General features: G+C 39.4%; 7 protein-coding genes and 2 long non-coding RNA genes across 12 annotated transcripts in view; 6 read left to right on the forward strand and 3 right to left on the reverse strand.

Annotated features, from left to right (window-relative positions):
* Window positions 1-7,075, forward strand: part of LOC124127773 (palmitoyltransferase AKR1-like) — a 16,117-nt gene extending 9,042 nt beyond the window's left edge. The window contains exons 2-4 of one of the 2 annotated variants that reach the window (XM_046491139.2): window positions 5,371-5,421; window positions 5,897-5,962; window positions 6,522-7,075. In XM_046491139.2, coding sequence (XP_046347095.2) covers window positions 5,371-5,421; window positions 5,897-5,962; window positions 6,522-6,934 — 530 coding nt within the window. In that variant the 3' untranslated portion in view covers window positions 6,935-7,075. The remainder of the gene's footprint in view (window positions 1-5,370; window positions 5,422-5,896; window positions 5,963-6,521) is intronic. The other variant, XM_046491140.2, reaches the window with a different exon arrangement.
* Window positions 7,076-27,179: 20,104 nt separating this feature from the next.
* LOC125379287 lies at window positions 27,180-29,527 on the forward strand. Its single transcript, XM_048395556.1, has 2 exons — window positions 27,180-27,343; window positions 27,441-29,527. Exon 2 carries the CDS (start codon window positions 27,815-27,817, stop codon window positions 29,525-29,527), a length of 1,713 nt encoding a protein of 570 aa, XP_048251513.1. The 5' UTR covers window positions 27,180-27,343; window positions 27,441-27,814.
* Window positions 29,528-96,704: 67,177 nt separating this feature from the next.
* On the reverse strand, window positions 96,705-108,976 carry LOC125379323. Its single transcript, XM_048395630.1, has 10 exons — window positions 106,713-108,976; window positions 105,137-105,257; window positions 104,606-104,653; window positions 104,286-104,330; window positions 103,599-103,771; window positions 103,266-103,364; window positions 102,372-102,439; window positions 101,429-101,520; window positions 101,008-101,117; window positions 96,705-97,724 (listed from the first exon to the last, which is right to left on the reverse strand). Exons 2-10 carry the CDS (start codon window positions 105,159-105,161, stop codon window positions 97,371-97,373), a joined length of 1,014 nt encoding a protein of 337 aa, XP_048251587.1. The 5' UTR covers window positions 105,162-105,257; window positions 106,713-108,976; the 3' UTR covers window positions 96,705-97,370.
* Window positions 108,977-110,180: 1,204 nt separating this feature from the next.
* On the forward strand, window positions 110,181-125,701 carry LOC125379288. Its single transcript, XM_048395557.1, has 3 exons — window positions 110,181-110,311; window positions 116,845-119,270; window positions 125,462-125,701. Exons 2-3 carry the CDS (start codon window positions 116,850-116,852, stop codon window positions 125,699-125,701), a joined length of 2,661 nt encoding a protein of 886 aa, XP_048251514.1. The 5' UTR covers window positions 110,181-110,311; window positions 116,845-116,849.
* A 4,752-nt stretch (window positions 125,702-130,453) lies between these two features.
* Window positions 130,454-218,044, forward strand: LOC124120995 (golgin IMH1-like). Its single transcript, XM_048395631.1, has 23 exons — window positions 130,454-130,589; window positions 144,792-144,973; window positions 145,371-145,396; window positions 154,764-154,812; window positions 155,216-155,229; window positions 155,470-155,515; window positions 155,708-155,742; window positions 196,209-196,257; window positions 196,405-196,442; window positions 196,640-196,688; window positions 197,938-197,963; window positions 198,430-198,478; window positions 198,606-198,640; window positions 200,709-200,736; window positions 201,131-201,156; window positions 202,024-202,093; window positions 202,316-202,350; window positions 203,068-203,125; window positions 203,465-203,490; window positions 204,113-204,185; window positions 216,616-216,699; window positions 217,052-217,126; window positions 217,503-218,044. The coding sequence occupies exons 2-23, from the start codon at window positions 144,796-144,798 to the stop codon at window positions 217,898-217,900; spliced, it is 1,467 nt and encodes a 488-aa protein (XP_048251588.1). The 5' UTR covers window positions 130,454-130,589; window positions 144,792-144,795; the 3' UTR covers window positions 217,901-218,044.
* LOC125379325 lies at window positions 170,727-187,913 on the reverse strand. The gene is made up of 3 exons (XR_007220679.1): window positions 187,877-187,913; window positions 171,734-171,812; window positions 170,727-170,994 (listed from the first exon to the last, which is right to left on the reverse strand). It is a non-coding gene; the product is annotated as an uncharacterized LOC125379325 (long non-coding RNA).
* On the forward strand, window positions 188,909-194,821 carry LOC125379324. Its single transcript, XR_007220678.1, has 3 exons — window positions 188,909-188,982; window positions 189,237-189,318; window positions 194,646-194,821. It is a non-coding gene; the product is annotated as an uncharacterized LOC125379324 (long non-coding RNA).
* Window positions 218,045-229,822: 11,778 nt separating the features above from the next.
* Window positions 229,823-242,084, reverse strand: LOC125379326 (ankyrin-3-like). Of its 3 annotated transcripts, none has more exons than XM_048395633.1 (3): window positions 241,802-242,084; window positions 238,784-240,755; window positions 229,823-232,274 (listed from the first exon to the last, which is right to left on the reverse strand). In XM_048395633.1, the coding sequence occupies exons 2-3, from the start codon at window positions 240,520-240,522 to the stop codon at window positions 231,956-231,958; spliced, it is 2,058 nt and encodes a 685-aa protein (XP_048251590.1). In that variant the 5' UTR covers window positions 240,523-240,755; window positions 241,802-242,084; the 3' UTR covers window positions 229,823-231,955. The 3 variants fall into 3 exon arrangements, with proteins under 3 accessions (XP_048251590.1, XP_048251589.1, XP_048251591.1); XM_048395632.1 differs by having other exon boundaries at window positions 241,744-242,084; XM_048395634.1 differs by having other exon boundaries at window positions 241,956-242,002.
* A 617-nt stretch (window positions 242,085-242,701) lies between these two features.
* LOC125379327 (centrin-3) lies at window positions 242,702-252,224 on the forward strand. Its single transcript, XM_048395635.1, has 6 exons — window positions 242,702-242,805; window positions 245,336-245,471; window positions 246,785-246,899; window positions 248,124-248,238; window positions 249,601-249,677; window positions 251,795-252,224. The coding sequence occupies exons 1-6, from the start codon at window positions 242,789-242,791 to the stop codon at window positions 251,836-251,838; spliced, it is 504 nt and encodes a 167-aa protein (XP_048251592.1). The 5' UTR covers window positions 242,702-242,788; the 3' UTR covers window positions 251,839-252,224.
* The last annotated feature ends 7,975 nt before the right edge of the window (window positions 252,225-260,199 follow it).

The raw sequence follows: 260,199 nt of genomic DNA on the forward strand, positions 1-260,199 counted from the left end.
CGCCATTGTTGCTGCAAAATGGTGCCAATATCTTGCAAATTCTGTGGTTGGTTCTGGAGAGTGCGCAGACTTCTGCCAAGAGCATCCCAGACGTGTTCGATGGGATTGAGGTCGGGAGACCTTGACGGCCAGTCCATGACGTTGACTCCCGCATTCTGAAGGAAATTCCTTGTCAAAACTGCTGTGTGGGGTCTGGCATTGTCGTGTTGGAAGATCAAACTGGGTCCATGTGCTGCCATAAAAGGCAGAAGTTCTGGTGCCAGTACCTGGTCGCGTTGAGGTTGCAACGGATGACAAGAAGCCTGGAACGTGCATTGCCACAGAAAGCACCCCACACCATGACACTTCCGCCTCGAAATCTGTCAACTTCCTGTACACAATACTGGGCGTAACGTTCATGACGGCGCCTCCACACCCTCGCCCTACCATCAGCAAATCGAAGATTAAATCGGGATTCATCACTGAAGACGACTTGATTCCAATTCCTTTGAGTCAATCGTAAGTGTTGCTGTGCCCATAATTGACGTTGTCGTCTGTGTAATTGAGTCAGAATCGGCCCGCAGTATGGGCGTTGTGCTTGAAGGTGAGCAGTTCTCAAACGGTGTCGAACAGTTTGCACACTGAGTCTACCCCTAAACAGTTCATTTCTAGTTGATGAAGCCGTCAAAAATCGGTTACGGAGGTGACGTAAGACAATCTGACGATCCTCTGCATGTGACGTCACACGTGGTCGACCTGGCCGAGGGCGATTAGCGGTGGTACTTGTTTGCTGCAGACGCGTCTGTAAATCATAAACAGTCCACAACCCATCGTCCTTGCGACTTCAGCTACGGACGTTCCCGTCTGCAACATGCCAATGGCACGTTCACGTTGCACATTTGAAAGGCGTGGCATGACAAATGGTCGTAAAGACTCTTTTTTTTTCTTGTGATTTTCTTTTTTTGTTAATGACTGTTAACAAGTATGGCTGAAAAAAACGATTTTGAACGATTCACCTGCACAAAAACGGTTGTTATCTGAAGACAAAACGTGGTCATTATTGTTTAATACACAATAAGGGCCAACAATGATAACTGGTCAAGATGTTAAAATTTTAGGATTGTGAAGTTTTAAATTTGGTTCAGTATATGTGTGTGGCTGCTTGTACTATTCCGGACTGATGCCGAGTTATAGTCCTAGCTCACTGAGATACCATGCCGCAGTTTAACATGAATACCCCACTCAGACACAGTATACTGACTTCGAGCCGACCAGTCCTTGTTTTAGCCCGTTTATGCCGAGAGCGCCAGACTGGGTAACAACAAGTACCATATTTTAACGTTTTTTTGTATGACGCGGCCGGGGATCGAACGCCGGACCTTCCGACCTCTACCACTACACCACGGAGTCGGTCGTGAGCGACAGGGATGGCGGAATAGAATGTGCGTGTGTACTAGTATGGTAAAAGCCAATGGAGCTATTGAGAATGTTACCTTTTAATATCTCACACGTGTATCTGGAAAAAAAATTAGGTAAAGAAACTTGCATCTAAGCATTCTCAGAGAGGTTAAAAGTAGGTACTTGTTGTTACCTGGCCTGCTGTTAATTTCTCTTAAAACGTCATTTAATCACACTGTTGAGTTTTAGTTAAGAAATAAAGTTTGCTCTACCCCCATGAAAAGTATAGTGTTGCCCTTAACTATTATAGTTAAAGCATGAGGACGCTTGCGTTGCTTTGACGTTATAATAGTTCAGGGCAAAACTATACTTTATTACACTATACGTGCGGCTAGAGCAAACTTTATTCATTTTCTAAGATGCATAATTTAAAAATGATCATTTTTTTGTCTTGGGGATGGGTTTAAAATCAAATCTGTATTAACATGCGGTAAATTGAAAATCCTCCAACAGGCTAACTGACGGGCTGGTCCACTTGATTGCCTTTATACCCTTACGCTCAGAGACATATTTACGTTAAAATATAATACAACACGACTAAAATGATTAGTTTATTATAATAGGTCCTATTTTCTTATCCGTCCAGTGTGGGGATATTTAAAAACAATCATGCAGAAAAACGAAGGTTTTTGAATTTATTTTTTTATAACAGCGGCTATATGTAAATAATCGAGTCAACACCAGGAAATCCATTGATTGATATCATGAGCATCGATCCATGCTGAAGACATATATATATATAAATAATTCGTAGGGCACCGGGGCCGACGCCCGCATCGAACAATTTTGTGACTGCCGTCGCACGGTAAGTTTAGTTGGTTTGTTGTTTTACGCCGCACTCAGCAATATTCCAGCTATATGACGGCGGTCTGTAAATAATCGAATCTGGACCAGACAATCCAGTGATTAATATCATGAACATCGATCCACGCAATTGGGATCGACGACATGCATCAACCAAGTCAGCGCGCCTGACCACCCGATCCCGTTAGTCGCCTTTTTTGACAGGCATAATCACCATTTACGGCAAGCATGGGTTGCTGAAGACCTATTCTACCCCGGATCTTCACGCGGACACAATGCTTTGTCGCAGGATAAAGTATTGTCGGTGCCTTTGATCTTTTAGCAAAGCATCTGAGAATAAAAATAAAGACATATTTTACGCACGATGATGAGGTAGATTTCTTTAACCAATGAAGCAGGCTTAATTTTTTACCTCAACATGCAATCTGAAACGAAATAAGGTAAGACTGTAGTAACACTTGGAGATCTAGTATCACTCCACACTGTATTATCTTAGAGTGATCGGCACAAGCAGTCGAGCGCCAAACTTTGCCATGCTCCTAACCAGACACGTCACACTGACGTCATAGCTCGCCCCTTCGCCAGTCAAGGCGTTTCTTGACTGGCAGTGAGATGTGTCACTCGTGTTAGGACGTAAACGGTGGGTAAGTTTTCAGTTTGTACTTCAGAATTTTGTTAGGAAATTAAATGAAACTACCATTGTAAATATACCAATATTGATTTACAACAGAATACATTTTGAAGGAATCAGGTGCTTGCTTCACACACAGGACCAGGTAACAATAAAAATAGAATTGGCCTCGTCTATGATTTTTTTGCGAGTTTTATTATATTGTTGTTACATGGTCCTGTGCTTCACACAATGTTTACACCCAGACGTTTGTTTAGCCTGTCACCGGGGATAACAAACGTCTCAGGGATGGAAACATTCATACCTCGATTCAACTGAAAAGCTTGTTCTATTTTAATCAGTAGATCTATAGATTCTATTGCAAAATATATGCTTGTACGTTTCATCTCTGAACAAATAAGAATTATTTACAACTGAGACTGAAGACAATATGAGATTATTCTAAATCTGTTCAGTCAAGTGTCGGATGCGTTTTTTCGCTCATATTTTTAAAACGTTGTTCTGCATCACAGAATGGCCAAATGTGTCAGCCATATTATTTTTACACTCAAGGCGTGCAGCTTTGTTCTTCTAATCCGGAAAAGATTATGTGGAACAATTGTATATCTGCAGGACACTACATTGTTTTTAAAGAATGGCAAGGAAATGAAGAATATAAAAGGGCAAATATGCATGGTTCTCGTTATTGTATGAGTAGGTTAGAACAGACGTTAAATGCGAAAACAATTTGGCGCATGTCACACAGGCAATTGGCATTTCAGTGTTATCACTTTATAGAGCCACGTGTTTATTGCCTTCTTTACACAACCAAACACCGTATCAAACATCTTGTAGTGCCGGCTACAGTTTCTGCCTCAGATAGTAAGCTGATCTGTGATAGGTGTACTGCCGCCATCGCTCGGAATGCTGAATTATGACAGTGTTGCAAAGAGTTTTCCTGACACTGAATTAGCACTGTGTTGCACACGCGCTAAGTCTAGTCGACCTGTTGCTCTTTTACATTCATTGTATATCATCATGAAAATGTCATCACTGAAATATTAATCTGTAGCATGCCGTATATCGACGTTTGTAATACTGTGTAGCCCGAGACACCAAACGAAGTAAAATGCACCAGTTTCAGAGTCTAGTTAAGAGAGTGTTTGTATTGGGGAGGGTGGGGACTAAAACATCAAGCAAAGTCACTTGGAACAACAAATAATTTACGATAGGTCGCAGCACTCTACATTTAGTAGCCTGTTATCATCAATTGGCAAGGGCAATATGTACACAGAGAAACCATCAAGACAGTTGTCGATTTGACGATGTAACAATTGTGTAAAATGCCCATTGTCCACAGACGTTGAAATGCACGAGAAATATATTTTCCTCCAGAATTACACTGGTGGGCGTCATATCCTGGTCAAAATATATATATGGATGTGCATTGATTCTCACTCACAACAAATACCTAAGTATAATTTAAATATACAGTAATAACATAGCAGGCAATGCAAATTAGAAAACAATATTCAGTATTTGACCTGTATGAGCGAAGTAGGTTTGCTATTCACAGTATTGATACTCAAATGCAGATATTATGCAACGCACCAACTTGCGGGGACCATTTCATTGTCATAACGATTCCACCCACAACTAACGAAGTCAGACTAATATACTAATCATTCCATAATTGGGAATTAAGGGTAGGTAGCTGATGTAATACCATGTTGTAAAGTTCCAAAATAATAAATGCACATAGTCTGTGTATTCTGTGTACAGCAATATAAACTAACATGTTTAGTCCTTAGTCCTCATAATGGTAACATATAAAACCCTAAAAATGACATATGTCTACTAGCCTAGTCGTTATGATATCTGTACTATTGGGATGTTTGGCAAGGAATATAGGACGAGTGCCAATTTCTATCGCTGATGTAGTAATGTTCATTTATGTTTTATGTTGTATGATTATATTATTTATGACAACAAAATAATCTATTCAGTTCCTGCAACTTCAACCAAGAGAAGAGATATATCTCAGCAGTTAGCACAGAGGCAATGTGCAGCTTAGGTTTATTCAGGAAGTGATTAAATAAATAAAAGCAATCTAAATCTAATAGATATAAGTGATTTCCAAAATGTGTCAGTCACCATGCTATGGTATATTAATAATACCTCTACTGCAACAAATGTATTATAAGTTATGTTAATGAGTGAACAAATTTGAAAGTCACAGATTTGTTGAAGGCAAAAGCTTCTCTGAGGCCAGTAGTTATAATGTTTACCTGCAATATATAGTTTTCTGAACAGCATATATGGGGGTTTTGGGTGGTGGGTAGCCTAGTGGTTAAAGCATTCGCTCTTCGCGCGGAAAAACCGGGATCGATTCCCCCACATGGGTACTATGTGCGAAGCCCATGTCTAGTGTTCCCCGCCCAGATATTGTTGGAATATTGCTAAGAACCTGTAAAACCCAACTCACCCAACCCAACTGAACAGCATATTTTGTGTTTCAGCCTCGAGTCAGGGAGAAAGGGCTGCACAGATGACGACAGTGACGACCCATGGTAGGTGGGAGAACCCAGCAGGTTGTAGATACTGTCACTGTCCAACTTTGTACGAGATGAGGTCACATCAACATGTAACAAATATAAGCCTGAAAGTTCACTCCAAAAACCTTCATATGAACAGTCTCTACAATACCAAGCTGATAAATGTAGTCTCTTATTATCCTAAAAATTTGTAACAAGTCAATTGTATTGCCAGTACCACCATAAGACTCAATCCAACAAGCCTGTACAGACGCGCGGCTCAGATGAACAGCAATCTCAATGTTTCTGTTGTATTCATGATAGAATCTAGTCGTTTGAGTGATTTGTTAGTCGATAGACGACCTTATATTTATACCTCTACTAAGATGAATGGTTTTGAAATTGTATTCATCAGTCAAAATTTTAAAAACACAAACTTTGTCGAATATCTTGTATGTATAATGCTTATTTAGTTTGTATTGTTTTCTGAACAGCATGTTCTGTGTTTCAGCCTCGAGCGACCCGAGTCGGACCACGAAGACACCAGTGACGACCACAAAAAAGCCTGCTACACAGGGTAGGTGGGAGAACCCAGCAGGCAGAAAGCCCACACTTTAATCCCTCCAACAATTAACAAGCTGGGGTATAGACCCGTGGGGGTTCTGACTTGTGTCTTGCATGTCATCGTATCCCAGTTGTGTAGATCGGTGCTCATGTTGTCAACCACTGGACTGTCTGTCTGTACCAGACTCCGCCATCTTATTGCTGGACTACTGCAAACAAACAGACTGACAAACTCCAATGTCATGTCTTATAAGATCTATCTAATATTTCCAAACAACAACTGTACTGACAGTATCATCTCATAAAGCTCAGTCCATCAAACGTTGACACTCTACAGCCACACACAGAATAATGTTACAACAACTGGATGTGACAGAAAGATTCTAAACATTGACCACATAATCCTTGATTACATGAACCAGCTGTCGTCCTTCCCCTTGATCCTTGTGTTGTCAGCCATGTTGGAAGTGGTTGATGACGTACCGTGTCACGTGTCACCACGTTGAGGTGTGAACCATGTAGATGTATGACGAAGATGTCTGGAAGTGTACAGAGTTTACTTTGTGTTCCAGCGACTCCATCACCAGCAGACTGCGGGGACCTCTATGACGCCAGCAAGGCCGGGAACCTGGAGGAGGTGAAGCGGATCCTGTCTCAGGGCGTGGACGTCGATTGTAGACGTGGTGGATGGTTGTTTTTGAGGAGCAGGACACCGGTGATGAGGGCAGCATACAGGGGACAGAGAGACGTGGTGGAGCTCCTGGTGAGTGAAGGGGCCGATGTGTCACTGGTGGACGGGGACGGTGACAACATCCTTCACTTCGCCTGTATGGGAGGGAACATGGAGACGGTGAAGTTTGTGCTGTCTCTGCACGTGGTTGACATCGACGCCAGGAACAACTGGGGGCAGACGGCGGCCTACATGGCGAGAGACGGGGGACATACGCGAGTGTTGGATCTCCTCGTGTCCCGCAGCGCTCAGTGACGTCAGTGTCGTGTTTGTGTAGACGGTGGGGGAGACCTGACAGTGACGTGGTGTGCCGTTCACGTCGTCGTGTGTACATATGTCTTTATTTACGTGAAACTGTTTGTTGTTTTTGGAGATGAATAAAACTTGAAAAAACTTTGTCAGACATTTTGTCATTTGTTGTGTTTCGAACTTCGCATGATCAGGTAAGAAAATTGTTAACTGAGTGTAAATAGAGATGATGTGTGATTGGTATGTAAGCACCGCACCTCGTGATATGTTCATGCATGTCGTCATATATTTCTGTGTTAGTTTTACGCCATAAGTTTGTAATTAATCGTGAAAAACACACAAAAAACTGTTTGTTTACATCTCGCTGCACTCGGTGACCTCAGACCGAGCCGAGGTTCGCCCAGCTGACGTGGCGCCAAATGTACAATGACAGTGACGTCACACTGTCGATGACGTCACTGCATTCCGGATTAGGTTTCAACACTAAAGCTGCCGGCTGTTTTCTCTGCTAAATACGATATCGGTAATTCACAGAGCGGCACAATGCTGGCTTCTCGATGTATGCAAGTACAGCACAGGCCTCATGTGGGCGATATAGATTAACAAATGGAGATGTGTTGCATATTATTGCTGCTGAAATTTAAAAAGAGATATTTCTGATTGGCGAGGGTATTTATTTTCTCTCTCCCATATCACCATTTCAATCAAGCTACTTCCTAGCGTGTGACACCTTCTTCACACTCTCGTCTTACGACTGACCAGCGTTCCCAGATGAATTCAGAGCTATAGATAGGGTTTGGGTTATTTGTTGTTTTTCACCCAGGGGCAGGATGCCAGAGGGATATATATGTCCCTCCTCTTCAAACCTCACTTTGAAGTCGAATAAAATTCAAAATACATCAGACACGCAGATACACTTCACAGCTTTGTATACTGTGAACTTTATATTAGATAGTGATTACAAAATCACGTTTCACATGTAGCCTACCGGTAATGAGACGCCTGTAACATTACGCGTATTTCAAATTTAGCTGTGATACATACATCCTTGAATTCCTCATACATTTTAGAATCAAATGACACATGGTCTCTGTCACCAATACAAAGTGCCGAGATCAAATCAAGCAAAATAAGTTAGGTGTGAATACAACACTGTGCTCGAAAAATTGCATTTGTTTGAAATGTAAAGAAAGCTAAATACATATTTAACAGTGTAGCATTTTCCCCTTTTTTAGCTATCCATTCGTCTATTCGTTCAGAATATGCATGGGAAGAGAATTATAGGAAGAATTAGGGAATTAAAAATAGATACATTGCTATGATTTGATATTTTTCAACAGAAATTTCTTGGGAGTGTCAAAGTTAATATTATAAGTTCATATAAACAACTTCCATGAACAGCCGTTTCATTTTATTTTAAAACTTTAACTGAATTTATTACTTTAACCAAATGGATATTTTGCGTTAAAATATACGCACACCTTTCCAGGAGAATTGTCTTGGTCTTAGAATAGTATTTTAGGTCGTTTGATAAACATAACAGTGATATCTAACGATTCGCAGGTGCGCGTTGTCAAAAACGATTTACGAATTATTCCTCTCGTTTTCTATTATACAATCAAAATGTTCATCTTTTTCTAAATATTGTGATCACAGGATATTAAACTAATTACTTTATTTCTCCAAGAATTGTAAAAAGTGATTAGGGGAGGTAAATATATAATCATCAAACTACCAGTGTCGTCTTATTCCGACGCTGTCAAAGATATAAAACCAGCCATGACATCAAATAGAACAGTGTCATGTTTTTAGTATTTCATTACATTGATCACAAGGCTAGTACTCAATTAATAATGGTGCAACATAAGCTAAATTACACTTGACCAGTCAGAAAAATGTTGTGATCTAAGGACTAATTTACAGCTTAGATAGGGCCATTCATTTTGCTATTAGTTCTTTTTTTTTAAATAAGTTTCATCATTACTTACAGTAATATAAGGGAGTATACAGTTTCAATATCGATATTTGTGTTGGAATAGTTTGGTTACTCGTGAACAAAATACCACGAAAATATACTGTCCTTACCCACTGCTAATGCTCACCAGGTGACCTGAGTTTAAATAAACTGGAGCTAAGCATAGCTGAGTTATGCCCCTTTTCTTTTTACGTGTGTAACCTCTCAGCCGCCTTTTGACATGATAGAGAAAAATCAGTTTTCGTCATTTACGGCAGGCTACGTTTTGCATTGAATGTATGGCAGACAGACAGACAGACATACACACAGACAATTTATTCAATAAAATCCACTGGCCCAAAATGCATACATATGCAGGAATACATAAAGCCTGCGCAAAATGACATTTACATTATTTACATGGGTTTTTTTATTCTTATAAATTCGTAGTGGATTATTTACTATTGACCCTAAGTTGATGAACTTTGGTTAAGAAAAATAGATATTTTATATAAGGTATCATATGCATCTGAGGAAATAATAGAGATAAAGTTATGCTGAAGGTTAGAGGTAATATATTTATCTAAAAGTGCATTACCGGAACTGTAGGATTTACAAATTAATAATAAGTCTTTCTTCATATAGTTAGGCATGGTATCTTCCCGTATTTACTGCTATTGGAAAGTTACTTAAAATCCTTTTTAAGTAAGATGGAAGTGGTGAATTTAAGACTAAGATACCATATAACTGATGTATACTATATACATGACAGTGTCTGACCTGTGTAATATCATCACACTGTACAAACACATACTTTTGATAAAGCGGACTAAGATAGCATGATAACTGATGTATACCGTATACATAACAGGGTGTGACCTGTGTAATATCATCACACTGTACAAACACATACTTTTGATAAAGCGGACTCAGATAGCATAACAACTGATGTATACCGTGTACATGACAGTGTGTGACCTGTGTAATATCATCACTCTGTACAAACACATACTTTTGATCAAGTGGACTAAGGTAGCATACAACTGATGTATACCGTATACATGACAGTGTGTGATCTATGTAATATCATCACACAGTACAAACACATACTTTTCATAAAGCGGACTCAGATAGCATAACAACTGATGTATACCGTGTACATCACAGTGTGTGACCTGTGTAATATCATCACTCTGTACAAACACATACTTTTGATCAAGTGGACTAAGATAGCATATAACTGATTTATACTGTATATATGACAGTGTGTGACCTGTATTATATCATCACACTGTACTAACACATACTTTTGATAAAGTGGACTAAGATAGCATAATGACTGATGTATACCGTATACATGACAGTGTGTGACATGTGTTATATCATCACACAGTACAAACACATGCTTTTGTTCAAGCGGACTAAGTGTCATATTAACTGATGTATACCATATACAAGACAGTGTGTGACCTATATAATATCATCACACTATACAAACACATACTTTTGATAAAGCGGACTAAGATAGCATGATAACTGATGAATACCGTATACATGATAGTGTGGGACCTGTGTAATATCATCACACTGTACAAACACATACTTTTGATAAAGCGGAATAAGATAGCATGATAACTGATGTATACTGTATACATAACAGTGTGTGACCTGTGTAACACCATCACACTGTATTAACACATACTTTTGATAAAGCGGACTAAGATAGCATGATAACTGATGAATACCGTATACATGACAGTGTGTGACCTGTATTATATCATCACACTGTACAAACAAATACTTTTGATAAAGTGGACTAAGATAGCATATTACTGATGTATTCTGCATACATGACAGTGTGTGACATCTGTAATACCATCACACTGTACAAAGACATTCATTTGATAAAGTCGACTAAGAGAGCATAATAACTGATGTGTACCGTATACATGACAGTGTGTGACCTGTGAAATATCAGCACATTGTTCATACACATACTTTTGATGAAGCGGATTAAGATAGCATACAACTGATGTATACCGTATACATGACAGTGTGTGACCTATTTAATATCATCACACTGTACAAACACATACTTTTGAAAAAGCGGACTAAGATAGCATATAACTGATGCATACCGTATACATAACAGTGTGTGACCTATATAATATCATCACACTGTACAAACACATACTTTTGATAAAGCGGACTAAGATAGCATACAACTGATGTATACCGTATACATGACAGTGTGTGACCTATATAATATCATCACACTGTACAAACTCATACTTTTGATAAAGCGTACTAAGATACCATACAACTGATGTATACCGTATACATGACAGTGTGTGACCTATATAATATCATCACACTGTACAAACACATACTTTTGATAAAGCGGACTAAGATACCATACAACTGATGCATACCGTATACATAACAGTGTGTGACCTATATAATATCATCACACTGTACAAACACATCTTTTGATAAAGCGGACTAAGATAGCATAAAACTGATGTATACCGTATACATGACAGTGTGTGACCTATAGAATATCATCACACTGTACAAACACATACATTTGATAAAGCGTACTAAGATACCATACAACTGATGTATGCCGTATACATGGCAGTGTGTGACCTATATAATATCATCACACTGTACAAACACATACTTTTGATAAAGCGGACTAAGATAGCATGATAACTGATGTATACCGTATGCATGAAAGTGTCACCTGTGTAACATCATCACTCTGTACAAACACATACTTTTGATAAAGCGTACTAAGATACCAAACAACTGATGCATACCGTATACATGACAGTGTGTGACCTATATAATATCATCACATTGTACAAACACATTCTTTTGATAAAGTAGACTAAGATAGCATGATAACTGATGCATACTGTATACATGACAGTGTGTGACCTGTGTAATATCATCACACTGTACAAACACATACTTTTGATAAAGCGGACTAAGATAGCATAACAACTGATCTATACCGTCTGCATGGCAGTGTGCGACCTGTGTAATATCATCACTCTGTACAAACACATACTTTTGATCAAGCGTACTAAGATACCATACAACTGATGCATACCGTATACATGACAGTGTGTGACATATATAATATCATCACATTGTACAAACACATTCTTTTGATAAAGTCGACTAACATACCATACAACTGATGCATTCCGTATACATGACAGTGTGTGACCTATATAATATCATCACATTGTACAAACACATTCTTTTGATAAAGTCGACTAAGATAGCATGATAACTGATGTATACCGTATACATGACAGTGTGTGACCTGTGTAATATCATCACATTGTAGAAACACATGCTTTTGATAAAGCGGACTAAGATAGCATGATAACTGATGTATACCGTATACATGACAGTGTGTGACCTGTGTAATATCATCACATTGTAGAAACACATGCTTTTGATAAAGCGGACTAAGATAGCATATAACTGATGTATACTGTATATATGACAGTGTGTGACCTGTGTAATATCATCACTCTGTACAAACACATACTTTTGATAAAGCGGACTAAGGTAGGATACAACTGATGTATACCGTATACATGACAGTGTGTGATCTATGTAATTTCCTCACACAGTACAAACACATACTTTTGATAAAGCGGACTCAGATAGCATAACAACTGATGTATACCGTGTACATCACAGTGTGTGACCTGTGTAATATCATCACTCTGTACAAACACATACTTTTGATCAAGTGGACTAAGATAGCATATATAACTGATGTATACTGTATATATGACAGTGTGTGACCTGTGTTATATCATCACACTGTACAAACACATACTTTTGATAAAGTGGACTAAGATAGCATAATGACTGATGTATACCGTATACATGACAGTGTGTGACATGTGTTATATCATCACACAGTACAAACACATGCTTTTAATCAAGCGGATTAAGTGACATATTAACTGATGTATACCATATACATGACAGTGTGTGACCTATATAATATCATCACACTATACAAACACATACTTTTGATAAAGCGGACTAAGATAGGATGATAACTGATGAATACCGTATACATGACAGTGTGGGACCTGTGTAATATCATCACACTGTACAAACACATACTGTTGATAAAGCTAATAAGCTAGCATGATAACTGATGTATACTGTATACATAACAGTGTGTGACCTGTGAAATATCAGCACATTGTTCATACACACACTTTTGATAAAGCGGATTAAGATAGCATACAACTGATGTATACCGTGTACATGACAGTGTGTGACCTATTTAATATCATCACACTGTACAAACACATACTTTTGATAAAGCGGACTAAGATAGCATACAACTGATGTATACCGTATACATGACAGTGTGTGACCTATATAATATCATCACACTGTACAAACACATACTTTTGATGAAGCGGACTAAGATAGCATATAACTGATGCATACCGTATACATAACAGTGTGTGACCTATATAATATCATCACACTGTACAAACACATACTTTTGATAAAGCGGACTAAGATAGCATACAACTGATGTATACCGTATACATGACAGTGTGTGACCTGTATAATATCATCACACTGTACAAACTCATACTTTTGATAAAGCGTACTAAGATACCATACAACTGATGTATACCGTATACATGACAGTGTGTGACCTATATAATATCATCACACTGTACAAACACATACTTTTGATAAAGCGGACTAAGATACCATACAACTGATGCATACCGTATACATAACAGTGTGTGACCTATATAATATCATCACACTGTACAAACACATCTTTTGATAAACAGTCAGGGTGGCCTCTCTGGGATGTGGATTTTCAATTCCTACTGCAGGACCCGGTTTTTCGCGTGCGTGGGCAAAGTCACTGAAGCGCGTGTAAAAGGACTTTGAATGTCCTGTGTATTGGTGTCACTTCATCGTTAGCGCTTGGTTGATTCCCGGCCTTCATTACCACCAGGAGGCTCGTTTAGGTGTCTGCGGCCTGTGCGGTCAGCGGGTGAATGTGGATACATGGAAAGACGTGTGTGTACTTGAATGTGTGTGATTTAAAATTAACTTGTTGCACTATCAGGATTGTTTGAAAATTATTACGTGAACTTCACGAGTTTAGTGGTTTATCTATTCATCATAGCACACAATGAATGGTCTACGATTCAATACGACATTCAGTAGATGTTGAGAGTTCACACAAGTGTGTGAGTATTTCCTATATCAATTACCAGTATTTTCTTGAGTATAGTGCGCAACCCCCTCTAGCGGATTCAGTATTTTAGGGGGAAAAATCGAATGTCAAGTGCAGAAATAAATTACACTGTAGATCTACCCCTTCAGCGAATTCCGGTAAACGAACGGGTGATGAGAAACTTGGTCAGTACAAATTCAAAATTTGAGATAAAAAATCACCAGACAAATTTATTTACCGTTTAAATTGTATTTTTTGTTCTGCCAGGCATTGTTTTACATCCAGGGATTAAGATTACCTTGTGTATTTTCTCGTAAACTAAGCCGGACACAGCTATCAGCTGTACACACGTTTTCTTGGAATCTACCGGTGATACGGTCAAGACACACCCAATGATATATAACTTTACAGTATTTTAATGCAAGGATCGGCAAAAATTGTATCTGAAACTTATCAGTAATAATATATCCCAATATCTTGTTAATTTAGTTGCAGCTTTTACTAAACATATTTTGAATAATAATAACCCTAAGCGAAGCAGCTGATCGCTATTGCCGGGTAATAATTTTTCACATGGAACCAGTCTGACCAGTCACCGTCAAGGCTCTCGCGCACGTGATCACGAGAACTACGTGTTGACATAGAATCGTCAAACTATAACAAATATGACTTTTAACGAGTCAAAGTATGGCATTTATGATATATGTATCCATTCTCTGTCAATTAAAGTTCGTTTCAAGGCGTCAATAGCGGTAATCTGACCGTGGTCGCTGTTAATAAAAGGTGAGTTGCGCGATCTTCCGCTCCCTTCGCCGAAATTAATTAAAACAATATTTAAAGGAATTTTGAATAGAATTAATGAAATAAGTTACATACATAAGTCCAGATATAAAAAAAACAACACTTTTTATAGCCAGACAGTGTAATTACATTATTAATTTGCGTACTTTAGTATGGAATTGTTGACATGGTATTTCCGGTGTTACGTGCCCACGGCAATATCTTTCCATGGGGGGAAAAAAATCATCAAAAGTCATTATTTCGTGTATATTGCGCACCCTCTTCTACACAGCTATGTTTTTTGGACAAATATTGCGCACTATACTCAAGAAAATACGGTAGCAGCTGATTAGTTATTTCATCCACGTCATGGAACAGTTAAGGCATATCGTTTTGATCGTTTATTTGAGGATGTTAGAAATAAAAGTCAACGGAAGAAATCCGTACGCCTGGTGTCTTGTTTCTTTGCTTTATGAAATATTTAGTCCCACCAAAGATATATGTTCATTCTGAAATCGTGTTCAGATGGCATCAACAGCTCCATTTATTAGTCAACACGAACAATAATAATTATGGGATACATCAGCATCACAAAGAGTACCACCTGTTTCAGGCGGGTGTTTGTTGCAAGTTCAATTGCGCGTGTTATGGCAACAATATGTTGAATAAGCTATAATTTACACTATAGCAATTGCAAGAATAATAACATTAAGTATAAATATAAATGGGGAAGAAAACATGATCTTATTCAATGACAAGACAGATGGTTTACGTACTTGTCCGTTGTCGACAGGTCGGAATTCGCTTTATGCAAATATTTTTACCCGGGCATACATTCCATTGGCTAACTTGGACAGTATGTTTTTCTACACACAATGTTGCTTGTGATATTCAGTGCGCGCGCGTTTACATGTATGTTTCATCGTTTCTACCGTTATTTATTATAAACGAAATTAGGTTGTTTTAACGTTCGTGATCGAAAATCGGACAACTACACGATCGATAACGATTCAAACTCGTAATAAAAAAGGAAATAATCATATTGTTATGTTACAATGTTAGCGGAATACGTTTTCAAAAACTACTGATACGGACTGTATGTCTGACTTAAAATACTTTATAAGGCATAGTTGGGAATGCAAGTCGGCAATTTGAAACTAAAGTACTCATGGAAATGGAAAAAAACTGTTTTGCTGGATTTAATAATCGACACAAAGCATTACGTAGATGTAAATACGAAATAACAAAACAACTGGAAAAGTACTAGTCTTGATTTGCTAGTTTTATCTCAGTGCTCAATACAAAATGTACTTTACAGGAGGTAATTGTAGGCACTTTCAACATTCAAAAATAAAACTACTGACAAATCACTAACCACTGACAAATCACATGCACGTGGGTTTCAAGCACCTGTTTTTACCTGTCGTCAAGGTGTCATAGGTCATGGACATTCACCTTGATCTTCAAACACCTGGTTATGCTCAGTTTCACAACAGTCTACGTGTAAAAAGATATAAAAACCTTTGATACGCTGTATTTGTGCCAAAGCCCAATTAGTACTAATTGAGTTGTTTGAATATTTATATATTTTGTATATTAACTGCATTTATTTAAAATCTGAGATCGAATAAACCAGGGTTTTTTTTCATTTCCGTGAGTACATTAGTGCCGCAAATGCTTAGAAAGCTGCTTTCAATTCATAGTGGCTTGTGTCGACTTCCTGTTAGTAATTTGATTGGTCGGTCAAACTTCGCGGAAGGTCGTTCTGACGTGACCTGTGAAGTACACAGCGGTTGCGAGATTTTGTATATGAGTTTAATAAGATTGAGGTAATCGAGGCATGTGATTAATCCTGTTTTGTTTATTGAAAGCAGTAGTTGTTTATTGTTAAGCAAGTTTATCTCTGCAGCCGTTGAAATATGCAGCTACTCGCCGACTCGTCTCGCATCAAAACACGTGTCTGTGTACTCGCGGGCAGATGACCACGGAGTACGTTGATCACCGTGTCGGATTAACGAGACTAATTAATAAGTGATTTCAGTGGTTCGTTGCAAATTCGGTGTGTCGATGTCGGGAGTGCGAGGCTGTCGGATTAACGGGTCTAAATAGCGATGAAGTATATTGTAGATGTATATTGCTGCACGATCGATTGTCAAACCATTAAAACTATTCCATGGTTCACACTACCATACAGCTAATTCAAGGAATTCGAGACACGCACGTCTGTTAAAAGTTGATATAAGTACCTTAATGCATGTCCAAGATACTAACCCTTACTTGTTGACAAAGAAACTCGTAAGGTGTGTCATTGTCGAGTACAGCCTGACGCGTTATTGTTGTGACTGTTAATTTGACGCATTCATAATTACTGGATGAACGTTTAGGAGTATTTCAGACCTTTATTGATATCTCCCTGTATTTGTACATGTTTATGTACATAAAACATTAAATCAACTGAAACATGTATTATGTATTATATTAAAATAGCATAATATTTTTAGATCATAATTTGTTTTGAAATATTTTAGCCCGTTATCAATTCCATATGTTATTGGGCAATTATTGGTATATTATTAATGTTAAATGTGTTCATATACAATCATATAGCAAATATTTCGATATTGACATCAATACATTAATTTTCGCTTCGCTTCTATTCTCTTGCATTTTCACAATTCTTCGCCAGTGGCTGGAAGTATGAACGATCGAGCGAATTCCGATTCAAATAATCTTTGTATTCTCGCAAAACGCCGCGCCTGTGATGTCCATACTTAGTACTTTGGCTAATTCGTGGTGTCATCAACTATCATACCACGGGAAAGAAATCGAAGAGGCGACGATATATTTTAACGTGGAGGGGTAAGTTCATTTTGGGAGAAGTCACGTGCTGTATTGCGTCATCCCAGTTGACTGCGGGGTGATCACTGGCTCCCATAAATTTGATGCTGCTTCCCATTTGATTACGCGTATTTGGTACAGGGATTACCGGTACCTAATACAATTAATGTCCAAAAAACAATGAACACCTGTTATTTTTATTTGTTTAAAACACACGACGTAGGTTTTCCGTATCTGGACCCAATTATGATCCGACTTCCATCTTCATCAATTTAACACATCAATCTGTGCTGTGACTAGTTTTAAACATCAAGCGTGTCGCGTGTGTAAGAGTTAAAACTAATCTGAAACAACATTAAAAGTGAGAAGAAGTTAGTGCTGAAATCATACTGGGTATATAAAATTCCAGTTCCCATTTTTTTCTGTACCATTTCATCATGGCATCAGTGAAAAGCAGACGACAAGCATTGCGGAGAAGTTAGCGTTGATCAAGAGAGAAAGAGATTCACAGGCTAAAGACAGAAGACATCAGAAGACAGAGACATGAAGCAGGAAAAGACGGCGTACGTGAGTGAGTGAGTTTGGTTTTACGCCGCTTTTCGCAATATTCCAGCAATATCACGGCGGGGGACACCAGAAATGGGCTTCACACATTGTACCCACGTCGGGATTCGAATCCGGGTCTTCGGCGTGACGATCGAACGCTTTAACCACTAGGCTACCCGACCGCCCCAAGACGGCGTACGACCAGACACTGGACAATGCACTGTTTGCGTGGTTTACGCTATCCCGACATGACGGGACACCCATCTCTGGCGAAGTAATGAAATTTCAAGCCCAAAAGATTATTTCATTCATGTATATCTTACCATATTTGCATTCAAATGGGCCCAACAGTCAAAGTAGTTAACAATAACGGAACATCAAAACTTCTACAAAAGATCGATCTTACTCGAACAAAAATAAAATCATACATTGTATTTATTCTCACAAACACCGGCAATTCTTCTGTCGAAACCATGCATGCGCATTTACGTACATACGTCATCAAGTGTGCATATACAGTACATGTATTGGACTCCTCTTTAGTTCAACTATCACCTGACCTACATTCCATTGGCCCTGAGACCCGCGTTATCGGGGGGGGGGGGGGGGGGGGGGGGGGGGGGGACTGTTTAACTGCTAATCACAGTGGATAATTAAATATACAGAGTTTCCTGTATATGGCAGATGTGTATGCCGATTGAGGAATTTGCATTATTTCTAGAAGTACTGTATGCATATGAAATATATATTAGAAAATCACCGTGGGCATGTGGACTGTAAATATCAAATGCCCCACAGCATATTAACAACATCAAATAACAATCTTATGTTATCCCATACGCATGTAAGCATTATGAAATCGACGCTAAAACAAGGAAATAATTCTGTTGCACCCAAGGTGATGTGTTTAAGAACATTGGTTTTGTATGAAATAAGACACCCCGCAACATGTAATAATAGGTTAATCATATTTTATTCATCTGAGATTTGTAAACAGGCCAAACTGGCTTATGTAAATAACGCTCCCTCCAACACAACATATATTAAATACCGCATTCAGCAATATTCCAGCTATATGACGGCGGTCTGTAATCTAGTCTTGACCAGACAGTCCTGTGATTGACATATTGAGCATCGATCCACGCAATTGGGATTGATGACATGCATCAACCAAGTCAGGGTCGCTGACTTTGTTGATGCATGTCATCGTTTGTTTGTTCGTTGTTTATCGCCGCACCCAGCAATATTCTAGCTATATGACGGCGGTCTGTAAAATAATCGAGTCTGGACCAGACAACCCAGCGATTAATATCATGAGCATCGATCCACGCAATTGGGATCGATGACATGCATCAACCAAGTCAGCGAGCCTGGACACCCGATCCCGTTGGTCGCCTTTTACAAGCATGGTCACCTTTTACGGCAAGCATGGGCTGCTGGCATGTCATCGTATCTCAATTGCTTGAATCCACATGCACATCAATTCCAACAGATTTCTCCTGGGTTTTTTATATCTTTTTTCGCCACGGAAGTAATCAAGGTAATCGCCGTTTCACTTCGACTTACCCGATTTCATAATGTTTTATGCAGTAACTAAACTGATCAAAAACTCCGTGAAACTATTTTTACCACAAGTTCGTTAAATTGTCGCTGTCTCGGCGCCTTATAACAGAGGCCCGCAAGCGCTTAGCACCACTGGTAATGCAAATATGATTCGCCAGGCATATGTCTTTTACCCTTTTCAACTGGTGTTCCCTTAAAGAACCACCAGTTGAAAGGGTAATAGACATATGCGCAACACGTTGGTATTTAATGCTTGCTAATCGTATATTTAAGCTTCATTTATCCAATGAGGACAGTCGGGATTTTATTATCGATTTCAATTGTGTGGCGGCAGATTCATATATAATATAACCCCAGATCCATATTGGTAATGCTTTACGCATGGTAATCAACCGCGTTATCGTGGTTCTAAATATTTGAATCTGCTGTCACAATTATTTTGATTGCTATTAAAATTCCACATGCCCCCAAATCCCAACACATTTTTCCTGCTTTTGATCTTTTTTCACCACCGCGTTACGCATGGAGATTGGCGAAAATAGTCGAAAACAACCGTGTTCATTTGTGTACATGGTGTAAGCATTTGCATAATGCAGTGGCGATACGGAACGTTGAGGTGAACATCGCCATCACACACACATATGCTGTCACAATTAAAATCGCTAATACAATACCACATGTCCCCCCATTTCCAACATATTTCTCCTGCTTTTTATCTTTTCTGAAAATGAAAGCCATTTATTCTTGTAATCGCCGTTTTTGATGACTGTTGTTGTCTATTCATATGTATAATAAAACCACACATACATATTTGTCAGGCGATACCCTTGGAAACCATCATGGTTATCATGGTTTAAAATATTGAAATCTGCTGTCACAATTCCAACACATTTCTCCTGCGTTTTAAATATTTTTCGCCACCGCGTTACGCATGGAAGGTGGCGAAAATAGTTAAAAACAACTGCGTTATAGCGTTCCGTAAGCATTTGCGATTCTAATGTTATCAAATTCGTAGATTCAAGGAAATGCCATAAATCCCTGTATAACCATGATAACAACTTCCGATAAGTTTATTATTACATAAACAGAACCACCTGCCCGACATGCTCATTACAGAACATTTCAATACATACACAGCACACAGATCACTTTTACGTTGTCCCATGACCTCATTGTAGACATGATAGAGCTACTGGTTACCGACCAGTTATCGCCAGTTTTTTTTTTAATTTCTGTCACTCCGTGATTTCAGTTCGTGAAAAATGATTTAGTTGATCTCTGTTATAACGTGTATAACTTTCCCGTCGTCTTGACAGCACGTGCCACGTGATCACGCATATACGCTTCATTTATACAAATGACATTACAAATTTGTCGTCTGCAAACCAATATTCCCCACATTCGATCTCTACATGCTATCATATGTACTATGGATTTCGATATATACACATGCTACGTACAGCTCAAATAGGTTTCAGAATTGTATTTTGAGAAAGAAATGACTGACCGATAGAAAGCAATGCCAGAACGGAAGTGCGTCATTGTGTTTTGTTTTTTATTTTCGAGTGAATAAGTCGCGATGGCCCACATGTCTTTGATAAAGCTGTATTCGGGCTTGGCGATTATTGTGGTTTTTTTAAAAAAAATATTTCCTCACAAGTGTTTTGTCATTTTCGGATAAATCTTTCTCTCTTCCAATGAAAACGAGCAAAATTAAAATGATATCCCGTGCGACAACGGGGAGTTGGCGATAATTTATAGCCAGTAGCAATACAGTCTAAATAGTTTTGGTAAATAATTTGTTTACGAAATGTTGTGTCACATGATATGCAAATTAGGTGTAATGCCACGTCACCACTGCGCCGGAAATTAGCTTTTTGTCCGTCATCCTTTTGCCGGATCATGGTTGGTCAGATTACAACAATGGGTACCGTTTTTCAGATGGAAATCGCGCGGGTGTTAAAAATATTGAACTTCGTGGACATATCGTGCTTGGTTACCACATGTGACAAAGATTTCTCATGTATATATTCTGGCATTAAACAACGTGTCCGTGCCGATAACTCAAGGTGACAAATGCCGACTGACATGACTAACATCCCACGAACGTCTTTCGCATGCTCGAATTATTCCGTACCGTTTCGCCACATAATAAAGTAGCGGAAGGGAACATTGAGGTGAGTATCGACATCACACACACATATATATGCTTTCACCAGTTCACAATTAAAATCGCTAATAAAATAACACATGTTCCCCCAATTTCCAACATATTTCTCCTGCTTTCGATCTTTTCTGAAAATGTATTTTCTTGGGGAATGTAATTTTCGATTCAATTGTGTGGCGGCAGATTTATATATAATAAAATCCCATTTACATGTTTGTCAGGCGATATCCACGGAAACCAACCGCGTTATCTTGTTTTAATATATTGAAATTTGCTGTCTCAATTCCAACACATTTCTCCTTTTTTTTCGCCACTGCGTTACAGTGTTCCGTAAGCATTTGCGATTCTCATGTTATCAAAATTGTCATACATAATTCATGGATTCAAGAAAATGCCATAATTCCCTGTATAAACAACTAAAAATTCTCGTGCAAAATTCGTGGGTTCGAGGAAATGCTGGCTTTGATTTTTTAATGAGGTGCCATAAATCACTGTATAAACAACTTGGTGACACTGACAAGTTTATTACATGAACAGAACACCTGCCCGACATTCTCATTACATAACATTTCCTGTGTGTTACAGCAAAGATCACGATTGTATTTGTAGGAATTACCATAATTAATTCACATGGTGTAACTTGCGTTGACAATACGATGAGACCTGACATTAGGCACATGTAGTCAGCTGATCCGGTCGAAGAACTCTCAAGTGGTCTGCACATCCGGTTAAGGAGCTCTCAAAATGTGACGAAAAGTCTTTTCTTGGATACCTAAGACAGTCAAAGCTCTTGAGGATTTCCTTATTCTCTCTCCAATGTCTTTTTGGTTGAAGGCAACATTGTATTACGCTTAATAATGACGATGTACTTATAGGTGTATATTTTATTGGCGCTTCTTCTTCTTGGCAGCTGATGGTAAATAAACCGCACTCGGTTATCTCCCTTGAACGCACGCGAACGGCTTGCCCACCAATTCCAACACATTTCTCCTGCTTTTGATATTTTTTCGCCACCGCGTTACGCATGGAAGTTGGGGAAAAACATCGCGTTACGGTGCGTTATAGTATTCCTTGTGCATTTGTGATTCTAATGATATAAGTTTTATTACAAAATTCATCACATGAAGTTTGCAGTTGCCAATTGAAAATACCCTACTGTTTTGCATCGTTTTTTTTAACATTTTCCCTTTCTAAGTCAAGATTACTGTTAATATTTTTTTCAAAAGTACACTAATACAAACATTATGAATGTATGTTACTATTTGTGTCTTTCTTCTTTTGAATACGAAAAAGGGGGAAAAAATGTAAAAACAGGCCAAACTGAATTTCTACACAGAGTTATGGGAATTGAATTGTCGCACGGGGAAGAGGCCACCCTAACTGATAAAGCGGACTAAGATAGCATAAAACTGATGTATACCGTATACATGACAGTGTGTGACCTATAGAATATCATCACACTGTACAAACACATACATTTGATAAAGCGTACTAAGATACCATACAACTGATGTATGCCATATACATGGCAGTGTGTGACCTATGTAATATCATCACACTGTACAAACACATACTTTTGATAAAGCAGACTAAGATAGCATGATAACTGATGTATACCGTATGCATGAAAGTGTCACCTGTGTAACATCATCACTCTGTACAAACACATACTTTTGATAAAGCGTACTAAGATACCAAACAACTGATGCATACCGTATAGATGACAGTGTGTGACCTATATAATATCATCACATTGTACAAACACATTCTTTTGATAAAGTAGACTAAGATAGCATGATAACTGATGCATACTGTATACATGACAGTGTGTGACCTGTGTAATATCATCACACTGTACAAACACATACTTTTGATAAAGCGGACTAAGATAGCATAACAACTGATCTATACCGTCTGCATGGCAGTGTGCGACCTGTGTAATATCATCACTCTGTACAAACACATACTTTTGATAAAGCGTACTAAGATACCATACAACTGATGCATACCGTATACATGACAGTGTGTGACATATATTATATCATCACATTGTACAAACACATTCTTTTGATAAAGTCGACTAACATACCATACAACTGATGCATTCCGTATACATGACAGTGTGTGACCTATATAATGTCATCACATTGTACAAACACATTCTTTTGATAAAGTCGACTAAGATAGCATGATAACTGATGTATACCGTATACATGACAGTGTGTGACCTGTGTAATATCATCACATTGTAGAAACACATGCTTTTGATAAAGCGGACTAAGATAGCATGATAACTGATGTATACCGTATACATGACAGTGTGTGACCTGTGTAATATCATCACATTGTAGAAACACATGCTTTTGATAAAGCGGACTAAGATAGCATAATAACTGATGTATACCGTATACATGACAGTGTGTGACCGGTGTAATATCATGACACTGAACAAACACATACTTTTGATGAAGCATAATAAGTTACCATGCACCTGATGCATACTGTATACATGACAGTGTGTGACCTGTGTAATATCATCACACTGTACAAACACATACTTTTGATAAAGCGGACTAAGATAGCATATAACTGATGTATACTGTATATATGACAGTGTGCGACCTGTGTTATATCATCACACTGTACAAACACATACTTTTGATAAAGCGGACTAAGATAGCATATAACTGATGTATACTGTATATATGACAGTGTGTGACCTGTGTAATATCATCACTCTGTACAAACACATACTTTTGATAAAGCGGACTAAGGTAGCATACAACTGATGTATACCGTATACATGACAGTGTGTGATCTATGTAATTTCCTCACACAGTACAAACACATACTTTTGATAAAGCGGACTCAGATAGCATAACAACTGATGTATACCGTGTACATCACAGTGTGTGACCTGTGTAATATCATCACTCTGTACAAACACATACTTTTGATCAAGTGGACTAAGATAGCATATATAACTGATGTATACTGTATATATGACAGTGTGTGACCTGTGTTATATCATCACACTGTACAAACACATACTTTTGATAAAGTGGACTAAGATAGCATAATGACTGATGTATACCGTATACATGACAGTGTGTGACATGTGTTATATCATCACACAGTACAAACACATGCTTTTAATCAAGCGGACTAAGTGACATATTAACTGATGTATACCATATACATGACAGTGTGTGACCTATATAATATCATCACACTATACAAACACATACTTTTGATAAAGCGGACTAAGATAGCATGATAACTGATGAATACCGTATACATGACAGTGTGGGACCTGTGTAATATCATCACACTGTACAAACACATACTGTTGATAAAGCTAATAAGCTAGCATGATAACTGATGTATACTGTATACATAACAGTGTGTGACCTGTGTAACATCATCACACTGTATTAACACATACTTTTGATAAAGTGGACTAAGATAGCATGATAACTGATGAATACCGTATACATGACAGTGTCTGACCTGTATTATATCATCACACTGTACAAACACATACTTTTGATAAAGAGGAATAAGATAGCATGATAACTGATGTATACCGTATACATAACAGTGTGTGACCTGTGTAACATGATCACACTGTATTAACACATACTTTTGATAAAGTGGACTAAGATAGCATGATAACTGATGAATACCGTATACATGACAGTGTGTGACCTGTATTATATTATCACACTGTACAAACACATACTTTTGATAAAGTGGACTAAGATAGCATATTACTGATGTATTCTGCATACATGACAGTGTGTGACATCTGTAATATCATCACACTGTACAAAGACATTCATTTGATAAAGTCGACTAAGAGAGCATAATAACTGATGTGTACCGTATACATGACAGTGTGTGACCTGTGAAATATCAGCACATTGTTCATACACATACTTTTGATAAAGTGGACTAAGATACAATGCAACTGATGTATACCGTATACATGACAGTGTGTGACCTATATAATATCATCACACTGTACAAACACATACTTTTAATGAAGCGGACTAAGATAGCATGATAACTGATGTATACCGTATGCATGAAAGTGTGTGACCGGTGTAATATCATGACACTGAACAAACACATACTTTTGATGAAGCATAATAAGTTACCATGCACCTGATGCATACCGTATACATGACAGTGTGTGACCTGTGTAATATCATCACACTGTACAAACACATACTTTTGATAAAGCGGACTAAGATAGCATATAACTGATGTATTTACATTTAGTACTAACGACTAAATGACTTTATCGCGCGTATCCAAACCATGGGCTAATTACGTCTGTAACCCAACCACCCCTCGTAACCCAATCACCCCGGGCCACCACTCGGCACCGTGCCCGGGGAATAATCCTGCGCAAGCATCATCCCCTCTTTGTTAGTCGGTCATTCGCGACCAACCCTCCACCAGTACACACGTGTGTCACTGTCTAGAAACGCTTTCTTTCGCTTTGGACGTTTCTTTTGTACCCAGTCGCGACCGTTTTGTCGATTACGCTTCGAATACCATCTATTCCAACACTCGCCGTATCGCATTTACACAATCGCGACCGTTTCGCCGATTACGCTTTAAATACCATCTATTTTCAGCACTCGCCGTATCGCATTTATTCCGTTCCACTCCCGAACTTCACCCTCGGGACAATTTACGCTTGTGGAATACCAACTCACCACCTCGACCTTTGTGATGCCTCCCAAGAGAAGAGCAACCGTCAACCACAAGCTGGTGAGGGGAGCCAAGCAGCCCAGGACAACCAGAAGACAAACCCCGGGAGTACACATTGTACAGGAGGCAACAGCTGATGGTGAGTCTGCCAATCACGGCAATATCGAAGGTGGCAACAGAATTAACGTACAATCGGCGCAGCTTGTAAATGCCGCACAGGCTGCCAACTCGGCTACCCAGGTAAACGAGCAACTGGAAAAAATACTCCAGTTGCTGGAACATTCAGCGCCTGGCCCGGTTAGCGCAAACCAACAGGTAAGGCGTGGTTTTAGTTCGCCCGCCATTTCGCCCAACATAGGGAGAATCCCCAATGCCCTCAACGAGGCCGACGGAGACGCGGCTTGGCCAGCCAATCACACCACAGGATACGGGGATTCCCTTTCTTTCCGTGCGGACGGATAGACGCGCACGTCAAACAACAGGTGAGGGAAAAAATCTGGCGTGGCGAGTATGTCGACCTCGGCACAATACTACCAAACAACGAGGGAGGTCACGAGGACGGTACGATTACCATGGCGTACGACTCCTCAGGTAAGGTAATTTTTAAACCAATTAAGCAGCAACCAAAGCGTCTGTCCCTGGCGAGCTGGACTTCAGCTTTCCACATTTTCATGTGTATATATGTTAGTAGGCACTCCGAGGTCCGCACAACCCAGGGGTTGCTGTCCTACATGGAAACCATACGGACGGCGGCGCTTCGATTCGGGGGGGATGCCTGGTCAACCTACGACCAACAATTCCGACACAGAATGTCAAGGGACCCCTCACGACGCTGGGACAACATTGACGGGGAGTTGTGGCTGAAGTACATGGTAACACAGCCGGTACTACAACCAGAATCAGGCGGACGGGGCGCAATGACACACGTACAGGGGGACATCGCCAGTCAGGTATGCTGGGATTTCAATAAATTTGGCTGTAACAGGGTTAACTGTAAGTACACTCACAAATGCGGTAAGTGTGGCGAACATTCCCATAGCTCTGGGACCTGCTTTCGAGGGAATGGGGTCCAACCGACCCCATACAAGCCCAATCAGCCTTTTCCTAACAGAAAACAACCCCGCAAGGCAGGTAAATTCAATGGCCCCTTCCCCCGTGGACCTCAATGAAATGGCACCTTGGTTACGCCAATATGCTAGGGTCAATTACAGAGATGCAAATTATTTATGGGTAGGTTTTAGCTTTGGCTTTAAGCTCGAGTTCCAGGGAAGCCGCAAGGGTCGCCTGGCACGAAACTTGCGATCAGCCACGCACCAAGACACGGCAGGCTACGTGAAACAAAAACTACAAAAGGAAGTCGACCTTGGCAGGATGGCGGGCCCCTTCAAGGACACCCCCCTAGACAACCTCCAAGTATCCCCAATAGGCCTGGTGCCCAAGAAGCAGCCAGGGTATGGTCAGCACGTGGGTAAGCATGCGGAGGAATTCCGTCTAATTCACCATCTATCCTATCCCAGGGGTAAATCTATAAATGACTTCATAGACACAGAGGCCTGCTCCGTTGTGTACGCCAGATTTGATGAAGCTACCCATATGGTTCTACAACTGGGAAAGGGAGCACTACTAGCAAAATTCGACATTCAGTCGGCCTTTAGAATTATACCAGTCCACCCATCCGATTTTGAGCTGCTAGGCATCAGATTCGAAGGTGAGTTCTATTTCGATAAATGCTTACCATTTGGCTGCTCCATCTCTTGCGCCATATTTGAAACGTTTAGTACCTTCTTGCAATGGTGCATGCAATCGCATCTTCCAACGCGTCCGATCATGCATTACCTGGACGACTTCCTAACGGGGGGCACAGCAGGCACCAGCCACTGCTCAGACAACCTCAACGGATGCGTGAATACACTTGAACAGCTCGGGGTTCCTATTGCGCACGACAAGACAGTGGGCCCCACAACCAAACTGACATTCCTAGGGCTGGAAATCGACACCATTGCAATGCAGATCAGAATCCCAGAGCCCAAGATCAAGGAGGCAACAAGGGAAATCCATGACATCCTGTCAACAGGTAACATCAAGGTCACAAAAATGGCCCTTCAGTCCCTCATAGGCAAGCTTAACTTTATGTGCAGGGCTATACCAATGGCAAGGGCATTCAGCCGCAGGCTAATCGATCTGCTTAGCAAAGGTAAGCAACCATTTCACCACATTAGGATTACCAGCTGGGTCAAGGAAGACCTACAAAAGTGGTTAACATTTCTTACAAGTTACAACGGCATTTCAGTGTTTCAGGACCAACTATGGGTGGACAGCGATTTCCTCCAGCTGTTTTCAGACGCAGCGGGCGGCGCCGGCTTTGGGGCCTACATGCAGGGCAAATGGTTTAACGGCGCATGGCCAACCCAGTGGGTGACGGATGGAACTACACGGGACTTGACGCTCCTGGAGCTGTTCCCCATCACACTGGCCATCCAAATCTGGGGCAAGCAACTCCCAAACAAAAAGGTCCTCTTTTACTGCGACAACCAAGCCGTCGTAACAATAATCAACAAGCAGTCAACCAAGGCCCCCAGAGTGATGAGCCTACTCCGTCGCCTAATCCTGCAGTGCCTCCGATATAATATTATGTTTAAGGCAAAGTATGGTTGTTCCACTGCTAACACTATTGCCGATGCTCTCTCGAGGTTTCAGCTCAAACGCTTCCGAGAGGCAGCACCAGCCGCGGACCAGAACCCAACACCTATCCCGTGCAACATATGGCTGATCTGAGGCAGGAAGCCGGCAGACTCCTACAACAATCTCTGTCTACTAATACATGGGCCACTTACCAAACAGGCATCAATGCCTTGCACCAGTTCCGGTCCGCACACCAGCTACAAGAAGTGTGGCCAGTCCCGCTGGATCAGGTCGTAAACTTTATTGCTTATCTGTCAGTCACTCACCACTCCCCCAACACAGTCAAGACTTACATTGCAGCGCTGTCTTCACACCACAAATTCCACGGGCTCACCGACTGTACAAACCATTTCCTGGTAGGCAAGATTGTAACTGGCTTACACAAATCAGCGGGCCGTCCAGACACCAGAAAACCGATCACTGCAGATCTGCTGCAGGTAGTAACCAACAATCTGCCTCACGTATGCTCATCAGCATATGAAGCCAGGCTGTTCAAGGCAGTCTACTGCACAGCCTTCTTCGGCTTCTTTAGGGTTAGCGAACTGGTCCAAACTGGACCCTCAAAAACAGGTTGCGCCATCCAGAATCTAAGCTTCTCGGGCAACCCCCAGCAGCTTGCAATCCATTTACCACACTCAAAGTCCGATCAGTACAGGATGGGGACAACAGTTACAATGTCACCTATACCAGGTAACCCGCTATGTCCGGTAGTCGCCATCAAGCACTACCTGGAGGCGCGCCCCTCCGGCCCACAACATGCATTCGTCCACTTTGACCATTCCCCCGTTACAAGGTACCAATTCCAGGCACTCCTAAAAAAGGCCTTAGCACACAGCAACATAAACACGGCCTGCTATTCTTCGCACTCCTTCCGCATTGGGGCAGCCACATCAGCAGCCATGAACGGGGTGCCCGAACACCTCATACAACAATACGGCAGGTGGAAATCAGATTGCTACAATGCTTACATACGCCTACCAACAAATTCAATGTTGCACAACTAATTCAAATAGTCTTTCATGGTACTTACTACACTTCTTATTGTTTACAGTTTGGATGGTGGGATCCAGCTACATGGCCAGGGCACGGCAGTACTTGCTCCTGAAGGGCACCAGTCCGAACCAACCGAGGATGCTATGGCTGGCACGAGGGGGGATGAGGTGGAAGGAGCTGGACACCATTCTGGATGCACAGGTCAAGGCGACACGGCGCAGCCCCAGAGCCCTCATCATTCACCTGGGCTCCAACGACCTGTGCTCGGTCAAGGGCAGCCAACTCTACCTTGACATGGTGGCATCAATCCTTCGGATACAACTCCAGCTTCCTGACACCAGGATCATCGTATCCTCAATGCTGCCCAGGCGCTACTGGCACGATGCCAGGGACCCACTAAAGAGCGAGGGGATGCGGAAGAATACCAACCGCCGACTGGCCAACCGAGTCAAAGAGCTCGGCGGTACAATGGTGCCACATCCCCAGATCCTGGCATCAGACAAGACATGGTACGCCTGGGAGGGCGTCCACCTCAGCGACAAAGGACTGTGTGTGTTTACGGACAATTTATTGCATGCCCTGGCGCTCGTTTTGCGCCTGTAAGGATATTATCTCCACAGGTTAGTGTTTCCTTTCAGTACATAGGCAAGCCGGGCAACAATGCTATCTCCGCGTATCGCGTGGCCGTGGGTGTGGGGTAGCACTCGGGTGCTTTGTGGCGGGGTTCTTGTGGGCTACACTGCTAGTAACAAATTAACTTGCTTCCAAATTAATACTCGTGCTTAAGGCTACCTGCTTTTCAGCGGGAACCTTTCCGGGGTTACCTGCTTCTCAGTGGGAACCTTGTCTTTCCCGACTTTTCAGCCGGGGAATCGTAAAATAACATACGTTGGGGCAAACAATTGCCACGTATATGGGCCAGGCGGCGGAAGTCGTCTTGTCAACTGGTAGCTGACAGTTGGGTCCGCGGCGGGGGGCCGCACAATGGTTTTGCTAATGGGGCCGGGCAGTGTGATCTGCTTTGGCCGGCTACCTGGGGCTGGGCAGCGGCAGTCTGACTTAGGCCAGCAGCGTGGAGCTGCTTTTGGCAGCGTGGGAGTTGCCAAGCAATGGTAGCGGTTAAATATGCTACCGTGGGGGCCGGACAGCGGTAGCAGTCCCAGGCCAGCAGCGCTAGCTGCAATCGCCGTCGGCCACGCGCGTGGCCATGGCAACGGTAGCATTTTGGTATACACAATTAGCAGCTAAGTAGCCCACTAGTACCTGCACACCCTCGGCCATTTAACCCAACCTCATCTTCTGTTTATATTAAAGGCACGGGCACCCACGGCGCGGTGGCCCGTGCCTCTCCTTGGCATATCGCGGGATAATTACATTTAGTACTAACGACTAAATGACTTTATCGCGCGTATCCAAACCATGGGCTAATTACGTCTGTAACCCAACCACCCCTCGTAACCCAATCACCCCGGGCCACCACTCGGCACCGTGCCCGGGGAATAATCCTGCGCAAGCATCATCCCCTCTTTGTTAGTCGGTCATTCGCGACCAACCCTCCACCAGTGCACACGTGTGTCACTGTCTAGAAACGCTTTCCCACCCACCCACTAAGCTTGCCACTCCCTTTTCTTTCCTTTTCAGCCTGACGTGTCCTCTTCACCTGGAATGCTAATCACTTCTTTTTCAGCGTTTATTCTATTACAGGTACCAGCAGAGCGGATTGTATATATGTAAATAAACCTGTACATATGTAAAATAGGTTTTCAGAGCGCTTGTATATATGTACATACTTTTAAATGATTCTGATATATGTAAATAAACATGACTGCCTAATAGCTGTATATATGTATATATGCAATACCTGTCTCAACAATAAACTATGTCGAGGTGTGCGGGGTTCTTGTGGGCTACACTGCTAGTAACAAATTAACTTGCTTCCAAATTAATACTCGTGCTTAAGGCTACCTGCTTTTCAGCGGGAACCTTTCCGGGGTTACCTGCTTCTCAGTGGGAACCTTGTCTTTCCCGACTTTTCAGCCGGGGAATCGTAAAATAACATACGTTCGGGCAAACAATTGCCACGTATATGGGCCCGGCGGCGGAAGTCATCTTGTCAAGCGGTAGCTGACAGTTGGGTCCGCGGCGGGGGGCCGCACAATGGTTTTGCTAATGGGGCCGGGCAGTGTGATCTGCTTTGGCCGGCTACCTGGGGCTGGGCAGCGGCAGTCTGACTTAGGCCAGCAGCGTGGAGCTGCTTTTGGCAGCGTGGGAGTTGCCAAGCAATGGTAGCGGTTAAATATGCTACCGTGGGGGCCGGACAGCGGTAGCAGTCCCAGGCCAGCAGCGCTAGCTGCAATCGCCGTCGGCCACGCGCGTGGCCATGGCAACGGTAGCATTTTGGTATACACAATTAGTAGCTAAGTAGCCCACTAGTACCTGCACACCCTCGGCCATTTAACCCAACCTCATCTTCTGTTTATATTATAGGCACGGGCACCCACGGCGCGGTGGCCCGTGCCTCTCCTTGGCATATCGCGGGATAAACTGTATATATGACAGTGTGTGACCTGTGTTATATCATCACACTGTACAAACACATACTTTTGATAAAGCGGACTAAGATAGCATATAACTGATGTATACTGTATATATGACAGTGTGTGACCTGTGTAATATCATCACTCTGTACAAACACATACTTTTGATAAAGTGGACTAAGGTAGCATACAACTGATGTATACCGTATATATGACAGTGTGTGATCTATGTAATATCATCACACAGTACAAACACATACGTTTGATCAAGTGGACTAAGATAGCATATATAACTGATGTATACTGTATATATGACAGTGTGTGACCTGTGTTATATCATCACACTGTACAAACACATACTTTTGATAAAGTGGACTAAGATAGCATAATGACTGATGTATACCGTATACATGACAGTGTGTGACATGTGTTATATCATCACACAGTACAAACACATGCTTTTAATCAAGCGGACTAAGTGACATATTAACTGATGTATACCATATACATGACAGTGTGTGACCTAGATAATATCATCACACTATACAAACACATACTTTTGATAAAGCGGACTAAGATAGCATGATAACTGATGAATACCGTATACATGACAGTGTGGGACCTGTATTATATCATCACACTGTACAAACACATACTTTTGATAAAGCGGAATAAGATAGCATGATAACTGATGTATACTGTATACATAACAGTGTGTGACCTGTGTAACATCATCACACTGTATTAACACATACTTTTGATAAAGTCGACTAAGATAGCATGATAACTGATGAATACCGTATACATGACAGTGTGTGACCTGTATTATATCATCACACTGTACAAACACATACTTTTGATAAAGCGGAATAACATAGCATGATAACTGATGTATACTGTATACATAACAGTGTGTGACCTGTGTAACATCATCACACTGTATTAACACATACTTTTGATAAAGTGGACTAAGATAGCATGATAACTGATGAATACCGTATACATGACAGTGTGTGACCTGTATTATATCATCACACTGTACAAACACATACTTTTGATAAAGTGGACTAAGATAGCATATTACCGATGTATTCTGCATACATGACAGTGTGTGACATCTGTAATATCATCACACTGTACAAAGACATTCATTTGATAAAGTCGACTAAGAGAGCATAATAACTGATGTGTACCGTATACATGACAGTGTGTGACCTGTGAAATATCAGCACATTGTTCATACACATACTTTTGATAAAGTGGACTAAGATAGCATGCAAATGATGTATATCGTATACATGACAGTGTGTGACCTGTGTAATATCATGACACTGAACAAACACATACTTTTGATGAAGCGTACTAAGATACAATGCAACTGATGTATACCGTATACATGACAGTGTGTGACCTATATAATATCATCACACTGTACAAACACATACTTTTAATGAAGCGGACTAAGATACCATACAACTGATGCATACCGTATACATGACAGTGTGTGACCTGTATTATATCATCACACTGTACAAACACATACTTTTGATAAAGTGGACTAAGATAGCATAATAACTGATGTATACCGTACACATGACAGTGTGTGACATGTCTTATATCATCACACTGTACAAACACATGCTTTTGATAAAGCGGACTAAATGACATAATAATTGATGTATACCATATACATGACAGTGGGTGACCTATATAATATCATCACACTGTACAAACACATACTTTTGATAAAGCGGACTAAGATACCATACAACTGATGCATACCGTATACATGACAGTGTGTGACCTGTATAATATCATCACACTGTACAAACACATACTTTTGATAAAGCGGACTAAGATACCATACAACTGATGCATACCGTATACATGACAGTGTGTGACCTATATAATATCAGCACACTGTACAAACACATACTTTTGATAAAGCGGACTAAGATAGCATAAAACTGATGTATATCGTATACATGACAGTGTGTGACCTATAGTATATCATCACACTGTACAAACACATACTTTTGATAAAGCGTACTAAGATACCATACAACTGATGTATACCGTATACATGGCAGTGTGTGACCTATATAATATCATCACACTGTACAAACACATACTTTTGATAAAGCGGACTAAGATAGCATGATAACTGATGTATACCGTATGCATGAAAGTGTCACCTGTGTAATATCATCACTCTGTACAAACACATACTTTTGATAAAGCGTACTAAGATACCATACAACTGATGCATACCGTATACATGACAGTGTGTGACCTATATAATAACATCACATTGTACAAACACATTCTTTTGATAAAGTTAACTAACATACCATACAACTGATGCATTCCGTATACATGACAGTGTGTGACCTATATAATATCATCACATTGTACAAACACATTCTTTTGATAAAGTCGACTAAGATAGCATGATAACTGATGTATACCGTATACATGACAGTGTGTGACCTGTGTAATATCATCACATTGTAGAAACACATGCTTTTGATCAAGCGGACTAAGATAGCATGATAACTGATGTATACCGTATACATGACAGTGTGTGACCGGTGTAATATCATGACACTGAACAAACACATACTTTTGATGAAGCATAATAAGTTACCATGCACCTGATGCATACCGTATACATGACAGTGTGTGACCTGTGTAATATCATCACACTGTACAAACACATACTTTTGATAAAGCGGACTAAGATAGCATATAACTGATGTATACTGTATATATGACAGTGTGTGACCTGTGTTACAGCATCACACTGTACAAACACATACTTTTGATAAAGCGGACTCAGATAGCATAACAACTGATGTATACCGTGTACATGACAGTGTGTGACCTGTGTAATATCATCACTCTGTACAAACACATACTTTTGATAAAGCGGACTAAGGTAGCATACAACTGATGTATACCGTATACATGACAGTGTGTGACATGTCTTATATCATCACACAGTACAAACACATGCTTTTGATAAAGCGGACTAAATGACATAATAACTGATGTATACCATATACATGACAGTGGGTGACCTATATAATATCATCACACTGTACAAACACATACTTTTGATAAAGCGGACTAAGATACCATACAACTGATGCATACCGTATACATGACAGTGTGTGACCTATATAATATCATCACACTGTACAAACACATACTTTTGATAAAGCGACTAAGATACCATACAATTGATGCATACCGTATACATGACAGTGTGTGACCTATATAATATCATCACAATGTACAAACACATACTTTTGATAAAGCGGACTAAGATAGCATACAACTGATGTATACCGTATACATGACAGTGTGTGACCTATTTAATATCATCACACTGTACAAACACATACTTTTGATAAAGCGGACTAAGATACCATACAACTGATGCATACCGTATACATGACAGTGTGTGACCTATATAATATCATCACACTGTACAAACACATACTTTTGATAAAGCGGACTAAGATAGCATAAAACTGATGTATACCGTATACATGACAGTGTGTGACCTATATAATATCATCACACTGTACAAACACATACTTTTGATAAAGCGTACTAAGATACCATACAACTGATGTATACCGTATACATGGCAGTGTGTGACCTATATAATATCATCACACTGTACAAACACATACTTTTGATAAAGCGGACTAAGATAGCATGATAACTGATGTATACCGTATGCATGAAAGTGTCACCTGTGTAATATCATCACTCTGTACAAACACATACTTTTGATAAAGCGTACTAAGATACCATACAACTGATGCATACCGTATACATGACAGTGTGTGACCTATATAATAACATCACATTGTACAAACACATTCTTTTGATAAAGTCAATTAACATACCATACAACTGATGCATTCCGTATACATGACAGTGTGTGACCTATATAATATCATCACATTGTACAAACACATTCTTTTGATAAAGTCGACTAAGATAGCATGATAACTGATGTATACCGTATACATGACAGTGTGTGACCTGTGTAATATCATCACATTGTAGAAACACATGCTTTTGATCAAGTGGACCAAGATGGCATGATAACTGATGTATACCGTATACATGACAGTGTGTGACCGGTGTAATATCATGACACTGAACAAACACATACTTTTGATGAAGCATAATAAGTTACCATGCACCTGATGCATACCGTATACATGACAGTGTGTGACCTGTGTAATATCATCACACTGTACAAACACATACTTTTGATAAAGCGGACTAAGATAGCATATAACTGATGTATACTGTATATATGACAGTGTGTGACCTGTGTTATAGCATCACACTGTACAAACACATACTTTTGATAAAGCGGACTAAGATACCATACAACTGATGCATACCGTATACATGACAGTGTGTGACCTATATAATATCATCACACTGTACAAACACATACTTTTGATAAAGCGGACTAAGATAGCATACAACTGATGTATACCGTATACATGACAGTGTGTGACCTATTTAATATCATCACACTGTACAAACACATACTTTTGATAAAGCGGACTAAGATACCATACAACTGATGCATACCGTATACATGACAGTGGGTGACCTATATAATATCATCACACTGTACAAACACATACTTTTGATAAAGCGGACTAAGATAGCATAAAACTGATGTATACCGTATACATGACAGTGTGTGACCTATAGTATATCATCACACTGTACAAACACATACTTTTGATAAAGCGTACTAAGATACCATACAACTGATGTATACCGTATACATTGCAGTGTGTGACCTACATAATATCATCACACTGTACAAACACATACTTTTGATAAAGCGGACTAAGATAGCATGATAACTGATGTATACCGTATGCATGAAAGTGTCACCTGTGTAATATCATCACTCTGTACAAACACATACTTTTGATAAAGCGTACTAAGATACCATACAACTGATGCATACCGTATACATGACAGTGTGTGACCTATATAATATCATCACATTGTACAAACACATTCTTTTGATAAAGTAGACTAAGATAGCATGATAACTGATGCATACTGTATACATGACAGTGTGTGACCTGTGTAATATCATCACACTGTACAAACACATACTTTTGATAAAGCGGACTAAGGTAGCATACAACTGATGTATACCGTATACATGACAGTGTGTGACATGTCTTATATCATCACACAGTACAAACACATGCTTTTGATAAAGCTGACTAAATGACATAATAACTGATGTATACCATATACATGACAGTGGGTGACCTATATAATATCATCACACTGTACAAACACATACTTTTGATAAAGCGGACTAAGATACCATACAACTGATGCATACCGTATACATGACAGTGTGTGACCTATATAATATCATCACACTGTACAAACACATACTTTTGATAAAGCGACTAAGATACCATACAACTGATGCATACCGTATACATGACAGTGTGTGACCTATATAATATCATCACACTGTACAAACACATACTTTTGATAAAGCGGACAAAGATAGCATACAACTGATGTATACCGTATACATGACAGTGTGTGACCTATTTAATATCATCACACTGTACAAACACATACTTTTGATAAAGCGGACTAAGATACCATACAACTGATGCATACCGTATACATGACAGTGTGTGACCTATATAATATCATCACACTGTACAAACACATACTTTTGATAAAGCGGACTAAGATAGCATAAAACTGATGTATACCGTATACATGAGAGTGTGTGACCTATAGTATATCATCACACTGTACAAACACATACTTTTGATAAAGCGTACTAAGATACCATACAACTGATGTATACCGTATACATGGCAGTGTGTGACCTATATAATATCATCACACTGTACAAACACATACTTTTGATAAAGCGGACTAAGATAGCATGATAACTGATGTATACCGTATGCATGAAAGTGTCACCTGTGTAATATCATCACTCTGTACAAACACATACTTTTGATAAAGCGTACTAAGATACCATACAACTGATGCATACCGTATACATGACAGTGTGTGACCTATATAATAACATCACATTGTACAAACACATTCTTTTGATAAAGTCAACTAACATACCATACAATTGATGCATTCCGTATACATGACAGTGTGTGACCTATATAATATCATCACATTGTACAAACACATTCTTTTGATAAAGTCGACTAAGATAGCATGATAACTGATGTATACCGTATACATGACAGTGTGTGACCGGTGTAATATCATGACACTGAACAAACACATACTTTTGATGAAGCATAATAAGTTACCATGCACCTGATGCATACCGTATACATGACAGTGTGTGACCTGTGTAATATCATCACACTGTTTAAACACATACTTTTGATAAAGCGGACTAAGATAGCATATAACTGATGTATACTGTATATATGACAGTGTGTGACCTGTGTTATAGCATCACACTGTACAAACACATACTTTTGATAAAGCGGACTAAGATACCATACAACTGATGCATACCGTATACATGACAGTGTGTGACCTATATAATATCATCACACTGTACAAACACATGCTTTTGATAAAGCGGACTAAGATAGCATACAACTGATGTATACCGTATACATGACAGTGTGTGACCTATTTAATATCATCACACTGTACAAACACATACTTTTGATAAAGCGGACTAAGATACCATACAACTAATGCATACCGTATACATGACAGTGGGTGACCTATATAATATCATCACACTGTACAAACACATACTTTTGATAAAGCGGACTAAGATAGCATAAAACTTATGTATACCGTATACATGACAGTGTGTGACCTATAGTATATCATCACACTGTACAAACACATACTTTTGATAAAGCGTACTAAGATACCATACAACTGATGTATACCGTATACATTGCAGTGTGTGACCTATATAATATCATCACACTGTACAAACACATACTTTTGATAAAGCGGACTAAGATAGCATGATAACTGATGTATACCGTATGCATGAAAGTGTCACCTGTTTAATATCATCACTCTGTACAAACACATACTTTTGATAAAGCGTACTAAGATACCATACAACTGATGCATACCGTATACATGACAGTGTGTGACCTATATAATATCATCACATTGTACAAACACATTCTTTTGATAAAGTAGACTAAGATAGCATGATAACTGATGCATAATGTATACATGACAGTGTGTGACCTGTGTAATATCATCACACTGTACAAACACATACTTTTGATAAAGCGGACTAAGATAGCATAACAACTGATCTATACCGTATGCATGGCAGTGTGTGACCTGTGTAATATCATCACTCTGTACAAACACATACTTTTGATAAAGCGTACTAAGATACCATACAACTGATGCATACCGTATACATGACAGTGTGTGACCTATATAATAACATCACATTGTACAAACACATTCTTTTGATAAAGTCAACTAACATACCATACAACTGATGCATTCCGTATACATGACAGTGTGTGACCTATATAATATCATCACATTGTACAAACACATTCTTTTGATAAGGTCGACTAAGATAGCATGATAACTGATGTATACCGTATACATGACAGTGTGTGACCGGTGTAATATCATGACACTGAACAAACACATACTTTTGATGAAGCATAATAAGTTACCATGCACCTGATGCATACCGTATACATGACAGTGTGTGACCTGTGTAATATCATCACTCTGTACAAACACATACTTTTGATAAAGCGGACTAAGATAGCATATAACTGATGTATACTGTATATATGACAGTGTGTGACCTGTGTTATAGCATCACACTGTACAAACACATACTTTTGATAAAGCGGACTAAGATACCATACAACTGATGCATACCGTATACATGACAGTGTGTGACCTATATAATATCATCACACTGTACAAACACATACTTTTGATAAAGCGGACTAAGATAGCATACAACTGATGTATACCGTATACATGACAGTGTGTGACCTATTTAATATCATCACACTGTACAAACACATACTTTTGATAAAGCGGACTAAGATACCATACAACTGATGCATACTGTATACATGACAGTGGGTGACCTATATAATATCATCACACTGTACAAACACATACTTTTGATAAAGCGGACTAAGATAGCATAAAACTGATGTATACCGTATACATGACAGTGTGTGACCTATATAATATCATCACACTGTACAAACACATACTTTTGATAAAGCGTACTAAGATACCATACAACTGATGTATACCATATACATTGCAGTGTGTGACCTATATAATATCATCACACTGTACAAACACATACTTTTGATAAAGCGGACTAAGATAGCATGATAACTGATGTATACCGTATGCATGAAAGTGTCACCTGTGTAATATCATCACTCTGTACAAACACATACTTTTGATAAAGCGTACTAAGATACCATACAACTGATGCATACCGTATACATGACAGTGTGTGACCTATATAATATCATCACATTGTACAAACACATTCTTTTGATAAAGTAGACTAAGATAGCATGATAACTGATGCATACTGTATACATGACAGTGTGTGACCTGTGTAATATCATCACACTGTACAAACACATACTTTTGATAAAGCGGACTAAGATAGCATAACAACTGATCTATACCGTATGCATGGCAGTGTGGGACCTGTGTAATATCATCACTCTGTACAAACACATACTTTTGATAAAGCGTACTAAGATACCATACAACTGATGCATACCGTATACATGACAGTGTGTGACCTATATAATAACATCACATTGTACAAACACATTCTTTTGATAAAGTCAACTAAGATACCATACAACTGATGCATTCCGTATACATGACAGAGTGTGACCTATATAATATCATCACATTGTACAAACACATTCTTTTGATAAGGTCGACTAAGATAGCATGATAACTGATGTATACCGTATACATGACAGTGTGTGACCTGTGTAATATCATCACATTGTAGAAACACATGCTTTTGATAAAGCGGACTAAGATAGCATGATAACTGATGTATACCGTATACATGACAGTGTGTGACCGGTGTAATATCATGACACTGAACAAACACATACTTTTGATGAAGCATAATAAGTTACCATGCACCTGATGCATACCGTATACATGACAGTGTGTGACCTGTGTAATATCATCACACTGTACAAACACATACTTTTGATAAAGCGGACTAAGATAGCATATAACTGATGTATACTGTATATATGACAGTGTGTGACCTGTGTTATAGCATCACACTGTACAAACACATACTTTTGATAAAGCGGACTCAGATAGCATAACAACTGATGTATACCGTGTACATGACAGTGTGTGACCTGTGTAATATCATCACTCTGTACAAACACATACTTTTGATAAAGCGGACTAAGGTAGCATACAACTGATGTATACCGTATACATGACAGTGTGTGACATGTCTTCTATCATCACACAGTACAAACACATGCTTTTGATAAAGCGGACTTAATGACATAATAACTGATGTATACCATATACATGACAGTGGGTGACCTATATAATATCATCACACTATACAAACACATACTTTTGATAAAGCGGACTAAGATACCATACAACTGATGCATACCGTATACATGACAGTGTGTGACCTATATAATATCATCACACTGTACAAACACATACTTTTGATAAAGCGGACTAAGATACCATACAACTGATGCATACCGTATACATGACAGTGTGTGACCTATATAATATCATCACACTGTACAAACACATACTTTTGATAAAGCGGACTAAGATAGCATACAACTGATGTATACCGTATACATGACAGTGTGTGACCTATTTAATATCATCACACTGTACAAACACATTCTTTTGATAAAGCGGACTAAGATACCATACAACAGATGCATACCGTATACATGACAGTGTGTGACCTATATAATATCATCACACTGTACAAACACATACTTTTGATAAAGCGGACTAAGATAGCATAAAACTGATGTATACCGTATACATGACAGTGTGTGACCTATAGTATATCATCACACTGTACAAACACATACTTTTGATAAAGCGTACTAAGATACCATACAACTGATGTATACCGTATACATGGCAGTTTGTGACCTATATAATATCATCACACTGTACAAACACATACTTTTGATAAAGCGGACTAAGATAGCATGATAACTGATGGATACCGTATGCATGAAAGTGTCACCTGTGTAATATCATCACTCTGTACAAACACATACTTTTGATAAAGCGTACTAAGATACCATACAACTGATGCATACCGTATACATGACAGTGTGTGACCTACATAATATCATCACAATGTACAAACACATTCTTTTGATAAAGTAGACTAAGATAGCATGATAACTGATGCATACTGTATACATGACAGTGTGTGACCTGTGTAATATCATCACACTGTACAAACACATACTTTTGATAAAGCGGACTAAGATAGCATAACAACTGATCTATACCGTATGCATGGCAGTGTGTGACCTGTGTAATATCATCACTCTGTACAAACACATACTTTTGATAAAGCGTACTAAGATACCATACAACTGATGCATACCGTATACATGACAGTGTGTGACCTATATAATAACATCACATTGTACAAACACATTCTTTTGATAAAGTCAACTAACATACCATACAACTGATGCATTCCGTATACATGACAGTGTGTGACCTATATAATATCATCACATTGTACAAACACATTCTTTTGATAAAGTCGACTAAGATAGCATGATAACTGATGTATACCGTATACATGACAGTGTGTGACCTGTGTAATATCATCACATTGTAGAAACACATGCTTTTGATAAAGCGGACTAAGATAGCATGATAACTGATGTATACCGTATACATGACAGTGTGTGACCGGTGTAATATCATGACACTGAACAAACACATACTTTTGATGAAGCATAATAAGTTACCATGCACCTGATGCATACCGTATACATGACAGTGTGTGACCTGTGTAATATCATCACACTGTACAAACACATACTTTTGATAAAGCGGACTAAGATAGCATATAACTGATGTATACTGTATATATGACAGTGTGTGACCTGTGTTATAGCATCACACTGTACAAACACATACTTTTGATAAAGCGGACTCAGATAGCATAACAACTGATGTATACCGTGTACATGACAGTGTGTGACCTGTGTAATATCATCACTCTGTACAAACACATACTTTTGATAAAGCGGACTAAGATAGCATAATCACTGATGTATACCGTATACATGACAGTGTTTGACATGTGTTATATCATCACACAGTACAAACACATACTTTTGATCAAGCGGACTAAGTGACATATTAACTGATGTATACCATATACATGACAGTGTGTGACCTATATAATATCATCACACTATACAAACACATACTTTTGATAAAGCGGACTAAGATAGCATGATAACTGATGAATACCGTATACATGACAGTGTGGGACCTGTGTAATATCATCACACTGTATTAACACATACTTTTGATGAAGTGGACTAAGATAGCATGATAACTGATGAATACCGTATACATGACAGTGTGTGACCTGTATTATATCATCACACTGTACAAACACATACTGTTGATAAAGCGGAATAAGATAGCATGATAACTGATGTATACTGTATACATAACAGTGTGTGACCTGTGTAACATCATCACACTGTATTAACACATACTTTTGATAAAGTGGACTAAGATAGCATGATAACTAATGAATACTGTATACATGACAGTGTGTGACCTGTATTATATCATCACACTGTACAAACACATACTTTTGATAAAGTGGTCTAAGATAGCATATTACTGATGTATTCTACATACATGACAGTGTGTGACATCTGTAATATCATCACACTGTACAAAGACATTCATTTGATAAAGTCGACTAAGAGAGCATAATAACTGATGTGTACCGTATACATGACAGTGTGTGACCTGTGAAATTTCAGCACATTGTTGATACACATACTTTTGATAAAGTGGACTAAGATAACATGCAAATGATGTATATCGTATACATGACAGTGTGTGACCTGTGTAATATCATGACACTGAACAAACATATACTTTTGATGAAGCGTACTAAGATACAATGCAACTGATGTATACCGTATACATGACAGTGTGTGACCTATATAATATCATCACACTGTACAAACACATACTTTTAATGAAGCGGACAAAGATACCATACAACTGATGTATACCGTATACATGACAGTGTGTGACCTGTATTATATCATCACACAGTACAAACACATGCTTTTGATGAAGCGGACTAAATGACATAATAACTGATGTATACGGTATACATGACAGTGTGTGACCTATTTAATATCATCACACTGTACAAACACATACTTTTGATAAAGCGTACTAAGATACCATACAACTGATGTATACCGTATACATGACAGTGTGTGACCTATATAATATCATCACACTGTACAAACACATACTTTTGATAAAGCGGACTAAGATCGCATATAACTGATGCATACCGTATACATAACAGTGTGTGACCTATATAATATCATCACACTGTACAAACACATACTTTTGATAAAGCGTACTAAGATAGCATACAACTGATGTATACCGTATACATGACAGTGTGTGACCTATATAATATCATCACACTGTACAAACTCATACTTTTGATAAAGCGTACTAAGATAGCATACAACTGATGTATACCGTATACATGACAGTGTGTGACCTATATAATATCATCACACTGTACAAACACATACATTTGATAAAGCGTACTAAGATACCATACAACTGATGTATACCGTATACATGGCAGTGTGTGACCTATATAATATCATCACACTGTACAAACACATACTTTTGATAAAGCGGACTAAGATAGCATGATAACTGATGTATACCGTATGCATGAAAGTGTCACCTGTGTAATATCATCACTCTGTACAAACACATACTTTTGATAAAGCGGACTAAGATACCATACAACTGATGCATACCGTATACATGACAGTGTGTGACCTATATAATATCATCACATTGTACAAACACATTCTTTTGATAAAGTAGACTAAGATAGGATGATAACTGATGCATACTGTATATATGACAGTGTGTGACCTGTGTAATATCATCACTCTGTACAAACACATACTTTTGATAAAGCGGACTAAGATAGCATAACAACTGATCTATACTCTATGCATGGCAGTGTGTGACCTGTGTAATATAATCACTCTGTACAAACACATACTTTTGATTAAGCGTACTAAGATACCATACAACTGATGCATACCGTATACATAACAGTGTGTGACCTATATAATATCATCACATTGTACAAACACATTCTTTTGATAAAGTCGACTAACATACCATACAACTGATGCATTCCGTATACATGACAGTGTGTGACCTATATAATATCATCACATTGTACAAACACATTCTTTTGATAAAGTCGACTAAGATAGCATGATAACTGATGTATACCGTATACATGACAGTGTGTGACCGGTGTAATATCATGACACTGAACAAACACATACTTTTGATAAAGCATAATAAGTTACCATGCACCTGATGCATACCGTATACATGACAGTGTGTGACCTGTGTAATATCATCACACTGTACAAACACATACTTTTGATCAAGCGGACTCAGATAGCATAACAACTGATGTATACCGTGTACATGACAGTGTGTGACCTGTGTAATATCATCACTCTGTACAAACACATACTTTTGATAAAGCGGACTAAGGTAGCATACAACTGATGTATACCGTATACGTGACAGTGTGTGATCTATGTAATATCATCACACAGTAACAACACATACTTTTGATAAAGCGGACTCAGATAGCATAACAACTGATGTATACCGTATACATGACAGTGTGTGACCTATATAATATCATCACACTGTACAAACACATACTTTTGATAAAGCGGACGCAGATAGCATAACAACTGATGTATACCGTGTACATGACAGTGTGTGACCTGTGTAATATCACCACTCTGTACAAACACATACTTTTGATAAAGCGGACTAAGGTAGCATACAACTGATGTATACCGTATACATGACAGTGTGTGACCTGTGTAATATCATCACTCTGTACAAACACATACTTTTGATCAAGTGGACTAAGATAGCATATATAACTGATGTATACTGTATATATGACAGTGTGTGACCTGTGTTATATCATCACACTGTACAAACACATACTTTTGATAAAGTGGACTAAGACAGCATAATGACTGATGTATACCGTATACATGACAGTGTGTGACATGTGTTATATCATCACACTATACAAACACATACTTTTGATAAAGCGGACTAAGATAGCATGATAACTGATGAATACTGTATACATGATAGTGTGGGACCTGTATTATATCATCACATTGTACAAACACATACTTTTGATAAAGTGGACTAAGATAGCATATTACTGATGTATTCTGCATACATGACAGTGTGTGACATCTGTAATATCATCACACTGTACAAAGACATTCATTTGATAAAGTCGACTAAGATAGCATAATAACTGATGTGTACCGTATACATGACAGTGTGTGACCTGTGAATTATCAGCACATTGTTCATACACATACTTTTGATTAAGTGGACTAAGATAGCATACAAATGATGTATATCGTATACATGACAGTGTGTGACCTGTGTAATACCATGACACTGAACAAACATATACTTTTGATGAAGCGTACTAAGATACAATGCAACTGATGTATACCGTATACATGACAGTGTGTGACCTATATAATATCATCACACTGTACAAACACATACTTTTAATGAAGCGGACTAAGATACCATACAACTGATGCATACCGTATACATGACAGTGTGTGACCTATATAATATCATCACACCGTACAAACACATACTTTTAATGAAGCGGACTAAGATACCATACAACTTATGCATACCGTATGCATGACAGTGTGTGACCTGTGTAATATCATGACACTGAACAAACATATACTTTTGATGAAGCGGACTAAGATACCATACAACTGATGTATACCATATACATGAAAGTGTGTGACCTGTGTAATATCATGACACTGAACAAACATATACTTTTCATGAAGCGTACTAAGATACAATGCAACTGATGTATACCGTATACATGACAGTGTGTGACCTATATAATATCATCACACTGTACAAACACATACTTTTAATGAAGCGCACTAAGATACCATACAACTGATGCATACCGTATACATGACAGTGTGTGACCTATATAATATCATCACACCGTACAAACACAAATTTTTGATAAAGCGGACTAAGATATCATGATAACTGATGCATACTGTATACAGACAGTGTGTGACCTGTGTAATATCATCACACTGTACAAACACATACTTTTGATAAAGCACACTAAGATAGCATGATAACTGATGTATACCGTATACATGACAGTGTCTGACGTGTGTAATATCATCACGCTGTACAAACACATGCTTTTGATAAAGCGGACTAAGATAGCATGATAACTGATGTATACCGTATACATAACAGTGTGTGACCTGTGTAATATCATCACACTGTACAAACACATACTTTTGATAAAGCGGACTAAGATAGCATATAACTGATGTATACTGTATATATGACAGTGTGTGACCTGTGTTATATCATCACACTGTACAAACACATACTTTTGATAAAGTGGACTCAGATAGCATAACAACTTATGTATACCGTGTACATGACAGTGTGTGACCTGTGTAATATCATCACTCTGTACAAACACATACTTTTGATAAAGCGGACTAAGATACCATATAACTGATGTATACCGTATACATGACAGTGTCTGACCTGTGTAATATCATCACACCGTACAAACACATACTTTTGATAAAGCACACTAAGATAGCATGATAACTGATGTATACCGTATACATGACAGTGTCTGACCTGTGTAATATCATCACGCTGTACAAACACATGCTTTTGATAAAGCGGACTAAGATAGCATGATAACTGATGTATACCGTATACATAACAGTGTGTGACCTGTGTAATATCATCACACTGTACAAACACATACTTTTGATAAAGCGGACTAAGATAGCATATAACTGATGTATACTGTATATATGACAGTGTGTGACCTGTGTTATATCATCACACTGTACAAACACATACTTTTGATAAAGTGGACTCAGATAGCATAACAACTTATGTATACCGTGTACATGACAGTGTGTGACCTGTGTAATATCATCACTCTGTACAAACACATACTTTTGATAAAGCGGACTAAGGTAGCATACAACTGATGTATACCGTATACATGACAGTGTGTGATCTATGTAATATCATCACACAGTACAAACACATACTTTTGATAAAGCGGACTCAGATAGCATAACAACTGATGTATACCGTGTACATGACATAGTGTGACCTGTGTTATATCATCACACTGTACAAAAACATACTTTTGATCAAGTGGACTAAGATAGCATAATGACTGATGTATACCGTATACATGACAGTGTTTGACATGTGTAATATCATCACACTGTATTAACACATATTTTTGATAAATTGGACTAAGATAGCATGATAACTGATGAATACCGTATACATGACAGTGTGTGACCTGTATTATATCATCACATTGTACAATAACATACTTTTGATAAAGTGGACTAAGATAGCATATAACTGATGTATTCTGCATACATGACAGTGTGTGACATCTGTAATATCATCACACTGTAAAAATGCATTCATTTGATAAAGTCGACTAAGATAGCATAATAACTGATGTGTACCGTATACATGACAGTGTGTGACCTGTGAAATATCATCACATTGTTCATACACATACTTTTGATAAAGCGGACTAAGATAGCATACAACTGATGCATACCGTATACATGACAGTGTGTGACCTATATAATATCATCACACTGTACAAACACATACTTTTGATAAAGCGGACTAAGATACCATACAACTGATGTATACCGTATACATGACAGTATGTGACCTATATAATATCATCACACTGTACAAACACATACTTTTGATAAAGCGGACAAAGATACCATACAACTGATGCATACCGTATACATGACAGTGTGTGACCTATATAATATCATCACACTGTACAAACACATACTTTTGATAAAGCGGACTAAGATAGCATACAACTGATGTATACCGTACGCATATCAGTGTGTGACCTATTTAATATCATCACACTGTACAAACACATACTTTTGATAAAGCGGACTAAGATAGCATACAACTGATGTATACCGTATACATGACAGTGTGTGACCTATATAATATCATCACACTGTACAAACTCATACTTTTGATAAAGCGTACTAAGATAGCATACAACTGATGTATACCGTGTACATGACAGTGTGTGACCTATATAATATCATCACACTGTACAAACACATACTTTTGATAAAGCGGACTAAGTTAGCATATAACTGATGCAAACCGTATACATGACAGTGTGTGACCTATATAATATCATCACACAGTACAAACACATACTTTTGATAAAGCGGACTAAGATAGCATACAACTGATGTATACCGTATACATGACAGTGTGTGACCTATATAATATCATCACACTGTACAAACACATACTTTTGATAAAGCGGACTAAGAAAGCATACAACTGATGTATACCGTATACATGACAGTGTGTGACCTATTTAATATCATCACACTGTACAAACACATACTTTTGATAAAGCGTACTAAGATACCATACAACTGATGTATACCGTATACATGACAGTGTGTGAACTATATAATATCATCACACTGTACAAACACATTCTTTTGATAAAGCGGACTAAGATAGCATATAACTGATGCATACCGTACACATAACAGTGTGTGACCTATATAATATCATCACACTGTACAAACACATACTTTTGATAAAGTCGACTAAGATAGCAACGAACTGATGTATACCGTATACATGACAGTGTGTGACCTATATAATATCATCACACTGTACAAACTTATACTTTTGATAAAGCGTACTAAGATACCATACAACTGATGTATACCGTATACATGACAGTGTGTGACCTATATAATATCATCACACTGTACAAACACATACTTTTGATAAAGCGTACTTAGATACCATACAACTGATGCATACCTTATACATAACAGTGTGTGACCTATATAATATCATCACACTGTACAAACACATACTTTTGATGAAGCGGACTAAGATAGCATAAAACTGATGTATACCGTATACATGACAGTTTGTGACCTATAGAATATCTTCACACTGTACAACACATACATTTGATAAAGCGAACTTAGATACAATACAACTGATGTATACCGTAGACATGGCAGTGTGTGACCTATATAATATCATCACGCTGTACAAACACATGCTTTTGATAAAGCGGACTAAGATAGCATGATAACTGATGTATACCGTATACATAACAGTGTGTGACCTGTGTAATATCATCACACTGTACAAACACATACTTTTGATAAAGCGGACTAAGATAGCAGATAACTGATGTATACTGTATATATGACAGTGTGTGACCTGTGTTATATCATCACACTGTACAAACACATAATTTTGATAAAGTGGACTCAGATAGCATAACAACTTATGTATACCGTGTACATGACAGTGTGTGACCTGTGTAATATCATCACTCTGTACAAACACATACTTTTGATAAAGCGGACTAAGGTAGCATACAACTGATGTATACCGTATACATGACAGTGTGTGATCTATGTAATATCATCACACAGTACAAACACATACTTTTGATAAAGCGGACTCAGATAGCATAACAACTGATGTATACCGTGTACATGACATAGTGTGACCTGTGTTATATCATCACACTGTACAAAAACATACTTTTGATCAAGTGGACTAAGATAGCATAATGACTGATGTATACCGTATACATGACAGTGTGTGACATGTGTAATATCATCACACTGTATTAACACATATTTTTGATAAAGTGGACTAAGATAGCATGATAACTGATGAACACCGTATACATGACAGTGTGTGACCTGTATTATATCATCACACTGTACAAACACATACTTTTGATAAAGTGGACTAAGATAGCGTATAACTGATGTATTCTGCATACATGACAGTGTGTGACATCTGTAATATCATCACACTGTAAAAAGACATTCATTTGATAAAGTCGACTAAGATAGCATAATAACTGATGTGTACCGTATACATGACAGTGTGTGACCTGTGAAATATCAGCACATTGTTCATACACATACTTTTGATAAAGCGGACTAAGGTAGCATACAACTGATGCATACCGTATACATGACAGTGTGTGACCTATATAATATCATCACACTGTACAAACACATACTTTTGATAAAGCGGACTAAGATACCATACAACTGATGCATACCGTATACATGACAGTATGTGACCTATATAATATCATCACACTGTACAAACACATACTTTTGATAAAGCGTACTAAGATACCATACAACTGATGCATACCGTATACATGACAGTGTGTGACCTATATAATATCATCACACTGTACAAACACATACTTTTGATAAAGCGGACTCAGATAGGATATAACTGATGCATACCGTATACATGACAGTGTGTGACCTATATAATATCATCACACTGTACAAACACATTCTTTTGATAAAGCGGACAAAGATACCATACAACTGATGCATACCGTATAAATCACAGTGTGTGACCTATATAATATCATCACACTGTACAAACACATACTTTTGATAAAGCGGACTAAGATAGCATACAACTGATGTATACCGTATACATGACAGTGTGTGACCTATTTAATATCATCACACTGTACAAACACATACTTTTGATGAAGCGTACTAAGATACCATACAACTGATGCATACCGTATACATGACAGTGGGTGACCTATATAATATGATCACACTGTACAAACACATACTTTTGATGAAGCGGACTAAGATAGCATATAACTGATGCATACCGTATACATAACAGTGTGTGAATTATATAATATCATCACACTGTACAAACACATACTTTTGATAAAGCGGACTAAGATAGCATACAACTGATGTATACCGTATACATGACAGTGTGTGACCTATATAATATCATCACACTGTACAAACACATACTTTTGATAAAGCGGACTAAGAAAGCATACAACTGATGTATACCGTATACATGACAGTGTGTGACCTATTCAATAACATCACACTGTACAAACACATACTTTTGATAAAGCGTACTAAGATACCATACAACTGATGTATACCGTATACATGACAGTGTGTGAACTATATAATATCATCACACTGTACAAACACATTGTTTTGATAAAGCGGACTAAGATAGCATATAACTGAAGCATACCGTACGCATAACAGTGTGTGACCTATTTAATATCATCACACTGTACAAACACATACTTTTGATAAAGCGGACTAACATAGCATACAACTGATGTATACCGTATACATGACAGTGTGTGACCTATATAGTATCATCACACTGTACAAACTCATACTTTTGATAAAGCGTACTAAGATACCATACAACTGACGTATACCGTATACATGACAGTGTGTGACCTGTGTAATATCATCACTCTGTACAAACACATACTTTTGATAAAGCGGACTAAGATAGCATGCAACTGATGTATACCGTATACATGACAGTGTGTGATCTATGTAATATCATCACACTGTACAAACACATACTTTTGATAAAGCGGACTCAGATAGCATAACAACTGATGTATACCGTGTACATGACATAGTGTGACCTGTGTTATATCATCACACTGTACAAAAACATACTTTTGATCAAGTGGACTAAGATAGCATAATGACTGATGTATACCGTATACATGACAGTGTGTGACATGTGTAATATCATCACACTGTATTAACACATATTTTTGATAAAGTGGACTAAGATAGCATGATAACTGATGAACACCGTATACATGACAGTGTGTGACCTGTATTATATCATCACACTGTACAAACACATACTTTTGATAAAGTGGACTAAGATAGCGTATAACTGATGTATTCTGCATACATGACAGTGTGTGACATCTGTAATATCATCACACTGTAAAAAGACATTCATTTGATAAAGTCGACTAAGATAGCATAATAACTGATGTGTACCGTATACATGACAGTGTGTGACCTGTGAAATATCAGCACATTGTTCATACACATACTTTTGATAAAGCGGACTAAGGTAGCATACAACTGATGCATACCGTATACATGACAGTGTGTGACCTATATAATATCATCACACTGTACAAACACATACTTTTGATAAAGCGGACTAAGATACCATACAACTGATGCATACCGTATACATGACAGTATGTGACCTATATAATATCATCACACTGTACAAACACATACTTTTGATAAAGCGTACTAAGATACCATACAACTGATGCATACCGTATACATGACAGTGTGTGACCTATATAATATCATCACACTGTACAAACACATACTTTTGATAAAGCGGACTCAGATAGGATATAACTGATGCATACCGTATACATGACAGTGTGTGACCTATATAATATCATCACACTGTACAAACACATTCTTTTGATAAAGCGGACAAAGATACCATACAACTGATGCATACCGTATAAATCACAGTGTGTGACCTATATAATATCATCACACTGTACAAACACATACTTTTGATAAAGCGGACTAAGATAGCATACAACTGATGTATACCGTATACATGACAGTGTGTGACCTATTTAATATCATCACACTGTACAAACACATACTTTTGATGAAGCGTACTAAGATACCATACAACTGATGCATACCGTATACATGACAGTGGGTGACCTATATAATATGATCACACTGTACAAACACATACTTTTGATGAAGCGGACTAAGATAGCATATAACTGATGCATACCGTATACATGACAGTGTGTGACCTATTCAATAACATCACACTGTACAAACACATACTTTTGATAAAGCGTACTAAGATACCATACAACTGATGTATACCGTATACATGACAGTGTGTGAACTATATAATATCATCACACTGTACAAACACATTGTTTTGATAAAGCGGACTAAGATAGCATATAACTGAAGCATACCGTACGCATAACAGTGTGTGACCTATTTAATATCATCACACTGTACAAACACATACTTTTGATAAAGCGGACTAACATAGCATACAACTGATGTATACCGTATACATGACAGTGTGTGACCTATATAGTATCATCACACTGTACAAACTCATACTTTTGATAAAGCGTACTAAGATACCATACAACTGACGTATACCGTATACATGACAGTGTGTGACCTGTGTAATATCATCACTCTGTACAAACACATACTTTTGATAAAGCGGACTAAGATAGCATGCAACTGATGTATACCGTATACATGACAGTGTGTGACCTATATAATATCATCACACTGTACAAACACATACTTTTGATAAAGCGGACAAAGATACCATACAACTGATGCATACCGTATACATGACAGTGTGTGACCTATATAATATGATCACACTGTACAAACACATACTTTTGATGAAGCGGACTAAGATAGCATATAACTGATGCATACCGTATACATAACAGTGTTTGACCTATATAATATCATCACACTGTACAAACACATACTTTTGATAAAGCGGACTAAGATAGCATACAACTGATGTATACCGTATACATGACAGTGTGTGACCTATATAATATCATCACACTGTACAAACACATACTTTTGATGAAGCGGACTAAGAAAGCATACAACTGATGTATACCGTATACATGACAGTGTGTGACCTATTTAATATCATCACACTGTACAAACACATACTTTTGATAAAGCGTACTAAGATACCATACAACTGATGTATACCGTATACATGACAGTGTGTGAACTATATGATATCATCACACTGTACAAACACATTCTTTTGATAAAGCGGACTAAGATAGCATATAACTGATGCATACAGTACACATAACAGTGTGTGACCTATATAATATCATCACACTGTACAAACACATACTTTTGATAAAGCGGACTAAGATAGCATACAACTGATGTATACCGTATACATGACAGTGTGTGACCTATATAATATCATCACACTGTACAAACACTTACTTTTGATAAAGCGTACTAAGATACCATACAACTGATGTATACCGTATACATGACAGTGTGTGACCTATATAATATCATCACACTGTACAAACACATACTTTTGATAAAGCGGACTAAGATACCATACAACTGATGCATACCGTATACATAACAGTGTGTGACCTATATAATATCATCACACTGTACAAACACATACTTTTGATGAAGCGGACTAAGATAGCATAAAACTGATGTATACCGTATACATGACAGTGTGTGACCTATAGAATATCTTCACACTGTACAACACATACATTTGATAAGGCGAACTTAGATACCATACAACTGATGTATACCGTAGACATGGCAGTGTGTGACCTATATAATATCATCACAATGTACAAACACATGCTTTTGATAAAGCGGACTAAGATAGCATGATAACTGATGTATACCGTATACATAACAGTGTGTGACCTGTGTAATATCATCACACTGTACAAACACATACTTTTGATAAAGCGGACTAAGATAGCACATAACTGATGTATACTGTATATATGACAGTGTGTGACCTGTGTTATATCATCACACTGTACAAACACATACTTTTGATAAAGTGGACTCAGGTAGCATAACAACTTATGTATACCGTGTACATGACAGTGTGTGACCTGTGTAATATCATCACTCTGTACAAACACATACTTTTGATAAAGCGGACTAAGGTAGCATACAACTGATGTATACCGTATACATGACAGTGTGTGATCTATGTAATATCATCACACAGTACAAACACATACTTTTGATAAAGCGGACTAAGGTAGCATACAACTGATGTATACCGTATACATGGCAGTGTGTGACCTATATAATATCATCACACTGTACAAAAACATACTTTTGATCAAGTGGACTAAGATAGCATAATGACTGATGTATACCGTATACATGACAGTGTTTGACCTGTGTAATATCATCACACTGTATTAACACATATTTTTGATAAAGTGGACTAAGATAGCATGATAACTGATGAATACCGTATACATGACAGTGTGTGACCTGTATTATATCATCAGACTGTACAAACACATACTTTTGATAAAGTGGACTAAGATAGCATATAACTGATGTATTCTGCATACATGACAGTGTGTGACATCTGTAATATCATCACACTGTAAAAAGACATTCATTTGATAAAGTCGACTAAGATAGCATAATAACTGATGTGTACCGTATACATGACAGTGTGTGACCTGTGAAATATCAGCACATTGTTCATACACATACTTTTGATAAAGCGGACTAAGATAGCATACAACTGATGCATACCGTATACATGACAGTGTGTGACCTATATAATATCATCACACTGTACAAACACATACTTTTGATAAAGCGGACTAAGATACCATACAACTGATGCATACCGTATACATGACAGTATGTGACCTATATAATATCATCACACTGTACAAACACATACTTTTGATAAAGCGTACTAAGATACCATACAACTGATGCATACCGTATACATGACAGTGTGTGACCTATATAATATCATCACACTGTACAAACACATACTTTTGATAAAGCGGACTCAGATAGGATATAACTGATGCATACCGTATACATGACAGTGTGTGACCTATATAATATCATCACACTGTACAAACACATACTTTTGATCAAGCGGACAAAGATACCATACAACTGATGCATGCCGTATAAATCACAGTGTGTGACCTATATAATATCATCACACCGTACAAACACATACTTTTGATAAAGCGGACTAAGATAGCATACAACTGATGTATACCGTATACATGACAGTGTGTGACCTATATAATATGATCACACTGTACAAACACATACTTTTGATGAAGCGGACTAAGATAGCATATAACTGATGCATACCGTATACATAACAGTGTGTGACCTATATAATATCATCACACTGTACAAACACATACTTTTGATAAAGCGGACTAAGATAGCATACAACTGATGTATACCGTATACATGACAGTGTGTGACCTATATAATATCATCACACTGTACCAACACATACTTTTGATAAAGCGGACTAAGAAAGCATACAACTGATGTATACCGTATACATGACAGTGTGTGACCTATTTAATAACATCACACTGTACAAACACATACTTTTGATAAAGCGGACTAAGATACCATACAACTGATGCATACCGTACACATAACAGTGTGTGACCTATATAATATCATCACACTGTACAAACACATACTTTTGATAAAGCGGACTAAGATAGCATACAACTGATGTATACCGTATACATGACAGTGTGTGACCTATATAATATCATCACACTGTACAAACTCATACTTTTGATAAAGCGTACTAAGATACCATACAACTGATGTATACCGTATACATGACATTGTGTGACCTATATAATATCATCACACTGTACAAACACATACTTTTCATGAAGCGGACTAAGATAGCATAAAACTGATGTATACCGTATACATGACAGTGTGTGACCTATAGAATATCTTCACACTGTACAACACATACATTTGATAAAGCGAACTTAGATACCATACAACTGATGTATACCGTATACATGACAGTGTGTGAACTATATAATATCATCACACTGTACAAACACATTGTTTTGATAAAGCGGACTAAGATAGCATATAACTGATGCATACCGTACGCATAACAGTGTGTGACCTATTTAATATCATCACACTGTACAAACACATACTTTTGATAAAGCGGACTAACATAGCATACAACTGATGTATACCGTATACATGACAGTGTATGACCTATATAATATCATCACACTGTACAAACACATACTTTTGATAAAGCGGACAAAGATACCATACAACTGATGCATACCGTATACATGACAGTGTGTGACCTATATAATATGATCACACTGTACAAACACATACTTTTGATGAAGCGGACTAAGATAGCATATAACTGATGCATACCGTATACATAACAGTGTTTGACCTATATAATATCATCACACTGTACAAACACATACTTTTGATAAAGCGGACTAAGATAGCATACAACTGATGTATACCGTATACATGACAGTGTGTGACCTATATAATATCATCACACTGTACAAACACATACTTTTGATGAAGCGGACTAAGAAAGCATACAACTGATGTATACCGTATACATGACAGTGTGTGACCTATTTAATATCATCACACTGTACAAACACATACTTTTGATAAAGCGTACTAAGATACCATACAACTGATGTATACCGTATACATGACAGTGTGTGAACTATATGATATCATCACACTGTACAAACACATTCTTTTGATAAAGCGGACTAAGATAGCATATAACTGATGCATACCGTACACATAACAGTGTGTGACCTATATAATATCATCACACTGTACAAACACATACTTTTGATAAAGCGGACTAAGATAGCATACAACTGATGTATACCGTATACATGACAGTGTGTGACCTATATAATATCATCACACTGTACAAACACTTACTTTTGATAAAGCGTACTAAGATACCATACAACTGATGTATACCGTATACATGACAGTGTGTGACCTATATAATATCATCACACTGTACAAACACATACTTTTGATAAAGCGGACTAAGATACCATACAACTGATGCATACCGTATACATAACAGTTGGTGAACTATATAATATCATCACACTGTACAAACACATACTTTTGATGAAGCGGACTAAGATAGCATAAAACTGATGTATACCGTATACATGACAGTGTGTGACCTATAGAATATCTTCACACTGTACAACACATACATTTGATAAGGCGAACTTAGATACCATACAACTGATGTATACCGTAGACATGGCAGTGTGTGACCTATATAATATCATCACGCTGTACAAACACATGCTTTTGATAAAGCGGACTAAGATAGCATGGTAACTGATGTATACCGTATACATAACAGTGTGTGACCTGTGTAATATCATCACACTGTACAAACACATACTTTTGATAAAGCGGACTAAGATAGCACATAACTGATGTATACTGTATATATGACAGTGTGTGACCTGTGTTATATCATCACACTGTACAAACACATACTTTTGATAAAGTGGACTCAGATAGCATAACAACTTATGTATACCGTGTACATGACAGTGTGTGACCTGTGTAATATCATCACTCTGTACAAACACATACTTTTGATAAAGCGGACTAAGGTAGCATACAACTGATGTATACCGTATACATGACAGTGTGTGATCTATGTAATATCATCACACAGTACAAACACATACTTTTGATAAAGCGGACTCAGATAGCATAACAACTGATGTATACCGTGTACATGACATAGTGTTACCTGTATTATATCATCACACTGTACAAAAACATACTTTTGATCAAGTGGACTAAGATAGCATAATGACTGATGTATACCGTATACATGACAGTGTTTGACCTGTGTAATATCATCACACTGTATTAACACATATTTTTGATAAAGTGGACTAAGATAGCATGATAACTGATGAATACCGTATACATGACAGTGTGTGACCTGTATTATATCATCAGACTGTACAAACACATACTTTTGATAAAGTGGACTAAGATAGCATATAACTGATGTATTCTGCATACATGACAGTGTGTGACATCTGTAATATCATCACACTGTAAAAAGACATTCATTTGATAAAGTCGACTAAGATAGCATAATAACTGATGTGTACCGTATACATGACAGTGTGTGACCTGTGAAATATCAGCACATTGTTCATACACATACTTTTGATAAAGCGGACTAAGATAGCATACAACTGATGCATACCGTATACATGACAGTGTGTGACCTATATAATATCATCACACTGTACAAACACATACTTTTGATAAAGCGGACTAAGATACCATACAACTGATGCATACCGTATACATGACAGTATGTGACCTATATAATATCATCACACTGTACAAACACATACTTTTGATAAAGCGTACTAAGATACCATACAACTGATGCATACCGTATACATGACAGTGTGTGACCTATATAATATCATCACACTGTACAAACACATACTTTTGATAAAGCGGACTCAGATAGGATATAACTGATGCATACCGTATACATGACAGTGTGTGACCTATATAATATCATCACACTGTACAAACACATACTTTTGATCAAGCGGACAAAGATACCATACAACTGATGCATACCGTATAAATCACAGTGTGTGACCTATATAATATCATCACACCGTACAAACACATACTTTTGATAAAGCGGACTAAGATAGCATACAACTGATGTATACCGTATACATGACAGTGTGTGACCTATTTAATATCATCACACTGTACAAACACATACTTTTGATGAAGCGTACTAAGATACCATACAACTGATGTATACCGTATACATGACAGTGGGTGACCTATATAATATGATCACACTGTACAAACACATACTTTTGATGAAGCGGACTAAGATAGCATATAACTGATGCATACCGTATACATAACAGTGTGTGACCTATATAATATCATCACACTGTACAAACACATACTTTTGATAAAGCGGACTAAGATAGCATACAACTGATGTATACCGTATACATGACAGTGTGTGACCTATATAATATCATCACACTGTACCAACACATACTTTTGATAAAGCGGACTAAGAAAGCATACAACTGATGTATACCGTATACATGACAGTGTGTGACCTATTTAATAACATCACACTGTACAAACACATACTTTTGATAAAGCGGACTAAGATACCATACAACTGATGCATACCGTACACATAACAGTGTGTGACCTATATAATATCATCACACTGTACAAACACATACTTTTGATAAAGCGGACTAAGATAGCATACAACTGATGTATACCGTATACATGACAGTGTGTGACCTATATAATATCATCACACTGTACAAACTCATACTTTTGATAAAGCGTACTAAGATACCATACAACTGATGTATACCGTATACATGACATAGTGTGACCTATATAATATCATCACACTGTACAAACACATACTTTTGATAAAGCGGACTAAGATACCATACAACTGATGCATACCGTATACATAACAGTGTGTGACCTATATAATATCATCACACTGTACAAACACATACTTTTCATGAAGCGGACTAAGATAGCATAAAACTGATGTATACCGTATACATGACAGTGTGTGACCTATAGAATATCTTCACACTGTACAACACATACATTTGATAAAGCGAACTTAGATACCATACAACTGATGTATACCGTAGACATGGCAGTGTGTGACCTATATAATATCATCACACTGTACAAACACATACTTTTGATGAAGCATAATAAGTTACCATGCACCTGATGCATACCGTATACATGACAGTGTGTGACCTGTGTAATATCATCACACTGTACAAACACATACTTTTGATCAAGCGGACTCAGATAGCATAACAACTGATGTATACCATGTACATGACAGTGTGTGACCTGTGTAATATCATCACTCTGTACAAACACATACTTTTGATAAAGCGGACTAAGGCAGCATACAACTGATGTATACCGTATACATGACAGTGTGTGATCTATGTAATATCATCACACAGTAACAACACATACTATTGATAAAGCGGACTCAAATAGCATATAACTGATGTATACTGTATATATGACAGTGTGTGACCTGTGTTATATCATCACACTGTACAAACACATACTTTTGATAAAGCGGACTCAGATAGCATAACAACTGATGTATACCGTGTACATGACAGTGTGTGACCTGTGTAATATCATCACTCTGTACAAACACATACTTTTGTTGAAGCGGACTAAGGTAGCATACAACTGACGTATACCGTATACATGACAGTGTGTGACCTGTGTAATATCATCACTCTGTACAAACACATACTTTTGATAAAGCGGACTAAGATAGCATACAACTGATGTATACCGTATACATGACAGTGTGTGACCTATATAATATCATCACACTGTACAAACACATACTTTTGATAAAGCGGACTAAGAAAGCATACAACTGATGTATACCGTATACATGACAGTGTGTGACCTATTTAATATCATCACACTGTACAAACACATACTTTTGATAAAGCGTACTAAGATACCATACAACTGATGTATACCGTATACATGACAGTGTGTGAACTATATAATATCATCACACTGTACAAACACATACTTTTGATAAAGCGGACAAAGATACCATACAACTGATGCATACCGTATACATGACAGTGTGTGACCTATATAATATCATCACACCGTACAAACACATACTTTTGATAAAGCGGACTAAGATAGCATACAACTGATGTATACCGTATACATGACAGTGTGTGACCTATTTAATATCATCACACTGTACAAACACATGCTTTTGATAAAGCGTACTAAGATACCATACAACTGATGTATACCGTATACATGACAGTGGGTGACCTATATAATATGATCACACTGTACAAACACATACTTTTGATGAAGCGGACTAAGATAGCATATAACTGATGCATACCGTATACATAACAGTGTGTGACCTATATAATATCATCACACTGTACAAACACATACTTTTGATAAAGCGGACTAAGATGGCATACAACTGATGTATACCGTATACATGACAGTGTGTGACCTATATAATATCATCACACTGTACAAACTCATACTTTTGATAAAGCGGACTAAGATACCATACAACTGATGCATACCGTATACATAACAGTGTGTGACCTATATAATATCATCACACTGTACAAACACATACTTTTGATAAAGCGGACTAAGATAGCATAAAACTGATGTATACCGTATACATGACAGTTTGTGACCTATAGAATATCTTCACACTGTACAAACACATACATTTGATAAAGCGTACTTAGATACCATACAACTGATGTATACCGTGGACATGGCAGTGTGTGACCTATATAATATCATCACACTGTACAAACACACACTTTTGATGAAGCATAATAAGTTACCATGCACCTGATGCATACCGTATACATGACAGTGTGTGACCTGTGTAATATCATCACACTGTACAAACACATACTTTTGATAAAGCGGACTCAGATAGCATAACAACTGATGTATACCGTGTACATGACAGTGTGTGACCTGTGTAATATCATCACACTGTATTAACACATATTTTTGATAAAGTGGACTAAGATAGCATGATAACTGATGAATACCGTATACATGACAGTGTGTGACCTGTATTATATCATCACACTGTACAAACACATACTTTTGATAAAGTGGACTAAGATAGCATATAACTGATGTATTCTGCATACATGACAGTGTGTGACATCTGTAATATCATCACACTGTAAAAAGACATTCATTTGATAAAGTCGACTAAGATAGCATACAACTGATGCATACCGTATACATGACAGTGTGTGACCTATATAATATCATCACACTGTACAACACATACTTTTGATAAAGCGGACTAAGATAGCATACAACTGATGCATACCGTATACATGACAGTGTGTGACCTATATAATATCATCACACTGTACAAACACATACTTTTGATAAAGCGTACTAAGATACCATACAACTGATGCATACCGTATACATGACAGTGTGTGACCTATATAATATCATCACACTGTACAAACACATACTTTTGATAAAGCGGACTCAGATAGGATATAACTGATGCATACCGTATACATGACAGTGTGTGACCTATATAATATCATCACACTGTACAAACACATACTTTTGATAAAGCGGACAAAGATACCATACAACTGATGCATACCGTATAAATCACAGTGTGTGACCTATATAATATCATCACACCGTACAAACACATACTTTTGATAAAGCGGACAAAGATACCATACAACTGATGCATACCGTATAAATCACAGTGTGTGACCTATATAATATCATCACACTGTACAAACACATACTTTTGATAAAGCGGACTAAGATAGCATACAACTGATGTATACCGTATACATGACAGTGTGTGACCTATATAATATCATCACACTGTACCAACACATACTTTTGATAAAGCGGACTAAGAAAGCATACAACTGATGTGTACCGTATACATGACAGTGTGTGACCTATTTAATAACATCACACTGTACAAACAGATACTTTTGATAAAGCGTACTAAGATACCATACAACTGATGCATACCGTACACATAACAGTGTGTGACCTATATAATATCATCACACTGTACAAACACATACTTTTGATAAAGCGGACTAAGATACCATACAACTGATGTATACCGTATACATGACAGTGTGTGACCTATATAATATCATCACACTGTACAAACTCATACTTTTGATAAAGCGTACTAAGATACCATACAACTGATGTATACCGTATAAATGACATTGTGTGACCTATATAATATCATCACACTGTACAAACACATACTTTTGATAAAGCGGACTAAGATACCATACAACTGATGCATACCGTATACATAACAGTGTGTGACCTATATAATATCATCACACTGTACAAACACATACTTTTGATGAAGCGGACTAAGATAGCATAAAACTGATGTATACCGTATACATGACAGTGTGTGACCTATAGAATATCTTCACACTGTACAACACATACATTTGATAAAGCGAACTTAGATACCATACAACTGATGTATACCGTAGACATGGCAGTGTGTGACCTATATAATATCATCACACTGTACAAACACATACTTTAGATCAAGCGGACTCAGATAGCATAACAACTGATGTATACCGTATACATGACAGTGTGTGACCTGTGTAATATCATCACTCTGTACAAACACATACTTTTGATCAAGCGGACTCAGATAGCATAACAACTGACGTATACCATGTACATGACAGTGTGTGACCTGTGTAATATCATCACTCTGTACAAACACATACTTTTGATAAAGCGGACTAAGGCAGCATACAACTGATGTATACCGTATACATGACAGTGTGTGACCTGTGTAATATCATCACACTGTACAAACACATACTTTTGATCAAGCGGACTCAGATAGCATAACAACTGATGTATACCATGTACATGACAGTGTGTGACCTGTGTAATATCATCACTCTGTACAAACACATACTTTTGATAAAGCGGACTAAGGCAGCATACAACTGATGTATACCGTATACATGACAGTGTGTGATCTATGTAATATCATCACACAGTAACAACACATACTATTGATAAAGCGGACTCAAATAGCATATAACTGATGTATACTGTATATATGACAGTGTGTGACCTGTGTTATATCATCACACTGTACAAACACATACTTTTGATAAAGCGGACTCAGATAGCATAACAACTGATGTATACCGTGTACATGACAGTGTGTGACCTGTGTAATATCATCACTCTGTACAAACACATACTTTTGTTGAAGCGGACTAAGGTAGCATACAACTGATGCATACCGTATACATGACAGTGTGTGACCTGTGTAATATCATCACTCTGTACAAACACATACTTTTGATAAAGCGGACTAAGATAGCATACAACTGATGTATACCGTATACATGACAGTGTGTGACCTATATAATATCATCACACTGTACAAACACATACTTTTGATAAAGCGGACTAAGATAGCATATAACTGATGCATACCGTATACATGACAGTGTGTGACCTATATAATACCATCACACTGTACAAACACATACTTTTGATAAAGCGGACAAAGATACCATACAACTGATGCATACCGTATACATGACAGTGTGTGACCTATATAATATCATCACACTGTACAAACACATACTTTTGATAAAGCGGACAAAGATACCATACAACTGATGCATACCGTATACATGACAGTGTGTGACCTATATAATATCATCACACCGTACAAACACATACTTTTGATAAAGCGGACTAAGATACCATACAACTGACGTATACCGTATACATGACAGTGTGTGACCTATTTAATATCATCACACTGTACAAACACATGCTTTTGATAAAGCGTACTAAGATACCATACAACTGATGTATACCGTATACATGACAGTGGGTGACCTATATAATATGATCACACTGTACAAACACATACTTTTGATGAAGCGGACTAAGATAGAATATAACTGATGCATACCGTATACATAACAGTGTGTGACCTATATAATATCATCACACTGTACAAACACATACTTTTGATAAAGCGGACTAAGATAGCATACAACTGATGTATACCGTATACATGACAGTGTGTGACCTATATAATATCATCACACTGTACAAACACATACTTTTGATAAAGCGGACTAAGAAAGCATACAACTGATGTATACCGTATACATGACAGTGTGTGACCTATTTAATATCATCACACTGTACAAACACATACTTTTGATAAAGCGGACTAAGATGGCATACAACTGATGTATACCGTATACATGACAGTGTGTGACCTATATAATATCATCACACTGTACAAACTCATACTTTTGATAAAGCGTACTAAGATGCCATACAACTGATGTATACCGTATACATGACAGTGTGTGACCTATATAATATCATCACACTATACAAACACATACTTTTGATAAAGCGGACTAAGATACCATACAACTGATGCATACCGTATACATAACAGTGTGTGACCTATATAATATCATCACACTGTACAAACACATACTTTTGATAAAGCGGACTAAGATAGCATAAAACTGATGTATACCGTATACATGACAGTGTGTGACCTATATAATATCATCACACTGTACAAACTCATACTTTTGATGAAGCGGACTAAGATACCATACAACTGATGTATACCGTATACATGACAGTGTGTGACCTATATAATATCATCACACTATACAAACACATACTTTTGATAAAGCGTACTAAGATACCATACAACTGATGCATACCGTATACATAACAGTGTGTGACCTATATAATATCATCACACTGTACAAACACATACTTTTGATAAAGCGGACTAAGATAGCATAAAACTGATGTATACCGTATACATGACAGTGTGTGACCTATAGAATATCTTCACACTGTACAAACACATACATTTGATAAAGCGTACTTAGATACCATACAACTGATGTATACCGTAGACATGGCAGTGTGTGACCTATATAATACCATCACACTGTACAAACACACACTTTTGATAAAGCATAATAAGTTACCATGCACCTGATGCATACCGTATACATGACAGTGTGTGACCTGTGTAATATCACCACACTGTACAAACACATACTTTTGATAAAGCGGACTCAGATAGCATAACAACTGATGTATACCGTGTACATGACAGTGTGTGACCTGTGTAATATCATCACTCTGTACAAACACATACTTTTGATAAAGCGGACTAAGGTAGCATACAACTGATGTATAGCGTATACATGACAGTGTGTGATCTATGTAATATCATCACACAGTAACAACACATACTATTGATAAAGCGGACTCAGATAGAATATAACTGATGTATACTGTATATATGACAGTGTGTGACCTGTGTTATATCATCACACTGTACAAACACATACTTTTGATAAAGCGGACTCAGATAGCATAACAACTGATGTATACCGTATACATGACAGTGTGTGACCTGTGTAATATCATCACTCTGTACAAACACATACTTTTGATAAAGCGGACTCAGATAGCATAACAACTGATGTATACCGTGTACATGACAGTGTGTGACCTGTGTAATATCATCACACTGTATTAACACATATTTTTGATAAAGTGGACTAAGATAGCATGATAACTGATGAATACCGTATACATGACAGTGTGTGACCTGTATTATATCATCACACTGTACAAACACATACTTTTGATAAAGTGGACTAAGATAGCATATAACTGATGTATTCTGCATACATGACAGTGTGTGACATCTGTAATATCATCACACTGTAAAAAGACATTCATTTGATAAAGTCGACTAAGATAGCATACAACTGATGCATACCGTATACATGACAGTGTGTGACCTATATAATATCATCACACTGTACAACACATACTTTTGATAAAGCGGACTAAGATAGCATACAACTGATGCATACCGTATACATGACAGTGTGTGACCTATATAATATCATCACACTGTACAAACACATACTTTTGATAAAGCGTACTAAGATACCATACAACTGATGCATACCGTATACATGACAGTGTGTGACCTATATAATATCATCACACTGTACAAACACATACTTTTGATAAAGCGGACTCAGATAGGATATAACTGATGCATACCGTATACATGACAGTGTGTGACCTATATAATATCATCACACTGTACAAACACATACTTTTGATAAAGCGGACAAAGATACCATACAACTGATGCATACCGTATAAATCACAGTGTGTGACCTATATAATATCATCACACCGTACAAACACATACTTTTGATAAAGCGGACAAAGATACCATACAACTGATGCATACCGTATAAATCACAGTGTGTGACCTATATAATATCATCACACTGTACAAACACATACTTTTGATAAAGCGGACTAAGATAGCATACAACTGATGTATACCGTATACATGACAGTGTGTGACCTATATAATATCATCACACTGTACCAACACATACTTTTGATAAAGCGGACTAAGAAAGCATACAACTGATGTGTACCGTATACATGACAGTGTGTGACCTATTTAATAACATCACACTGTACAAACAGATACTTTTGATAAAGCGTACTAAGATACCATACAACTGATGCATACCGTACACATAACAGTGTGTGACCTATATAATATCATCACACTGTACAAACACATACTTTTGATAAAGCGGACTAAGATACCATACAACTGATGTATACCGTATACATGACAGTGTGTGACCTATATAATATCATCACACTGTACAAACTCATACTTTTGATAAAGCGTACTAAGATACCATACAACTGATGTATACCGTATAAATGACATTGTGTGACCTATATAATATCATCACACTGTACAAACACATACTTTTGATAAAGCGGACTAAGATACCATACAACTGATGCATACCGTATACATAACAGTGTGTGACCTATATAATATCATCACACTGTACAAACACATACTTTTGATGAAGCGGACTAAGATAGCATAAAACTGATGTATACCGTATACATGACAGTGTGTGACCTATAGAATATCTTCACACTGTACAACACATACATTTGATAAAGCGAACTTAGATACCATACAACTGATGTATACCGTAGACATGGCAGTGTGTGACCTATATAATATCATCACACTGTACAAACACATACTTTAGATCAAGCGGACTCAGATAGCATAACAACTGATGTATACCGTATACATGACAGTGTGTGACCTGTGTAATATCATCACTCTGTACAAACACATACTTTTGATCAAGCGGACTCAGATAGCATAACAACTGACGTATACCATGTACATGACAGTGTGTGACCTGTGTAATATCATCACTCTGTACAAACACATACTTTTGATAAAGCGGACTAAGGCAGCATACAACTGATGTATACCGTATACATGACAGTGTGTGACCTGTGTAATATCATCACACTGTACAAACACATACTTTTGATCAAGCGGACTCAGATAGCATAACAACTGATGTATACCATGTACATGACAGTGTGTGACCTGTGTAATATCATCACTCTGTACAAACACATACTTTTGATAAAGCGGACTAAGGCAGCATACAACTGATGTATACCGTATACATGACAGTGTGTGATCTATGTAATATCATCACACAGTAACAACACATACTATTGATAAAGCGGACTCAAATAGCATATAACTGATGTATACTGTATATATGACAGTGTGTGACCTGTGTTATATCATCACACTGTACAAACACATACTTTTGATAAAGCGGACTCAGATAGCATAACAACTGATGTATACCGTGTACATGACAGTGTGTGACCTGTGTAATATCATCACTCTGTACAAACACATACTTTTGTTGAAGCGGACTAAGGTAGCATACAACTGATGCATACCGTATACATGACAGTGTGTGACCTGTGTAATATCATCACTCTGTACAAACACATACTTTTGATAAAGCGGACTAAGATAGCATACAACTGATGTATACCGTATACATGACAGTGTGTGACCTATATAATATCATCACACTGTACAAACACATACTTTTGATAAAGCGGACTAAGATAGCATATAACTGATGCATACCGTATACATGACAGTGTGTGACCTATATAATACCATCACACTGTACAAACACATACTTTTGATAAAGCGGACAAAGATACCATACAACTGATGCATACCGTATACATGACAGTGTGTGACCTATATAATATCATCACACTGTACAAACACATACTTTTGATAAAGCGGACAAAGATACCATACAACTGATGCATACCGTATACATGACAGTGTGTGACCTATATAATATCATCACACCGTACAAACACATACTTTTGATAAAGCGGACTAAGATACCATACAACTGACGTATACCGTATACATGACAGTGTGTGACCTATTTAATATCATCACACTGTACAAACACATGCTTTTGATAAAGCGTACTAAGATACCATACAACTGATGTATACCGTATACATGACAGTGGGTGACCTATATAATATGATCACACTGTACAAACACATACTTTTGATGAAGCGGACTAAGATAGAATATAACTGATGCATACCGTATACATAACAGTGTGTGACCTATATAATATCATCACACTGTACAAACACATACTTTTGATAAAGCGGACTAAGATAGCATACAACTGATGTATACCGTATACATGACAGTGTGTGACCTATATAATATCATCACACTGTACAAACACATACTTTTGATAAAGCGGACTAAGAAAGCATACAACTGATGTATACCGTATACATGACAGTGTGTGACCTATTTAATATCATCACACTGTACAAACACATACTTTTGATAAAGCGGACTAAGATGGCATACAACTGATGTATACCGTATACATGACAGTGTGTGACCTATATAATATCATCACACTGTACAAACTCATACTTTTGATAAAGCGTACTAAGATGCCATACAACTGATGTATACCGTATACATGACAGTGTGTGACCTATATAATATCATCACACTATACAAACACATACTTTTGATAAAGCGGACTAAGATACCATACAACTGATGCATACCGTATACATAACAGTGTGTGACCTATATAATATCATCACACTGTACAAACACATACTTTTGATAAAGCGGACTAAGATAGCATAAAACTGATGTATACCGTATACATGACAGTGTGTGACCTATATAATATCATCACACTGTACAAACTCATACTTTTGATGAAGCGGACTAAGATACCATACAACTGATGTATACCGTATACATGACAGTGTGTGACCTATATAATATCATCACACTATACAAACACATACTTTTGATAAAGCGTACTAAGATACCATACAACTGATGCATACCGTATACATAACAGTGTGTGACCTATATAATATCATCACACTGTACAAACACATACTTTTGATAAAGCGGACTAAGATAGCATAAAACTGATGTATACCGTATACATGACAGTGTGTGACCTATAGAATATCTTCACACTGTACAAACACATACATTTGATAAAGCGTACTTAGATACCATACAACTGATGTATACCGTAGACATGGCAGTGTGTGACCTATATAATACCATCACACTGTACAAACACACACTTTTGATAAAGCATAATAAGTTACCATGCACCTGATGCATACCGTATACATGACAGTGTGTGACCTGTGTAATATCACCACACTGTACAAACACATACTTTTGATAAAGCGGACTCAGATAGCATAACAACTGATGTATACCGTGTACATGACAGTGTGTGACCTGTGTAATATCATCACTCTGTACAAACACATACTTTTGATAAAGCGGACTAAGGTAGCATACAACTGATGTATAGCGTATACATGACAGTGTGTGATCTATGTAATATCATCACACAGTAACAACACATACTATTGATAAAGCGGACTCAGATAGAATATAACTGATGTATACTGTATATATGACAGTGTGTGACCTGTGTTATATCATCACACTGTACAAACACATACTTTTGATAAAGCGGACTCAGATAGCATAACAACTGATGTATACCGTATACATGACAGTGTGTGACCTGTGTAATATCATCACTCTGTACAAACACATACTTTTGATAAAGCGGACTAAGGTAGCATACAACTGATGTATACCGTATACATGACAGTGTGTGACCTGTGTAATATCATCACTCTGTACAAACACATACTTTTGATCAAGTGGACTAAGATAGCATATATAACTGATGTATACTGTATATATGACAGTGTGTGACCTGTGTTATATCATCACACTGTACAAACACATACTTTTGATAAAGTGGACTAAGATAGCATAATGACTGATGTATACCGTATACATGACAGTGTGTGACATGTGTTATATCATCACACTATACAAACACATACTTTTGATAAAGCGGACTAAGATAGCATGATAACTGATGAATACCGTATACATGATAGTGTGGGACCTGTATTATATCATCACACTGTACAAACACATACTTTTGATAAAGTGGACTAAGATAGCATATTACTGATGTATTCTGCATACATGACAGTGTGTGACATCTGTAATATCATCACACTGTACAAAGACATTAATTTGATAAAGTCGACTAAGATAGCATAATAACTGATGTGTACCGTATACATGACAGTGTGTGACCTGTGAAATATCAGCATATTGTTCATACACATACTTTTGATAAAGTGGACTAAGACAGCATACAAATGATGCATATCGTATACATGACAGTGTGTGACCTGTGTAATACCATGACACTGAACAAACATATACTTTTGATGAAGCGTACTAAGATACAATGCAACTGATGTATACCGTATACATGACAGTGTGTGACCTATATAATATCATCACACTGTACAAACACATACTTTTAATGAAGCGGACTAAGATACCATACAACTGATGCATACCGTATACATGACAGTGTGTGACCTATATAATATCATCACACCGTACAAACACATACTTTTAATGAAGCGGACTAAGATACCATACAACTGATGCATACCGTATACATGACAGTGTGTGACCTGTGTTTTATCATGACACTGAACAAACATATACTTTTGATGAAGCGGACTAAGATACCATACAACTGATGTATATCGTATACATGAAAGTGTGTGACCTGTGTAATATCATGACACTGAACAAACATATACTTTTGATGAAGCGTACTAAGATACAATGCAACTGATGTATACCTTATACATGACAGTGTGTGACCTATATAATATCATCACACTGTACAAACACATACTTTTAATGAAGCGCACTAAGATACCATACAACTGATGCATACCGTATACATGACAGTGTGTGACCTATATAATATCATCATACCGTACAAACACAAATTTTTGATAAAGCGGACTAAGATATCATGATAACTGATGCATACTGTATACAGACAGTGTGTGACCTGTGTAATATCATCACACTGTAGAAACACATACTTTTGTTAAAGTCGACTAAGATAGCATATAACTGACGTATACGTATACATGACAGTGTGTGACCTGTGTAATATCTTGACACTGAATAAACACATACTTTTGATAAAGCGGACTAAGATACGACACAACTGATGTATACCGTATACATGACAGTGTGTGACCTATATAATATCATCACACTGTACAAACATATACTTTTGATAAAGCACACTAAGATAGCATGATAACTGATGTATACCGTATACATGACAGTGTCTCACCTGTGTAATATCATCACGCTGTACAAACACATGCTTTTGATAAAGCGGACTAAGATAGCATGATAACTGATGTATACCGTATACATAACAGTGTGTGACCTGTGTAATATCATCACACTGTACAAACACATACTTTTGATAAAGCGGACTAAGATAGCATATAACTGATGTATACTGTATATATGACAGTGTGTGACCTGTGTTATATCATCACACTGTACAAACACATACTTTTGATAAAGCGGACTCAGATAGCATAACAACTTATGTATACCGTGTACATGACAGTGTGTGACCTGTGTAATATCATCACTCTGTACAAACACATACTTTTGATAAAGCGGACTAAGGTAGCATACAACTGATGTATACCGTATACATGACAGTGTGTGATCTATGTAATATCATCACACAGTACAAACACATACTTTTGATAAAGCGGACTCAGATAGCATAACAACTGATGTATACCGTGTACATGACATAGTGTGACCTGTGTTATATCATCACACTGTACAAAAACATACTTTTGATCAAGTGGACTAAGATAGCATAATGACTGATGTATACCGTATACATGACAGTGTGGGACCTGTGTAATATCATCACACTGTACAAACACATGCTGTTGATAAAGCGGAATAAGATAGCATGATCACTGATGTATACTGTATACATAACAGTGTGTGACCTGTGTAACATCATCACACTGTATTAACACATATTTTTGATAAAGTGGACTAAGATAGCATGATAACTGATGAATACCGTATACATGACAGTGTGTGACCTGTATTATATCATCACACTGTACAATAACATACTTTTGATAAAGTGGACTAAGATAGCATATTACTGATGTATTCTGCATACATGACAGTGTGTGACATCTGTAATATCATCACACTGTAAAAAGACATTCATTTGATAAAGTCGACTAAGATAGCATAATAACTGATGTGTACCGTATACATGACAGTGTGTGACCTGTGAAATATCAGCACATTGTTCATACACATACTTTTGATAAAGTGGACTAAGATAGCATGCAAATGATGTATATCGTATACATGACAGTGTGTGACCTGTGTAATATCATGACACTGAACAAACACATACTTTTGATAAAGCGGACTAAGATACCATACAACTGATGCATACCATATACATGACAGTGTGTGACCTATATAATATCATCACACTGTACAAACACATACTTTTGATAAAGCGGACTAAGATACCATACAACTGATGCATACCGTATACATGACAGTGTGTGACCTATATAATATGATCACACTGCACAAACACATACTTTTGATAAAGCGGACTCAGATAGCATATAACTGATGCATACCGTATACATGACAGTGTGTGACCTATATAATATCATCACACTGTACAAACACATACTTTTGATAAAGCGGACAAAGATACCATACAACTGATGCATACCGTATACATGACAGTGTGTGACCTATATAATATCATCACACCGTACAAACACATACATTTGATAAAGCGGACTAAGATAGCATACAACTGATGTATACCGTATACATGACAGTGTGTGACCTATTTAATATCATCACACTGTACAAACACATACTTTTGATAAAGCGTACTAAGATACCTCACAAATGATGCATACCGTATACATAACAGTGTGTGAACTATATAATATCATCACACTGTACAAACACATACTTTTGATAAAGCGGACTAAGATAGCATACAACTGATGTATACCGTATACATGACAGTGTGTGACCTATATAATATCATCACACTGTACAAACACATACTTTTGATAAAGCGGACTAAGAAAGCATACAACTGATGTATACCGTATACATGACAGTGTGTGACCTATTTAATATCATCACACTGTACAAACACATACTTTTGATAAAGCGTACTAAGATACCATACAACTGATGTATACCGTATACATGACAGTGTGTGAACTATATAATATCATCACACTGTACAAACACATTCTTTTGATAAAGCGGACTAAGATAGCATATAACTGATGCATACCGTACACATAACAGTGTGTGACCTATATAATATCATCACACTGTACAAACACATACTTTTGATAAAGCGGACTAAGATAGCATACAACTGATGTATACCGTATACATGACAGTGTGTGACCTATATAATATCATCACACTGTACAAACTCATACTTTTGATAAAGCGAACTAAGATACCATACAACTGATGTATACCGTATACATGACAGTGTGTGACCTATATAATATCATCACACTGTACAAACACATACTTTTGATAAAGCGGACTCAGATAGCATATAACTGATGCATACCGTATACATGACAGTGTGTGACCTATATAATATCATCACACTGTACAAACACATACTTTTGATAAAGCGGACTAAGATACCATACAACTGATGCATACCGTATACATGACAGTGTGTGACCTATTTAATATCATCACACTGTACAAACACATACTTTTGATAAAGCGTACTAAGATACCATACAACTGATGTATACCGTATACATGACAGTGTGTGACCTATATAATATGATCACACTGTACAAACACATACTTTTGATGAAGCGGACTAAGATAACATATAACTGATGCATACCGTATACATAACAGTGTGTGAACTATATAATATCATCACACTGTACAAACACATACTTTTGATAAAGCGGACTAAGATAGCATATAACTGATGTATACCGTATACATGACAGTGTTTGACCTATATAATATCATCACACTGTACAATCACATACATTTGATAAAGCGTACTAAGATACCATACAACTGATGTATACCGTATACATGGCAGTGTGTGACCTATATAATATCATCACACTGTACAAACACATACTTTTGATAAAGCGGACTAAGATAGCATAATAACTTATGTGTACCGTAAACATGACAGTGTGTGACCTGTGTAATATCATCACTCTGTACAAACACATACTTTTGATAAAGCGGACTAAGGAAGCATACAACTTATGTATACCGTATACATGACAGTGTTTGACCTATATAATATCATCACACTGTACAATCACATACATTTGATAAAGCGTACTAAGATACCATACAACTGATGTATACCGTAAACATGGCAGTGTGTGACCTATATAATATCATCACACTGTACAAACACATACTTTTGATAAAGCGGACTAAGATAGCATGATAACTGATGTGTACCGTATACATGACAGTGTGTGACCTGCGTAATATCATCACTCTGTACAATCACATACATTTGATAAAGCGTACTCAGATACCATACAACTGATGCATACCGTATACATAACAGTGTGTGACCTATATAATATCATCACACTGTACAAACACATACATTTGATAAAGCGTACTAAGATACAATACAACTGATGTATACCGTATACATGACAGTGTGTGACCTGTATAATATCATCACACTGTACAAACACATACTTTTGATAAAGCGGACTAAGATAGCATGATAACTGATTTATACCGTATGCATGAAAGTGTGACCTGTGTAATATCATCAGTCTGTACAAACACATACTTTTGATAAAGCGTACTAAGATACCATACAACTGATGCATACCGTATACATGACAGTGTGTGACCTATATAATATCATCACATTGTACAAACACATTCTTTTGATAAAGTCGACTAAGATAGCATGATAACTGATGCATACTGTATACATGACAGTGTGTGACCTGTGTAATATCATCACTCTGTACAAACACATACTTTTGATAAAGCGGACTAAGATAGCATAACAACTGATGCATACCGTATGCATGGCAGTGTGTGACCTGTGTAATATCATCACTCTGTACAAACACATACTTTTGATAAAGCTTACTAAGATACCATACAACTGATGCATACCGTATACATGACAGTGTGTGACCTATATAATATCATCACATTGTACAAACACATTCTTTTGATAAAGTCGACTGACATACCATACAACTGATGCATTCCGAATACATGACAGTGTGTGACCTATATAATATCATCACATTGTACAAACACATACTATTTCATAAAGCGGACTAAGATACCTTGCAACTGATGTATACCGTATACATGACAATGTGTGATATTTGTAATATCATCACACTGTACAAACACATACTTTTGGTAAAGCGGACTAAAATAGCATACAACTGATGTATACCATATACATGACAGTGTGTGACCTGTATAATATCATCACACTGTACAAACACATACTTTTGATAAAGCGGACTAAGATAGCATGATAACTGATTTATACCGTATGCATGAAAGTGTGACCTGTGTAATATCATCACTCTGTACAAACACATACTTTTGATAAAGCGGACTAAGATACCATACAACTGATGCATACCGTATACATGACAGTGTGTGACCTATATAATATCATCACATTGTACAAACACATTCTTTTGATAAAGTCGACTAAGATAGCATGATAACTGATGCATACTGTATACATGACAGTGTGTGACCTGTGTAATATCATCACTCTGTACAAACACATACTTTTGATAAAGCGGACTAAGATAGCATAACAACTGATCTATACCGTATGCATGGCAGTGTGTGACCTGTGTAATATCATCACTCTGTACAAACACATACTTTTGATAAAGCGGACTAAGATAGCATGATAACTGATGTGTACCGTATACATGACAGTGTGTGACCTGTGTAATATCATCACTCTGTACAAACACATACTTTTGATAAAGCGGACTAAGGAAGCATACAACTGATGCATACCGTATACATGACAGTGTTTGACCTATATAATATCATCACACTGTACAATCACATACATTTGATAAAGCGTACTAAGATACCATACAACTGATGTATACCGTATACATGGCAGTGTGTGACCTATATAATATCATCACACTGTACAAACACATACTTTTGATAAAGCGGACTAAGATAGCATGATAACTGATGTGTACCGTATACATGACAGTGTGTGACCTGCGTAATATCATCACTCTGTACAATCACATACATTTGATAAAGCGGACTAAGATACCATACAACTGATGCATACCGTATACATAACAGTGTGTGACCTGTGTAATATCATCACATTGTAGAAACACATACTTTTGATCAAGTCGACTAAGATAGCATGATAACTGATGTATACCGTATACATGACAGTGTGTGACCGGTGTAATATCATGACACTGAACAAACACATACTTTTGATGAAGCATACTAAGATACCATGCACCTGATGTATACCATATACATGACAATGTGTGACCTGTGTAATATCATCACACTGTACAAACACATACTTTTGATAAAGCGGACTAAGATAGCATAACAACTGATCCATACCGTATGCATGGCAGTGTGTGACCTGTGTAATATCATCACACTATACAAACAGATACTTTTTATAAAGCGGACTAAGATACCATATAACTTATGTATACCGTATACATGACAGTCTGTGACCTGTGTTATATCATCACTATGTACAAACACATACTTTTTGATAAAGCGGACTAAGATACCTTACAACTGATGTATACCGTATACATGACAATGTGTGACATTTGTAATATCATCACACTGTACAAACACATACTTTTGTTAAATTCGACTAAGATAGCATGATAACTGATGTATACCGTATACATGACAGTGTGTGACCTGTGTAATATCATCACTCTGTACAATCACATACTTTTGATAAAGCGAACTAAGATACCATACAACAGATGTATTCTCTATACATGACAGTGTGTGTGCTGTGTAATATCATCACACTGTACAAAGACATTCTTTTTGATAAAGTCGGGTAAGATAGCATAATAACTGATGTTTACCGTATACATGACAGTGTGTGACCTGTGAAATATCAGCACACTGTACAAACACATACTTTTGATAAAGCGTACTAAGATACCATACAACTGATGTATACCGTATACATGACAGTGTGTGACCTATATAATATCATCACACTGTACAAACACATAGTTTTGATAAAGCGGACTAAGGTACCATACAACTGATGCATACCGTATACATAACAGTGTGTGACCTATATAATATCATCACACTGTACAAACACATACTTTTGATAAAGCGGACTAAGATAGCATACAACTGATGTATACCGTATACATGACAGTGTGTGACCTATATAATATCATCACATTGTACAAACACATACTTTTGATAAAGCGGACTAAGATAGCATAAAACTGATGTATACCGTATGCATGAAAGTGTGACCTGTGTAATATCATCACTCTGTACAAACACATACTTTTGATAAAGCGTACTAAGATACCATACAACTGATGCATACCGTATACATGACAGTGTGTGACCTATATAATATCATCACATTGTACAAACACATTCTTTTGATAAAGTCGACTAAGATAGCATGATAACTGATGCATACTGTATACATGACAGTGTGTGACCTGTGTAATATCATCACACTGTACAAACACATACCTTTGATCAAGCGGACTAAGATAGCATAACAACTGATCTATACCGTATGCATGGCAGTGTGTGACCTGTGTAATATCATCACTCTGTACAAACACATACTTTTGATAAAGCGGACTAAGGTAGCACACAACTGATGTATACCGTATACATGACAGTGTGTGACCTATAGAATATCATCACACTGTACAAACACATGCATTTGATAAAGCGTACTTAGATACCATACAACTGATCTATACCGTATGCATGGCAGTGTGTGACCTGTGTAATATCATCACTCTGTACAAACACATACTTTTGATAAAGCGGACTAAGATAGCATGATAACTGATGTATACCTTATGCATGAAAGTGTGACCTGTGTAATATCATCACTCTGTACAAACACATACTTTTGGTAAAGCGGACTAAGATACCTTACAACTGATGCATACCGTATACATGACAGTGTGTGACCTATATAATATCATCACATTGTACAAACACATTCTTTTGATAAAGTCGACTAACATACCATACAACTGATGCATTCCGTATACATGACAGTGTGTGACCTATATAATATCATCACATTGTAAAACACATTCTTTTGATAAAGTCGACTTAGATAGCATGATAACTGATGCATACTGTATACATGACAGTGTGTGACCTGTGTAATATCATCACTCTTTACAAACACATACTTTTGATAAAGCGGACTAAGATAGCATAACAACTGATCTATACCGTATGCATGGCAGTGTGTGACCTGTGTAATATCATCACTCTGTATAAACACATACTTTTGATAAAGCGTACTAAGATACCATGCACCTGATGTATACCGTATACATGACAATGTGTGACCTATATAATATCATCACACTGTACAAACACATACTTTTGATAAAGCGGACTAAGATAGCATAAAACTGATGTATACCGTATCCATGACAGTGTGTGACCTATAGAATATCACCACACTGTACAAACACATACATTTGATAAAGCGTACTAAGATACCATACAACTGATGTATACCGTATACATGACAGTGTGTGACCTATATAATATCATCACTTTCTACAAACACATACTTTTGATAAAGCGGACTAAGATAGCATAAAACTGATGTATACCGTATGCATGAAAGTGTGACCTGTGTAATATCATCACTCTGTACAAACACATACTTTTGATAAAGCGTACTAAGATACCATACAACTGATGCATACCGTATACATGACAGTGTGTGACCTATATAATATCATCACATTGTACAAACACATTCTTTTGATAAAGTCGACTAAGATAGCATGATAACTGATGCATACTGTATACATGACAGTGTGTGACCTGTGTAATATCATCACACTGTACAAACACATACCTTTGATCAAGCGGACTAAGATAGCATAACAACTGATCTATACCGTATGCATGGCAGTGTGTGACCTGTGTAATATCATCACTCTGTACAAACACATACTTTTGATAAAGCGGACTAAGGTAGCACACAACTGATGTATACCGTATACATGACAGTGTGTGACCTATAGAATATCATCACACTGTACAAACACATGCATTTGATAAAGCGTACTTAGATACCATACAACTGATCTATACCGTATGCATGGCAGTGTGTGACCTGTGTAATATCATCACTCTGTACAAACACATACTTTTGATAAAGCGGACTAAGATAGCATGATAACTGATGTATACCTTATGCATGAAAGTGTGACCTGTGTAATATCATCACTCTGTACAAACACATACTTTTGGTAAAGCGGACTAAGATACCTTACAACTGATGCATACCGTATACATGACAGTGTGTGACCTATATAATATCATCACATTGTACAAACACATTCTTTTGATAAAGTCGACTAACATACCATACAACTGATGCATTCCGTATACATGACAGTGTGTGACCTATATAATATCATCACATTGTAAAACACATTCTTTTGATAAAGTCGACTTAGATAGCATGATAACTGATGCATACTGTATACATGACAGTGTGTGACCTGTGTAATATCATCACTCTTTACAAACACATACTTTTGATAAAGCGGACTAAGATAGCATAACAACTGATCTATACCGTATGCATGGCAGTGTGTGACCTGTGTAATATCATCACTCTGTATAAACACATACTTTTGATAAAGCGTACTAAGATACCATGCACCTGATGTATACCGTATACATGACAATGTGTGACCTATATAATATCATCACACTGTACAAACACATACTTTTGATAAAGCGGACTAAGATAGCATAAAACTGATGTATACCGTATACATGACAGTGTGTGACCTATAGAATATCATCACACTGTACAAACACATACATTTGATAAAGCGTACTAAGATACCATACAACTGATGTATACCGTATACATGACAGTGTGTGACCTATATAATATCATCACATTGTACAAATACATTCTTTTGATAAAGTCGACTAAGATAGCATGATAACTGATGTATACCGTATACATGACAGTGTTAGGCCTGTGTAATATCATCACATTGTAGAAACACATACTTTTGATAAAGCGGACTAAGATAGCATAATAACTGATGTATACCGTATACATGACATTGTGTGACCGGTGTAATATCATGACACTGAATAAACACATACTTTTGATGAAGCATACTAAGATACCATGCACCTGATGTATACCGTATACATGACAATGTGTGACCTGTGTAATATCATCACAATGTACAAACACATACTTTTGATAAAGCGGACTAAGATAGCATAACAACTGATGCATACCGTATGCATGGCAGTGTGTGACCTGTGTAATATCATCACACTGTACAAACACATACTTTTGATAAAGTGGACTAACATAGCATAATAACTGATGTATACCGTATACATGACAGTGTGTGACATGTCTTATATCATCACACAGTACAAACACATACTTTTGATAAAGCGGACTAAGATACCATATAACTTATGTATACCGTATACATGACAGTGTGTTACCTGTGTTATATCATCACACTGTACAAACACATACTTTTGATAAAGCGGACTAAGATACCATACAACTGATGCATACCGCATACAAAACAGTGTGTGACCTATATAATATCATCACACTGTACAAACACATACTTTTGATAAAGCGGACTAATATAGCATAAAACTCATGTATACCGTATACATGACAGTGTGTGACCTATAGAATATCATCACACTGTACAAACACATACATTTGATAAAGCGGACTAAGATACCATACAACTGATGTATACCGTATAAATGACAGTGTGTGACCTATATAATATCATCACACTGTACAAACACATACTTTTGATAAAGCGGACTAAGATACCATACAACTGATGCATACCGTATACATGACAGTGTGTGACCTATATAATATCATCACATTGTACAAACACATTCTTTTGATAAAGTCGACTAAGATAGCATGATAAATGATGCATACTGTATACATGACAGTGTGTGACCTGTGTAATATCATCACTCTGTACAAACACATACTTTTGATAAAGCGGACTAAGATACCATACAACTGATGTATACCGCATACATGACAGTGTGTGACCTATATAATATCATCACTTTCTACAAACACATACTTTTGATAAAGCGGACTAAGATAGCATAAAACTGATGTATACCGTATGCATGAAAGTGTGACCTGTGTAATATCATCACTCTGTACAAACACATACTTTTGATAAAGCGTACTAAGATACCATACAACTGATGCATACCGTATACATGACAGTGTGTGACCTATATAATATCATCACATTGTACAAACACATTCTTTTGATAAAGTCGACTAAGATAGCATGATAACTGATGCATACTGTATACATGACAGTGTGTGACCTGTGTAATATCATCACACTGTACAAACACATACCTTTGATCAAGCGGACTAAGATAGCATAACAACTGATCTATACCGTATGCATGGCAGTGTGTGACCTGTGTAATATCATCACTCTGTACAAACACATACTTTTGATAAAGCGGACTAAGGTAGCACACAACTGATGTATACCGTATACATGACAGTGTGTGACCTATAGAATATCATCACACTGTACAAACACATGCATTTGATAAAGCGTACTTAGATACCATACAACTGATCTATACCGTATGCATGGCAGTGTGTGACCTGTGTAATATCATCACTCTGTACAAACACATACTTTTGATAAAGCGGACTAAGATAGCATGATAACTGATGTATACCTTATGCATGAAAGTGTGACCTGTGTAATATCATCACTCTGTACAAACACATACTTTTGGTAAAGCGGACTAAGATACCTTACAACTGATGCATACCGTATACATGACAGTGTGTGACCTATATAATATCATCACATTGTACAAACACATTCTTTTGATAAAGTCGACTAACATACCATACAACTGATGCATTCCGTATACATGACAGTGTGTGACCTATATAATATCATCACATTGTAAAACACATTCTTTTGATAAAGTCGACTTAGATAGCATGATAACTGATGCATACTGTATACATGACAGTGTGTGACCTGTGTAATATCATCACTCTTTACAAACACATACTTTTGATAAAGCGGACTAAGATAGCATAACAACTGATCTATACCGTATGCATGGCAGTGTGTGACCTGTGTAATATCATCACTCTGTATAAACACATACTTTTGATAAAGCGTACTAAGATACCATGCACCTGATGTATACCGTATACATGACAATGTGTGACCTGTGTAATATCATCACTCTGTACAAACACATACTTTTGGTAAAGCGGACTAAGATACCTTACAACTGATGCATACCGTATACATGACAGTGTGTGACCTATATAATATCATCACATTGTACAAACACATTCTTTTGATAAAGTCGACTAACATACCATACAACTGATGCATTCCGTATACATGACAGTGTGTGACCTATATAATATCATCACATTGTAAAACACATTCTTTTGATAAAGTCGACTTAGATAGCATGATAACTGATGCATACTGTATACATGACAGTGTGTGACCTGTGTAATATCATCACTCTTTACAAACACATACTTTTGATAAAGCGGACTAAGATAGCATAACAACTGATCTATACCGTATGCATGGCAGTGTGTGACCTGTGTAATATCATCACTCTGTATAAACACATACTTTTGATAAAGCGTACTAAGATACCATGCACCTGATGTATACCGTATACATGACAATGTGTGACCTATATAATATCATCACACTGTACAAACACATACATTTGATAAAGCGTACTAAGATACCATACAACTGATGTATACCGTATACATGACAGTGTGTGACCTATATAATATCATCACATTGTACAAATACATTCTTTTGATAAAGTCGACTAAGATAGCATGATAACTGATGTATACCGTATACATGACAGTGTTAGGCCTGTGTAATATCATCACATTGTAGAAACACATACTTTTGATAAAGCGGACTAAGATAGCATAATAACTGATGTATACCGTATACATGACATTGTGTGACCGGTGTAATATCATGACACTGAATAAACACATACTTTTGATGAAGCATACTAAGATACCATGCACCTGATGTATACCGTATACATGACAATGTGTGACCTGTGTAATATCATCACAATGTACAAACACATACTTTTGATAAAGCGGACTAAGATAGCATAACAACTGATGCATACCGTATGCATGGCAGTGTGTGACCTGTGTAATATCATCACACTGTACAAACACATACTTTTGATAAAGTGGACTAACATAGCATAATAACTGATGTATACCGTATACATGACAGTGTGTGTCATGTCTTATATCATCACACAGTACAAACACATACTTTTGATAAAGCGGACTAAGATACCATATAACTTATGTATACCGTATACATGACAGTGTGTTACCTGTGTTATATCATCACACTGTACAAACACATACTTTTGATAAAGCGGACTAAGATACCATACAACTGATGCATACCGCATACAAAACAGTGTGTGACCTATATAATATCATCACACTGTACAAACACATACTTTTGATAAAGCGGACTAATATAGCATAAAACTCATGTATACCGTATACATGACAGTGTGTGACCTATAGAATATCATCACACTGTACAAACACATACATTTGATAAAGCGGACTAAGATACCATACAACTGATGTATACCGTATAAATGACAGTGTGTGACCTATATAATATCATCACACTGTACAAACACATACTTTTGATCAAGCGGACTAAGATACCATACAACTGATGCATACCGTATACATGACAGTGTGTGACCTATATAATATCATCACATTGTACAAACACATTCTTTTGATAAAGTCGACTAAGATAGCATGATAAATGATGCATACTGTATACATGACAGTGTGTGACCTGTGTAATATCATCACTCTGTACAAACACATACTTTTGATAAAGCGGACTAAGATACCATACAACTGATGCATACCGTATACATAACAGTGTGTGAACTATATAATATCATCACATTGTACAAACACATTCTTTTGATAAAGTCGACTAAGATAGCATGATAACTGATGCATACTGTATACATGACAGTGTGTGACCTGTGTAATATCATCACTCTGTACAAACACATACTTTTGATAAAGCGGACTAAGATAGCATAACAACTGATCTATACCGTATGCATGGCAGTGTGTGACCTGTGTAATATCATCACTCTGTACAAACACATACTTTTGATGAAGCATACTAAGATACCATACAACTGATGCATACCGTATACATGACAGTGTGTGACCTATATAATATCATCACATTGTACAAACACATTCATTTGATAAAGTCGACTAAGATAGCATGATAACTGATGCATACTGTATACATGTCAGTGTGTGACCTCTGTAATATCTTCACACTGTACAAACACATACTTTTGATAAAGCGGACTAAGATAGCATAACAACTGATCTATACCGTATGCATGGCAGTGTGTGACCTGTGTAATATCATCACTCTGTACAAACACATACTTTTGATAAAGCGTACTAAGATACCATACAATTGATGCATACCGTATACATGACAGTGTGTGACCTATATAATATCATCACATTGTACAAACACATTCTTTTGATAAAGTCGACTAACATACCATACAACTGACGCATTCCGTATACATGACAGTGTGTGACCTATATAATATCATCACATTGTACAAACACATTCTTTTGATAAAGTCGACTAAGATAGCATGATAAATGATGCATACCGTATACATGACAGTGTGTGACCTGTGTAATATCATCACACTGTACAAACACATACTTTTGATAAAGCGGACTAAGATACCATACAACTGATGCATACCGTTTACATAACAGTGTGTGAACTATATAATATCATCACATTATACAAACACATTCTTTTGATAAAGTCGACTAAGATAGCATGATAACTGATGCATACTGTATACATGACAGTGTGTGACCTGTGTAATATCATCACTCTGTACAAACACATACTTTTGATAAAGCGGACTAAGATAGCATAACAACTGATCTATACCGTATGCATGGCAGTGTGTGACCTGTGTAATATCATCACATTGTACAAACACATACTTTTGATGAAGCATACTAAGATACCATACAACTGATGCATACCGTATACATGACAGTGTGTGACCTGTATAATATCATCACACTGTACAAACACATAGTTTTGATAAAGCGGACTAAGATACCATACTACTGATGCATACTGTATACATGACATTGTGTGACCTATATAATATCATCACACTGTACAAACACATTCTTTTGGTAAAGCGGACTAAGATAGCATACAGCTGATGTATACCATATACATGACAGTGTGTGACCTATATAATATCATCACACTGTACAAACACATACATTTGATAAAGCGTACTAAGATACCATACAACTGATGTATACCGTATACATGACAGTGTGTGACCTATATAATATCATCACATTGTACAAACACATTCTTTTGATAAAGTCGACTAAGATAGCATGATAACTGATGTATACCGTATCCATGAAAGTGTGACATGTGTAATATCATCACTCTGTACAAACACATACTTTTGATAAAGCGTACTAAGATACCATACAACTGATGCATACTGTATACATGACAGTGTGTGACCTATATAATATCATCACATTGTACAAACACATTCTTTTGATAAAGTCGACTAAGATAGCATGATAACTGATGCATACTGTATACATGACAGTGTGTGACCTGTGTAATATCATCACTCTGTACAAACACATACTTTTGATAAAGCGGACTAAGGTAGCATACAACTGATGTATACCGTATACATAACAGTGTGTGACCTATAGAATATCATCACACTGTACAAACACATACATTTGATAAAGCGTACTAAGATACCATACAACTGATGTATACCGTATACATGGCAGTGTGTGACCTATATAATATCATCACATTGTACAAACACATTCTTTTGATAAAGTCGACTAAGATAGCATGATAACTGATGTATACCGTATAAATGACAGTGTGTGACCTGTGTTATATCATCACATTGTAGAAACACATGCTTTTGATAAAGCGGACTAAGATAGCATAATAACTGATGTATACCGTGTACATGACAGTGTGTGACCTGTGTAATATCATGACACTGAATAAACACATACTTTTGATGAAGCATACTAAGATACCATGCACCTGATGTATACCGTATAGATGACAATGTGTGACCTGTGTAATATCATCACACTGTACAAACACATACCTTTGATCAAGCGGACTAAGATAGCATAACAACTGATGCATACCATATGCATGGCAGTGTGTGACCTGTGTAATATCATCACACTGTACAAACACATACTTTTGATAAAGCGGACTAAGATACCATATAACTTATGTATACCGTATACATGACAGTGTGTGACCTGTGTTATATCATCACTATGTACAAACACATACTTTTTGATAAAGCGGACTAAGATACCTTACAACTGATGTATACCGTATACATGACAATGTGTGACATTTGTAATATCATCACACTGTACAAACACATACTTTTGTTAAATTCGACTAAGATAGCATGATAACTGATGTATACCGTATACATGACAGTGTGTGACCTGTGTAATATCATCACTCTGTACAAACACACATTTTTGATAAAGCGAACTAAGATACCATACAACAGATGTATTCTCTATACATGACAGTGTGTGTGCTGTGTAATATCATCACACTGTACAAAGACATTCTTTTTGATAAAGTCGGCTAAGATAGCATAATAACTGATGTGTACCGTATACATGACAGTGTGTGACCTGTGAAATATCAGCACACTGTACATACACATACTTTTGATAAAGAGTACTAAGATACCATACAACTGATGTATACCGTATACATGACAGTGTGTGAACTATATAATATCATCACACTGTACAAACACATGCTTTTGATAAAGCGGACTAAGATACCATACAACTGATGTATACCGTATACATGACAATGTGTGACCTATATAATATCATCACACTGTACAAACACATACTTTTAATAAAGCGTACTAAGATACCATACAACTGATGTATACCGTATACATGACAGTGTGTGACCTATATAATATCATCACACTGTACAAACACATACTTTTGATAAAGCGGACTAAGATACCATACAACTGATGTATACCGTATACATGACAGTGTGTGACCTATATTATATCATCACACTGTACAAACACATACTTTTGATAAAGCGGACTAAGATACCATACAACTGATGCATACTGTATACATGACAGTGTGTGACCTATATAATATCATCACACTGTACAATCACATACTTCTGTATGCATGACAGTGAGTGACCTGTTTAATATCATGACACTGAACAAACATATACTTTTGATGAAGCATACTAAGATACCATGCAACTGATCTATACCGTATGCATGACAGTGTGTGACCTGTGTAATATCATCACTCTGTACAAACACATACTTTTGATAAAGCAGACCGGTAGGGATCAGATATTGCAGCACCCACTAGGGATCAGATATTGTAGCACCCACTAGGGATCAGATATTGTAGCACCCACTGGGGATCAGATATTATAGCACCCACTAGGGATCAGATATTGTAGCACCCACTAGGGATCAGATATTGCAGCACCCACTAGGGATCAGATATTGCAGCACCCTATAGGGATCAGATATTGTAGCACCCACTAGGGATCAGATATTGTAGCACCCACTAGGAATCAGATATTGTAGCACCCACTAGGGATCAGATATTGTAGCACCAACTAGGGATCAGATATTGTAGCACCCACTAGGGATCAGATATTGTAACACCCACTAGGGATCAGATATTGCAGCACCCACTAGAGATAAGATATTGTAGCACCCACTAGGGATCAGATATTGTAGCACCCACTACGGATCAGATATTGTGGCACCCACTAGGGATCAGATATTGTAGCACCCACTAGGGATCAGATATTGTAGCACCCACTAGGGATCAGATATTGTAGCACCCACTAGGGATCAGATATTGTAACACCCACTAGGGATCTGATATTGTAGCACCCACTACGGATCAGATATTGTAGCACCCACTAGGGATCAGATATTGTAGCACCCACTAGGGATCAGATATTGTAGCCCCCACTAGAGATAAGATATTGTAGCACCAACTAGGGATCAGATATTGTAGCACCCACTAGGGATCAGATATTGTAACACCCAGTAGGGATCAGATATTGCAGCACCCACTAGAGATAAGATATTGTAGCACCCACTAGGGATCAGATATTGTAGCACCCACTACGGATCAGATATTGTAGCACCCACTAGGGATCTGATATTGTAGCACCCACTACGGATCAGATATTGTAGCACCCACTAGGGATCAGATATTGTAGCACCCACTAGGGATCAGATATTGTAGCCCCCACTAGAGATAAGATTTTGTAGCACCCACTACGGATCAGATATTGTAGCACCCACTAGGGATCGGATATTGTAGCGCCCACTGGGGATCAGATATTGCAGCACCCACTAGGGATCATATAATGTAGCACCAACTAGGGATCAGATATTGTAGCACCCACTAGGGATCAGATATTGTAGCCCCCACTAGGGATCAGATATTGTAGCACCCACTAGGGATCAGTCATAGACTGTAGGGGTGGGTGGGACACAGGGAATCAGATATTGTAGCACCCACTAGGGATCTGTCATAGACTGTAGGGGTGGGTGGGACACAGGGAATCAGATATTGTAGCACCCACTAGGGATCTGTCATAGACTGTAGGGGTGGATGGGGCACAGGGAATCAGATATTGTAGCACCCACTAGGGATCTGTCATAGACTGTAGGAGTGGGTGGTACACAGGGAATCAGATATTGTAGCACCCACTAGGGATCTGTCATGCAGGGGTGGGTGGGACACAGGGAATCAGATATTGTAGCACCCACTAGGGATCTGTCATAGATTTTAGGGGTGGGTGGGGCACAGGGAATCAGATATTGTAGCACCCACTAGGGATCTGTCATAGACTGTAGGGGTGGGTTGGACACAGGGAATCAACTACCACGTTTGGTTGTCACCGCTGTGGGCTTATTTCGGAATAAGACGACCGGTTATTTGTCATCCCTGCAAGGTTTATCGGTTCCTGACTGACAACTGACAACCGTTCGTTGGTGTGTTCTGTTCTTTACCTCTAAAATATGTTTGACAAACCATTGCGGTACTATTGTTCAGACGTGTATCTGTAGTCTCAGTGGACGATGCAACTGCTAACAGGAAGGCCAAATTACCCAACTTGCCATGGTATTCTGGCATCTGTGAGCATGGAAGCCGTGCCTGTGACAGTTTGAACAGGCATTAAATTAGGCAAGATTTGGAAGATGACATTTGGAATATCTATGCTATGAATATATTTTTTAAACGTGATATTTGTTTTAATAAATTGTATTTTTTTTTTTTTTTTAGTTCTTATAGTACTTAATAAACCAGCCATGTGTTTGGAACTTATATTTAAATATGTATTATATTTGGTCATATTTACTCTGTCATACACCTTTAATTAAGTAAATAATTTTCCATAAACAACTGTTAGTTATAAGTAGAAACCTATTTTAAAAATATTTTTTTTATGAAGGAGACAATAGGGTTTTATGCAATGTAGAAAGCATGTTCATAAATCATCTAATTAACACAGTTAGTTTGTATATTCAATGTGAATATATATATAATGCAGATGTATTATTTTGTTGCACTTTGGAAGGCTTACACTAAAATTTAACTCTCATCTGCAGGTACAGGCTGACTGTATGAAAGATCAGATGACGGAAAATAACAAGGAATACTCAAAAGCCCCCCGCCCCTAAAAAACCCATCACCAAAAACAACATCAAAAGAAAAAAACACACAAAACAAACAGCAACACAAAAACACAAACAGAAAATACAATGACAAAAAACACAAGCAAAACAAGAGAAATAACATTTAATAACATGAAATAATTAAAATGTGAGAGAAAATGAATGATTGACTCTACTTTTGATATATGACAGTGATTAATGCATGCCAAAAAGATTTCCCCTGCCCTGCCTGTAAATGTGATCCTCCCAAAAAATTATCCTGCATAAAGCACCTCTCAACATGCACCAAAAACCATACAAGTGAAACATTTGTTATACTCATACAAATTACAGTGTCACAAATCAATTAATAGTTGATCAAATAACCATTATAGCAAGTCAATACATTATATTGATTACTACCTGCTAAACACACATACCCCTTAATTTCGAATTCCATTCGAATATACATTATCATGAACATAATGAAAGTATGTCAGTCCAAATTTGTTATTGTCCTTGTAAATTTCATTAAAAGAACTTCTAGTCTCAGGTGGTTTCAGGTTTGTGCAAAATAATGATTGTTATGGATATTAACATACAGCATAGGGCGTAACCCCGAAGAGTTGTTAGTGTTCCATATGACAATAATACACAGTGGAATATTCTTATATCCAATTATGTAAGTATCACAAGACCAAATAGCGTCCATTCCAATTTGGAATGATCGTTGGATTTCTTTGGAAAGATCGCTCATTCCAACATTTCCAAAGCTTGGAAAGATCGATCTTTCCAAAAAATCCAAAATTGGAATGGCAACATTTCCAAGCATATTTCCAAAATTGGAAATGTTTGGAATGGCTTGGAATGGTTTGGAATGGTTTGGAAATATGGTTAGAAGGAAAAAGTTAAAATATGTTTTATCAGTAATTTGGACAATAACAACAGTTATTTATTGAGTTTAAACTATATAATAATATATTTATCTCAAACATTCACTACTTGTCTGTGTAGCGAGGGGCTTTTACAGTCTCCGTCCCTAAGGTGGGAGAGAGACCCGCACTTGACTCGACAAGACCCTAATAGGTCTCAAGATTAAGTATTCGGCTGGATGGCAGCTGCCATTTAATGACAAAACAGACGGTCGTCTAGACGGCTCACATGTAAGTGCGCCGACATGTGCCTAAGATCATAGAATGGACAATCTTTAGTAACATCTAATTGATTGTTGTCTCAGGCCAGAGCTGTGAATAATTCTGTTCATTGAACAATTGGAATTCAGGAAGTTATCAATAATTGTTTTATTTAACATGTTTACGACATAATATTATGACATCAGGACGTACTACAGACAGAACCATATATTTTAAAATCAGTTTGCAATCAGTTTAAACTCTTTAACCGCGGGAAACGAACACTGAATTATTTATAGAATACAAAACATGTTTTTGTTATCCTTATTACAAACAAAAAATAATAATTCCAAACCGACAGATTTCAGATAACCTGAAATTACGCTTCGTGAACAAGTCGGGCGTCCTTATAGACGTGTATTTATGTCATATAATGAGAGACTATGATTTCCAAGTCCCGATTATCATGTCAATGATATATCAGTTTTACCACATGTGCACAGACCGCCTATACTTTTGCATAACTATTCTCAACTGAAAGTCCTATCCTCTTATCAAATATTCTGTGAGAGTAATCATCATTAATATAAGAAAACTCATTCTCATCAAAGAATACAGAACAAATGACTCAGATGCATACATTTATTACCATGCTTCATTCATCACGAAGCAGATTTACATAATTTGTGAACAGCCCTTGAACTGTGATTATGAATTTTACCATTGTCCATATTAACATAATAATATATACATATATACAAAACAGGTCAAGTTTGGAATTTTGAAATATGCCATAAAAGGTAGAAGGAGGGGGGGGGGGGGGGGGGGGGGATTCCGTCAAACAACTGTCAAACCATTTATTGCCATGTACGTACTTGCACACAGGGAAGTCAGCGCTGTCTGGGGCTCCAGGTAAATAAACATCGTGGTTTTATGACGGGAGATCAGACGAACCGTGAACCAGAGGCATGCGACGTAATTACACAAGGGTATTGTCTCTTGAACTGGCTAATTGACTTCATATAATTGGTAAATATATTCGTTTTGACGACCGTGATTCATGCGCATCCCGGCTCATTAAGTGGGCTCCAGGCCATAAAAACAAAACCACAAAAAACGCCCCAAACTAATACAACAGATAAAAGCGCCAACAATCTACGTAAACTAGGTAAAGACATAGAAATAGTTTGGATCCCTGCCCACGTTGGGGTGTTTGGCAACGAACATGTAGACAAAGCAGCCAAATCAGCACTAAAATTAGAAGAAGTAAGCATCCCAAGCATCAACCTACCAAAATAAAAAAAAAGAAGTTAAAAGTATCTCAAAGGAAAATAGCGGCAAAATAACAATCAGAAATATGATTGCAAACTAAAACGCCACTCAAAAAAACATATCCATCATAAAACCAAAAACATTGACAGAGTAATAACCAAACTACAAACAGGCCACACTAAGTTAAGCTCTCACCTACACCTAATTAAAAAAACCACCAAACCGGTAAATACCCCCACTGCAACTTAAAAAGAAACGCCCGAACACGTATTATTCCCGTGTGACATTTACATTTAGAGCGCCCTATTCAATACTTTATGGAACACATTACCAGCAACACAGACCAAACAACACTCCAATCCTCACTAAATTGCAACAATCACATGACTGTACTGAACCCCCTACATGACTTTAAACCTTTGAAGCACTAAGCATATATCTAATCAAACCAGGCCTACTTGGCCGCATTTAAAAAAAAGGACAAAAAACAAGCTGCCAATAAACCCTAAAATTCCTAACCTATAAAAACACCCCTTTTAGTAAGTAAGTAAGCATGTTCTGATGAGGATATGAATGATGATGATTCTAAACTACTCCATGGTATGTCAGTGCTGAGCTGACCCAGCTGTCTTCTTTCTGCAACCAGGCAGGAGGTGGTGCAAATGACGAGACACCTGTAATTCGTCTCGTCCGTGGTACGATGGACGCTGCTGTCTTGGTTGTTTTACTAAATGTCTCGTCGGCCACTTTTTTAGCGGCCCTCATTTCATGACTCTCCCAGTCCCTCCTTCTCACATTGAAGACCCGGTTGCCATCCTCGTCGACCGAACTCTCTTCTGACGACATGAGCTGCGTTTTTTTCATTACTCGAATGTACTTGGTCCTTGTGTGATGAGGTAGTTCGGATTTTTCAATGCCAGTTACACGGTTTCTGCTTTTCTGAAAGCAAAACCGTTCACTTTATAACACCCACCTTTCTTAAACACGAAATAAAACGAAGACAAAACAGAAATGTGCCCATTACTTCAGTAGAATAGTTTGTCCTGAGCATGTTGTGTTTAGAGTCACTATAAATCGAAATTCTGTAAATGGGAAGAAATATATATCTAAATCTATAAAAAGAAGTCTACAGATAATCTTCAAGTTTCAGTAACATTAACTTACAACTCATAGTACATATTATTTGCAGTTGAACTCCTAAAGTAAAACTCACTGCGTACAAGCAGGAGTTATTTAAGACGTTTTAATGCAGGAATAACAAACATGAAACATTTTATTCTCATTTCAGAGAAGCAATTGCAGCAACTATAGTTATACGCATCGTTACATTCCTAACTATCTATCTGGTACTTGGTGTGAATATTAGTCACTCCCCACAGAGTATGAAACATGAAACATTTCGTAGTATAGATAAATATACTACCAAAAGACATGTTACAACAATGATCTGAAGGTATGATTGGATTTATATACGTTTTAAAATGACACGACATTTCTAACAACAGTGGAACATATCGCAAGTAAGGGAGATATGTCAGTTACGATTCCGATATTCTGGTTTTGTTTATCAGAACAATTTAAGAAAAATCTCTGTGGAATGGCTGGGCAGCTGAGTGGTGATCTGCTCGAGGCTAATTTGTGTCGATTTAACATGTTTGACAACGAAAGTCCGGATCGATAGTAATGTAACTCATCAATATAGAATATTTGGTAACGGAAAGAATTGGATAGTACATAGTACATTTAGATAAGAACGTAGTGAAATAAATGGCTACAAATTTGATAGATTTGCTCCTCATAATTTATCTTCTAGTTGTGGTTACTTTTATCAGGGTAATGTTCATTATCTGTTTCAGTACCCAAGGTACAGTCCTCTGAGATGCAATAGTAAATTATGTGGAAGGAATTTGTCTGGGGGGAACTTCATATAGGCATTGTCTGTTGGCCTTCTTTATTTGAGATAAACCATTCTTTAAATCATTAAAAACAAATGCTTCCTAATTTATCATATTCTGAGAGTTTCTGTAATTGTATTTGTGGCATATCTACCTCTAACCAATTTTCTATGTGCATATACATGCGGCCGCGGGTGACAGATTTATTAGGGTCATTGGGTGACGCTCAGGGTTTCTATAAAGGTAGAAAGATGGCGTTATGTACCTTTTTATGGCGGAAAGTGTTATTTGTGTAACATTAGTTATTTAGGAAATGATTTCAACTATTTGAATATATTGACAACACATTTACATTGAGGGTGCAATGTAAATTCGTCAAGTAACATTTAAAAGAAACTATTAATTTCTTGCAACGACAATAATAACTACCAAGAAATGGTAAGATTTAAACCTTACCTAACAACGTTTATACAATTCAATATTACTGAGACCGGGCAAAACCCTGCTGTTAAAAGAGAAATTCATACGCATATAATAGCAAGCCAATGATTTTTTAAATTTTGTTGCTAAATCGTATTGCTCAACACAAAATAGTATTGAGGACAACAGGCAACCTTGCCTTACTAAGCTTGGTAATGGAAACATATCCGTCGGATGGGCATTAATGGATACACATGACCTATTATTTCATATATTGACAACTGCTCAAAAATCCGTTTCAGTAATACCTAATTTTAACAACAGAACAGTCACGGTTTACTTTATAAAATGTTTCGAGGCGTGATGTTGACAAACAAAAAGTAGTACGCCTCATAATATCCTTTGATCAATGACCGCTTAAAATGTATGCAGGTTCAGTCGTTTTACTCTTCTGTATATGAATTGATTCAAGCCAGGTAAATAGGAAATTCAATAAGTCAGAGCAAAGTTATACATGGAATATCAAAGATATCCCGAGGTGATTAGCGACACACCTCTTAATAAGTATTATGATGAGTTTATTTCACAGGTTAAAATACTGTGAAAGACTTAAAAAACGATATTATATATATTGACTGGATTCTATTATCTACTTATGTGCAAAACCACAAGCCCTAACCACTGACGTCAGTACCGGCAAAGCACTCGGGAGCATCGCTTGGAATCTTCTTCTTCTTATTATTTTCTAAACACGTTGTATGATGATATTGCATTTACATGAATTCATTTGCCAATGTCCTAGTTGACTCTCCGATGCATATGTGCATCAATGGACGCCCAAAATATTATTTCGAAGCTGTTATGCGAATACATGGAAGAATACCGGCAGAGATGTGCCCCACTTTTATTCTTATGTAGAAGACGAGCGAGTGGTAGCTAGACTGGCAAAAAGCTCTTGTAAAATATATACTTTCATATTAAAGGTTAAAAAAAAAATCTCTTTCGCGCCTGTGGTTTATTACACCTCCACAAATGTTTTCTGAACAGTGATTGAAATTATAAACAAGTTACACAAGTCGTGTGTGTTGTCCCAGTCATTAGAAGACTGACTAAAATAGCTGAGCTACGCGTGTGTCGACTCTGGCGTTAACTAACAAGACAGAGACTGGGGGATAATAGAAATAGTCTGTCACGTAACACATTGAATATATACAGGTGTCGGGTGATGGTCGTGCCACTGTTCATAACAACATTTTCTCAGCACTAATTACAATGATATAATGACAAAGCAATATATTGACATGTTACAAAGGTGGGCATTATAGACAAGCTAATCAATGCTAGTCAAGTGATCACGGTTTGTTAACTCACGTTGATTGGACAGTCTAGACAACACATGACGGCCTTTCCGTCTTAGAATTGTAGTGTATACTTGTAAAATTACCTGGGGCACTATGTATATATATACACTCATAATATAAACAACAGAAAATTACCCGGGGTGTAAACTATATAAGGGTAAATAGGTAAATATTAAAAGCAGGCAATTTACCAATTTTTATACACCCCGGTTGTCCTAATAAAATTCTCTATTCTAATCTATCCTGCTGTTAATTCTGCAAAAAACATATGTATTCCAAATTCCACCTCTCCCTATAACCTTACTCCACTGGGCACCTTTTAATTATATATTAATAAGGCGCCACTCACCTCATTCTAAATTTCTCTTTTTTTTAACTCGGCGGCCATGGCCAACAGGCCTATATAAAGTCACACCTCAAACACTTCCAACAATTGGCCTTACTTTGCCCAAGTTAAGCTTCACTCAAAATTCATCTTCAATAATCCAAATTTTATATCCTAAGGGGGTATTTAATCCCTCCAGCAACACAAATCTTTCAACTTACCGTCAGTTTCCTTGAATTCTTTCTGGACGCGTCCGTGTGTTCTTTCTCTTTTCCGTTACGTGTTCGGGATAGCTTCTCTTTCTTCGTTAACATGATCCTGGTCATACCATCTGGAACATAATGTTTCTTTCCTTATTTGGATGTGAACTGCAACATACCGGTCTTTTTTCCATATCTTCAAATAGTGTACAGCAAGTCTTTAACCATTAGTTTACCTGTGAATGCTGCATATAATTCTTTCCTGACAGACTAATGGGAATGTTACGCATCATAGATAAGTCATTTCAAAACACTGAAAAAAGGTTTAAATCTTTCCACTAGTAGGCATGTGTACCTTTGCATTGACTTATGGAATTGAAATGTTTTAAAAATGTACATGACGGACACATGCATTTGAAATACACTTAAATGATAAAAATACCTTTAAATTCCTGTTTTGTCATGCTTGGAGCTATCACCTTAGAAAAGTCCCAGATGTATTTGACAACTTGTCGATTCTGTGCGGACTCCAACCTGCAACAAATGTTTTACTTTTATTATATGACCAGAAATATACATATGCCAATAGCTATTACATATAATCTTCTTTAACGACTTCAGCATGAACTTATTAACTTATTTTGAAGTAACTAAAAGAAGCAAGATTATTAGGTATAATTTCACTGCATAATTAAGACATATTCGTTTAGATTTGAGATATATTGGTGGTACAGTTTTCTGGTACAAAAATAACAAAAAGATATATATTTATGTGACTGTCTCATATAATTTCCCATTACAAAGATTCCTAAGACTTTATTTATGACTATTTTCTACTGAAACGGGATTCATGGAAGAGAAGTAATCGTGGTGGTATTAAGAAAATATTATTTTTGCCAAAATTGCGTAACAGTCTTTTTCGGATGTACCTCCAATTTTATCAGAAAAACTTGAGGCACACAAAACTTTGCGACTCGTTCATTGATTATGGAGGTAAAATGAACACTAAAAATGCGATAAGATTTTAAAACAAGCCTATCTATTCATCTGAATAAAAAGTACTGTAATAAAAGTATAAGTGAAACAAAGATAAATTACATATGACTTTTGATAGTTTTGATTAACTTTTATCAGCGACAAACCTATAGGGGTTTAAAAAGAGATAAATAATTATATAGGTTACATACTCGGTCTCACAGACGCAAAGATACACATATCAACAGAAATAGTGCTTACAATGCCACAGCGTTTTCCTGGTGTAAGTCGACTCCAAACAAATGGTTGTCAAGTATGGTAAAAATGATATTTTCGAATTATTTAAATGATTGTAACAGAATGAACATATCGTCCTTTCCAAAATGATCACTGCACACTACGATACTTACGTGAACATAGGCTCCATAGTCCACCCTTTCTCAGTTTCAGCATGGTCGATCGCTGCCTTCAATGCTGCCTAAGGAAGAAAATTGATAAAATATAGTTAACAGACAATAGAAAGAATCAATATTGGTGATTTTATCTGTGAGATAAATCTATCAAAACTTGATATTGTCTTATGAGAAACGCATCGATTACTGTAAATCGTGAAATTAATGCGATTGCTGAACCCAAGCTATTTAAGTAGATACACCTGGTCATTTAAAGAAAATTAAAAAATTACAATAAAATACAGTTGCATCCCACATCCACCTCTGTGGACACACCACAACATACCTACCTCACTCAGATACCTCCATGCACAAATTTACGTAACATTCACACACATACACTCAAGACATAATTACTTTCATACTTGCATACCGGGGTACATACGAAACTCATACGCATTTACCATTCTGGACACAAACACAACGTTCACGCATACAAACACTTTCTCATCCAAACACACTCATCCAACATACAAAAACACTCTATGCTCCATGTCTACAATATACCGTACCACAACAGTAACAGGTCCATGCGTTGGTTTACAACTTGATTGTTTACAACTTGATTGTAAACAAAGTGGTGTTTTATCATTACACTAGTGCAATCTCCCCCATGCCAAATATTATTTTAGATAAAGAAAGTGAATGCTTTCAAGCCGAAAGTATCTGAATTGAACCTTAATCCGCTTATTAGTGCCGAGTACATCGGGAAAACAATCGTTATGGTGTTTTTCTTCCCAATAACAACACATAGTTTATGTTGATTGCCCTCGTTTAACGAGCTGTATAATCTCGGTCGCTAAACACGGTTTTCCACATATCCGCCGTTTTGATGTTTTGCTGGGATCTTACCCTTATGTTTGTACTGACTTTGCTGGATTTGGTCGAAGTTTGTGTTGGTTCCTGGACCCTGTTGTCCAAACGTGTAACTTTTGCAGTTAGGGCGGTAACCTGGAAATACAAATATAGTGAAAATTGACGGTGAAACGTATCATGGTATGCCCTACTAGTTCACTTACTGTTATATCGCATGATCCAACACTGGCTGGATGCAATTTTTAAAATCAATGTTTCCTTGTAATGACACGTAAATATATATTTAACTATAATTTTCCCCTTGAAACACGATAAATCATATCGAGAATGCATTTTAAACTGAATACAGTGTTGACTATCATCACTTACCTGTGTATTCTTTTCAGTAAGTTTGCTCTTGAGGTCTCTAACCTCGCTGTTTAAGTTTCCAATTTCCTTTTTAAGGTCGCCGACTTCGCCCTTCAAATCTGTAATGGCCCTGTGAAGTCGTCCTTCCATGACCCTCATGAGTTGGAGAAATTCCGCATAGGGGATTGACTTTCCTGTAATTAAGAGAAACATTAAATACTTACATAGCACCTGGATGACCGTTTTACGTTCTGGGAAAAATTCAAGTGCAACCTTCTCCAAAATATGCACTCAAATATCAAATTCAAAATATATTCGAGCCAAACAGAACTACCCCTCCTTGATATTCTTATTAAAAAGAGTAAGCTAATTTTGCCATCAACTGCAATCTGAAGTGTTATAAGCACTAGGTTGCAGTCATTTGAAATCCCGCTGGAATATAAGACAAGCCTCAGCGGCAAACATAAAAAGGATAGTTACATTAAATGATCTTGTTGCTGGTCGAATGTAATTGGTGTTGACGAATGAGTGTTTGAATATCATTAGCTAGGGCATTTTAATGTCGATTAAGCAATCCTTATCAATAATGGAGATGTTCCTCCTGTGTCATTCCGCGTATCTTGTGGCAGCTAAAGATGTGCCAAAATCATATAAATGTATGATTATTCATACAATGCGAAAAATCATTTCATACGTTGTGTGACATACCTTGTCTCATACGAGGAGTCTCAGCTTGAATTGCAGCTTGTTTCTCTGAAACATTAATTTGTTTATCAGATGCCGTATGAGTGCTATTTTCTAAGCAAATTGCAGACACATCGATGCACTACATACCATTGATCGCCGATGGATACGGATTTCATTTATCTTTATGAATATCCATTTAGATGTTGAAAATAACTGCGTGTCTAAGCATACCTACGATAATCTCTGATTGAAATGAAAGCAAATTACATGTTAAACTACACGAATGTGACAAGAAAATTCATGAACCTGCTCATAGAATTGTGTTTGATGAAAATACATACTACAGCTTGAGGCTCTTCTCAGTAAGTCCTGACCGTCATCTTCTCCATCTGCATAGAAAAGTACAATTTAAGAAATGGGCTTGGGTTGATGAAAATATATGAATCAGTTATCTTGAACGTGCTTTATTGCTCGAACATAATAGTTTTTAGACTGCATACATTTGCAAAGTTTATATACATTTTGCCATGCACAATAATTTACAGTTCATGTTTTTCTTTGATGATTGAGCCCTGGACATTTAAAAAGGTAAAGAAATTCATCTGCGACTGCAGGCGAGTCACAAACGTTATACTTTTTTTGCTTCACGTGGACTGCTAAAGCTAACGGTCAGTCCTACTTGTCGTAATTACAGACAGATATTTTATTACAGTCTCACCTCATATTTACAATATAAAATCTATTTAAAACAATTATGTATGAACAACCCATTACAGGTTATGAGAGACACTTTCTGCAATCACAGACACATTTCAACAGTTCAACCTGGCCACTAATTAGGAACCATTATTGTAAAGTTCGGTAAGAAATACCTGAAAAGTCGTAAACTCTTGTCATAGGTGTAGATGAGGCAACTGGACCGCTTCCTAATCTATTCTTTTTTCCATTTTCTTCCCTTTGTCTCAAGATTTTGTTCTTGCGCTTGACTGGACTCTACGATGAGACCAAATACAAAATTAAAATGTTTCCACAATATGGTTATGCGGTAAAACTTGAATTCGTCAAACACTTGTTTTCGACACTAGCAGCAGATGATGTAAACGGGTGATATAAGTGTTAACACATTTAGTAAAACAATCCCTGACAATATGAATATTACATATATAACTGACAGATGTATAACAGATAGTGCACAATGTTCAAGTTTATAATATATTACAACACCGATTTCATTAACATTACTGAAATCAGACCACTTTGACAATGAAATCGTTAATTGATTCAAGAAAGGTATAGACTGGCAGAAACTGAAGCAAAGCGATAGTGGCATGTAGAGCTATGTCTCGTCAGGCCAATGAGGCCGCGTGATCTAAGGAGCGTGAACAACATGGATGCCGCGTTTCGGCCGTACCGAACAGTCAAGCTGCGATCTCGGAGCTGCTCGTCCGATTGAAACCAATTGCAAGCGGAGACAAAATTATCTCCCTTACCCAAACATGATCGTTGCTCAAATCTATCTTGAGTAAATCATGAAATTAATGCGAGCATGACATGTATGCGAAAAATGCGACCGTCATTCCCTCTGATTATTTTTTTATGTTTCATTTCATCATGATAAAACAGTTAGTCACTTATAAGGTTACCAGGTTGAACATAAAAACGATCGTTAACAAAAACGACCAAATTTATTCTCTCATCACTCAGCCTAACAGTGATATAGCTGCACATAAAACGTTCAAGTGCGCTAAAGTATTACACATGGTGGGTGGAGGACCAGGGGCACTTTGAGTTTGACAGGTGCCATCAACTGGTCAAGTAACATCACGGTTTGTATATTCACGTTGATTGGACAGTCTAGGCTGGCGCCAACTAATCATGACGGCGTCTTCAGAACAGAACAGGACTTTATTTATTTAGTCTTCAGATCACTTGTTGTTACTTGAATAAAACTGATATGCATACAGATTTTATTGTTTATGATTTTTTTCCCATGACTTTTTTTCCTAACCTACTCTATGATTTTTTTCAATATTTTTGTCTCGTTCACCTTGGCGATATTCCTTTTGGGTCAACACTATGATGATACAATTCAGTTCATACAGACACACATTCAGTCTACTAATAAAACATTCATGTTACTCTATTACAAGAGATCAGCGTATAGTTTCCTGGGACATGAAGAAACCGAAATAAATGATACAACATTACTTAACTGTCTCACCGTATTTCCTTTTTACAAAATGTTATTCATTTACATTAGAATATAGTTACTGCGTACATTATTGTAAGAGGAAAGATGTTAGACTTAGTATAGATATTTAGTTTTCGGTTCACCTTTTCCCTATTCTGTATCGTTATATTATTTCCGAATGAAATATTGTTTAAATCAAAAATTGTTAACTTCCCCGGATAATCAGTGAATAATCTATTCACTATTTCAATTAATACCTGGTAATTGGTGGCAAATTCCGACGATGTGTCACTCTTGTCCTCCTCGTCGATCTGGTATTCGGATCCTTAAATTGAACATGATAAATATGTTGTAAGTATATAATGCATTGCTTACCTTGAATCTAAAATGCGAATCAGTATTTTGCGATTGACTAGCATGTGTTTCAAACAATATGTAAGTGAAATGGGATTGCTTGGTTTTAGCGTGTTTGTAGGGATATGGTCACACATCTGAATACTTAGTTTGGTAGTTTGGGTAAGAAGCATAGTTAAGCCTTTGTCCTATCGAATGATGATAACTGTTCGGTTTTCTTATAACATAAAACGCAGGTAGAATAATTACAATTGAAGAGATACTGATTATAAATTCAGAGGAAAACATGTAGTTTGCATGGTGGAACTAGATTTAGTCAGAACAATCTACTCAAAATGCCAGCCAAATAGAGGAATGATGTTAATAAACTCTATTTCAAGAGCCTGAATTCATATTAATATAAATAATTCATATATCAATTATTTGTCTTAAGTTATTAAGAAAATATCCAAATGACAAATAACCCAAAATATTGTAGTAGGTGACTGTAGTAATTAATAATTACGTTTACGATTTGAGAGAAATAAACATACACGCCGTGGTTCCCGTGCACAAATGCCGATGTCATAGAGAATTGGCTAAGTTTCATTGCAAATAAATCGCACACGTATCACTACCCATCATAGAAAATAACAAACTCATGCGGCAGTAACGCGTGTTACCTATGCATATTGTCAAATCAGTGTGAAAGCGGCAGACAGTCAAATTAAGCGGCGCCATACTGTCTATGGTTATTCTCAATGTTTATCAATAAACATGTGGTAATGTCCTCTTTAAATTGGCGTTGAGTCATCGTTAGTCAAGCCTTGACAAGACATTTACAGTGATAACAGGTGTCAATCATTCCGCTAGACATTCCAAGGCGGCAATTATCTTTGATCTTGAACTAGGGCCCGGTATGTGCGACATGTTATTGACAATCTATACTTTTTTGTGGTTTCTGCCAAACCGTCATTGGGCATATACTATTCCAAATTAAAAAGGCTGTTTTTGATATTTTTACCAACGTTTTATAGTGCCATTTGTCAAACATGTGAACTGAGAACTGAGCCGCGCAAACAATCTCATCAAGTGTATAATATGTCCATGTTAAAAAGGGGATTCAAACTGTAGTTACAAATTGTTTAAACGAAATAACACATATGCAGCTTCTTAATAAAAGATAGTTAGAGTTTCCGTGGCACTGCATGTTTGCAGAATAAATTACTTTTCATAGGCGATACAAAATCAAAATCTTCAGTTTTATTGTGACACTGCTTGTAGATATCACAAATAATCTTTGTTTATCAACATTGTTGTATTGGAGGTTTTTTAATAGTCGTATACCCGGGTGTCGCATTGTGCAGTTTTAGCAATGTACGGGGATCAAAAATCTAATAGATAACAACTAACGTTATACTATGTACATGCATACGGTAAAGCGATACGTTATTTTAGAACATATTTTAGAAATAATTGTCTTCTGTGTCAAAGGTTCTCACTATAACACTGCAGTTCACAACGAAGTGTGCTTTCTGCGACAGAGATAATAAAAGATGGTAGATGTAAATTGTTAGGTCCGTTCACAACTCTATATCGAACGTCTTATGTTAATAGAGTAGTCATTACATTTCTATATTCATGTATATGGCACTAAACGATTCCTTTACAATGTATGTATATTTGTCAGATATGAGCAATATCTCAGAAAGGGAAAACATTTCATAATCTTATGTGTGATGTTTTGCATAATATAATAATATCGAACGATAATGTATCTCCTCTATATGGTGATTTACACAGAAATAAACCGATGTCTTTACATAAATAAATATGTAGATATTTGGTCTTACCTGAGCTTTCTCCTGACTCTGACCAAATTCCATGCAGTGATGCCTCTTCCATTGCAAAAAGTCGATCCAAGATAATGAACAGCCTTTTTTCAACGCGTTTCAAACGTAACTGGCCATCAGACGTCTAAGTATATATGCATTTTGGATTTTTTAAACGGAAGTGAGAATTTGTATAATGTGGACGTCTCTGCCCAATACTAAAATGTTTTCACAATTCAGTTGAACGTTGAGTCGCAACGCACAGTTCATAAACGGCACCTTTCTTCTCACGATAAGATAATCTTATTGAAGGATTAACATATTGGCGCACATGTTTGGATCAGTGATTGTGATTAAAACAAAGCAGATTCTTCTAAAAACATCATGGTTTGCCTAGGTCACAGCCAGCAAAAGCGTTTACAAAATATAATATATTAGTTCAAATATTACTAATGAGGCCCTCTATTGTAGAAACGATCTTTGTTCTACGACAATCGTCAGTCGGTATGGGAAAACAAAATATTTGTTTATTTATTCAAATTTCATAGGCAATGTCATATGATTATAGACAAGGAAGATAAGAAAATAAATATAAAGAGTAGCCACTTTACATTTCAGTTAAATTTGCTCATGATTTGGTCTTTTCGTGGTAAATAGTGCCAAAATATAATATGCAGCTACCAGTAATTGTATCTACAATGATATAACTCAATCTGTTTTTCTCATCATTATTGCAGTGAATTGTCGTATGAAAGGCGTATGGCCTTTCTGAATAAAAACTGTTAAATTTAAACCAGACAAAACAGGTGAAAACTAGAATCTTTGAAAAGAGAAACAAGGGTAGTATTTTGATAGGGGTTTCACTGAAAAAATTAAGTTCACAGCGAAGCATTCTTGCTTAGTCTGTTCCTACAAATAGAACAGAAGGCTATAAGGACCAACCGTATTCCGTTATATATGTTGCTTCTGTTTCATCGTTTCATACATTGTCCTTTCATCATGCCGGGTTACTATCTTTAGATACAAAAAAATCACCCCAAAAAGCTATTTTTATTCATTAAAAACAACAACAAGGAAAAGATTTATTAAAGGTAACAGTAAGTGTTATCTGAAATATTTATATTCTATTATCCCCTTTATTTGGAGTGGGAGTGTCACATCATCATTCAACATCGGCTTCACAAATGGGATGTGCCCGACGGGTACAAACACAAAACAAGATATGGTAAATAATCTAACTGAATATTATGTAAAAACTAGAGGTGAGTTTTAAGATAATAAGTTAAGGATTACTTCAGATACTAAAATGAGTTGTTTCTTTCGTTTATTTAACGTCTGCTTCACAGAAAGTGAATTTTATTTAAAAAAGGTAAGTAAAAACTAAATGAATAAAATATAATGTTGTTTGTATAAAAGCACTGAAAGATGGCGTCAGTTTGGAATGAAGACTATTGCACACCATGGAATTAACTTCTCGCGCGTAACATATCACGTGACTGCTCGCTATGTCACGTGGTAGGTCATTGGTGCTATATGACACGTTCTCCTCAGCGGCAGAGTATACCCTGATTGGTATGCTTCAACAATCATCACATTCCTGTGTTTGCCCAGCTGCCTGCTCAAGTTGCCATTCATCGTAGATTAAGAAACTGGTCAAGTTTCTGGAGAGGGCCGGATTAACAACTGAATAAGTAAGTAATCATTTTACTTCTCCCATGTAGATGTTATGTTGCGTAGAAGATATTGATTAATGAAAGCTGAAAACAATGTCTTGTTTGACGATATGATGTAGATTAGATGGCAATGCGTTACATGTAAACAGCTTTTCTTTGCGATTTTTCAAACAGATTTAGAAGTTGCTTTCATACCATACGAAACTACTGTCTAAGTTGTCGAAAGTGAATGTGAGTCGAGAGTATGTTAATTTCTGAAATGTCTCAGTACAACTCCGGCTATACCACTCCCAGATAAAATATTTAATTAGTTTAGTGTCCTTGATACCATTTCACGACTGCGAGGTAGGTTTTTCATAACGAGAATACGACATTGGGTATGTCCGTAGTTGACGAGAACGTCTTTTGAACTATGATATATTAAAAATATCATAGTCGTACATAGACGGCACAATTTCACCAATAGCGAGAACCAATAAAGACTTATGCGTAAAATGTTATGATAAGATACACGTGAGGGTAATCGGAATTCAAAAGATGAATATGTTGACAATCTTCAGATAACCGTCACTTTAGAAAGTGTGAAATTCAAATATCATTCTTCCATAATGAAAGCTATCACTCTAGAAAGAGATAAAACTGCCAACCATTAATTGCCGACCTGAGCATTATGCCAAATCTTTTCTTCTTGATACAGGGAAATTATAAAACTGTAACTAGTTCGCAACCAGTTATTATAGATCTTAACTTTACTGTAATTTCCATGCACTAAAACAGAATTGGATCCGTTGTGTTCATCAAGCATTCAGATATAAATCTTACACATGACCAGTTACATAACTAAACCCGAGTCTGAGGCGAGCATGCACTAGAGAAATATTGAACTGTAGAATGGGGTATTGATTATATTTCGAAAACTTACCGTTTTAATGTCTGTTAATTCGTTTAGGGTTCTGTTAGATAATAGAGTGACGCCTCTTGACTCGTTTTTAGTTATCTTACTACAAATAAATGTGAACGGTTCATATATGAATACAGTGTCAATATACTTCTTGTTCCAATAAGAGTGATGTTGGAAACACTATATACGACTCACAATGACAAATCCAATGACTATTTATCTATAAGTATTCTGGCAACTTCAACAATAGATCGTGTTATTTTGGAAACAAAACTACTTTGTTTTTAATTGAGAGAATATATAATTATGTGAACATAGTGAGAATTGCGTATGAACTCTTTGCTTTCAACGATGATAATATGAAAGGGGTGGGATTTTGTACAAGAACGCCACGAAACAAACGACAGTTGAAAGCAACAAACGCAGCATTAAAAACCTTTCATACTAGATTTATATGTGAAATTAAGCATTATTTCGCGGTCCATAACCAATTTAATTGCATTTCACACCGAAATATTAATTATTCATTATTTGTTAAGTCCACTTAGATTTGATGGTATAAATGTTCGAAGTATTTTACCGACTGATGTTATATTGATACTTTCGTACGAGACAACTTACACTCCTTTGATACCTCTGATTCAGTTTGACTGACCACATCAGAATCCAGAACAGGCTAACATCATGGTAGAACCAATATGATTAACCTAAAAGTGTATGGATTCACGTTTTTATTGTTATCGTATAAGGACGTGACGAAGCTATGGCTTGAGCATTACATCAATTTTTATTTAATGAATTATTGCTTTTTGAAAGGCTGTATAAGTTTATCATTATATAACTGGCACAGAAACTCGATCTCTGTAAACACTATCACCATGAATACGTATTTGGTCGCAAGTGTTTATTGTATGGAATGACATTAAGATGTGGCATGTGACTTTACTGCATTTAAACCAAACCTTTCGTCCAGTTCTTCGTCAGTAAATTGTACCTGCATATTCTGCTATAGAAATAGTAAACCATAGAAATAGTGCTTACTAGTTTTTAACATGTATATTTAAGACAGTGGCATCCTTACACTGCAAACACGAAAACGTCGGTTTTTTTCCGCTTATGGTCATTGGACGGAAAAACGACGTTATTTGGACGTTTTCAAACCATCGTTTTTCCGTCCAAATAACGTCGTTATTTGACATCGGAATTTACTGGGAGAGAACGATAGCGTTAAGCTCCTCCCTTTCTTGATTGACATTGTCAATCAAGCAACAGCGTCTACCGGTATTTCTACTTCTCAGATTTCATTGGTCAGTCTCCGCGTGTTAGATTACAGGCCCGCGTTTGACGCTGCACTCGAAGCGCTTAGCGGAAGTACTGAAATCAATCGTTCTGCGCATGCGGATTACTTAATGCCTTGACCAAATTTTCCGTTCTGTGCATGCGCGACTTCGCGTATTGTTTCCTAGATTTAATGTCACCACTATTTGACAATGGTTCATAAACTCAGTCACGTGAAGGTTCGGAATCGTAACGAGTAACTCCATTTAAATTAAAGAGGAGCCCCAGTGATATGGGAGATTCCAAGATGAAACTATTCTATGGCTATCTAGGCTGCCGCCCAAACCGATCTAAACGGGACCCGATAGCTTATTGTATGCTATATAGTCATATGGAAGTGGACAAGAACTATACATTTTATTCCGGCCGATTGTTCTTGCATTTACTTATAAGTCAGGAAAATGGACTTAAAAGGGGAGTTGTTGAATGTAATTATTTTAATTATTAAATGTTGCCTATACACTAATCTGGACGAACTTCTCATTGTTCTGTTTATGTCATCCTATATACTATTAGTATGTTACCGTTCTAAAGTCAACCTCTCACATAACATTATATTGTTCACAGTATCAAAGTTTAATCAACAATATCAAGAGCAGCGATTTAAACCACTGAAACACCCAAACACAAGGCTGTTATCAAGCGCTAGTGCAGACGTGATGCATCAGAAAAACTGTATCGTAATGTCTTCAGAAATTCAATTATACTACGAGATAGTACGGCTAACGCTGACTCACCGTCGGAACAAAGACAATATCGCTAATACAGATACATATATAACGTATTTGAATGTTAATACTAAAGAAAAACAATCATTATTTTTGCAGTGACGATATAACACGTATACACGTTTATTGTTAACTTTCATCAGTTTTGCTCTTCATTTTAATAACTTTGTTTTCACATATATATGTAGCAATACCCGACAAGCATGTCATACATAATTATGGGGCAGTTTTCAATCTTGTACTGACTTACTCTGGTGTTAATGAGCGCAGTTTATTGGCTTGTGTGTAAAACCCCGTTTTTCTGGTAATCCTATTATTACTTAGTTTATTTCTATCTAATGACACCCTGTTCTCTGGATCATGGCTCCGTGACTATCCATAACAATTAAGATGAACATTCAGTTCAAGTAAATGAATGAGTTTGTTTTGACGCTACAGTCAGTCAAAAAACCAATGCTGTGAGGTTTGATAACACTTCTACCAGGTCGAACATCGTGGATCCTCATTTTCGGCCTAAAGAGAATCATAGTTCATATGCTAATCCATCTGCGAATACCCCCCCACTCAAGATGACCTTACTTGTTGCTAAATCTATCATCTATCCCCCCAATATCACCCCCCACGCCCCCGCCCCCACCCCCCACACGCACGCACGCACGTCCACACGCACGCACACACGCACGCACGCACGCACGCACGCACGCACACACACACACACACAAACAACTGACCTAAATAACCTGGATAGGAAATACTGCTGATAGCCTCTGGTCAACTCAGCCGCGCCACCGCAGAATGTTCGTCCAACTCTGCAGGGGGCATTCTCAGTGGCTTCAAACGCGCTGAAATGTTTTCGCCTTGCATCCAAGATGGTGGACAAGTGAAATCGTATGAAATTTGGCTATTTTAGGTCCTATCTCTTTTTTGATTACACAATAAAGTCAATTCATAGTTACACGGTTGTGAAGAAGCTTACAACTTTATAAGACTTATTCATCTCATTCCAAAAAAGCTACTCGCGCTCACATAAAGTTGTAGTTATTATGTCACTGTTTTATTTCTTTAAAAATATATTACATGTTCAACAATATCAATTAAGATGAACATTCAATTTCCGATATAAGTAAATGGAAAGTGTGTTTTACGCCACAATCAGTCAAAGACCAACGTTGTCCGGTCTGATGACACAAAATCTACCAGGTAGCGCGTTGAGTACAACCTATCCCCATTGAAGTCTCCACTGTGGGTATTCCTGAGGACGAAAAGGCCCCATGTACCTAGGAATTTCATCAATACATTCATGCGCGGCATTCTCTGCCTAAAGAAGATCATATTGTTAACATGCTAATCCAACTCGAACTACCATCCCGCTCAAGATAAATGTTTTATGTAACATCCAACAGGCCCACATTTACGCACGCACGCACGCACGCACGCACACACACATATTTGGATTTACCAATCCCTGAATTGAGAAGACGTGCGTTACGAAGCTCCTCCAAGTCATCATCAATATCCGTATATGTCTGTGATATCATTACCCTTCCAAAGCCGAATATACATTTATTGTGTTTTCTTGACAACAAATGTTATAATTGGGATAACACTTTCTGAGTAAAGTACAGATTCTCGTACTTTCTTGGGTTGAGTCCCGTCCGGGATTTGAACCCACACTGTGAGTGAGGCACCCAATCGCCAGAACACAAAGTTGGCGATCTAACCCAGCCACCGAACCAAAAATGTTAGTCCAGATGACGTATACTTTGTGTACTCCTCTGACAAGAGACAAATGGCACGGCTTCTATGACCGAAAGCTTTGAACCAAAATGCCTTTAAGAAAGTGATCAACAGTAACACACATTATATTTGGATACCACTTTCTCAGTAAACTACATATTTTTAGGGTGGAGATAATAGACGTTGATGGTTGATTATCAATGGACTAATTAAAGCCAAAACTTAACTTATGAATGATTGGTAATGGGAAATGGACAATGGGCAAACGGGAGGCGGGGTAATCAGCGCCATGCCAGTTATCTGTTGGCTTCCCTTGTTGCGTTCCCTTCTTTGCTATCGTTTTACTTTTGTTGTTCTTACAGGTACAAATATATGTTCTCTGCCTCATAGCATTTAATAATATGCACCTGATGAAGGAGAATGTATATATTCCGAAACGCAGTGTTCCTCCGTTGACATCCATAAATATATTTCCTTGTGTGTATCAGTTCTTAATGCCCTTAAAAGACTCAATCTAGCTTTGTTTTTAAATGTGGTGATATGTGCGTACAATATAATATGGTCATGCCTATATACATTTGGGTCTTTGTCTACATAAGCATTTAGACATACAATTTAGAGCTAAGGACATTGCAAATTCTGCAGTCATGAAGTACACGTCATAGCAAGCTGTGATCTTTATTCATACTTTAGATATTCGTAATGGAGATCTGTAACTGAAATTTACCGTAATCTTCCGCAACTCTCACCTCCTGACCAGTTGAACGTCTTAGTGCATTCAGATGCCATTGTAAAATTCCAGGCTGCCCCTCTTTCTGTGATGTTTTGACGGATGAAATCTATTGCGTTATAATCTCTGTTTGCTGATATATAATATGTACATGTTGTAAAATATTTACGATATTTTAAACGTGTAATTCGATGCATATGCAATGCAATGTGAACATAAGTGCAGATGCACGAAGGCGGTTATAGTCATAGTTATACTGCGATGGATGTAGGGGAATGGTAGAGGGGTGTATGTATGTATGAAAGCACGAATACCGATACATGAGGGCGGATATAGTTATAGTTCGATGGATGTTGGGGAATGGTGGGAGGATGGATTATGTATGAAAGCATGTGCATGGATCCATGTTGGCTGACGTAGACATAATGGTGGGGAAAGAAGAATGTGATGTGGGTGGGGGTGTGTGCGAGTGTGCGTGCGTGCATGCGTGCATGCGTTGTGATACGAGGGTTGGCGAACATGTTGTCAGATGATTGTGTGAGTAAGTTAAGTGATTGAGGATGTGGCAGGTATGAGTATTGATACATGCAGACTTGGGGTTGTGGGACTGGGTGTGCCTGTACTGAGGTATTTCGTTTCACTCACTTATAGTGTTTTCTTTCACTCAAATACTGTTTTACGCATTTTAATGACTGAAACTGTAGTGACTCAAAGGTCATACTGGCCGGGCATTCAACATATCTACCCCAACTACATACGTAGCCATTTTTATGGTGTACAATTCTTCTTCTACCTCACACACACACACATACACACACACACACACACACACACACACACACACACACACACACACACACACACACACACACACACACACACACACACACACACACACACACACACAAAATACTAAAAGTATATTTAACAAAACGGATATTCCGTCACTTTAGAAATAGTTATCAATAAACATTTATCTGTTCATTGACCTCTTTATGCTGTAGGCATATAGGTACTTCCCACATGAACGGATGATGTGTATGTTTATTAATGTAACAGGTTTAGATGTATTGTCTATCTTATGTACAAACTACTAATTTGTTACTATCTTTTTCAGGAATCATGGCCTCCTTTATGAAGAGAAAACGCTGTGAAGACTGTGGAAACTCTTTTTCCTCTTCTTCTAATTACAAGCGACACAAAGGCACTTGTCCGAGTACAGAACCTGAACCTGCATCTCAAGACAGCTCTGACGATGATGAAGAGGTATACTTTGATGAAGATGAGATTGACGATCTGCTTCAGAGTTTTCAACCGAGAAAACCTCAGCAAGCTGAATCCTCTCAACCTGCCTCACCGGAAGTGAAACCATTTTTTAAGGCACTCATCTTATGGACATGTTTCTTCCTCTGCATTTGGCAGTCTGTATTTTATATTTCCTCAAATGCCATCGCATTCCTTCTGAAATACCTTCATGCCCTTCTCGCCGTTGCCGCTCAGCATTACAAGTTCCTTGCTGTTGTAGTACCGATGTTCCCAAGTACTATTTTCCTGCTCAAGAAATTACTCAGAATTGACGACAATAACTTTTTCCACTATGTTGTATGCCCAGCATGCTGTAGCATATATAGATATTCTGACTGTATTTCTGTTTTCGAAGGAGAAGAAGTCAGTATGACTTGTTCAAACGTCTCCCAACCTAATCACCCAATGAGACATTATCGCCAGCCTTGTGGTGCACAACTGTTACAAAGTATGACCCTTTCCTCTGGCAAGAAGAAGCTTGTACCACATAAGAACTATTATTTTAAATCTCTGAAAGATTCACTTTTTAACTTTTTGTCAAGACCAGGTTTTGAGGAGAAATGTGAACAATGGCGTGACAGGGTCGTTAGTGATGGTACTTTGCATGACGTGTATGATGGTCGTATCTGGAAGAGCTTCAGTGGGACATATTTGAAGAAGAAGAGAAACTATGGCCTTATGCTTAATTTAGACTGGTTTCAGCCATTCAAACACGTCAAATACTCTGTAGGTGTAATGTATTTAGTCATCCTCAATCTACCTCGAGAAGAACGTTACAAACGTGAGAATGTTATCATTGTTGGTATTATACCGCACATGAAGAAAGAACCCCCTACAAACAGTTTTGTACAACCTTTAGTTGATGAGCTTCTTGAAGCATGGACAGTAGGTTTTTCATTCAACTCTAAGATATTTCGCTTGGCCTTAATGTGCATTGGATGTGATATCCCTGCTTGCCGAAAGTTATGTGGCTTTCTGGGACATGCAGCCGTCAAAGGGTGTTCTCGGTGCAAGAAGTCTTTTCCTGGTGAATTCGGCAAAAGAGACTACAGTGGTTTTGACAGAACTCAGTGGATACCTCGCACCCATGAACAGCATATACGAGAAATCAGACACATCACAAGTGCCAGAACCAAGACAGATAGAGAAGCACTTGCGAGTTCGTATGGAACAAGATACTCCGTCTTGTCTGAGCTGCCATACCTTGATCTGATCAAAATGTCTGTTGTGGACCCTATGCACAATTTGTTTCTGGGGACATCAAAACATATGTTGCATGTATGGAGAGACACTGGTGTACTAACTGCCAAGAACTTAGACACTATCCAAGCAAAGGTGGATGCAGTTAACTGTCCAAGTGACATTGGTCGCATCCCACATAAGATTTCCTCCGGTTTTGCAGGGTTTAGTGCAGACCAGTTTAAAAACTGGACGTTACTGTTTTCTGTGTATGCACTGAAGGATGTTATTTCTGATGATCATTTAGAATGTTGGCGAAATTTTGTATTGGCCTGTAGATATTTGTGTTGCCGAGTATTAACTGAAAATGACATAAAAATGGCAGATTTATTACTGATGCGCTTCTGTGAGAATTTTGAGCGATTATATGGCCGTGACAGAGTTACCCCTAACATGCACTTGCATGGTCATCTGATTGAGTGTGTTCAGGACTTTGGACCCATTTACTCGTTTTGGCTGTTCAGTTTTGAACGGTTTAATGGTATGCTGGGCGACTACACAACTAACAAGAAAAGCGTAGAACTGCAGCTGATGAGACGTTTCGTAAGCCATTCTCATCTCCTTGGATTGGTCTTAGATGACGAGTTTCACTTTGGAGACACCCTTGAGCCGATCATCGCCACTGTTACAGCTAACATTAAAGTGGGTACTCTTGGCAAGATTAATTCAAGTGAATGCTTGCAGCTCCGACAGATGTCATCCCGACTTCATCACATTGAAAACCTTCAGTGGACTGACATTGACAGGTTCATTTTTTCAAAATATAAAGTCCGTGGCCTCACTGAAAATGATGAATACTCCCTTCAAGAAATGTACAGAGCCCTCTATGGCGAAACAGTCGAGACTTTGCCGGCCGTTAGGGAAATAAAAACTCTATACCTTGGATCAGAAGTCTTTGGATCTGCCAAGTCTCAAAGTGTGAGATCTTCTTACATCACTGCCTACTGGACAGACGGGGACGGGAAAATTGGTTGGGGGGTTTCTCCGAGACCTGGAAAGGTATTGAGATACCTTCAGCACTCAGCAAGAGTTGACGGCATAGAGAAGAGACACATCCTTGCAAAAGTTCAATGGTATCGGGAACTTGAAGATAAACTAAAAAAACATTGTGGCCGACCAGTGGAAGCCTGGCACTCTTCCATGTATGTTGACTCTGGTCCATCTTCGTTTATGCCCATTCAACGAATTAAGGGTAAATTCGTCAAAATTGAGGGACAAATAGGTACCAGGACAGTTACATTTGTGTCACCAAGGGACAGATTTGTGTGTGTGTAATTTATTGGTTTATTGTTGTTGTAAAGTTTTGCTTTAAATAGAAATTTTAATTGTACATTCTATATTTTAGTTCTTGTATGTGTATTATTGTAGATATAATTGTATACATGTATGATCATTACCCAGTGATGTGCCCAAGTGTTATTTATTGTACATATACCTTGAACTATGACATGATATCCTGAATATAAATTCACGTTCATCCTGTGTTTTGTATTTTTGTTATTTCTGCATGGCTTGGTGAAATGTAAGATTTGGAATGAACACCTCGACAGCAGTTTAGTTATAATGCTATCAATTTATGGATTAGTTCTGAGAAACAGAGAGGGAAACAGCCATATATAACAGGGTACCAATCCGGTGTTCAATCGCATCGCCATGTCTGATAAAGGTATATTCGATTTGTAAAATAGCACTAGTAAAACCACGATGCCTCTCTTGTGGTGGTGTACATCCTGTGATAAATTTCAAATCATTTATGGTGCTAAGTTCATATTACAAAATATTTGAACAAAGCGCAACAACAAACTGAGAACCAGAAGAAGCACCAGTAGAAACATAATTCTTAATTTATTGAGGCTTACATCTTTTATGTGAGCTTGTTAAACAACCAAGAGAAATTCACTGTACTACGCTATATACAAATTAAATAAAAAATCTACCCTCAGTGACCTTTATTTTGCATCTTTGAAATAAAATCATGATGTGTTGCGATATCTAAATATTGCCAAAATATATGATGGCCATAAGTATGATACACTTATGTAACGTATTACAGATGAAATGTTTTCATCGACAAATGAGCTTGGTGACATAAAATCAAATATGTAGACATATAAGTCCACCATGTTCCGTTATACAAGCCTACGAACTGAAAGAAGCGGCAATAAAACCATGATGTGTTGCCAACACATCCTAACATTTGAAAAGTATCTAATGGGGTATTTTATGAAAGCATTCGTTTGAAGCTTTAAGCCAAAGATGCACTTGAAAGAGTGCATTACCGACGTAATAATAATCTCAAGTGCACACAAGTTGAAGAAGCGGCAGTAAATTCTTGATGTGTTGCACCGTCAAATACATTTATAAACAGTATTATGTATTCAACTAAAGCGTTGGGATAGAATATTGCAGCAAATCCACTTTGGAAACGATCTGAACAGCTTAACCAGCAGACAGAAGAAGCAGACATAAAATCACCTATGTATTCAAACATTTCCAAACAAATCCAAACAAATCCAAACATTTCCAAACATTTCCAAGCTTGGAAATATGACCTTTCCAAATTTTGGAATGGTCATATTTCCAATTGGAATGACGGTATTTCCAAGTTTTGGAAATGTTGGAATGGATGATATTTTGTCCAGTGTATTATGTGTCGATTTGCGTTAAGTAGGCAGCATATTTATACTCGAAACTACGTAACGTTGTGGGAAGACTGTCAGCCCCCTGCATCATTAATGTGAAGGGCGGCAATATAACCTGACTACAGTTGACAACGGCGTTAAATACTGCTCCCATACACACACAGCAAGGTAGAGTGCCACTGGTGTTATGTGCTTAAAGGGAAATAACTCTTTATGGCATGACTCCATAACTCACCTTTCAATTCATGTTCAGGAAATGATATTCACTCTTTATTATATGATCGTGCATCTTTTCACATATGCCATTATATGCCAACATTGGTCAACTATAAAACAGAACAACGACTGTTACATTATTAATCGAGCCATTTAGAATAGATATAGAAATGAAATTTTAACGACGCTAGTTCCATAATCTTAAGAAATATGTGCAAAAAACATTCAGTTGTAGGACTCCAGGAGCTACACCTGAATAACATGCGACATTTGCTCTGACATATAATGGATAGAAAGAATAATTGTTGATGTAAACGTCACACTTCTTCAGGGATGTAACATGTTTAGTATTACCACAGAGCACATGTCACCAGTTAGTTGAATGAATACAACCAGCTAGGCCAGCGAGATAAGTGCACTCTTGTCTCCAGTGTGTGTAGATACTTGATCCGTCCTTCAAATGCCAAAATGAGATATACGACAGTAATGTTGATATTCATGTTCGAAATGAACCTAAAAATCTAAATATCGTATTCGACGTAATCAGCGCCCAGGGCGCTCTCAAAATTAGAGAAAGGGGGCACTTATTGAAATATAATTTTGATGAAAGAGTTGTGAGATCGTAAATTTATGCTGACAGCCTCAAATGATACAAAAGAAAAGTCTGAGCGTATTATACACGACAGATATATTTTCCAAGAATTTAACTGCCCATAATTAAGGGTGCATATAACACACGAGTGCGTAATCTACACGAATAAGTGAGTTCTGTATACATTGCTCAATTGGAAGGGGTGCTAATTGGGATTGTTCACTAGCCAATATATTAGCAAATATCGCCCTGTGAGCTTATTAGAGCGGAGCGCTTATTACGTCGAATACGGTAAGGGTTTTTGACGCAGTGGTATTTCAATCTGTGCCGGAAGTATTTGTATTCAGACGGACTCTGTCGCGCGGATGAAATGAAAGACAACAAACAACCTGCTATAGAAACACATCAACAACGATCTATATGCCGCGTATAAAACAAATATGAACTGGAAAAAGTTGCTATTCCCGGGGATACCACGACTCTTTTATTACGTCACAGTGATACACAGATATAGATGGCTGTCCCTGTTACCACCAGTCACCGACTTGACAACGTTGCATACTGAATCTGACCACAATTAGAATACGCAGTACAAATTGGGCTTGTGCAGCAATGGTTAACAGTCACATTGTCATTGTCGAGTGATAACTACACGTACTTGTTTCGCCAATATGCCAATACTATATTAAAATAAGGCCTCAGTAACTCATCCTTATCACAAAAGGATGGCGTGATATGGGACTCTGTTCTAACTAGTTTGCTTGCTCTGGGTTGTTTTTTGTACAGGCTGTCAAGTCGAGTTGAATAATGGCTGACATGGGGCATTTCTGGAAACTGATTGAGTGAGTGAGTATAGTTTGACGCCACATTTAGCAATATTCCAGCAATATCACGGCGGGGGAACCTGAAATGGGTTTCACACATTGTACCCATGTTGGGAATCGAACCCGGGAATTTTGGAGTGACGAGCGAACCCTTTAACCACTAGGCTACCCTACCACCCCGAAAACTGACGCATGAATCAAGACGTCATATATCGATATCTTAAACACTGTGTGTACAGTCGTGCGGTAAACAACAACACATGCTTGCACAGAAATATAGATTGAAAAAGACATAGCATCGCAACTGTGGGACGTATTTGTATTTGACACACATTGAATGTTAAAAGTGAACAATTAACTTCATACACACGTTCAAACTTCACAACGCTCCCCTTGGATCAAATCAAATTTTCTGAGAAAGAACTTCACACTAATCTTGAACATGCAGAAAGACAATTTCAGTGTTCACAATCTGTATTTCAACTCTGCACCTCCGTCGAATTATCATAGTTAACAAAAGGTCAATATATTTACATTTTGTTTTATGTAAGCTCTAAGCTTAGTGGCTTGGGTTAGAAACTATTTCAGTTGTGTGACGCTGTGGGAAAATTCCTGACGTGCACTCGAAAACTATCACTATTCTAGACTGAAACCTACCACTCAACCAGAAGTAAAGTGAATGGGTATTTATTGTGCAGCTATTCGCGGGTGAGCAGATGTAGCTGTTGTGTAAGGAAGAAAATCGTACCCAGGTATTAAAAGGGCATGTGTGTTTGTTTGGGTTGTTAAACAACGAACTCAGAATTATCCCAGTGGCGTGACGGCGGTCTGTAAATAAACGATATTTAAGATATTCCTTCCGGAAGGTGATCCTAGAGTTATATATAACAGTTAGCTATTATAGGCATGTATACGTTTTGGATTCTGTGCTAGCGCGACAGGTGACGTCATGCCCTGTGCGATACCGCTGAATAAACTCCCTCCACGAAAACTCGAACTAAATATAAATTGTCAAAGAAAGAGAGTAACATGTCCATATTTGCCCCTGAAACAGATTCTACTTAGCGCAAAGTGCAAAATAGCCGTGAAAATTAGTGTTTGTTTGTTGTTTAACACCACACTTTCCAGCGGTCTATTAATAATAGTCTGGACCCGACAATCCATTGATTGGCATCATAAGCATCATACATGCATGTGACGGTGACGGCTACATGATGCAAGGACACTGACATTCCTTGACGCAGGTTTACATGCCGCAGGGTAACCACAAGGACACTGACATTCCTTGCCGCAGGTTTACATCCCGCAGGGTAACCACAAGGACACTGACATTCATTGCCGCAGGTTTACATGCCGCAGGGTAACCACAAGGACACTGACATTCCTTGACGCAGGTTTACATGCCGCAGGGTAACCACAAGGACACTGACATTCCTTGCCGCAGGTTTACATCCCGCAGGGTAACCATAAGGACACTGACATTCCTTGCCGCAGGTTAACATCCCGCAGGGTAACCACAAGGACACTGACATTCCTTGCCGCAGGTTTACATGCCGCAGGGTAACCACAAGGACACTGACATTCCTTGACGCAGGTTTACATGCTGCAGGGTAACCACAAGGACACTGACATTCCTTGCCGCAGGTTTACATCCCGCAGGGTAACCACAAGGACACTGACATTCCTTGCCGCAGGTTTATATGCCGCAGGGTAACCACAAGGACACTGACATTCCTTGCCGCAGGTTTACATGCCGCAGGGTAACCACAAGGACACTGACATTCTTTGCCGCAGGTTAACATGCCGCAGGGTAACCACAAGGACACTGACATTCATTGCCGCAGGTTAACATGCCGCAGGGTAACCACAAGGACACTGACATTCCTTGCCGCAGGTTTACATGCCGCAGGGTAACCACAAGGACACTGACATTCCTTGCCGCAGGTTTACATGCCGCAGGGTAACCACAAGGACACTGACATTCATTGCCGAAGGTTTACATGCCGCAGGGTAACCACAAGGACACTGACATTCCTTGCCGCAGGTTTACATCCCGCAGGGTAACCACAAGGACACTGACATTCCTTGCTGCAGGTTTACATGCCGCAGGGTAACCACAAGGACAATGACATTCCTTGCCGCAGGTTTACATGCTGCAGGGTAACCACAAGGACACTGACATTCCTTGCCGCCGGGTAACCACAAGGACACTGACATTCCTTGCCGCAGGTTAACATGCCGCAGGGTAACCACAAGGACAATGACATTCCTTGCCGCAGGTTAACATCCCGCAGGGTAACCACAAGGAAACTGACATTCATTGCCGCAGGCTTACATGCTGCAGGGTAACCACAAGGACACTGACAATCCTTGCCGCAGGTTTACATGCCGCAGGGTAACCACAAGGAAATTGTGCATTATTAAAACGAGTATCAAGTGTGATTCTTATTCCCTGTATGGGGGAATCAAATAGCGCATCTGAAAGCATTTAGACCACACAAATTCTGCAGGACACCACAGTAAGATCAACCTTATCTTGATATCGTTGTCTTCTTTACGTACAGCGCATGACAAGTGTGTCTGATGTTTCATGTATGGACATGTACAGGGTCATGTACTGTTATCTATTTCCTTTCAGAAGAACCATGACTGTGTTGCTTATTCTGTGTCTTTCATCTCTGGTTCTGTTTGCTGAAGGTAAAACGATAAACCATGTATTCTCCTATATCGAGGTCATTGCTTTAAATGGTCACACCATACCATATGTCACACCATATTATCCGTTATGTTTGTGTAATTTCAAGGAACGAAATTAATAATATTGATGATTAAATGATGTTGAATAAGATTACATTAAAATATTTTTGCATGCATGTCAAATGAGAAGAAGTAAAGATAGTTTCCAATCATTTTTAGGCGACCAGTGCAAAGACAACCAGCACTGTTCAGACTGTGACAGAACAGGAGATTGCCTCACAGACTGTGACTCTGGGTATTTTGATAGAAAATGCAGGTCCATGTGTAACAAGAACTGCAGAAAACGGTCATGTCGGTTGTCAAGCTCTGGCTCAGGTGTTTGCACTGAGGGTTGTGTCCCTGGATATCAAGGTCCTGGATGCAGCATACACTGTGGCAGTCCAGGAGGTACCTGTGTAGCATGTCCAGGTGGTTGTGATGGAGGATATTGTCAGCTGGCCTCCTCCTGTGTGTTTGGATGTGTAGACTCCTACTACGGGACTGACTGTAAGACTTGTTCAAGTGGATGTAAGTCCTGCAACAGGATGACATGATTGTGCAAGGAATGTCACCCTGAATATTTTGGTTCAAATTGTGCATATTCCTGTGATCACTGCCTAGGATCGTGTGCACATGGGTGCGCAGAGGGCTGTCTTCCTGAATTCTATGGCACTTTCTGCGACAAGAAGTGCAGTGAACAATGCGGACTGGACTCCAACATATCTACTAGCAAGCCTCTACAGACATCCAAGGCTGGTTTACGTGACAGAGACAGTGGGGATTGTATCCACGGGTGTGAAGAGGGCTGGCATGGCCAACAGTGCTCTTCACCATGCAGTCCTAACTGCGCCAATATACGATGCAAGTCTACAGGTGACTGTGTAGATGGTTGTGTACCTGGACACTTCGGCAGAGACTGTAAACCCTGCCCTGTCAACTGCCTTCACAGCATGTGCCACTCGGACAGCGGGAAGTGTACAGACGGATGTACACGTGACGTCTATGGTGGACTCTGCCAGCACACGTGTGAAGTGTGTCTTGATGGTGTCTGTGATCAGAAGACTGGTACCTGATCCATAGGCTGCCACCTGACTGGACGGAGGTGTGATTCTACATGTACGTTCAACTGTTCTGTAGCGGAATGCCTGAAAGTGGAACACTGCAACCAAGGTAACTATAATAGTACAATGCTACCTGTGGCTTAAATCTGTAATCGGTTCAGTTGAATGTGTAATATTATATTCCTATTTACCTATTTCTTTATATTTGGACACCAGCGGTATACAGATAGTCACCTCTCGACATCACTAATTCCATTGGTGGTAGGCAGCATGGTGTCAGTGAGGATCTGTTGCCGCAAGCGAGTAGCGATGCCAAGGTAAGGGTGAGGATGTGTAAATATCCATGAGAAATAATCACAGTAGGCTGCCCTTTCAATACCTTCTCTCATACGGACAGTACCACGTGGTGTTAGTATATGCAGGTAGATCAGACTGGACAGTCGAAGTGTTACAGCTATATTAGGGTTAAAATCATGCAACGGACAACATGAAATCTGACAATATAGGTTCAGGGGCTCGATGAGCCAGGTCACTCGTTGTAAACTACACATGTAGTCGGCTCCAATGAGAAGAAAATGTTTTGTCTATGCGATCTTATGTGACAAATATAACACAGTTACTGCATATATTCATAACGTTATCACTTCCTGGTAACAGTGTTTTTCCATCACTTGGCTTATGGGCCTCGGTTTATGAGTATCATCTCCGTATCCAAAATTACCAGGATCTGCGGCACCTCAGTCTGTCTTCCAATAGGAAACTGATACTCTGTGAAATACTGTTCCAAAATGGCACTCAAGTGTATCACTTTAAGGATATCTAATACCAAATGTCTGAAAAGAATGGTCGCATTGCATTACTTTTCAGATGGTCTAAATATCACAACTGCGTCCTTTAGTTGAGCAGGATCCGTAAAGTTGGTTCGAATCCCAGAATATGTCTGTTTCCGGTAAAAGGTATTTGTCTTGAATGTACCAATATCAGAAAAAGGTTATAGTGCTTATAGAGCTCATCTTTTTAAGGTTGTATGGTTGATACAATGTGGTAATAACTGATGGGGATTCTTGTAGAATGTTGACTAGAAATGCACCCAAACTAGTCATATGTTTGTTGTTAAACGCCACACTCAGCAATATTCTAGCTACATGATGGCGGTCTGGAAATAATCCAGTCTGGACCAGACAATCCAGTGATTGACAAGTCAGCGATCCTGAACACCCGATCCCGTCAGTCGCCTCTTACGACAAGCATAGTCGCCTTTTACGGCAAGTATAGGCTGCTGAAGACCTATTCTACCCCGGACTTTCAGGGTCCGGTTAACGTTGAAACCCATGTGACTTTAAGCTTTCTTCATTTCCAACAATGAACCTTGTTCGTAGCTGCATGCGATCCAGTTTACTCGCCCTATAACATATCTGGAGAAACAGCACAGCTGCCAGTTGGTTATCAATCAATTTTATTCAGTACTTAAAAGGCCACAGGCCTACAGTACAATGCGTATTTACATGTAGGTGACAAGGTTGTTATCTAATAATTCCGTTTCTATGTGACATCGCGTGATAAACATATGTTGACAGGTTACATAACATAGTATCATGAGATGAAGTTAAAAGATCTACAAACTTATGGACATTCGGGTGTACAGAGTAGAAAGATGGCAAATATTTATCACGTAAATGTTTGTAAGTTTGACATACCAGGAGAAAGTGAAACTCATCTTCAATTGAATTTGTGTTGCACAATGTGCATACTCTGTCTCTTCTATCAGTGTGTTTATATCTACCAGTCTCTATATACAGGTTGTGAGAGGAACATCTAAATCGTGCTAGTGCAATTCTAATTTTTTTAAACTCCAGTTTACAGAGCAACACCTCAATTTAAATATTCCTTTTCATGAGTCTATAATATGAACATTTATTTGATTTGGACATTAATTCTAACCTTTTTTGCAAATACATATTTTTTAGTCTCTAGGTGAGGGACATAAAAAAAGAGCGGTTCTAATTACACCACATTAACTATACCACACATATTGAAAACCTGTAATAAATAATAATTCTTTTACGTTTGTTACCCAATTTCGTTTTCCAGTACTGTCGTAGAGTTTTAACATTTCATAGCATTTTCTAGGGTTTCTATCATTAGTTGGTTATCACTCTCTGAGTTTCTAGGATCCTGCCCCACACTGAAGCACATGCAGCACGTGTGATGTTTCCACGCAATTACGTTTCCTTGGGCAAATGAATTTGTTCGGATTGTGCCTCTGTTCACCAAGCAGTGAATGGGTACCCGGTAGGATGAAACGGCAATGTGGATGTTAACCTTCGAGAGCCTAACAGACAGCTTGGGTTGTATACTCCCCAGGGAGCTGAGAATGATTGTTGAGTGCACACTGATCCATTGACCAGGGTAATAAATGTCTAAGCTCTTAGAACTTGCTTATGCATGGAGTACAGCGCTATATAAATGGAATGTAATTATTATTCATACATTTATAATATTGTCGGAATACAATGTAGGATATGTATGGAAAGGGTTCTGTCACTTTTAGTTAAATAGTTGCTCAATGTCACATGTAATCTAATGTAACAGTCCATGTCAGGTACTGGTTGTGACGGGTGATCGCTGTGGCCCTGTGTACACTGCTAATAAAGTCTTATTCACATAGCGCAGTATTCTGCATGTTGTGCCGGCATTTCGTTTCCCCAGCCAAGTATTGGGCATACACACTGTTTATTTTCTGTGATAAAACACTGAAAACAATCACAAGTTTCGTGTTAGCTAAACTATTTCTATTTCCGAGGTCATTTATCAGAAACACGACATGTTTTAGCCTAGATAGCTTGACGTAACCAGTGCCGTATTTCATTGCATCGAAAGTACAAATCATTATCCATTCTTGGATATTCCCCGTGTGTCGGTGAATGTCATTGCTATGTACGATACCGCAACTAATATAAATTCTAGGAAACATTGTTTTTATTTAATAGTCCGACTTAAATGCAATGTAACTATGATCAAGTACGTTAGTCCCCATGCTAGTCGGTAGAGATAACTACTGACTTGGTAGGTTGTCTATCATCACACCCCGACTATGTGGGGAGTCAGGTTACATCAGGTCCCCAGTAATCCATGCTGGACGGTAGAGATGACTACTGACTTGGTAGGTTGTCTATCATCACACCCCGACTACGGGGGAGTCAGGTTAAATCAGATCCCCAGTAATCCATGCTGGTCGGTAGAGATGACTACTGACTTGGTAGGTTGTCTATCATCACACCCCGACTACGGGGGAGTCAGGTTAAATCAGATCCCCAGTAATCCATGCTGGTCGGTAGAGATGACTACTGACTTGGTAGGTTGTCTATCATCACATCACGACTACGGGGGGAGTCAGGTTACATAAGATCCCCAGTAATCCATGCTGGACGGTAGAGATGACTACTGACTTGGTAGGTTGTCTATCATCACACCCCGACTACGGGGGAGTCAGGTTAAATCAGATCCCCAGTAATCCATGCTGGTCGGTAGAGATGACTACTGACTTGGTAGGTTGTCTATCATCACACCCCGACTACCGGGGGACTCAGGTTACATCAGGTCCCCAGTAATCTATGCTGGACGGTAGAGATAACTAGTGACTTGGCAGGTTGTCTATCATCACACACCGACTACGTGGGGAGTCAGGTTACATCAGGTCCCCAGTGATCTATGCTGATCGGTAGAGATAACTAGTGACTTGGTAGGTTGTCTATCATCACACCCCGACTACGTGGGACTCAGGTTACATCAGGTCCCCGGTAATCTTTGCTGATCGGTAAAGATGACTACGTGGGACGTTGCTCATAATATCAACCACTGACGTTTTTGACTCGTCTAATTACAGACGTGACAGACCCAATAATAGTAGAGAGAGTGACTGAGTATGGTTTTACGCCGCTTTTAGCAATATCCCAGGAATATCACGGTTGGGGACACCAGAAACAACAGTCAAAACAATCCGCACATAAACATGACTTGCATTCATGAACAAATAGACCATGGAGATATTTCTATCTGGCACATGCAAGAGCCTCATGCATTGACACTGTTATCTCTAGAACTGCAGGTACAAACCAGTTGTAGTGTAAATGCGCATATCACGAGGCCGTCACACACTGCATGTGAAGTGTTATATCACTTGGGAGGCGGTGCCCGACATTGTGGTTGACATGTACTGTGTTTGGATGATATCCATCAGCGCCAAGGTAAGGGATAGAACCTTCATTGTGACAAAAACATATAATGTGCAAGGTATTACGGTGTGACTGCCCGAAATGAATTAACTGTAAATATCAACGAAGACGTTGCGATATTTCTGAGTGGTTACAGTTCGTTTTCGACCGCCCACAAAGTGACATGTGACGTCATATACGTGCATTAGAGAATCAGTGTGTATCGGAGAGAAGGGGTCCTGATAGTGTTGGGGTAGGAGAGAGAGAGAGAGAGAGAGAGAGAGAGAGAGAGAGAGAGAGAGAGAGAGAGAGAGAGAGTAAGAGAGAGGCTTAAACTGCTCTCATCAATCCACAAACACCACAGTCTAGGGTATAAGATTTTGGAAACATTATCTATCATACAATGTCTTATATATTTTCAAAAGATGAATATTATGATGAATTCAAACAGGAATGTCAAATGTGGTTTCGGTGAACAGGACCCAGTTATATGCCTCATATTGTTTTGGAATGTAATAACAAACCAGAGCAAAGGAATTAAATGAAACACACATCATCTCACAAACCAAGAAAGCAAACACCAAACAAATATATGAAACAATTAAAAAAAGAAAAAAAAGTAACAAAGTTGGCAAAAAGTGATGAAAACCATTGTTGGTCAAGGGTAAAGATAAAAACAAAACGTCATTAAGTACTGATTGACGCAGTACACACGAGGTTACGTAAATAACTCCAACTGGGACATAAACTTCCTTAATGTCAACAGTGAGGCAATGTATGGACAGCAAGCAACATTCACACCAAAGAGGCGGGCAGACAGTAGTCCTTCAAACACATTATCTGCAGCACGTGACCTTCTCAGTTACATTGATCGATGTACACAGTCACATGCTGTATGCTAGAGCACCTAGACCCTTCCTGCCAGTGGCCACCAGAAAATAAGTTTTGATCTGATGTTGTTCAATATCCAAATCCTTGCACCGACTTATACACTTGAACGAGAAATATAAGAGATAAGTGAAACTGCCTCGTCGGTTTCATGTTCAGATATGTAGAGATTCAGAGTTACAAAACGGTCCACATGACTCCAGCAGTTGGTGTTTGCATTTTCCAACTTTTGAGATACAAGCAAGCATGTTCCTGCTACAAGCATGGGTGATAAAATGATGTCCAATGCAATTACCTATGTTGATTGTACCATTTGTTCCCGTGTTTGTTAAGGTGAACAATTGACTTTCCTTTGAATGAATGTGTTTGTGATGGATGCCATCGGTGGGGCAGGATACGCTCACTTTTTCGCGAATACCTGGTGTCATCACTGTTTCATAATGATTCTTAAACACATGCTTTTGATATAGTCGCAATCCTACAATGAACTTAACTTTTAGTAGAACTTTATGTTGAATTTGGAAAAAGGTTTTGTCGATTTTATTTACATTGCATCACTCATCAATTTGAGATACATATAGTTCTCTACTGTTTTGGACCGCTTGAGGTGGGAGCCGACAGATTAGATGAAGAAGCACCATTGACTGCACTATCTGAGTCTGGCGCAAAGCATTCAGCCAGGACAGACATGGCTGGGGCAGTTGCTTGTACCGATTCTTTTCGGCTTATCCCTGGTAGATGATACATGATGTCCACATCTTCGTCAAGGATTTCACAGTAGTCGGGCAATACCTGGTCGTCATGACTTGGTGCTTCACTTGGATTGATATCCTGTACTTTGTGATCTCTGTGGAAGCAAATAAATGCATAAGTCTGTCTGTTTGCTGTTCAACCCCATGATTAGTAATATTTCAGATATATGATGAGTCCTATCAATGTCTTGCCTGTACCAACAATTTTAAACGACTCGCATTCAGCCATGTCACTTAGAAAAGTTTCCTGATAAGCATTTGTTGTTGAAGACAAATTCTGAGCCAGAATCCCCATGGGAGAAGAACATAAGTACGTACACGAATGGTAAAGGTAACACGTTTAAAAAGAAGAAGTTTAAAGTGGATCAGATGTTAGTTAAAACCATGCACATATCTCTTGAGTTTAATTAAAATAGTCAATGATTATAAATGTTTAATGTACTTACTTGATAGTTATTAAATGTTTGCAGTAGAACAGTATTAGGGCCAACAGGATGGCCACAACAAAAAGTGAAAAGGCTGTTGATAATCCGATCTTCAAGTCGACAATGCCGCTGTCACTATCACCTGAAATGTAGAAGTTATGATAATTAGTTCTACTTATTAGAGTAAGAGAAGTTGTCACATGTTATTTATCAAACAACTGATGTCTTCTGCATAGCATTGCAATGTGGTATCAATGGTGAGATATATCCTGTGGAATCCTGATTTAAATGATAAATCTAAGGTATTACCTTGGTTGCAGTGTTCCATTCTCAGGCATTCCACAATAGAACAGTTGAATGTACAAGTAGAATCACACGTCCGTCCAGTCAGGTGGCAGCCTTTGGTGCAGGTACCAGTCTTCTGATCACAGACACCATCAAGACACACTTCACACGTGTGCTGGCAGAGTCCACCATAACAGCCACATGTACATCCGTCTGTACACTTCCCGCTGTCCGAGTGGCACATGTTGTGAAGGCAGTTGACAGGGCAGGGTTTACAGTCTCTGCCGAAGTGTCCAGGTACACGACCATCTACACATCACCTGTAGACATGCATCGTCTATTGGCGCAGTAAGGACTGCATGGTGAAGAGCACTGTTGACCATGCCAGCCCTCTTCACACCCGTGGCTACAATCTCCACTGTCTCTGTGGCAGTGACGTAAACCAGCCTTGGATGTCTGTAGAGGCTTGCTAGCAGAAATGTCGGAGTCCAGTCCGCATTGTTCACTGCACTTCTTGTCGCAGAAAGTGCCATAGAATCCAGGACGACAGTCATCTGCGCATCTATGTACACGATCCTAGGCAGTGATCACAGGAATATGCACAGTTCGGACCAAAATATTCAGGGTGACATTCCTTGCACAATCATGTCATCCTGTTGCAGGACTTACATCTACTTGAACAAGTCTTACAGTCAGTCCCGTAATAGGAGTCTACACATCTGGACACACAGGGGTAGCCCAGATGACAATTTCCTCCATCACACCCACCTGGACATGCTACACAGGTACCTCCTGGACTGTAACAACGTATGCTGCACCAAAGACCTTGATATCCAGGGACACAACCCTCAGTGCAAGCACCTGAGCCAGAGCTTGACAACTGGCATGAGCGGTTTCTGCAGTTCTTGTAACACATGGACCTGCATTTCCCATCAAAATAGCCAGTGTCACAGTCTGTGAGGCAATCTCCTGTACTTCTGTCACAGTCTGAGCAGTGCTGGTTGTCCTTGCACTGGTCGCCTAAAAAGGAAATAAGAGTGTTATACTTGTGTATTGAGAACAAACATTAATATACTGAACAACAAAAGTTCCTGTGACATTGAATAAGATTTCAACATTGCAAGTTATGTTTTTTACCAAATCTGAAAAACAAATCGGCTTACAAGAGATAAAAGACTCCTGTAAATGTTCAATGGTTTATTTTGCCATATTGACTTCAGAAAATGTGTGATTCGAAAAGAAACATGAACATGCCAAAATGTCAATTTGCAAATCAATCAACCTCTGGTTGCGATGCAAGCAACTCATCTTCGTCTCATGGAATGGACCAGGCGTCGCAGAAAGCCCTGTCCATATCTGCTGGAGCATGTTTCGAAGTTCCTGGAGTGTCTGAGGAACACGTGGTTCACGTGGAAGGCGCCGATCCATCTCATCCCACATGTGCTCGATTTGTGAGAGATCAGGGGAACGAGCCGGCGAGGGGATGACATTCACGTTGTTTTGTTGAAGGGAATCCTGAACAAGTCGAGCAATGTGAGGCTGGGCCTTTTCATGTTGAAAAGTAATGCCTGGGCCATGATACTAAAAAATGGTAGAACAATAGGGCCGATGAAGCGCTCTCTATTGAGATTTCCCCCTACCACTATCAAACAGGTCCTCTGTCTTGCTGTAACCCCACCCCCTACCATACCGCTGTCGCCTCCGAACCTCCTTCATGACACTATGATCGACGTAACGTTCACCTTGACGTAGGTTCACTTGAATCCGTCCATCGCTGTGGCTCAGGTGAAAACGAGACTCGTCAGTGCATAGAACTTGTCCCCACTGCATGGCCGTCCAGCGTAGACGCTGTCTGCAACACGGTGGTTTCCTGTCAAAATTGGACGTCTGTCGGGTCTTCTGGCGACAACCCCCGCACATGTGATGCGACGACCTATGGTTTGTGAAGATATTCGTCAAAGGCCAGGGATGCTGCTTGCAGTCACTGTTGCTGGCTGGAATCGATTTCGGAGGTATGTTGTTCGAATCCAGTTGTCTTGTCGATTATTGGTTACGCGTTGCCTGCCACTCTGCATTCGTCTGTTGCCAACGTTGCCATAAACACCAAATGGTGTTTCTTAGGACGTTTATTTGTTTTGCAACATCACGTTGACTCGATCCTGCTTTAAGCATACCAATGGCTCGAAGACGCCCATTTTCTGACAGGCGTGGCATTTCATAAAGTTGAATAATTGCGTAATTTTGTTGTTTTTCTGAGTGGTTGTTGTCAGCACGATGCTAAACAATGCATATGGATTCCCGTTAACGCACATGTTTTATACCCATTCTTGGACAGTGAAATGCATGGGGCTTGCATAAATGTCAACTTTTGCATGGAGTGCATGATTTTCTGTAGCAGTTGCATTTTTATGACTTGATTCCATACATGTACTACAATATTGAAAACCAAACTTCACTTGTTTGAAAAATACACTAAAATATTGGTGTCACGGGAACTTTTGTTGTTGAGTATATGTTGTATATGTCACGCGGCACAGCTGCCCTGTTGTGAGGCGACGGTGGCCTGTAAACAAGCCTGACAGTCAAGTGATCAGTAGACCAGAACATTCAGTGACCCGATAGCGAATTACTTATTTTGTTCAATATCATAAATTTGAATCTCTTTGTGCAAGTGCAAGAAAAACGTTTAAAAATATTTATCCCATTTTTAGGAGCGGTTTTATAATGTCTTTGTCCAAGTAGTGTAGTTGACTCAACATTATTGAAAAATGCTGAGCTGATGAAGAAACTCGGGGACTTCAGTCCTCCAGCGGAAACATGACCCACTTGAAATGAATATCAAACTATACGTTATTTGTAAACGTTGAACGTCAACGCTAGGAAATGCCTTCATCTCGGATATAAACTGACGTCAAAAAGAAACTTTACCAGAGTTTGAAATCACTCTTGCTCAAAAACAACAAAACATACATTCATGAAGTTAAGTGTATTGAGAAGATCAATATACCAACATAATCAACACTGAAAATGACAATCATACCTCGACCGAGAATGACGTCAGAGCCCCCCAAAGTTGGGTGTTGTATAAAAATCTAGCATTCAGAATCATGGACAATAGGCATAGTACATAAACAATTGCTCACATTCAATAACAAGTCATTAGTAGCGTGTGTGACCACCAAATGCCTCAATACACGCAAAAACTCTTCGACGCACAGAAAAAGTCAGTCGTCTGATGAGGTCACGTGGGATTGACGCCATTCTTCTTGGAGGGCCAAGATCAGTTCTTGCCGGTTGGCTGGAGAGTGTGGTCGTTGTCGAACACGACGATTTCTCAAGTCCCAGGCCACGGCAGGAGGTTGACGTTGTTGGCTGCAAGGAAGTTAGTGACAATTCTGGATGTATGGGCTCTAGCATTGCCATGCTGATATATGACACAGAGCTGTCAAGTTTCGTCAACGATGACCAGCGGTGTCCTATCCTGCCCATAGATCCCTCCCCACACCATTACACTCCCTCCACCATATGGTACGACCTCCTGCACGCAACACGCCGCCGTTCGTCCACCCCTTCGGCGGTAAACACGTTGTTTTCCATCAGCCCTAAGCATACAGAATCGACTTTCGTCAGTGAAGACAACCCTCTGCCAGCCAAGTCACTGCCAACGTCGTACAGCCCAGGCCCATCTCAATCGCAGACGACGATATTGCGCTGTCAATAGTTGTCCTCTGTATCGTCTAAAAGCCCTGATTCCATGAGCCCCGAGTCTCCTGGCCACCGTCTGCCGACTAACCCTCTTACCTAAGGCATTTGTCGCCGATGACGTCACTGTCAGGAAGTGATTTCGGAGGTGCAAGGTTCGCAAGTACCGGGCATCATGGGGCGTGGTCACCCATCCGGATACCTTCCGGATACCTCCAGACACTTACCCAAAACGCGTCCGGGTATCCGGTGGCAGATACTTTGCCGGATACCAGGTCCATGGTATCCGACATTGGACACCTCACTGGAGAGCATACCTCCTGGAATCCGGGTATCCGGCACCGGATACCTCAATCTGGGTGTCAAAGGATCCGGCACCGGATACCACAACGGATACCTACCACAACGGATACCTCATTCAGAATTTCAAAAAGAAAATGTCACAATTTGAGGGGTGCATTTTGTTCAATTAGGCGTGAAACACCTAAAACATATTTGAAACTAACCCAAAAAATTAAAGATTGGTAGGTATCCGGCAGGTATCAGGATAAGAATTTTCGAGATGTCTTTTTTCTAGTAAATTATGTTAGCCTGGGCATATCAGATAGCTGTTGTTATGTTTTGTGTTATTTTAGTTGTAAAAGTTGAAATCTATGGGCATGTACTTGTGGAGAAGACATTTTTTTCAGTTTCATCTGTAATTCCTTTTAGAATTTAAGCTGTTTAATACAAACATCAGTTCTAATACATGAATGATGATATCCATAAATTGCATGTTCAGGGTGAAAGTATAAAGTCATCGACTGTGCTCACTTGGGCCTTTGGTCCTGGTGAGATTACAAAATTATGATTATTTGTAACGGTACAAGTACTTGTCATATCTGGACATACCAGCTTCGATGAAGTTTGAAACATAATATGCCTCACTCTGAGCGTGACATTCCCAGATTTCAACGCACTTCAGAGAGCACTTCCTCAGTTACTGTAAACATATTTTACTGAAAGACATTGAAAGTTATTTTGACCTTCAATATCAGTTGTGACTATTTCAGGAACAATTGTAAAGGGTTTCATATCACTTATACAACTTATGAAGGCCCTAGGCAGAATTATATGCAACAATGAAAATATGGCTTATGCTACTGACTGTGATTTGTTACCACTGCTCATACATGAGTATTCAATTAACATATTATATAATATCGCATGCATAATTCTTCACAAATATCCCTAGAAATACGCATTTTAGTGATAATGGAAGAAAATACTTATGAAAGACCTTCACTATTGCCTTTATCTTACACTTCAACCCTTCATGGGTCATCACTTTGGACCTTCAATATCAGTTGTGACTATTTCAGGAACAATTGTAAAGGGTTTCATATCACTTATACAACTTATGAAGGCCCTAGGCAGAATTATATGCAACAATGAAAATATGGCTTATGCTACTGACTGTGATTTGTTACCACTGCTCATACATGAGTATTCAATTAACATATTATATAATATCGCATGCATAATTCTTCACAAATATCCCTAGAAATACGCATTTTAGTGATAATGGAAGAAAATACTTATGAAAGACCTTCACTATTGCCTTTATCTTACACTTCAACCCTTCATGGGTCATCACTTTGGACCTTCAATATCAGTGACAAATATTTCAAAACCATTTCAAAGAGCTACCCAGCACATAAATCATCCTTTGATGGAATTCAATGTAACATTGACAAAAATATGAAAATGATATACCACTAAATGTATGTGTTATTTAGACTTCTGCAGAAAAGGGCACTTTAGAGAAAAAATAATTATATATAGGTCATGCATGACCTTTTGCCAACTTCTACCCCTGCCCTAAGAATCAGTTTGGCCCAAAACAAACTTTTTTCTGGCTATGACATTGACCTTTGACATAACAGATCAATGTCTCATCAGACTTTCCCAGAGCTAAGGAAACACATGTCATTCCTGAAATGTCCAAGCAATGCATGGTTTCATAAGATAACTGTGGCTATCAAACTGAGGCTGGCTAATGAAACATAAACAAAACACAATTATCAATTTCTTTTATTTATATGCCTATATCACACATTGATCAGTGTTCACGTGATGGTTCCTGATGCAGTATGCAATTTCCTCCTATTCTTCAATACTCTTAACAGAGCAGGATAACTTCGCTTGAAAGCACCAGCAGACCAAGCTCTCCAGTTCAGAGTTACTTGCCCTCAAACCTCCTTTGCTTCTACATTGCCATGAAAGAACAGGAACCAGGATGAGGGGAGGCCAGATTGGCTCTATCCCCGTTGCATTTTGTCAGTAGAATTGTGAATATTTGGTGTTTGGGTCCACATTTATAGACAATAAGTCCCATTCATCATTCCTTTCAAGTGATTACCACATGGCCAAAGACAACAAGTTCTTGAACATCCTTGAAGAATCCCACTCCGGCTTCGCATTGGTTGGTCTTCTCACATAAGCCAGACCAGCCTTTGTGAGTGTGTCCCAGTGCCTCTTGGCATACAACTTCTCGGTCGGCTTCCATTGCAATAACAGGACTCCTCATCACTGTCTGCCAATCACTTCTGAAATCTGGAGTGGTCCTTTCAGACTGTCAACCTGGAGTACTCATCCAGAGATCTCACGCTGGACTTCAGTTTCTGCAGAATTGTGTATAAAGATTATAAGATTAGACTAAAAAAGAATTGCTACAACATGTACCTACAGATAGAAGGCAGCAAATTCACTTAATTTATCATATATGAGTCTTGTTATATACCAAACATTTGAGATATATATTGTTCCATGTTGATGAGTTCAAACAATCATAAACTGACATCTCTTAAAAAGCCAAAGTAATAGATGAGGTAGTCAGTGGGCTCATTGATCGCTCGTAATCGTACCCCAGTGACGTAGGATACTGTCCATAACAGTCATCACTGGTGTGTCTGGATCGAGTTCATAACATAATATCACTGGTTTGTCTGGTTGAGATTTGAGATTTGGTTCTTTATAATCCTTGTCATTTAGCCGAACTCTTGCTGGATGTGTTGTTAAATGAATGTGTTGGGTTTAACGCCACTTTGAACAGTATTGCAGTTATATCAAGGCGTGTAAGCTTGATGTGGGAAGAGAGCCCGAAGTGATGCAGGTCTTACATGTTTACCACTTTGATGAAACCCACAAGCAAGTGTATGATGCTAACAAACCCAGAAACATAATCGGGGCGAACCTGGATTCAAACCCAGTTTCTGTCAAGCCCAAGGGATGCAACTATGCACAGCAAGTTGTGGTGCCTTTGATATTTGGGCCATCCATGCCAACAAAGTGATAAAGAACAAGCAAACTGAAGAAATATTTGCAAAGCAGGTAAATGAACATGATGAACCAAACATAATAATTTTAAATATTTACCATGCACAGCTGCTCTAATCTTGTTCTTCATTGCTTCTCTTTTGTGGGCTTCTCTCTTTCCATTGATGCTGTGCAGATGACTCACTCTTTTATTCATCCAGACTGCAAACATAAGTAGCATTCACATTACAGAAATGTCCGAACTGTACATGTTGTACATTGGATTCAATTGAAAATTGAAGATCCCAACTTAGAACTGTCCTTATTGAAACATTATGAGATAAAATAATATGAGATAAAACTTAACCCCATATTCAACAACTGTCAAACAATTATTCGACAACAAAGCCGGGGTCATTCAACGCACACTTTACATAGGGAATCACTTGTTGCAAAATGATCCTTGCCAAGGTCAAAGTCATTCAAATTGAGTTACTGAGTTATGAAACTTATACAAATCAAGGACGTGACAGTGTAATCATCATTAAAATATCTTAAGCGTCTTAGGACATTATGGTAAATTACAGTCAAAAGCAATGCTTTTGTTATTGGTTTTTCCCGTGAGTACCCGGATGCTACAGCAGAAACCTAGACTAGTTCGCAATTCGCTAGCACATTTGTCACTTTTATTGATAGTATAAGGGCGTATAGTCACATTGATCAACAAAATGAAATACAGTTTTGGAAATAATAAGGAAAAGTAGTTATCTTTGTGGGTAGCATCGGTAATGGTGACGAAGTTTTGATAAGTCACTTGCTTGCTAATTGAGCGATTTTCGTTTACACTATTTTGACTTGCAACTCAAAGTAAATATTTCTCCTGAGCATTGCTTATTTTATCGTGTTTTTATTTTTACCCTCACAATGTGCAACATTTTCACTTAGGAAATTTATTAAACGCCTGAATTATTGGGTTATTTTACAAATTGACTGAAAAATATGTCCAACTGTATTATTATGAGAACGAATTCCAAACATTTTTATGTTTAAATCATCACCAAGAGACTGAAAATGTTACGATGAAAAGTACATTTCTATATTGTTTGGCTTCTCATCCTACATAATAACTTATTGTGATGTTTCTAGGCCCTATTGTTCGTCTTAATCAATTGTGGTTAATCTGTTGAAGAAATGGACAGATTTTTCATTCCAAGTGACTGAAATTTTTACACATGTTTATAAATTGCCTGAAAGAATCATATTTTACAAATTGACTGTAATATATACACGCTTACAAAAAAAAGACTTGAGAAAACAACGTCTATCGCGCATCGAAAAAATTACCAACCAAGACGTAGAAGAACAAGAATGAATCTGTCCAATACTACTGCAAATGAAGGAGAACAAAATGCGAATATTATACTTACAACCTACCAAATTTATGTGTTTAATTTTAGGCAGCTCATGGAATGTATCCGTGAATATCCACACAAAGTGTCTCGTGTCACGTGTCTCTGTAACAATCAAATATTTTAAAATATATATTTCTTTTCAGGATATTACAACCCGTGTTCGTTTCTCAACAGATCACTTAGATTGTTTCAGATGTTTCACATAGGTTGTCAAGTCTTAAAGGTCGGCTGAGAAAGCCCACATGACAACTATTTTCATAACGTCCACGGTTCCTAAAAAAACATTGAGTTCGATAACAATGAGCAATTAAATCAACGTATAATCGGTTAACCCTTTGAACAAAGTATGTTGTTTTTACATCGGCACTTCACGCAAGGACATGAAAGCATTCACCTTGTTTTAGTAAACCTAGATGTGTAAACACTCACTTTTGACATATCCACCGTGCAAGATAGCAGTGATTAATCAATCAATGTAATTTCTGTTAATCCTTTGATGACTACGAACGATCCGCTGATCTACGAAAAAGTAAATCAACTGATCATTCATCTCTTGCTGGGCTGCCACGTGCACATCACATAACACACATTTCACCTCACTTCAAACCTTGATTTAGATTGAATAATTACCCCAGACACAATAAATGCCAAATGGGAACCTTCGTCAGGTATTCTGAGCGGTGCTACCACTAATTATACCTGTAATAAATTAATTAACTGAGCATCAAGTGAATGACGACAAATACACTAGTGTAGGGTTAAACCAGAAAACATGGACGACAACAAGGGAATAGTAATCGTCTTAACGACGCAATCCGAAATCCGAAAATGCTTTCACTGCATTGATACTTATTTTTAAACTATTACAATCAGGGGTATTTCCAAATGACGACAACCGATGAGCTCCGCCGTTCTTTTTGTCTGTTTGTTTAGGCTGAAGAAATTAAATAACATGCGCCCTTTTTCGAAATCTTTATAGATCACGGTAAACCAATCAGTGATCCAAAATGCGTACAACAAATATTGCCTCCAAGTTTATTTAGCTATCCTTGCAGACGGTAGCCCAGTCTATTGTCACGCTCAGTTGCGTTGCGTATCATCCGGGTACTCATGGGGGAAAACAATGACAAAGGCAACAACCAGTCCGGGGAATTGCTTTAGATCAGTGCACCTTTAATACCACAGCAGTGGGACTATGTTTATGTGGTGTACACTGATGCTGACATTACAAATCTGAATGACTTTTGTTGTTTACTGCACAAACAGAATTGACTTTAGATATTCTTCTTCCTTGAAATTCTTCTGAAATTTGACCAATTTGTTTATTTAGAATATGGCATTGAAGCGTCTGTTTCTGTTTTTGAAAGTTCTTGCAAACACCTCTTGTTACCGAACCAATGAAATGTCATTAAATCAATAAATATTATTTTTTATCTAAACAAATTCTTTGTTTTGCTTCATTAGCATAAAGAAATATAATATTGATCAGTCATAACATAGGTGCTGAACATATATCAAATATACTAATGCCCTAAATGTTTTCCTACAATAAATACAGCTCATTGAACAAAGTTTGTAGCTCCATGTCAGTAGAAAAGTTGCATTGATATTTTTATGTACCGGTACATTATTAGGTGTTTTCGGTGGATGCCATTAGTCTTATGCACATATTTGGGGCAATTGTATTCTGTTTCAAACTTCAAATAAAATCGCCTGTCTAGATGTAACAAGCACTGATACTATTCCCAAATAATCTTTTAATCTCACCAGGAACAAAGGCCAAAGTGAGCACATAGCCAGTGACTATGACGATGAAATGTGAGGATATCATCATAACAGGACTGATAGTTTTTCATTTAATACGCTGAACATATAAAATGAAATATATATGACTTTGAAAAATGTTTTCACCCAAAGTATATGTCCATAGATTTCAACTTTAAGGGGGTATTTACAACTAAAATAACACATAATATTACTACAGCCATCTGATATGCCCAGACTAACATTATTTATTAGGATAAAGACATTTCGAAAAATCTTATCCGGATACCTGCCAGATACCTTCAGGATACCTTCAGCAATGTTCAATTTTCTTGGTAAGTTTAAAATATATTATTAGGTGTTTCTCACTTAATTGAACAAAATGCCCCCCGAAAATTGTGACATTTTTGGAAACTGAGAATGAGGTATCCGTTGGGGTATCCGGTGCTGGATACGTGCATTCCAGGAGGCATACTTTCTGGTGACGTGTCCATGCCGGATACCATGGATCTGATATCCCGAAAGGTATCTGCCACCGGATACCTGGATGCGTTTTAGGTAAGTGTCCGGAGGTATCATGAAGGTATCCGGATACCGGAAATTGCATTTTTTTTTGCTGTGTATTTTGCTATGAAAGTCCCTGGTTACCGAGGTGTATAAAAAGGAGATATATTAAAAAGACGGTGTCGTGCCATTGAAAGATCTGGTGTGGTTGCGAAAGTTCTAATTTTGACTCCAGAAATGCGACTAAATTTAACCACAACTCGTAATTTTCGCATGCTTTCAGACGAATATGTTCCTATTATCGGTCCTGATATAAACATTTTTACATTCATCACAATTTCGCTTTTTGCCTGGTACCAAAGCTATTTAGGTACGATCAGTAGTTATTTTTGTATTATATTGTAATATTGTTTACGTGGTTACCAGAATGGTCAGCTGTGAATGTCTGTGCATCTGTTGCGCATCTGCAGCGGTTCAGGGAGGTTAACAGCAGGGTGTCGGGGTGTATCAGTTACATGCCAGACCATAGCACTGATGGTTTAAGATAAACTGTTTGGGAGGGCGGTCCCTCTATTATATGGTCTCTACTATATGGTCTCTGGTGACGGTACATACTTTCTCCAGTGTGTTACACTACATTACAGGGCATTGCTAATAGAACTTGAAGCTGCTTATTGAATAATGCTTCACTAATTGACCAGGGTACTGCTTTTTTAAATGGGCGCTGTTTACTGGAAAAAGGCACTGCTGCTTGACCAGGGCTCTGCTAATTGACCAGAATATTGTTGGTGTTACTGGGGACTGCTCATTGATTAATGTGCTATGAATTGTCGAGGGTACTGGTTATTTAATTGGGAGCTGCTACTTGTAATTGAATGAGTCACTGCTTATTGTGAACTAGGCACTGTTTGCAGAACCAAGGACAGAGGGTGTGTGTATTGGATGTGTTATATATATATACATGATGTTTAACCATAGACAGTGGAGTTTGTGTGTATTGAATGTATTGTATTAACATCATTCATAGCCTACCCGCTTCGACTCTCCGTCCTGTTAGACTTCTCTGATGTGAATGAGCTAGCGACTTGTAATTTAGTTTTTCTTCATATGAAATTTGAGTGTGTACCTGCAACATAGGATATTTAAATAATTGAGGATAACTAAACGCAGGTTGTTATCAACTCACAACCTGTATGCCGATTTCAGATACATGGAGACCAAGGTGGCAGCCAGGGAGACACCCATGGACGACCCCACTCCCCTGGAGAAGGAACCTCCGGCCGTTCACCAAGATGTTAAAGGGGTGCAAGGGGACCATGTAAACGTAGATACCGTGAATGCAGCAGGAGTCGTGAACCAGAACACCACCATCATAAGCCAAGTCCAAGGTATAAATTCTAGTGATATATTTCATTATTTATACAGCATGCTCACAGAAATGACAACATTTACAAAACAAATAGAACGTTTTCTTGTGTTACAGAGCAAGTGAATGTTACCTTCAAAAAAATAAAGATCCGTATTTGTTCTCACATAACAGTTATTGCTATATGCATACTTAATATACTAAAATGCCTCTTCCGGTGTAAAAGTGTAAACGTTTTTCAATCCCCTCACAGACCATGGGCAGAGCTGATCATGTTACATGTTATTCATGATCATATTACAGTTTCCATGTTTTATCAATACTGAGACCTGTTGGTGTTCACAATAACACTCACCCTTACAGGCAGGTAAGAAAATGTGTTCTTGCATGTTCATTGTTTTAATTCATTTTGTTTACAGACACTAGAGCATCTCTACAAGAGAGCGTAAGCATATTCACTTACTTCAATGCATCAGTACACAATCACATGTAGAAATGCTAAGATTGCCAGTAGGGCCCAGTCGTCTAAAGGCGCCGCGATTCGCTGTGCAGAGTTGCGTCCCTTGGGCACGCCAGAAACCTATGATTGTGGATTCGAATCCTGGTTCGAAAATCCCGGTAGGAAAGCACAATATAAACTGACAGGGTGCATTTCAAGTTTTGAGCACAGTGCTTGAAGTTTGGTATATTCTATATACTCTATATGTTCCATAGTGTCTATATTCGACCGGGGGGCTAGGGGTGGCCCAGTCGTCTAAGTCGCCTCGATTCGCTATGATTGTGGGTTTGAATCATGGTTCGCCCCGTTTATGTGTCTAGGTTTGTCAGCATCATACCTGTGCTCATGGGTTTCACCGAAGTGGTAAACGTCTGAGACCTGCATCACTTAGGGCTTTCCTCACACATTACGCTGACACGCCAGGATATAACCACTGCAAAAAAAATCCATATATACAAGATGATATTTCCAAAGGATATACAAGATTGGAATGATGATATATACAAAAATATACAAGTTTGTATATATGACATATACAAAAATATACAAGTTTGGATATATGGTGTATCCAAATTTGTTTTGTTTGTATATATTGGTAAAGGGAGATAAGTATTATGTATTTGTGTATAATTATTATATATGTGCAAATTGAAGTGTTGAGCACTGTGTTTCTTTGTATATGTTGGTAAAGGAGGATAATTGCTATGTATTGCTCTATATTTGTTTTGTATGTGCAAAATAGTATCAGAAGTTACAAAAAAATTATATAGTGGCGGGAAACATTACTGGAATGTTTAATTAGTACTCCACACTGTTAGCGGGAGTACATACTGTCCTTGCAATGATATTGACGGGTGGGCGGTTGAGGCGTCTGGTACTTTTCCTTGCGCGGTGCTTGGTATGTGAGTAGACTTTATGGTCAAATGCACAGAGAGGATTAGCTGTCGGGGGCGATTGCATTTGCGGTAAGTTCTGTATTGAAAGTGTTTGAGCTTGGATTCGTTTTACGGGGAGGCAGCGATGTGTTTTGTAACATGCTCTCGTGCACATATGCCAACAGAGTGGATTGCACAGAGGATGAAAACTATTTTATCACTACTTAAAAGTGTTGAATTTGGTTTGTTCTGAGCTGTCGGTTTCATTGTAGATATACATTGTTATAATGTGAAATCTCGGCGGAAACGCGGAAAATCGCGTTTTGTAAAACGGTAGTCCTTGGGGAAAATTGTATTATGAGCAACCGGATGCGTAAATAACGTGTGTAATATATTCCCGTATTATATTTTATAATACTTGTTCTTTTAATATTGTTATCAATGCGAGAACGAAGATTACCTTGAAAAAACACAACAGCATGCATATGTTCTAGCAAAAGGAAACTTGATACATATTCATTTAGCTTAATTTCTACTTTGGAAAACTTAGTTGGCGCTCTAAAAGCTTGACGCTGTATAATTTGGCACGCGCATGGTTGGGTGCAAACCATATGTACATCAATAATAATAATAAAAATAATAATAATAATACATCATGATGGCAGTTTCAATGTAAAGATTAAGTATTTCTAAAGATATGGAAAATAAATCTTGATAACTGCTTTAATCTTTGATCTTTGGGAAAATAATAATGGAATTGGTTGAGTGACTAATGTATTCTACTTTAAAAGTGATAGGAACGTGATTTACATAATTAAAATATAGAATAATATACAAATTATTAGAGAGGGTTTGTGATTTATTTTGGGATGAAGTCAGTATTTAACTTGCGCTTTCCGACATTATGCGTATTTCGCACACGGTTAAAAAACAAAATGCAATTCATTTATTTATAAAAAGTACGAATGCATCAATCCTACATCACAGGACCATGTACATAATTTGTTGAATGTTATTTCGTGAATACACAAATTGCATAACACATTCCCTGAGGACAAACCCAAATTGCCCGTCCCTTTGTGACAGGTGTTAATTAGAGAATGTATTGCCACCATATTATGTCCCGGCACTTTTATGACATGTAATGAACCTAGTCAATCCCTGGGTCTGTAACAACAACATGGGTCTAATAAAATCAAAGTAACATAAATGTTACGTATATTCGAATTAAAAAAGAGACTGAAAAAATGTAACATGAATATAATTGCCCTTTTGAGGGTAATATAATTTTGGGAAAATATACGTTTTCTTGTATTTATGGACGACTTCACACAAGCTGAAAAATTAAACATATGTTTATATAGCTATATTTACATACATGGCATTAACATGTAATAATAATATTGATCATGTTTGTTAATTTGTACATTTCGTTGTTATTGGTATCCTGAATATGTTGTAATAATGCATGTGTTCTGATCTTATTTGACGTAGATTACATGAACTAGTAGAGTGACTTTCTTTCATCAGCGTGGAAGTATTACCCACACATATACCCTTAATCCTTTGTCAAACAGAAAGAAGTCATATAGATATCATATCTAACTGGTACCAAAAGTTCACTATCAATCTCCTCTGATAACAAACTTACATTTAATATCCCCAATCTACAATACCAAGCATGCTCATGGAGTATGACCTGAATGATATCCTGTCTACGTGGTCACACCCGGTGATTGTTAAGACATTCAGACAATATGGCAGTCTGTATTCATTTCTTATATCCCAAAAGTCCCCACCAAGCTTCCTTTTATTAACATTGGGATGAGGGGAGATATACATATTGTATTAAATAATACATCAATACATCAAAACAGAACAAAAAAGATAGGTCAACAGTGCGGTTGATGGAAAGGGGGTTCCTAAGAAAAGCTATTTAACTGTTTATGTGTCTCAAAGTATGTATTAAGTCTTACTACTAGTTATTATATATGTGCAAATCCACCTGAACGTCGGATGTACATGGCCGATTTCGAAATAGCTAAATTAGGCACTGTTCAAATTGTTTCCAATAAACCACTGATTAGAAACTCACTTAAACTTTAGAATAGAATTGTTTCTAAATATATTGTAGTTGGGGCATGTGTAAAAATTAATGCAGTGTACCATTGTGACAGCCACAAGAGCATGCATGATGTGTTATCTGAGATGTGTTTTTTAAGCCGATGGAAGTTTAAAGTGACAAAATCTGGTATCATGGCTTAACTGAATATAACATTGTCCAAGTTGAATAATCCTCTTTTTCCGGTGACTATTCCAATTATTAATGGTATCAGGTAGGAATGACTTGGCCTAGCATTCAGTTCTACAACGTATAGCCTGTGAATTGGTTAAATTTCTTTATATGTAATCACTAACAGCAAAGATGTTTTCCATCTTGTAAAAAGGTGTAATGGCTACGTTGGTCTCACTCTACATTTTCATGTGGCTTGTACCTCTTATTGCCCCACAAATAGTCCGTAATCAGTGAGTGGGCGAGGTAAAAATTAACGTCTCATCGGCATTATTTCAGCGTCCGTAATGAATTTATGTGTAGACATTCTAGGATTAATTCTTCTTCTTTGGTACAATTATCCAAAACATGGGAGCAAAATATTGGCAATATATATATGCTTGTTCATGTCTTATGTAAAAGGGGTTATTTATCTGAGTGAGTGAGTATGGTTCACGGCGGTTGACACCAGAAAGGTATTTAAGACAATTAATCATAGGGCTTACCTCGTTAACTCCCTAATATCAGAATCTGACTGAAATATTAATACCAAAGTCCTTTCATTTTAAGATTAGGTTTTGCACTTGGGCACACTTTGACGTGATATTGAACAGTTTTCTTTTTCCCTGGATTAAGTTTTACTTGCATTCATTCATTTGGTAATTTTCTCCAAATCGGCATTAATATTTTACGCAGTAGTATTTGGAACTGTCCATTTTGGGAATTGGGTGGACCCCACCGCAAGCACAGTAAACAGAAATTCCATGGTGAATAATATGTACTATAGTTTGTTGGCTCGACATGCAAGACTCCATAATTTTAGCTATAAATTCATAGTAATATCAAATTAAATTTTTTTATAAATAATTCATTGATGTATTTGACATGAGACGTAGCGACACTCATGTATTTTATAATAATGTACAATTTCAATGCCTTAAATCTGTTGCATTAAACAAATTCTTTGATTTGATGTTGTCATATTGTGACTCAATTTGTGTCTAGTCTTCCAAATGTTCTATTGCGAATACATATAGTGTCAGCGCTCATGATCGCAATATCTATGAATTAATGAAAATATCATCATAAATAAACTTACCTGAGCTCAATATGTGTTCTGAAGACAAATCGCTGTAAAGCATCTTGCACAGCTTCGTTCACGTTCACCCTCAAATGTACGAAAGGAAAATCTGCGACTGTGCGTGTTCAATGTTCGAATGCATTTTTGCGACAGGCGGTCATTTATTTATTAAGATTCCACAAATTCATAAATCACAACTGATGTAGCTGCCTTGGTTAACTGGAGTCAGGATATAACTAATTACAAACTCTGTTCTAATTATGCTAATCGAGGAAGTGCATTATACTGGATGACAAACTTAGTAATCCTTTCACACTAATCTTTGTTTACAATGAACGCATGTCAAATGACTAAATAAACATCCTTTTTTTATTTTCTTAAGTAGAAGTATCACAATGGGCGGTGAACACAACTGTTTGTAGAATGATAGTTTCAGAAAGGAATACAAATACAAATATACAGAAAGGGGTTTAAAATGGTTTCTTTCTTTGCATCCACGCATTGTTGTTGTGGATGCGCTTATTTGCTGTCGGAATTGTTTTTGCAATTCAATTAGTTAATTACATGTCACATGACAACTGCATGTCACGGGGTCCTGGACATAAATCACGTGGTGCACTATTAGGCCTATAACCTTGATTCTGCATCAATTCAAAAAGTCCTGAATCCTCATCGACTCCTGAATTCTTAGATTTTGACGTTGTCATCTTGATCATCAGAACCATCAAAGGCGGCAAAATACAGTAAGCAACTTTTCTCCCACTTTTCAATTAAGATGTAGACAAGTACAACAACTTTAGTATGATTTAAAAAATTGTACGAGTTTCTTAGTGTCAATAATTAGTAGAACAGACGTAAAACAGACATACGAATGGACACGTTATCGACAACAATCCTATATATTTTAGTAACAATGAATAGTTGGAGTGACTAGTATATATTTGTAAAAAATAGATTTATAAAAGTTCAGCTTATTAAGTACAATACACCCATCAAATAGAGCTGCATGTGTCAGGGACCCAATCTAGATAGCGCCAACAACTAGAACCGCTGCGCCGGAAGTAGGTAACGTTTCTAGCTCTTACGTCGAGTAAAATCAGAAATGATTCGCGTGATACATATATGATGTACATATATGTGAACAGCCTCTCGTTATTAATGCCCTTTAATTGTAGTCATCTTACTATTTGATCGTTTATGCCACACAAAGCTATAAGTTCCGTAATAAAAATACGGAAAAATGAACAGATTAATCTCATGGATATATATTCAAAAATAGTAGCATAACGAATGAAGTAATGTTTTAATTTCCGTTCCCATAATACTGTTTAGATGAAACACCGTTAGCAACTTGAATGGGAATAAACAGTGGTAGCTGTTACTAGCCAAAGGATACTAGACTATACAAGAACAGTTTTAGCATCTCACACCGTCCCGACAGGCGCCAACCTCTCAAATATTGCACAACATATATTGATGGCGTAATATGATATTAATATTACATTGTTTCTTGAATGCTGTGCGAAGAATATTTTGTATGATGGCAAGATTCAAAACAAGTATCATTATCTTCTTTGCGAGGAATTTAGAAGTTGGAGTATTGAGAGAGGATAAGATCTGTGGATGAACAACATCACTTGCTTGATAATGGTGTTACAACATACACCTAAGCGTCGCTCCTAACTGTAATAAAGACGTTGTTCATCAATATATCTTATCTCTACTCAGTTTTCATTATCGCTAAAATTAGACAAAACTGTAAAAATGGTTTAACATTCAATGTTATCAATATTAATTAACACAAGTATTGTGGTAGCACAGCTAGTCCCTGTAAAATTTTCATTTAAAAAAAATCCAAAAAAAATCACAGCGCATAGGGAAATTGAGCGAGGCTCAATTCGAACGGTATTCCCATGTTATGTTCTGTTTTTCTGAAAATGTACATGAAGCAGATTGGTCAAGAAGTTTATATGAAGACTACTCCGGAATACAATGATTCAAAAAGGCATACATGATATTGTAAATATATCTAGATTTTTAGACAGGATAATGCATAGATAATATTCCAACAGTCATTACAAGATATCAATAAAATCGACCTGATGTCAAGCACATGTTATTTGACAAGATTGCAGTAGCCGTGAATTATAGGTGGATATGTTTGAATTTCCCCTTAGGACTGTGGTGAATGAATTATGGCTCAATTCGGAGTAGCTAGTTCAAGAAATGGATGGGATAAATGATAAACATGTAAGGTTCACTCCCAGACATCCCATTAGTCTTTAGTCTTTAGACTTAAGAATGGAAAGGCTACAGGTGTGGATGATATTCCTGCAGAAGTGTTAAAAAAATGTAAGTTCAGTTGATTTGTCGCACAGAATCATTAACTATTGCTTTGTAAATGGAACTGTACCAGCTATGTGGAACAGGGATATATCCATCCTATTCCTAAGAGCGGTATGAAGGATTTTAGAAACCCTTTGGTATCATTGTAACATCTATTCCTAACAAGTATATGCTTATGTACTCAATTAAAGACTAAGTGGCTTGAAAAGGACAATATCATAGCTGATAAGCAAAATGATTTTAGATCCAAATGAGACTGTATTGATCATTTATAGGTTTAAACGTCTTTAGTTCAGTATGGAAAAAAACAAAACAATCAACCTTTGTTACATTTGTTGATGTCAAAAAAAACTTCGACACCGTTTATAGCGAAGCTGAGGAATATTGGAGTTCGAGAAAAGATATTGAATGCTATCCAGTCGATTGTATGTCGATGTCAATTGTACTGCACGTGTAGGAGAATTTCTTACAGTACGTTTTACTGTTTAACATGGTGTAAAGCAAGGCTGTAAATTATCCCCAGCTATATTTTCTGTGTATGTTAACGACCTGGCTATTAACAATCTCAATTGTGACGTACTTGTTGATGAGACTATGCTCTCCATTTTAATATATGCTGCCGATATTGCATTAACTGCCCCCAATGAATGTTGATTACAATCCATGCTTAATGTACTGCATGAATGGTCAACACGTTGGCAATTGTCAGTGAATATGAATAAGACAAACGTAATTCATTTTAGAAATCACAACCGAGATCATCGTTTTCATTCCTCTACGCTGGGCAAACACTGGTCTATGTAGAATCATATCGTTTTCTGGGACTACGGGTTGACGAGCATCTAGATATGTGAAACTGTGAAAGAGTTGTCCAATTCTGTCAGCCATGCTTTGTCTTTGTTTTATTCTGTTGGGTGTATGTCTTATGATGTTTTTATGAAACAGTATGAAAGTCTTGTTGAGCCGGTAATGATCTATGGCTCTGGTATATGAGGATAAAACGTTAATCTAATCCAAAATAGAGCCTGTAAATTATTTCTTGGTGTTAGTAACGGTACCTCCAGTATAGCCACTATTGGAGACATGGGTCTCTCCTCCCCGTTTGTTACATTACATGCTAATGTTTTTAGACTACCCCAAGATTTAATAACAGTACTTGTAACGCTTTGATGAAGAAAATGGTTACTATGTAACTCATGGAGTACTAAAGTTGTTAAAATTGCCTGTAATCTTAATATTTATGATGTTATGAATATTATGACTGCTCCAATGTCCCGAAAGAAGAAAATTGCCCATATTAAAAACTTTCTCGTAAACAAAGATGAACTGAGCTGGAGAACAGAGCTTTGGAACGATAAACATCAATTTTTAAAACTACTTTCAACTACTTGTTGCTGGCGTACGCATTTTATATTGATCAAACTGTTATTAAGATCTGTACAAATGTTCTATTTCTTATGTAAAACATAACGAAATACAAATTATTTCATACCATCATATAGTTGTCATAATGAAAATAGTATTAAAGCATTATTGTCACATGCAATAATAATACTGTTCGGTATCATTAGTAAACTTTGCAACCACATATTATGTGAAACCTTCTATAAGAGGTGATGAAATTGAATGAAGCAATGGTAAAATCTAACCATATATACAAAATTGTATAGTTTTGGAAATACCAACTATACAAAATTGTATACTTTGGAAATACCAAATATACAAAATTGTATTTTTTGTATATATGGGTATTTTTTCTTGTGAACTGGAATACTGTTAAAGCGGCGTTTAACCCAACTCACTCGCTCACTATAATCGACCGGACATTTGCTGACAATGCTACATTAATGAGAGAGGTGTATACAGGGGGTTGAGCTTGATGAGCTGTAAGAGCAGGCTTAAAAAAGCTAAAAGATGGAGATTGCTTGATGGAGAAGTGCTATTGCAGGTCTGTCATGGATGTTAAAGTGAGGATTTTGTACTCAGTTCTTGCTTTAATTGGTTACCAGCGAAGGGATATCGCCGCTTGGGCGGGACACGCTCACCTTTTCGCGACCCCCTGGTGTCATCACTATATGCTGGTGATATAGTAAGGATCATACAATGGAGGATTTCTTATGATTATGAAAATGGGTTTGTAAGTTCAATTCGAATAGAATTGGTTCGATAAACATTGTTTGAGGCTGTAGGCAGGTTTCCAGGCACAATTTCACCATCCTACGCATTGTGATAAATAAATAGTGAAACATGTTTAAGCATTTCATAACTGTGCACAAACAACAGGCCGACTCTTTGGCCAAATTGACAAATGTGTCAGTTATTCCTTATGCGGGCAGTGCCAAAATACCCACTGCTTCGTCCATCGAGGCACGGGCGAGGCCCCTGCAGCTCTTCAAAGAGTGGTCTCTTTCTTGTGACTACCCTCTGACACCCTGACACAGACCTTTACAGTGGAAAGACCCTCTGAAAATAGACCTTACTCTCATACTGCTTGACTGATACTTCGGCATGAATGTACCTTGCTATAAGTATGTGTTATCATTATGACTTTAATTGTAAGTCTTAGAATAATAACATTTTGTCAAAGAATTTAAATCATATTACACAAGGAACAGCCAATATTCCTCATACATAGTTGCAGTCAATAACTGATTGTATTGCATTTATTTAAAAGTTAGGCCCAGGCGTGGGTAATTGTGTTATGTTTGATGTCATGCATAGTGTCATTTCTGTTTACAGACCAGCATTTTAGAAAAAAAATTGGAGACCCGTCAGAAGGAATGGGAAGGTTCGTATTCATAAAGTGCAAACATTATATTTTCTTTTCAAAATTAGTGCGTAAGTGAGTGAGTTTGGTTTAAGGTCAGATATGTTGGAGATAGACGTACTGTGCTATGTCTACCCATAGCTTGAAACTAAATTGAATTTTAAACCCAATGCGCGGGCTGTGTCCCTTCAGTTCAGAACGACCTGAGAAACAACTGCAATATTTGTTTACTTGGGAGTTACGTAATAGTATCATGTATGGGTTTTTTTTATTATTCTTGGCGTTGTTGAAAGTTTGATGGTTAGTTACCTGAGCACTTACACTAATGTCTGAGCTTTAAGTTATTCCCGGCTAAACGTTTAATTTTTAACATGATGTTTTTCTCTGCTATCATCATTTATATGATATTTGTATGTTTTTGCAGATAGGTGTTTACAGGTGAGTATAAGCTTCATATTGATTCTGACTTGCTACTTGCAGTATCAGGTCAAAGTATGTCGAGAAACTCAGTTTACTATAACCATTCTATTTAACTGTTTACTGCTTGTACACTGAGACTTAATGTATAGTCATCGAACATTTAACCTTTACCAAAATATAATTTACTGAATACACCATTCTGCATAAAAATGTTATAAGGACAATTTTTCTTTTTTAAATGTGTCATCAATGTTACAGATACAGAACCTGCAAGGTGACCTCCTCCAACAGCAACAGAACTATGGTATGCAATGTTTTGCTTTTGCTTTACGAGGAACATGCCTTCTTGGAAATTATACTGTTGAAAGGAACACAAATTGCTGTAGAATCTCAAGCCACCAAATTCAAGGATTGCAAACTGTTGATAAACTATGTCAGTTGTTGTTAGAAATATGTTTCTTGTGTCAATAGTTGGTGAAGTTAATTATACTTGCAGCTAAAACAGAGAACACAGCAGAAGCCGAAGGCCAGGTAATGTAGCTCTCCTTGTTATTATTAGTGACACTGACACTACACATTAATTAATAATGCATGTGTTAAGTGTATGCACCGAAAACAGGGTTGAGTGCACTCTATGGAAACAAGCTTAACGTCCAGACCACATAAAACATACTTCTTTTATCAAAGGGACATTTCAGTAAAACAACAATAGTGTCTAACAATACACATCCACTGTCTAACTATCGGAGGAATCCATCCCATATCTCCATTAACAGCAACATTTGAAGCGTATTTCCCCAACCCTAAGAATCTAAAATCTAAAAGCACGATGGTGAACGGCATTTACAGAAGAAATGTCACGATGACCCCTGATAGATGCCCCATAACTCAAGACTGGCCAAACCATCGTATCATACAATTTGGAATAAGTAGTGGATTGCATACATCCAATTGCCTTATATTTACATACAATCAGACCTAATGCTCTGTTAGCCGATTTAGCTGCTGCTTTTGCCATAGCATTGTAGTCAAGATGTTCCGTGAGCAGTAGGCCTAGATAATTATAGCAATCAACAATGTCTATAACAGAGTTACCAATATTAAAAAAAGCTGTTGGTCTTGGATCACTTAGATTTCTAAAGTGTACAATCTTGGACTTGTCATTTTTAATAATGATACTATTATCAACACGCCATGTATTCCTGAACATGTAATAGACGATTCAAATCATCTGCCGATTCTGCAAGTAAAATAAGATCATCAGCATATGCTAAGGCTGCAATAGTAATATCATCAACACAAATACCAATACCAGTTTCATTCAGCTTGTCAAGCAAATCATTAATAAAAACGTAAAACAGAATTGGCGAAAGTAAACATCCTTTTTTTAAACCACGATTGACATTAAACCAGGGTGTAAGCATACCATGTATACGTACACTGCATTTCACATTATCATATAAAGATTGAAGTGCTAGAAACATTTTCCCTTTCACGCCAATGTTACATGATTTCTCCCACAGCACACCTCTGTTAATGCTATCATACGCTTTATGAAAGTCTAAAAAGCAGAAAAAGTGTCTTTTCTAATACATTTTCTAGTTTCAATAAAAACAAAAAACAGAGTGAACATGATCCGTAGTTGATCTACGATTTAAGACATTCCATCGAAATACCGTCAACAGCAGGAGCCTTGCTACAGTGGCTTCTAGCAACCGCTCTGGTTACTTCAAATAGAGTAATTTTAGCGTCGAACACAACACATGTGTTTCACTAGTCTCACTGTCACACTTAACATTCTGCACCCTGACGTCACAATTCAGCAGTTTACAATAATCATTCTTCCACTTATCTAGTACATCACTCCATTTCTCAGACACATTTTCATCCTCTAAAACCACTTTCATGGGGATCTGTCTTCGTCTCTCCCCACCTACCCAAATCTTACCAATCTTCTTCCAAAAATCCCTATCATTATCATCACACATTTCATCCAACCGATAAAAGTCGATATAATAAATCCCAATGCGGTAAAAATACTGGCAATGGTTATTCCCTGTTCTCTGAACAATGTTTTAATTTTATCGGCCAGTGTAGTGTCATCGCTGAGGACTTGATCGATAGTTTCTCGAATTCGACTGATTTGTGAACGAAGTGCTTTTCCATTACTGGAGGCAACCTCGAGGCGGGCCGATCTTTCGTCTTCTTAGTTACGCAATCTTACTGCAACGCGGCGTCTACTGAATTCATCACCCGCCTGTTCAAGTTTTGTTTTCTCATAAGCTATATGCTTGTCGAGTTCGGATAGCTTGGCTATATCATTGATGATAATTGTTTGCATTGCCTTGTGAAGACCTCGTAACTTCCTAATATTGAATATCGTGATACACTGACCGTGGTATTATCGTAATAGGTATGCAAGATTTCTCCGAGCCCGTCCGAGGCCAGCTTCGATGTTTCTTCCAAATTATCTTTATCTATGGTACTGAGTTCATCATGCACAGTCCGAAGAACCTTAGTAGTCTTCGCAGAATTACGAACAAAGTTGATGCCATGTTAAGCAGCTATCGTAGACAAAGCTAGGGGCTTACAAGTATGATAATGCAGAAGGTCAATATCAGGTTCGCTGCGAATTCGCAATATTCCTTTACTATCTGTCGTAAACTTTGAATAGTCACGACCTATTGGGCTAACATATTTAAAGGTGTCGTAATAATCATTAACAGTTGATTGTAAAAGTTCATCGTTAAGATTCGTAAAGCTGGTTTCATCAGTACCCTCTTCCATTGTTGTAGGCTTATCAAAATCAACTAGATTAAAATCATAATTTTTATATTCAACATAAGGTTACATAATTACAATATAACAATGTCTTCGCAATACGGACGCAAGTTAAATCCACAACATAGACTTCGAGATCCATTAGGGGTCAAAGCAATTTGCCAGTCTGTAACTTTAACTAATAACCCGAGTACCATCGATCAGAATCAAACACTTCTTGTTCGCTTTCCTAATCTTGGTGCACATGATGTGTTAGTTCCGGGAACTGTCTGACAGGCATTTACCATTAGTTTGACTTCTGTTGACGTTAACAGGGAGCCTGTTCAGAACATAGGTCGTGCTATCGTTAAGAAAATCGTGATTAAAATTAGTGGTAATGAAGTTTTGAGTATCGATGATAGCGATGTATACTATTGTTACATGGATCTCTGGAGAACGGATAAAGAGCGGGAAAACTTACAGTACCAAGGTATTTGTAATCGGAACACATTGAGACTGCGTGTGGGTGCTGATAATGGCGATAACACCATCGTAAAAGATCTCGCTGTTGCCAGCGCATTAGGTAACTGATTCTATATTCTGCTAGACTTTGAATTACTTGATTCCCACATGCCTTTTTATCAAGCATCCCTAGGGGATAGGTTAGAATACGAACTCACTTTTAATGACTACGGTAGAGTAATCACAGCTGCTGAAGATGCTTGCTATACCATTGACAATATCTCACTGGAGTATGATATGATAACAGATCCTGAATTAGCCAGACAAATTCGTAACCAGTATACAGGAAGTTTACCTATTTTGTACGATCGCATGCTTTGACACCGAAAGATCACAAGGAACAAAAATGATAACATGTGGAATACCAATCTAAACGTCCCCAGGAGATAATTGAAGGGTATTTTGTTCGAGGACCCCTCCGATGCATTTAAAAGAAATTCCGAGAAGTTCTACGATCCCAGGATTACAAAAGTAGAATTGACTATCTAGGGCGTTCCTAATTAACTATATAGTCAAGGAATGCTAGCGTATCAACAGTGGGATGAGATTAAAAAACTCCCTTCTATAAAACGAAGTACAGAAGTTAACACGGTCGTGAATGATCTGTCTCTCAGGGATGTATCTATGGGTGAATACCTCACCACGAAGTATGAGCTAGGGCTCGACATGCGAGCAACGGACGATGACCAGCTACACGGCAGTGGGCGGAGAATAGAAAATGCTAGCGAGGGTGTCACAATACAGATAACAAAGCTCCAGGAAACAGCTGGTAAATTAAACATATATTTGTACACGATTAATATATAGAATGGAAAGCAATCTATTAATAATCTTTTACCAGCGCCAACATATGGGGGCAAACGTGTTGTTGAAAAACAGGTTTTATTCTAGATATTTTAGAAAGTTATTATCTGGACGTTTTCGATCATATTATTATTCTGTGCCCGACTATAAGCGTTAATAAAACAAACCTATCGAGAGATTGGGTAACGAATGATGATGGGGTGCGCAGAGTTGATCCGGGTGATCATTTACAAGACTGTTTATGAGTATGTCACGAAAAACACAAAGGAGAATTAACCATTTTCATAATAGATGACAGCAGCACGAGTAAAGAACTCACAAAAAAGAAAGATATGCTTTCATATATAGCATTCTCCGGTCGACATACTCAACATAGCGTTTGGGTACTTATTCAAAAATACAACTCTGTCCTGAAAGATCTCAGAGAGCAGACCAAATGGGTAGCCCTGTTTCATTGCAAAGACCAGGATTCATTCGAGGAATGTTTACGCGAAAAAGATGTTTTTTATACCGAGTCCGAACAAGATAAAGTCAGAAAACTGTTAGCTGAAACAAAGCACTGTAAACTCGTATTAAAAACCGATCAACCAGCTGCTTATGCAATTGCTAAGCAAAATGTAGCAAAATTATAGCAAAAATATGGCAAAAATACAGCAAAAAAAGCAGAATTATAGCAAATATAGCAAAAAAAGCACAAGTAAATTGAACAATAACGGTTATTATGACATAATGTGGCTTTAAATCCTCATTTTTTCCCAGCAGTTTATTATTACAGGCTGTATTGGATATGTCATATTTTATTATGTTATACCTAAATATCTCCTTGGGTATTGCATTATGGAATGCGACAAACTCATCGAACAACTGATGAGCCAGAACCTATGAGAGAAAGGCTCATCGATTTGGTAGGCGGTGGAAAATGTTCCGAATATTTGGTGGAAAATGATACCATCGAAAAATTTGATAACATGATGAACATGAAGAAATTAAAAAACTGTACGCGAGTTACGAGTATAGACTTGGAGCTACCATGACTAAAACAAAAGGGTTGGCTATGTTACAACTATACACAGTCGTAGCTAGTACGTTTCTCCCTATCCCGGCAGAACATCGCCCGTATTTATGCGAATCTCTCGAGAAAGCCCCATTCATCGAACACGCTATAAGCTCAGTAAGCTGTGAGTTTTATCATAGATACAGAATGTTCTTAGCCCTGGTGACCACCACTTTAATAATGGCTAGGTATTGTCAATTTAAACATATGTGCCCACATAATAATAATGGAGACTCAAGTGACACCACCACAGATTGTGGAGACACAACAAGTGAACGAGGATGCACAACAGATTGTGAATGAGGAATGACGTAGAACCCCCCCAAAAATCGCCGCCAGTAGAAAGGGTGGACTGGCGAGGAAAGTGAAAATAATGCATAATTCAAATATTGAACATAGTCCTCCGATTAAAACTTGGGCACTAGGAGTTGTTGCTATAGCGGCTGTATGGTTGTTTTATAAGACCGGAGAAGAGAAAACGTCACCCATGCCCGATGTTCCAACAAGTTTAATTAGAGGTTAGCCGCTATATAGTGCTATAAGAAGCATGACTACTCAAGTTACAGACGGCAAAATGTTGGTAAACGCAGCGGTGGTCACCGGCTTGGCCATTGGCTATGCCCGTATAATGATTACTAAAGCCACACCACCCAAGCTAGATTTTAATGGTTATAATATTGATATGGTCATTCTTGATATTGGATTAGCAACAAAAGATGTGCCCATCAAACAAGGGCTTATGCAGGAAGACATAATGAAGTAAATAAACATTTGAATATATTATACTCATATAAACATGGCATCAATTGCAATGATGGTCGGTGGAGCTAATGCTAATGCTTAAGCTTTTGTCGGGGGGTACTTTTTTCCACTCTAATTACATCAGGCGGGGAAGCATTAACTGTACATGTTCTGTATGTTGGATAGGGGTCAAAGGTCTTATTGTTTATGTAAGAAACACGGTGATGATAGGGTCAGGAACCAGTTTATTTAAGCTAGGAAGAGATTACATCAACGAGAGGAATAGGTTAGGGAGAATACGTATTTAGATATATGAGAAACAACCATTTAGAGATTTGATTCATTTTGCATATACCATTAAACCACAATGTTTTTTTGTGAGAGAGTTGAAGGCTTTAGCAAACCAACATGGTCTACATGGATATTCTCGATTGAGAAAAGCTGAATGGATCAATTTACTCGGTTTGGAATACAACAAACCCCAGACTGTTAGAGAACTATCATGGTATAACATTTATGCTAAGTTATCCTGTAATAATTAGATCTACATCAAGTGCTTTTATGAGTTATCATGGTGTAATATTGATACATCATTTCATATAATTAAAGTTAAGCAAGTAATACTTATCATCAGGTAAAATCCATATATAAAATATCAGTAGTTTCAGTTATAGCTTTTTAGATAGATGCTAGCCTAAGGTAATGGGAGCGCATCTTCTAGACATACAATTCAATAAGACAAGAGTTACGTCTACATAGTTTAATAGATTTGAAGCTTTTAGATAAATGCTAGCCTAAGGTATCAAGATCCCATCTCCCAGATAAAAGATATGTCTGCATACTCTTATAGATTACCTTAAACTATTTTATTTAAGTAAGTCTGTCATCACCTATATTAGAATAACATTCAGCAATAACTTCAATTTAGACTCATTAAGGATTAGCCCCCATACAAGCTTGTCTATAGGGCATTAAGGATTAGCCCCAACACAAGCTTGTCTATAGTGTCACCATAATCTCTTCCAAAGCATCCAGTAAATATGTCAACAAGATTAGTGCCAGTCCAACAGGATTAACAGGATTAAGTATTCCCCTCTGTCTAGCCATTCATTTAGCATAGGGCACAACCAATCGTGTATCAACCAATCATATTCCTTTTTATTGTTCAATTTTTTGTTAAATACATACTGTAGCAAAGTTTTAGCAGAGAAGGGGTTTGACTCTCTTACCAAGCAGACCTCTCTCTCACAGCCCAGAGGGTTGTACCGACTCTCTGTGTCACCCTCAGCTATTATCTAAGTCATTGTAAATTGTTAATTGTTCTTGTAAATAAAATTGTGATTAGTCAGACTAATTCCCCCAAGAAATCCAGCACGCCATTTGGACGGTTTTGTTCACCAATAACAGTCCATGATAGAATTCAAAGCCCAAGCAAAAAACAGTGGGCTGAGAGATTTTTCTCGAATGAGAAAAGCTGAATTGATTGCTTTACTAGATGATAATCAATCCGATGATGTTGATACAAAACAACAAGATGATGTTGAATTTAAATTTGTTCCCACATCCGCCATCGGTGGTAAATATCTAAGAGGTTGGTAGATGGATATTAATTCCAACAAAGATGTTAATGATGTTAAGCCCATCGTATCAAGCAAAATTAACGAGGAATTAGATGACTTAAATAGTATAAAATACCGGAAGACGATTAAAATGTTATTGAGTAAAAGTAGCACAGACGATAGCACCGAATATACTGAACCATATTTCCGGAGCAATCAAGAAGTTATAACCGAATCTAATACTATAAACGCATCATCAGATACATGTACATCAATTCAGAGGATACAGGAAACTTTGGAACACTGGACTAATAGAGGTTCGGGTTGGGGTGTGGATAAAATTGATAGTTTATATTTGGATATAGCAAATTATGTGCCCTTTAAAGGTGGATCTTATAGAGATTTACCTCCGTATTATAAAAAGAAAAAGCTATAGTTAATGTAAGAAATAAAGGCGATGACTGTTTAAGAATTGCGATAACATCTGCATTGTTCCCCGCAGACAAAAATCCGGAAAGACCTTCGAGCTATCCCCAAAACGATGGACTCAAGTTCGATGGTATGGACGAACCTACACCAATATCCCAAATTGATAAGGTGGAAAAGCAAAATAATTTAGCTATAAATGTTTTCGGACATTCTTCTAAAGGAATTGTTGTACACAGGATAAGCTCGGCTCCAGAACATATTTCAAGAATCAATTTATTTCTAATCGAAAAAAATGGTAAGTATCATTATACGTGGATAAAGAGTTTAAGCAGGCTATTATACTATCAAACAACCCATAAAGAAAAGAAATATTTCTGAGAAAGATGCCTACATGGGTAAACCAGACAAGATCTATTAGAAACGCATAAAGAAGACTGCAGAGGTGTTGGACCGAATGCTATCAGGATCGATATCGATATACCTAAAGATGGGAAAAATATATTAAAATTTGAACATTATCGTAATCAAATGCCAGTACCGTACGTAATTTACGCTGACTTCGAAGTGCTTATTAAACCTATAGAAAATAATCAAGATTATCAAGATAATCAAGATAGTTTTACGTTCAAAACTCAAGAACATATTCCTTGTTGGTTTGGATATATAGTTGTAAGGTATGATGGGGAAAACAAACCCGCCAGTGATTTACAGAGTTCCTGATGCAGCGGAAAAGTTTCTAGAATATCTACAAAGGGAGAATAATCAGGAAATATTTATCGCGTAAGAAACCAATGTGTATGACGAGGGATGATTGGAGGGCCTATAAGAAGTTAACGAGTTGTCATGTTTGTAATAAACCCCTGAATGGGGATTCCTTAAGAGATCATTATCGGGGAGCCACGCATAACGAGTGTAACTTGAAACTAAAAATGAATTCTCAAACAATACCCATCCCTGTTGTGTTTCATAACCTTAGAGGATACGATTCTCATCTCATTATGCAAGCTATCTCAAAGACCGATGGTTAACGTATATTCCTAATAATATGGAAAAATATATATCGTTCTCCTTGACTAAAACTATTCATTATACGGACAAGGATGGGACAGCCAGAATAAAGCAAAGTAATGTACTTAGATTCATAGACTCCATACAGTTTCTGTTATCTTCCCTGGACAATTTAGCTAATGAGAACAATCCCAATGACTTTGCAATAACAAATAATTATACCGATCGGTGCCGTCATTTTTTGTTGGGAAAAGGTGTATATCCTTAAGAATATATGGATGGTTGGTCTAGATTTGACGAAATTAAATTACCACCCCTTGAATCATTCTATAGTAACTTAACAGAATCTAAAATAACCGATGCCGATTATAAACATGCTCAGAAGGTGTGGGATAAAGTAGGTTGTAAGAATTTAAGCCATTATCACAATGTGTATCAAAAATCCGATGTACTGTTACTCGCCGATATATTCGACTGGGCATGGTACTATTCCAGTTCCGGACTGTCGTGGGATGCATTGTTGAAGAAGACCGGTGTAGAACTAAAATTACTCACAGATTACGATATGCACTTGTTTGTTGAGAAAGGATTAAGAGGTGGTATATTGATGGTAGCAACAAGGTATTCTAAGGCTAATAATAAATAAGTGGAAGGATATGATCCAAGTAAACCCGACACGCATATATTATATCTCGACGCCAACAATTTGTACGGATGGGCTATGAGTCAACCTTTACCCATGGGTGGTTTTGAGTGGGTCGATGTGAATGATATCAAAGGTGATGATATCCCCTCAGATTCCGATAAAGGCTACATACTAGAAGTTGACTTGGAATATCCAAATTTGTTACATAAAGACCATAACAGTTATCCGCTAGCTCCCGAAAGATTAATGATTAATAAAGATTGGATGTCGGAATATCAACACTCCTTGATTGGTAAGACAAGGTTAGCTAACGTAGAAAAACTCGTACCAAATTTGATGGATAAGACAAAACATATAGTTCACAACAGAAATCTCCAGTTATATCTATCGTTAGGTATGAAACTAAAGAAAATACACAGAGATCTAAAGTTTTATCAAAGTCCTTGGATGGAGCCCTAAATAAAGCAGATTTAAGAAATATAGCTACCAGCGATTTAGAAATAAACCTTTATAAGCTCATGAATAACTCAGTATTTGGTGAAACAATGGAGAATCTAAGGAAGCGTGTTAATGTTAAATTAGTCAGGTCTAAATGAGGAAGAAAGAATGAGGAAACTTATAGTCCTGCTTTTAACAGAAGCAAGATATTCGATAACGACCTAGCCTAGTTGCATATGCAGAAGAGTAATATAAAATTTAACAGACCGGTGTACGTTGGTATGAGTATTCTTGACTTGTCAAACACTTAATGTATGACTTTATTACAACGAACTTAAGAAGCAATTTAGCGATAGATGCGAGGTGTTATATACAGACACAGATTCTTTGTTGATGGAAATACAAACTGAGGATGTGTATAAAGATATGGCAGAAAAAATAGATATGTATGACACGAGCGATTACCCGAAAGATAATCCACTGCACAGCATAGTAAATAAAAAGGTGTTAGGTAAGATGAAGGATGAATGTGCTGGGAATCTTATAGCGAAGTATGTCAGATTAAGACCTAAGATGTATTCTATAAAGAAGTCCGATAATGGAGAGATAAGAAAAGCTAAGGGTGTTAAGAAGTATGTAGTAAAAAAGCAAATCAAACACGAACAGTATTATGAAGCATTATTCAACGGTAGAACATTCAAAGGAGAGATGAACTCTTTAAGAAGTTACAATCATAGGATATATGGATTAAGAATGAACAAGACATCATTATCCCCCTTAGATACAAAGAGATGGATTGATAATGATGGTGTAACTACCTATGCTTATGGTTATTTATGGCGGTAATACTGTATAGTTTGGAACTATGAGCAATTCTTCTCGTACAAATGCCGTGTGCGGTCCATCATTAAGATAATAAAAAATAGGCTCTCCTTCTTTCGTAATCAATCGACTAATGTTATATGTCTTGAGGGACCAAATCGGATTGGTTGCACGATGTAGGCCTCCTTCGAGTTCACCGGGCTGGTACAAATATCTTATAGTTACTCTATCCGGAATTTTTCGTCCTTTGCCTCTCCTCGGTGCTGAAGATTCAGAGGTCACAGATTTCATTTTAATCGCAAAGGATGGTTTCTTTCCGATTAATCTCGTTACTTCATTATTCAGCGCTGATATAACAGATGATAATCGTGTCACCCACTCGGTTGATCTCAATCGCTCAAATTTCATTTTGATCCCATACTGATAGCCAAACAAAGGTTCCGCTAATGTCCTGTTAAATCTTTCAACGATAGCTTGACTACGGTGGGCATCTAATTCACCACGCCTGATTTCAACATCGTGCTTTGGTAACAGTTTAGTTATTGATCCCATAAACTCGCGACCAGGATCTACTTGAAATAGCTTAGGCCATTTTAATGGTCGGCGTTTATATATGCAGCTCAGTGCATTAGCTACTTCTGTTGAATCTTTCGAGGTTAATGGCTCAGCTTCTTTGAATCGACTAGCCACATCCACTACGGTTAAAGCGTATTTATACGTTTTGCGTCTTACCTTATCATAGGGAAGAAACAAAAGGTCAGCCTGATGAACTTCATTTGTTGTAAAAATATCAAACTTCTTCCTCGGTATATAATGCGGTGCCGGTAAATATATTTGCCAAATCACATGTTTCTTTAACCAATCCTTGGCCACATCTTTAGATGCCTTAGCCGCGGTGGCTAATTTTTTTATTGGTCCTATACCTTTCCAATATCCTCGTGGACTATAGTAAATTTTATTCATTATTAATCAATATTGATGTTTCTTTTAATTTGTCTCCTGACAATCGTTGAATCGCATCATCACTTAGTAGTAGTATAGGTATATAAATCTGGTTCCAGTTGAAGTGAGCCAGAACCCCCATTACCTGTACAACTCAGGGCCATCCAGCTACATTCCAAAACCCGCATAGGGCCTATCTTCTTACCCCCGCGTCTACCCCATGTAGACTGGGACGCTGTATCTGTTCCTCTCCTGATTGTGGTTCTTTCCTCACTGCCATACCGATGTCTGTCATGTTTGGCATACTTTCCCTGGGTCTGCCAGTCACCATCTACATGTGATGTGTCGTATCGGTCTGGGTTGTGAGTGTTGACGCTCACCCACCTCACACCTTTGTGCTGTGTATCTGTCTCCATGGTGTATATTGTCATCACGTGATCTTCTTACCTCGAGACGCGCACCCCTCACAGCGAGCCTATCTTCACCCACAGCCGTGGCGATCGACCTCAAATTGGCTTCATATAGCCTTTGTTGACTTGTCAGAAGCAATGAATATGTCTTTAAAATTTCTCAGATCTTTGAGTTTGATTTTTGATTTTAGAATGTCAATCTTATCTGCCATAGACTTACAGGTAGCCACGACTACTCCAGGGTAGCGGTTGTTTGTAGAAGGTTTTCTCACAGCTCTGTCAATCATTATATTTCTCAACTTCAATCCCTCCTGTAAAATAGCATTCACTTTGTTCCTTATATTTTCCCCTTCTGTCTCGCATACATTTTCAAAAGCGATGTTTAATTTTATAGATTCTTCTTCTCTGTCATCAATCTTCTTTCTTATTTCACCCAGTTTTTTGTCTTACGGTGTCATTGCTATCACGTGCCGTCTGTTCAATGCAATATATTCTATCATGTACGAGTTTCACTTTCGTCTTCATATCTTCCTGTACCTCTTTCAGTTTTCTGTCAAAAGTATGTTCTATCTTCTTGAGCATACCATCTTCAAAGCTGTCCATACGTGTTTTGAGTGCTGTGGTCAAAAGATTCATAGCCTTCAGTACGTCACTAATCCGTGTATCGTCACATAAAAGTAAATCATCCCTGTTCACTTCGTTCTCATCTTTACATTTCTTATTCATATTGTCCACCTTGTTATCACTTTGATCTTTATAGTGTCGTTTACGGCAATTATCACCATGATCAATGTCAACACAGATCGCTTGGACATGACATGATCGCCATGACAGTAGAGACGAAATCCTCGTCAGAAGTTTGAGCCATCGCTGTCAGAGACTATATTAATGCTCAGATGTGCAGATTTTGTTCACACAGTGTATATACGTAACGATCGTATAATATTTTCACATTACTGGATTTACCTTGAGGTAGTTTTCTGCGGTTATATGTTGCACATAAGTGCAGGGCGTCAGCGACAAAGACAGACCAGGCCAATCAAGACCCAAGCTATAGAGCTATCCTCAAACACATCTGCACCCTACGACAGCCAAGGCAGGACTCCATATGAGTTTCACAAGTAGTCTCAAACATTCTTTTCCAATGTGGTTCACACATCTCCGGGTGAAAACTCAAATGTAAAGAAAATAGAAAAACCAGTCACGTGTAACAAACACCAACTGTTTTTAGTTTTTAAATGGTTCGGGCATGTTTGCTGCTTTACATATAAAAACTATCTTTCTCTGTTCTAAGTGGCCCCTGTTCTAACCCGTGTCTGTGTATACACATCGTAGTTCTAGATGACCAATGTTACAACGTGTCTTTGTGTATACACATTCTAGCTTAAGTGGTAACGTCGTAGTTTTAGCTGACCACTGTTATAACCCGTATCTGTGTATTCATCAAGTAGTTCTACACAATGTAGTTCTTACTGGCCCCTGTTATAACCAATCCCTCTCTTAACCCGTCTCTATGTTTCACCAATGTAGTTCTAACTGGTCCCTGTTATGACCCGTCTCTATGTATACACAATGTAGTTGTAACTCATCCCTGTTTAACTCGTCTCTGTGTATACACAATATAGTTCTAACTGGCCCTTGTTACACAGCAAAAAAAGTGTAGGTTTCCATCTTCCGGAAACATTCCGGATACCTACTCATTTTGGATCCGGTCAGGATACCTTCCGGAAACCTTCCGGAAACCTTCCAAAAAAAATGTCAAAATTTGGGGGGTGCATTTTGTTCACTTAAGTGTGAAACACATAAAAAAATTAACTTGAAAATACCAAGCAATTTGAAGGTTGCTGAAGGCATCTGGAAGGTTTCCGGAAGGTTTCCGGAAGGTTTCCGGAAGGTATCCGGATGCAAATTTTCTTCATGACTTGCTTCTGGTAAAAAATGTTAGCCTGTGCATTTATGTAGCTGTTGTAATATTCTGGGTTACTTTAATGGTAAATATCCTCCTAAAACATTTTTGGAGAAGACAATTGTTCAATTTCATATATTGTCCTTTTCAGATGTTAATGGTGTTTAATGAACAAACATCAGTTCTCGTATAATGATATCCTTAAATTTCATGTCCAGATTTCCAGTTTGTACTGAGAAAAAGAAAAAGTCATTGACAATGTGCTCACTTGGGCCTTTGGTCCTAGTGAGATGATAATAAGACTATTTGTAACGGTACATGTACTTGTTATATCCAAAATACTAACTTCATTGAAATTTGCCTCACCCTAGTTTTATGGTACTACAGTAAGCTCTTCCTCAGTTACTGTGAATTCTTTTATTAAAAGGGATTGAGAGTTAATTTGACACTGGAGTTGTAACAACTGCACATATATGTGTATTCAAATAATATAACAACTATGTGCTTAATACTTCACAAATATCTCCAGAAATAGGCATTTTGGTTATAATTGCAGAAATACTTTATGAGTGACCCCTCCACTATTGCCTTGATCTTACACTTCAACCCTTCAAGAGTTATCACTTTTGAGTGTGAATTTGACCTTCAATATCAGTGATACATATTTCAAAAACATTTCAAAGAGCTATCCTGCACATAAACCAAATATGCAGTCCTTTGGTAGAATTCAACATATCATTGACCAAAATATGGAAGTAATGTAACCAGTATATGTATGAGGGTTACTAAGACTTCTGCAGAAAAGGCAATTTAGGGGAAAATGTAGTATATATAGATCACACGCGACCTTTTTCCAACTTCGACCCCTGTCCAAAGGAAGAGTTAGACCACAAACAAACTTTTTGTCTGGTTGTGACTTTGACCTTTGACATAACAGATCAATGTGGCATCAGACGTTTTCAGAGCAAAGGAAACATGTGTTATTTATTCTTGAGATGCCCAAGCAATGCATGGTTTCATAAGATAAGTGTGGCTATTAAACTGAGGCAAACATTCCCATTTACACAGCTGGCAAATGAAACATAAGCAACAATCAAATTATCAATTTCTGTTATTCATATGCCTATAGTATATCGCACATTGAACAGTGTTCACATGATGGTTCCTGATGCAGTATGCAATTTCATCCTATTCTTCAATACTCATAACAGAGTGTGATAACTGTTTGCTTGACAGTACCTACGGATTATGTTCACCAGTTCAGAGAACTTACTTTCCCTCAATCTTTTCTTTCTATATTGCCATGGATGAACAGGAACCAGGATGAGGGGGTACCAGTTAGACTCTATCTCTGCTGCATTGTGTTAGTAGAATTGTGAACTTTCCATTTGGTGTTTGGGTCCACATTTAAAGACAATAAGTCCCATTTATCATTCCTTTCAAGTGTTTACCACATGGCTCAAGACAACAATTCCCTGAATGTCCTGGAAGAATTCCACTCCAGCTTGGCATTGGTTGGTCTTCTCACATTAGCCAGACCAGCCTGTGTGTGTCCCAGTACCATTTGGCATACAACTTCTCGGTCGGCCTCCATTGAAATAACAGGACCCTCGTCATCGCTGTCTGCAAATCACCTCTGATATCTGAAGGGGTGCAGCCTCTGTTTAGGACTCCCTTGTCTCGTCCTTCCAGACTGTCAACCTGGAGTACTCATCCAGGGATCTCAAGCAGGACTTCAGTTTCTGCAGCATTATGTAAAAAGATTTTAGCAATCAAAAAGAATTGTTGCCACATGTACTTACAGATAGAAGGCAGCAAAATCACTTAAGTTTTCATATGTGAGTCTTGTTATATGCTAAACATTTAAGCTAATCACATCTCAAATCTCAACCAGACAAACCAGTGACTAATGTTATGAACTCGGTCCAGACAAACCGATGATAACTATTATGGACAATATCCCACATCACTGTGGTATGATTACATGCGATCAATGAGCCTACTAAATCACTACCTCATCTATTAATTAGGCTTGGAATCTTTTTAAGAGATGTTATTTAGTGATTGTTTAGAACTCATCAACATGGAAAAATATATATTTACAATCCTTGTCATAAAGCCAAACTATTGCTGGATGCAGTGTTAAAAATGAGTTGGCTTTAACACTGCTTTGAACAGTATTCCACATATAACAACGCAAGTTAGCTTGATGTGGGAAGAAAGCCCTAAGTGATGCAGGTCTTTGATGAATCCCACGAGCATGTGTATAATGCTGACAAACCTAACAACATAATCGGGGAGAACCAGGATTTGAACCCATGAACTATAGGTTTCTGCTAAGCCCAAGAGATGCAACTCTGCACAGAAAATTGTAGTGCCTTAGATAATAGGACATCCGTGCCCACAGCGATAAGGAACAAACTGAAGACATATTTGCGAAATAACCATATGAACCAAACAGAATAATTTCAAAATATTTACCACTCACTGTTGCTCTTCTGTGGTCTTTCTTTGCATTGATGCTGCACAGATGACTGTCTCTTTTATTCATCCGGACATTCTACAAACATAAGTAGATTCACATCACAGAAAAATGTCCAAACTGTACATGTTGTACATTTGAATGAAAAGACCCCGGTTGTGATTCCGACTTAGAACTACCCTAATCATAATATTTCATGTCAAACATTCAGAGATGACATTTATCCCCATATTTAACAAATGTCAAAACAATATTTTGACAACAAAGTCAGGGTTATTCAACACATACATTACATAGGAAATAACTTGTTCGAGGTGAATATCATTCCATGAATTATTGCCAAATTTTATTGAAATGCAGATTAATGCAATGCAGTATTTACTTCTATTTCTAGGCTATTTGTTTGGCTTTTCCATGGCACTGTTTTGACAGAGATCTAACCTTGAGTAGTATAGAGTCACCAGGCAGGCCCTGTTTTTGGTGGAGGGAAAGGTGGAGGGAGCGTGAAAGGGCCCCCCAGCCTATCGGAGCGAGCGCAAGGGACAGCGCGTCACAGGTGTGGGGGAATGAAAGGTGTGTGTGTATAAGACAGAAAAGAATTCGTAAGTAAACAAAAAGTAAAGGGTATTCGATTGAGCTATGCGTATGGCGTGCTGCCCTGAATAGACAAGCAGCCCAGTTTGAATTGAGCGCGCTTGACAACTCACGTGACCACGTCGTTTCAAATTGTTTGTTGGTCGTAATGGTTTCGTTTATTTCAGACGTAAGTAGAAATTACAATTAGTGTATAACTCAGTAGTCGTTTCAAATTAACCGCTGGTTTTGATGAATGCAGGGTGTGTGTTGAAAGTACGACCATACCGCAATAGAGACGATGACAAATAAACCCTACGGTTTGAGTTTTAACCGTGTAACATATTATTTTGAAAATAGATAGAAAACCGATAACTACATGTAGCAATGTGACGGCACGACGCTAGGTTTGTTGGGAAAGTGATGGAAGCAATCTATAGGACATTTTCATGTTTACAATACTCACCCTTAATTCGAAGAGAGAACAGAGTTTATCATGGAAAAAATGTTTCACGAGGAAAATGTTATACCACGTCACGTGTGCATCACGTGACTAGGCCCGCAGTATATGAAACAGATTTGAACCCAAAGGGAATCATTTACAGCGCAGAGGCCTTCCGTACCACACTGAATGCTTTTCACTTTGCTCGGTGTTATCGCTTATTACCTAGAAGATCACAGCACTTTCCTTGAGTCATGGCAACGTGCAGTACAAGTCCATCTACGGGATCCACAAAGCAAGCAGTGGATTCATCAGAAGAACACAGAGAGAGTATGTTTCATATCGGCAGTAGTCGCTACATCAAGGCTACCCGTTGGAGTGGAGAGTGGAAAATAGACATTCGTCAATACGAATGGAGTGCTGAAGGCATACTGTATCCCACCAAGGCAGGTATTTGTTTATCTCTCGATCAATGGGCGCAGCTGAAGGTTATTGAAAAGACTGTGTCAGACTCGTTAAGTCAAATCCTGAACAAGGTAGATTGCTCTCTCTGTCTACCGTTAGGGTGTAACGTTTTCCTAACCATGAACTCGCCAAACAAAGTCATGGATATACGGCAGTGGTGGCTACCCGATGGCGAACGGGAAGTAAAACCGACGCGCAAAGGCATGGCTCTTAAGCCAGAAGAATGGCGTCAGCTGCTCAAAGTCAGGACGCTACTGGATGACTGTATGGCATACAATCCACGCAGTATGTGAACGTTATAATGAACTGTGACTGTGCAGACTATACGTCGACTGCATCATGATATCATTTTCTAAATATAACAGATATAAAAAGAAAGTACACCACGCATACTGTTTCATTCAGGCATGAGGCTTCCTTACGAGTCGCATCCTTCCCTGAAACCTAGCCGAGAAAGAAAACTTCCATCCTATATAGAATGTCGAGTGACAGAATGACTTTCTTCACCTGGAAGTACGTGCAACGCGAACCCGATCGGATCCACGAAACCGTCGTTATACAGTCGTCTAGATGGTTTCAACATCGGGAACATTGTATACAAGATGCCGAGATGAAAGTCCCCAACGAGGATAAGAAGTTAAAACGAATCATCACTAAGAAGATGAAAGCTATCGTCGTAGACGAAGTGGAATCGGTTGAAGTCACTGACTACACGTTGTCGTTACTGACGCTATGCTATACTGTGGAACTGTGTAAAATTATCAAACGACTCGCCGTTCAACTGTGTTTCGGTTGCATGTTTGAACAAACTGACAGTCAATACCATACTTGTCAAGACTTGTCTGACCAACACAAAATACACCAATACATAAATACAGCCTTAGACGAAGTGAATGACGATCATGTGATTGATCAATGGATTCGATTGATTCACGAAGATCCAAGCTTAAGCAGCGTGTCTTCCCACGCTATCTGTCAGTATCGGTGTAAGGACCATCTGGACACTCACTTCAAAACGGGTGACTGGTTAAAAGACATACAGGACCGTGTATGGAAAATGTTGTATTTAGAAAGAGCATTCCGGTGAACGGTATGCTGTTGTATATAATCCGAAGTAGCATCTCAATAGCTGTACACTCATGTTTGCCTTGTATGTAATAAATAATAATAGTATTGAACAATGCATGTGTCTGTTTATCATTGCTGTGTATATAAAGAGAGTGTGCCCAGATGGGGCGGTCGCAGTTGAGTTTACCTCAGGAGACAGAAACATGTCTGGTAAGTCACGTGTAACACCGTCGTCGTCTCGTCAGAAAGAGTTAGAGAGCTATTACTTTAATCCCAAGTCCCCGGGTGCGTATTACGGTGCCTCCAAATTTCAACAAAGTTTAAAAAGACGTGGGAAAACGGTTAGCGTGTCCAAGGTAAAAGCCGAATTGAACAAGCACGATGCTTACACGCTTCATAAGTCGGTGGAACGCAAATTTCAACGTCTCAGAGTACTCTATTAAAGCGAATTACGCCGAGAGAGTCATTCGAACGTTGAGGTCACTCATAGCGAGGTATCTGACACACAAGAACACCGAGCGCTATGTGGACGTGCTACCCGATTTAGTGTATAATTACAATCACACCGTACACAGAAGTTTAGGCGAGTGGGCTCCTGCAGATGTGAATGTGCGAAATGAAGTCAAAGTATGGAATCATTTATACACGAAACCATCACCGTACATAACACACAAGATCCGTCCTTTTCAATATAAAATAGGGGATATCGTTAGAATCAGTTATTTGAGAAAACCTTTCGCTAAGGAACACAACTTGAGATGGACGGAAGAGTTATTTAAAGTAGCAGCCCGTTATCGACGACAGGGTATTCCTTTATACACGCTGAAAGATTTTCACGACCAGTTCTTAAAGGGATGCTTTTACGAAGAAGAATTACAGCGTGTTGATAAAGATTTAGATACCGCATGGGATATCGAAAAAGTGTTAAAGAAAAAGAAAGACAAAGGGAAATTGTACTATTTAGTCAGGTGGGCAGGCTGGCCGTCGAGTTTCGATTCCTGGGTAGAAGCAAGGGAAGTGAAGGACAAGTAAAATGGATAAATACATCGTGTTTAACAGTGCAGACTCCCGGGAGTATTATCCGGACAACACGCCTTACCGTTTCCGGGTGAAACTGTCTCAACATTTGAAACTGGAGGGCATGTGGATGGTGGCTCTGTTAGAAATGAAACTAGGCCGAGTCGAGTTGAAAGATATCAATAATACCACCATTGACGTGTTGTGTAATCTGTGCGACAGTTCACACGTGGGTGAGAATTATCTACCTTTATTGAGACGACTCGATCTGAGAGACGGACCCAATTATTATTTTCACCAGCCATGGTACTTACCCGTTATTATGAGAGACACGTCAGAAATCGAAGTGTATATAAAGAGTGCAGAAGGAACATCGCATTCATTTCTGAAAGAGACCGTGAACGTATCACTCGTGTTGCGACGGTATCCCTTTCTGACTTAAGCACGATGGAACGGAAACTGTACATTCCCGACACTAAGAAGTTTGTGGACTTTTTAGTAGATCGCGGAAGTAAGCATGAGGGAAAACAGCTGATCAAATGTCGACCCATGTCGCGAATCATTCCCATCGCACCCCTAGCCAAAGTATCACCCAGCCGCGACTCTAAATTGAACGTAACAATGACGTCACCCAATCAGAACGTGGTCCAGAGAGCCGTGGCGGCTCAGAAACGAACTAAGGCTATAAAACGCAAAGCAGGAGACAAGATTGTCACTTCGAAGAAAGTACGTCGCGAGGGTAACAGCTCTAAACGATCCTTCATCGAGTTTAAAGATACCCCCGCTATCGACCCCAGAGACATCTTCAACCAGTAACCATGTCGGTACTGACGGAGAAAGAGTTTACCGAAGCCCTGCCAAATAGCTTAGATTTATTCGAACTGCCACCCTATCAAACCAGCATCCTTCAACATTACTACGAGAACGTAAGGCCCCTGTCCGTCATCACCGATTCCAGTCCGGTGGAATTTCACATACCCAATGGAGGGAAAGACTACATCGACTTGAGCAAGACCCGACTTCACGTCAAACTCAAAGTCACTCACACCGACAAAACGCCCTTAGCCGATAAAGAAAAAGTAGTGCCCGTCAACCTCACTTTGCACAGCTTGTGGAATCAGGTGAGCGTGTTCCTACAGGGACAACAAGTGAGCTCCAGCAATGCCAGTTACCCTTACAAAGCTCTCATGGAAACCGTCCTCGACTACGGCGCCGATACCAAGACCAGTCAGCTGACCAGTCAGCTGTATTACAAAGATTCGGGTGTCACTGTGGATGATTTTAACTCCGCTGATCCCTATGCCGGTAGCAATGACGGTCTCATTAATCGAGGAAGCTTCATCGCCGGAAGCAAGTCGCTCACCCTAACGGGACCCCTCATGGAAGACGTGTTCGGTTTCGACCGTCATCTGGTGAACGGCGTGGACGTGGGGCTCAAACTGTTTCGCTCCAACACGACCTTTGTCTTGATGTCCGACGAGACCGATAAACATTACACCGTCGAACTGCAAGACGTGTACCTGAAGGTATGCAAACTGAGGATCAACGACGCTCTCATCGTGGCCCACAACAAACAGTTCGAAAAAGCCAACGCCCTGTACCCGTACGAACGATCCATGATCAAAATGGCCTCGGTCGCCTCGTCCAGTCTGAGTTTTAACTGGGACGCCATGTTTCAGGACGAAGTCCCCAGTCGACTCGTGGTCGCCTTAGTGAGGTCCGATGGGGTGAACGGATCGTACACGGTCAATCCCTTCTGTTTCCAAGGCGACATCGTTAAAAGCATGGGACTGTACTTGAACGGTACCAGTGTACCCGGACGACCGTTAGAGTCGAACGACGTCGAGGCTTACGCCGGTCTGTACGACTGGAATAACAAATGGCGCAAAGACAAAGGTTTGAACTTGGACCGCACGGAATTTTCCGTAGGTCATGCCTTGTACGTGTTTAACCTGCAAGACATACAAGGCGATGGAGGGGAATATCTAAATCTGGTCAAGTCGGGTAATCTACGACTAGAAGTCCAGTTTGCTCAAGCCCTCGCCCATACCTTCAACGTCATCGCCCTGGCCAAGTTTCCGGCCCTCATCGAAATCGACCAAAGCCGTAACGTGTTTCTAAAGTAGACAATGTACAAACGACAGTTACAGTGTGCCATCCGTAGCGACCCCAGCCTCCGTACACACGTGGTGGGTGTGTACGCGAGAGATACATTAGCTAACATCACCGTACCTTCCAGTGGAAAACCATGGGGATGTGTGGCTAACACGGACCTAGCACGTGGCGAGGGTCAACATTGGGTTGCCTTTTACTTTGACGGGAGTGGAGTCGGCGAGTTTTTTGATAGTTATGGACAGAAACCCAGTTACTATCATCGTGAATTTGAATATTTTATCAAGAGACATTCTCGCAGTTATCGATATAACACGTCTGTTTTACAGCAATCAAGTTCGAGCGCTTGTGGATTCTATTGTTTATATTACGCGTTACAGAAATGTAGAAATAGTGCTAGTTTACGAGATATCGTACAGATGTTTGGTACAGACAAAACACGCAATAATGCGTATGTGACTCGCTTTATCTGTGACTATTTCAAGTACTGTTTGACGTGTTTTACGATATAACACGATCTTTCCTCCTGTAGAGTGGTAGACGAGTCAATAAAAACAGAGAAAATGTCTATTGTGTTTCAGTTCTATATATGACATGGACGTATGTATATGGTTCAATGTAAGTTGGGTTATACGGTTTTCATGATTATTTAGGATCAAAGTCTCACGAGTACGTGTCATTGTCGAGTGTGACACCGTACGATTCAGACATGGCGAGATACGTCCTGCGACATTACACGTTTTTCAGACAACTTCTTTCGTCGAACGATTACCAAAAAACCTTGCGCGATATTCGCAGCATGAACGGCGAGCAAATCAAAGGTACTAAAGCCATCGTAAAGCGATTGCTCGATGCTCGCATCCCGGTAACACGCGGTGAGAATCGTCGTTTCTTACAGCCTCATCCCCACAACCATTATTTGAGAATGTTGCGACGTATCGCTCGTCCCGACACGACGAATAGAAGCATTAAGCGAACCCTGTTAAACCATACTCCCTTGATTCAGTTTATATTCGAGTACGAACACGTCAGACAGGTCAGAGACGAAGCCCAAAGAGCTCTCCAAAGACTGGCTAGACGTCAACAACGGCCACTCGTACCGAGGGCTGCATAAATAAGCCCGCACCAGTGACAGAATGTATCAGTTCAAACAAACACTCCGTGAAATATGTCCGAGAAATGTTTGCTCCCTTTCATCACACCTACCACCTTGTCCGTAATCGGGGGCACGTGTAGCGGCAAGACCTATTGGACGAAACGCCTGTTAGAGAATGCCAGTACCGTGTTTGATAAGCCACCTGACCTCATCGTGTACTGTTACGGGGTGTGGCAGGATCTGTACGCCGACGTGCAGCAATCTATTGCTAACATTCAGTTTCACGAATCTTTGCCCAGCGAAAGCCAACTACGTTTGTGGTCCGATCAGTCGAGCAAAAACATGATTCTCGTGTTAGACGATCTCATGATGGACATATGTACCAGTAAACTCATGTTAAACGTGTATACCACCTTGTCGCATCATCTGGGTTTTACCGTAATCAATCTGCTACAGTCCGTCTACCCTAAAGGTCCCTGTTCACGGACGGTGAGCGTGAATACGCATATATTCGTCTTGATGAGGAATCCCCGTTCCGCTCACGAATACAAGATTTTGGCCTCGCAAATATTTCCAGGTCAAAGCAAGTATTTTTCGGAATCTTACGAGGATGCCGTGGAAGGGAGGAAATACGGTTATTTAGTCGTGGACGCCTCGCCGTACAGTGACCCGGAATACGGAAGCTTACGCACCGGCATCTTACCCGGCGAACTTTGCACCCTCTATTTTCCCAAATAAAAAGCGATAAACACGCTTTAGTCGAGTCAGTCTTACAGCAGCCGCGCTATGAGCAAGGTCTACTTTTGGACCATCGTGTGTAACCCGCCATCCTCTACCTTGTCCGTAAGAGCTACCCCGCACCAGACCGAAGAGATCACCTTAAAAGAGAGCCCTACGTGGTTTTCATCGAAGGAAGCGTGCATCACATCTCTTAAAGAAGCTTGGCAGATTGGAGTGGACCAACCCGATTCATACGGCGGGCCTGTAGGTTATACGTACAAAAAGGTTCGCTTCACACCATGAGCGAGTGCATTCGAGATAACGTGGATTTTCTCCACGTACTGAGTCGGTCTAAGCCTGTACAACGTAAAACATTACTGTCTCATCTGTCCAAAAACCAGTTTAAGGCCATCATCACGCTGTTACATAACATTATCATCGGACACATTACCGTGACGGATCGCGAGAAAAAGACCTTGTACCGGTACAGAAAGATCATTCGGTTACTAGCCAGCAAACGGGAAGGATACAGAGCTAAAAGGGAGTTGCTGGTTTCTTTTCACTTTATATTACCACCTTGTGTGAGAGCGCTCGACAGGTATTTCGCACCTAAACATGACGAAACCCATGATCCTGTTATCTCGCGAGACGTACCATCGCCTGATCCAACCTCCTTCCGAAGATGGAAGCCAACCTCCCTCCAGCCCTGAAACCCCCACCAGCCCCTATGCTACAACAGCAGCAGACTCCAGACAACACTACAACTGAGGAACCACCGGCTGAGCGGGACACGACCATCCACGATAACATCGCCTCACATATCCCACAAACAACAGGAGGAGGGAATGCAACAGTAGCGAACCCACCCCTATACTGTCAAGATGTTTTATATCTACTGTTACAACGCGTCCACTCGAACGACCAAAAGGGAAAGTTAGTGTCGCTATGGCAATATCTCAACCAACAAAAAGAGCTCGGCCGCATTAACTGGAATGCTAACCTCGAATGGTTGGATAAACACGGACACCCTATAAAGCATTCTAATGTGATTGACTGCATTCGACAGTTTATGTTACACTGTAACGATATAAAAGATGTTGGATTTCAAGCATTTACCCGTCAACTGAAACATCTACCCAACTCACAACCCTTTTTCTCTCAGGTGGGAAAAGGCAAGAGAAAACGAACTCAACCCATGTTCGTGCGTGGCAAAGTGAGGGACGGTGTTCCCGGTGCGAAGAAGAAATTCAAACCATTAGAAACTGTAAAATAGTATGGAATCTCTCTTGTTGTTAGTTTTAAACGTGAATTGATAGAAAGTTTGTCTCATGTTGCCACTGGAAACTGTGTATTAAAATGACTATACTGTCTTATGTATCACCATAACGAGCTGTTAGTAATAAACACTGATTCGATAGAATGGAAGTCTCGTGTTGTTTGTGTGAATGTTATGCGGTACATAGAATGGCAGTACGCTACAATCGCTCTTAAAGGGCCTGTCCCCTTTGCGCCTACAATAAGCACCCTACCCACACCCCAATTCGCAAGTCTCGTGTTGTTTGTGTGAATGTTATGCGGTATATAGAATCGCAGTACGCTGAAGTCGCTCTTAAAGGGCCTGTCCCCTTTGCGCCTACAATAAGCACAATACCTACACCCCAATTCGCTAACAATACACATAATAGCGCATAGCATCGCCCTCCGAGACTATAGGGTGTAGAATGGCTCCCATGAAACTAACTTTGTCTCTTTTGCTTACAGCAAAGGAAACCAGTCTTATTTTCTCACGCGTGTCGTCAACCGCAAAGGAAACCAGTCTTATTTTCTCACTTAACAGCGAAGGAAACCAGTCTCATTTTCTAATAAGTTTGCACTATGCAGTTAACTTATAGAAGGCAGTACATTCTATTCCGAGTGGGTACGGGACTGGTATGTGAATGGATGTATTATTTCATACTCGACTTCTAGAAAGTAGACCTACATGGCATAAGACAAGACAAGACAACCAACACTCTTTCAAAAATAACATAGATTTATTTATGTAAATACATTTGAGAAACCTAAATATCACAGATAGCGAAGAGAATACTTTTGAAAGAAATACTTATGTTTATCATAATATGCTTCTAATAATAATAAATAAATAAATAACTATAATATGTACACTACTGGAGTTGAGGGAACGTGCTTGGGAATTTTGTTTAATTTTCTGCTAAATTTTCTAAAAGTTCGGCCAAAAAGGTGTCGGTGTCATCCAACCTGTCTTCACGGGAAGGCCAAGGACAAAGCTCTAGGTCTAAGGGAGCGGTGTGAACGCCGTCGGCTAAAACTCTGCGTTTGCAGTAGAGATAGGTCAACCCCTGTCTACGCTGGTGATACGTGCACATGGTGTTGCCTTTTAACCTAAATCCGCGGTTCGAACCTTCCCCAGGAACTCTCGTGCGCAAGACCTGCCGAAACGCAATTAGAGGGTTTTTCAATGTGCGTTTGGAAATGCCTTTCGAAGAGAATTTCACCTTGCGCAGGATTTTGAGGATCAAGGGAGGATTCGAACGGCGGCTGTTGTGAGATGTATGGCAACGTTGGCGACGGGCTCGACGGAGGAGGCGTTGCGCTGTCTGTACCGTCCAACTCGGCAAGGGACACGGAATGCGCTCGAGAGTGGATTGGGATACGGCGTAAGTCTTACTGCAGAGCCCAATCATTTCCTCTCCTTCGTACTCGAGTTTAAATAAACCCGGCGTACGTTTATCGTGAAGGGCGTGCGTGGAACAGCACGTGCGTGGAAACCAACGCATGGCGACGCCCTCTTGCGTCCCGCATAGTCCCTGTAATTGATGATCATACTCTGGCTTCATGTGGGGACGGATCACCTCTGCTAAACACGGCACACTGAGCGCCATGTAAGCTGAATCCGTATCCATTTCGCAGTATTCAAAATCACTACGATCTACGTACACATCCATGAAATCGTAGTAAAATTGAAGCATGCGCAACTTGGCGTACTGCAAGATGAAATATCCCAGTTGCACCGGAGTATCGAGGCGGAGTAATTTCTTGGCTTTCTCCACCTCAAAGTACTCATCTCCCAGTTCCGTCAATTTGCGAAACTGGGGTATGTTCACTTGATCACTCGCCGCCGTAAGCAGAATTACCGGTCAGTTTTGCCGTATCACCGCGAATAGATTTGCTAGGGTCGCTGTCGGCTTCTCGTCTCACCGAGCACACATCACTGACAAACCGTTGGAAGCACGGTTTCGGAGTGTACTCTACGACCTGATACACGCGATCGACCACCAGACCGTGTTCGAGATACCATCTCAACAAAGGTGTGGCGATCATCATTTTACGCGCTTTCACACCGCCAACGAGCATGCGCCGCGGTTTTGTGCTTAGGTCGTTCTCCCGAATATAGTCTTGCATATGTTCCCCCAGCACCTCGAACGGAACATCTGCGTTACAGAACAAGGGAGTCATTTCCTCGAAATACTCTCGAGGGGAGAGACGAGTACCGTGGGGGTTCTGTCCGGGGATCCACTGTTCGGGTGTATGAATGTCTGCTTCGACCATGCCAAACAGTTCTCCGGTCAGCACCCCTTGCAAGATCCGACGTTCGCTCACAGCACCTCTGTTGTTGCGATAGAAAGTTGGTCGTTTGGCGTGGATGTAACAAGCGAGATCACGAACAGAGCAAAGGTGACCCCCTCTCTCTCGCTCTCTCGGAACAGTTTTTGCCGGGCCACACCGGGCACCGACATGGTGGTTTTAAAGAGGTCGATGCCGTCCTCGAAATAAAACCGTTGCATTTCTTTTACGGCTTCGACAAATGGGCCTACATCTAAATTGTTATACCACTCGAGGAAATCTCGAAACGTGGACATCCCTTCCCGTCTCCAGACTTCCTCGAGGTCGGTATAATTGTCCTCGACTGATTTCAAGCCGTCGTCGAGGACAGATTTCTGTTTGAGACTGGAATGCCAAGCCTCGCCCAAAGGTGGAAGCCGTGTTTCTTCCAGCTTGTCGACCGTATCAAGATACTCGTAAGGGAAAAATCCCTTTTTCTCTTGTACACCGAAAGCTTTCAGAAACTGAGCATAACTCGTTCCGGGAGAGAGATACTGGGTGACGTCAAGAAATTTAAAACTCTCGTTACTTTGACACAAGTAACCGTTGTTTTTCTTGACGGTGAACCCGCGAGATTCCGCATCGTCGAGAGAGAGATGTTTGGGTAGCTTTTCCTTGATCACGTTCAAGTCGTAACGAGCTGAGTTGACAACAGTACCCCAAAAGTTTCCCGTACAAACTGGAGAGTTGCTTACGAAGCTGTGAAAGAGGGTTATTCGGAGCACCCTCTTTCTTCTCCTCATCTCCAGACTCGGGCAAACTAGCCAGTCGGGTGATGAGGTAGCCCAGCTGAAAACTCCATTTCTCCGTGGCGAGTTCGTTCACTCTGGAGGCGATCTGAGACATGTACTTTATCATGTCGCCGATCAATACTTCTTGATCGGCATTGACGATGCAGTGAGGAGAGGTAAACCCCTCCACTTTGCAACACACACTCACAGAAATGGGCCTGTGTTCCTGCATCCACCTCAGTTTCTCGGTGCCCTGATTGATGGGCTGGAGCAAACATTCAAAGTCGAACACGATAAACCACGGAAAAAATCTCTCTCCGGACTCGACAGATAAACCGTACTCTTCCAACTCGTCAAAGACACTTTTGGTACGCCGGTGGAAACCACCGGGAAAGGACAAGGTTGTTTGACCCGTACACGTGCGCTGGTGTTGATTAAAATTAGATTTGTCACGGAAGAGCTTTTCACACGTGAGGCACTGATAACGTTTACAATACGTTTTCATATCAGTGATGAGGGACAGATGGGATTCATAGCGGTTTAGAAAGATGTCATCGTTAAACTGGCCGCGAGATTTATACAGGGGTTGAGCTATCCCGATCTCGTTGAGAGTATACACAGACAGGTTCACACCGAAGCAACTTTCGAAATGAGAAAAATGACCTGGGTCAAGACCGGTATACTCCTCGGGGCGAACATTGTCCAGAGAAGGAAAAAGTTTACCCCGAGAGTATACCACCCATTCATAGTAAAGAGCTCTAGCAGGTTTTTCTAAAGAACGCCGTGCGCAAGGGTTGCGATGTAGCGCCAAGCAGCGGAAAGCACACAAGTGGTCCTCGTAAAGTTGACCACGGTCATTACGATCTAAAGAAAAGATGGTTTTGTGGTTTTAATATAAGCCGGGAGTGGGGAGGGGGGATGGCCGAGAGGAAAATTTGTTCTGTAGACGTAAAACTGTACATTCGTGATCAAAACCGGTTTCCATTTGGTGTCGGGACGCTGTTTCAATACATGAGAGAGGAGATCTAGGCTTTCTACTGCTTGACGCAATCGCTCGAGTCCCTTGCACTCGGTGACATAGATGGGAGATGAAAACAGAGCATCATTAACGTAGGGATGGAAATAGCGATAGCGCCCCGTTTCCACGTGACGCAAGGTGACACCGAACGCTAAATTCATTCTAAAACTATAATTTAAAGTTTGATAAATATCCCTGGCACATTCCATCAACTCACCTATCGAAATGACATTGGTCACGGGAACGTTGAATGTCGAAAGCACGTCCCCGTGATGGTCCGGGGCCAGGATAAACGGAGCGTTCAGGTCATAAGCCTCCTGAAGTCCGAGCTCCGCTACCTGGCCATTTTCCGCGTCCCAAGGGGCCGGATCCTCTCCCCAGGGACGATCCTGGAGCTTGTTCTCCTTCCCGTCGCCACTGCCGGACTGGGACGGCAAGACCCGATGTCCCTCTGTCATTTGGTGTCGGTAGAGAGACGACCGGGTCAGAAAACGTTGGTGGCAGGTGCGACATGAAAAAGCTTCAGTCGCACGGCGGGAAGAAGCTGTTGAGAGAAATGTATACATCATGAATAACTGAACGAAATGCATAGACTTAGGCTTCAGCTGAATGCTATAGTTCTGTATAGTTATGTATATCTTAATCATATGCATACCTCCAGGTGACTTCATTTCAGCGCCGCTCAGCCCCGAGGAGGTGGACGGTTGGGGCTCTGTGGTAGTGGGTCCTTTAATAACGAGAGATATAAAATGGTCTATAAAACTAACTCATGCTCAAATCAAACGTAAATATAAAATAAATATTAAAAAAAAAAAAGTGTTGATTCTGTTTCGTTCTATAATTTCTTATACAATGTATTATAAAGAGAATGTTTTATGAGTGTATTTTAATGAAATAATGTTCATGCTAGCAGTTCAGAATCAATATCACACTTACTGTCGGAATGAAGTCGTCGGAAATGCACGGCCAACTCACGGGGAGATGCAAATTTTTCAGAGCATTTCTGTAGGCATAAAAAGTAGTTTTACTATTACTTGATCACACTTATGCAATGAATGTAAAAACAACAATAACTCGACGATAGTGATATTTTAAGTCATATAAACACCGGAATAACACGAATTTTATGACAGTACTATTTTATAAGTTACAGTAACAGGAAATTTCTGTGTTGGTAAAAATAGATCTTATGAAAACCTATGAATGCATAACCAAGACTCACAGTGCCGTTTTAAGTCTTAGTAACGCTGTACTACCACGACATATAGATAGATGTGTAAAAAATAGATCTTATGAAATATCGTTTATACATAAATTTCAAAACTTACGCTACACTGGTAGTGCTCCAACCGCTGCGAGAAGGTACACTTGTGTTGTTTCAAAATTTCGTTTCTGGAAAACGATTTGGTGCACTTCTCGCAAACGAAACGCTCTCCCCTGTGTGTGGTGCGGGCGTGTCTAGCCAAATTATCACGGCGAGAATAGGATTTCTCGCAATGTGGACAATCGAAGGTTCTGAAATGAATTAATTTTCGCCGTTAGATAGGATAACTATTACATGGAAGTACGAGACATTTCGGATGAAATGGATGTTACAACAAAATAAAAAAAATAAAATAAACTCACCCTTTTGGAGAATCCATCTTGAAAACGCTATTAGCTAAAGAAGAAGAGGGCGCAACTCAATTGACGTGTTGTCGGTTTGAAGGCTTTCAGCAGACTAAGGCGGTAACAGTGTTGGCTGGTGTATTATATGTTGTAGAATGACCAAATAGCTCTGCCTTATATCGTGTTGACAGAGCGCTCTGCATTCAGTTCTTTCCACACGCCTTCAGCGTTATAGTCAATGCAGGGTGACGTGACGACCTCGTTGTTGCGCGCTAAACGTAATTAAACGACACCGCTAGCTCGCTGATTGCTTAGTCTTATCTATTTGGCTATATTTTTTTTTTTCTATACGGGTTGTCTAACGTTCACGGTGTACAACGTGTAGACCGTACAAGATGAATTTGATCCAGCTAGACGTACATTTTGTTTCCCCTTACCTACATTAACCGGCGTATAACGTGTTGACATAACCCTCTATTGCGGTACTTGTACTTTTCAACACACACCCTGCATTCATCAAAACCAGCGGTTAATTTGAAACGACTACGTGAGTTGTACACTAATTGTAATTTCTACTTACGTCTGAAATAAACGAAACCATTACGACCAACAAACAATTTGAAACGACGTGGTCACGTGAGTTGTCAAGCGCGCTCAATTCAAACTGGGCTGCTTGTCTATTCAGGGCAGCACGCCATACGCATAGCTCAATCGAATACCCTTTACTTTTTGTTTACTTACGAATTCTTTTCTGTCTTATACACACACACCTTTCATTCCCCCACACCTGTGACGCGCTGTCCCTTGCGCTCGCTCCGATAGGCTGGGGGGCCCTTTCACGCTCCCTCCACCTTTCCCTCCACCAAAAACAGGGCCTGCCTGGTGACTCTATACTACTACCTTGATATGACACTTTGTTCAGAAATGATATAAATAAGAGAATACTTTATCATTCCCAAGAAAATTTGGGTTACATTGTAATAGCACAGAGAAACAAGCATAAGAATCATGATTTAAGTTAAATACACTCGACCCGTGAAGATTCCGGGGTAGAATAGATCTTCAGCAACCCATGCTTGCCGTAAATGGCCACTATGCTTGTCGTAAAAGGCGACGAACGGGATCTGGTGGTCAGGCTCGCTGACTTGGTTGATGCATGTCATTGATCTCAATTCCGTGGCTCGATGCTCATGATATCAATCACTGTGTTGTCTGGTCCAGACTCGATTATTTACATACCGCCGTCATATAGCTGGAATATTGCTGAGTGCGGCGATAAACAACAAACCAACCTAAATACACTCATACATACACACACAAACACAACATCCAAACACCAGGGTTAGAAATTGGCACCAGTCATTTTGACATTTTAAAGGTTTTGCTATATGCTATCATTTTAGGACTAGTGGACTAAAAGTGTTAGTTTCTACCGCTGCAAACACTAATCAACTAATGAATTGGGTGGTCAGACTAGGTTGTCATCATACTCTGAGGGCATGGATCTTTGCTGATAATAACAATCACTAGATTGTCTGGTCCCTGTTCAATTATTTACAGGCTGCTATCACAGAGCTGGACTATTGTGAGTGTGATGTTTCACACTGCATTGAAATATACCATGATGTATACATGTAGTTTGTATTCATCACAAACAAAAATACTCACTCAATACTTGGTATCCTCCCTGAGGATGTCTGTAATCCTCCCCACAAACCCTGAACATGCTGAAACAGAAAACAACTAACTTGTCTTTATCCTTTCAATGTTTCAGTGTGAATTTGTTAAAGATTGATAAGCTGTCATAATCCATATCTCACTTTCAGGCGGTTCAGGTGGCAACACATGATTGGAATTGAATGCAACATTTTGTTTGACATGCACTTTGCCAGATTTATACCCTTGGTAACTAACCCTCATCATCAAATCCCAGCGTTATGTTGAGAATAAGGACACGACCCTTAAAAGTCCTGCACCTGTAGCTCTTATGCAAGCCCAAATAGAAATACCATGTCACCACAAACACTTGATCATAATAATAACAAAGGGTTTCCGAAAACAACAAAACTAAAAGGCCCTTGACGTTTACAGTAGTAACATGGAGATCAAGAAAATATCTAAATCAATCCATTCCATAAGATCTCTGTATAGAAATCGTGGAACATTATGTCTCGAAGCCCTGCTACGTACCTGGCATCTGAAAGCTGCTCTTCCTTCCTTCGGCTGCCAATCGAGTTTTCGAAATACTTGACGTCCTCGTTGTGGATGGCTCAGGTAGATTTCGACCGGGATTTCCGTGTTTGGGGTGATTGAGAACAATGTATTGATACACGAGGTAAGCATATCGCAATCAAGCATCACGGTGTACATCGATTACACGAGGTTTAAGTGTTTGTTTACATTTGTGTTCCAAAATGGCGCCCTCGGTCATACAGGGAATTATGAGTAGACTTGCTTGTCCCGGAATAACACGAGTTGGTCACGAATGACGAGCGGTCATTTCTGCAGCAGTTACGGAAAGAGGCCGATTACAGTTCATACAGGCCATATTGGGAGCCGCGCGGATTTCGACAGTGTGTATTAGGAAGTGTATCTATGTGGTGTATGGAATATGCGTTTGCCTACCATGCCAGGCAGTGTGACAAGGGATATCCCAGCGATTGTAATATTCCTACAGCAGAAATGTTTCACAACCTCGATTGCAGGGTGCTGAAGACGTGACATATTCAGACAGAGACCATAATACATAGACTGTTATATGGTCTCTGATTCAGGTAAGGAATATGTTAATAATATTGATCAAGTATTAAAGTTATTTATCTTCTGTAAGCCACTTATTCTGTTTTATATATGTTAGTAAATGTGTGCTTTAATTTTTGAAGGATAAGCAATCCATCTAACTAATGTTAATCCTTGCTAATGTATATGATGTAGAAATATGTTTGCTTTCTTATATTCCTTTATCTAGATACTCTAAAGTGTCTCATTTTTTTAGTTCATACCGTACCGACTAAACTTACTTTTGCAGGTGTGAAGAATCAAGAACAGATTAAATGACAGGAGTTTTGCAACAGTGAACATTGTGAAGTGGAAGATAAGACATTTGAAAGGTATGGATATTTTCACTTGAACTTGTTGAAGAATACCGGGATGACAACTTTATCATGTTGGGAATTTTGGAGGTAGGGTAGCCTAGTGGTTGAAGTGCTGAAGACTAAGGTTCGATTCTTGTCATGGGTACAATGTGTGAAGTCTATGTCAGGTGGCCCTTGCTGTGGTATTGCTAAAAACAGTGTAAAATCATACCCACTCATGTGGAGATTCCGGGTTGGAATTGGTCCCCATCAACCTATGCTAGTTGTAAGAGAGGGTTATACTATAAAGGCAAATAGCGCCTCGCCTACTATTGCCTGGTGAAAACAGCACCTTGTTATTTGTTTTACCTTGAATACCTCTGAATATGCCCGAATACATGAAATTAAACTTGCATGGTCACCTGTAAACACAAATAACTGAGAAATGTTCAAAAAGGTTTACATTAAAAACTAGCATCTACTCGCCGACTCTGATTTGGAGATGCAACTAAACTTATTGTGAAAATATAATGTGCTTTGATTTCTTTGAAGTAAAATAAATGCAATTAAACATGCAAACACAAATAATTGTTAGATGTTAATCACCTAAAAATAGTTTACATTAGAAATTAGCCTCTGCTCAAATTTACTCATGATTCTGATCGGGAGGTGCAACTAAACTTATCATTGAAAGATCACATGCTTTGAAGTCTTAAGTAGCTTTACTCAGATTAGCTCAATGTCAAGCTGAAACTGAGTCTGGCAAAAATGTCAAGAAACTGGACAACAGGTATACTATATATGTCATATTTATTTTAGTAAGTATGAAAAAAATAGTTATTTTATAGAAATTTCATATATATATCTTTCGGCCAGGAATCAACATGTCTCTCCAGATAACAGACAACAATAAGTAGCCCTTTTTGCCAAAACAAGTTGCTGTTTTCGTCCGAGAAATCAGTGACATTTTGCTGAGGTGCCGTTTTAGCCTCACCCATAAGAGATCAGGTGATCAGGCTCGGTGACCTGGTTCATGGCATCTGAGAGTGACCATCTAACAGTGTGGATTGATGTTCACAATATCAATCACTGGATTGTCTAGAATTTCGGGCCTTCCTTTAGAATACAGTACCTAACTTTTCAAACAGGTCACAGTACCCTGTGGTGTAATTCGTAGTATTCTGTTGCCTGACACACTGGCAAAACAATGCCTTGTGATGTCAGGGGTCATTGGATGTGCATATATATGCTCTTTTCAGTGGTCTATCGTCTCCACACGCTATATAGTTGCATAAGTTTTAATTATTTGTTTACTAAATATTGTTTTAAACATATTTATTTCACAACTTGTGAACTGGATGGGTAAACAAGCAAAAACTTATTTGAATACCGCTCCAGAATTAGAATACAATATGATATGACAAAAGTACAGTCAAGGAATACAATTATATACATGTTCTTATTATAGAAACTACGTTGTCGGCGCTGTCAGGTCGCATTTTTAGTAGTAATAGTGTACTGCAATATACGACAAGGAATAGTATTATAAATTTAAGATGCTATGTAAAATCACAAAACCTATTGGATAGCTGAATGTAGTCTTGTACTGATTTAAGAATTTCTAAGTTTTGACGTCCTTTCAGGATTACCTAATAGAATTGAATTTAGATCATATCCTTTAACATAATAGTACATATTCTGTCTTAAATCATTGTAATTTGGGCATATGAGAAAGAAGTGAAGTGCATCTTCAGTGTGATGGCCACAGCTACATGCAGGATTATCTTATAAATATTGCCTGCGAATGCACATTTTATAACAAGTGCTTGTTTATTTTCTATATGCTTTTATTTCATTTTTTACTTATTACAGTGGTTAAAATGATTTTAAATATAAATTGAAACTTATAATGTGCAATAAGCGGGTTATAGCTGAAACGACACCTTAGCAAAACGGCACTGACTGGCGAAATACTCGCCGAAAGCGAAAACGGCGATTATTACTTGACAAAATTATCCCTTATTTTTGAAAATAATGAAATGAAATTAAACTTGGATTGATAACTTGCAAAGACCAATAATTGTGAAATGTTAAAACAAGTTTACATTAGAAATTAGCCTCTACTCCAACTTATCCTATACCTGACTCAATTTATTGTGATAACATGCTTTGAAGTAAAATATATGGAATTAAACACACATCTTCTCATACAAACACAAATACATGTAGTTGTTAAACGTTGAAACAAGTTTACCTTCGAGATTATTCCCCGACTCCAATTTACTCACCGACTCTGATTGGCAGACACAGCTCACTTGTTGTGAATGTATTTTTCACTTTAAAGTTTAAACTACCGGTATTCAATGTCAAGCTGTAACTGTATTTAAGAATCCTAATATGGTGCTGTCAGATTACAATTTTTCACAATGGCCTTTTGATGTGTCATTTGAACATGTTGAAAGGTTTTACAAGGGATATTTGTCAGTAATAACTGATGCTATTTCATTGCAACAAATAAATCCGCCAATATGGAACTATTTTATTGATATGTGGCAACAAACATACTTCAGGTTGTACAGTTTACAAATGGGTTAATATCTATGTCATCTTGTTCCTCCTTATGTCTGGGCAGTTGCTTGCTACAATTTCGGAACTTCTTTACAGTTACAGACAGAGATACCAGAACCGTTAACTACTACAAATCAAATACTGTATAGGTTTCATTGAAAGTGTCGCCACAACTGAAAATCTTCAAATACCTGTATTTGGCTACAACTTTGACCATTTTTTTTTCTGTTCCTGCCTATTATCTATTCCTGCCTCAGGTAAGGATGCAGTGATTTATTTAAGTGCACACATATATCACAGATAAACTCCTGAAGTCTATGAAAGTTATGTACAAGTTATACACATAAGGACTTAAAGGCGGAGAATGTATTAATGTCAACTTCTTTATTATGATGATCACAACAATTCGGAGTATGTACTTACTCCTTCATTAGGTGAATATTCACAATTCTGCTCGAAATGCTTAGATCAATGCTTAATATTGTCAACCATATTTGCCATTTTTATATCATATTCATGTGTATAATACATTTTATTATAATAATGGTGTAATTGGGACACACAAATATAAAGTAACCCAATACTTTCCGTAACGGGCGACAATGCTTGTCTCAAGAGTTGACCAACGCCATCATGTGGCGATCAGGCTCGGTGACTTGGTTGATGCATGTCACTGATCCCAATTGTGTGGGTCGATGCTCATGATGTCAATCACTGGACTGTCTGGTCCAGACTCGATTATTTACATATAGCCGGAATATTGCTTGAGTGCGGCATAAAACAACAAACCAAATCATAAGTGCGGGATGATTGATTTGAAATTAGCAAGTTTTATCTGACCTTCAATCACTACAACCTGATCTGAGTCTTGAAAAGATATGACTTTGATTCAGTGAAAATTTGCATCATGATAGTTTAAACTGTAGATACAGTTAATCTGTTTTTTGTACAGTTTCTGTTTATTCAATGTATATGTTGTTCAAATAAGCTTTGCCTCTTCATCAACCCTATTCCTCTTTTGGAATAAATAGTGTCTAATAATTCAAACACCATCACTACTAATCATCATAGTAAACACAACAAAGAAATGCACATCAAAAACGTCATTATTATTATTGCTGATCTCTGATAAATTAGAAAAAACTGTTATCCAGCAAGATACATTTCCTTGGTCCAAAGAAGCATGTTACATAGTAAACTGACTCGATAAGTTGAATAGCTGTCAGCGTGGTTGTAAAGGCACAACTGACTAAGCCGTCACTACTCAATTAAGTAATTAACAGACAATTGCAAGTACTAATACCCACCCGACACTAATTGCCCTGTTAATCCCTAGTCCACAATGAGTTGACATTGTGTTCATTTTGCTAATTAGCTGTGTTTAGAGTAGCAAGGTAATAAACATCAAAGGTGGGGCAGGCTTTGATCATGTGTTCTGTAGAAGAGACGATGTCACTTGTTTTATGTTTATTTAGGATTAGCTACATCCCTTGGTGCTACCAAGGCAGCCCTTGAGATTATCAGATAGTTTGGCTAGACACAAACTGATGTCTCCTTGTAGCACACTATGTGTCAGACACAGACTTTGACCACTCTGTGCAGATGCATATCAATGCATAAGGAACATTGGGTAGATGATTCAACAATGCCACACAAGTCAAAGTTGGGTTTCACTGTATTTAGAAACAGATGATGGATCCAAAACTTTATAACAGTAATTATGATTAATTTAAATTTTGCAAGGCCAATATTTTGGCAGATTTGCATGTTATTGTTAATCTTCCTTTAGTTAATTTTCAAAAAAGATAGGATAAATGATAAATGATAAAATATGATAATGAGTCATGAATATTTGAATTCAGATCAGAACAAACAGGGAGGGTCACCCCATAATGTGAGAGTCTCTAGGGAGGCTTTTGACAAAATGGACAATACAATATAAAGTGATTTGCATTTTCTTTCAGGGAGGGTTGTGTCAAAAATGAATGAGAACATACCGGTAATACATGACCGGCCCCTTTAATGTAATATACATAGTTTTTAGTTGATGGTTCAGGTTGTACTTTTCAGTTGAATTTCTTATCACTGTCTATGATGGACTACCAATTAACGGTAGATATTAAATATCCATAATAACTTAGATAAATGCTCCTACACTCTCATCCTAATTTGTCAAAATTTGAATTTCAATACAGCTTCCATTAATGAATTAATGAATTTGGTGAGAATATCTGTTGTCTGAGTTCCTAATATACTTTCTTTTGTATTTGGTGTGCTTGGGTAGCCTAGTGGGTGAAACAGTCTCTGAAACCCGGGTTCAATTCACCACATGGGTACAATGTGTGAAGCCCATAGCTGGAATATTGCTAACAAGCTGCATGAAACTATACCAACTCACTCGCTCATTATGTTGTATTTTGAGATCACTTACATCACATGTGTTTGATAATTATGAATAGTTGCATTTATGTATTTATGTATAAGAACCTATGTAACTTAGTTTTGCATAGTCTTGTTTACCCTTCCTTACATTTTGATGTAATACAAACATTCAAGCAAAATTCAGGTGAACCTTGTGATATTGTTTTAGAAGACCGGATACATTTTTGTATTTTCTGAACACTTTTCTGTTTGCAATGGCTTATTTACATGTTCAAAGATTGGTTAAATATCAGTTGCAAGATAAATTGTCAATACCTCACTGTTCGAGAAAACAATTTTAAACATTTGTAAATATGTGTATGTTTCATAACTTTTGACTAACAAGTTTCTAAAGATGTTATGAAATGTTTCAGGTACCTGGATTTCACAATCTGACACCAGCTACATTTAAGAAGATCTTGCTCACACAATTCAGACAAGGGACTCGCCGGATGATGAACAGTACTCCTGATAACAACCAACAGATTCACCTCAGAAAGTGATGATTCTGAATGAATAATGCCACATCAGTGTTACTGTAGGTGGTTTTATTATGAAACTAATGAAGTCTGAATGAATTTATGCCAAAGCACTGTGACTATGTCCAGTTTGTGTACACCGATGCTGACTATACAAATCTGAATGACTTTTGTGGTTTACTGCAGAAACATAATTGACTTTAGATATTCTTCTTCAATAAAATTCTTCTGATAATTGACTAATTTGTTTATTTAGAAAATGGCATTGAAGCGTCTGTTCTGTAAGTCCTAGCAAACACCACTGGTTACTATATGCTAGTTCCTCTTCTTGCTTGATCAAATTTCAATTTGTGATATGTACCAATGAAATGCCGTATAATCAATAAATAAGATTTTTTTCCAAAAACATAATTTGTTTTGCTTCATTAGCATAAAGAAATATTATACTGATCAGCCATAACATAGGTGCTGAACAAATATAAAATGTACTAATGCCCTGAATGTTTTCCTATTATAAATACAGCTCACTTAACAAAAGTTGTAGTTCCACCTTAGTAGACAAATGACATTTGTTTGAGGAGGATCATTACAACTAAAATAACACAGAATATTACAACAGGTACCTGTAATGCACAGGGTAACATTATTTACCAGAAGCAATTCATGAAGAAAATTTGCATCCGGATACCTTCCAGAAACCTTCCAGATGCCTTCAACAACCTTCAAATTGCTTGGTATTTTCAAGTTAATTTTTTTATGTGTTTCACACTTAAGTGAACAAAATGCACCCCCCAAATTTTGACCTTTTTTTGGAAGGTTTCCGGAAGGTATCCGGGCCGGATCCAAAATGGGTAGGTATCCGGAAGGTTTCCGGAAAGTTTCCGGTAGATGGAAACCTACACTTTTTTTGCTGTGTTATAAGCCGTCTCGGTGTACACACAGTGCAGTTCTAAATGGCCCCTGTTATAACCCATTTCTTTGTAGACACGATGTAGTTATAACTGGTTCCTGTTATAAAGGGTCTCTATGTATACAAAGTGTATTTCTGACACCTGTTATAACCCGTCTCTTTGTATACACAATGCAGTTCTAACTGGCCCCTAATAAAACGGGCTGCTATGTATACACAGTGTAGTTCTAACTGGCCCCTGATATAACGAGTCTCTTTGTAGACACGATGTAGTTATAACTGGCTCCTGTTATAACGAGTTTATGTATACACAGTGTTGTTGTTTTGTTATCTATTTATTTGTGTGTGTGCGTGTGTGTGTGTGTGTGTGTGTGTGTGTGTGTGTGTGTGTGTGTGTGTGTGTGTGTGTGTGTGTGTGTGTGTGTGTGTGTGTGTGTGTGTGTGTGTGTGTGTGTGTGTGTGTGTGTGTGTGTGTGTGCGTGTGTGTGCGTGCGTGTGTGTGCCCACTGATCCATGTTGTTAACAAAGAAAATTGATTCCGTTTCCAGATTCGCCGACTGACGAAGGAAATTGAAATGAACAAGTCTATATTAGCAAGTAAGTACAACAATGTTTAATTGCCAAGAGTCAATTTGTAATTACTTTATGCAGACAGCTCAATATATAATTACTTCATAGAACACATGTCCAAGTTGAATCCAGCTGATAATCGTCCCTTGATGTGCTTCTTTTTACTTTATGCAGTGCTGGAGGACGACATATTACCAACACTGAAGGTCCAGGTTAGCACTGAATAATTTCTACTTTAAGTAATACACATAATTTATTAGCCTAAAGGAAATCGTGTTAAGAAATATTTTAAACTTCTTCATAAGTGTAACATCCAAGATTTGATGTTGGTACACACAATGGTTTACATATGACCTGCCACAATAACTTCATATTGGAAACTGGATGTATCGTTCTGACATACTTGCAGATAGGGCGAGTCCAAGAGCAGCTAGCAGAGTATGAAAGAACTGACCCAGGTACACCTTCCTATCATTACCCTTCTTCTTCCGTTTGATTTTGTCCGACTTATGAACAACGCTGCTTGTACTTTTGTTACCCTAAAACACGGTACCAATTGTCGTTCCATATCTGGTATCCTAATACTGATTTATATACAGCATACATATTTGCCTGTATACATATTTCCCTGTATACATTTATAGCCTGTACAAATGTAATTGTAAAAGTGATTACGGTAAAGATTAATGTGTATGCGCATGGGTAGGTTTCACAGCATTTCATAATTCGTCATCGTCAGTAAGTTCTACAAGCAGCTTGTGATGTATTGGTGACGTGTGTCTATTTTTAGCCAGCTAATGAAACAAGGTTAATGTAAACCTGTCAACGGAAGCTCACTTAACCCACTCCATGCATCAACCGCTTGCAATCGCCTGATAATTGTGTGGAGCCGGTGAGCAATGGGCGCTCATCCATCCACTCTTGTCACGTTTGTGAGCCCGTGTTATTGTCGACATGCATAAGTGTCCTTGCGGATGAGTTGTGTAATGATGACAGCGCGACAATATGATGTATCATGCCTTTTCCAGTCAGCAAATGGAAAACGCTTGGTAGCAAGGAGATTTTCCGCCGAACTTAATGCTTAAAATATATCCTTCTTTTCGGCAATGTTTGTTATTTTACCTATGTAAGCTGTACAATCACAAGTCAGAACAATCTCTAGTTTCTCTTTCACGCAAACCAGGCCGTGATTTGTTTTGTTGGTTAAACACGGAGAACACATAGCATTTCGGTCGTACCTATTCACAGGTGATATTGAAGAGACGTACTGACGATGTCTTTTGTAAACAATCAGGGATGTAGAAGAGTATTATTAATCCGACACATATTGGTAGACTTTTCTGCAGAGTCGAGCCAGATGGTCATAGAAGTGTATTTATGTATTGCTGAAGATCAGCCCTGAACGAATAAATATCATGCCTCTTTTTGAAACAATACATTAAATCATGAAATTAATGCGAGTGGCGATCCCTGGCCTAAAGTGTGTCATGAAGTTCGTGCGAGTTGGCCTGAACTATATATTTTTATCGATAACACCAAGACTGTAAACTTGACATATATGGTATGGTGGCACTTCGATTGAATAATATCAACTGCTATCGTCACAAACTTAACTTCAACTGCTTGATAGAAATCAAAGCGCAGGTTTACAATATTTCAAATAGAAAAGCCAGCTTCAATTACATTGACTTTTATTTTACTTTCCAGAAAAGATGAAAGCCCTAAAGGAACAGGTATATTGTGTTTTGTCTTGATAGCTTCGTGACCTAATCTCCATGTATTGTACTGGTAAGGACAAGAAACTGCAGGATACATCTAATAACAAGTATCAAGGGAACATACCAGTACCTTATTTGGTTAAAACCACATCTATTATAATTATATATATCACGCATGTATGTATCAAATGACAACTGTTCATTTCTCAGAGTATTCCTTAAAAAAACTACCGCCTCCGTGGATAGAGTGGACAGAGCGTCCACCTGGAGAGTTGAGGGTCAGAATTTCGATACCTGGACGCGTCATACACAACGATGGTCAATGATGGTACTTGTTGTTTGCCTTTCTTGCGCTTTGAATTAAGGGGATATAACAATGACTGGGCGACGTTAAACCCGTTTCCCATCATCTTACTTCTTGAGATGATGCGGTTTTGAATCCGATGCCTTGTTTACAGGAAATGTATTTTTCAAATTTTAGATGCAGACCCTGTCAGAAGATCTAAAAAAGTATGGCGCAAACGTAGCAGGTGAGAACATATTAACTTTTTGGCTGTATAGATGTACACATGCCACGATATGCTGCATACAGACATGTTCTATCACATACACGTGTAGAAATGTAGTCTTGTAATGTTGTCTTCTGTGTATTTACAGACGGACGTAAGAAAATTGAAGATCTTTTTAAGCAGGTACGTTTTCCTTTTAATGCAATACGTATCGACATAAAATGTGACCCGTCAAGATTCGGAGTAGAGTAGGTCTTCAGCAACCCGTGCTTGCCGAAAAAAAGCGACTGTGCTTGTCGTAAGAAGCGACTAACGGGATCGAGTTGTCAGGCTCGCTGACTTGGTTGATGCATGTCATTGCATTCCAATTGCGTGGATCGATGCTCATGATGTCAATCACTGGATAGTCTGGTTCAGACTCGATGATTTAAATATTCATATATTTAACGTGGGTAATAAATAAAATGCCACACTCACACTCACACTCACACTCACACTCACACTCACACTCGCTTTTGTTGGGTCAAATACCATAGATAGTCCACTCGTTTCATAAAAATGGCATCTGAGGAGAATAAGTGTAGTATTCTCTATGTATTCTCTATACACAGACGCGGGTAGTGTATCTACTTTTGGTCATGCCTATATTGGCCCAGTCGCTTCTTTTCCTCTGAAAACTAACAACTTTCGCAGAAGACCCTGCCTTTGAGCTGCCATATTGGGACAGATAACAAATAAAGCAGGCACATCTAGCGCCTAGGGCGTTGGCTCTGCTCTTCTTGATGCGCACATGTGGCAATGAAGGTACATCGAGTGCTTTATGATACTAAATGGGATTCGTGAACAGCCTACTGTCGGACAAAGTAAATGCATCCCATGAAGGCTACAGATCCGACTATTGCTGATGTGTGTGGTACGACAGCAAAATACGGCTGTCAACTCTGTACTGGTAACTTCTACATCAAAGAAGATAAGGACTGTTCCAAGGAAAATGACGGTGCTTAAGAACTTTTGCCTTGAAGATCAGAAGTGCCGCTTCAGACTTGCGTGGATCTGGATGTAGTTTTCAGTTTAATACCGATCCCTATCAGCCATTGGCAGAAACGCTAATGTACTTTTTATTTGTCAAATGACTGCAAAAGCTTCACGTATTGTGAAGTGTACGCGGTAAAACGTTACGCAAGTGCAGGTTGACCCGGGCCTAGTGGGACTGTTCTGTGTCTGATTTCGGACTTTGTTGCTGAGCATACAGCACGTGTATCAAGAGAACTGATACCATGACTTTCGAGGACAGATATTACATTTGCCAAATTCTATCTACGGGATTTGGTGACAGAAGATGTGGATGGTATTCACCAGTTTGGACCACAGGTGTTAACACAGCAGTTGAGTCTGACGCGTGTATGTCAATCGGAACGAGGCGAAAATACAGTAAACAGAATTAAATTTAGATATAGCTTACATTTATTACATTCGTCAATTTCATCGTTGCCAGTGTCTTTTCATGCACGTTTTGATGTATCTTGAGTTTTATGCAACTTCCAGTAAGGGATGAAGAGAAGGGGCTGACCAAAGGGTTCCATTCCGGGCACTGAGATGCAAAATCTAGTGCCATGCATTGTGTGTTCTTTCCAGATCAGATTGTTTGTGTTTGAATTGTTTCCGTGAATAGATGATGCATTCGTTATTGACGTGGAAGTTGGTGGCCTTTGATGTTGCAATTCTACATGCAGTTATACAAGCTAGTACACATTTCATATGAATTACATTTGTGATACATGTAGAGAGTGTACATGTACAAGAACACTGACAATATATATCTCCTACTCATCTTGAATAATAATTATATGTACATGATAAAATGTTTCCTCACTATGTAATTCAAATGTATATGTTTCTAAATTGCCTGGTTACTGAAATTCTCAAAATAAATACACAAAGACAGATCAGCTCACCAAATTAACCGCATCAGGGATGAGTATAAAAGAAGCAGATTTTTGCTTGAAGCTCTACTCAGAAGGTTAAAGTCGATATTCCTCTGGAATCTACAATAATGGTAATGGTCTTTACAAGAGATGAACATATATATCTATATATATATATATATATATATATATATATATATATATATATATATTATATATATATAACTTGGGTTGTACATTACAGTTTCTTCTCACCGACACAGCAATAGGTAGCACCAACAATGAACGTTGATACTTCATTATAAGAAGTTATCTTCTGTTTACAGATTCAACAGTTGGAAAAAGACATATCAGGTTTGTTTATTTCATTTGATGTGAACGTGAGGAGTCATTAGAGTAGTGTGGGGTGAACTAATAAATCTAAGCTGCTGATCTATAATGTCACAATACAAATCGAACATGAAAAAAACACATTAATGTAGTTGTCATCATGTATTACATCAGTCAGATTCATATAATGTAAATCTTAAAATTCAAGCATTGCGTTAAATATTATTGAAATCAATAAGAACATACATCATACATACAGTGCTTAGAAAACTGGTTCAGATAGCTTGAAAAAGTTTTAATGCCAGCTCAATGCAAATTCTTTAGCCCATACATTCTTCATGTTAACAGTTTGCAATGACGACTTATTAACAAAGAAACAAGTTCCATTAAAATAAAAGTATGAATCATATTATTTCAGATAAGAGAAAGCATCAAGAAGCAAAGGCAAGTTCTTTTTAAAAAATATATAAAATTGAAAACCTTGCATTTTAAATGAATTGGGCCGTGCGTGTAAAGTTGTTTGGTTTTTTTTTAATCGACTATTTGAACAGATTATTTGTAAAATGTTGTCGTCCAACACCATTGGTATCTACAATGCATATTCGCTCCATTTTGATCAAGCTTGGTATGTAGATTGACTGTGGATTTGACCATTCCAGAATATATGCAACTGGGAACATTTCTTCATACTAACCTCGTCTGATGTCTCCTACAATGACTGCTGTTTCTCTTCAAATCTAACTCACTCATTCACTCACTCACTAGCTCACTAGCTCACTCACTCACACACCCAACCTCTCACTCACTCACTCACTCACTCACCAACCTTCCAACTCACTCCCTCACTCACCCAACCTCTTGCTCACTCACTCACTCACTCACTCACCAACCTTCCAACTCACTCCCTCACTCACCCAATCTCTCGCTCACTCACTCACTCACTCACTCATATACCCACCCACCCGCCCACCCACTCACACACTCACTCACTCACTCATCCCCCCAGCCCCCCCCCCCCCCCCCCTCTTGCTCACTCACTCACTCACACACCAACCTTCCAACTCACTCCCTCACTCACCAAATCTCTCGCTCACTCACTCACTCACTCACTCATCCACCCACCCACCCACCCGCCCACCCACCCACTCACACACATACTCACTCACTCACTCATCCACCCAAAAAACCGCCCGCCCGCCCGCTCGCTCACTCACTGACTAACTCATATATACCGTTCTCTGCTAGTGATTACTATCTGAGGTACCACAAGTAGGAATGAATAATACAAACAATATCACAATGTTTATACAGATGCAGCATGATGCAGATGCACTGAGTGATGTCCAAGCCGAACAAGCAAGACAGAAAAAGCAACTTGAAAGTAGGCATAAAATAATGAAACATAAATAAAATCAGGCATTAATACACATAGGCAGTATATATATGGTAGTTGTCCCGTTGACGTAATTGCCTTCAGCCATCAAGATTATTATTTTCTCTCACATGATATCTTATGTAACTCGTGCTTCTCTTTCAAGAGGTTTATTTACGGTTGTTGAAATGATATCTGAAGCATATGACAACACAAACTTACTATCTTCAGATGGAAATAGAGCAATAGAAGAATTACAGCGAGCGGCAAGTACTTCTCTAATTACCTTACCATATTGACCATAAAACCCCAATCATCATGTATTAATCAGGTGGCAACAGCTATATCTCTCCATCGTTATGCTTATCATCTCTCGTCACACCAATGTATAATCAATTTTTGTTATCAAATGTACGGAATGAAATTTACAAGAATGATTAATATGTGCGGTTTTTAAGATCTTTGCAATTAAAGTTATGAAAAATGTTAAATTATGATACCAAAAAGATGGAAACTCAAGAATAAGATAATTTGGTAGCAAGGTATGACGTTTTATAAAGGAAAACAAAAGTTATTACCGTCATTTATTGATGCATTAGTTCTATGCAGGCCAAAGCGCAAGTAAATATGTGTGCATGACAGCACTCCTTTGTGGGTAGCATAAATGCTGCATAACGTCCTAGTATTGTGCTGCTCAGATGAAAATACCTCATATATTACTTTTATTACACTCCTATTTCATCTTATGTTTAACTGCGTGACAATTCCCTTTGGTTAATCCAGACGATGTCAATGGCTACACTAGCCTCCAGATTAACAAGGTTTCACTGTATAGTATTTGCTTAAAACCCCACAATGCTATTGGAATACCTAAGACAGTGAGCAGAGTGTTGGTTACTGCTAAACTCCTCCAGCAACTAATAAAAGCAGAACTAACTGCCAGCACTTGCGTGACATGTAGTGACGTAAATACTTGATTGTAGACACAAAAACAAGACGATGAGATGAAGAAAATGAAATCCGACAATATCAAACTCAAAGGTATGTCTAATACACACAGAGTGCAAATTATAAGTGAGCCAGTACAAAATTATTATAGGCATATGCACTTCGGTCATACTGTGGACATTTCCCTCCGATAAACACATACCAGTTGGCCACCTAAACATGGTTTACATGGTCTCTGGTATTCTAGGCAGTTGACAAACGCCAACATACACATCAAGCGTACATGTATAGTGTATGAATAAGTGTCACTGAAACTATGAAACTATATTTACCATTAAACAAAACACATTTAACATCAATGAAACATACACTATCACACAATTCACATTCAGTTCAGCACTGTATAAACAAACACACTCTTGTTGTTTTCAGATGAAAAGGAAGCAGCTGAGAGAAAGGTAAATACGACTTGAATTACTGCCTCGTTCTGTCAGGAAAATACTTCTGTACATACTCAACCTGTCAGGTGAATACTCCTGTATACACTCAACCTGTCAGGTGAAAACTCCTTTTTATACTCAACTTGTCAGGTGAATACTCCGCTACATATTGTATATACTAGTACTCAACCTGTCAGGTAGTAATCATGTATATACTCAACTTGTCATAAAATTGCCCCTCTATATACTCAAACTGTCAGGTAAATACTTCTGTATTTACTAGTACTCAACCTGTCAGGTAAATACTTCTGTATTTACTAGTACTCAACCTGTCAGGTAAATACTTCTGTATATACTCAACCCGTCGGGGTAAAAATACTCATGTATATACTCAAACTATCAGGTGAATACTCCGCTCTATACTCAACCAGTCATATTTTATTGTAAATCATTCTAAATTTTCAAATTTTACAAGCATCGTTGGTAAGTTTCATTTGCCAGTGTGACAACGCCCAATCAGATACTGGATCCTTGTCCCCGTTTTGCTGCCTTCAACATAATCCTACTTTGTATTTGATTACTTTTATGAGTTTGTCGATAACATGACTCACTCAGCTAAACTACACTTGCATTATTTCAGATAAAGGAATTTCAGGAACGTGAAGCGACGCATGTGAAAACCATCCAAGACTTGACGGAACAAAAACAAAAAGGTAGGATTAATATACTAACGGGACAAAAGTAACTGTGCTTCATATAAAGTGGTGTAAATGTTATGTTATTGATAATAGCAACATAATATTGTTTCATTCGCCAGTATAGGTTGTGACTGCCATTTGCATTGATACAGACAATGTAGCGGCGCATTGAAGGCACCAGATGATTGAAATCAACCAGATTGGCCGAGCTGAACTAACGTTTTAGACGTCGCTCTGTCTCATCCCAGACATGTTCCATGGGGGAGCGGTCTGGAGAAACAGCCGATCATGGCCGTACAGCAATGTTATTGTACTACAATAGTCTGCTACAAAACGAGCAACATGTCGGCGGGCATTGTCCCGCTGCAACGTGACGTTACGTCCCTGTTTTTCGTTGATTACGATCCAGCCTTTGAGTAGATTGCACGAAGGGAGAACATGATCTCGAACGATGTCGTCCTTGTAGTGTGGGCTTCAACGTGCCATTACCAAGGACAAGCTGTGTTCTTCCACGAGTCCTAATACCACCCTATACCATTACACTTCCACCCCCAAACGTAGACGTTGATTAACGGAACCATCTATAAAACGTTCTCCTGTAGACCCGTGTGCGACCATCAGGGCTGTCCAGATGAAACCTATCCTCCTCTGTGAACAGTATACTGGCCAATTCTTGACCTCTGACCTCCAGATTCACACCAAGCTAGGCGTGCCCTAAACTGGTTGTGTACGGTCCTGCCACTATTATGTCTCGGGGATTGTCTGAGCTTTTGATATGGCATCGATTCCTTAGATGCAGCAACCGAATATGGTTGTCTGTTGTCCTGACGTCTCCAAAGGGATGCTATTATGTTACAGGAAAACACACTTATTTCAGCATTGAAGGCACCAGATGATTGAAATCAACCAGATTGGCCGAGCTGAACTAGCGCTTTAGACGTCGCTCTGTCTCATCCCAGACATGTTCCATGGGGGAAAGGTCTGGAGAAACAGCCGATCACACTTATTTCAGATTCTAAAGTTGAAACGCGAAGGTTTACCCACCTCCCAAAGAAAACCAGCGGAGAGCAACCAAACTATGGAATATGTACACACTTTAAATAGAAATAGCCACACAAATTACAAACGAGGCACAATCCCCATAAAGTGTGCATCGTAATTGTTGTAGGGAATGAACTGGTTTACAAAGTTGACTTTGACTGAATGACTGAAACTGGTACATTTACTGGTACAAGCTGTAATAAAATAAACAAAGCCTAAAAGTATAAAATTCAAACCAAATTAAATTAATCTACAAAAGAAATAATACATAAATGTGAAAATAGCATGAAAATACCATATTGTTACACCATAATGCCGACAGCATTGTTTACATAGGATAGATATTAGAGTGGGATTTTCCGGATTTTAAGCACTTACAACGATCTAGATCTTTCGCCGATAACATATACAACATTTACCTTTTTACAACATGTAAACTGCAGAATAATATGTATTGGCTACAAACAAAGTATTCTCCGTTCATTTTGGTGCCTCAAATCCCCACAAAAGTCAAAGTTTGTTGATAACCGCAGCTATCAACTTCCAAACAAAACGTGGTTTCCAAAATAGTGGCCAAAATCCTAAACAGCACAAACCAAAACCGAGGAATTGAAACTTGGTGAAAAGTCTGGCACAAACCCAAACCCGGTAAATCCAAACTTGGTAAAACAGCCTTGAAATACAAAAAAAACTGTTCCCAACAGTAATGATTGGCGAATTTAAATATACACGTAACTACTTCAGTATCAGACAGCCAATGAAATGAAATAAAAGTTCACTTTTCTCCACTGAACAGCTATTGGCGTAAGACTACTAACGTTTAGTCTGCAACGGAAGTTTTTTGTTCTAGTATTGCATACACTCTAAACCCAAATGTTCTACTTCTGAACACTAGACAGAACACATGGATGTAACACTTTTAGAACGCGTCCATGTGTTCTGAAAATATTCTGAACGTTGATGTTCTCGACCCAGAACAGAAGTGTTCTACACACATATTTAGAACGCTTCAACCGAGACCGAGCCTGAGATTCAGAACACTACACGTTCTCAGACACGTGATTCCACAGTACTGAAATGACCTCTCATCGTGTGTGTCGAATACAATTTACCCGATGTTTTTCAAGGCGAAAGAATTTAAACAACACACCCATGCATATTCTCTGGCATAAAAATACAGGGAGGAAATTCTGAACTGTAATCATGATTTCTTTATTAACTTTATTTGTCAATATTCAAGTCAAAATGAAGAGTTCTTCATTAAACATTCATTCTGTCGTGTTGTAAATTGAAGCATACTTCCATACTTAAGATAAGTTAAGTTTCAATTCTTTCATGAAGCACATGTACTTTGCAGATGTTTCTATATTGGAATACATAGATAGAGTGTATTTATATCGACTGTGTCAGGGCGATTTAGCACGACGCCACAGATAAAACGATTGTCGTTCTGTTTATGATACTGTTTGACAGAAAGTATTCAAATCTAACATATGGAAAGACAACTATATATGATCGTTAATATTAATGAGGTACAAGTTACGTTTGGGGCAGGGAGTTCATGATCAACAGGTAGACATTAAATGGCCAAGCCGAAGCGATGGACACAGCTGTGATTGTAAAAGATAATTGATAACTAATTTCTAAGTGTAAAGATTGTCTAATACACACTACAAATCGCCTCAGATAATGGAATATATTATCATAACACAATAGAGTTCTTATTTCAAACATTCTACAATGGATATTAAATACATATATGTGATTTACAATTTACTGTTGTAGAGTGTACTCTCGATTAGTCAATCGCTTGCTTTTAATTTTTATTTAATATGTTTTCTGTAGCATCAGCATTCTGTAAACGCGTGTTCAATGACGTTAAAATCTGCAATAATAAGTAATATTTGTGTAGGGTAATAGACGGTCGGCGATGTCCCACAGCTGTGAGGTTGTCGTCTGGACAGGTGCGTGTGGCCTCGCGTGTTGTTCGATGTCGTGGTCGTATAATGGATAGACATGGTTTCAGTTCCTAAATGATAATGATAATAATAATAAGAGGAAGAAGTAGAATATTATCTTTGACTGAACTGATTTCCACGGTGACCGACGACGAGTAATTGAGACCATCTATTGCTTGACTGACACCGTTTTTTTTCTGTTTTTCAAGACTGCAATGGACATACAGTGAAAAAGATTAAACGCGGCTTGTTCAATGTTTTAGCCACACATATTAATGTCAAATAAATAGTAATTACGCACATTATAGATAATTGATTTCTGAATGAAAGTTGTTTATATTACAAATGTGATTTCGCTATGATGTTTTAATAGTATTCATTATATATATATATATATATATATATATATATATATATATATATATATATATATATATATATATATATATATTATACATATATACATATATATATATATATATACTCAACAACAAAAGTTCCTGTGACACCAATATTTAGTGTATTTTTCAAACAAGTAAAGTTTAGTTTTCAATATTGTAGTACAAGAATGGAATCAAGTCATAAAAACGCAACTGCCACAGAAAAGCATGAATTCCATGCAAAAGTTGTCTTTCATGCAAGCCCCATGCATTTCACAACCCAAGAATGGGTATAAAAACATGTGCGGGATTCCATATGCATTGTTTAGCATCGTGCTGACAACAACCACTCGGAAAAACAACACAATTATGCCATTATTCAACATTACGAAATGCCACGCCTGTCCGAAAATGAACGTCGGCTAGCCATTGGTACGCGTGAAGCAGGATCAAGTCAACGTGATGTTGCAAGACAATTTCACGTCCACAGAAACACCATTTGGTGTTTATGACAATGTTGGCAACAGACGAATGCAGTCAGAGACCATCCTCGGAGTGGCAGGCCACCCATAACCAATAATCTTTAAGACAACTCGATTCGACCAACACACCTACGAAATCGATTCCAGCCAGCAACAGTGACTGCAAGAAGCATCCCTGGCCGTCGACGAATATCTTCACAAACCGTATGTCGTCGCATCAGATGTGCAGGGGCTGTCGCCAGAAGACCCGTCAGACGTCCAATTTTGACGGGAAACCACCGTCAAGCACGTCTACACTGGTGCAGAGAGCGTCTACGCTGGACGGCCATGCAGTGGGGACAAGTTCAATTCACTGACGTGTCTCCTTTTTTCACCTCAGCCACAGCGATGGACGGATTCGAGTGTACCTACGTCGAGGTGAACGTTACGTCAATCATTGTGTCATGGAAGGAGATCGGTTCGGGGGCGGCAGCTTTATGGTATGGGGTGGGATTACAGCAAGACAGAGGGCCCGTTTGATACTGGTAGAGCAAAATCTCAATGGACAGCGCTACCGCGACGAGATCATCGGCCCTGTTGTTCTATCGTGTTTGCGTCGTCATGGCCCAGACATAACCTTTCAACATGACAACGCCCGGCCTTATATGGATCGACTTGTTCCGAAATCTCTTCAACAAATATGAATGTCATCCCCTCGCCGGCTCGCTCCCCTGATCTCTCACCAATCGAGCACATGTTGGATGAGATGGATCGGCGCCTTCGACGTCAACCACATGTTCCACAGACACTCCAGGAACTTCGAAACATGCTCCAGCATTTAGCTAGTTTTATTGTCGAAGTTCAATATTTTAAAAAAATGTTTCATATTATGTTTTTCCTTTTATGACAAATAATTCAATTCGTGTCAGTTATCTATGATCATTATCTATTTCAAACCTTTCCCTTTGTAGAATGGGATGAAATGGGAAATTTTGCTTGAAGTTTATACTTTATGCATGTCTTAAATGTCCATGTATATATGACCTGTGAAGATCAGGGGTAGAATAGGTCTTCAGCAACCCATGCTTGCCGTAAAAGGTGACTATGCTTGTCGTGAGGGGCGACTAACAAGACTGGGTGGTCAAGACTGACTTGGTTGATGCATGTCATCGTATCCCTATTGCGTGGATCGATGCTCATGATGTAAGTCACTCGATTGTCTGGTCCAGACACGATTATAGCTTGAATATTGCTGAGTACGGCGTTAAACAACAAACACACATTTATATACCTAGGTTTAAACACTGTTGTAAAGTTGGATTTGCGAACAAAATATGACAGGAAAAGATTTAGCTTTATTTTGAGCAAGGTGTCATCACAGTGCGGCACTGAGCGGTATGCAAAGCCAGCTGACGGCCAGGCACCATGAGTTTTAAGATCAATTTGAACGATTCTAAGTTGGTCCGGAGGGGTGCGTCACAACAATTTAAGATCGCGTACAATCAACTTAGTCCTAAGATCGCTTTGTGAAAGGGGCCATGGAACCCGGCTGTTGTACAGAGGAAGTCGGAATCATCAACTCTGGTATTTATACTTGTCACAAGCCAACTCTCCTTTGCGCCATTGCCCAAGACTCGAACTGGTTTCGTCAGGCCACACTTTGGTGTTTACTTTTCACAACTTTAGAGATACAATCGAACATGATCTTTCTACACTTGCAAAATCTTTCTGGGGTTGGATTCGTTTGGACTAGGGAGTCCAGCCGCGATGCCTAAAACGACTCCCCAGTCAGCTTGACTCTGTCAACTAACCATTACTCTCTCGAACGTTATGTCGATTCTGCTAGGTAATGCACAAGTATTACAATGTAAAGGCACTGCTGCTGGACTCCTCTTAGAAGACATGTACTAATATTATTTTACAAAACACAGTTTACACGAAAACATACAAATCAAAGACTGTATGATGTTGTATTATGTATTACTTGTCTTCTATGCAGACAGAATCACGAATACAGAGTTAGGTTTAAGTTAAGTAGGAGACTAATGGCTGTACTTGATTGATAAATAATGCCTAATAATGAAAACTTAATTCATTTACATGTACTTATTATATACCCGGCTTTGAATTCATGTACATGTAAGCACTTGCAAGCAAGTGTGACCTGTCAAACTGAAACGCTCGTCAATATGGTAGAAATGGCCTTAGGGTGGCCTTGGGAATTCTTTGGGGTGGACATGAAACCCTCGCTGTGGTAGTTGTACCCCTTGCACAGCTGTTGCTGTTGTAGTAGCATATCTATATAATTATGTAAAACAATATGTCAAGCACACCGAAAGGCTTGCACCAGTCTGCTCTGATTTCAGAAAAAGCACGTCAGTCACTTTTACAACTACAAGGCAGAACTGAAGGAATCCCATGAAAGCGAAAAACATTTACACACATTTTATTAAACCAAACAATATCGTCATATGCATTAAATTCGATTAGCATTCTGTATTAGTTTTGCATAGAGCTACTACAGACATTATATACACGAGCTGTGCAATGTACGAGTACCGAAAGATGCTTGTCGTAAAAGGCGACTAACGGGATCGGGTCTAGACTGGGTTATTTACAGACCGCCGTCATGTAGCATGAATATTGCTGAGTGCAGCGTTTAACAACAAACCAACCAATCAACAAACGATAGATCGAGGGTCCCTATGAGCGTGACGCACCCGACCACTTTCGCGACTTTCAATATTTGATTTAAGGTATAAAATGTTAAGCTTGGTGAAATGAAGTCAGCTTATTTATCTGGACAGATATCTACGACTTACTATGGATTCAACGCGTATTTTGTGACCTGGCTTCCGAAGGTGCTTGTTCATGAATGAACATACACGACTGCACGCCCTGATCACTCAAAGTGAACAGTTCCGGTACAAATCATTCGAAAACGCCGTGGTGCCCAAAACATGTCAAATGTGAACAATAACGTAATTCCGTATAGATCTCTAGTGTGAAACCCTGTGAACTGATCACGCTTGTCTTTTCCATTTCCGATGATGACGTTGCCCTTTGTTCGAAGCTGTGACTGACATGTGAGCAGACTTGAGTTTGTTCATTTGCACATCTTCAGTATAGACTCATACATTGAACATAAACGTCTCTGTTATTGAAAGTTAACCATTTTATGACACATGTTTCACTAAATGTGTTGACTTGTCAAAAATGAAACATGTGAAGAACATACGAAATTTGTTGAATAAGATTTGAGGAATTACATCTCTCTGGCCTGTGTCAGATTTACCAGTTTGAGCTCTGGGTAGAAGAGTGCATTGTTGCGTTGTATTTAGTGAATTAATCTACGTTTTCGCAGAAATACTTAAACTTATTTTCAAGTGGGCTCTTTTCATCTCAAATGATTCTATAACCAAAGTACAAATTCTTGCTTTACTGAGAATGAAAACAAATTTTGGATCGTTTCGTTAGAAAATAAAATCATTTGTTGTTGTGGGTGTCGTTTTTTTTAAACCAACGTGTTTCAACAGTAAGTAAAAAAAACTCTTTGTAATCTATTTCATTTGATTGCGGGCACCAACAATTATTCAAATCGATGGGTTGATACGGTCATCCCAGTCGTTTTAGGCGGCGCTATTTGCTGTGCAGAGTCGCGTCCCCTAGGCGTGCCAGTAAACTTTATGATCGCACTATACACATGTATCACTTGGGGATTTTCCCCCACATCAAGACTCACACGCTGTGATATTACCGAAAAACCGTTCAAAGCGGCGTCAAACAAAACCTCACTCGTGATATCCCTTTTAAGAGTGAGTACGGTTTAACGCCGCTTGTAGCAATATTCCAGCAATATCACGGCGGGGGACACCAAAAATGGACTTCACACGTTGTACCTATGTCGGGAATCGAACGCGGGTCTTCGGTGTGACGGGCGTAAGCTTTAAATACTAGGCTACCCAACCGCACTGACATCCCTTATGACAAACGACGCTTGGTAAATCAATATCATATTTCACAATAATGTTGTAACGACGTCTATATACTTAATACATCAAACTTCAGATATCCGAGGACCCTTTAACCAAAAGGCTAATCTCCTTCTTTACAGACGTGTGTTTGAGCATTTGTAACTGTTGTGACTAGGTTCGATTCCTGGGTGCATCCATCTAAACCCAAATATCATGTTTAGTATAGATTTTGAAAATAAGCAATACTAAACATACAACACCGTGCCATGTACTGCAGACCCACACCTTCAAACTAACACGGGGCTGATGACAGAGACACAAACACCGGGGGCGATATTCTTCGCCGGCTCACCTCTAGACGCAGACACAATTGTTTTCGCCCAGATTGGACTCAATTGTCATTATATGTGGCAGACATGTCCTGCAAGTGCGGGACCCTATTGATTTAAACTGACAGCAAACGTTGCGTTTATTACGGCAGGTCGATGTCCACTCACGACCAGTTCGAGGAGTATTTTCAACTCGACCCTGCTGACTATAAGACAGTGTTTCGAAGAATGACAAGCTCGTTGCAACCTTTGAACAATTTTCGCCGTTCTGATACTGCTTTAGAATTACGTTTCCGCCCGATTCACAAAGATCATCAGGTTTCCCCATCAGGTTTCCCCATCAGGTTTCCACATCGTACCGTAAAAGATTTCCGAACATTAGCAGACGACGTGATTGCCACGTGACCATCACGCACATCACATGACTGAATTTGGTAAGGATACGTAGGTTTTTAAATGAACGACGGCGCAACATTTTTCACACGTCATTGAAAGACATAAGTGCAAGATGTGAAGATGCATGCATACCAATATCGCCACCCGTTGTATATGTGGACGACAGCCGTGGAACACAGTTTGCCTGTTGACTACGGTAAAGGGATACTTAGACAATGGCGCTATAGAGACTGTACGTTTCCTTGTAATACGTCACAAGTCTATGGAACTTACAACTATGCATACCAAAAGACTGTTACTTACCCTGCCTGCAGTTACAACATCTCAAAACGCATGAAATGAGATGAAAGTCAAAGACAGTACTTACATTTGACAGCCACAAGTGCTGTCGTTAATGAAATACAGCTCTTTGATCAAGCCCAAGTTAAACTATGACGCCATTTTAAAAACGATCACAACTGATATTGGGCCTTGTCTACCCATGGAAATTATGTAGGATACTCAAATACACTTTAACAGGTGGCTCGAAGAAATTAACTGTTGACAAATTTAACCGCAATTTTAGGCACTGAGTTCCACTAGAAGACATAAATTTGTCCCTCAACCTAAACTATATGTGTGCATCGAATACAGGACAATAGCATTTACAAACCCAAAACGATTGTACGCGTGTTTTTGCAGGTGAACAATTTACTTTCCTTTGTATGTGTTTGTGACGAGTGCCATCGGTTGGGCAGGATACGCTCAACTTTTTGCGAACACCTCGTATCATCACGTGAATCGTGATTCATAACCACAAGCCCATGATGTAGTCGGAATTGTGCAATCGACCCTGCTTATAGCAGAGATTGCTTATGAATATTGAAAGGCTTTTGTCGCTTTCATTGCGATGAATGAACTGGCCGTTGTTTAAACAGATTTGATTGCAAATGATTAATTTCTTCTCTCCCAATTATTGTTCACGTTAATATTATTTGTTTACATATAAATGCATTTAATCTTTCCACACAAATGTTCACATAAAGTACAGCCATAGATATAATGCATGAAATACAACCAACTAACCCTTGCACAGATAATTTAAACGTGACGTGACATTTATTTTACGAACAGCATCATTTAATCAGAATTTTTAGTTTTAATCAAACATTTTATGCACAATCATGAGGTATTTGCTTGAAACATGTAGTAGGTTTCAATATGGACCTTAGCATGTAATCTGAAACGATACAACGTCGCTAAGGCCGCTTTCCATTAAACTGTCAGCAATGACGTTCCTGTAATGTGTACATAATACAATCATGAAAATCACTGAGTCATTTTCAATTCATTATTATTCCTTGTGATATTTGAATGTATTGATGCAATCTCGTTAATTTCAAGCCTGTCTGACATCCGTCTAGATAGAAAAAAACATTTGACGATTCGACCTTACTTCCCTAATTTTAAGAACAATTATTTTTTACTTTCTAGACATTAATTAACAAATTTAATGTAAACATATATAAATGTATTAGGAAGACTTACAGTATATCACACCACATTGTATTAATCTTAGAATGGTGGCTGGATGGATATTAAGGTTTTCGGCTTAGCTGGTGTAGTGTCACTAGAGGTTGATCTCCACAAGCAGCCTAGCGCCAAACTATGCCATGCTCCCGACACGTCACAGTGACGTCATAGTTTGCACCTTCTCGGTCGCTGTGTCGCCGGTCAGGGCATTTCATGACTGTTAGTGAGGCGTGTCGCTTGTGTTAGGACGAAATCGGTTTGGTAAGTTTATCAGTTTATACTTTAATAATCCTTTAGGAACATAGATGGACGAATTATTACATGTAGATAGAGTGATGTTCGACAGTATGAATGAATGAGTTGTTTGCTTCACAATGTTTTGGGGATCAACAAATGTCTGGATGTAAACATTTCAACATGGCGTTTCAACCGATAGGAATATATGCCTGTAGGTGTCAACCTTTGAACTGATAGCAATTGAAAACGAGCAAACGAAATGAGACTGTTCTAATTCGGGCCAGTCAAGTGTTGGATGTATTGTTCGTTCATATTTTTTAAAAAGTTGTTCTGAATCATAGAATAGCTGAAATTCCCTCTGGTAGTCGCCATTTCAGTCTTTGTCACCATGTACGTCTATTTCCATTATGTTTGTAAGCCTTATTCATTTTAAACCAAACACAGTAAAAACATGAAGTACTGTTGTGTCGGCAACAGTGTTTGCCTCAGATAGTAAGCTGAGCTGTTATGATTGCCATACTGTCGGCAACACTCGGTATGTTTAAATTATGGCAGTGCTACAAATAGTTTGCCTGATCCGGATTTAGGCCTACAACTGTGTTGTACACGCGCTGAATCAAGTAGACCTGTTGCTCGTTGTTACATCACTGACATATTAATCTGTATCATGTCGTATGTTTAGGTTTGATTATTAAAGGAATTAACGAAAATAACAAACATGGTATACCCCGACACACCAAACGATATATAGGCCTATATATCTGCGTAAAATAATCACTTTAATTAGATCTACATAATCAGACTTCATACAGGCTTGAAAAGGCCTTGAATGTGAAGGTCACTCTTGAAAAGCCTTGGTTTTTAGTTTATGTATTGAAAAGCCTTGAATGTCACCAGCACAGCTTGGAAAGCGTTGAATTTGTACCTTTTGACATTAACTTGTATAATAACAAACAATTTGGCAGTGTGTCATTTCTTTTTCCAAAAGATGTTAAAATACGCGTTTGGCTGGCACGTTGCTGACAGGTGTCGTCATGGTTAAGCTGCAAAATCTGATTAAATATCCTCGTAATCAGCATGGTAACTCGACAATTCTCTTTAAGTGAGTGGAACAACAAATAATTTTACCATAGGTCGCCACAACACTCTACATGTAGTACTGTTATTCCAGTGTTATTTTAGAGTTTCTGCAACAACTGTCAGATGCAATATGGACAAAGAGAAGCCACTTTTCTATGTGTGTAAAATATCCATTATCGAAATAAAATTAAAAATAGACGTTAAAATTCATAAAAAAAAATCTCCATAAAACACTGGTGGGAGCCATATTTTTCTGGTTAAAATATAATCCGGTGTGCATTGGGTCCCACAGACAACAACTACCCAGGTACTATTTGAATACACAGGAATAACAAAGAAGGCAGTGAAACTCAGAACGCAATGTTCAGTATTTGACCTGCATGTACCATCAAGGTTTGCTATTGATATTATGCTGCAACGAAATAACCATGTGATAACAATTCCACCCACGATTAATGAATTCAAACTAAATACTAATCATTCCATCAATTGAAATTATGAGAAGAAACATTTAGATAGCTGATGTTAAAACTCAGTGTGAGAAATTGGCACTGATTCTATAGTCCTTGCCAAACTGCCTTTATTAAGGGTTTTGCTACATGTTATCAGTGTAAGGATCTTTGGACTAAACCAGTTAGTTTCTAGGCCTATAGCTGTTTCAAACATTACGGGGTTTACCAATATAACGAATTACAAATTATGTTTTTCCTTTTAGTTTTAGATTTGATTTTACTTTGAGTGAAGTGACAGTAATGTTTAATGTATGTTGCATGTTTGGGTCCCAAAATTGAATAACAATAACAGTGCACAGCTTAATACACTTAGATTCAAAGTTTAGAAATTGGACTCGGAAGTGTGTTTTTTTTCTTAAAAGACACGCAACGCAGATGAGCAACAATCTAAATCTAAATCTGATTGAAGGGATTTGTCAGTCACTAAACTAGGTGTAGTTTTACCTCTGATATAACAAATGTATTGTAATCTAATTCTTCCGTGAATATCTTAAAAGGCAACACATTTGTGCAAAACGCAAATGTCTGTGGCAAGTATTTCTGAACAGCATATTCTTTGTTTCAGCCTCGACTGAACCGAGTAATATCCCGAGCCAGAGCGAGAGCGTTTCACATTACCAACTGACGACACAAGAGTCTGATCAACATGGTAGGTGGGAGAAGCCAGCATGTGGTAGATACTGTCACTGTCCGACTTTGTGCAGGTGTGGCCACATCATCACGTAACAAATTAGCCGGAAACCCCACAACCCTGCATATAAACAGTCTCTTCAATTAACAGGTTGATAAATTCAATCCAATATTATCTTCTTAATTTCAAACAAGTCGCCAATTGCACTCATAGTTCTACCATAAAACTCAATCCAATAAACGTGTATAGACACGCAGCGTCGATGAACAACAATCCCAATTTGTCGAATGGCAATAACGTGTCTGCCGACAGTATATATAATGCCTATGTGATGTATATAGATTTCTGAACATCATATTCTGTGTTTCAGCCTCCAGTGACCAGAGTCGAGTGACATCGAGTCCGAGCGAAAGAGTTTGGCGGCACCCAGCGAAGAACCAAGCAGGTGGTAGTTCACTCCTCAAACCTTCATTCAAACAGTTTCTACGATTAACCCGTCATATAGCTGGAATATTGCTGAGTACGGCGTAAAACAACAAACAGGCTGACATAAACCAGTTCAGTCCATCAAACGTTAACACTCGCCAGCCACACAGAATAATGTTACAACTACTGGATGTGACAGAAAGATTTTAAACATTGACCACATAATCCTTGATTACATGAACCAGCTGTCGTCCTTCCCCTTGATCCTTGTGTTGTCAGCCATGTTGGAAGTGGTTGATGTCGTACCGTGTCAAGTGTCACCACGTTGAGGTGTGAACCATGTAGATGTATGACGAGGGTGTCTGGAAGTGTACAGAGTTTACTTTGTGTTACAGCGACTCCATCACCAGCAGGCTGCAAGGACCTCCATGTCGCCAGCTGGGCCGGGAACCTGGAGGAGGTGAAGCGGATCCTGTCTCAGGGCGTGGACGTCGACTGTAGGTGGGGATGGAGGCAGACACCGGTGATGATTGCAGCATGGTGGGGACAGAGAGACGTGGTGGAGCTCCTGGTGAGTGAAGGGGCCGATGTGTCACTGGTGGACGGGTACGGTCGCAACACCCTTCACTACGCCTGTATGAGAGGAGACATGGAGACGGTGAAGTTTGTGCTGTCTCTGCACGTGGTGGACATCGACGCCAGGGACAACGACGGGCGGACGGCGGCCGACCTGGCGAGACTCGGGGGACGTACGCGACTGTTGGATCTCCTCGTGTCCCGCGGCGCTCAGTGACGTCAGTGTCGTGTTTGTGTGGACGGTGGGGGGAGACCTGACAGTGACGTGGTGTGCCGTTCACGTCGTCGTGTGTACATATGTCTTTATTTACGTGAAACTGTTTGTTGTTTTGAGAGATGAATAAAACTTGTAAAAACTTTATCAGACATTTTGTCATTTGTTGTGTTTGGAACTTCGCATCATCAGGTTAACTGAGTGTAAATAGAGATGATGTGTGATTGGTATGTAAGCACCGCACCTCGTGATATACTCATGCATGTCGTTATATATTTCTGTGTTAGTTTTACGCCATAAGTTTGTAATTAATCGTGAAAAACACACAAAAACCTGTTTGTTTACATCTCGCTGCACTCGGTGACGTCAGACCCAGACGAGGTTCGCCCAGCTGACGAGGTTCGCCCAGCTGACGTGGCGCCAAATGTACAATGACAGTGACGTCACACTGTCGATGACGTCACGGCATTCCGGCTTAGGTCTTAACACTAAAGCTGCCGGCTGTTTTCTCTGCTAAATACGATATCGGTAATTCACAGGGCAGCACAATGCTGGCTTCACGACATATGCAAGTACAGCACAGGCCTCATGTTGGCGATATAGATTAACAAATGGAGATATGTTGCATATTATTGCTGCTGAAATTTAAAAAGAAATATTTCTGATTGTCGAGATATTTATTTTCTCGCTCACGTTTCACCATTTCAATCAAGCTACTTCCCAGCGCGTGACACCTTCTTTACACTCTCGTCTTACGACTGACCAGATTCCCCAGATGAGTTCAGAGCTATAGATAGGGTTTGGGTTATTTGTTGTTTTTCACCCAGGGGCAGGATGCCAGAGGGATATATATGTCTCTCCTTTTCAAACCTCACTTGGAAGTCGAATAAAATTCAAAATACATCAGCCACGCAGAAACACTTCACAGTTTTGTATACTGTGAACTTTCTGCCATATAAGATAGTGTTTACAAAATTACGTTTCACATGTACCGGTAATGAAACGCCTGTAACATTACACGTATTTCAAACTCAGCTGTGATACATACATCCTTGAATTCCTCATACATTTTAGAATCAAATGACACATGGTCTCTGTCACCAATACAAAGTGGCGAGATCAAATCAAACAAATTAGGTTAGGTGTGAAAACACCGCTGTGCTCGAAACACTGCACTGGTTCGAAATGTAAACAAAGCAAAATACATATTTTACAGCGTAGCGTTTCCCCCTATTTTGAGCTATCCATTCGTCTATTCGTTCAGGATATGCATCTGAAGAGAATCATAGGAAGAATTAGGGAATTAAAAATTTATACATCGCTATGATTTGATATTTTCAACAGAAATTGTCAAAGCTACCGTCCAGTGTGACGCCATGACTGACGCAATATCACGCACAATGACAACGGTATTTATCGGAATTTCTGACTATTTCCGTTGGTTTCAATGAAAATATAACAACAAATAACAGTAAACAGATTGTCAGAATGTTTCTGATTACTTACAGGTCACATGTATGTATATACGATCCGTGAATCAACGAAAGCCACCTCGTACAATCCCGCGTACTGTTGTAAGTGAACACGTCAATTTGTAAAAGTCAGTCACCAGTAGTGATGTCATAAGTCAACATTGTTGTACATATTTGGTAATTTCTTAAGGGGAAGGCCCTTGAATGAAAGCACACACGATCATTGTATCCTGTTGTTTACAGTTTCAAGTGTGATGTAGTATATAGTAGTATATGGTATCATACGTAAATATAGGCCACAACATGTATGAATGAACCTTCGATAATCTCGTGTTTGTTTGAACATTGTTTACATAAGGAATTGATTAGTTTATAGTGTCGACTACGATATTTCTTTCCTTTGGACAAGTGTTACAAGGTGAAATGTAAATGTAACTGCAACATGTACGTATTTGTGGGGAGTGTAATGGTCAATATTATAAATTCATATAAACAATTTCAATGAATAGCCGTTTCATTTTATTTTAAAATTAAAACTGAATATATTAATTTAACCAAATGGATAATAATTTTCGTTAAATATACGCACACATTTCCCGGAAAATTGTCTTGGTCTTGGAATTGTTTTTTTAGGTCCTTAGATATGCATAACAGTGATATCTCACGATTCACAGGTGCGCGTTGTCACAAACGTTTGACGAATAATTTCTCTCGTTTTGCATTATATAATCTCAAGGTTCATCTTTTTCTAAATATTGTGATCACAGGACATTAAACTGTTTACTTTATTTCTCCGAGAAGTGTAAAAAGTAATTAGAGGAGCTATATATATCAATCAAAAAACCAGTGTCGTCTTTCTCCGACGTTGTCAAAGACATAAAACCAGCCATGACGTCAAATAGAATGGTGTCATTGTTTTAGTATTTCATTACATTTGATCACAAGGCTAGTGCTCCATTAATAATGGTGCAACATAAGCTAAATTACACTTGCACAGTCAGAAGAAAGTTGTAATCTAAGGACTAATTTACAGCTTAGATAGGGCCATTCATTTCGCTATTGATTCTTTTTTTATGAAGTACATTTTCTTCATTTCTTACGGTAATATAAGGGAGTATACAGTTTGGTTACTCGTAAATAAAATGAAAATATACTGTCCCTACCCACAGCTAATTCTCACCAGGTGACCTGAGTTTAAATAAACTGGAACTAAGCATAGCTGAGTTATGCCCACTTTTCTTTTTACGTGTGTAACCTCTCTGCCGCCTTTTGACGTCATAGAGAAAAAGCAGTTTTCGTCATTTACGGCAGGCTACTTTTTGCATTGAATGTATGTCCTTATACATACGCATATAACTCTTTTGATATATATTTATGTCGTTCAGATATTAGGCAGAATTTTGTTCGCTCACAGTTTCTGTAAAGCTGCTAAATAAAACAAAAAACGTTGCACAGTACTTTTACCATTGTTAGATAAAAAGCGGCGAAATTTCCTGAATAATTGTTCGGACAACATTTAGCAGAATCTTTTGTTGAAACCGGCGTAATATCTGCAGTTAAATTAACACCATCAGATAGGAAATATAATCCTCTGTGTAATCTTATAGCCGGAGGTAAATCCAGTCCCGCATGAGCGCAATTGTCGCACAACCTTCACTTTTCCGATCTTAGGAAAATGTGCGTCAGACAAGAAAACTCGGCATCCAGCGGGTAATGTTGATTGCGTATCCACAAGTTTTAAGATACAATATGTATAACGTATTCTGACGAGGCACGATGTGCTTTTCATTTGGCATCTATCAGTTTGTCGAAAAAGCTTTTCCGAATGTAACGGACGTTAAGTGAATTTGGCGATCGGCTGATACACAATCATGTTATCTTACAGTTGTAAGATATGCAATCGTTTTATCTAATAGTTATGAGCATAAATTTTACTTAAAGAGCATATTTATGGTTTTTGTTGCGTATTTGATACGCTAGAATTTGAATTGTCTGCGTATTTAAGTTTATTTAATGCGTGTTTACGCAAATACACAGCTCATCTCGAGCTCTGGAATTTACCTTTTTCTTTGTTTAATCAGATTGGATCGAGATTGCAAACAAACATAAAATCACTATCGCGCTAAGCTTGCGTGGCGTACCAACATTGGAACCACTTTTATAAAATCACCCAACTTCCCCCTTACATTCCTACTGTACCAATTACATGATAGTTGATTCGAAGTAGAATTCAAATTGACGAGGCAATAATAATTAGCTGGGGTAAGTGTATATTCGGCGTCACGGAAGTTATCACTTGTTTATAAACAAAATGGTCAATCGGTTGCCTATCTCATTAAGATCAGATCTTAGTTTTCACCTGATGTATAACAGTTACAGAACATACACATCCACTACTGGTGCACATCCTTGTTATTCCCTGTCAGTCTCAACACCTGATGTATAACAGCTACAGAACATACATATCCACTACTGGTGCACATCCTTGTTATTCCCTGTCAGTCTCAATACCTGCTGTATAACAGCTACAGAACATCCACATCCACTACTGGTGCACATCCTTGTTATTCCCTGTCAGTCTCAGCACCTGATGTAAAACAGCTACAGAACATCCACTACTAGTGCACATCCATGTTATTCCCTGTCAGTCTCCACACCTGATGTATAACAGCTACAGAACATACACATCCACTACTGGTGCACATCCTTGTTATTCCCTGTCAGTCTCAACACCTGGTGTATAACAGCTACAGAACATACACATCCACTACTGGTGCACATCCTTGTTATTCCCTGTCAGTCTCAACACCTGATGTATAACAGCTACATAACATACACATCCACTACTGGTGCACATCCTTGTTATTCCCTGTCAGTCTCAACACCTGATGTATAACAGCTGCAGAACATACACATCCACTACTGGTGCACATCCTTGTTATTCCCTGTCAGTCTCAGCACCTGGTGTATAACAGCTACAGAACATACACATCCACTACTGGTGCACATCCTTGTTATTCCCTGTCAGTCTCAATACCTGATGTATAACAGCTACACAACATACACATCCACTACTGGTGCACATCCTTGTTATTCCCTGTCAGTCTCAATACCTGATGTATAACAGCTACAGAACATACACATCCACTACTGGTGCACATCCTTGTTATTCCCTGTCAGTCTCAATACCTGATGTATAACAGCTACAGAACATACACATCCACTACTGGTGCACATCCGTGTTATTCCCTGTCAGTCTCAATACCTGATGTATAACAGCTACAGAACATACACATCCACTACTGGTGCACATCCGTGTTATTCCCTGTCAGTCTCAATACCTGATGTATAACAGCTACAGAACATACACATTCACTACTAGTGCACATCCTTGTTATTCCCTGTCAGTCTCAATACCTGATGTATAACAGCTACAGAACATCCACATCCACTACTGGTGCACATCCTTGTTCTTCCCTGTCAGTCTCAGCACCTGATGTAAAACAGCTACAGAACATCCACTACTAGTGCACATCCATGTTATTCCCTGTCAGTCTCCACACCTGATGTATAACAGCTACAGAACATACACATCCACTACTGGTGCACATCCTTGTTATTCCCTGTCAGTCTCAACACCTGATGTATAACAGCTGCAGAACATACACATCCACTACTGGTGCACAACCTTGTTATTCCCTGTCAGTCTCAACACCTGATGTATAACAGCTACAGAACATACACATCCACTACTGGTGCACATCCTTGTTATTCCCTGTCAGTCTCCACACCTGATGTATAACAGCTACAGAACATACACATCCACTACTGGTGCACATCCTTGTTATTCCCTGTCAGTCTCAACACCTGATGTATAACAGCTACAGAACATACACATCCACTACTGGTGCACATCCTTGTTATTCCCTGTCAGTCTCAACACCTGATGTATAACAGCTACAGAACATACACATCCACTACTGGTGCACATCCTTGTTATTCCCTGTCAGTCTCAACACCTGATGTATAACAGCTGCACAACATACACATCAACTACTGGTGCACATCCTTGTTATTTCCTGTCAGTCTCAACACCTGATGTATAACAGCTGCACAACATACACATCCACTACTGGTGCACATCCTTGTTATTCCCTGTCAGTCTCAGCACCTGATGTATAACAGATACAGAACATACACATCCACTACTGGTGCACATCCTTGTTATTCCCTGTCAGTCTCAACACCTGATGTATAACAGCTACAGAACATACACATCCACTACTGGTGCACCTCCTTGTTATTCCGTCAGGCTCAACACATGATGTATAACAGCTGCACAACATACACATCCACTACTGGTGCACATCCTTGTTATTTCCTGTCAGTCTCAACACCTGATGTATAACATCTACAGAACATACACATCCACTACTGGTGCACATCCTTCTTATTTCCTGTCAGTCTCAGCACCTGATGTATAACAGCTACAGAACATACACATCCACTACTGGTGCACATCCTTGTTATCCCCGGCCAGTCTCAACACCTGATGTATAACAGCTGCAGAACATACACATCCACTACTGGTGCACATCCTTGTTATTCCCTGTCAGTCTCAACACCTGATGTATAACAGCTGCAGAACATACACATCCACTACTGGTGCACATCCTTGTTATTCCCTGTCAGTCTCAACACCTGATGTATAACAGCTGCAGAACATACACATCCACTACTGGTGCACATCCTTGTTATCCCCTGTCAGTCTCCACACCTGATGTATAACAGCTGCAGAACATACACATCCACTACTGGTGCACATCCTTGTTATTCCCTGTCAGTCTCAGCACCTGGTGTATAACAGCTACAGAACATACACATCCACTACTGGTGCACATCCTTGTTATTCCCTGTCAGTCTCAACACCTGATGTATAACAGCTACACAACATACACATCCACTACTGGTGCACATCCTTGTTATCCCCTGTCAGTCTCAGCACCTGATGTATAACAGCTACAGAACATACATATCCACTACTGGTGCACATCCTTGTTATTCCCTGTCAGTCTCAATACCTGATGTATAACAGCTACAGAACATACACATCCACTACTGGTGCACATGATGGTTATTCCCTGTCAGTCTCATCACCTGATGTATAACAGCTACAGAACATACACATCCACTACTAGTGCACATCCGTGTTATTCCCTGTCAGTCTCAATACCTGATGTATAACAGCTACAGAACATACACATCCACTACTGGTGCACATCCTTGTTATTCCCTGTCAGTCTCAACACCTGATGTATAACAGCTACAGAACATACACATCCACTACTGGTGCACATCCTTGTTATTCCCTGTCAGTCTCAGCACCTGATGTAAAACAGCTACAGAACATACACATCCACTACTAGTGCACATCCATGTTATTCCCTGTCAGTCTCCACACCTGATGTATAACAGCTACAGAACATACACATCCACTACTGGTGCACATCCTTGTTATTCCCTGTCAGTCTCAACACCTGTTGTATAACAGCTGCACAACATACACATCCACTACTGGTGCACAACCTTGTTATTCCCTGTCAGTCTCAACACCTGATGTATAACAGCTACAGAACATACACATCCACTACTGGTGCACATCCTTGTTATTCCCTGTCAGTCTCCACACCTGATGTATAACAGCTACAGAACATACACATCCACTACTGGTGCACATCCTTGTTATTCCCTGTCAGTCTCAGCACCTGGTGTATAACAGCTACAGAACATACACATCCACTACTGGTGCACATCCTTGTTATTCCCTGTCAGTCTCAGCACCTGGTGTATAACAGCTACAGAACATACACATCCACTACTGGTGCACATCCTTGTTATTCCCTGTCAGTCTCAGCACCTGGTGTATAACAGCTACAGAACATACACATCCACTACTGGTGCACATCCTTGTTATTCCCTGTCAGTCTCAGCACCTGGTGTATAACAGCTACAGAACATACACATCCACTACTGGTGCACATCCTTGTTATTCCCTGTCAGTCTCAACACCTGTTGTATAACAGCTGCACAACATACACATCCACTACTGGTGCACAACCTTGTTATTCCCTGTCAGTCTCAACACCTGATGTATAACAGCTACAGAACATACACATCCACTACTGGTGCACATCCTTGTTATTCCCTGTCAGTCTCCACACCTGATGTATAACAGCTACAGAACATACACATCCACTACTGGTGCACATCCTTGTTATTCCCTGTCAGTCTCAGCACCTGGTGTATAACAGCTACAGAACATACACATCCACTACTGGTGCACATCCTTGTTATTCCCTGTCAGTCTCAGCACCTGGTGTATAACAGCTACAGAACATACACATCCACTACTGGTGCACATCCTTGTTATTCCCTGTCAGTCTCAGCACCTGGTGTATAACAGCTACAGAACATACACATCCACTACTGGTGCACATCCTTGTTATTCCCTGTCAGTCTCAGCACCTGGTGTATAACAGCTACAGAACATACACATCCACTACTGGTGCACATCCTTGTTATTCCCTGTCAGTCTCAGCACCTGGTGTATAACAGCTACAGAACATACACATCCACTACTGGTGCACATCCTTGTTATTCCCTGTCAGTCTCAGCACCTGATGTATAACAGATACAGAACATACACATCCACTACTGGTGCACATCCTTGTTATTCCCTGTCAGTCTCAACACCTGATGTATAACAGCTACAGAACATACACATCCACTACTGGTGCACCTCCTTGTTATTCCGTCAGGCTCAACACATGATGTATAACAGCTGCACAACATACACATCCACTACTGGTGCACATCCTTGTTATTTCCTGTCAGTCTCAACACCTGATGTATAACATCTACAGAACATACACATCCACTACTGGTGCACATCCTTCTTATTTCCTGTCAGTCTCAGCACCTGATGTATAACAGCTACAGAACATACACATCCACTACTGGTGCACATCCTTGTTATCCCCGGCCAGTCTCAACACCTGATGTATAACAGCTGCAGAACATACACATCCACTACTGGTGCACATCCTTGTTATTCCCTGTCAGTCTCAACACCTGATGTATAACAGCTGCAGAACATACACATCCACTACTGGTGCACATCCTTGTTATTCCCTGTCAGTCTCAACACCTGATGTATAACAGCTGCAGAACATACACATCCACTACTGGTGCACATCCTTGTTATCCCCTGTCAGTCTCCACACCTGATGTATAACAGCTGCAGAACATACACATCCACTACTGGTGCACATCCTTGTTATTCCCTGTCAGTCTCAGCACCTGGTGTATAACAGCTACAGAACATACACATCCACTACTGGTGCACATCCTTGTTATTCCCTGTCAGTCTCAACACCTGATGTATAACAGCTACACAACATACACATCCACTACTGGTGCACATCCTTGTTATCCCCTGTCAGTCTCAGCACCTGATGTATAACAGCTACAGAACATACATATCCACTACTGGTGCACATCCTTGTTATTCCCTGTCAGTCTCAATACCTGATGTATAACAGCTACAGAACATACACATCCACTACTGGTGCACATGATGGTTATTCCCTGTCAGTCTCATCACCTGATGTATAACAGCTACAGAACATACACATCCACTACTAGTGCACATCCGTGTTATTCCCTGTCAGTCTCAATACCTGATGTATAACAGCTACAGAACATACACATCCACTACTGGTGCACATCCTTGTTATTCCCTGTCAGTCTCAACACCTGATGTATAACAGCTACAGAACATCCACATCCACTACTGGTGCACATCCTTGTTATTCCCTGTCAGTCTCAGCACCTGATGTAAAACAGCTACAGAACATACACATCCACTACTAGTGCACATCCTTGTTATTCCCTGTCAGTCTCCACACCTGATGTATAACAGCTACAGAACATACACATCCACTACTGGTGCACATCCTTGTTATTCCCTGTCAGTCTCAACACCTGATGTATAACAGCTGCAGAACATACACATCCACTACTGGTGCACAACCTTGTTATTCCCTGTCAGTCTCAACACCTGATGTATAACAGCTACAGAACATACACATCCACTACTGGTGCACATCCTTGTTATTCCCTGTCAGTCTCCACACCTGATGTATAACAGCTACAGAACATACACATCCACTACTGGTGCACATCCTTGTTATTCCCTGTCAGTCTCAGCACCTGGTGTATAACAGCTACAGAACATACACATCCACTACTGGTGCACATCCTTGTTATTCCCTGTCAGTCTCAGCACCTGGTGTATAACAGCTACAGAACATACACATCCACTACTGGTGCACATCCTTGTTATTCCCTGTCAGTCTCAGCACCTGGTGTATAACAGCTACAGAACATACACATCCACTACTGGTGCACATCCTTGTTATTCCCTGTCAGTCTCAGCACCTGGTGTATAACAGCTACAGAACATACACATCCACTACTGGTGCACATCCTTGTTATTCCCTGTCAGTCTCAGCACCTGGTGTATAACAGCTACAGAACATACACATCCACTACTGGTGCACATCCTTGTTATTCCCTGTCAGTCTCAACACCTGATGTATAACAGCTGCACAACATACACATCCACTACTGGTGCACATCCTTGTTATTTCCTGTCAGTTTCAACACCTGATGTATAACAGCTACAGAACATACACATCCACTACTGGTGCACATCCTTGTTATTCCCGGCCAGTCTCCACACCTGATGTATAACAGCCAGTCAGAACATGTACCATATTCTATTTGCATGTGTATCTGGTGATATTCTGTTCAAAAGAAAGTAATAACTGATTACATACATTACTTGACAGATGGACAGACGGGGGATAATTAATAAAATAAACATGTAGATTCCTTATGATTTTCTGTATTACAAAGGTTTCACTGACTGGCTCTCTTTTAAATGCAATGTCTGGATGTGAGTGAGTGAGTGAGTGAGTGAGTGAGTGGGTGAGTGGGTGAGTGGGTGGGTGGGTGGGTGGGTGAGTGAGTGAGTGAGTGAGTGAGTTGCCCCTGGCTGTGATACAGAACATTTCGGAATGTCTCCCATAATGCTGCTCCAGGAAACCCTGAGTGTGTAAATATAGGTTATCAGGCGAGTGTGTGGTGTGGATGGTAAATATCCTGCATTAGGAATAAACATTGTATTTAGCGAGCCTTGGCGAGCTAAATACATAGTGTTTATTCCTAATACAGGATATTTACCATCCCCAAAGACACAAGCGTGATAACCTCTTTATCACATAATGTCATTCTTTAATTCTGTGCTTTAAAATCGCGTTCCCTCTCTCACAAACATTACCGAAACATTGCGAGTTTTCCTGGAATGCGCGCATTAATATTTATTACGTCACAGGGTAAGTGATGTTTCAGTCGGACAGTGACAGTAGCCAATTTAGTTCCAACTCAAATCTGTTTCTTATACAGTGGCGAAGCAACATATATGCAAAACAACAGTTGTTTTTAAATGCCTTTCGCGGCAATCCATCGGTCTGTCCGCTAGAGTAACTGCCCTTTGTCAAAGGGAAGCTACTCTAACCCTAGTCTATGAGACATCACGTCAACAGTCAGACATTGTTGACAGTCGGTCTGTCCTGTTATAACGTTAAGAAGTGTAGTCAGATGTACACACAGCGACAAAATGAAACAAGGTAACAATTCAATCATATTTGGGCCAAATCCAACTACTTTAATTTGTGGAGGTTTCAAGCCGCAGAGGTCTACAAGCACAGATATGGCTACTGATCCGCTTGGCTAGGCCTCGTGCCCTCGCAAAATAGTTTCGAAATTTATATCTCCAAAGTTGCCAAAAATGCCTTAGCTACGTCACAGTAAGACACTGAATTTCAGTATATTAGACTGTTCTTTTGATAATGATAGCAATTATCCTTGTAGTTTATCCAGATTCCCGATTGTTAATTCTGACTTGATCGCCGAATGACGAGGGCGACGCCATGTCTGTTTATAAACAGCGAAACATATGAACTTTGATATTTGCATCTCTATCGGCATATGATCCCAACGGATATCGTTTTTATCCATTGGATTTATCCTGCCGAGAAACCTACCCATTATAGATAAATACAAATCTTAATCTATCTACAGATGTCCATTTCTGGTGTCCTCCGACGTGATAATGCTGGAATATTGCTAAAAGTAAAACCATACTCACTCACTCACTCACTCACTCACTCACTTACCTGGGAAAAAACATTACCTTATCTAAAATAGGGAACTGATTGAGACTCAATTTTTTAAGTATGCAAGTATCTGCAAGTAATATGTCATTCGAAGCAATAATATGAAACATAAGGCCAAGTTCTTTTCTTAATATCAATGGAAATAAAACACATTTCAAAGATAAAACATTAATTATAATTATAATGCCTTTGGGAACTTATTGGGTGTGGATTTATTATCAACATCTCGGAAACCGGTGTGAATCCCTGGTACATATCAAAAGACTCCCACTACACAGTTCCTTGGTCCTTCCATACACTCCCACTACACAGTTCCTGGGTGCTTCCACACACTCCCACAACACAGTTCCTGGGTCCTTCCATACACTCCCACAACACAGTTCCTGGGTGCTTCCACACACTCCCACTACACAGTTCCTGGGTGCTTCCACACACTCCCACTACACAGTTCCTAGGTGCTTCCACAGACTCCCACTACACAGTTCCTGGGTGCTTCAACACACTCCCACTACACAGTTCCTGGGTGCTTCCACACACTCCCACTACACAGTTCCTGGGTGCTTCCACACACTCCCACTACACAGTTCCTGGGTGCTTCCACACACTCCCACTACACAGTTCCTGGGTGCTTTAACAGACTCCCACAACACAGTTCCTGGGTGCTTCCACACACTACCACCACACAGTTCCTGGGTGCTTCAACACACTCCCATTACATAGTTCCTGGGTGCTTCCACAGACTCCCACTACACAGTTCCTGGGTGCTTCAACAGACTCCCACTACACAGTTCCTGGGTGCTTCAACAGACTCCCACTACACAGTTACTGGGTGCTTCAACACATTCCCACTACACAGTTCCTGGGTGCTTCCACACACTCCCACTACACAGTTCCTGGGTGCTTCAACAGACTCCCACTACACAGTTCCTGGGTGCTTCAACAGACTCCCACTCACAGTTCCTGGGTGCTTCAACACACTCCCACTACACAGTTCCTGGGTGCTTTCACACACTCCCACAACATAGCTCCTGGGTGCTTTAACACACTTCCACTACACAGTTCCTGGGTGCTTCCACACACTCCCACTACACAGTTACTGGGTGCTTCAACACACTCCCACTACACAGTTCATGGGTGCTTCCACACACTCCCAATACACAGTTCATGGGTGCTTCCACAGACTCCCACTACACAGTTCCTGGGTGCTTTCACCGACTCCCAATACACAGTTCCTGGGTGCTTCCATACACTCCCACTACACAGTTCCTGGGTGCTTCCACAGACTCCCACTACACAGTTCCTGGGTGCTTCCACACACTCCCACTACACAGTTCCTGGGTGCTTCAACAGACTCCCACAACACAGTTCCTGGGTGCTTCCACACACTACCACCACACAGTTCCTGGGTGCTTCAACACACTCCCATTACATAGTTCCTGGGTGCTTCCACACACTAAACAGGCAGCACCTGAGAATAACAGTCTTGACCATCTTAAACAGACTCTACTGGCATAAAAGGCAAAGTCGTGACGAAAATTATTTGATTGGATCACTGAAAATCAGTGATGACACAGGTGCCCATGAACAGATTAAAATATGATTGAACAAATAAAGATTTGCAAACAATATATTAATACTGATTAAAATATATGCTTCTAGATGTAATTAAAAAAGTTTCCAGATGACAAAAATCACGAGTCTTCTTAGAAACCAAGCAAATAGACCTGGGTCATATATCCCTGGGTCTTATATCCCTGGGTCATATAGCACTGGGTCATATATCCCTGGGTCTTATATCCCTGGGTCATATAGCACTTGGTCATATATCCCTGGGTCATATAGCACTGGGTCTTATAGCATTGGGGCATATATCCCTGGGTCTTATAGCACTTGGTCATATATCCCTGGGTCATATATCCCTGGGTCATATAGCACTTGGTCATATATCCCTGGGTCATATAGCACTGGGTCTTATAGCATTGGGTTATATAGCACTGGGTCTTATAGCACTTGGTCATATATCCCTGGGTCATACAGCACTGGGTCATATATCACTCGGTCATATATCCCTGGGTCATATATCATGGGGTCATATAGCACCGGGTCATATATCACCAGGTCATATATCGCTGGGTCATATATCATGGGGTTATATATCAAGCGGGTCATATATCAATGGGTCATATATCACTGGGTCATATATCAACGGGTTATATATCACTGGGTCATATATCACCGGGTCATATATCCCTGGGTTATATATCACCGGGTCATAAATCACGGGGTCATATATCGTTAAGAAGCAGAACACTGTCTTTGACCTTGTCAGGCACAGGAAGTTGTAAGACACTGTCCTTGACACTGCGACCTCCCATGACCCTTGAGATGACCTGGCGGACCTGGAACACAGCCAGGGCGGCAAGTGACCTTGGCTGACACACAGACTCCTGGATGAAGGTCACCAGCTGCTCGTTACGCATAACCTTCAGGTTCCGGGGGTACTTGGTGAACTGTTCCGGGGTGAAGGACGCTCCGGCAGACAGCAGCAGGCGCAGCGTCGGTTCACGACAGTTGAAGATGGACCAGTACATGGCTGTTGTGCCACTGAAACATCGTCAACATCTGTTACCAGGGTAACCACAATAACTAGTTAGCATCACAATTAAAACAATAATGTGTGTACTTCTATTGTCCCAGATGCCACACAGTTCATCCTCAAAGATCTAACACTAGGGATCAGATATTGTAGCACCCACTGGTAGGGATCAGATATTGTAGCACACACTAGGGATCAGATATTGTAGCACCCACTAGGGATCAGATATTGTAGCACCCACTAGGGATCAGATATTTTAGCACCCACTAGGGATCAGATATTGTAGCACCCACTAGGGATCAGATATTGTAGCACCCACTAGGGATCAGATATTGTAGCATCCACTAGGGATCAGATATTGTAGCACCCACTAGGGGTCAGATATTGCAGCACCCACTAGGGATCAGATACTGTACCACCCACTAGGGATCAGATATTGTAGCACCCACTAGGGATCAGATATTGTAGCACCCACTAGCGATCAGATATTGCAGCACCCACTAGCGATCAGATATTGCAGCACCCACTAGCGATCAGATATTGCAGCACCCACTAGCGATCAGATATTGCAGCACCCACTAGGGATCAGATATTGTAGCACCCACTAGCGATCAGATATTGCAGCACCCACTAGGGATCAGATAGTGTAGCACCCACTAGGGATCAGATATTGTAGCACCCACTAGGGATCAGATATTGCAGCACCCACTAGGGATCAGATATTGTAGCACCCACTAGGGATCAGATATTGCAGCACCCACTAGCGATCAGATATTGCAGCACCCACTAGGGATCAGTCATAGACTGTAGGTGTGGGGGGGGGACACAGGGAATCAGATATTGTAGCACCCACTCGGGATCTGTCACAGACTGTAGGGGTGGGTAGGGCACTTGGAATCAGATATTGTAGCACCCACTAGGGATCAGTCATAGACTGTAGGGGTGGGTGGGGCACAGGGAATCAGATATTGTAGCACCCACTAGGGATCAGTCATAGACTGTAGGGGTGGGTGGGACACAGGGAATCAGATATTGTAGCACCCACTAGGGATCTGTCATAGACTGTAGGGGTGGGTGGGGCACAGGGAATCAGATATTGTAGCACCCACTAGGGATCACGTATTGCAGCACCCACTAGGGATCTGTCATAGACTGTAGGGGTGGGTGGGACACAGAGATCAGATATTGTAGCACCCACTAGGGATCAGTCATAGACTGTAGGGGTGGGACACAGGGAATCAGATATTGTAGCACCCACTAGGGATCAGTCATAGACTGTAGGGATGGGTGGGGCACAGGGAATCAGATATTGTAGCACCCACTAGGGATCTGTCATAGACTGTAGGGGTGGGTGGGACACAGGGAATCAGATGTTGTAGCACCCACTAGGGATCTGTCATAGACTGTAGGGGTGGGTGGGGCACAGGGGATCAGATATTGTAGCACCCACTAGGGATCTGTCATAGACTGTAGGGGTGTGTGGGGCACAGGGAATCAGATATTGTAGCACCCACTAGGGATCTGTCATAGACTGTAGGGGTGGGTGGGACACAGAGATCAGATATTGTAGCACCCACTAGGGATCTGTCATAGACTGTAGGGGTGTGTGGGGCACAGGGAATCAGATATTGTAGCACCCACTACGGATCTGTCATAGACTGTAGGGGTGGGTGGGACACAGGGAATCAGATATTGTAGCACCCACTAGGGATCAGTCATAGACTGTAGGGATGGGTGGGACACAGGGAATCAGATATTGTAGCACCCACTAGGGATCAGTCATAGACTGTAGGGGTGGGTGGGACACAGGGAATCAGATATTGTAGCACCCACTAGGGATCTGTCATAGACTGTAGGGATGGGTGGGACACAGGGAATCAGATATTGTAGCACCCACTAGGGATCTGTCATAGACTGTAGGGGTGGGACACAGGGAATCAGATATTGTAGCACCCACTAGGGATCTGTCATAGACTGTAGGGGTGGGTGGGACACAGGGAATCAGATATTGTAGCACCCACTAGGGATCTGTCATAGACTGTAGGGGTGGGTGGGACACAGGGAATCATATATTGTTGCACCCACTAGGGATCAGATATTGTAGCACCCACTAGGGATCTGTCATATACTGTAGGGGTGGGTGGGACACAGGGCATCAGATATTGTAGCACCCACTAGGGATCTGTTATAGACTGTAGGGGTGGGACACAGGGAATTACATATTGTAACACCCACTAGGGATCTGTCACAGACTGTAGGGGTGGGTGGGGCACAGGGAATCAGATATTGTAGCACCCACTAGGGATCTGTCATAGACTGTAGGGGTGGGACACAGGGAATCAGATATTGTAGCACCCACTAGGGATCTGTCATAGACTGTAGGGGTGGGGCACAGGGAATTAGATATTGTAGCACCCACTAGGGATCTGTCATAGACTGTAGGGGTGGGACACAGGGAATCAGATATTGTAGCACCCACTAGGGATCTGTCATAGACTGTAGGGGTGGGGCACAGGGAATCAGATATTGTAGCACCCACTAGGGATCTGTCATAGACTGTAGGGGTGGGACACAGGGAATCAGATATTGTAGCACCCACTAGGGATCTGTCATAGACTGTAGGGGTGGGACACAGGGAATCAGATATTGTAGCACCCACTAGGGATCTGTCATAGACTGTAGGGGTGGGGCACAGGGAATTAGATATTGTAGCACCCACTAGGGATCTGTCATAGACTGTAGGGGTGGGACACAGGGAATCAGATATTGTAGCACCCACTAGGGATCTGTCATAGACTGTAGGGGTGGGGCACAGGGAATCAGATATTGTAGCACCCACTAGGGATCTGTCATAGACTGTAGGGGTGGGACACAGGGAATCAGATATTGTAGCACCCACTAGGGATCTGTCATAGACTGTAGGGGTGGGACACAGGGAATCAGATATTGTAGCACCCACTAGGGATCTGTCATAGACTGTAGGGGTGGGGCACAGGGAATTAGATATTGTAGCACCCACTGGGGATCTGTCATCAACTGTAGGGGTGGGTGGGACACAGGGAATCAGATATTGTAGCACCCACTAGGGATCTGTCATAGACTGTAGGGGTGGGACACAGGGAATCAGATATTGTAGCACCCACTAGGGATCTGTCACAGACTGTAGGGGTGGGTGGGACACAGGGAATCAGATATTGCAGCACCAACTAGGGATCTGTCATAGACTGTAGGGGTGGGGCACAGGGAATCAGATATTGTAGCACCCACTAGGGATCTGTCATAGACTGTAGGGGTGGGGCACAGGGAATCAGATATTGTACCCTCACTAGGGATCTGTCATAGACTTTAGGGGTGGGACACAGGGAATCAGATAGTGTAGCACCCACTAGGGATCTGTCATAGACTGTAGGGGTGGGTGGGACACAGGGAATCAGATATTGTAGCACCCACTAGGGATCAGTCATAGACTGTATGGGTGGGTGGGACACAGGGAATCAGATATTGTACCCTCACTAGGGATCTGTCATAGACTTTAGGGGTGGGACACAGGGAATCAGATAGTGTAGCACCCACTAGGGATCTGTCATAGACTGTAGGGGTGGGTGGGACACAGGGAATCAGATATTGTAGCACCCACTAGGGATCTGTCATAGACTGTAGGGGTGGGTGGGACACAGGGAATCAGATGTTGTAGCACCCACTAGGGAACTGTCATAGACTGTAGGGGTGGGTGGGACACAGGGGATCAGATATTGTAGCACCCACTAGGGAACTGTCATAGACTGTAGGGGTGGGTGGGACACAGGGGATCAGATATTGTAGCACCCACTAGGGATCAGATATTGTAGCACCCACTAGGGATCAGTCACAGACTGTAGGGATGGGTGGGACACAGGGAATCAGATATTGTAGCACCCACTAGGGATCAGTCATAGACTGTAGGGGTGTGTGGGGCACAGGGAATCAGATATTGTAGCACCCACTAGGGATCTGTCATAGACTGTAGGGGTGGGTGGGACACAGGGAATCAGATATTGTAGCACCCACTAGGGATCAGTCATAGACTGTAGGGGTGTGTGGGGCACAGGGAATCAGATATTGTAGCACCCACTAGGGATCTGTCATAGACTGTAGGGGTGGGTGGGACACAGGGAATCAGATATTGTAGCACCCACTAGGGATCTGTCATAGACTGTAGGGGTGGGTGGGGCACAGGGAATCAGATATTGTAGCACCCACTAGGGAACTGTCATAGACTGTAGGGGTGGGTGGGACACAGGGGATCAGATATTGTAGCACCCACTAGGGATCAGATATTGTAGCACCCACTAGGGATCAGTCACAGACTGTAGGGATGGGTGGGACACAGGGAATCAGATATTGTAGCACCCACTAGGGGTCAGATATTGTAGCACCCACTAGGGATCAGTCATAGACTGTAGGGGGGGTGGGACACAGGGAATCAGATATTGTAGCACCCACTAGGGATCTGTCATAGACTGTAGGGGTGGGACACAGGGAATCAGATATTGTAGCACCCACTAGGGATCTGTCATAGACTGTAGGGGGGGTGGGACACAGGGAATCAGATATTGTAGCACCCACTAGGGATCAGTCATAGACTGTAGGGGTGGGTGGGGCACAGGGGTACAGATATTGTAGCACCCACTAGGGATCAGTCATAGACTGTAGGGGTGGGTGGGGCACAGGGGATCAGATATTGTAGCACTCACTAGGGATCAGTCATAGACTGTAGGGGTGGGTGGGACACAGGGAATCAGATATTGTAGCACCCACTAGGGATCAGTCATAGACTGTAGGGGTGTGTGGGACACAGGGAATCAGATATTGTAGCACTCACTAGGGATCAGTCATAGACTGTAGGGGTGGGTGGGACACAGGGAATCAGATATTGTAGCACCCACTAGGGATCAGATATTGTAGCACCCACTAGGGATCAGTCACAGACTGTAGGGATGGGTGGGACACAGGGAATCAGATATTGTAGCACCCACTAGGGATCAGTCATAGACTGTAGGGGTGTGTGGGGCACAGGGAATCAGATATTGTAGCACCCACTAGGGATCTGTCATAGACTGTAGGGGTGGGTGGGACACAGGGAATCAGATATTGTAGCACCCACTAGGGATCAGTCATAGACTGTAGGGGTGTGTGGGGCACAGGGAATCAGATATTGTAGCACCCACTAGGGATCTGTCATAGACTGTAGGGGTGGGTGGGACACAGGGAATCAGATATTGTAGCACCCACTAGGGATCTGTCATAGACTGTAGGGGTGGGTGGGGCACAGGGAATCAGATATTGTAGCACCCACTAGGGAACTGTCATAGACTGTAGGGGTGGGTGGGACACAGGGGATCAGATATTGTAGCACCCACTAGGGATCAGTCACAGACTGTAGGGATGGGTGGGACACAGGGAATCAGATATTGTAGCACCCACTAGGGGTCAGATATTGTAGCACCCACTAGGGATCTGTCATAGACTGTAGGGGTGGGTGGGACACAGGGAATCAGATATTGTAGCACCCACTAGGGATCTGTCATAGACTGTAGGGGTGGGTGGGGCACAGGGAATCAGATATTGTAGCACCCACTAGGGATCAGTCATAGACTGTAGGGGGGGTGGGACACAGGGAATCAGATATTGTAGCACCCACTAGGGATCTGTCATAGACTGTAGGGGTGGGACACAGGGAATCAGATATTGTAGCACCCACTAGGGATCTGTCATAGACTGTAGGGGTGGGTGGGGCACAGGGAATCAGATATTGTACCCTCACTAGGGATCAGTCATAGACTGTAGGGGTGTGTGGGACACAGGGAATCAGATATTGTAGCACCCACTAGGGATCAGTCATAGACTGTAGGGGTGGGTTGGGCACAGGGGATCAGATATTGTAGCACCCACTAGGGATCAGTCATAGACTGTAGGGGTGGGTGGGGCAAAAAACATAAACATATTTGAGGGAGGGTCAGGGCAAAATGGAAAGAAATGTTCAAGGTCATGGTGAAGGTCATCCAAGAATGTGACGAGTATTAAAGGAGGGTCATTATAGTCAGTACATTCGTGCATCAAAAACATTTACACTCAGAATGCAGGAATTTCAATGAATATAACGGAAACTTAATCATTTTGACAATACATCCTGATTTGTTAATTTTATTGCGCAGTACTGTTTCCTAACAAAGCATGGGGGAGGGGGCATGGGTGGCCCAGTCGTCTAAGGCGCCGCAATTCGCTGTGCAGAGTTGCGTCCCTTGGGCACGCCAGAAACCTAGGATTGTGGGTTCGAATCCCGGTTCGCCCCGATTATGTTTCTAGGTTTGTCAGCACCATACCCGTGCCCGTGGGTTCACCGAAGTGGTAAACGTCTGAGACCTGCATCACTTCGGGCTTTCCTCCCACATTAAGCTGATATAACTGGAATACTGTTAAAAGCGGCGTTAAACCCAACTCATTCACTCACTCACTCACTAACACAGCATGGTAGTACCTGGAGTCGGCGATGTTCATGTCTGCACCCTGCTGGATGAGGATGCGAGAGTTGTCCTCGCAGCCGAAGTACACGCTGGCGGACAGCGCCGTCTCCCCGAACCGGTCCCGCACATTGAGGAGCGCCCCCTGCTCCACCAAGTAGCGGCAGACGTCTGGGACGTTGATGCGAGCCGAGAGATGGAGAGGGGTGTTCCCGTACTCGTTCACCAGGTTCAAGTTGCAGCCCAGACTCGTCGCCAGCTCCAGCAAGTCCAGACTCTCTGCACTCGAACTCAGCACGGCTGCGTGGGTCAGGTTGCCATGGCAGCAGATGATGTGTGGATCTGCCCCGAGATGAAGCAGATGCTTCACGAGGGTGTAATGACCCCCCAGGGCTGCCATAATGACCGGGGAACAACCATCAGCCGCGGTGCAGTTCAACATAGTTTCAGGTTCGCCAGAAGACTTTGGTTTTCTTTTCAGTTTTGATTTTGTTTGTAAATGTTTTTCAGCAAAAACTTTCTCAACTTCAGTTTCTTCGTTGTCACACCCATATTCCTGAACAGAAGCTCCTAACACTGTCATGTTCTGAACTCCACACACTGCTCTAGAGGCATCACACTGTGACTCATCTTCTTCAATCAACAAATCAACAATTTCCTTGTTCCCCATAAAACACGCCACAAATATCGGTGGGTAGGATCTCTGGAACATGGAGATGATGGTCTCTCTCCTCCGACTACAGCCACATTTCAACAACAGCCGAGCTATCCTGTTGTCCCCTGCGCTGCCTGATGTCAGCATCAAGCCTAGAGCAGTGTGACCCCGCCCACTGAGTTTATTGAGAGAGGCTCCGTACTGAATAAGCATCTCTACCATGTGATAGTCACCGTTCTTCACAGCGAGGTGCAGCGGAGTTTCCGAGTGGTCGCCGTACGTCTGGTTTACGTCCTCCCCATGTTCAAGAAGCACTGACACAAGGTAGATGTTCCCACGCCCAACGGCCTGGATGAGTGGTGGTACCATTATCTGCACCTCGTGGGCGGACGGCATCGTCAGCACCTGCTGAATATCTGCACCACTCTGAAGCAGGAGTTTGGAGATGTGCACGCTCTTGTTCATCGACAGCTGCAGTGGCGTCACGGTCCCACAGCAGACAGCATTGACGTTTGACCCATAATGCAACAGCTGCTCCACCGTCGACACATCATTCAGAATGATTGACAAGGCAAAGGCGTTCATTTCCTCACGTCCGTCACACAGGTTTGGATCAGCGCCATGCTGCAGCAGAATCAGTATCAGACTCTCATCATGAGTCCGCACTGCCGCCATTAGAGGTGTCTCGGATCCCGTCTTGACGTTGGGGTCAAGGTCAGCCTGTAACAATAGTCTCAATATGTCCAGTAATTGCAACCTGGTTTCTGATTGGCTGATGCTGGGGATTTTCCACAAATCAGATTTCGGGATATCTAAGCCATCTGACCTAGAATTGAGGTAGGTTTGGTAGTAGTGAATGATATTGTAAACAGCTCGTTTGTCCGGATCGAATATCTCTTGACTCCTTTCTCGAACCATCAGCCTGGCTTGAGTAAAGTCTTCATTTTGAATACATCTGCACAGCTGACACACTGAAGATGTGTTGGTGGGCGTGGCAGCAAGATGTGTGTTGGTAGGCGTGGCAGCAGGTTGTGTGCTTGTGGGTGGGGAAATAGACAAGGCAGCATCAAGAGGCAAAATAGTGGGATCTGATTCAGCCATGGTTGCTTGTAGATTTTTCTTATTCTAAAAATGCTGTCATAAAGAATCCAAACAGAGTAGTGTAACAGCTATAGAACAACGTCTACTCATTGTGATACTGATGCGCCACAATGCACACAACAGATGCACATGACAGATGCACCTGCAACAGGTTCCTGTATTCACCAGACAGTCTCTTCATCCCGGGCCATCACACTACACGTCAGTCTCACAACATCCCACTTTCTGTCAGTCTGAAAACATAACAGCAGTGAGTACCTGCAGTAATATTACACAGGCAATATTACAGGTAGATAAGTTCAGGCAATATTACAGGTAAATGAGTTCAGGTAAATGAGTTCAGGTAATATTACAGGTAAATGAGCAGGTAATATTACAGGTAAATGAGCAGGTAATATTACAGGTAAATGACAGAGCTCCAGATAAGCTTTTGGTGTTGTGGGTATTTTACCCATGCATTTTAAAATCATTGGGTATCAGTTATTCTATCTGGGTATTCAAATTTCTGTTACCCACTAGTTTTTACACATGTGGGTATTTTAGTTAAATATCTAAAAACACTATTCATCTAGTCCCTGCAAACTGGTGTCGTGTGGGCTCGAGAGCTTTATAGGACTCAAAAATACCACGACACTTCCACAAAAAAGTGTGATGGCAAATGATCATGATGTAACTGTCATCGTGGAGTTTGGCAAAGTTGATGGAATGCCCGTTTATAATTTCAAAATAAGTTGCTGATTTGCTAATCGATACGCAGGGCTACTTCACAATATTTTGATGATACGGGCAAATTTTATTTATGTAGCATATCTGTAATGTTGGTTGCGTATTTGATACGCTTGGATTTTATTTTACTGCATATTTCTGCATTTCTGATGCGTATTTTACGCAGATATGCAGCTTATCTGGAGCTCTGAAATGAGCAGGTAATATTACAGGTAAATGAGTTCAGGTAATATTACAGGTAAATGAGCAGGTAATATTACAAGTAAATGAGTTCAGGTAATTATAAAGGTAAACGATTTCAGATAACATTGCAGCTGGTAAATGTTTTTTTAGATAATATTGCAGCAAGTAAATGTATTTAGATACTATTTCAGGGTAAATTGATTCCAGGGAATATTAGACGTACATGATTTCATCTTAAGCTAGGACAATCAAACGAAATTTGAATTAGGAAACGCCATGATGTCTAGAGTATAGGGTGTAATGAGTGTGTACCTGCCAGATGCAAGTTTTCTAACTCGTGACTGACTGCCCCGCTGATAGCGCTACTCACTGGACACTCGCGTCGCCTACACGGTCGCGCTATCAGTGCGTGTCCGATTCATTATCTTCCATAGTTTTTGAAAGGAGTCAGTGTCTTGTGGTAAATGATGCATTAGCCGTGATTACTTTGACAGTGTCAAAATTGTGCAACAGTAATTAATTACCGCATGCTTTCGTTGTTGTTTACATATCAATGTTCACCGGAAGTAAATGTTACCAAGCCACCGTTTCGTATCATGGACATGCTTTCCTATTTGTTATAGAATATGTGACATGTATGACGACATTTTCCATTATTGTGTTATTTTACACCAATGGTTGTCAATTTATGAAACATTATACGGTCGGTTACTTCCAAAAGTAAAAACGCAATTTAAATGGAAAAGGAGGTTAAGTACTATCATCAATGATGTATCGTACCCTAGGCATTGAATCAATTTTGTTGACAGAATATCGAATGTCGTACAAAATAAGTGTGCCATAATGCTTACAGTAACTTTAGGATCTTACAATCCGAAGACAAAATTGATAGAAAATGCATTGTAACTGTTCCCAAGCCGCCGTGTCGTACCATGGGGAACATATTCAATTATTTCAAATGAAACGAAATGAAATCTATATCTAAGTACATTTATACAGGCAAACTTAATCTAAACATTGTTTTCATTCGCTATGTGATTTTATTTTGTGTGGTTTATTTACAAAGTAAAAACGAATATTTATGAAATGACATTCCTTAATTTTTTCATTTAGTGGCTTTTCTCGATGTAGATTTATCTATAAAACAGTTAACTATTGAACAAAATGTCTTTACATCTCCAAATTGCTATCAAGTTTTTTTTATTATGAAAAATTCGAACGATCCATGGATTATCCCAGTTCACCTCCTAATCTATCTTTTTGAAATAACCTTGGATACGATGATGCGGCTCTTTTTACAGAGCTATATGGCGGCGCGCGAGTATCAACTTGAACTTGTAATTGAGAAACAGTTAGGATGAGTCTATCGCTAAGGTAACGAATGATTTCTTATATTTGGCTGAAAACTGTTATTACAACAAACATAACTAACTTGTTGTCGTCTGCTATTGATCCACTGCATGTTGCATAAGTATCTGTCAAAAATGTAGTTTGGTCTCGGTGTGGAATTTGACTTTTTCATGTGCGATCATGTCATTTGTTTACATATTGAATATTTTAAACAGAAAATTTCCATTCCATCTCGGGCTTGAGGGAGGGGAGAGGGTATATTGGGGTATAGATCAAGAGACCCAGACGTGTTATGTTGTGAGTCTTGTGATTTTATCAAATCTGAAACATTTGTCGTGGCTGGGAAAGATTTTCTGAGATTTTCACTCAAAGAGTCTATATAATTAAAATTTTATATATATATATGGGGTAATTGTAATTTTAAATGGGGTATTCCACCACTCTGCCTCTGGGGGGTCGAGGGAGGGAGTCTTACTAGTCAGCTTAGTTCACAGTCACACACAAGGTAAAAAATATCGATGCAAACCTTAAATGTTTGAGTTAATAACTGTTCCACTAATCAGTAGTGCAAATTAATAGTGAAAACAAACTTCACACTGGCAACTGTACATCATCAGTGTGCCAGGTATTTGGCCATCCTGTCTATGAAAAAGATGGCTTACACACCACAGATAAGAGCACATGCAAGTATCGTGATACATATCGGATCGTGAGTAAGGTATCGTGATACATATCAGATCGCACAGTTGGTGTATCGTCCCAGCCCTGGCAGTAGACACAACAGTAGAGAAGGATGGAACTCTCATTGCCATTGCCAGTACAGTCACCTGTTCAGTTACCATGGTTACTCTTACAAAGCCCACATCATACAGTCGAGCCTCGATGTGTCAAACTTGAATGTGTCTCAAACTCGCAATCCAGTCCCTCTGAATTCGGTTTTATTTATACTTGGATCTGTCAAACTGGATGTGTCAAATTCATTGTCTCAAACTCATTAGGGAGTCCCAAACATTCAAATTAAGCTTAAAATTCCCCTGACAACTCGAGTGATTCAAATTAAGAATTAACACACACATTATCATGATTTTTGACTGATCTCACTGTGATTGCTGTAATTCAAAAATTGTGGCTAGTTGTCTCAAAAGGTTTTGGCACAGACTTGCTGTGACTATTATCATGATTATGCAAATATCAGTTTTTAATAAAGGGGTACTATTCACATCCCATATGTCTAGTGCTGTCCATGTCACAAGGTCACACTGTGTATGTCAATTCCCAAATCAAAACAATATGTTAACCGAGAAATCTGTACGTAAAAACATTTAGTGTGAAACCAATGAATAACCAACAAATTGTATACAATCAACAATTGTATTACAAATTTAAGGAGGTTTACAAATCTATTCAAATTGCTGCTGAGCAATTACAGTGGCAGTATGCAATAGAGTGGTAGTACAATATTTTCATTGGCAGTATCAAATTGAAAATACGATGACAGCGATAATAATATTCAACTCCCAGTAACAGTAGTCAAGTCCCCGAGGTTGAGATTCCAGGTTGATAAGTGATCATCACACAATCACTGGTCTTGATGAAATGTGAGATGAGACAGGCATGCGCCCACTCCACTTATGTAGTATAACTAGCTTTCCACACTTTCCACACAGTGCCAGACCAGTCCAGTGTCACTTGAATATCACAGAACATTCAACGTTTCTAAAACGCTCGACATCCATTCATGCTATTCCGGAAATTTACAGATACCGTATTCGACATAATAAGCGCCCCGCTCTAATAAGCACCCACGGCAATATTTCCTAATATATTGGCTAGTGAACAATCCCAATCAGCACCCCTTCCGATTGATCAATGTACAAGACTTATGTATTCGTGTATAATACGCACTCGTGTATAATACGCACTCGTGTGTCATATGCATCCTTAATTATGGGCAATTAAATTCTGGAAAAATATGTATGTCGTATATAAACATTTCAGGCTGTCAACATAAACCACGAAATTGATCTTTCAACTCTGTTTTTTTTTCACCAAAATATTATTCTAATAAGAGCCCCCTATTTCTAATTTTGAGAGCGCCCTGGGCCCTTATTATGGCGTATACGGTAATTCGAGCATCTAAATATAACTTCCTCACCACTGATTACATTATATGGTACTTCATTCCTGACAACTAATTATTGTCCAGATACAATGCAATAAACTCCTACTCAACAGAAACAATGTAATACAGTCATTGTTAAACAATAAATTACACGGTCATGTAACAACTCACCGATGGATGGTCAGTTTATTTGCATGTTTTACCTCAATCATACGGCTGAGCTGGAGCGTGGTGCTGTCTGTTGCACAGTGGGGCGGTCGGGTAGCCTAGTGGTTAAAGCGTTCGCTTGTCACGCCGAAGACCCGGGTTCGATTCCCGACATGGGTACAATGTGTGAAGCCCATTTCTGGTGTCCCCCGCTGTGATATTGCTGGAATATTGCTAAAAGCGGCGTAAAACCACTCTCACTCACTCACTCACTGTCTGTTGCAGAGCGGAGTTTGCCCTGGACAAGAGCAAGAAGAAGAAGAAGAGGGAATTAGCAGAGGAACAGAAACAGGAGATCAAGGAGGCCTTTGACTTGTTTGACACCGACAAGGACAGAGCTATAGACTACCATGAGCTCAAGGTTGGTTGTTTGTTTGTTGTTTAAGCCGCACTCAGCAATATTCAAGCTATATGACGGCGGTCTGTAAATCCAGCCATTGATATCATGAGCATCGATCCACGCAATTGGGATCGATGACATGCTTCAGCCAAGTCGGCGAGCATGAGCTCAAGGTAACAAGACAGAACTGTACACCACATCCTGTGACAATACACACCGACAAGCTATAGCTATAGACTACCACGAACTCAAAGTGACCCGACAGAACTATGCACCACGTCCTGCAAAAATACACCACATCTAGCAACATACACCACATCCAGCAACAATACACCACATCCAGCAACAATACACCACATCCAGCAACAATGCACCACATCCAGCAACAATACACCACATCCAGCAACAATGCGCCACATCCAGCAACAAAGCACCACATCCAGCAACAATACACCACATCCAACAACAAAACACCACATCCAGCAACAATACACCACATCCAGTGACAATACACCACATCCAGCAACAATACACCACATCCAGCAACAATACACCACATCCAACAACAATACACCACATCCAAAAACAATTCACCACATCCAGCATCAATACACCACATCCAGCAACAATACACCACATCCAACAACAATACACCACATCCAGCAACAATGCACCACATCCAACAACAAAACACCATATCCAGCAACAATACACCACATCCAGCAACAATACACCACACCCAGCAACAATACACCACATCCAGCAACAATACACCACACCCAGCAACAATACACCACATCCAGCAACAATACACCACACCCAGCAACAATACACCACATCCAGCAACAATACACCACACCCAGCAACAATGCACCACATCCAACAACAAAACACCATATCCAGCAACAATACACCACATCCAGCAACAATACACCACACCCAGCAACAATACACCACATCCAACAACAATACACCGCATCCAGCAACAATACACCACATCCAACAACAATACACAACATCCAGCAACAATACACCACATCCAACAAGAATACACAACATCCAGCAACAATACACCACATCCAGTGACAATACACCACATCCAACAACAATACACCACATCCAGTGACAATACACCACATCCAGTGACAATACAGAAACATATCCCCATGATCTCAGCAAGGCTATAACAGGAAGTTAGCAACAAGACACAGTCCTGAGGGGAAGACACTAAGCTAGGACTGAAGCTGAATCTTTCCAAACATTCACACTGATTCAAGCTTGCACAATTCACTTGTCAACTGTTTCTCCTCAATACATGCTGACTGATGTTTCAGGTTGCTATGCGGGCACTGGGCTTTGATGTGAAGAAAGCTGACGTCCTGAAAGTACTGAGAGATTACGACAGGGAAGGCTCCGGAAAGATCACATTTGATGACTTTAATGAAGTTTGTAAGTCTGTTTGTTTTATGTATGCAGCTAGTTTAATGATTGTCCCTTGTATGCAAATTGGGTATATTTTAGAGGCATGCAGGGACATTGTTTCCTGTATGTGAACTATTTTGCATAAAAGTATGGTGAATTGCAGTGTACTGTTCTTACCACGATTGGATGAACATGATGAAAGTTCATCAAGGTAAAACAATTTTAATGTGTGAGCATGCTACTGTTTTAGCAAATAGATAAATCATGGGCATTTGAGTATCTATTGGATTTCTGACACGCAGTGACAATCCACTGATGATGTCATACCATGCTATGACATTTCACTGATGACATACCATGCTGTGACATTCCACTGATGATGTCATACCATGCTGTGACATTTCACTGATGACATCATACCATGCTGTGACATTTCACTGATGACATCATACCATGCTGTGACATTTCACTGATGACGTCATACCATGCTGTGACATTCCACTGATGATGTCATACCATGCTGTGACATTTCACTGATGACATCATACCATGCTGTGACATTCCACTGATGATGTCATACCATGCTGTGACATTCCAATGATGATGTCATACCATGCTGTGACATTCCAATGATGATGTCATACCATGCTGTGTCATTTCGCTGATGACATCATACCATGCTGTGACATTCCAATGATGATGTCATACCATACTGTGACATTTCACTGATGATGTCATACCATGCTGTGACATTTCACTGATGACATACCATGCTGTGACATTTCACTGATGATGTCATACCATGCTGTGACATTCCACTGATGACGTCATACCATGCTGTTACATTCCACTGATAATGTCATACCATGCTGTGTCAATCCACTGATGATGTCATACCATACTGTGACACTCCACTGATGATGTCATACCATGCTGTGACATTCCACTGATGACGTCATACCATGCTGTGACAATCCACTGATGACATCATACCATACTGTGACATTCCACTGATGATGTCATACCATGCTGTGACATTCCACTGATGACGTCATACCATGCTGTGACATTCCACTGATAATGTCATACCATGCTGTGACATGGTATCTTTATACTGTTACACTGTTCTGTATTTTTTGGTCGCATTTCCAACAGGAATTCAGTGATTCTGGGTTTTAACTAAATCCAAATTTCCTTCAGTTACCTTTATCGTGTTGTTGTCACTATTGTCTTCTCGTGTCTCCTCGCCAGTGACTGACATGATGCTGGAGCGGGACCCACAGGAGGAGATCCTGAAGGCCTTCAAGCTGTTTGATGATGACACGTCCGGCAAGATCAGCCTCCGAAACCTGCGCCGAGTAGCAAGGTATGTGATGAACGCTGGCAAGATCTCTCTGTACACTGCAGGGGCACGGGTGGCACAGTCGTCTAAGGCGCCACGATTCGCTATGCAGAGTTGGGTCCCTTGGGCACGCCAGAAACCTATGATTTTGGGTTTGAATCCTAGTTTGCCACAATTATGTTTCTAGGTTTGTCAGCACCATAACCGTGCTCGTGGGTTTCACCGAAGTGGTAAACTGCAGATGTGAAACTTGTTGACCAGTGATGATGTCTGTCTGTCTGTGAGAAGGTCACAGCACTAATAGGCCGATCTCCCGGGAAGATCCAGGGTAGAATAGGCCATGAATAGGTCATGAATAGGCCATGCTTGTCATAAAAGGCGACTTTGCTTGTTGTAAGAGGCGACTAACCGGATTGGATGGTCAGACTCACTGACTTGGTTGATGCATGTCTTCGATCCCAATTGCGTGGATTGATGCTCATGATGTCAATCACTGGATTGTCTGGTCCAGACTCGATTACTTACAGCCCGCCGTCATATAGCTGGAATATTGCTGAGTGCGGCCATAAAGAACAAACAAACAAACAACTTCCCTTCAATCTCAGTCAAACACTTAGTGAAAATATCTATTCTTACTTTAAACTTATTCTTTCATAACTGTTACATCAAGCAAACACTGATTAATAGTGAAAATGTAAATATATTTTCGTCCATTGTGCCATAATTGACACTGCCAACTGTAAATCGTCAGTGTCACAGGTACTTGGCCATCCTGTCTTTGAAAAGAGTGACAAGAGCACATGCACGTATCATGATAAGCATCGTATCATGAGCAAGGTGTCATGTTGTGTATCGCATCACACAGGTTGTGTATCGTCCCAGCCCTATTGATCATGAGGTTTCACTGTTGCCCTAGGCCCACTTTCACAAAGGGACCTTAGCACTACGACTCTTGTAAGCCTACGTTAAAGTATGGGAGTTACGATCATCTTAGCGCTAAGATCGCTTTGTGCAAGTGGACCTATGACCTGTGACACTGAGCATGATATAGATGACTTGAAAGCCTGTTTGTTGTGCACACACCTCCAACAACAGAGACGCTTAAAGATCCGGGGTAGAATAGGTCTTCAGCAACCCATGCTTGCCGTAAAAGGCGACTAACCGGATTGGATGGTCAGGCTCGCTGACTTGGTTGATGCATGTCATCGTATCACAATTGCGTGGATCGATGCGCATGATGTCAATCACTGGATTGTCTGGTCCAGACTCGATTATTCACAGACCGCTGTCATATAGCTGGAATATTGCTGAGTGCGGCGTAAAACAACAAACCAACCAACAGAAGGCAGTGTTGTTTTACATCCCCTGTACCCTGTGTTGTTACAGGGAGCTGGGAGAGAATATGACCGACGAGGAGCTGAGAGCAATGATTGATGAGTTTGACCGCAACGGAGATGGAGAGAGTGAGTAGTCTCCCCTTACTGTTCCAGGATCATGTAAGAAGAAATAATCCATCCCCTATGGAGACACATGTTTTACTAGTTTTGTCAAATTTGTCAACCCTAAAAAATCAAAAAGGAACACCATTCTTTTTATTTAATCAACTTTCACCTCAGACATTTTGAACACAAGTGCGAGATAATATACAACTCAACTTTTGATAGGGATAATCATTCCATTTATACATACAAATATTTTATGCGAATTTGTTTTGCTTAACATGGAAAGATAAGTAAATATATCCAACAGTGGGGGGCACGGGGGGCCCAGTCGATTCGCTGTCCAGAGTTCCGTCCCTTGGGCACGCCAGAAACCTATGATTATGGGTTCGAATCCCGGTTCACCCCGATTATGTTTCTAGGTTTGTCAGCACCATACCCGTGCTCATGGGTTTCACCGAAGTGGTAAATGTCTGAGACCTGCATCACTCCAGGCTTTCCTCCCACATTAAGCTGACACGCCGTGATATAACTGGAATACTGTTAAAAGCGGCGTAAAACCCAACTCACTCACTCACTCACTCAAACAGTGGAGTAGTGTACAGAAGTAGTGGGACGTTACACAGATTCATCCGTGGATCGCGATTGTTTACTTCTTGATACAAGCATCGATCACAATCGCACGCAAAGTAAAAAGTATTGATTCTTACCTTCAATGTATCCTTCAATAAATGTTACACCAAACACTAGTTACTTGTGAAAATGAGTAGTGAGAACATGAATATTCTCATCCATTGCAGCATACATGACACTGGCAACTGTAAATAGTCAGTGTGCCAGGTATTTGGCCATCCTGTCTATGATAAACATGGCTCACACACCACAGATAAGAGCACATGCAAATATCGCGGTTCGTATCGGATCATGAGCAAGGTATCGTGATATGTATCGGATCGCACAGTTGGTGTATTGTCTCAGCCCTAGTGTTCAGTGCAATGGACAACTTACCCGTGAAGATTCCGGGGTAGAATAGGTCTTCAGCAACCCATGCTTGCTGTAAAAAGGTGACTATGCTTGTCGTAAAAGGCGACTAACAGGATCGGGTGGTCGGTCTCGCTGACTTGGTTGATGCATGTCATATTGCTGAGTGGGGTTGTTAAACAACCAACCAACCAACCAATAGACAACTTAGCAAGAACTGCCCCTCATGTGAGGTGTCAAACACACTGGCCTGTCAACAGTGTGATTGTCCCAGCCCTAGTGTTCAGTGCAATAGACAACTTAGCAAGAACTGCCCCTCATGTGAGGCGTCAAACACCCTAGCCATGTCAACAGTGTGATTGTCCCAGCCCTAGTGTTCAGTGCAATAGACAACTTAGCAAGAACTGGTCCTCATGTGAGGCGTCAAACACACTGGCCTGTCAACAGTGTGATCGTCCCAGGAACTTGATGAAGCGTTTGTCAGATCTCCACATAATCAGGTAACATATCGGAGTAAAAAGATCTGGGGCCCGGTCCACAAAGCGATTTTAGCGCTAAGATGATCGTAACTCCCATACTTTAACACAGGTTTACGACAGTCTTAGCGCTAAGATGATCGTAACTCCCATACTTTAACACAGGTTTACGACAGTCTTAGCGCTAAGGTGATCGTAACTCCCTTACTTAAACACTGGCTTACGACAGTCTTAGGGCTAAGATGATCGTAACTCCCATACTTTAACACAGGTTTATGACAGTCTTAGCGCTAAGATGATCGTAACTCCCATACTTTAACACAGGTTTATGACAGTCTTAGCGCTAAGGTGATCGTAACTCCCTTACTTAAACACTGGCTTACGACAGTCTTAGGGCTAAGATGATCGTAACTCCCATACTTTAACACAGGTTTATGACAGTCTTAGCGCTAAGATGATCGTAACTCCCATACTTTAACACAGGTTTATGACAGTCTTAGGGCTAAGATGATCGTAACTCCCATACTTTAACACAGGTTTACGACAGTCTTAGTGCTAAGATGATCGCAACTCCCATACTTTAACACAGGTTTATGACAGTCTTAGCGCTAAGATCGCTTTGTGGCACAGGGCCCTGTTTTTTATGAGATTGCTCAGCGTCTGACTTTATGTTTGTCCTTGCAGTTGACGAGGATGAGTTCATCGCTATCATGACGGGGGACACATAAGTCGAAGACGCTCCATGGCATCATTCAAGGGGGACTCATTGACTACCAGGAACTGACTGGCAGACCACAGCGCCTGTATCAAGTGTACCCACATACTACATACACCAGTCAGGAGTTGTGGAATGTTGAACCTGACCAGAATGTTGACAGTCTATCCAGGGCGAGACTTGGACACTGCCACTGGTACTTCAAGTGGGCAGTATATGTATTATATAGAGGTAGAATACTCCTGTGTGTGTTGACTGCTGACTTGAGGAACAGTCCCTGTGGCACATTCTACACTCCTGTCAACTGTCTCATCAAGACATTCATGATGTTGGACGTCAACTGTCCTAAACTATCGATCTGTGGAAGGTTTGGGGACATTAAACATTTTCATTGAATTTGTAACTGCTCAATCCAATTCATTTTAGTAATCGAGGGGAACTTTTAGGTGCTTGCTGTCTGTTTATTGCTTGAGGTATTTTGTGTTTGTGTATGTGGGTCTGTTATTCATGTGAGTGCTGAAGTGTCGCTGTTGTCCTGTATGGCTTCAGCATCACGGCCCAGCACCTTCCGTCTCTCCATCAGCTCGTGCTGAAGTGTCGCTTTTGTCCTGTATGGCTTCAGCATCACGGCCCCAGCACCTTCCGTCTCTCCATCAGCTCGTGCTGAAGTGTCGCTTTTGTCCTGTATGGCTGCAGCATCACGGCCCAGCACCTTCCGTCTCTCCATCAGCTCGTGCTGAAGTGTCGCTTTTGTCCTGTATGGCTTCAGCATCACGGCCCCAGCACCTTCCGTCTCTCCATCAGCTCGTGCTGAAGTGTCGCTTTTGTCCTGTATGGCTTCAGCATCACGGCCCCAGCACCTTCCGTCTCTCCATCAGCTCGTGCTGAAGTGTCATGCATCTCTTTAACCTTCCAGCAGCTTTGGGAGGGGGAGTAGCCCACAGGCGGATCCAGAGGGGTCGAAGGGGTCCTTCCCCCCCTTTTGAAAACCAAACATAGTATTAGACAATACCCCCTTTTCCCCAACCCCCACTGAGAGAGGATTTTGATATTTCGACCCCTCCCTTTAATAAAGGCTTGATCTGCCCTGGTAGCCTGGTGGTTAAAGCATTCACTCGTCATGCCGAAGTCCCGGGTTCGATTCCCCACATGGCTACAATATGGTGTGCCCTGCTTTGATGCTGGAATATTGCTAAGAGTGGTGTAAAGCCCACGCCTACAGCTTTACACTGATCATTTGTTAAAGAATACCAGTTGAAGTCAATGTTAATGTTTTTATTTGTACATCGTAGAAATGTATATACATGGTATCTGTCTGTCAGAGTCCGTCAATTTGAACCTTGACTCAGCCAAACTGTGAGACCAGTCCTCTCCAACAGCATATCAGCTGTGACCTGTGTACAAGGAGAGACAATTCATACGTCTCAGTAGACCAGGGCCCACTTGCACAAAGCGATCTTTGTGCTAAGATGGTCTCAATTCCCATACTTTGACATAGGCTTAAAATAATCTTAGCGCTAAGATCGTTTTGTGCAAGTGGGCCCAGGACCCATGTTATAAGGCGATCTTAGCGCTGCGATTATCACAAGTCAATGTTAAGTAATGGGATGATTGTCTGATCGCTAAGATACCTTTGTGGAATAGGGCCCAGAGGTAGTGTGCATGATTGTATATTGGAATTATATTTTAATCTCACTGTCTCAGCTCACTCCGTCCCTTCACATTGAGTGTCTTTTTAAAGTTGCTTGACAATGTTATTTTATTAATAATAATAATAATATGCCATTTATATTGTGCATATTTCCACACCACACAGGGGCATGCTCAGAGCGCTATTATTACTCCGATCACTGGAAAAGTGTGCACTCAACAATCATTCTCAGCTCCATGGAGAGTATACAACCGAAACTGCCTGTTAGGTGTCAGGAGGTTAACAACAACATTGCCATTTTATCCTACCGGGTACCCATTAACTGCTAGGTGAATGTTGTTGTGTTCTCCTCTCTTTCTTTGTTTGGGGAATGTTGTGTTGCCGACACAGCGACCCCAGGACCTCTACCTAATGTTGATATGGACCTGAATGACCATGACAACCATAGTATGGCCTCATTCACACACTATCCTCCACAAGCTTACGGATGTAGGTCTGAAACAATTGGGTTGATGACAGTCGTATTCTGATCCATTCGTCACCACTCACCCCCCCTCCGTAACCTGCAAGAAGACTCGTCCCCTATCGATGAATGTTATGTGCGAAAATACGACAAACCAATCAGAATGCGCCTATGATTTCAGGTTCTTCGTCAAAGAATCCCTCAGAAATCATTTTTGATTTTACATATGTCTTGCATCTAAAAATATACCCAGGACACTGTTAAATGTTTTCAATCATACTGTATAATTCTGCACATACCAGTGTGCTTTTAATTGCATCTGAAATATATATGATATGTGGGGAATTTATATGTGAACCATTACGCAACGAGTTGACAATTGTCACCCACCCACTCACTCACTCACTCACTCACTCACTCACTCACTCACTCAAACCCACCTACCAACCCACCCTACATATGATGACCTACATCAGAGCAAGTGAGTGTGGGAGAGCTGCCACAAGTGATGTTATGTTCTGGTTACTATGTACACTGAAACTCCATTAATCTGGAAACCTGCATGCATTAGAGGAAGCTCATGCAGTAACCATGGATCAAGTGGTCACATTCGTTAACTTGCTTGTTTCCGTCATCCTACCCAATGGTGTGGGATCTGTCCATAATATCAGTCACTACTTTTTCTGGTTCGGACACAATTATTTACAGACCGACATCACACAGCTGGAATATTGCTCGGTGTGGCTTCAAGCAACAAACATTACATAATTCATTTATTCTCGGACCATTTCACTCTGTTTGTTTGATGTTAAACACCGCACTCGGCAAAATATTCCAGTCATGTGACAGTGGTCTGTCAGTCATCGAGTCTGGGTCAGACAATCCCGTGATGACATCATTAGCATCGATCCACACAATTGAGATTCGATGACCTGTATCAACCAAGTCAGCGAGCCTGACCACCTGATCACTGTTTGGATTAACCAGGTCTCGGTGGACACAGTGATAAAAGCATTCTGTAAGAATCTGTGATAAATAAATCATTTTGTACATCTTGTTTCCTGTTGTCAAACACAACTCGTGTAGTTTTTAATTTGAAATCTTTGACTGTCAGTTGTGGCAAAAATGATGATATTTAAGTGTGTATGACACTATTGTAGAGTCGGCGTGTGAGTGGGTTGGACCTGTGGTTTTAGATAGGTAATGTGACCCGTGAAGATTCCGAGGTAGAATAGGTCTTCAGCAACCCATACTTGCCGTAAAAGGCGACTATGCTTGTCGTAAAAGGCGACTAACGGGACCGGGTGGTCAGGCTCGCTGACTTGGTTGATACATGTCATCGATCCCAATTGCGTGGATCGATGCTCATGATATAAGTCACTGGATTGTCTGGTCCAGACTCGATTACTTACAGACTGCCGTCATATAGCTGGAATATTGCTGAGTGCGGCTTTAAACAACAAACTAACCAACCTGCATAAGTAATGTACCTACAGGGGTGACAGGACGGATCACCAGCTCCCTTTGCTTGTGAGAGCTGACTTAAGGATCAGTACATGGTATAAATATAATAAATTATAGATTTATCCATATACTCGCTGCTGAAGGGCGCTCAGTCATCTGCTCTTTCCAAGCTGATGGCTTTGAGTGTTGACAATCTGTTATTGTCCAGGCTGGTGGTGTCACCGTCTGTTATTGTCCAGGCTGGTGGTGTCACCGTCTGTTGTTGTCCGGGCTGGTGGTGCCACAATCTGTTGTTGTCTGGGCTGGTGGAGCCACCGTCTGTTGTCCAGGATAGTGGTGCCACCATCTGTTGTTGTCCGGGCTGGTGGTGTCACCGTCTGTTGTTGTACAGGCTGGTGGAGCCACCGTCTGTTGTCCGGGCTGGTGGTGCCACCATCTGTTGTTGTCCAGGCTGGTGGTGCCACTGTCTGTTGTTGTACAGGCTGGCGGTACCACCATCTGTTGTTGTCCGGGCTGGTGGTGCCACTACTGTTGTTGTCCGGGCTGGTGGTACCACCATCTGTTGTTGTCCGGGCTGGTGGTGCCACCATCTGTTGTTGTCCAGGCTGGTGGTGCCACCATCTGTTGTTGTCCGGGCTGGTGGTGCCACCATCTGTTGTTGTCCGAGCTGGTGGTGCCACCATCTGTTGTTGTCCGGGCTGGTGGTGCCACCATCTGCTGTTGTCTGGGCTGGTGGTGCCACCGTCTGTTGTTGTCCAGGCTGGTGGTGCCACCGTCTGTTGTTGTCCGGGCTGGTGGTGTCACCGTCTGTTGTTGTCCGGGCTGGTGGTGCCACCATCTGTTGTTGTCCGGGCTGGTGGTGCCACCATCTGTTGTTGTCCAGGCTGGTGGTGCCACCGTCTGTTGTTGTCCGGGCTGGTGGTGCCACCGTCTGTTGTTGTCCGGGCTGTCGGTGCCACCGTCTGTTGTTGTCCGGGCTGGTGGTGCCACCATCTGTTGTTGTCCAGGCTGGTGGTGCCACCGTCTGTTGTTCCCCGGGCTGGTGGTGCCACCGTCTGTTGTCTGGGCTGGTGGTGCCACCGTCTGTTGTTGTCCGGGCTGGTGGTGTCACCGTCTGTTGTTGTCCGGGCTGGTGGTGTCACCGTCTGTTGTTGTCCGGGCTGGTGGTGCCACCATCTGTTGTTGTCCGGGCTGGTGGTGTCACCGTCTGTTGTCTGGGCTGGTGGTGTCACCGTCTGTTGTTGTCTGGGCTGGTGGTGCCACCATCTGTTGTTGTCGGGGCTGGTGGTGCCACCGTCTGTTGTTGTCGGGGCTGGTGTTGCCACCGTCTGTTAGTAGGCAGATGACTGTTTAGGTTGGTATAAGCATGTAAGTTTTTTTGTGGGTACGCTCGAACCAGAACACCTTTGGAGCAGCTTAATTTGTTGACAAATACCAGTTACTTAATTTGTAGACAATACCAGCTACTTAATTTGTTGACAAATACCAGCTGCTTAATTTTTTGACAAATACCAGCTGCTTAATTTGTTGACAAATACCAGCTGCTTAGTTTGTTAACAAATACCAGCTGCTTAATTTGTTGACAAATACCAGCTGCTTAATTTGTGGCATTCAACTGATGTCGACAGACTGCTATGACGTTCAACTCTCATTAAAATCAGATGTTAGTTCTCGTCACCACTTAACAAAGACCCGAGGACATCCCATTACGGGTCACATCTTAACGACCTTCCATCTGACCAATCAGAGCGTCGCTTACCAGATCATGAACGTGACGGCCTAAATTTGATTTCTGATCATGTAACATCGAAAGATTTAACACGGGATATTCCGAAGAACAGTACGGCCTTTATGCCTGAACCCATACACTCTAGGCCATCTCTTAGCCATTCCAGAATGTTCCTTTGTTCCGTGTTCAAATTTTCTATCGAGAATTTGTCCAAATGTGTTTCAAAGTGTTGGCGCCAGTTTGGTGCCGTAGGGCACGAGAAAGCTGCCTTCTTATTGACTAATGTCGGCTTCTTGTCTGTCATGCCACTTGTCGGTCAAAATTTGCGAAAGGTCACTCTGACGTGACCAGTAATGGGATACCCTCGGATCTTTGTTTGGCAGTAGCGAGGACTAACATCTGATTTTAATGAGATTGCTTCCAGTTCCAACTACCCCTACATGTTGACGACTGTATCCTGTGTGTATTGATCGAAGTGGAGGTAAAATACTCAAGTCTGGTCATGACAGCTGGCTCGCTCTCACCTCGATGGCTTATATCCGCTTGTTGTTCAAGGTGACTGTTGCGATGGATGTCGGTATCTGTACAGCACTATCTAACCATCGTCCAAAGGTTTCCAACAGTGTGCTTTGTCCCATTTCTCTTGGCCACCGAACTCGCTGAGTTATCTCCTGGAGTAAATTCCTTCACTTTATGTCTTCACTACTCAGGCCGACTCGTGAAGACCCGGGGTAGAATAGGTCTTCAGCAACCCATGCTTGCCGTACAAGGCAACTAGTCTTGTCCTAAAAGGCGACTGACGGGATTGCATGGTCAGGCTTTCTGACTTGGTTGATGCATGTCATCGATCCCAATTGCGTGGTTCGATGCTCATGATATTAATCACTGGACTGTCTGGTCCAGACTCGATTATTTACAGACCGCCGTCATATAGCTGGAATGTTGCTTAGTGCGGCGTTAAACAACCAACCAACGCACAAGTAGTCTAACTGTTACAGCGTTCACTCGTCAACCTGAAGAATGGGTTCGAATCTAAAATCGTTGAAAGTATGGAATATATATTAAATTAACAAACACGCCAGGTAGATAATTTTATTTACAAAATCCATTGCATTACATACAGTGTGGTTGAGACGCCTGCCCTACTCGGGCTTCGAGCAAACACCGGTCACGTGATACGTCACGTGCTTCCTGTTGCACGCGTCACTTTGACCACACATTGTTATCGCGATGCAGTGAAACTTCTTTAACAGGATGTCGTCAAGACCACACAAAAATTATCGATTTTTCGCCAAAGTGAGTATTCCATACGGGCATCGAGACTATGGAAGTACATCATTTTGTGTGACATGCTGAGTCCGCGAGATTCACGTTAAAGGGGTTTCACAGCATGTATATTGAAGAGTACACGTCGTCTTAAAGAGACAAACAATTAAAATAGACAATAAATTATTAAAATCATTCTGGTCTTATAAAAGAAAAGTGAAATGGTTGCTGTGTTTATAGATTGTTGTATAATTTTAGACATTGTGTACAAGACACTGGAGACATTTGACAACTGTTTTGAACACTGTTTTGTTTTTCATCTCAAGTCTCAGAGGGAGCGGCGGTCGAATGGAAATTCAAACAAAAAAAATTAATCTTTGGTAAGAATACAATGTTAAGATAAATTGTCTGTTCAAAATCTGGTCGTTACTTGGATTTATCCCCTGAAAGTGGCTTCCACGGGAGATATCGCTTGCGTCCCTTAGTAATGGCAGGATCCGCTGATATTGGGAATGTGCGCGGGGCTTCACCAAGCTGGTAAAAAGTCTCAGACATCCATAAATACAGGATATTTACACCTACATCTGCACACACGCCACCGACTGAAATACTGTTCCACACACTCACTCACTCACTCACTGTCTTCATGCAGTACGTGTGTAAAACTAGTTCCACAACACTGATGGCGAGAGACTACACACATCACGAGTACAACAATACTGGCGCCGACACACGACATCAGCAGGCACAACGTTTCCCGACCGAAGAGTGAGTGAGTGAGTTGGGTTTAACGCCGCTTTTAACAGTATTCCAGTTATATCACGGCGTGTCAGCTTAATGTGGGAGGAAAGCCCGAAGTGATGCAGGTCTCAGACGTTTACCACTTCGGTAAAACCCACGAGTACGGGTATGGTGCTGACAAACCTAGAAACATAATCGGGGCGAACCGGGATTCGAACCCCATCATAGGTTTCTGGCGTGTCCAAGGGACGCAACTCTGCACAGCGAATCGTGCGCCTTAGACGACTGGGCCACCCGGTTCTGTCATACTATTGTGGTATAAATCGGGTGGTCCTCAACTTGTTTTGAGTTATATATTTACAAGCCGTTGTGTTGTTGCGGACAGCGACGTTGTACGACACATTCACTACATCGTGGTTACAACAATGTTACAGATATCTCCATATACACCTCGAGAAATATACGCTTATTGTGGACGCGAATACTTATTGAAAGAAGTCTCACTGTTGAAGTATCGTGTTTGGCACCGGAATTCTAAAAGATATGACTTGTATTGCCCGAATTGTTTCCATACACCCATGCTGCATACGGAGAACACAAATTATTACCCGACCGTGTTTCCGTACGGTGTCTATCATACAATAGGAATACATGCTTGCGTGAGCCGCCCCAAGTGTGATATAGTGCCACGTGACTTGCAGCCATGCCTACACATCTCACATCCGGGAAACTAAATTAACTTTTGTGGAATGTTTTTTTGTTGTGTGTGTGTGTTTTTTAATGTTACGAAACGGTTTTTGAACAAGTTGGATGCGTATGTATATTTTTATGAAAAGTAGTTCCTGCTAGGACATCTCATTTGCATGTTTATCAGATCGTGAGTGAGTTGGGTTAAACGCCGCTTTTAACAGTATTCCAGTTATATCACGGCGTGTCAGCTTAATGTGGGAGGAAAGCCCGAAGTGATGCAGGTCTCAGACGTTTACCACTTCGGTGAAACCCACGAGCACGGTTATGGTGCTGACAAACCTAGAAACATTATCAGGGCGAACCGGGATTC

This window comes from Haliotis rufescens, unplaced genomic scaffold (genome assembly GCF_023055435.1).
Source record: "Haliotis rufescens isolate VD_foot unplaced genomic scaffold, xgHalRufe1.0.p SCAF_14, whole genome shotgun sequence".
In the NCBI taxonomy this organism is placed as follows: Eukaryota; Metazoa; Mollusca; class Gastropoda; order Lepetellida; family Haliotidae; genus Haliotis; species Haliotis rufescens.

Bases quoted from the DNA above. Each gene is read 5' to 3' on its own strand.
- LOC125379323 (XM_048395630.1), bottom strand. From the start codon at position 105,161: ATGACAAGAGTTTACGACTTTTCAG. The intron at 103,772-104,285 runs GTATGTCACACA...TCTTAATTACAG, and splicing joins GACTCCTCGTATGAGACAAG to GAAAGTCAATCCCCTATGCG. The intron at 101,118-101,428 runs GTATTTTTATCA...ATTATGTTCCAG, and splicing joins GACAAAACAGGAATTTAAAG to ATGGTATGACCAGGATCATG.
- LOC125379287 (XM_048395556.1), top strand. From the start codon at position 27,815: ATGGGGTCCAACCGACCCCATACAAGCCCAATCAGCCTTTTCCTAACA.
- LOC124120995 (XM_048395631.1), top strand. From the start codon at position 144,796: ATGGAGACCAAGGTGGCAGCCAGGGAGACACCCATGGACGACCCCACT. The intron at 145,397-154,763 runs GTAAGCATATTC...TTCTGTTTACAG, and splicing joins GAGCATCTCTACAAGAGAGC to ACCAGCATTTTAGAAAAAAA. The intron at 200,737-201,130 runs GTTTGTTTATTT...ATATTATTTCAG, and splicing joins GTTGGAAAAAGACATATCAG to ATAAGAGAAAGCATCAAGAA.
- LOC125379326 (XM_048395633.1), bottom strand. From the start codon at position 240,522: ATGGCTGAATCAGATCCCACTATTTTGCCTCTTGATGCTGCCTTGTCT. The intron at 232,275-238,783 runs GTACTACCATGC...ACGATGTTTCAG, and splicing joins ATGAACATCGCCGACTCCAG to TGGCACAACAGCCATGTACT.
- LOC125379327 (XM_048395635.1), top strand. The intron at 248,239-249,600 runs GTATGTGATGAA...GTGTTGTTACAG, and splicing joins AACCTGCGCCGAGTAGCAAG to GGAGCTGGGAGAGAATATGA. The intron at 249,678-251,794 runs GTGAGTAGTCTC...TTGTCCTTGCAG, and splicing joins CCGCAACGGAGATGGAGAGA to TTGACGAGGATGAGTTCATC.
- LOC125379288 (XM_048395557.1), top strand. From the start codon at position 116,850: ATGGCCTCCTTTATGAAGAGAAAACGCTGTGAAGACTGTGGAAACTCT. The intron at 119,271-125,461 runs GTATTGAGATAC...AATCATTTTTAG, and splicing joins TTTCTCCGAGACCTGGAAAG to GCGACCAGTGCAAAGACAAC.